The sequence below is a fragment of the Vulpes lagopus genome, chromosome 7 (assembly GCF_018345385.1).
Source record: "Vulpes lagopus strain Blue_001 chromosome 7, ASM1834538v1, whole genome shotgun sequence".
In the NCBI taxonomy this organism is placed as follows: Eukaryota; Metazoa; Chordata; class Mammalia; order Carnivora; family Canidae; genus Vulpes; species Vulpes lagopus.
The window spans coordinates 4,016,819-4,286,885 of NC_054830.1; the positions used below are offsets into that span (position 1 = coordinate 4,016,819).

Below are 270,067 nucleotides of genomic sequence, written 5' to 3' on the forward strand. Positions count from 1 at the left end.
CCCCATGGTGCACCCCACCCTGCCGCACGGCCTCCTACCTGGGCGGGGGTGCCCCAGGCTCCATCCAGCCTCAGGGCCTTCACCCTTTGTTCCCTCCGCCTGGAACACCCTTCCTCCAAGCACCCTGAGGCTGCTTTCTCCTGGGCCTTCCCTGACCGGCCCCAGCTAGAGAACCCCACTGCTCCAGCACCCTGTCTTTTGTGTCAGTTTGGTTTTTCTCTCGAGCACAGTTCTGTGTGAAACATTCTCATCTGTGTACGTTTGCTCATTTTTAAAAAAGATTTTGAGAGAGAGAGAGAGAGAGAGAGAGAGAGCGCGAGTGCACGAGCAGAGGGGAGGGGCAGAGGCAGAGGGGGAAGCAGACCCCCCCCGCTGAGCAGGGGGCCCGATGCAGGGCTCGATCACAGGACCCCGGGATGATGATCTGAGCCGAAGGCAGATGCTTCACCGACTCAGCCCATGTTTGCTCATTTTTTAAAACTGCTGTTTTACTACTTTTCCCTTCAGACCAGACACTGGGCTCCGGCAAAGAGGGATGTCGTTGGTCGTGTTGGCCGATGTGACCCCAGGCCCCAGGCAGTGCGTGGCACACAGAGGTTCTCAGGAGATCCTTGTAAGTGGATTCTAAGTCTTGACTTGAGATTTGGGTGATGGACGGTTTCTCTCCCCTTGCCCCCGACACAGCCATCATCTAACGGGGGTGTCGTGAATGGCGCCGCACCCAGGGTTGGCACCCAGGAGGCAGGGCTGGGCCACATATTTATGGAGCCCTGCTGTGTTCCTAGGCTGGCTGTTGAGCCAGCCAGGGTACGTCCCAGCCCTCAAGGAGACACACGGTCCATGAGACCACGTATGTGACGATGACGTGGGATCTAGAAGCTGGTAAGCGCTATGGGCAAAACTAGAAGTGGGTAAAGGGTGTGTGGGGAGCTGCTGGCTGGGTGGGGTGTCAGTTCTGTGAGGTGTCAGAGAGACCTCAATGGGAAGGTAACATTTGAGCTAAGAACTGAAGGAGGTGAGGGGGTAGCTGTGGGGACGTCTGGGGAAGGTATTCCAGGCAGAGAACACAGGCAGTACAAAGGTCCTGGGGCAGCACTGGGTGGGTGTGTTGAAGGAACAGCAAGCAGAATGAGCGAGGGGTAGAGAGGAAGGAGGGGAAGGCAGGGAGGAGACAGGCGGGTTGTGCAGGGCCTTGGGGGCCTCGGGGAGGACTTAGACTTGTACTCCGAGGGTGGTGGGAGCCCCGGATGCTCACGGGCGCCCTCTGGTGGCTGCTTGCAGGATGTCTGGGTGGCTCTGGTCGGGATCCTGGGATGGAGTCCCGCATGGTCCCACCGAGGAGCCTGCTTCCCCCTTGGCTTGTGTCTCTGCCTCTCTCTGTGTGTCCCTCATGAATAAATAGATAAAATTATTTTTTTTAAAAAAAGGAAGACAGGTTGCAGGGTGGGAGTGTGGGTTCGCGGGAGGAGACTGCTGTGGCCCCGGGGTGATGAGGGCTGGGCCCTGCTTGGGGCCACGGAGTGAGGAGTGGGCAGATCTGGGACAGATTCCAAAGTCAGGCGGACTCACAGGGGGTTAGAGGGCGAAAGGACGCGCCCCTCTCCGCAGACCGGTGTGTCTCACCGCGGCCCACGGGCAACGGAACTTGTCATTATTTTCTTAAGCCGCCGCGTGCCCAGCGTGGAGCCCGATGTGAGCACGCAGCGAGCCGAGATCCCACAAGACCTGAGCAGAGATCAAGAGCGGGACACCTGGGCGACTCAGCCAGCCAGGCGCCCCTCCGATGTAGAGGACTCTGGGCGGGGGTGGGGGTGGTTTTGAGACCACCTGGCCTTGTCCCAGGGGATTATATTCCAATCGCAACCTCCTGGGGAGTCTTTCAGAGACAGGTCGGTGCCCCACGAGAGCTGGTAATAACCACAGAACCGACGCCCCGTGCCTGCTGCGAGCCAGGCCCCACGAAGTCTCCTGGCCGGGCCTCAGTTTCCTCATCTGTAAACCACCACCAGCCAGAGCAGCGCCCTCCTAGGGCCGTTGCAAGGATGAGAGGAGCCAACGGTGCCACCCGAGCCCTCCTGGCGGCGGGGCGAGGCTGCCCCGGCTCTTCCTCTGCCGCCTTTAGCTCACTCACATTTCCTGGACTCATGGAGCCCGGGACCCCTGGCGGAGCCTGCAGGGCCATCAGCCCCTGCCGACGTGTCCCCTGGCCAGGCAGTGTCCAGGGATGGGGTCCTTGGGGAGTGTGTGCCCCGCGAGGCACAGCAGGCCCGTTCTCACTCGCTGGCCCTGCCCCGTCCCCCAGGTCAGCCCTTTGATCAGATCCATCTTCTTCCCCCTTGAGCACATTGTAGCAAGACCTCACCCTGGGATGTTCAGACTCTCCCTTGCCCCCCTCACTTCTCCTCCTCCAGGAAGCCCTCCTGCTCTCCCCAGCCCCCCTAACTTGGTGGGGGGGCTGAGTTCCTCCCTTTGTTCCAGACCAGACCGCTTGGGGCTGGAAATGGCTTCATCAAGCTAGGGTGGGGTGGGGGAACTCCAAGAAGGGGCTGCTGGGGCAGGACGTGGGTCCCAGGCAAAGTTGGGGGGGATACTGGATGCTATAAACAGGGGCCGGCCCCCTGGGGTCTGCATGTGGGGCAGGATGATGTCAGTCCCTTACAGCCTCATAAATGTTTACAGGCAAGGGGGGGCTGGGTTTGGGGGCTCCCTGGAGCCCAGTAGGCAGCCACTCCTTCCTGCCCCATTCTGGGGGGCCCTGGCACGCTTGCTCCAACACTGGCACCTGGCCCAGAGAGGGCTGAGGTGTAGAGCACAGCCCTGGTCAGAGACGGCTGAAGGGGAAACTGAGGCTGGGGGTAGGAAGGGACTGGGTATGAATTTTTGCTTTTCCTCTGGGGCTTGGCTTTCACATAAAGGCGGCAGGGGGTGTGTGGGGGGTGTGTTGGTGGCAGCAGCACAGTCAGTTAAGCACCTGACTCTTGGTTTTGGTGGTCTCAGGGTCCTGAGATCGAGCCCGGAGTCAGGATCCAAGGTCAGCTGGAGTCTGCTTGAGATTTTCTCCCTCCCTCTGTCTCTCCCACTCATGCTCTTTCTAAAATAACATTTAAAAAAAAAAAAAAAAAGAGAGCCAGGGGGCAGAGGCAGGGTGGATCTGGCTGAGAAGTGACCAACTGCTAGGCCTTGACCAGGTCGCCCTCTCAGCCCTCGGTGACCTACCTGAAGCAGCAGGTCCATGGAAACTACTCTCACTGCTGCCCCAGGTCTGCCGGCTGTGGCGGGCAGGATGACTGAGTGGGAAGAGGGAGTGGACAGTGGCCTGGAGGGGCAGGGGACCTGGGGACCTGCGGGTCAAGCATGGGTGGGCTCTGCCCCCTGCCGGCGGCAGCAGGGACGCACCAGCCTGGTGCAGGAGCCTAAGGACCCGTTCCCCGCAGAAAGCATGGAAGGGGTGCTTCCCTCTTCCCGGCACATTGCTGAGGGAGGGACCCTGTTGTCCCCACTTGCCACTGAGGATAGTCAGTAGAGAACTAAGGGCTGGAACTGTCGCAGGTCTGGGACACTAGAGCGCTCTCGGGGCTCGGCAGGTCCACTTCCCCTCCCGGCCCACAGGGCCTCCAGCCTTCCTCAGGTCTGGACGTGACCCTGAGCTGGTGCAGCGGGACACTGAGTGGCTATGGGGTAGTGAGGTGGTGAGGCCAGCCCGCTGAAGCCAGCAGGGCCCAGGCTCACACACGCTGCCTGACACGCAGCTGAGCAAAGACCTAGGGTGGATGGAGTTGAAAGCAAGGCTCCAAGTCTGGCATCCAACCACGCCGGCACCAGGGTGGGCTGCCGAGGAGAAAGGGGCAGGGAGGGGGCCAGACATGGGTGAGAAGGGGGCATCAGGGGGCGGCTCCTGCTGCCTTCCGGCCATCTCAAGTGCCCAGACCCTGCCAGGACCCGATCCCTGCCTGTGCACGACCCCGCTCCCCAGGGTAAAGCCGCAAGAGCCCTAATTTATGGCCCACCTCGACATGCTGGAGCAAGCCTTCCTTTCCAGCTGCCAGGAAGCACTGAGCCAGAGCCAGTTCTGCGGAAAAGCCGGGGGCCAGGGCTGCGCCAGCATTCCGAGGCTCCCTAAATCACTGGCCCTGACAGGTGGCGGCCGGTGAGGATCAGGATTCTTCTCTCGTCCCCACCACAGGCCCCTGCTTCGCAGGCTCCTGGTGGCCTGTCAGCCACCTGCCGCACGGGGACAAGGTTCCTGGGCCAGCCCGTCTGGAGTGCTCTGCTTCAATGCCTAGGAATTTGGAGCCGACCGTGCGTGGGCCCTGGGTGTGTTTTCTGCGTGCTGTTGGCTTTGGGGTGGCGCCCAGAGAGGGGATGGCTTGTGACCTGTGGGAAGGGCTGTGGGTGGCAGTGGCCAGCTCCCCCCCAAGATGCCCCAGTTGGGGCCGCTGGCCCTGCCAGAAAAAACCCAGATGCCCTCTCTCCCGCTCCCTTGCTGGGCTGTTGCTGGTGTGTCCCTGTCACAGCCCTCCTGGGATGGGGCTTCATCCCAGAGAACAGGGGAGGAGGGGGAGACTCACACAAACAAGTATCCACATAATTTATTTTTAGTCACATGTGAGCCTTCCCGAGGAGCCGGGAGGCGGCGGGACTCACACCTTGGGCGGTGCAAACACCTTCCAGCCCTCCAGCTGGCCCATCTTGAGCAGCGCGGCCATCATGCCCATGTACGCGCAGGCGGCAGCTCCGATCCCGTAGCTGTGAGCTGCCAGAGTGGGGAGGGAGGTGTCAGGCATATGTGGGGGGCCCCCCACAGCCGCCCCAGGAGCCCAGGAGCATGTCCTTCCCTCCAGGGTTAGGGGGACGCGGCTGCGGGCTCCACGAGGATGGAGTCAGGTGACCCTCTGGCTGAAGATGTGTGCCGAAACCCGGGAGCCGAGGCAAGAGGGACGTGGGAACCTGCACTGTCAGTCTGGGTGAGGGTGGGGGGCAGCCGTGCTGCTGAGGGGCTGGCGCTTTGCTGAGTTCCTGCCTATATCTGCTCTGGGGACCCTGAATGCAAGAGCACAGAGCTCCCCTGTGTGGCCGAGAGCTGTCGTTGGGCAGGGGGGTCGGCTTGCCATGTGCAAGGCTCACGCCCTCGGCAGGCTGCGGGGTGAGTCCAACCCCAGGATGCGCAGGCCTCCCTCCACGGTGCCCTCCCTCTGCCTGACTGGAACCTTCCACTAAGTGCTGGCAGGCTGGTGGGCCGGAGCAGCTGCCAGCCCTGAGGCTGTGGGAGGTGGAAAGAGCGGCGTCTGCTCCCTGTTCCAGGCGGCTCCACTGTGCTGGGCTGGCGCGGGGCCCCCACCCGGCCTCCCACTAGGGAGGCATCCTCTGCTGGTTCCCAGGTGACCTCGGACCACCTAAGCCCCCTCTCTGAGCCAGTGTCCTGCAACTCTAGGTGGGGATGGTGAGGGCAGCTCCCCTGCAGGGCTGTGGGTTCAGACAATTAGGGCTCTGGGTGCTCAGAGAGGGATGGCTGTGCAAGGACCGTGCACCTTCTCCATTCACAGTTAGTGGCTGAGATAGACAGTGACCTTGGGTTCTCTGACAAAGTGCAGTAGAGGAGGGTGGTTTGGAATGAGGGCAGTGGGGGGTCTCAGATCATACACAGGGGGGTTTGGACAGTGAGAGAGGGAGCTGTGCTGACATCTGAGTAAACATTCCAGGAAGAAGACACAGCACATGCAAAGGCACTGGGGCAGGACTGGGCCTGGCTTGGAGGACTAGCAAGGCAGTTTGTGTGGCTCATACACAGTGAGCAAGGGTGAGAGAGGGAGGAGGCGTGGTGGGTTGTGCAGGGCCTTGGGGGCCATGCTGAATGCCGTAGGGAGCCTCAGGAGGGTTTATGGGCTTGGTGAGGTAGACGTGCAGTAGGTGCTTAAGCAAAGCAGCTCTTATTATTACTGAACTGGGTGGTGGCAGAGGTTGAAAAGCACTGGAAGGTTTCACAGGGGCTGCCCTCTCCTTTGCTGCGGTGAGCATGCCACACACCTGGCCCCTGCCCAGTCCCCGGTCCGGGACAGAACAGGGGGGTCGTGGCTGGTGGAGGTCAGGGGTGGGGGGCTCACTCACTGCGTGCTCCCAGGGTCAGGCCTCCGGCACAGCCTCCCATGAAGTAGTTCAGAGGGTCATCGGGCTTCTCTCGGACCTGGGCGCTGATGCAGGAGGTGAGGCCAAATATAGCACCGATGGCAGCTGTTGGGGTGCGGGTGGGGGGTGAGTGCTGATCAGGGCCCAGGGGCCAGTGCCAGGAGGACCCCTAAGGAGAAACCAAGGCAAGCTCACCTGCAGTGAAGGTGTATCGCCCTGTCCTCGCCACTCCCTCCAGGAAAGAGTCTGGGGGCTGGAGCGTGACACTGTAGGCAGAGAAGACCAGGCCTGCGGGACGAGAGTGGGTGGGGTGTGTTGGACTAGAGCCTGGGCGCTGAGACCAGGAGCGGCCCTGGCTGGGGGCAGCCCCCTCCACTATGAGGGAAATCCTCTCTCCGTCCGTCCCCACAGCACCTACCAGGAAGCTCCTAGCACCACCCCTGCACCCAGGAAGGGACTATTCTGGGGTTCACGCAGGGCCTCACAGCTGCTGAGCGGCCAGGGTGGGATTCCAGCTCCGCCTACTGCTCTAACACCTGGGCTCTCACACCACCTCTGGGCCCAGGCCTCCCACCCCCCTCCACAGGGCACAGGGCCAGCAGGCAGTGGACACGAGAACAGGCCTGGGGCCTAAGAGGCTGGGCTGCTCCCTGGCCTCAAGTGCCAGCAGAGACAGCACAGCTGCGCCCCACGGAGCTTGGCACCCAGGCCCCACTCCCCGCTCCCATCCAAAGCTGCATTCTCCCATGGGGCCCAGGGCTCCTTGGCCTAATCCTCCTTGGTGGAGACCTGGCTCCCAGGGCTGCCAAGGCCTGCTGCTCGTCACCCTTGGGCCCAGGCCCCTCCCTCACACCTGGCTGCGTCGGCAGCCGCTCCCGCCCACCTGGCCTCACCACTCCGGTCAGCTTTTCCATCTCCGCTGCTGCCCTGGCCGCCCTGCCCGATACTGGCTTTTATGCACGAGGGGCCTGGGAGGGGCCGGGCCTGGAGCTGAGCGCCAGGTGGGTGGTGAGGCCTGAGGCTCTATCGTGGGGCATCCTGAGCAAACACTGCTCCGGGCTGGCATGTGGGTCTGGGGGGAGGCCAATGCGAGGCCCTGGGCAGCTGCCCCCACCAGACCCTCCTCAGTGTGGGGGCAAGACCAGGGCCCACCTGGCTGGCGCCGAGTCACCAGAGACAGCCCAACACGGAGCTCCCCATCCTCCAGCTGACCCTGCTCAGGGCAGGCGCCACACCCCTCCTCCTGCTGAGACGCCCAGCACGGCCCAGGTGCCACAGGGACCTCCCAGGGCCAGCCCATCCCAATCAGACTGCCAGTTCACTTTTCACGCTGCGCACAGAGGGTGCCCCCGCCACCCCAAACCCCGCAGAAGTCCCAGAAGTGGAGTGGATGACCCAGGAGTCCACCATTATTCCCGGGTCAAAGCCTGCCCCACCTCACTGTCTCCTAGCCATCATCCGATATGGTGACCTGCCGCGGCCCACCCTCCCCTGATTCCATCCGCAGGGACTCCCCATCCACCCTGTCCCCTGAGTCCCCTCCACACACAGTCCTTGCCCCAGCCACCCTCATGAGTAGATCAGCAGGCCTGGATTTGCACACCAGCACAGGAGAAGCCCTACCGACTCCGGCCTTTCCACGGCCCCCATCACCCCACAAAAGGCCGCCTTCCCAGCCTCCTCCTGCTCCTGGCTCTCTCTCGGCCTCCAGCAGTCACCTCCAGGACCTCCAGGCACGGTGCACTCCACCCTCTCTTCCCACCACCACAGTGACTGCGTGCTGTCACTCATTCTCACAGTCACTGTGTGCCCCCATTCATTCATTCAGCTGCTGCGTACATCATTCACTGACAGTCATTCATGAACTGTGCCCTAATTCACTCACTCACTCATCCATCCATCTATCAAGAGTTACTGGGTGCCTGCATTCATTCATCCATCCATTCCCTCGACCCATTCAGGGTTACTGTGCCCACAGGGTGCCGCGCTCTGCTAGAGGTGGTACAGGCCCCCTGTACTCCAGGGGCTCACCATCTCAGGAGAGCCAGCCTGGACACCAGAGGGTTCTCTCTGTGAGGCTGCGGGGACATGGGGAATGAGGGAGGGGAAGGTGAGGGAGGATCCAGGAGCCAGGTCCTACAGGCTGAGTGGAGCTGGCCAGCTGGAGAACGCGGGCGGACGAAGTGAGCAACACTCACGCAGAGGGACGCCTCGAAGGCTCACGGGAGCCGGTGGCCACCCCAAGTCCGAGGCTCTCAGCGACGGCCTGATGTGGCACCTGTCAGAGGTTCCCACCCACACTCCCCGGGCTCCTCACCCACTCAGTGGCACCCTGCTCCTGGAACGTGCCCAGCCTCCCCTAAGAGCCTCCTGAGACTTCAGTGCCCCGATGGCCTGTGCCTTTGTGGTCACACATGGGCACCCCCCACTCACAGACACCAGCATTAATGTCTTTCTCAGACTCAAAATCCCCTACACCGGGGATCCCTGGGTGGCTCAGCAGTTTGGCGCCTGCCTTTGGCCCAGGGCGCGATCCTGGAGTCCCGGGATTGAGTCCCGCATCGGGCTCCCGGTGCATGGAGCCCGATTCTCCCTCTGCCTGTGTCTCTGCCTCTCTCTCAATCTCTGTGTCTATCATGAATAAGTAAATAAATCTTAAAAAAAAAAAAAAAATCCCCTACACCCTCCGCTTCTCCAAGTCGGCCTGAAGGCCCCACATGCCCCTCGGGCGACCCCCTCCCACTTTAATTTCCCTTCAGACACAACCATGACCAACCTCCCCAAAGTCCTGCCAGGCATCCCCCAATGCCAGCATCTCCCTGGAAGAATGTGCCGGAGTAACATCCCCCTACAGCCCCACCCCCACCCCCCACGGAAACCCTGCTTTGCGCCTCTACTGTCCCAACCACTTGCCACTCGAGCAGACTCCACATGACCCATCCGCAGGGACTTCCCATCCACCCTGTCCCCTGAGTCCCCTCCACGTGGACGCTGCACGCACAGTCCTCGCCCCGGCCACCCTCATGAGTAGATCCGCAGGCCTGGATTTGCACGCCGGCTCCTAAAGATCCTGGGGTACTTAACACACTTCTCTGACCTTCAGCCTCCACCTCTGAGAAATGGGCACAATAATCGTTGCTCTCACTACACACGCAGAAAACGGTAGGGATTGATTAGGTTAGGTCCCCCCTTAACCCAAATGCCCCCCCGGGGGGGGGGGGAGACTCAATTTCTGCCAGGCCCCGTTTCAGGAGCTGGAGAGATGGAGGTGGCCAAAACCATCCTTCCTACTCCTCAGAGACAGGAAGGGGCGGGAGCTCCGTGTCCTGCAGGAGGGTGCGAGGGCTGTGAGCCCCCTTATGCCCTCCCAAGGCTACCCTTGCAGTAGCTCCCGACGCGCCTCACCCGTGACCCCCTCAGCACCCCTACAACCCCTTCGGTGGTCCCAATAAAAGCTCCAGGTATCCCTAACCATCCCGCTCTCCCGGGCCCTAAAAAGATCCCGTCTCACTCTAGAACGTTCTCAAACTTCTCTACCCACCGAGACTCGCCAATAATTACCCGTAATCCCCCCAAATGGCCTCAACTCCCCCTGTTAAGTCTCAAGAAACCCCAGCTCCTCTGACCCCGCTGGTGACCCTCCCCCACTCGACGACTTCCGCGGAGCCCGGTGATAGCTCCGACAAGGACTGCTGATGACCCCGGTGGCCTCGCTGCGCTCCAGCTCTGCCGGGCCCCTTCACGCACCAGCTGCTCGGGGACGCCCCGGCACCCCCCGACGACCACGTGTCGCCCCGTGGGCCCCCAGCGCCCGCGCGGCCCCGTCGGACGGCTCCCAGTGACCCTGTCGCCTTCCCGCGCCCTCCGGATTAGTCCAACAGCCCCCGGACGGCCCGGCGCCCGCCTCAGGCCACCTCCCCGCACCCTGTGCCCTCGGGGCGCGGCCGGCGCTCACCAGCGGCGCCGCTGATGGCGGTGCTGGCGTAGGTCTTGCGGTGGCAGTCGGTGCCATCGGGGATGTCCAGGTACTGCTGAAGCAGCGTGCGCGCCATGGCCGAGCACCCGCGGCCCCGCAGCGCACCGCCCGCCGGCCCCCCGCGCCCAAGGGCAGCCGCCGCTCGTTCTCGCGAGACTTCCTGGGCGGCGCGCGCAGCCTCGCGCGCGGAGGGGCCGACAACAAGCGTGCAACTTTATTGAGCGCCGCGGACACAGACACGGTACTGGCGTAAAGGAAGCGCACGTGCACCCGCCAAGCCGATTTCAGGACGGAGAAACTGAGGTCAGCCAGCACCAGTGAAGGCAGACAGGTCTCGCTGGGTTTCGCTCGGAAGGTTCTAGGTTAGGAAAGGTTTGACTCCCGGAGCGGGCGGAGGGGGCGGTCCTAGCCCAGGGGCGGGACTATCTCTTAGAGCAGATTGGGGCGCGGGGCGGGGCTCCCGTTGTAGGAGGCGGGGCACAGCGGCAACGTGACCACGCCCAGCGCCGGAATCTGCGTAGGGGCGTGACTACGCCCTTCCAGTCCCGCGGGGTGGGAACCGCGTGCGACTGTTTGGGGGCGTGGCCAGGCCCGGGGGCGTGGCCAGGCCCGGGCCGGGAAGGGTGCGGGTCCCAGGGTTAGTACTTAAGCCCGGCGTCGCCGAGCCCGGGGCTGGAGGAGGTAGGCGCTGGGTCTGGGGGCGTGGCCAGAGCCGGAGACACGCCCCGAAGGGGACTTGGCCAATCCGGGGCCGCCGTTCGGGTGGACCGGAGAGAGGCACGGCCTGGGGCGTGGCCAGGCCGCCGGGCCCGCAGGACGCCGACCAATCCTGGTGTCGGCTTCCTGGTGGGGCGGGGCCTGTCTCGAGGGAGCGACCAGTCCCGGTGCGGGAGCCTGACCTGGGCGCCCCGCCGCAGACCCCGGCCCGCCTGGGGGCGTGGCTCGCCAGGACCGTGGCCATTCTCAGAGTTAGGCCGGGCTCGGGGGCGGCGTTTCCAGGTGCCGGAACCAGCGAGGGTGCTTGGGTTTGAGGAGGGCGCGGCCCATCGGGCTGCGGCCAATCGCGCCGGGTCCTGAGCGGGCCTCCGGGGGCGGGGCCCCCACGGAGGCGCGGCCTCGGGGCGGGGCCGGGGCCGGTTCCGGGCCGCCCGGGACAGCGCCGGGGCCATGTCGGCGCCGCAGCCGCTGCAGATCCGCGAGGCGAACGCGCACCTGGCGGCTGTGCACCGGCGCGCCGCGGAGCTGGAGGCGCGGCTGGACGCGGCGGAGCGCACAGTGCGCGCCCAGGCCGAGCGCCTGGCCCGCCACGACCAACAGCTGCGCGCTGCCCTGGACGAGCTGGGCCGCGCCAAGGACTGGTGAGGCCCGGGGCGGCCCGGTGGACTTCTCGGAGGTGGGCGGAGGCGGAGCCCGGACTGGAAGGGGAGGAAAGGCGCGGGAACCGCGTGCGTTCACGTGTGGGCTGAGCTACGGGTGGTGTTGGATTCAAAAACAAACACCAGAAACCTCGGATGAGTCACCGGCATGCAAAGTTAAGAGGTGCCATACAAGTGTGGATTTCTGACTTAAAACAGCCCGTTTTTCCATAAGGCAAAATCGGCTCTTTCCGAGTGGTGCAGGGGTCACTGACCTCCTAGGTGTTGGGAGCCATGGCAGATTCTGGGGCAGAGGAGGACATCACACCGGCAGTTTTGAAGAGCCTCTCTAGTTTTGAGGAGGCGCTGAGGATGGAAAGGGATGAGGCACACGCCCAGGGTGGAAGGAGGTCTGGCCCCCGGGTAGGAAAGGAGCTGGTTGGGCCCATTCATTCATCTTCACCGAGTCCCTGCTAGGTGTCAGGTACTGTGCTGTGCGCTGGAGCACCTAAGTGAGACCTACGGAGCACAGCCCTTTGGCAGACACATCACTAGGCAGTTACAACATGGGGCGCTTGGGGTTGTGATGGAAAGGCACATAGGGCTCTCAGGGGGCCTACATGAAGGCTTCCTGGAGGAGGAGCCATCTAACCTGAGCAACAGACAGGAAAGGCAAAAGGAATTGCAGGGAGGCGATTAGGGAGTTTTAGTCTGCTCTGGCTGCCCTTACACAATACCACAGGCTAGGGGGCTTAAACAAGTGAAATTTTCTCACAGTTCTGGAGGCTGGACAGTCCAACCGACAGATTCAGTTCCTGGTGACAGATTCTCTTCCTGGTTTGCAGATTGTCATCTTGCTGTGTGCTCACATGGCCAGAGAGCAAGCTCCCTGGTGTTTCTTCTTAGAAGGGCACTACTTCTCTGAGGGCCCCACCCTCATGAGCTCCTCCCAAAGGCTCCATCTCCAAATAGATCCCACTGGGGGGTAGGGATTCAGCATAAGAATTTTGAGGAGACACATTCAGTCTTTAACAAGGGGGACTTGAAGCAGAGGTGAGGAGCATGGTCTTTATCCCGATGGTGATGGGGAGCTCCGGGAGGTCCTGGGGCAGGGAGGAGGATTGTCCGTAACTGCCCTGTCTTGCCTTCTGCCAGTGAGATTGCCGCTCTCCAGGAGCAGCTGCTGACCTCCGAGGCCACTGTCCACAGCCTGCAGGCTGCTGTGCGCCAGAGGGATGAGCTCATTGGGCAGTTGCAGCCCCGGGCGGAGCTGCTGCAGGACATCTGCCGTCGCCGGCCACCCCTGGCTGGGCTGCTGGCTGCCCTGGCGGAGGCTGAACGCCTGGGGCCCCTGCCGACCAGAGACCCCGGCCACCCCCTCCCTGGTGGGCCCAGTCCTCGCCTTGCCAACAGTACTGGGGAAGAGCAAGACAGGGACCACCTCCAGCCAGCAGTGTTTGGGACCACTGTGTAAGCCCTGGAGCAGATCACAGAGTTCCACTGCTGTGGGTCCACTGGGTCCTCGGGGGTCACCAGTGTCCCTGAGGGGACCCCGTGGCAGAGCCATAATCCTCTCCAAGCATCAAAACCTGCTAAAAAGTCATGGGTTTCAAACAGGCAGCGCAAGGGCCAAAAGCAGATGTTTAGCCCAGTTTTTTTTTTTTTTTAATATTTTATTTTTAAGTAATCTCTACACCCAATGTAGGGCTTGAACTTACAACCCTGAGATCAAGAGTCGTATGTTCTACCAACTGAGCTGGCCAGGCACCCTTGTTTTTCTTTTTTTTAAACAAAACTTTAAATCAATCAACTTGTTGAAAAATTGGCTACGTTTCGCAAAAATCTGGATTTCCAGCTTCAGTCTTGGCCACGCCTGCTTGGGTCTGAGCTCAGGATACCCTCTTTAGCCAAAGTGTGAGGTCCAGTTGGCTTCCTCCAACCTCTTAGGGCTGGATGTCTGGCCCCCGAAGCATCTGAGATCTCTGTCACTTGTGGAGGCAGACGGCATCAAGTTCTTTGTCCCCTTTCCCGTCCGCCCTGATTTTCGTTCCTTTGGAAGCGTCCCTCATCCCAGGCTAAAGCTTTTTCTTATTCTTCATCCCAGACCGGAATCGGGAACCTCAAGCCTTGTGTCGTTTTGCCTTGGTTATATGAAGACAATTTTTAAATGCTAGGATCTTTCCCGCCTGTCCTTCCCTCAACTTTCAACGCGAAGGGCGTGTGTCTGTGTGAGCCACGCGGACGTGCTGGCGTCCCTTGGCCTCGTACCTTTACATGGGTCGTTCCCCCTCCCCATGCTCTTCCCCCAGGTGCCACGTGATCTCTGCTCAGCCGTCACCTCCCAGGGGCCTTCCAGGCCTACCTTCGGTGAACTCATCCCCTCCCATCCCCTCCCGTTCGGTTTTCTTCAAGGAATGTCCTGTCATCAGAATGTAAGCTCCTTGAGGGCAGGGCTTTTGTTCTTTCTCACCAGCGCCAGGTGCGCCCTGGGGCCTCCGAAGGAACAGGATGGGTTTGTAGGCCCTGGAGGGAGCCAGGGGCCCCCAGCACATCCGATGAAGCTCCAGCCAGTTCAGCTTTTGTAGCAAGCAGCTCGCTCCTTTTTTATATTCTCCAGAGAATCTATTTTTAAACTTTTTTTTTTTTCTGCCATTCTTGGCCAGAGACATTCAGGGTGCTGTGTTTTTATTTTTGTTTAGTTTTTTTTTTTTTTTTTTTTTAATCAAACCAGGGAACCCTGTGCCTTTCTCTGGCTAGTGGAAGTGCCCAGCCTGGTACCATGCTAGCCGTTTTCTCGCCTTACTCAGGGAGCTGTCACACCAGGAACCGCCAAGGGGCAGGGCCTATTTTGGCCTGGAAAGTTCGGCGTCCGTCCCCAGCCCTTCGGATGGTGCTGCCTGCTTGCCTGGCATCTAACAGTGGCCCCTCAGTGCAGTCACAATGGCCCCATTTTCTCTGGATGAGTAAGGGGGGCTGCTTGTCTGAGGGGAAGGCAGGCTGAGGCCTGTCCGAGCTTAAGAATAAATTGAATGGTTTCTTGGCCTTGGTCCTTCCTTCTTTCTTCCTGTGTGGGGGGTGGAGAGGTGGCCGGGTGGGGTCCTGCTGGGCAGGGAGAAACAAGTTGCAGTCACTGGAGCGTGTGTCTAATCTTTGCAGCCCCGGCTTGGCCCACTTTACAGCTATGGAAAGTGAGGTTCAGTGTAAAGTCAACTGGCCTCTGGGCTGCGAGGGCCTGGGCCACTTCCAATTTCTGGAGGGGTCACTGTTGACATTCTGATTCTCTGCAAGATGAGGAGATGCCAAAACAAGAGTTACAATAACTGTGGTTATATTTTACATTTTTCTATGGGGGAAAAAAATGTGATTTTTGTAACCCTCGTGAAAAACACAATGGGGTGTTTTCTCTGCCCACTTGAAGAAGTTATGGACTGCGGCGAGCCACCAGAATGTCACCGCAGTTTCTCATAAAGCCGACAGTGTTGCATCAGCTGTGGCCTGAACCTGGGCCTGCGTGCAATCCGCGGGTTGGTTTCTGACAGCAACAGCACTTCCAACACCACCATTGTGCTGTGTCTAAGTCCAGGCTTTGAAAAGCCTCTGATGACCTCTGGGTCCCCGCAGCGGATGGGTCCCCCAATGGGGGCCACATTTTATGTCCTGGGAAAACCAACATCATTTTCAGTCCTGTCAGTGTAACGCTCTCAGGTGGCAGAGGTGTCCAAAGCGTAGATGGGAGGGAGGCCTTCTGTGATGGTGGCCTCGGTTCTTGGTTTACATTGGGGGGTCAGGGCCAATTCTTTGTTTAGAATTACAGTCCCCTGGCTCTCTCAGCTTGTTATGAGCAAGACCAAGTGATGTTTGAAAACTGAAAAAACCAACCACTGAAAGCCCCACATCGGTCCCTGAATAACTTCCAAGGACTGCTTTGTCTGACTTCATGTTGAAACAATCCGTAAGACTGCTGTGTCCTGGCTCAGCCACACTGGTCTGCAATCCAGGACCCAGGCCCTTGTGAACTTGGATCCCTAAGCAGCTCTGGCTGTTGCCCTGTGAAAAGGGGCAGGGGACCTGCTCCAGGTCACACAGGAATTGGGTCTGGAACCTTCTCAGCCACGGCCCACCTCTCCTGCTTGTGGCCAGGCAGGGGGACCCCCCCTGCTCCCCCCATCTAGGTCTGGCTCTATCCCAGACCTGGTTACTGCAAGGCTGGGAGTGAGCAGGACAGAGGGTGGGCAGTGGTGCCAGCAAGACCACCTTGTCCCTCTCGGCCCTGCCCCACCCCCCAAGGGCTAGGAGGCACTGGCACGGTGAGGGTTACAGCCGGGGCCCCTCCCAGTCTCCTGAGCTACTGTCCCTTAGCAACCGAGCCTGCCGCGCTGCCAACACTGGGCAAAGCGGGCGGGAGCCAGAGGAGTGGCTGCCTGGACTCCAGGGTAGTCGAAAGCCAGGTGAACAGGTAGTTGGCCAGGGCAGGCTTGTGGCACCGGACCACAGCCTGGTCAGTCGAGTGGGAATCCTTCCTCAAACTCTCCCCCTGCCAGCCTGACCCAGCATGGATGCCGCGGACGCCACTGTGGAGAAGCTCCGGGCACAGTGCCTGTCCCGAGGGGCCTTGGGCATCCAGGGCCTGGCCAGGTGAGCCATCCCCTTGAACATTCCCGATCCCCAGCCCCAGGGACCACCTTCTCACTGTACCCCACGCCTCTCAAGGTTTTTCCGCCGCCTGGACCGGGACAGGAGCCGATCCCTGGACTCCAGGGAACTCCAGCGGGGCCTGGCTGAGCTGGGACTGGTGCTGGACACGGCCGAAGCGGAGGGCGTGTGCAGGCGCTGGGACCGTGATGGCAGCGGGACGCTGGACCTGGAGGAGTTCCTGAGGGCACTGCGGGTGAGACCCTTCGCCCTGCTGTCTGGTGTGCCGAGCTCTCGGTGGCCTTGTCTGTGTTGGTGCTGACGCTTGATGCCTGGGAGCCCTAGTGCTCTGGACTAGACCCCCCACCCCCCCCCGCCAAGTCACTAAGTCACTACCTGCTTCCTTTCCAGCCCCCTATGTCCCAGGCCCGGGAGGCGGTCATAGCAGCTGCATTTGCCAAGCTGGACCGCAGCGGGGATGGTGTGGTGACCGTGGATGACCTCCGGGGGGTGTACAGTGGCCGCGCCCACCCCAAGGTACAAAGTGGGGAGTGGACCGAGGAGGAGGTGCTCCGCCGCTTCCTGGACAACTTCGACTCCTCCGAGAAGGACGGGCAGGTGGGTGCCCACAGACACCCCTACCCACTCCGCCCAGGTCTCTGGCCCCTACTTAGAGCCTGTCTGCCCCGCAGGTCACACTGGCTGAATTCCAGGACTACTACAGCGGTGTGAGCGCCTCCATGGACACAGATGAGGAGTTTGTGGCCATGATGACCAGCGCCTGGCAGCTGTGAGCCATCATGCACGTTTGGTCAGCCAGCCCCACTGTAGCGTAGGACCCCCACCCTGGCCCTCTCTCACCTAGGCAGCCCCCAAGGCGGAGGCCACAGAACCAGCTAGGCCAGGTCTCAGAGGACCTGGCTTGGCCACTAGATGCAAGTAGGACAAAGGTTCCGAGAATGGGTCACTGGCTCAGGACCCCAGGGAGCAAGGCCCTCCCAGTCCATGCTGTGCAGACCTCAGGCCTCACAAAGCTCTGCAGTTGCCCCTCCTCACTAGGCTTCCTCTTGGTTCTGCTCAGTGAATCCTTGGCCCTGCTAGCACCCCCACCTACCCCTCCCACCACTTGAGATTGCACCCCCACCCTAAAGCCAGGGGCCGGGAAGCAAACAGCTCTTCTGTGAAGCAAAGCTCAGCATGGAGGCGGCTAGTCTTGGAAGGCAGCCAAGCTCGGTCACCTGCCTGGTGGACGTGGAGTGTGGGGCAGGGGCCAGGGGCCCGCAGACAGGCCAGGCTGCTCTGGGAGGTGGAGGCTGTTCCTGGCCAGGCTGTCCAGCTTCCTGAGGCCCCTGGGGCATGCAGGAGGCCAGGGTTTTAGTTAAAAGTTTTAATGTAGTTCCCAAATACATTTCATATGACAATCTTACATAAATGTTCCAAAACACATGGGCATTATCTGGTTTTACTTGTCACTAGGTGGCTAAGGCTTAAAGCAGAGAAGTGTGACCGGATCTGCTGGGAGGGCCTTTGGTGTCTTCCCATGGCTCAGGCTCGGGGTGCACACAACCGACCCAAGGTGTGGGCGACACAGCTGTGGAGTCGAAGCCTTCCCCTCACCCCCTGAGGGCGGCGCTGGGCACTTTCCTTGGAAATCCCTCAGAGCCCTGTGCACAGGGCCCTTCTTCGAAGGCCGTCCCAGGTGGCTCTAGACCATGTTCCAAGGTAGGGGTGGGCATGGCACCCGCTCCTGTGTGTGCTGCGAGTGTGGGAGACGGTTGGTTGCCTGGAACCAGTCGCCCTGCCCCCTCCTCAGAAGGCCCTGGTAAGGTCCCCCTCTGCCTACCACAGAGGCCCCTGATCCTGGATGGTCTGGGAGGCAGTGACGTCCAGGGCTGGGCAAGGAATGGCCAGCAGCAGGAAGGTGTACACTTGGGTACCAGATGACGGGTGACCGACGTGACGGGGAAAGGCAGGAGGGTGGCTGGGGACCCTCCCAGGCCCGGTGACCCTTTTTTAGATAACCTCTCTTCAATACCCCATGACTGGGCCTGGAGCAACCTTGGGTGGGGGGAACAAGTACAGGCCTGACACTCTCCTCCACACAGAGCCCAGGAGCCCAAGGAGGAAGGGGGATGTGGCTCAATGCACAGGAGAGTCTTAACCTAAGAACCCAAACACAAAGCCTTGGGGGAAAAAAGATCTAAAAATATAAGCCCCAAATCAGAGTGTGGGAACCTGGAGTAGTTAAGAGAGCGTCCAGCAGGCCCAGTGTTTATACTTGTGTGGACAGAGCCGGTGGCCTGGGCGGCGGCAGAGAGGCCAGAGACATGAGGAGGGAGGGGTGAAGAAACAAGGTGTCCCAGTCCCAGTGAGAAGCCGTGACAAGTCTTAATGTGCCATTTCAATTCAAAGGAGGGGAGGGAAGAAATGTTCTTTTTCGTTTTGCTCATCAATATGATGAGGTCTCGTGTCCCAAACCACATTCAGGCAGTTCCCGAGTCTGCTTCTGAACGGGACATGCGGATCCGAACTGTGGCCAACCCAGCGGGGAGTGTGGTTCCCGAGCCCTGCGCCTCCACACTGCCGGTGGGGCGGGGCGGGCGGGCGGGCAGACAGACGGACAAAGCAGCAGGCTCGCGGGCAGCCGGCTCCCGGCGCTATGTGCTTCCGGCCGTCTGCCCATCCCCTTCCTCGCTGGCACCTGTTGGGAAGCAGTGGCCTCACCGTCAGGTCTCCACCCTGGATGGAGCCCCATCCCCCTGGGTCAGGCTCCCCGTACCCTCCAGGGCTGGGACCACTGGCTCACCACCTCCGGTGGCCCCCGACGGAGCCAGGACATCCTCGTCACTGTCGTCCTCATTGGACGGGGCTGCCCCAGGTTCAGGGGCAGGCATCTTGGCTTCCTGCTCCTGCTCCACGCGGCTGCGCAGGGCCAGGATGCGATGGTGCAGAGCTGCATACAGCTGGCCCGTGTCCTTGGAACTTGCCTGGGAGAGGCAGAGGGAAGCAGTGGGTTATAAGATCTCTTGTTGGGGTGTGTGCTGCCCCCCTGTGATGGCATGCCACAATCCCTAGGCTGTGTCTGGGGAGGAGCCTATCCCTCTCAGAAAACTCAGGGACAGCAGACCGAAGCTTCTGATGCCCCAGGGCCCGTCCTTCCCGGGGCTCAGCTGGGATGACAGCAGTGATGCAGGGCCACTCCTGTCTCCCTTCCACCGATCCGTTCTGACTTGCTTCTTTTGGAAACTGGCTAGCTTAGAGGCCTCCCTGTTCGCTCCCCGGCCCATACCCCCAGTGTAGAGCGCTGACTGCTGTACCACAGAGCACCCTCTTAGGGGGCCAGTAGTTCGTGTAGCTCCATGTGGCCCAATTGGTATACTCAGGAACCTGCCTTCTGTGGGAGCTCAGGAGGGCACCGCCCTTGTCCAGGGGTCTGTTTGGGCATCTCCTTGGTAGTAGCCTGTCCCATCCCCAGGGCTACTCACTGAGATCAAGAAAACCTTCACGCCCTGGTCCTCAGTGTCCATGGCTGTGATGCGTATGCTCTTCTCACTGGCCTTGTCGATCTGCATCTGTGCCCAGAGCTTGGTGTTGAGGATCAGTCGCAAGCTGCCCTGGGTCCGCATCACTGCAACCAATAAGGCCACTCAGCCCTGGCCCGTGACACCCACCCAACAGCCAGCTATGAGAACAGACACATTCCAGAATGAAAACACCCCAGGGTAAAATCCCACAATTCTCTCAAGGTCTGTAGAAGCTGCCCACCAGTCTGCTGAGCACGGCCCCCCACACACTGGAGGCCAGCACTGTAACAGCCAGCTCCCCCTGCCCTGCCCCCACCCCACCACACCCATCACAGGGAGGGTTCTGCTGGTCCACCCAGCAGTGCAATGAGGGCAGCTCCCTTGGGGGATGATTAGGTGGGAGGCAGGGCCAGAGAGGGACATTTGGGAGCTGCACACATGCATATTCTTTATGTGACAAACTGCAAAGAAGCTGATGCCCCATGACGGGCCCCACTCACAGGCCAAGCCCCAGCCCTATTCTGCAGTTTTCTTAGGATAAAGGTTGAGGCCAATGGCTACTTAGAGCTTCCACCAGGAAGGAGACAAAGACAGATCGAGAGCAACATACAGTGGAGACAAAGAGGGTACAGACCTTTCTTCCTTTTCTGGAAGTGAACATCACATCTACCCGTAGCAGGCCTGAGGCCACCATCAGCCTTCCTGTTTTATCAGAACCCATCCTCCTTGGATGTGCCCTGACCCTGGGACATGGGGACACCTTGTCTACCCACCAGCCCACTTCTCCCCACCCCAACCCGGTGCCCCATATGGCCTCAGACAGAGCAGCTCAGGCCAGCTCTGGGAGGCTATGGGGTAGGGTCCTGGGCTCCAACCGACCAGATCTCCCTGTGTCCACTCCCTAAGCCCTCTGTGCCTGATGGGCCCACCTCCGAGGCACGTGGAGCAGTTGGGATGGGCTGGAGGAAGGTCTTTGACAGGGATCACAGGCTGGATGGGACTGTTTGAATTCTTATTTTCCCTTGCCATCATAAAACCACCAGCACTTTCATTATTAGAAAACAAGTTCAGGAGTTGCTAAGTAGTTTCATCTACTTTCATCACACTCACAAAGAGGAGAGTCACGGACAAGCTGGCAGCAAAAGCCTTGGGATGGGGCCTGGCCCTGCAAACTGTGGGTGCCGGGACTCTCCAAGTGGGGACCTGTGTGGGGATCCTGCCCTCCTGGGCCTTGGGAGCTCTGTGCCATCCTGGAACCCTCCACAGAGACCACACTGCAGCTCACCTAGTCGGGACTGGAGCGTCCCATCATCAGTCGATGCCATGTCGTTGAGCCTGAGCAGCCCCCGGCCTCTCTCCACCCATGACTGCGAGGCCTTGTCAAAGACAAACAGCTTACACTGGATCTGGAACACAAGGCATCCCTCTGGGTGAGCTGGGGCCCTGGCTGGGTGGATGCTGGTGTGGACAAACTCCTGGGACCCTCCCCCCTCTACCCTGAGTGAACTACAAGGTAGGGGGTAGCCAACTATGGCCTGGGGGGTACATTTGGCCCTTGGCCAGTTTTGTGTCCTGCTCTCCGGCTAAGATGAATTTTACACTGTCAGAGGGGCAGAAAGAATCAGCAAGGAAATGAAGATAAAAGCCATAAGGAGATACCACGCTGCACTTGCTAGAAGGCATCAAAAGCCAGGTAATAGCAGTCACCGGGTAGGTGGTAGAGCAATCAGAAGCTCACACATGGCTGGCAGGAATGAAACACTGCACAGCTGCTACAGAAATGTGCTCCCCACATTACACGTGGAGTTACCAATGGGCCAGACACTCTGCTCCTAGAGATCTACTCAAGAGAAATGACAGGTATCTGCATACCAGAGCTCGCACATGTTCACCGTACCAAGATTCATAATAGCTAACAGGTGGAAACCTAAAAGTCTCTCTACACACGTCACTTGGCACTGCCCCGGGGACGGACCCTGAGCCCACGACACTCAGGGAGGGAACCAGACACAGAGGGCCACACGGTGTGTGAGTCCACGTGTGTGACACGTCCAGGACAGGCTCATCCATGGACGGGAAGGGGGCTCGTGGGGGCCGCTGGGGAGGGCATGAGGGGTGACTGCTGACGGGCAAAGTTTCTGTTTTGTGGACAAAACTGTTCTATTTTGACAGTGGTGGCAGTTGCATAAATCCGTGAATACGCTAAAAACCACTGACTTGTACACTTTAAAGGCGCATGCGCACAACAATGAAAAGCAGCAACAATGAACATCTTAGCTTTTCATTTCAGTGCCCTGAAAGTGTTCATGTTGCCCTGGGATGCAGAGGAAAGGCGGGACAAGTTTGAGCTGCATCTGTGATCCTGGTTCCCTAATAAAACAACTCGGGGTGAGAGTGTGCCAAAACAATCACAGCCATTCATCCTGGGTCTTTGTTACGACAGTCTCTGTAATGCCCCGAACTATCGAGAATGCCTCAAAACAGATCCCTCTGCTCAAAAACAAAGCAGGACCAGAAGTTCCTTAGCGCTCACACTAAGCTCTCAGAAGCTCTGCCAATGAGGTCCCAGGGAGTGGGGCACTGCCCAGGGAGGTCCACTGTGTGGGGCCGACAGGGGGGTCCAACCCCTCAGATGCATGGAGAAGCTGGGGGCTATGGAGGATGGCCTCTCATACCACCACCTAAGGGCCAGATGCCCTCCCTCCAGGCCTGTCTCACCTGTAACACGTTGCTCTCTGCCTCCTCCCCGGTGATGACTTCCACTTTTTCCAACAAACACTTCCGTGCTGTTGCCTTGGTGTAGGCAGCTGCCGACTCGGCCAGGGACTCTGAAATGTTATTAGCTAAACGACATTGACTATTTATTTGTTGGGGTGTGCGTGTGTGTGTACCTCACGGGAGACAGAAAAGGGCTGGCTCTGCCTCAAGGATGCCGGCTCCTGGGACCTGGAGCGGACCCCAGAAATACAGCAATCTGGCCCTGGATCTGTGGGGAGACCATCTGGGAGCTAGATGCCAGCATGGCTCCAGATTTCCCACTGCCATTCATTTAGTAGAGGACAGGGGAACAGTGAGATTCTTCACACAGAACACTGAAGAGAAACTCCCCTTCCCAACCTCAGGGCAAGAGGGGGACACACTCCTCAATAATCCTATCCCCAGAGTCATCCTGAAACACCAAGGCCTTGCTCCTTTAGGATGAACACGTCCCCTCTCTGCTTGCTGAAAACCAGCACCCATGGCTTTTCAACAATGCCCCAGTGTCTGGTTCATGCGTGGCTACTAATGCTGCAGAGAGCTGGGGCCCTCCTGGGCAGGGGTGTGGATGGATAATGACCCTGTCGCTTGGTACCCTTCCCACAAGTCAGTGGGACTGCAGCATACCTTTCTCAGGGGTGGCCTCCTGGGACGAGGACTCAGACCCGGACTCAGCAGCTGCATTTTCCCTGGTGGCATCTGAACTGACTTCATTTAATTTGGGCGGGCTCTGCAGGGAGATGGAAGCACATGGGGAGGAGAGCATGCTTGGGTGCTCGTGGGCCAGCCGCTGTGGAATAGGAAGCCCCTCTGCTGGGATGGCAGCTCTCAGCAAGGACTCCCAGAGGGCTTTTTCTTCACAGCTTTGGGGACCCACCCAGACTGGGCAGAGGAGCCTAGACAACCCCTCCCCAGGGGGTGGGTTCTAGCCTGCAGCCTTGTTTCCACACAACGTTCCTGAGCATCATTTGGTGGTAAAACCAGAAAAGTACCCTTCTGATACAGGCAGCTCGGCCCTCCCAGATCCACCCTTCTACCCTCTAGGTGAACTGCCCTCCAAGTCCCTAAGTAGGGACTCCCCTGACATCTCAGGGAGGTGTATGCCACCAGCTGTTTATCTCTGTGTGAGGCAGCTCTTGGACCATTTTGTTGTAAAAGGAAAATAATAGTATTGATGCTTAAGGAAAGCAGCAGGAGGCTCCTTAGTGTAACACAAAGATGGAAATGTTAAGTGGGAGAAAACAGCTCCTTAGCCACACTCACAATGGACACAGTGGCCTCACATGCATTGGATAAGGAAAGAAAAGGAACAAAAATAAGGAAGCAGGTAAATAATTTTAGAACCCCATCCCAGGCTGGCCAGGCTTTCTTGGATGGGGAGACAGCATAAGGGTACCCAAGTGCCCTGGCCATGGTGTGTCCAGCAGACACCTGGGACACTGCAGGGGCCCCTCCAAGGCCCCTTCCCCAAAGCCCCCTCCATGCTACAGCCTCACAGTCAGGGATAGGGGTGGGGTGGGGGGTGTGAAGCTGAACTCCCTCGGCTCAGAGGTGGCTCAGAAGCACATGGCTAAGGACTCTGGTCTGATGACTGTCATTGCAGCTGGCCTCAGCCAGGAGGGAGCATGGCCCCAGACTTAAGGGGAAGCCTATCCCAGGATGAAGCTAAGCTAGCTGGCAGAGAAGAAAGGCAGGAAGCCCGAACACCAGCTCCTGGAGAGCTTCCTGATGCAACGACCCCGCCCCCAAGTCTGAGTTGGGTCTTCTTTCTCTTGTAACTAGAAGCATCTTCACTTTATAGGAGACAAGGTGGCAGCCATATTCACATGTCCCTCGCCCTGGGGCCCCAGGACAAACAGTCCCCACAGGGGCCACTCACCAGCACGCGCTCGCTCATGTTCTGGCCAAACACGAATTTGTTGCTGGCAGTGTCGGCACTATTGGTCGAGTTGTCTAAACTGAAGAGAAGGCATGCTGTGGGTGTGGGCACCCAATGGAGGGGGGCAGACAGGTGTACACACTTGCATGTGTTGCACATGCATGTGCAAGGCCAGAGTGGGTTAAGGGCCAAACCCTTGGTGCAGAAAGCACAGTGTTGGCGCCCCTCAGCCTCCCCTCCAGGGGATGGGCCAGCACACTGGGGTTAGGTGCTCACAAGCCTCTGAGTCAGGCTGTGCTGACCAGGGAACACAGACCCTCAGCTCCCACTTCCAAGGGTCCACTGCATGTGGACACACCTGACAGTCACCTCATTATCCCCAACCTCCTTGAGGCGGGTGTCCCCTTCGGGGTGCATGAAGATACCACTTCAGAGAGGCTGATCGCAGAGGTCAGACCAGGCACCACCTACTTCCCTGAAGGAACCCACTAGTCCCCCTGGGCTGCACAAAGGAAAGGACACCTCCTGCCCCTGGGCTGCTGGCAGAGGACACTGGATGACCTCGGAGCTGCTGTCACCATCAAATTTCATCTAGTTTAAGATGTCACGGGTGTAAGCACATCCCAATCTGGGAAATGCTGCAGTACAAAAAATGTCTTTAAAACAATATCCAATGCACTTTGCTAATCAGGGTCTAGGAAGCCAAGTGTGAGGTCACCACCATTCATGCCAGGTCTCTCTGAAGTCCACGCCCATGTTCTCTATCTACTCTGCTGGCTTGTCTCCTTTTTATCTGAAATATCCATGGGGCACCCAGGCCACTAGTGAGCACCACCACCAGCAGTGTTAACCACCAGCGAACCCAATCCAGGGTAAGGGGTCCCCATAGGCCGGAACCTGGCATGTAACAGGAGGCAGCCAAGCAGCCACTGGTCCACTGGGTTCTGCTCTGAGCATGAAATCCAGGTGACAGAGGTCACTCCAAGGGCCAAGGAGAACTTGGGTCCTGCCTTGTCTGTTGAAACACACCATCCTGGCCCCTTCACAGATGTGCCCAGAATGGGAATAAGGGAGGGAGCCAGGGGATTGGGTGGGGGAGGAGATCCAGGATTCTGGTGAAATCTGCTTCCCCCACCCCCACCTCCATCCTGCCCTCCAGAAGGACCAGGTTCCTGGTCCAGGTGCTGCCTCCTCACCCTGGGCCCCAGGCTAGGGGATGACCTGGGCCACTCTGAGGCTGGCCACCCGGCCCAAGACACACACCTGGAGCTGATATACTGAAGGAAATAGTTGGTCGCAGTTGGCGTTTCTGAACTGGGGTGTCCGGCATTCTCCATGTCAGCTACTTCGGTGTTCTCATTTGTTAACTGGGAAACAGAGAGGCGACACTTACTGCCCAGACAACGCCTGTTCGGGACCTCTACAGCTCAGCCTGTCTGCATACCCCAGGGCGTATGGCACAGCTCGTGTGTGTGTGTGTGTGTGTGTGTGTGTGTGTGTGTGTGTGTATGTGCACGCGCGTACACGGCGGGGGGGGGGGGCGGCATGCACTGTAATCAACTTCGCCATTTCTGCTTTTAATGGTTAAGATAGAAAAAGAGTTTGTAAGGCATCAGGGAACTTTTTCTACTTTGTTTAAAAAAAGAAATCCTTCAATTGACATCTTGTTCCCCTTTTCACCAATGCTTGTAATGAGAGGTCACAGCTTCTAAATCTGGCATTTTAAGGGGTTTATTATAAATATAATAAAAACATCATTTTTTGAGGGCTTTTATTTTTTTATGCTTGCTAACTGCTGTGCCAGCTCTGTTGAATCTATCATGGAATGTGATACTCCCAGGAACCCTGAGAGGTATTATCAACCTCGACCTACTGAGTGAGAAAGCAGGGGATCAGGGTGCCAAGAAATCACCCCCATTGAGAAGCTGGCATGTAACTGTGATACTACAGATCACGTGAGCCCTGGGCCTCCGTAAGACAGGGCCTCGGCCCCAATTTCAAGGCAGCCATTCCCCTGGACTCTAGGAACAGACTTGACCTGGCGGTTTAGGCCAGGCCCCTGCCCCCCAGCACAGGTGGATCTCAAGGCCCTTCCTTCTCCGGCTTCCTCCTCCCTGGAGCAAGCAGCCTCCAAGGGACTCATTACTTTGGCTAAAGTCATGCAACAGCAATGCCTACTTTTCATCCCTAGGGATTTGTGTTTCTGTTGGACAGCGAACACCAAAGGAGAAGGCAGATGGCACAACCTGATGTTTTCTACGTGCTGGAGAGATTTTTATTCCTTTATTTCAGGATTTCTCCTTCTCAGCATCACTGATATTGGGGCTGGATCTTTCTCTGTGGGGAAGCCGCCCTGGACACTGTGGGGTATTGGGCAGCATCCCCTGCTCCCACCCACTGGATGGCAGTGGTACCTACATCCTAGCCGTGACAACCACAAATGTCCCCAGACACAGCCACTTATGTTGTGTCTCAGGCTTCTAAAGGAACTCCTGCCAGATGAGCTGCTGGAAACGGCACAGAGGGACACTCTATCCTGGTGGCTGGAAAGGTACTGTTGCTTAATTCTGGCCTCTCAGAGCGAAAGCACACAGGGTCCCGAGCCCAGAGCCCCTGCCAGATGCTCTCTACCCCTGACTCAAAGTCCCCAGACTAGACCAATAGGCCTTGGGGTCAGCCAGGAGGGGACAGATGCTATTGCCTAGTATGGGACAGAATAGTTATTTTTCTATCTGCCCTACCTTAAAAAAATAAAGTAATGATTCTCAATTAGGGGTGACTTGGTCCCAAAGGGAATGCTCAGCCTCATGAGGGGACACTTTGGGTTGCCACATCAGGGGGTGGGGGCATACTCCTGGCACCCAGAGGGGGAGGGCGAGGGATGCCACCTGGTACCCTAGGACACCCAGCCCTCCAACAACTGACAATGAACCTGTCTAAACGTTGCTTTGTGCCAAGACAGAGCAGCTCCCAAGTTAGGCAATGACAAGCTCTCCAGTGATGTCGAAAGCATCGGATGGTGCTGTCCCCTTTGCTATGAAAATGTTGGTTTCCAAGGAGAGGCACGCTCGGTTTCATCCCGTCCCCGGCGACTGGGAGAACAATGGAGGCCGCCAGGGAGCATGCCGGGAGCTGAGCAGTGCAGCAGGGAGGCCATGTCAGCAGTCAGGGACGAGCCCGCGGCTGCGCCACCTCCACCTCCCGCCCCCTGAAGGGAGAAGCGGAGGTCCTATGGTTGAACTGGAGGAGGCAGAATAGACCGACCCCAGAGTGCGAGCACCCATTCAGGCCTCTGATCCACACACCTTGACTCGGTCCCTCAGGTTCTGCCCGAACACAAACGCCTGCTGTGCAACTTGCTCTCTTTTCTCACAGTTCTCCTCCTCACAAGTATCGCTAGACTCATTTTTCTGGGGCTCTTTCTCCTAGTTTGAAACAAAAACAAGACAACAACTGAAAAGAAGTGACAGGTTAGCCCCAAGAAGCAAGGCGGGCCATCTCTCGCAGTTCCGTCTGCTCAAGGGGTCTCCTCTGGCTCAGGTCCCCGGGGGGCTGCTGCCGCCCGGGTGTGGCCTGTCCTTGACTCCCCGGGGTCGCCGGAGGCGGGCGGGCCAGGCAGCTTCCCAGACTCCCTCCAGCTCACAGCCCTGCTGCACTAGCCGCCCTAGCTATCCAAGTCTCCAAGCAGCAGCAGGTTGCAAAGATGGCTCCTAATTTTAATTCTGCTAATTGTGGTCTGAAGGAGCGGGGGTTGCTCAGGGATGTTTTAAAAATGAATTGTAGATGATCGCTTTCACCATTTGCGCTCCAGCAACTATGGGGGGTGTGGGGGAGGTGGAGGGGCCAGAACTCAGGCAGCAGCTCAGCTGCCAAAACAGCCCAGTTGAAAGAAACACACACATGCAATCTGGCTTTGTGAATGGAAGCCTTGGTGCGGTGCTGCAACTTGCATTTCAGATTCACCTCTGCCACCCGCAAATGCAGGCTCTTTGGTACATGCTCCTCATTTTTCAGTTGCCGGGCAATACCACTAGAAAACACATGCTCTTGGCCTATAGAAACCCAGAACCCCAGACTTTGCTGTGTCTGCCTATCAATCAATCAATCAATCAATCAATCAATCAATCAATGTCTGAGCTGATTTCTTCAGCTAGAATGGGCCTACCTATGCGAACCCCCGTGTTGTTCAGGTGTGGAAACAGGGAGGGGAGACAGCTTTCCATGTAAAAGGGCACACTATCTCATCAATGAAAGCCATTCCTGTGGCTCCAGGGACCCCCGCCCCCCCAGAGGCCAGATGGCCACTTGTACGGGGAGGTGCTGGGTCTGGCCTCTGGAACCCAGACAGAACTCTGGAACCGCAGACAGACCATCCTTGGCATTCTAGCAATTATGGACATCAGCTGCAGTTGCACACGCACACCACTGAGCAAATACAGAAAGCCTTAACACGGGCCCACCCAGGCACTGCTCTGAGCAGGTAACTTGTCTACACACTCAGTAAAGCTCCGAGAAGTTTCAGGTGCTCCCTGCCCAGCACAGACATACCTCAAGTGCTCGCACCTCGTCAGAGGGACTTCTCCGTGCAGGGTTGTCAGGTGATGTTGCTGTCACGGCCCCCGTGCAGTCTGCTGGGATACTGACTCCGTTGGTGCCGCTGCTTGGGACTGCAGGGACAAGAAGATGGGGTGTGTGTGTGAAACCTCGAGCGCTCCCTTCCACCATTTAGACCAACAGTGTAATTTCTCCTCTTTAAAGAAAAGGATCTAGTGTCCCTACTGAAAATCACATTCTTACATTGAAAAACCCAACCTCAGAACTAAAACCTCACAGAGGTGAGAATATCTTATTGCTTACTCCACAAAGAACCGTATGAATTTTAGTGTACTCAGAAATGATACTGTGAAGATAAAAGAGAAAAGTAATATATATTGAAGGAACGATTATGAGTTTTATAAAACGTTTTACTCATAACATCTTTATTCTATGCACTTTTCCCTATAAATAGCTGAGATCACATGATGTGCGCAGCTTTAAATTTGGCTGATTGGTTAGCCTCGCTTATAAAAAGCTTTCCTGTTGAAACTCTTCAGAAATATTAACTATTTCCCCCATGTGGGATGTTGGATTGCTTCTGATGAATTTTTGAATTACAGGGAGAGGCCAAGAGAAAGACAAGAAAAGCTCATTAAGAAACTAAAAGGTCAAAAAAAAAAAAAAAAAAAAAAAAAAAAAAAAAAAAAGAAACTAAAAGGTCAACTGAACACCATGACCTGTGTGGAGATCATGGAAATATGGCTTAAGATTTAGGTCTTATGGGGATCCCTGGGTGGCGCAGCGGTTTGGCGCCTGCCTTTGGCCCAGGGCGCGATCCTGGAGACCCAGGATCGAATCCCGCATCAGGCTCCCGGTGCATGGAGCCTGCTTCTCCCTCTGCCTGTGTCTCTGCCTCTCTCTCGCTCTCTGTGTGACTACCATGGATAAATAAAAATTAAAAAAAAAAAAAAAAAAAAAAAGATTTAGGTCTTATGGTGGAAAATCAGATGAATTTGTGCACATAACCAAAATGACCCTTCAAATCTCTCAGACACACAGTGCCAAGTTTTGCCTGCAAATATGCTGGGCTGAACCAGAGACACTCGAGAGGAGCCAGCTTTTGTGAAGCCAGTGTGCACAGAAAGCAGGTCTTACCTAGTGGTCACCTTGGCCTGGTGCCACAGGGAGACGGTGGGACCGTCTTCTCTGGGCTCACCAGAGATTTATTTATTTATTTTACCTTTTTTTTAAAAAAAGATTTTATTTATTTATTCATAGAGAGATACAGAGAGAGGGGCAGAGACATAGGTAGAGGAAGAGCAGGCTCCTCGCAGGGAGCCTGATGTGGGTGGGACTCGATCCCAGGACCAGGATCACGCTCTGAGCCAAAGGCAGACGATTAACCGCTGAGCCACCCAGGCGTCCCTCACCACGAATTTACAGGATTGTTCCCACAGCTATTTCTGAGTGCATTCAGCAGATAGGGCCAAAGTCACCTGTGTCGAGAAACAGCCGTCCCAGGCCAACTTCAGGATCACTCTACACCCTGCTGAGTGAGCCTGGATGCCAGGGCAGATTCTTACCGGTCTGTGAGAGTGCCTTTGGCTGTGGGGCTTGTAACACTGCCGGGCGAAGCACACTCCGCTGTTGTTCCTTGGGCTTCTGGCTTGGCAGACCTGAGAAGAGAGATCTGCTTGCCTGGGCCTTCAGACTTCATGGGTAGAAACACACAGCCCTGTACTGGCTCTCAGGGGCTTTACAGAAATTGAGTGAGTACAGTAATGCCATGGGGGGAGGCGGGGAACCAAGGGACAGCTATCCTCAAGTGCTGGGCTCAAGGATCAAGCACAGATGGTGAAGGGAGAGCCATAGGCAGCCCCCCAGAGTTTAAGACTCTGCTCGGGCTCAAATAAAAATACCCTTTGCACCTGCTTTTCAAAGTGCCATGCTGAGAAAATCTGTCTGCCAAACACATATTGGGCAAGAAGCATGAGAGAATGCTTCCAACTCTGCACCACTGCCAGGCTCTGCTCCCCAGCGGCATGCCACTGGATCGTGGCCACTCTGCTAATCAGGCTTACTCTGTGGCTTCCTGGGGCTGGGATACTCTGGAGACACAGCCTGGATCAACTGAGCCTGTGCTGGGCATAGAGCCCCACACTGAGCCGAGTCTGCTCCCTCACCATCCCCACCCCCCTCAGGGTGGTGGAGGGCTTACAGGTAGGACAATCTTCTTGGTCTGATGGGCTCCTTAAAGTGACTTTTTAGTGCTCATATGCCAGGTAACTGCAATGACCTAGACAGCAGGCTGAGCCTGGAGCATGCAGGCTGGGTTGCCTTAGGCAGCTGTGCAAACAGATGCTACACAGAGAGGAAGGGTGTGAGAAAGCCCTTCCACTTTCCTTCTTATAGGTGGGCACCTACCTGCACTAGGTGCCTGGCCGTGGATCAATGTTGGTGGCTTCAACCGGAATCCACTGCTCTTTTCCTCTACAAGCAGAAGACAAAAGATAAAAAGCAGGCCTGCCTAGGGGGTGTAGAGATGGGGCCAACAGCAAAGCTGAGAGGGTCAAGGGACGGGGAAGACTGTGGTCTGGACCTCAGTGGCCACAAGCCTGGAGAACCAGGGACATGTTTCCAAGTTAAAACACAAATGCAGAAGCCTGGTTCAACCACCAAGGTCATAAGGCAGCTTGGACGAGGAAGAAGCAGGGGGTTGTGGGAAGTGCTGGCTTCAGGCCAGGTGCTGACAATTAAAGACCAGGTGGTGTCGAAGGTGTGAGACAAAAGTGACAGTGAGTATAAAGCTGGTCCATCCCTGGGCTACCTCACCCAGTAACTTGCCAAGAGCTGTGACGGCCTCAAAGGCCCTGCAGAATGTCAGGGAGCCACCTAATAAAGGTCCCCAGGACCCGTCTCCCTTTCTTAGAGGACTTGTCAGAGGATGTATCTGTAGTTAGGAGAAGCCTCTCTGTACTACAAGCAGATGTCTGGGAAATGAGACACGTTTTCTGTGGTGAAAGATCAAAGGTGGCAGACAGCAGCAGGCTTGCTCTCTTTCCAGATGTGCCTGGAGAGATTCACTTCATTCCTTCCCGAGAGCACTGGAAGGCCCAGGACAAGGAAGGGGAAGGAAGCAGGGTGATGGGTCAAAACCTGCTTTTTGCTGGGCCACTGGTCCACACAAATCCCTTCATCTGTGTGTGCTGGTGACTTGGTCTATCTCATAAGGGGTGGGGAGTGGGGACTGTCTAATCTGCCTTGACAGGAAGGATCAGCATAATAAGCCCTGTGATTCCAACATGTCAGGTCTGTTCCTGGGGCAGCACAAGGACCGCAGCATTCTGGGCCACCAGAGGCAACCTCGCTTTTGTGCGAAGGTCCAACTCATTTGAAAAAACCTTTGTCAGGGTGCAGGGAACAAGATCAATACACAAAAATCAATTGTGTGTATCTATACGCTAGCAACGAATAATCCAAAAATGAAGGAAACAGTTCCATTTATAATAGCACCAAAGAGAATAAAACTTGGAAATAAATTTAACAGACAAAAACTACAAAACATCGTTGGAGGAAAAACAAATGGGAAGAGATCTTAGAAAATCACATAATATGGGATTCTATTTATATGAAACATCCACAACAGGTGAATCCATGGAGACAGAAAGTAGATTCTTGGTTGCCAGGGTCTGGGGAGGGGGTGGAAGGTGACTGCTCATGGGGACGGGGCTTCTCTTTGGGGTGATGGAATGATCTAAAATTAATTATGGTGACGGCTGCACAATTCTGTGGATACCTAAAAACCAACCAATAGTACACTGCAACAACACAAATGCCTTCAGGCCAAACTCTGAGGCATAAAACAAAGTCAATGCAGAGTTCTCAACAAAGCAGGAAAGCCTTCTTCCTGTTGTCTGCATGCTGGTGAGCCAAACTGCTCTCCTTGGGCAAAAATGGGATTACAAAAACTCTCGCTGCTAGTTAGTATGAAGGAATTGAGTCCACTAGGCAGGCTCCCAAGAGCCTGTGTTAGTGAGCTGGGGTCTCTCCCGTAAGAGAGAGGTCATAAAAACCACACTCAGGAGAATCAGACACCACAGATGCAGGGGAAGACATGCTGCCAGATGTTCCTCTTTAGGAGAGAAATACTGAATCACATTTCCAAAGCTCAGGACTATTCAGAAGATGAGTGGCAATTTACAAACATTAAAAAAAAATTGAGATGAAACTCACAATTGAACTAATTTTTAAAAAGCTTTACAGCTGGCTTTATAATGCTTACATTGTGGCTACTGATCACTTTCCACCTCTCTGCTCTGTGCAGAGCAATGCTAGCAGCAGTGCTTGACCCTTGTAGCCAGCTTCGGCTGACCAGTGGGGGCGGAGGCCTGGACATCACTGTCACTGAGCATCTGCTGGAATTGGGCCTGGCACCTGGTCCACCCCACAGATGCACAAGAAGTCACACTGAATGCTGCAGTGAATGGACGACAGACAAGACAGATAGGGCATGCCACATCTGTCACAGCAACTAGGGACGAAGGAGCCAAGGCAGCAGGGTGGTATGCTCACAGGACAGCCAAGCCAAGGCCTGCCCGCAGGCCCCATCTTCACCAAAATAGACATGCTCTCTTTTCATGGCCTCAAAAAACTCACTTTTCCTGCAACATGGTCAGCGTACAATGAAAGGGTGTTGCTGAAGGCCAGAGCCCTAGCACACATGACAGGATCACCGGGGTGCATGAGTGACTATACCAGTGTCTTCTTGAGGGCGTATGTGTGCCCTGTTGCGAGCTCACTGAGGTTAAGAGGTTGCTCCCTCTGAAGCAAATCTCTCTCTCCTCCTAATCCTGTCTAGAGGAAGCAGGCTCCTTTGATGGTACTTTCTGCCTTGCCCTTCCTCTGCGGGAAGCCATGCTCAACTTCAACTTGGTGTATGCCGGAAGACGAAAAGACTTAAGAGGAGACAGCTTGGCAGGGGCTGGGCAGGGGCAAAGGTTGTGTTGGGGACATGCACCGTGGACAAAGAGAGCCAGGTTTCTGTCAAAAAGAAAGGTAGAAATATGAAGCAGGGAGGCTCAGATGAACCCGGTTGGTGCTGGATATGAAGTATACGTGTGAACCCAGGGTCACCTGCACATGCAGATAGATATGGACAAAGAAGTATGTGTACACATGTGTATGCACATGGGTTTGAGTGTGTGTGTCCCCATTTCTGGGCATTGAGGGGGCCCAAGTGCAGGGATAGTCCAATGGCGGTGAGCCTGCTGAGCACACAGATCTTGTTTCTAGAGACTGGTCTCCACTAAGGACCCTTGTGAGAGACGATGATTAGCCTGGAGCCTCTTGTTAGGACAAAACAAAGTGCTTAAAAGAATAATGCGTCATAGCAAAATGATGTAGGAACCCGCTTGATGGGACTCCTGCCAGCCAAATCTGGGATGATTAAAAGAAATTCTGTACTAATAAAGAAATTCTATACTAATAATGACAGAATGTATCCTGTTGACTACAACAGGAATCCACGCATCCATCTTGCTGTACAATGTAACAAAGGACTAAGTGGGGAGAAAGGAAAGCTCCCTTACAGAACACCGATGAAGCATACTACTAACGATGAACGCAGAAAACCCCCCCACTTGGGCGATCCATCTGGGCGATCAATCGTCAGTGATGACTAATCCAAGCAAGAGAACATCGGTGGAGGTGGACACTGGAGGGCAACAGTGACAGGAGAGGGCTTTTGTAGTGTCTCAGAGTATCTCCTCAGAAAAAAAGGGGATGATCTCACAGTGGACAAACTGACACAGCCCACACTAACCTAGTGGGCAAATCAGCCCCACGGGTACCAGGACAGGTAAGCACCATGTGCCACCTGGGACAGTGTGTTGTGTGAAGAACACAGCTTCGCTTCTGTGGTATTCTAGCCCCAAGGGCACTACCTGGGTGGAACTACCAGGAATCATTGGATAAACACAGACAGAAAAACTTCTCCAAAATAACTGGCCTGTAATCTTCAAAGCCATAAATGTCAAGGAAAGAATGAAGAAGTATTACAGATAGAGAGATATGTGGTATATGGTCGGGGATCTGATCCCTCTGCTATGAAGGACATCACTGGGACGACTGGGGAAAATTGAATGGGCAAAGGGATATGGAAGTGCTTTATAAAATTCTTCCATAAATTAACCAGGGGAGCCCCCTGCCAAATTAAAGCTAAAAAATAAAAGGCAGGCAAGGACAGAAGAGGATAGACTCCACTCTGACTCAGGGACCAGGATGTGAGGCTGCATCTGTATCCCTCAGCCTGGCCTGGGAACCCCCTTTCCTCAGGGCACCCCTGTTCTCAATGCTGCAGGACAAAGGTTCTGTGGGGAGATAGAGGGGAGCCGTCACTCACACATCTTAGAGGTGATGGTGAGATCTGTAATGGAAATTGACAGCCTGAGGTGATCTAGACATAGGAAGCTGACTGATCCCCTGGGCTAACAGGGCTCTACCTTTCACAATGCTACTTGCTAAGCGAGCACTCCGAGCACTCTGGGGGTTCCCAAGGCTGCTTCCAAACCAAACTCCTCCTCAGAACCTGGTGAAGGGGTCAGCTCAAAACAGCTTGCTTTCAGAGTCAAAATGAATTCTATTGTTTGAAATGGTGCTATTGAATCAACCCCCTAAGTTATAAAAACATCGCCCTCTTGCCAGAGTATGACTTATCTTGCAATGCTTTTGAAGTAGGCAATGAATTTATATAAGGCAGGTTGGGTTACAGAATTCGGGTAGTTGAACTTGCTCATTAAATCTTTTATGAGGAATTTCAGCCACGTGGGAGAAACTTTCAGGAAATCTTGGAGTTGGATCTCTAGTGAAAGACCAAAAAAGGAAGGCTCCATAGTCTTCAGAGGGGTGAGAGCTACTTTCCTTCAAGGTTTAAAGCTGTGATTAAATATGCTTACATATTTATCTGAACAGGTCTAAGTAACATTGATTAATGTGAGAGTCTAATGCACAGAAATGGGGTCTGGGAAATTCCATCAACCTCATAGCAGTTACCTCTGGGTGGGAGAGGGGGAAGTGGATTCTTTTACTCTATGTATTTCCCATTTGCCTTTAAAAAAAAATGATATGAATGTATTGCTTGTGTACAATTTTGAAAAACGAGTAATATACCTCTTTATAACTGCTTTTTGTTTTTGGGGAAAACAAAACAAAACAAAACCAACACCTTAAAGACTTGTGACCAGGCCCTTCTTGCAGAAACAATAAATTAAGGGCTTATGAAGCCTGCCTCACACTGGATTCCAAATCTATGAGCTGTAGATTTGGGAAAACATTTAGGAACTGAAAAAGAATCCGGTTTTCAAATTGCCCATTCCTGTTCAAGATCTTATTTTACAAGAGCAACTGCTTTTCATCCCAGGAAAACCCCCAGTGACTGGCAGTAAAAGGCAGAGGGACACAAGGGCTCACCTGGTTCTGAGTCAGAATTGCCTGCAGATGGCTCGCAGAAGGTTGATGGCATAAAAACATTGTTTTTTGATACTGTCGACAGGGAGGTGCGGGCAGGGAAGGGAACAAGAGGAAAAACAGCGTGAGTAGGCGGGGCACACATGTACTGGAGCACCTCTCCCACCTGAAGGCTCCATCTCCAAGCCCCACTGTAGGAGGCTCAGCATTATGAACCAGGCCTTTAGATGCTGTGGTCGCCTGTCTTATCCTCAAGCCCCTGGCTTTTCCTTGGCCCCCTAGGCCACAACAGAAATCACCTCTCCTCTTCTCTGTTGCACCTCCTGCCACAGACTGTGGCTCCGCAGTACACAGTGAATGGGAAGGAATACAATCCATCACAGGAAGCAGAAGCTCCCTTGTTTCATAGGAATGTCCATGCAACAAGTGAGAGGAGATCTCCTGAAGCCTAACTGCTAACTATCCAGATGGTTCCTCAAGGCCTGCTTGGCGAAGGACATCCCTTCAGGGGGGCCTCGAGCAGTCATGAGCAAGGATGTGGCAACGTCCACAGTGAGTGTTAAGGGAAACAGGAGTGAAATCCAGTGTGTTGCAGGGAGGATCTAGAAAGGACACTAACTTTCTACCTCGTGCCCTCCCATCACATTTGCATTACTTTTATAAGCAAAAACAACCTTCCCGGGTGTCTTTTCCCCGTAAAGTGCTATCCTTAAGGTTTGCAGGTATAAAATGCTTTACATGAACCCACCAATAAGGAACTAGAGATCGTCTCTGAATATACGTGCATCTCTAAGTCTGCACTAGAGAGCCAAGACTGAGAAGATGGACGATGCTGGGGGGCGGGGGTAAGTCAAGATGGGGACGAGAAGGGGCACACAAGTCGATCTGCAGAGCTGTCCCCAGGCTCACAGAACCTCCCACCAAATAGCCCCAGCATCTCTCTTGACCCTGGGAAACTGCATCTTTGCTCCATCAGCCTTTGTAACAAGTCCCCAGGTTGGTCTGCCAGTCCCCACCTAGAGCTCCACAGCCTTGGGCCCAGCCTTCTGTACAGGGTCCCAGCCTGGCCCACCCTTCAATGTTCCACCAAGGCCTCCTCTGGGAGCTCACGGCATTCCATCACCAAAGTGTGTTCCAGGGCCACTTGGTTTGTTATGTGTGTCTGTGCTTCTCAACCAGACTGCCAAGCTCTTGGCACATGGCTGAAGGGTTAGGAGGACACTGTAATTCCCACTTCTACACCCTCAGGCTAGAGACACAGCCACAAATCTGGGAGGAGGACATGTAATTAATGGCCAGAGCCCCCAACAGGACCGACAGTCCTCTATTTCAGGGGGACCATTTCTTGGTGCGTCATCTTTGAGTCCACTAGGTGGCGACCCTCTGTTAAGTGTCACTGGTTCCAGAAGGGAGCATCTCCAGCTTTACTCCTGACAGAGAAGGTGTCTCATGTGGGTGCTAACTGGGTGTGGACAGGAGACAGACACCAAGGGGGAGGCGGGCTCATCAGCACAGATGCTCTCACTGACCGGCAACGGTGTGCAACGGTTACCTGACTGTGAAGGTGGGAACTGGGTTAAAGAGGATGTTCTTTCTCGCTTGACAGGAGGGCAGTAATTTCCATCTTCTCGGTCGGAATCTACAGAAAATGAGGAGGAGGAGGAGAGAATCAGGCTGCTTCTACTTTTACTACCAAGGAAGACGAAACGTTTTAGAGATTTCCTCACCTTCTCCGCCTTCAGGGCTGGAGCCTCCAGTTGGCCTCTGAAATGAGAGCACATGGCAGGGCGGTAAGCGAGGGCCAGGCTGCCCAGCACCCAGCAGCTTGAGCTCCGTCATGAAGGGATCCTGAAACGCCACGCTGAGGGCCAACTCCCTGAGCTCAGGCACCCAAGTTGTGGACAGACTTTTAACCTAATGCTCAAAAATCCCCCCAGGAACCTTCTGAGCCTGCTTTATGAGGCCACAGGCTGAGGAGTCCTCCTAAGGGCTGAGAATGCATTTACCGCAAAGATCGGTTTCTCTGTCTCTCCACCGGTCACAGCTAACGGCGTGCTACCCCCCAACTCAAGCACCATAAGATGTTATCTGGCTGAAATTCATTCTGCCAAGAGCCAGCAAGCAACCTACTCCATGCTGGAGGGCAGCAGGGCTGCTTAAAATGGTTGCCTAACAGCGGATCGTAGCAATTTCTGTTCCTTGCCCCGGCATGTTCCATGGCACGGAACGCTGTTTCAAGGTGGACCAGGATTTCCAGAGCAACATAGAATTTCAATGCCTTGGACCTAAGTCTGCTGCGAAGGTTCAGAACACAATCGTCAAACATAACTCAGCAGACAACACAACCTACTGAAAAGCACAAGCGAAGACAGAAGGTGGCTGAAGAATTTCCACAACTTTTAGTTTTAGAATGTGAACTAGCCATCAAGAAGCCTTAAAACGAGCCCCGCTCCCATCCCCAGATAATATCCAATCCCTCACAGACCTACAACTCTTCAGAACTAAGCAGCCAGAAGCACACGTCCAGGGGTGAACATCACTCCTCCCGGGGCACTCTTGTGAGAGCAAGCGGAGGAGCCAATTTTCTTATTTTCAGAAAAGTCCCTAAAGTCCAAGTTTAGCCAAATGAGGACCACCTGCATTGAGGAGCTGTTAGGAATTAGATGAGGCATGCCTGGGAAAGTGCTCTACTAGCTGCAGGGTGGAGTGGAACCACAGCAACTGCCCTAAATAACACAGATAATGAGCTGTGAGCCCCGGGCAGCACTTTCTCCATAAAGGGCCACAGAGGGACCTTCAGCTTCTTGGGCCATATGCATACTCCACTATCTGAGCTTGCAGATAGAGGCCTGGAGTTTGCGGACCTCATCCTAAGAGACTGGGAGAGAAAAGGATCCCAACCTGGACTCTCTCCTGTGTGGATCAACAACTTGGGTTTGGGTCAGAAATGCAAGCCTGGGCTGCTTGCTCGGGTCTGTTCTAAGCGCTCGCTGCAAGCCTCTGTGAAAGGGCGAAGACTGCTGTCCTTATGTCTGCACCAGGTGATCCAAGGAGGCCATCCATCAAAGTGCTTGGGAAACAAACCCCTCATAACACACCAGGGATTCAACAGTCCTTGGGGCAACTGTGAACATACCACTGGGCCCCAGATGAAATGGAGGAGTCAAGGGGGGATTCCAATGGGCACAATCCAGTGGCCAGACCATGAGGGCAGAGTGTGAAGGTGCTCAACCCCTCTGGAAGGCCTACAGAGCTTCCTCTCTCCCAGTTCTGACATCTCCTGAAGGCACATCTTGGGCAAATCATTTCACTCGCTCAGGCTTCTGTCTCCTCGCTTGGGAAATGGGGGTGCCAACATCCCCCCCGCAGGGAGATGGAAGGCATCAGTGGGATAAGCAGGTAGGCAGCATTCCCTGTGACTGGACACCTGGCCATGGCTGACACCCGGGGTGCTCTCAGCAAGCTTGCTTCTGCTGGATGTTATGCCTCTGGGAAGGGCATGACAAGAGTCGGGATGTGGAGTCATGTCCTAGGGCAGCCAGATGTGGAAGGCACGGTGGTGGATCTGGATGCGTTAAGCGGTTCCCCAGCCCAGGACTAAGTGTTGGGGGGTTGCTGAGACACATACTCTGGCAGGGCTTTCCTCTTACTGGGTCCAGGTCTGCAGGGGCATCTGATGACACAGAGCCATGACACTGGCACAGCAGGTATTTTCTCTGGGACTATCCCCTTCCTTGGGTAACATCACTAAGGTGCGAACTTCAGGTACCTCCTTCCTATTCCTTCACAGTGGCAGGGCCCACTCCGAGCTCTGGTTCCATGGCTCTTGGCTTCTCTCCTGTCAATCAATAAACATCCCAGCTGTACCAACTCCACATGTGGCAGCCTCTTGGATCCTGGGGGACCTGCTGCTTTGAGAGCAACTTCTGGGATCTGGAAATGGCCTTGCAGACACTCATCAGCTGACTTTTCACTCTGCTCGCTCTTCCCTGGCTTCTCACATGAGAACCCCTGTGCCCCTGCCCTGGTCCTGTGGCCTCACTGCCCCCTGCACTCCTCTGTACCTCACTGATTGTGTGATCTGTGTTAGGGTCCTCACTACCTCAAGTCCCAGGAGGGCAATGGCCCTCAGCACACAGTGGGAGCTCAGCTGGCATTTGTCCAGTGAAGGGACACAAATCACAGGCGCTCTGTGGGCCTCAGAGACGCCCTAAGGCAGGTGTCCCTGTGTTATAGATAGAACAGTGGCACCCCCTGCCCTGTCAATGGCCCCAAAAGCTTGTCAGACCCCAGCTTCCTGTTTCCTCAGCTGCTGAAAAGGGTATTCCTCCACCGTCCCCATCCTAAGAGGCCTCCGCACCCAGCTTTCCTTTGCCCCACTGGCTAGCTGGGCTCACCTCCACGTGTGTGGATTTCCAGAAATGTACAGATTTCTAATTTCATTCCACTAAGGTTGGAAAAGACCCGGCATGATTTCAGTCATTTGAAATTTATCAAAATTTGTTTTGTGGCCTAGCACACAGTCTGTCTGCCCTGGAGGAGGTCCTGGGCACTCTGTAGCTCAGTGCTGCTAGGCCAGCGGGGTTTAGAGCACTATCCAGGCCCTCTCTGTTCTCTTCCCAACGCTCTGGTGATGACTGGAGTGGGGTGCTGGGCTCGTCAAGACCAATAGACCAGTCTATTCTCCCTTCAGTTCTGTTTTTGCTTTGTGTATTTTGGGGCTCTTAATGACATGTAACTTTCTTAATTAACTATGCCAACACCACCCCAAACCTCTCAGGAATCAGTCTCTTTTAGAATTTGATGAGTGCGCCAGGGGCCGCTCCACAGAAGTGTGTCCAGACCAGGAGCTGAGGTCTTTGGGTACCCCTGCCCCGTCCACCCTGAACCCCCTCTCCTTGCTGTTGTGCTGCAGCTTTGCTGTCTCCCTCCCGTTTTTTGAACATGCCAACACAATTCCTGCCCCAACGTTCCTTCCGTGTGTGCTATCTCCAAGATAAGATCTGGGATGCGCTTCCTACAGGTCCACTCAGTGTGGCCTTGCCAAGGCCTTTCCCAGCCTCCTCCAAGGGTGGAAGCGAGCTCACTCACTGCCCTACCAACCAGCAAGCGGAAGCTGCTCCTTTCCACCCCAGTGCCCAGTCTCCCTTGGGCCTCTACCAGCTGGAAATGATCTAATGTGTCTGTCTGGCTGTTCTGCTCACAGCTCAGACATACAACCCCCACAATGCTGTGCACAAAAGTCGATCAGCATGTATTCACTGCACAAATGGAGCGTGAGTTAGTCACAGCCCCTTTGGTGACCCAGAGAAGAAAAGTACCTGGCCAGACAAGATTCAGAGGCAGGAGACCCTCAAACTCATACCCCAAATCTCTTCTAAGAGGCATGTGGCTGGCCTTTTGGTCCTGGAAAGGCTGAGAGGACAAGGCCAGGGAAGGACCTTCCAGAAGCTGCTGGAACCTCCTGTAGGGTCTGAGCTAGCCAACACAAAAGCTAAGCTGATGCCAGCAGCATTCCTCGATAGGAGCCAGCATAAGGAAGCAAGGAGACAGAATGTATGAGAAGTCACTTCTGCTTGCTTTGGATATGCCAACTCTTCCAGAAATCCTCAATAGTTCCCTGTGTGAGAAGTCTGATGTCTGCATCCCCAGCCCGCCAACTGTGCTGGAGGTCTGAGCTTGCTGTCTGGCTGTCTCATGCTGTCTTCTCACAAAACAGGGGTGAAGCAACTCCCTTTTAAGACACCCCCGGTCCAAAACAAGGCCAACGCCGGCTCCACACTTTGCACAAATGCAGCAGCCTGGCAGTCAGGGGCCACCCGTCACCCCAACTGAGGGAGACACCACACAGGGGCCAGCTGAGAACAATGCCTGGGACATACACAATGCCTGCGGGGCTGTGCCCCGCAGCTACAACTCCTTGGACCCAGAAGCCTGCATCCAAAACCACTGCCATGGGGACTCATGTGAGGAGGACTCTCAGAACAGGCTTCCAGGGTTCATCTTTGTGGGGGAGCTAGGGCAGAAGCGCAGATGTTAAAGTCCCATTTCCTCCTTTGTCTCTTCCCACACTGGAATCTACTTCTGTGAGGCTGAGGGCTTCAGGATGATACCTAGGGGAAGCTGGAGTCAGTGCCCATTTGAGACACCATGATGAACCTATCTCAAATCAACATTTACGTAAGGGAGGCAAAAAGAAAGAAGCCCAAAGAGAATCCTTCATTTCATTTCCCTGGTGTCAGAAAGCATGAATGGGGGAAATGGCTTTAGAGAAGATGCAAAGCCCCCACAATGGTGGCTGCTGTGGACAGATGGGAAGAACTGCAGGAGTGGCAGCGCTCTCTTCTCAGAGCCACAGAAACATCAGGGGCACCTGCTCATTCTATGAGGTGTGCATGTCCCTGCTCCCAAGTACAAAATAGGTAGTAATGTCTAATAGTAGTAACAGGACCCTGGAACTGTAGATGTGGGAAAGTTCAGTTCTTTGTAAAGGATGAAACAGTGAAAATTTACCATCATTACATTTATGAAGGAGTTCCTCGCCCCCCCCCCCCCAGTCCCCCACAGCCAGCCCTGAAAAAACATGGCTGTCATGAGGCTGCCTGGTGTGGCCTCAAGGAGGACAAAGGTGCTGGGGCAGTCCAAGGGGAAGGAATGGAGCTGACCCACAGACCCACGAGGAGAGTAAGCAGGAATTAACAGCACTCACAGCCTTCCTGACTTCCCAGAAAACAAGACCAAGCCAGACACCGTTTGGCCCACTTGGGCCTCAGTAATTCTGATACGGACTGACCAGTTGGAAAGCCCGGCTGCCCAAAGCTGTAGGAAAATGGATTGCAGGGATGAAAAAAATCAATCAAAGGAGGGGCCCGCTAATACATCCTTGTCTTCAAATGGACTACTGGCCAATTCTATGCTGTTTACATTGCTCCTAAGGTGACCAGTTCAGAAGGTCTTACCAAACAGGCAGACACTGAAGAAAGACCAAGAGCTGTGGTCTCCAAAGGTCTGAATGTTGGGTGGGAGCAGAATGAGGGTCAAATCCCGTGCAGAAGCCAGAAGATGAGGGAAGCTGTCCAGCTATGGGTCTGGTTCCAGAACCTGTCTAAGCTTCCTGGTGGGACTAATAAACACATTTCAGGCTCCACAGGGCCTTGGCTCCAAGCTTCAGTCCGGGGGACTTAAGCCAGGCTCAGAGTAAGCACTAAGAGCTGCCTGCTTTCTCCGGGTCAGAGAACTTCATCTGGATGTGGTTTGGTCTTCTCCAAGCTGTCTTCTGAAAGCCAGTAAGTCTGATATATAGAGGCTTGTTCCCGGTACTGAGTCTTTGATGGCCAGAGTTGGGGAGACTGAAAGACGAGCAAGCCCTTTGTAAGCAATAATTTAGCAAGCCACTATTTATCATAAAGAACTTGCAGCTTTACATTCCCTCGAGGGATCATGCAATAAAGAACAGACTAAATGTGATGGGCGAGACTGGCTGGGTAAGGGTGGGTGGTTTCCTGAACTCCAGTGTGGTACCGGGCAAGATCTAAATCTGTTTGGATGCAAAAGCAACTAGTCTTAGCTAACCAAAGAATCACCTCACTCCAAGAGGATGCTGGGATCAGGCCCATCTGCCTTGATTTATGCCCTAATTGACCTAAAAAATGTTTACTTTGCCTTGAACACACCCAACTACTCAAAGAAAGCCAGCTAATGGGAGCCAGTGGCAATAAGCTAGAGTCTTCTGTGCTGAGGGCCCAATGGAGCGAGCCCCCGTTGGTTCAGAGCTGTCACCAAATGTTGCGACACTGGCATTGCCGAGATTCTGATGGTACTGGGGATTCCTACAGTTACGAACGCTAAAACCAAATAGCACATGTGCGTGTCACGTGCATGGCCTTCACCTCTATGCTGGGACATTCATCAACTGCTCCCCCCACTCCTAACGTCCTCCCACAGTGACCTACAACCCATCTTAAGGTTCTCTACCATTAACACCTGACCTTGCAGGGCTGGGCTGGGGATGGTTTGAATTTGTTGGGATTAGAGCCTTTGACTCAAAGTTCACAAGAATTGAGAAGTCGAGTCCCATTGGCCAGGACTCAGAAATCCACATCTGGCCCGGCCATAGGCAGAAGGTGAGACCCCCTTAGGTGCCTCTGGAGAAGCAGCTGCTGTGCCTCAACCTCTGTGACCTACCCATTTGCTGCTCTCAATCGAAAACCCTTAGCCCCTTCAGTTAGAGGTGCTCTATAAGCTTGCTGTTCAAACCAGGCAGCAGCAAAAGGTCCTGGAGCCTCTTGGGCAGATCCACATGAAGGTCATCTGTTCTTGGAACTGAGGACATGATTTCCTGTGTTTCCAAAGGCCGAAGGCACAATAACTCAGAATGCTCAACTCAGGAGAAGGTTCCAGGAATTGTTTGGCCCTGAACCGAAAAAGTGATCACCTCCTCATTCTTGCTCTGTCAGTTCTAGTACTCTCACAAGAGTTGCACCCCTAGAACACTGTGGTGGAGTGCCTCCTGGCTGGAATCTTTACTGGGCCCAAACCCATTTGTATGCCATGAGGGACTGCACCGTTACTCCCACCTGGCACACTGTAAAGACTGTTCCTTCTTTTCCCACCACATAAACTCTTCCAAAATGTCAAAACTGGCCTCCAACCTCACCTTTGCTGGACTTCACTTCTTCCTGTGTGCCCCAGGGTTTGGTGGCTGTAACTGAATTTTAATGATTTGCTTAAAACACAGGGGACTAGTGATGTGACAGAGGGATAGCTAAAGGTCTGGGAGTGTGATGCCCTGGATGGCTGCCCAGTGCTTGGTGTGTAGAGCAGTGTGCCTTGTTTCCTGCCACGAGAATGGGAGGGGGGCTTAGGTACCCACATGAAGTTTTCAATCCTGAATGTAGGATGATGTTTACCTTTCCCATTTTATCAACCTCCAAACACTCAAGACATTTCTTGTTCTCGAGAGTTCACAATCTTCTCCACCTATAATCTTCAAAAGCCTTCTCAATACAAAGATAAAGGGCTCAAGGGGTTCCCTCTGGATTCAAAGGAAGAGTCTTTTCTTCTTCCTGCTTTGATTGAAGACAAGCAGTTCACAGCCTAACCACAGTCCAAATACAATTGGTCTTGCAAAGCAGTCTGCCTTAGACACCTCTTCTTCCTCTAGATCAAGGAAGTCGGGGCTTCTGTTGTTTCTAAGACTCTGAACCTGAATGCCCAAATTCATGGAGAGGAGAAAGAAAAATGGAAGGACGGAGGGGGAGGGTCTACCCCATTACTCAATCCCTCTTTTGACCCCTCATGACTCTTTCAGGAAACAGGATTAGCTTCTCGCTACGGGCGCATATACATTCCCCCATTCAGAAAGTCAATGTAAAAGGGGACTCTTTTTCCTGACTTTTTGGCAGCAAGAATTAAAGGGAGCTGCAGAGATCGTGACCACCTTTTTCAGTTATCATCAGCTGCTTGTGATTAAGGGTCTGGATCTGAGTAACCCAAAGGGAAAGGGGCTGGTCTGGGTTGGGACCCCCAGGCTGTGGAGTGCTGGGTGGAGGTGGACTTACCCCTGCCAGTTCTCGCGGGAAAGGAAGAAGCTGGGCTTCAGGAGTGCTGGCTGAAGCGCTAGCAGGGGCAGGAGGCTCTAGGGCATGCTCACCAGCTGACTCGGGGTGACCCGTGCCATGGTGGGGGGCCTCAGCCTCCCCCCGAGGCTCCTCTCCCGAATCCGACAAGTCTTTTTGCTCTGCAGAGGACTGGGAGCAAAAAAGACAATTTTCCTTCAATGTAAATAAAGGCTGTAACATGGGGCAGGGGGTGGGCAGGGATCGAAGGGCTGGAGACGTTCAGACTTCGGCAGCTCCTGCCTGGGAGGATGAGCCAAGAAAGCCGGCATACACTGTCGTGTTTTGCTCAACAAAACTGGCCCTCCATAATGAGAGAATGGAAAATGAACGTGGAATCGGCTACAGTTTAACTTTGTAGGAGGCCTGGACCCCCATTTTCAAAACAGGAAGCATGGAGTTACCATGCTTATGGGCTGTGAGTAACACTCTTGGTGACCAAAATGGGGACGGTGGCTCAATCAGAGGGAAACGAGGGTGGGGGGGGGTTATGTCTAACTGTCCCTAAGGGTTAATGACCCATCTCTGCAAGGATACTGATGAAGGAGTTGGCCTTCAGCACCATTTCTGTCCACTAAGGTGGGGAAGGCAAGCCTGGAATAGCACACAGCTACAAAACGGGGTATATGGGGTTCACAGGCTTGTGCGTTCTGCTCTAGAGCTTCCAGCACCTTTTAATTCATTCCGCTTAAACCTGAGATCAAGGGGTGCCTGGGTGGCTCAGTCAGTTATGAGTCTGCCTTCGGCTCAGGTCATGGTCTTAGGGTCCTGGGATCGAGACCCATGTCTGGCTCCCTGCTCAGCAGCAGTCTGCTTCTCCCTCTGTTTCTGCCCCCACTCATGCATGTGCTCTCTTTCTATCAAACAAATACAATCTAAAAACAAAACAAAACAAAACAAAAAACAGAAAAAACAAACAAACCCCAAAACCTGAGATCAAGGCAATGCTTTTTTGCCTCAATGAGTACAGATGTGTGGTGACCAAACCAGCTGGCTGAGACATGGAGAGCTGGTTTCATATCAGATGGGTGGGAGTTCGGCTGGAGGAGGGAGCTCCTTGGCCTAGGATTCTCCCACGTTCATTCACCCCAAGCACTGTGGCAAGGGTGTATTTAGAAAATATCCAGCCCAAGAGAAAGCTGGTTCTGGAAGTCTCTGTCCTGGAAAGTATAACATCCCTGGCATCCTTCGAGGTGGTTCCTGGGACTCTGGAGGGGCTCCCACGGACCCAGAGCTCTGTGGCCAAGACTCTTTCCTTGAGGAATGGGGTTATAAAACCGGTATCCTGGAAGAGATGGGCTCTGGTCCCCAAATCTCCCACTTGGCATCATCCACAACGTGGAGTTGTTTCTCTCACTTTGTGAACTAAGTGGCTGCCCTGTGTCTTTCCACAGACCTGGCTACATTTCTTCTGAGTGTGAAGTGACTAAAACCTCTTTATTTATTCATGAGAGACACACAGAGAGAGTCAGAGACAAAGGCAGAGGGAGAAACAGGCTCTGTGCAAGGAGCCTGATGTGGTACTCGATCCCAGATCCCAGGGATCATGCCCTGAGCTGAAGGCAGATGCTCAATCGCTGAGGCACCCAGGCTGCCCAAAAACGTCTTTAAATAGGGCCTGGGAGCTAGTTCTTAAAGGTGAACCTGATAGATGAAAGGGACTCTATAAAGAGGATTCAAGAGAACTTTCAAACATTCTGAGGAAGGCAAATGCAACAAAATGTTAACTCATCCATATATCTAAAAAGCCACCAAAATCGATTCTTCCTATCCAGGGGAGATACACACACACAAAGGCCTTCCTTCTCATGCTGTTCCTCAAACCTGCTCAGGATATGAAAGATGGTCCACGTGCCAACACCCTATAAGAGAAAATTAAACCCAGACCTTTGTGGAAAACAGCCTATCTCTAACTGGAACCACTTGGGATTTTGTTTTTCAACGCCTGCTTTTAGGGCACAAGTGTTCAAATGCCCTGGAGGTACTGAACTTGAAATGAAGCCTAAATTGGTGGACCAAAAAGAAACATGTATGCCATCCCAGCATTTTCTACTTGGGGCTGGAGTGTTTTTGCTGGACAAGAAAAGTGAGCTCTAGAGAACCAAGATAAGAGCTGTAGTTCTTCAACATGTTTGTTAAAATCAGACATCAAGATTTTGATAGCTTTTGACACATCATCCTAAAATACACATGGCTGACAAAAGCCAAAAACACACTCATACACACAGGGTAGGCTTGTTACATCAACAGTAGATCTAAACATACTGTGACAGTGCTTTCAGGGACACCTTACTTCCTGCTTAGCACGTCTGCAACTGCTTTCTTTCTTCTAAACGGATGCCACCCTGCAAGTACAACCTCAAAGGCTCACCTGTTCAGATGAACTTTTGGAAGATAAAGTATCTGAAACAAATAGTCGTCACAGTCAATGAAACAACCTCTTTCTAAGAAGATTCAAAATTATTCACATCAAAAAGAAAAAAACTTTCCATGTAAGGCAGTTAAGAAAAAAAGTTTCATTTTTGCCATTAAAACCAGAAATACATAAATGTAAGCAGTTCATGAAGAGCGCCCTCTTGAGGAAGCATGAAAACACGGAAGGAAGGACAGACAATTCCATGCCGTTAGCGGGGCTCTGGGTCTGGATTTTAGGCCTTAGGACTGGAGTTAAAACTGTCAATTGCTTTCTCAAGCTGGGAACAATAGGGACATCTGACAATCTGTCCTAAGACCAAGCGACTGGCCACTGCCACCAATCTGTAGTCTGCTGTAAATACAACTTGGGCCTTCGATAGGACAGAAAGCACCATGTGGCTTTGCTATTGACAAAAACAAAAAAATGCCTGGCCTAACAGCTTCATTTTTTTCTTTTGGTTTCAAATATTTTCCCTCAATCATGATTCTATAATAACAGCTGGGTCTGTGGAGAGCTCTCCTTGGAGGGGGTGGGGAACACGAGCTCTGTGAAGCACAGCCCACTGGGTGGTTCAGAGATTGTTCACTGAAAGGCAAGCCAGTGGTGCCAATGGCTGACGATGGGACTTCTTGATCTTTGTGGATCAGGAAATGTCTCAAAAAATAGCTATAAGGGACATCTGGGTGACAATTTGGTTAACATAATTACAGACAATATATACTGAAGGCTTGAATTTCTGAATTAACAATCATTCTCTTAGGACTGACAGTAGCAGTGGGGCCACAGAAGAATGTCTCTTATTCCCAGGAGCTGCCTGCAGAAGGATTTAGGGGAGAGCATCAGATGAACTTGACTTATAGATGCTTCTGGCATTTACGACCAAGATGTTGCTGATGAAGCCAGGTGAGTGACGGACACCCAAGTGTCATGGCACCATTCTTTCAACTTTTCTGAGGACCTGAATATTTTTGAAATACAAATTTGAAGAGAAAAGGAGAAAACACCTACAGCAGCCCATATAGCCTGTTCCCTACTCTGCTTTAGCAGCGTGAAGGGCAGATGGGCTGGAATGTCGGCAAGACAGGAACTGAAAGAGGCTCAAACTCTCATTTCTGTCCGAGGCACCAGGGCTGCTCCCTGCAGCTCTGCGTGCCCATCTCCCTTGAAATGGGAAGCTGAGGAGAAACAAAGCTGGCTGTCTCAGCTATGCTGCTGGCTCTCTGCCTTACTTCCGAGCTGTCCTAAGCAGCAGAGAAAGAAGGAAGATTCCACTCTCCACCTGATAGCTCAGAAAGCTGCTCTCCCGGACAGTTACAGAGGCTCTTCCTTTGTAAACATGCAGCAGTTTCACGCATCTTGCCGGTGATGCTGTCCCAGAGGCACGACAGGAGCGGAGAGCTGAACTCTGAAGAGCTGGGGATCAGTTATTTTTAGAAGCCCATTTAGAGTTGGCTCTGAGTCAATATTTTGATAAGAACTACATTTGCACATTTTAAGATGATGATGAGCAGTTTCCTAGCTACTCTTCTGATTCAGCTTCACCCCAACCTTCCGGAGGGCATACATGTAAGTTAGCCTTTGAATGACAAGGCAATAGACAAGAACCACCTCAATTGTGAAAACAGTACTGAAGTGGAAATTAGGACTTCAAATACTACATTTTAGTGTTTCCTTCTGCTGGTTGTCCGAAAGTCTTAGATTTAAATAATTATTAATTCCTATTACTTGTTTTAAGTCTGGGGTTGGCAAACTTTTTCTGTAAAGGGTCAGCCACTAAATATTTTTGACTTTGTGGGCCATATGTCTTCATCCAAATTACTTCACTCCACTGTCACAGTGGGAAAGCAGCCTTGGCTACTGGGAACAGGGTGGGCATGACTGTGTGCCAATAAAACTCTACTTATAAAAACAGGTGTTGGTGGCAGGCCTTAGTTTTGCAGACCTATTTAAAAGTAGTTTGAACGATTATGGTAAAATTCAAAATTCTAGAAAATCCTGATTTTACAGAAAACCGGAAAGAAGCAACTTTCACAAATTAAAACAGAAATTGAACACAAGCGTTTCTAAAAGCTAGCAGAAAAGCATCAGCCCTTCCACAGTGAGTGAAGCTCCAAAAGACAAATGATAAAAATACATGTAATTAAGTTATATGTATTGGTCAGGGCCCAAGGCAGAGGAGATCACAGAGGGTGATGTGTCTTGAAAATACCACCTAGAAAGCTGAAACAAAACAGGAAGAATGTTTCCTCAGGTGTTGTGATTCTTTAGCAAAAGAATAAAGAATAACAATGGGAGTTTTTATGAGAGCAAGCCTAGCCGATCAGCCCCAGCTCACAAAGAAGGTACCCTGCAAGGGGGTACATGTGTGTGGGGGTGGATAGGGCAGCTATTTATCCCTCCTGCCCCCTGTACACACATGCTCTCTTCTTGGCCCTTAAACACAGTCCAGGACAACCTGGGCCACACAGAAGTCTGGCCTCTCTTCTCAGACTGAGAGGTGGGGTCTAGGAGCAGTAGCTGGCCTCCAGGAATCCCAAATCTCTAGACCAGTAGCCCCCAACATCAGAGCTGGCCACCGAGTGGGGGATTGGGGATCCACCAGAGCACCTCACCTGTGGATCACAAGTCTCCAGAGAGAGAGAGAGAGAGAGAGAGAGAGAGATTCTCTCAAATCAATAAGATGCAAACGGATTTCAAAACACATGAGAGTACAGCGCGGCACCTTGGTCACTCACTCCAAAATCTCAGAGTCCTTGTAAAAGCTTGGGAAGCATCAACTGCAGAATATCAACTAACTTTGGACACAACCCTGACCTTCCACACTGATTTGTCAGGGCAGACGTAAAATCAATGACTTCTGGGTAAACAGGAGCATGTGACATTGGAATGCTACTGCTACACCAATCAGGACTTTAACAAGCTGCTGGCTCACTGCTACAAATTAGGCAAGGTATTTCCAACATCAGGGCAACCAAGACATTTAAGATTCAAGATGAGGAAGCAACGAATAACAAAGATGGATGGTAAATACGTAATGCAAGCCAACTAATCATTAATTACTCTAAATGCATTTATGCCAAGTTGGTTGGGGCCCAAAATAGCTCCCTAAAATCTTTAAAGGTCGTCTTCCCCCTTAAGCACCATTACTCTCCTTCCTTCCCTCCCCTGCTCCTTCTACTTTTTCTCTCTCCTACTCTTCCTAATGTACAGTAGTATTTCTAAAACAAAGCATTAGGAATTAGAAAACAGCTTTCTACCACTGTTAAAAGCACGATTTCTGAGCCCTTTCCACATACGCCCGTCTTAGCCTCTCACCATGGTAACTTCAAGCCACAGGACCTTTTCCCTTCAAGCTCCCATGTGGAGGCTTAAAAGATAGAAGCACCCTTGGCCATGTGACCTGGGAGAGCCCTCTGGGAGAAAACAAATCAGAGTAATCATGTGAAGAGAACATACCGGCCCCTTACCTTTTGTCCTTTATCCTTCTGAAACACAAAGACGGGCGGAGCAATGGCAGGTTTTTCTGCAAAAAGAAAAATTGGTTTTTTTCCCCCCAACACTATAGTCATACAGTAAACAAAGCTACATATGTTAGTAATAAGTTAAAAACAAAAAACAAATATAAAACTAGTAACTCCAAAGAACATCAAATCACTCAGAAACAGTTTTTTGAAGTGGCTGCGTGGGCATGTTGTTTGTGAAAACCTGACACTTAATGTTAGGGTATGTGCACTTTTCTGTGTGCATGTTATATACCAAGAAAAAGGTTTCAGGACTCACTGAGAACAGCCATGGCAGTGACGGAGGGAGAGTGGTGGGGGTGCAGCAAGCTGTGCAAGGCGCTGCCACTGTTCCCTGTCGGAACGAGGCAGAGATGTTGGATCTTTATGTGGCACCTTCCCAATTTCAAATACTAAAGACTAGTTTAGGTTTTTTTTTTTTAATCTCTCTCTCTCTCTCTCTCTTTTTATATATTTATAGGCCAGCGAGGGCCCAGTGATAACCAGACTGCAACCTCTGCCCACACAGCTCCTGCTCTTTGGAGAGCTTGCTCTGGTTGAGTCACATGACATTCCACCTGGATCTCTAAGCGACTACCCATTTAAAAAGAGGAGTTGAGGGAACTCTGAGTCCACCTTACACAGTTGCTATCGAAGGAAGAAATCCTCTGAAATGTTCTGTCATGATGAGACAAGGGTGGTGCCACCCTCTATTCTCAGGCAGCACCATTTGTCTCCTCTGCAGGGAAAGCGAAATCTACAGCCCTCTGCCACTTGCCCCTGCATGGATGGCAGCTCAGAAAGTCCCTGCTGCCAGCTGGGGAATTTTGAATGAGGACTATCTCCACCCATGGGGAAGGCCCAGATGCTGCCTGCCTCGAGGTTGGGTGTGGTGGCTCTGGGTACACGCATGGATCCTATGGGGTGCGCCCAGGGGCCCCGTCAGCATTCAAAGCCCTGAGAGCAGGCAGTGGATGGGAAGTAAGGAGGATCATGAATGAGTTTGGGGAGCTCTATAGTGGGGAGCACTATACCACTCTGCTGTCATTGAGCCCTCAGTCCTGGGGAGCCAAGATAACCAGGAATCTGTACTTACATACAGCTTTACCCAGCAGGACTGCTATGTGGGAAGGGACAGGATCTTTGGTTCATGAGCGCACTCGTGTGGAGAGCTGGTCAGAGCGGCTAGTCTAGAGTCAGGGAAATGTCCCTGAGAAGAGGTGGCTCCTGAAGTCCAAAAAGAAGAGCCCGGAAGGAGTGGCAGGTGTGAAAACACATCTTACAAAAGTGACAGGGAGCCTAGGGGCAGATGATCACCATGCTAAGGACTCGGGGAAGTGCTGTAAAAGGAGTTGGGTTCAGGTTCAAAGACTGAACAGTCTGAGGAAGGGGGTGATATGGACAGACCAGTTAGGAGGGAGGAGAGGTCTGGGGAGGAAGAGAGACAAGACTTGAGAGATGATCAAAAGGACACAGTTCCACTTGCATCTACCAGATTCTCACTCCTTGGAGAAGCAGAACAGACACTGGTCTTGACTTTGGGGCAGCAGCCTAGTCATGGTGGCCCTTCCCTCTGCCATGCACACTGAAGCCACGCAGTACCTGAGTCCCTGAGTCTGATTCACTGACAGTCTTTACCTTGCACAACCCATGGCAAACACTGGGGTGAACAAATGTATGAGGCCAAAATCTACAAGGCAGGAGGGTGGGAGGCGGAAGAGTCACAGACGAGGCCTCCACGATTCCCTAAGCAGCCCCCTCCCTGTACAGGGGCTGGTGCTGCTGGACAAAATCAGATGAAGGAGTGAATGAAAGTGCCTGTGCCAGGAAATAAATGACAGCAAAGGAATGGAGGAGGGACTCTGTGGACAGAAGCAGCTAATTCACACCACTTCTGTGGAGAACCCCAGACAGCTTCTGGTACTGACTGCCCTTTACCCCACAAGCCCAGCATCCAGAGTTGCAGATCCATGTCTGAACCTCTCTTCTGCATTTGATTCCTAGCCAGCTGCAAGGAGTGAAGGCACACACGAAGGAGCTGGGAGTTTGGGCCAGCTCAGCATCCCTCCAGCCCCCATTTCTTTAGGGAACCACACCCCTCCCTTGCCTCTGGCTCTAGGTCTGAGGAGGAGAGTACTTCATATCCCTGCCCCAAGGGACACCATGACATGTGAACAAGGCCAGGTCACTGACAGTGAATGAGACTTGGGCTTAAGACTTTTGTTGGAGCTACTGGGGAAAGGGATGCTCTGTCTCTGCTGGGGCTGCAGAGCTAGTGGGAGGTAATCCTGGGGTTGTGAGAGGTCTCACATCACCAAAAGGGACCTTGGACCAGAGTCAATCCAATGGGAAGCAGAGCTGGAGATGAAGGAGCAAACTGAATCCTGGAGACACTGCTGGAAGCTCTGGGTTCAGTCCAGCTCAAAGCTAACCCCACCCCCAATGACTTTTCGGTTAAACCAACAAATGCTGACTTTTGTTCAAGCCTGTCTTAGCTGTTTCTGTCCTTTCTCTAACAACCTCCAGCATGAGAGGCGAGGCCTAGCCACCTCTGACTTAATTAAACATACACTATACTCTGTAGAAGAAACTTTGCCTGGCCTTACGGTGAAGCAAAGACACTTTCTCACAGGAGGGAACACAACGAGATATACTAGGTATTTATGAGTTTATGCTCTGTCTCCCCTACTAAGTGATCAACGAGATCGGAGAGCACCTTGTTCCCCTGGCTTTCCCCAGGGTCTGTTCCCCAAGTACAGTACTTGGCATGAGGGAGGAGTAAGGGCAAGGGGGTATTGGAGAAATGGATGGAAGGCCACTGAGGAAGGACCAGAACAGAGGGAGGACTGTTTGGATGATAACGGAGGAGCTTTCTAGTGTCGGCTGATCTGTAGGCACACAGGAGGGGCTGCAGCGATTCGGGCAATCATGGGTCACCCAGGCTGCCTCTGGGTCCCTGGGACAGGATCTGACAAAGCCACAGGGCAGGGTTAAGGCATGAGCTAGGAGAGGTCCCGTCTAATGGAAAAACTACTTACTGCACTGCAACTGGGCTCGGTGCTCAGCTGGGGGTGGGGGTGGGGGGAGGGACGCAATGGAAGCGACATGGGGTCCAGCTCTGTGGGCAGCTTCCTGAAGAACTGGAACCCTGGATGAGACCCAAGCAGATACTCCCTCACTAACTCCTGGCTCCAGTCCCTGGACCCCTGCTACCGGCCACCTCCTTTCTCCATCTCTACTCTCCTTTCCTTCAGTCCAGCCTCTGCAGAACAGCCAGAACCACAGGTGTGAGACGCACACTTAAAGCTCAGCTTTGCCCTCCCAGACTAGGGTCAGAGCTCCTTCTCTCAGGTCACCGCCACCTTACCACTACAGTGGCACTGAAGGGCCCGCTGCCCCCTGCACACCACTGTGCTTCTGTCATTACTTCTGGCCTTCTGCCCAGGACACATCCTCACCTCCTATTCCACGGCCAACACTCATTGAGGTACAGGCACTGTGTCCTTCAGGAAGCTGCCAGGTTGAACTACATGCATGCTCTTGGCTCTTACCCCATCTCTTGGTCACACCAAGGCTACTGGTCAGGGAGGCCGAGAGACCATGGAGACAGCATCCAAAACAGCTCTGCGCCTCAGCCCGGCAGCCAGTGTGCACCAGGGAGAACCATCCAATAAGCATTTGAACTATAAACCCCTTCTGCAGGTCTTCACATGTGTAACACTAGCTCCTGTGTTGAATATTTACTCACATAAATATTCATTAAGCCCTTATTCTGTGCAAGGCTCTACAGGAAAAATGGGGACCAGGAAACCGGGGGCAGAAAACCTCATGGTCAAACATGTGATAAAAGTGACGGGTGTGTCTGTGAACCTGGCCTGGAGTTTGTGGGGGGTTATTTGTTCAGCTCCTCGCTGACAGCATCTACCCTTGGATCGTGAGCCCCAGCATAGCAGGGCCTCTGTAGTGTTGACCATGGTACCTTCCGAGCTGCACACGTAATAGACGCTCAACAGGTGAGGTCAGGGCCCACCGGGACCCTCATGACTGACGGTTTGGGGGTCATGAACCCAGCCACCACACTAACTGAAACGTAGCAACGAGCATCAGTCAGCTCTCCACCAAAGGCACAAAGCATCAGAGTCACACAGATTTAATTTCCGCTTGGCTCCAGGACGGCTGAAGCCCGTAAGCTGTGAATTAGTACTGATATTTCAAAAGGACAACTCGAGTGCACCCGTTCCGAGGAGGAGTGCCCCACACTCATTACAGCAGCCTCAGCCTGTGTTCTTAGCTGGCTCCCATCAAACTGCTCCTGGTTATGTCACTGGACAAGCAGCCTTTGCTCAGCCAGCTGAAACCCAAGTGTGGGGAATGAACAGGGCTCAGAGCAATAAAGCTTCTGTGATTTGCCTCAATTCCCATCCCAGCCTGTCTGTCACAAGCGAAGAGAAAACTGCCACCAGAGATTTCTAGAGAGGCCCAGGCTCCTGTGAAGACCTAAAATATTAAAATGTTAATCGAATGCCAACTCCTTGATCCAAAATCTATCCACCAGGTATTTTGTTTTGTTCCTGTAAAATGCTCTCTGAGTGAAAGAGTTTGTGAAAAAGCAGCCCTCCTGGGGCACTGGCTCAAGACATCAGTAGAGTAAGGGTTAAGAAAATCCACAATAAAAAACCCTGTTTAACCAAATGTTCCCCAAAGTAATTTGACTAGGAAACCCCTCCTTCCTTATCCCTTCCCTAACATGAGGCCCAAGAACTGTATCCTGTGGATGACTATGGCCAACACTGGTATGTGAGGTGGGGTGTGATTCAGAGCCCCCAAGTGACCTCAAACTACAACCCTGTCGCTGGGAGGCATGTGGGAGGTGCTTCGGCCTCTTCCCAGCTCTCCAAGGCACTACATGCCAAGTCCAAGGTAGTTGCTGCTATAAACCCTTCCTTAACCTCTACTACACGCCCCTGCTCAGCTCACGCACTCCAGATGACACCCAGCCCGAGCCCACATGAGATTCCAGATGCTGATCAGGTCCGAGGTGGGGAAACGTACCCCAACCTCCAACCCCTAGGCAAAAAGCAAAAGTGGGGAACACTGGCCAGAAGCTGAAAAGTGAGCCTCCATGACATCTGGCTCACAGAGGGCCTGCTCTCCCTCCTGTCCTCTGCCACCTTCTACCCATGGCTGTCCTGGATGGTCTTTGCAGTCCTGGTGTTAACACGGATAGGCGAGCCCAGCCACAGAAAGGCTGCAGATTTCTACTCTTATTTCCAACCTCTGCCAGGTATCTGGGATTTCTCTACACACACAACCTGATCCATCCTCATGCAGACCCTGCTCCTGGAGGCATTGCTGACACAGCCCTGACTGAGGGCACTCTATTCCACCCTGCGGAGCCTGGGAACCACTCCCCCAACTGCGTACCTTGCTATGTTTATAGATTCAATCATGATATTCATTCAGCAACTGTAACTTTCAGAAACTCCACACTCCCCAGGGCCCACTGCATGCCAGGCCTCATATGGGCCTCTCGGGTGTGGTGGTGATATGGAGAGACATGTTCCCTGCTTGCCAAGAGCAGACATTAGACTTTAATTGAATGCTGCAACACGGGAGAGGCACAAAAGGGACTCAGAGTGCAGAATAGGGGCATCCAACTTGGTGAGGCTGTGGAAAAGGAGTAGATCCAGGAAGGCTTCTTGAAGGAAGTACCATCTAAGTAGGAGGACAGCAGCACTTAGCTAGGTGACCAGGAATGAGGAAGAATAAGGCAGCAGAAATGGGATGCACTGGAAGAACTAAAGGTCAAGAGGGTACCTGCTGTGTGCTTGCTACTTCACTAATGTCTGAACGTACCAGCTGACTCCAGATCCTCAGGACTGACAGAAAACAGACTACCCCAGCCCAGGGCCATAGGAGCAGAGTGCACTCCCTCCCTTTGCTGGATCTGAGGTTTGCACATTTACACCTGCAAGGTCTAGTGTAGAAGCTCCTGGAAGGTACGCATCAATCACTCAGGTAGTTTCTTTCTTGAGGAAATGAGTTAAAGATGGCTCCAAAGAAGGCAGAGGTTCCTGATATGTAGGTTCCCTCCTAACCCAAGGGACCACAGACCATTCTCCCTACAGAGAATAGAAGTCTCTGGGCAGAAGCTGGGGGCTCCAAAGAGGCAGGCCCTTCTCCTAAAGCAGAACTGAGCTGGGGCCCCAGGACACAGAGAAAGGCCTTCGATGCCTTGTGTACAGCTGTGGGAAGTCCTGAAAAGGCCTCACCCGAAAGTAACGCCCATAATTTGGTGTATGATATCTGTGTTAGGGAGAGGGCCCATAAAATACCTTCTCATATAGTGGTAAAGAGGCTCAAAAGGAGGAGAGTTTTTAAACAGTCCCATACTTGAGAGGATTAAAACACTAGGCTTCCCAGACCACCCCGGTAAGTAGGCCAGGAACCAGGACTCGCGGTTTTACTTTGTGTCTTTTCTGCCCAGAGACTGCTGGCAAAACCCTAAAGAGAAAAGGACATATGTGTCTATCTCCAAGACAGCGAGAAAGGAGGAAGGAGCACCACAAGAATCCTTTAAATGGAAGCCGGCAAAGGAAGGAAGAACCTTTGGGAGCAGGATGGGTGATGGCAGCTGCCCAGATGTGAGGACAAGAGGTCAAGTCCCTGCTACTTGCTACAAGCAAGGGAAGGAGAGCCAGCAGCTGGCCTAGACCCCAGAGGTGGCCCCAGGATAGAAGAGAATGCTTCTCAGCCTCCAGGATAAGAGGTCTTGGGATCCTGGTTTTAGAGCTCTCCTAGCCTGTGCTGTGTGATTGACAGAAATCCCAAATGGGGTTTCCCAAAACCGCAGGATGGTTTCATACATGAGCTAGCAGTCGACAAGTGCATATTAATGGGCTGGGCAGGCACTCTGTGCATTACACATCTCATCTCTCTGACTCTTAGCAACCACTTTTGGAGAGAGGTCATAGCAACATCCTTATTTTACAGGAAACTCAGAGGGTGAGTGACTTGTCCAAGGTAGAGCTGGGTCTCCAACTGCATCTGAGCTATGCTGTCGTCCACATACAGGCCAGAGGGAGAACTTATGACTTCAGTTTGCTTCCTCCCCTACTTTCTACCCGGGTGAGCCTTGGAGCTAAGATATAGACACTTTTTTCTTCTGAGAAGTAGCATCAGGAAGAAAGCAGCCGCCAGTCATCATTCCAGAAAAAGCACAAAGGAAACTAGAGGGTGACCGATGAGTTTGGGGTGCGGGGTGGGGGAGGAGGCTGAGGCTTTCAAGTCAAGTGACAAGGGTGTAATGAGGCCAACAGCAGATCCTTAGGATCATCAAGGACAGAATGAAGACACATTCCAAGATGTGGATGCTCTATGGTGAAACAAGATGTGCTGTCTTCATCTTTCAAAGGTTTAACCACACAATGCACTGCAGAACATATTCAGAATTTAGGCTGAACACACACACATTCTCTTCATGCTGTGGAAGGAGTAAAGTACACAAATACTATGGGCAGGCCTGCTGTGCAACAAGCTGACACCCCCAGGGGCTGCCTCCAACCTTTGTCTCTGAGGACTGTCCATTAAACTAAACAGAATAAGTAGGCCCAGGAAAACACACAGAGAAGTGAATCTGGAATATCTTGACCCATTCTGTTTATTCCCCTCCTAAATGATGACTCAAACACCTGCCAGGAAACAGCCCCCATGTGGAAAGCCACTTGGAATTCCTGACCAAAATGTCAGCAAGGTACTTGTGTAAAATGAGCTTTAATCCTGGGCTGATGTGTCTTAATCTTCTTATCTGTGCAAAAAATATGGAAAGGATCTTGGCAACAAAAATAACAGTCTGTTAAGACGTGACAACTGCTTTAATCCTACAACACTTACTATCTCAACCCTTCAAGTCATTTCTTTTCTCAAGAATTATTATAAACAGTTCTGAGCAGTAACATAAAGGTGAATTTGTCATTGACGTGTCAACTGTATTCTCAAACTAATTCTCTGGTAAAGAATGGAAGTGATCTCAAACATGCTGTTGCTAGGTGATGTCTCTCTTGATCTCAGTGTCCCGAATACTCAGTGGCCACCCAGCCCAGCTAGTAGAGGGTGATGGGCCCCTTAATTCCTTTTTCCCCAGGCAACTCTCAATTGGCCTCAGGGAGATTATAGGGGGCACAGTTTTGGAGATGACGGTATCTTTTATTTTATGCACTTCTTTCTGGAATGCTCTTCATCCTGTCATTACCTTCACCTACTAAAATCCAAGCCACTTTTCAATGCTCTAATCTAACTGCTGTGTCCCTATACCTCAAACAACAGGAGCAACAAGCAACTCATATTTGCGCAACAGTCTTTACTAGACCCAGCAGTAGGTGCTTTACATACCCAGTCTCCTCTGATGTCTTCACATCCCTGTGATGTGCACATTATTTATCATCTCTGATCTACGAACTTGAAATGTTCACATGAAATAAGATAGATAATGCTTTGCTTAAAGTCACAAAGCTAGTAAGTGGCAGAGCTGGGACCAGGACCCTAAGTCTGACTTCCAAGCTGGATGCCTCAGGTCCCCTGAGGTCCCACCAAAGGCCAAGTCCCATTCTGCCTTCTTCACTTCTACACAAACTGGCCCTGTGGTCAAACCTTCCTATTCCTTCCCCCACCCCACTCATCGACATAAGTGGCTGTGACAGAACCTGTGCTTTTGTGCCTTGAATCCAAGAGAAACCCCACAAACTTATTAAATAAATCCTAAAAGTCAGCAACTTCACCAGAAAGTAAGAAATTCAGGGTGACAGCTTTGCAGCACTTTTCTGTTCACCCACGAGGTGATGTGACACGACAGAGCCGAGGTGAACTCAAAGGGGCTGAAAACCGGGGGAAAGTTCCAGGAAAGACAACGGAAATCCGCCCCCAGGAAGGAAATCCAAGGACCACAGAACTTCCGCTGAGGCAGCAGACCAAAACTGATGAAACGCAGGCTCTGGTTTTTGTGGGCTTTCAAATTGGTCTCAAGCACTTGTGGCTGGGCTCCTGGGAAACTCAGTGGACCTTCCCCATTCCCCCAAAGTCCAACAGGGATGGTGATACACCCCGGCAGTTCCAAGGAGGATTAATGAAATGATGCAAAGTGTTTGGGAAGTGGCTAGCACACAACAGGAATTCCACCTTGGCATTATTTTCATTATTATAATTATACCTCGAAGACTGCAAAGAACACCAATGCCACCTTAAAGCATCAGTCTTGGATTCAAGGACTATCTCCAATCCCTAGGTCCCCAATAATGATAAAGGCCTTAAAATCTGGCCTTGTCTAAAGCTGCCCAGATGCCGGGACAACTTACATGCTCAGCTGCTCACAATCCCTCAAGTCATGACCTGATGGAAGGCCAATGAGTTAAGCCTTGCTCCTATGATTTACTAAGCACCTACCTACCATGTGCTAGGCACAAGCAGGGTGGTGGGAAAGAGTACAAGGAGGGAGCTGTAGGGTGAGTGGTTGGGTATGGCCACCCTAAGGAGTCATTTGAACCTCAAACATAAAGGAGTGAGGCAGGTGAAGGCAGAGTATACTGTGCAGGGTATGAAAGAAACCTAGAGGCTAACATGGGGGAAAGGGCCGTGGTGAGGAGTCTGGATTTATCCTGTTTAAAGGGAGGTCAGAGGAGGAGTCCAAGCAGAGGAGTGATATGACCTGGTTTATATTTTTAAAGGGTCGCGCTGGCAGTGGTCCTTATGCAATTCTTCCCGTTTTTGTGTGTGAGGCAAGTTTGGTAATAGAATGCTAGGGAAGCCTTCCTGGGGGTGGGGGCTGGGGAGGTCTGGTCTCATGGAGGCAGCACACACGGGGCGGGGGGGGCAGTAAGAGCCTTTAGGAGCCATCCAGGTGACAAGTGGCAGTGATGACGGTAACCTGGGCCGGTCCCATTGCCTTGGAGCCAGGGCAAAGTGGGTATTCTGGAAGATTCTGGGGACTGAGCTGCTGGAGCTCAGCTGCGCACAGACTGAGAGGATCTTAATGGACTGTGAAAGACGGTCGTGCTCTCTCAGAGGCAGGTGTGGTCAGCTACAAGTCCTGCTCCTCTGGCAATAAAAGCTCCCGACAAGGGGTCCTCCATTGGTGCTGATAATGACGGATCCAGGCCCTGGGCTCTCAGGACCCCAGAGGCCCATCAGTATGACAAGACATCCTTTCCCTTCGGAGTGCAGGGTAGCTGGTTTCCTCACTCCCATGACCTGAGAAAGGCAAACTCTCAAGAACCAGGTGCCCCACTCCCACTGCTATTACAAATGTGACACAGGCATTCATTCTGGGTCAAGAAATTCCCAAGATTCCATGTGGCAAACCTGGAGGAGTTTAACTCAAGCAAAAGCATTTTAAACTTATTGCATAAAGCAAGGCCTGCCTTCTAAACATGTGCTCGGGCAACTACTATCATCTCTGCAAACACCTATTTCTTTAGTAGGAGAGTGAAAGCCAAGCATAGTACCCTATGGTTTTGCAGAGGAGAACAGGTGCCTGTGAAGTCAATGAAATTGATCCACCACAAAGGATGAGCATTGGCTCCCAGACTCTATGGCTGGAAGCAGGCACACTGTATCAGTTGACCCTCCCTGCTTATGTGGCCTTTGGCTTCAGCCCTGCGACACGGAATGGCCTGGACCCAGAGCTTCTCTGAAGGTCCTTACATTGAACCCGAGATAGTGTTGAAGGTCATGGAAAACACCGTTCCATCTTCACAGGGATATGAAGTCCACAATGCCTCATCTGCCAAAAGGTCACAATGGACATAGGAGGCTGGGAGGGTAGGCCCTAAATTTCATTTGGCAAATAATCTATTCCTGGATAGTTTTACTTAATCTCATAACCCAGTGCGTCTCACCCAGGGGTGATTTTGGCCCTTGGGGACATTAGGCAAAGTCTGGAGATAGTTTTGGTTATCACAATGTGGCGAACTGCTAATGGCACCTCATGGATGGAGACCAGGGATGCTGATCAACATCCTAGAGTGCACAGGAGGGTCCCCAAACCAATCTCAAAGTTAACTATGCTGCAATTGAGAAATTGTGCTTTATTTGGAAAAAGACTGAGTTAGATCCCTAACTCCCATTATACATCAAAATAAGTTCCCAGTGGGTCAGACAGTACAAACTGGGGTGATCCCCTACCTTCTGTGAGTCACTTCTCTCCCTCCCCACACTTTGTATATTTAAATGTGTGCAGCATCCTAGGTTCACAGTGGTCAGACGACTAGGGAATGTAGTCTCTTGGGGGTCAATGGACTCCCCTAACCCAGAGGTTCTTAAATTCAGGCAATTCTGCCTGAGGGGACATTTGACAATGTCTGTAGACATTTTTCCTTGTCATGACTAGGGGTAGAGGGTTCCACTGGCATCATGTGGGTAGAAGCCATGTCTTAACATGTGAGAAATTAAAACCAAGAAAATAACCAAAACGTTACCTTATTTAGGATAAAAAGAGTAAAGGCTTAATTAAACAATATACTTTTATGAAAAGTAACTTTTTAAAACAAAAAAATCAGTGAGAAAAATGGCATTATTTCATATTTTGACAAATCTGTTTAATATCTGGCTTAAGAAAAGACAGCTAAAGTCACTTATCTGCTTCTGCAGTCCATCTGTTGCTGTATCACACTATTATAACCTTTGGATAAAACTCCACTGTCCATTCACAAGAGAATGAGAGTGAAAAGGGCAAACAATGTCTTTGTATTATTATGAAAATAGTTTGGAATTTGCAGTCCCCTTGAAAAGGTCTTAGGGACTCCCCGGGGCCCTGGACCATCTTGGAGAATTGCTACCATATGCTCCTCTCTGAGTACTAGCATTCTGAGGATAGTGAATCCTGAATTCATTACAGACCGTCAAAAGCTTTATGCTGAGTTTCTATGCTAACAAGCAGAGACAGCTGCATATAAGAAGTGGTACCACAGGGCTGAAACCCAAATGCCAACCAAGGTCAGGCAGGCACTGGAAAAGAAGGAAGCAGGCCAGGTCCCAAACTACTTGGTACAGACTGTGGTGTCCCAGAGGGCACACAGTCTATCTTTTTATTTTATTTTGAGCACCCCAAGTTTTTTTATTTGCAGACACATCTTACATATTTGTGATCACTGTGTCTACAATTTTCATTTGATGTTCTCTCCTGTGAGTTTCATATGTTTGCTATGCCTTCAACATTTTAACTGTGGCCACACAGTCTATCTTTTTTTTTTTTCTTTTTTAAGATTTGTTTATTTATTCATTCAGAGAGAGAGAGAGACAGAGAGACAGGCAGAGACACAGGCAGAGGGAAGAGCAGGCTCCGTGCAGGGAGCCCAACTCGGGACTCAATCCCGGGTCTCCAGGATCATGCCCTGAGCTGCAGGCAGCACTAAACCGCTACGCCACCGGGGCTGCCCCACACAGTCTATCTTAAGAGTGGCAGCTGCTCCTCAGTCCTGGCAACTCATTCCTGCACAAGATCACTGGGAAGGCTGGTCCTGATTTTCAAGAAAAATCAGAGACCGGGATTACTTTTTCCCTGAAATCTCAGAATTCTTAAGTGTTGGTTCCTAATTAAAAACAGACAAAAGGGATGCTTGGGTGACTTAGTGGCTGAGCATCTGCCTGCGATCAGGTCATGATCCCGGGGTCCTGGGATCGAGTTCCACATCGGGCTTTCTGTGCAGAGCCTGCTTCTCCCTCTGCCTGTGTCTCTCATGAATAAATAAAATCTTAAGCAAACAAACAGAAATCCCTAAACGGGCCAAATTAAACACGTCCGCTTGCCCCTGAAGAAAGTTTACCACTTCTACCTGTGGCTTTTGACTCTGGCTTCATGTTTAAAACATCTGTAGAGCTTTGGCCTAGACATCAGTTTTTATTTTCCTCAACCGGCTCCTTAAACAAGTGAGGGCTAAGACTCACGGTAAGTACTAGGTAGGCAACAGCACCGAGTGCCCAGATTGCCAAGGAAGAAGCAAACTGTGGACAGGCAGGGGTTTTTTCTCGGAGCCCTATGCTATACGGTTTTCTACCAAGTAGAGCAAAGTCACACCGACTACAAACAAGACTCCATAGGACCCAGGAAGGGTAGTGTGGGTAGGTGGCAAAAACAAATCCCTTTTAAACAAAACAAAGAACTCCTGCTGCTTGCTGCCACCTTTATCAGCACCACTAGATCCTGAATAGATAATGCCGCAAACCCACCTGCCTCAGGATTGCTTCACAGTACCATGGAGAGCTACCAAGGCTGGGCCAAGTTAACACCAGCCATCTCTGTGGCCTGACTTTCTCCAGGTTTTCATAACAGGAGAAAGGCCCTTCTCAGATTCCCCAAATGGTCCTCATCTCCCACTCTGCCTTGGCCTACTCTCTGGCTCAAATTCACTAACTAGGTCAGAATTGAACTGGTACCTAAAACGCCCCCTTTGCCACTCTCACACACTGTCACTCTTCCAAATGCCATGTGAGCTTGTCTGCTCTAACCTCACCTAGTTGCTGCTGCCTCCACTTAACTCTAACTCCCCCACAGTATAAACACACCAGATCCTCACTAGCCCTGACACCCAATGAATGTGCGACGCTTACAGGACTGCTGGGGTAATCCCATTTTCCAGTTAACTGAGAGGCAGGCTGAAGACTTGGTTCAAAAGTTTTGCAGAACTACAACCTTTTCGATCTATGCAGTGGAACCAAAACTTATTTTCTTCAAAACGTATAAAAATGTAGCCTTGGAGGTAGCATGACACCACTCAGCTACCACCAGGCCCATCTGCTACAAATATAAGAGGCACTAGAGTCACACATACACATTCTGATCTCAGAACAAATTCCAGAGTTAATGTTTATCATAACTTCATGAAAAATTTTAAAACAGTTGTCTCTCACTTATCCTAAAAATAAGTTTAGGGTAGGGGAAGGGATGGTGAGAATTTAGTGAATTGAAGATTTCAACTGTTTTAGTTTCTAGATCAAAATAAAAATTCACTTGTATCTCATTCTCTCAGGTGTTAAGTAAGGAGAAAAGTGAGGTGAAAAGCCAAACCATCCTTGAAAATCTCTAGAGTAGCATTTGGTTAGGCTAAACCAGAGGCTTTCAAATGTGGGCAACTTTGTACCCCTCTACCCCAGGACACTGGGCAATGTCTGCAGACGTTCTTGGTCGTCACATCTGTGGGAGGGAGGAGGGTGCTATTGGCATCTAGTGGGAAGAGATCAGAGAAACTGACCAACATCCTACAAGGCCTGGGGCGGCACACATGCCAAAGAATTACCTGGCCACAAATGTCTATAGTGTCAAGGCTGAGAAGCCTGGGCTAGGTGATCATGTGGAAGGCAAGAGAGAACCCAGGAGGGCTGACAGCCCAGCTCTGGCTGGCCTCCCACCATGGCTCATCCCAGGGCCATCTCAACAGTGGGCTGGCTTCACCCATACTATTCACACTCATTTCTTGCTCTCTCTCTGCTGAGCACTTATGCAAAACCAGTCCACCTTATGAGTCCACTATAGTAAAAAACAGCTACTCTATACTGGCTGTTTATTACTATGTGTGCAGATGAGTATTAAATAATCCAGATGCATTAATTCATCCAATGCTCACAGCAGCCATGAAATACACATGATTTTCATTTTACTGGTGAGGAAACTGAGGCTCAAAGGAGTTAAGTCACTCAGAGTATGTGGAAGAGTCAAAACACAAACCCAGTTCTCTGTAAGGCAAAGCCTGTGCCCTGCCATTACTTTACACCAGTCGGTCTTACCCTGGGGCGTGGTTCTCCACTCCCTGCCCTGGGACATACTGCAATGTCTGAGGACATTTTTGGTTGTCATGACCCCTGGGGTAGGGGTGCAGGGGAGAGTGTGTGCTATTAGCATACAGTGGTAGAGTTAGGGACAGTGCTACGCCACTAAACATCCTACAATGTATAGGACAGCCCTCACTCATACAGAATCATCTGGCTCAAAAATGTAGGTAGGGCCAAAGTCGAGAATGCTGATTTATACCATGTCCACAGGCCAGAAAGGATTCATATGCATATGGCATCTTTAAACACTGGGATCTGGAATCCAAGATATCTTACAGCTCAAACAGACTTTACTCACCCCCTACCCATTCTTTATTTTTACCGGACACAAAACTACAAAACTCTGCATTCAAATCCTGACATCCATCTACAATGCAGAGTAACTTCAGGGATAGGATGATTAATGAGTTTGAGATATATGAATAGCAAAATGCCAAGGAGAAGAAGAGAATATCCCTGGACACAAGTGTGAAACACACACACACACACACACACACACAGTCTCTTTCCTAGGAGAGAAGCATTCCAACTGGACTTTGAAAGTCACAGACTATAGAAGTACCAAGAAAGGGCTGTGGGAGTTGCTGTCACCATCCCTGAAGAGATCACCATGGCAACGAAGGCCAACAAGATGCTGTATTAGATACACAATTGGAAACATTTATTTGTGTACAAGCACAGCACACCTAACCTGCACTACTCAAGCCAATGGTTCTCAACCCTGGCTGCACATCTGAATCACCCATGCTGCTTTCTTACCATACAAATGCCCAGGGCCCACCTGACATCTTACAGAATTGGAAGATGGGGATTGAGTCTTTGTGGTTTTAAGAAAGCTGTCCCAGTGATTCTGATGCTCAGCTCAGGTGTATAGTCATTGCCTCAGACACAGAGAGAGGTGGCAATGGTCCAGAGAAGAGAGACAGAAGGGTTGAGTATGAAGATGGACCAGCTTGGAATACCACTGTGGAAAAACAGAAGCTAAGAGGGCATTTGACTGGAGCTTAAACAGCAAGAGGAAAAGCACACATATGGGGCAGTCCCTAAAGTTTCAAAATGCATAAGCAAGAAAGCCCTAGTTTACATAGTGAATAATAAATTAAACATCCCAGCAGGCTGTACAAGCCAAAAGCCATTAAGAGTTATGTCCTGAGGACAACTGAGCCAGAACTAGTGTCAGAGGCAAAGTATTGAGTGTGGCATTTACTAGGAAAAAACTTTAAGTACAAAGCATTCCATTCTTCTATTTTATACTAACCATTTAATTATGCAATCTATAGCTCATGTGTAGTCCATTTGCTAGAAATGTTATCCCTGGAAAACAGGAATCCATAATTTTCCCGTTGTGTTCAAAAGTATGCCTCACAATCAGGGTCCTCACTGATGAATTCAGTCATTCATTCAACAGACATTTCTTGGATACCTACTGTGCCAGGCACTGTTCTAGATGTAGGGAATTCATCAGTGATCATGACAGAAAGAAATCCTTGCCCTTGTGGAGCTTATATTCTAAAGAGGTAGTCAAATAAACTTCACGTGTCAGATGATGATATGTGCTTAGTAAAATAAAGTGGGATAAAGGGGACAGGGGATTAGGGAATGTGGATCCAATTTAAAATAGGTGGGCAGAGAGGTTCTCCATAATAAAGTAAAATATTTGAGTAAAAACTTGAAGGAGGTACAGGAGTGAACCATGGGGATATCTGGGAGGAAGACTGTTTCAGGAGCAGGGGAACCTGCAGGTCCAAAGGCATAAAAGAGGGAGTATATAGTCCATTCAAGGGACACTGAGGAAACCAGAGTGACCCAAGCAGAGCAAGTGAGGGAGAGAGTGGTGGAATGGGAGAAAAGGGAGGTATAAGGGGGCCAACTCTAGCTTCTGGGCTGAGTTGTTAGATGGGTACAAATGAAAGGGAGGCCCAAGAGGGGGAAACCGACACTGGTAGTGAGAAGTGGTCACTTTCTGGAAATATTTTACGATAAAACTGAGAGGATTTGCTGGGGCATGAGAGAAAGAGAAAGAAAGAGTGAGTCAAGCAGGACTTCAAGGTTTTTGGCCTGGGCAATTCAAAGAATGGACTTGCCACTACTACAAATGGGAGGAGGATTGTGGAGTGGACAGGTGTTGGGGACAAAGACAGGGATTTTGTTTGATGTGCCCATGAGACATTTAAATGTAGATGACCATGATGTTGGATATGTTGAGTCTTCAGTCTGTGAAAATTAATAATGGGAAAAACCTCACTAAAGCAGGCTCGGGGGGCTAGAAATGGAGGTCAGAAGGCGCTGCCTTACTATGGAATAGAAAATCAGGGGAGAACTGTCAGCTACAGCCCCCACAGAAGAAATATCAACAGTACAAAAATATCAATTACCGGCCCTGACAAAAGAGGTATATTCTGAAAGAATCTTCTGTAAGAAATCGACTACCTCTGCATTAGCCAATGAGAAACTGTCATCACCCTGAAATGTTGCTTTTCTCCAACAGACTGCCAATTCAAAACCAGTTCTCACAATTTCCCCCATCTCCCTGTGATAATGTTCCTCTCCTCTGCCGTGAGACTTGCCTACGGTTTTTGCGGTACCTGCTTGTCTGAAATTGTGATTGTTACTCCTGAATAAGCCCATCTGACCGTTATTATTTTAAAGATTAACAAGCTCAAGAAACCGAACGGGCCAAATGGGTAAAGACATAAAGTATGTCCTACTGATTCCCATTTACCCACTCCCTCTCCTGCCTTTTAACTGGTTCTTACAAACTGGAATGCCTCAACCCTCAGCTGGAGGAGGGCTGGCTCCTCCGTCTTGTAAAAAAGATACAGGACGAAATGGCAGGGGGTGGGGGGGTGGGGGGCGTGTGTATGGGGGGAGGCGTGTGTATGGGGGGGCTGGGCTCGGAAGCCAGACCACCTGCTTCACATCTCTGCTGCTTACCAGCTGCGTCACTCACCTGCCTCGGACAAGTAACTCAACTGCTCTAACTCGGTTCCCTCACCGAGAGAACACCCTAAGAGTACCTACTTCATGGATCTTTTGTGAGGAGTATTACAAGACCACAGAATTCAAGGCTTTGAATGGTACATGGTACTACCCCTCCCCCCACCCCCCGCGCCCCGCAACGCTCGGCCAGGTGGGCAGTTACTATTTCATTCATGCATTCTTACAGCTCAGTATGCAAACCTTAGGACACCCTCCCGGCAGCAGGGCGCGTGGGATGGGGGAAGAGGGCCAGGCAGGTGGACAGCTTGCTAGAACTACAGAGGTGCACCTAGAAACGGAGGGAGCTAAAAATAGGCCTCGGAAGTCCTGAGGCTACCGCGATATCAACACCACCATCGATGTAAGCAGACAGCAGCTTGGGGAGTGCTTTCTCAAGAGGATGTGGAACTGTAACCTTGTCGAAAACGCTCGGGTGGGACGTCAGGAGGGAATTCACACACAGTCTCTGTCTTTCTCCTTCTCTGGAAGTGCAGCGATAAAGGGCCAAAAAAAGCAGCCGGGGCTTTCAGCGGTCCACACCCCGCGGCCGGGCCGAAATGCGGGGGGACAAGGAAAAGGCGCGACTCTCAGGTCGCCACTGAGGATCCGGGGGGAACTGGCGGGAGCTGGGGGGCCGAGTTCGGGGAGGGTGGGGAACAGACCAGGTGTCCTCCACCCTCGACGTGGAGCATGCCCGCGTAGGATGAGAACCCCACAGGGTTCGGGGGTGGGCTTGCTCGGCGCCAGGCCGGAGAAGGGGGCGAGCCGGGCCCCCGGGAACGAGGCGGCGAGGGAGGGAGCGTGGCGCGGTGGGCGACGACCAGGCCCGGAGGTCTATTTACATCCGAGGCCAAGGCGCCGAGGCCGCGCCTCCCGCCCCCTTCAGGGTCGGACCCGGCCTGGGGAGCAGGAGGGCCTCAGGGCCGTGGCTCCAGCGGCCTCCCAGGCCCCCTGGCCGGACGGTGGCAGGGCCGAGGCGGCCGGGAGAGATGGGCCGGGCCGGGGAGCCCGGCCTGAGGGGACGCAATGGGGGGCGGCCGCGGGGCCCGCTGGGCCGCTATCTGGGAGCACACGGTCCCCGCCACTCCGCGGTGCTCACCCCTCGGGCTTGTGGCCCCCGGGCCTCCCACCGCCCGTCCCCTGGCCGCCAGCTGGCCCCCGACGGCGCCTCCCCTACCTTCGTTCGCCAGGTCCGCCATTTTACTTCCTTAAGCCCTCCCACAAGGCCCCGCGCCGGCCCGGGCTCGCCTGCTTTCTGCCAGAAACTCCCGCGCGTGCGCACTTCGCAAGCTGACTCCGAGCGAGGCCGGCAGCTCGCGCCTGCGCGCTGAGACCCGCGCGGAGTCGCGCTCCGGCAGGCGGTCCCGGCCCGGCCGCGCTCCGAGCACGCGCCTGCGCACTAACTGCCCCCGCCTCCTTTTCCCGCCGACCAAGGGGGCGTGGGCAGGGCAGGGCGCATGCGTAGTGAGCCTCGCGCGCGTCGCCGGCGACGCGGGAACGAACGTTCGGTGAGGCGGCGCGGAGAGGGCTGAGTTTCGACGCCTCGGCTTTCTGCTCGTTTTCCCGGAGTTCCCTGCGGTGGGAGCGTGAGCCGCCCAGGGAGCCGCGACCGAGGCCTTCCCCGAGGTGAACCTCTGGATCTGTGGGGGGCGGGAGGAGGTGCTGACACGTGCTCAGGCCTGACGGGAGGCCGGCGGGGCGCCCGGTCGGCTGAGGCCTCAGTTTCCCCTTCTGAGGGCCCAGTACTTCGGGCCAGCGTTTTCCTTGGGACACGTGGGGCCGTGGGGGAGGTGAGGGTCGGAGGTCAGAGATCGGGCAGGAAGGGCCGGTGGGGGAGGGGCCGCTGTGGCCTGGGGGCGCCTGGCGCGGGGCGGGGCGTCGAGCGTCCGGACGCGCGTGAGGGGCGGGCGGGGCCGGCGGGAGGGTGTCGGGCCGCCCGCGCCTCCCAGGCTCACCTGCCCGGAGTCCGGCCGAGCGCATTCCTGGCTCTGCTCTGTGGCCCGGACGCAGGCCGCGCGGGGCCGGGCCGGGCCGGGCTCGCCTCTCTCCGCGGGGCGCCGCGCCGCCGCCGCCGCCGCCGCCGCCGCCGCCGCCGCCTGTGGGGCTCCGCGCCCCGGGTCGTGCAGCGCGCCCGGCAGGGGAGTCTTTACACGGTGTGAAGTAGATCAGGGGCTCATCTTTCCTCCGCGCGTCCAGAGGGCCTTCTCGTGACTTTGGAGTAAATTCTAAACCTCTCGTGAAGGCTCACGGAGCTCCCGTGGCTTTGCTCTCATGCTCCCCGCCTGCCCGGTGCCGTTGAGCCTCAGGGGTCTCTCGGGCCTCGGAGCGTGCCCAACTCCTTCGGGCCCTCGGGTCTGTGCACCTGCTGGGCCCTGTGCCGGGGCCTTGGGTCCCGCGTCTACACCCCATGACTCCCGGCTTCACTCCTCTTCCATTGTGATCTAGACGAGCAGGCCCTACGGCCTGGCCTGTTGGCCGCATCTGGCTTGTGAGCTAAGAATGGTTTACACCTTCAGTTGGTGGGGGGGGGGGGGGGCGGGGGAGAAAGATCAAAAGAAGATCTCACGACATGTGAAAATTGTAGGAAACCTCAATGTCAGTGTCCGCAATGTAATGGAAAACAGTCGCACTTACTAATGTACATATTGTCTGTGGCTGCTTTCAAGCTGCAGCAGCAGTGCCCACTCCTTTTTAACAGAGACTGGCCGGCAAAACGTAAAATATTCGCCATTTGGGTCTTTACAGAAAAAGCTTGCCAACCCCTCATCTACATGGTTGCCCTGTACACATCTGTGCGACCTCTGGGGAGTGGCAGATGTTTAACAACTGCTTCTCTGGGGGAGAATGTGTGTGTGTGTGTGTGTGTGTGTGTGTGTGTGTATGTATTTATATGTGTGTGGTGTAGTTCATTGTAAATTTTATTTATGTTTTCCTACCACTTTCATAAGACTAGAGCACAACTAATAAAACAATGAAACGAACCCTGGTTTGTAGTGGTGATTTGCTTGGTGTGACTACTTTAACCATGGCTGATTTTGGGCTACTAATGTGAACATCACTAATTGCAGAGCTAGAAGAGATGTTCAGAACACACTATATGTGTTTCTAGAGCTTGCTATTTTTTTTTTTCACTGCGGTCCCCAAATCACCAACATCAACATCACCTGGAAGCTTTTAGAAATACAGAATCCCAGGTCCTAAACCAGACCTTCACCAGAATCCACATTTTAACAAGATTCCCAAAGGCTTCCTATGCATGACAGACCTTCAGAAGCACTGTTCAGAAACTTTCATTAATTTTAGGGGGTGAGAGGTGGTTAATACTATTAAGAATTACACTAACTTTGTTTAACAGAGACCTTGATTCTCCTACGCTGGATTTTGCCACCAAAATATAAGCACAGGCCACAGATCTTGAGTTAGAAATTCTTTAGGAATAGCTAAAATGTCACTGCTGGAAAGGATTGACAGCATTGAGTTCATCTGGTCACCAGCAGTGTGTAGGCTTCGTTTATCTTATTTTTAGTTTGTTGCATTATATTCATTGTTTGATTTTATATATGTTTTCTCTTGTCATTTTATATATCTTTTCTCTTGTATAGATAGATCTTCTTGCCCTTTACCATATGTCTAAACTCTATGACTTTTTTTTTAAGATTTTATTTATTTATTCATAGAGATGCAGAGAGAGAGAGAAGCAGAGACACAGGCAGAGGGAGAAGCAGGCTCCACACAGAGAGCCCAACGTGGGACTCGTGGGACTCAATCCAGGGTCTCCAGATCACGCCCTGGGCTGCAGGCGGCGCTAAACCGCTGCGCCCCGGGGGCTGCCCTAAACTCTATGACTCTTAATGAACTTAATACTTTTCTTTACACGCCTTTTTATTGGTTTATATTTACATTGAATAGAGTATATCACCATCCAAATAGAAAAACACTAAGCCATGAATAGGAGATAATTGTAAAAATAAACATGAAAACAAAACAAGGGTTTTAAATTCTGGGTAGATAGTGTTGTTAGTCAAGCTACCGAGCCCCAAGCCTGCCTCTTTGATGTTAAAGAGAGATTAGCAGAGTATTAGAGGGTTACTAAAGGCATATTATCACTCAGCATAAACTCTTCTTGACATGATAAGTACTGAAAGAGAACTGAAAACGGAGAACTGTAAATCATGTGATTTGGTGTCATCTAATGCTATGTCTGCATGTCTCCTAAAGTAATTTCATACACCACATTCATCCCACACTTTGGGCAACTCCCAGAAACACGTCATCACTTGCTAAATATAATCCAGTTGCGGTTTTTCAAGGGACATAGATGCTAAACCTGTCAGCCCGATGAGCTAACTAAATTTCCACCGGTTTCACAGTTGTCTCCAAAGTGCCAATGGCTGCCAACATTTGCACCTTAGGCCTGTTTTTGCTTTATCTGGTCTCCTCTAACTAACTTCATCAATATTTACTTATTTATTAAATAACTATTCATCACTTACTGGTGGTAGTTGGAAAATATGGTCTCAAATTCTTTGACCCTCTTTCCATCAAAAAAGGTGATCCCTGTTCCTTTCCCTTTATTGGGGGTGGACTCATTAGTGGGGGGTAAATACAGTACAGTGAAAATGACACTATGTGGTCTAGGTCATAACAGGCACGAAGGATGCAACTTTCATCTGCTTTGCTGGAACAGCAAACCTGAAAACCTTCAGTCTTCATGCAAACAATCCCATCTGTCTTGGCGCCATGCTGTAAGGAAGCCAAGACACAAACCACATTGTGGCAAAACCCTGAGAGAACTGCCCAGCTAGCCCTTCCTGTTCCTCAACAGACAAACTATGAAAGATAAATGATGGTTGCTATTACAAGCCCTTGAGTCTAGGAGAAAAGTGTTACACAGCAATATATATTCATAGTTCTGTGCATCAGGCACCATTCTGCATGTTGGGATGAACAAGACAGACCCTGGCTTCATGGAACTTTGCATTCTTTTGTAAGGAGATTTACAATAGACAGGTAAACAAAGTAATATGAAATAGTGACTAGTGCTACAAAGAAAAGAAAATAGCATATTGTCACAGAGGAAAAGGGGATATTGGGGGTGCCCGAGTGGCTCAGTCAGTTAAGCATCTGACTCTAGATCTCAGCTCAGGTCTTGATCTCAGGGTCATGAGCTCAAACCCCAGCATGGAGCCTACTTAGAAAAAGGGAAGGAAGGAGGGAAGGAAAGAGAAAAAGAAAATAAAGAAAGAAGAAAGAAAAAGAAAAAGAAAGAAAGAAAGAAAGCAAGAAAGAAGGAAGAAAGAAAGAAAGAAAGAGACAGATTGGTCAGGGAAGCTCCCTCTGAGGAGGTGACATTTAGTAGAAGATCTGCGAGTATAAAAGTCCTGAGGCAGGAACCAGTTTGGTGAGCTGGAGGAGCAGTGAGTTTAATGTGGCTAGGGCAGAGTGAGGAAATGAGGTCAGGGAGGGGACAGTAAGGCCCTCATAAGCCACAGCAAAGAGTTTGGAGTTTTTCCTAATACAAAGGTTGGGAGTGGGAAATGGAGAGATCCAAGTGATTTACCCTAAACTGCTGATTGGCTGGCTTCTCCACTGCCTGCCTCCTCCTCGGCCCACCAGGAGACAAGTCTGAGGATCCCCTTGAGCCCTGGCTGTACTCTGAGAACTGTGAACTTCCCTTCACAGTCAAGTTATAAATGGCTACATTTCTGGCGGTGGCATGTGCCCAGCCCCATGCTGAGACTGAAGACCCAGAGATTAATCAACTACACAGTTCCCCACCCTCAGTGAGCTCAGAGTCAGGTGAGGGCAAGGGAACTCATCCTGGGTTGCCTCCTCCACTCAGAACCCTTCCTGTCCTTCCTCAGTCCACGGGTGGACTTCCTGACAGCAGGATGTCCTGTGTGGTCGATGCTGATGCTGATGGGGGGCTCCGGACCCAAGCTGGGTGCATCAGCTTCCCTCATTCCTCATGACTCCAGTGCAGCTCTTCCTGTCCATGGATCCTGTCCCTGTGCTTTAAATAAAACCACCTTTTTGCACCAGAGATGTCTCAAGAATTCTTCCTTGGCCATCAGCTTTGAACCCTAACATCTTTCCTATACCTTCTTCATTAGGCTTCCTCAGGTATTAACATTTTGCATAACCACAGTACAATGATCAAAACTAAGAAATTCACATTGATTCACAATACTATTCATTAATACACCAATCTTACCTAAAGTTCAACTGTTGATCACAAACGATTTCTTCCCTTGTCCCAGGATCCAGTGCAGGATCCCACGTTGCACTTGGATGTCATTTCTCCTTAGTCTCCTCAGTCTGGATCATTTCCTCAGTCTTATTTTTTCTTGACCATGACACTGGTAATGAGTACTCCCAGTTATTTGGAAGAATGCCAAATTAATTAATTTTGGCTTTGATTCATGTTTCCTCATGATTAAACTTAGGTTACCAGTTTTTGGCAGGAATAACATAGGAATGATGTGCCCATCTCAGTGCACCGTATCAGGAAGCACAAGATGTCACTTGGTACCACTCGTGATGATAATTTAGATCACTTGGTTTAAATAGCGTCTGCCAGATTACTACTTTTCCTATTGTGATTACTGAATGTCTCTGAATCTATGTAAATAGAGAATATTTGAGGAAGAGAAGGATAAGCAGAAAAGGGAAAGAAGGTAGTAGCTCCTTCAGTCTGTTGCCTGTGGTCTTTCCTATCTTGCATTGTTGCAATTTAGTAAACAAAACTGCCTCTAGTCTCAGCCAAAATCCCAGTTCCTTGTGTCCTGAGGGGAAAAGGATGTCGTTGTGTCACAGTGACCGCTGGGGGGAAGCAGAGGATTGGGAAGTGATCAGTTCTTTCCTAAGTCCCTGAACCTGACGGGGACTCAAAGGCTCTGTCAGTTGAGGGTTTCAGCTGGGGGTCTGGCATCTTCTGGGAACCAGGTCAGGTAGGCAGAGACAGAGCATGTCTTGGTTGCACCATCCTGGCTGCTCTGTGGATGATGCTCCTAGTCCGCCTCTGAAACAGTGCCTCTCCATCCTGGGAGACCTGGTGCTCCTGAGATTAAGGGAAAAAGGAGAAACTGCATAGGCTCCTGTGGGTCTTGGCAGCCAGGAGAGTTTAGCAGAATGGGTGGGGCAACTCTAGAAGAATCCTCACATTTCTGTTGCTTTCAGGATTAAATCAGCTCACAACTCAGACTTCCAGGTAAAAGTGTCAGATGGGTCCAGCACAGTGGGGTACTTACTACCTCGCGCCCTCTCCTGCTTTCCCTGACTATCCAGTTTATGACTCTATCCAGTTCATGCCTCTGAAACCATTTATTATCAACTATTGAGTGAATGCCTCTAGGTGCCCAGCGGTTGCTGGTCTGAGATAACCATTTGCCATTTTGAGATATCCAAGTAGAGGTGTCGGGTGAGCAGTCATATATCTGGAGCTGATGGAGGGGAGCTGTCAATCTATTTGAGGTCGTGGGCCTCTAATTCCTGGAATGAAACCCTGGCTCCTGGCTAGGATCTAGGAAGCCTTCCATGTTACCTTCCCACTCTCCCACCCCCACCCCCGCACTCACTTTGCAGCCAGCCATACCGGCCTCCTCACTGCTACCCATATATGCCAAGCCCATTCCCTTCAGTGCCCACATAGAGGTGGTATTTAAATCCATGGGAGAGGGGATCCCTGGGTGGTGCAGCGGTTTAGCGCCTGCCTTTGGCCCAGGGTGCGATCCTGGAGTCCTGGGATCGAGTCCCACGTTGGGCTCCCGGTGCATGGAGCCTGCTTCTCCCTCTGCCTATGTCTCTGCCCTCTCTCTCTCTGTGTGACTATCATAAATAAATAAAAATTTAAAAATAAATAAATAAATAAATCCATGGGAGAAAGGTTGTTCCTCAAAAGAATCAGGGTGTTACTCCAAAAGAAGTGGAATGGACACTTGATGGCAAAACCCCACAAATGTCTGGCACAGAGGATTCTAGAAGAGACCCAACACCTCAAAATAGGTTGAGAATTACTGGTTAGTACTTGTATCTTTTGATACATATGTATATTCAATACATTTCATACATCCAATATATTGTACATTTTACACTGTATTATATGGCAGTCTAATACCATCTGGGTATGTATGCACACATATTAAACTGAAATAAAAACTTTACAAAGTTAAGTTTATATTTATCCTGTCAACACTTCTCATGTTTTCTACTTCTATCTTGGTCCATTAAAAACAACTAAACTGATTGTAACCCACCAACTTGATTTCGTAACCCACTCAATCTGCTGTTAGGCATGGGGCTCTAGTGAACCTCTTCTACCTTGCTCCCCTTTCGCTCCATCCCTACTACCACACTGCAGTTGTACCCCCACCTCTCACTTGAACCATCTTATCAAGTACCTAATTGGCCTCCTTGCTTCTAGTTTATGTATAACCCACTGTACCAGAATAAATCTTCCTAAAGCCCAGCTCTGATCATTTAAATAAATAAATAAATAAATAAGTAAATATATAAATAAATTCTGGTGGTGGCCCTCCTGAGTGGATTTTTTTTTAAAAATATTTTTTATTTTGTAATTTTATTTTTTAAAGAACCCCACTGAGCAGGGAGCCTGATGTGGGGTTCAATCCCAGGACTCTGAGATCATAACACCAGCTGAAGGCAGATGATTAATTGACTGAGCCACCTGGCACTCCCCGAGTGGATTTCTTTCCTTTCCTTTGGCCATTCCTCAATATTCCTCCATGTGTTTTCTCTCCTCCTTTCCCCTACCTTCCCGTGATTACTATGAACAGTACCTTCTCCCAGAAACCTTTGCTCACTCACTAAATGTTTGCTGAACCTACATATGCACTGTTAGAGTTGGGGAATTATGGTATTGAGCAAGGCAGACAAGAGCTACTCGCCCACAGTGCTTTTGGGAAATGTGGAGTATAAAGGATCTTAATTTAGTGGGAGAGCTTCCAGGAAAGCTTCCTGGAGGAGGTGTCAATTAAGATAAGCACTAAAGAGGCAGGTGTGTGTGTGTGTGTATGTGAAAGCATGGAGGTTAGGTGAGAAGTGCAGTGAAGGTGAAAGCCCCAAATGAGACCATGGATTGAGTTCCAGGAGCAAGAAATAAGAGCATTGAGTGGGTAAGGGTTTGTTTGAGGGGTTGGGAAAGATTAGTGATAAATGATGTGGTTCCAAGATTCAAAAGATGGAGGGAACCAGTCATCATGATAGTGCTCTCAACCGGTGGTTCTCACCATTCTGCCCCAGGAGGGCCACTGAGCCATATCTGGAGACATGTGTCGTTGTCACGACTCGGGGAGGAAAGGTACACTTGGTAGGGTGGGTGAGGCCAGGGATGCTGCTCCACATTCCACAGTGCCCAGGATGCCCCACCAGTGAGATTGATCTGGTCCCAAGTGTGCACACTGAGACACAATTGTTGAATGCTTACTCCAGTATTTTGTAAGTATTAACTTATTTAAAGCTCACAATGCTGTGAGGTAGGTATTTTTATTACCTTTTTTTTGCAGATGGAGAAACTGATCTAAGTACAGTTGATCCTTGAACACCATAGCTTTGAGCTGTGTGGGTCCACTTATATGCAGATTTATATCAGTGAATACAGGACGGTGCTGTATATGTATTTTCTCTTCCTTATGATTTCCCTAGTAACATTTTCTTTCCTCTGGCTTGCTTTGAGAATGCAGCATATAACATACAAAATGTGTCAGTTGACTGTTTATTGGTCAACAGTAGGCTATTAAATTCTTTGGAGGTCAAAAGTTATGGGTGCGTTTTTGACTGCAAGGAGGGTTGGCGCCTTTAACCTTATGTTTTTCAAGGGTCAGTTGTAATTTACCCGAGGGCATAACCAGGGACCGTGGACTTCACTCAAATTTGCATTAGCCTGGACCTATTTCCCCCACCATGCTGCCTTTCCTGGCCAGGAGGAGTTGGGCAGCGGCAAGGAGGAAAGAGAGTGACCATGTTATGGCATTTTGGGGAGATGGGAGAGGTGGGGGCCATGCAGGTGGTCCTGGGTTTCTGGTCTGAACAGTTGGATAGATGGTGGGCAAGGCCATAATGGAAACATGAGGAAGAGGCCTGAAAGGTCAGATGCTGAGCTCCTGTTTTGTTGTGGGGAGGGCAAGGCACCCACACCCCTCTGAGCAGTGGTGGGAGGGGGCGCTGTGGAGCAAGTCACATGTGGAGGGGCATTTCCATTTAGGGATGGACAAGGTCACAGAAGGTGTGGAAGGATGAAGTTCTGGAGCAGGACCCAGGAGCAGCTGGGCAGCAGCCAGAACCGTGGAAGGAAAAGAGTGGAGCAGGTGACACCCTCACTGGGGAGAATTTCTCCCCTAGCACACTCATAGCCGGAGTGTGTGTGTATTTTTTGCGGGGATGTACCTCACAACTTGCTTCAGAGTTCTTGCTACCAGAAAGTTCCCAGAGGCAGGAACATCATGGGTTCCCCTGCACCGTCCCACCCCTCCCCAGTGCAGCTTATCAAACTCTGACTATGGGTCATCAAGATTGTAATACAGCTCCATGATCACCAGGGATCCAGGTTCCTTCTGTCTTATTGCTTTGCCATCCTTATGTGATGCCCACATCGGGGTCTAAAATGGCTGTTGATTCTCCAGCCATCATATCTACATTCCATCCAGCAGCTTTAGTTTTACCATGTGTACAATGTGGGTAACACTGTCAAAAAGAAGAGATTGGACAGAAGCCTCTAGCATGAAGCTGTTGTGACTAGTTAAAACCTCCCAGAGGCTCTTGGTAGGACTAGGCTCCCCTTATTGTTTGGCCCTTGTGCCCTGGGTCTCTACCCAGTGGGCCTTCTGAGGGACTTGATAGACTGTGGGCCTTCAGCAGTCACCCCTGCTCATCTCCTGTCAGGCTCCTGGGGCATTGATCATGGAGTCCTCTCACCTGTTCTCCTTCGGTCACCAGCCACTGAGGCCCAGAAGCAGGGCCTGGCTCTCCTCTTCCAGGGGCCCTGCCACCCCAGCACTGGGCCTGGCTCTCAGACAGGGAGGGCTGGGGGGTGGCTGCTGCTCGGTGCAAGGGCTGGCACTGCTTCAAGGGTCTTAGGCTAGATAGGGCCCATAATCATGAACCATGAGAGGGTGGGGCGAGTCAGGGTTCCACGCGGTTCTCAGAGCCTGGCAGGGAGTCGCTACAGACACAGGGCCCAGCTGATGGGGAGTCTGCGTGGTTGTGTCCTGGGAGTTTCCGAAGACTGGCCACAAAATTTGCACTGGGGCCCAGTGCAAAATCAAAGTGTGGGCCCTTTGTTCAAGAATTACTAAGAATTTAGGGCAGCCCGGGTGGCTCAGCGGTTTAGCGCCGCCTGCAGCCCGGGGCGTGATCCTGGAGACTGGGATCGAGTCCCACATCGGGCTCCCTGCATGGAGCTTGCTTCTCCCTCTGCCTCTCTCTCTCTCTCTCTCTCTCTCTCTCTCTCTCATAAATAAAAAATAAAATCTTTAAAAAAAAAAAAAAGAATTACTAAGAATTTCAAGATGGTGATGGTAGAGCCTTAAGCCATGTGCACAGGACCTGGAGGTCCCAGCCCAGGGAAGTAGTAGATGATTGTAGTAATACCTGGGGGCCTCAGGACATCTACCTGGGACAGATGGGCCTGGGCTCGGGCCCAGGCTGAGCATCCCTGGGGCACTCGGGGCACTGGCCTGACCCGGGGAAGCAACTTTTAGGAGCAGCTGACCAGGAACTGTGTCCACGTTTCTGGAACATCTTCCCATCCGTGGGCCCTTCCTGGTGCCTGAGCCCATTGGTCTTCTCTGCAGGAATTCTTCAAAGTCCTATTATCCCTGCAAGAGGAGTGGTCCAAACAATGTGGATTTCCAGCCCCCATGGTAATCCCACCATGCAGCCTCTCTGTGGATGGGGCCCAGGAATTGGCCATTTTAGAACAAGCTCGTGCAGTGATTCTTAAGGGGAGTCCCAAGTTTGGCCCCCACCACTCTACCATATAAGACCTGGGAACAACCAGAGGGTTTCATCAGTGGCTGGAGCATATCTGAATAAGTCTAATCTGCCAACAAATAGTCTTGATCATCTAGGGTGGAGAACTATTTTCTTGCTACCTCTGGCCCAGAGCTGGCGTTGCTAAATGAAGCACAGGGAATCTGCTCCTTCTGGAACACTCCCCAGAGAGCCAAGAAGAAAATGCTAGAGGCCACTGCTGCTCCTCTGAGCCTCACATGGCATGAACCTGGCCAGGCTGGCAGTCCAGGGCAGGGAACCGGCCTGCAGGGAGGCCTGCATCCTCCAGGGCCACTGTGTGTGTGGCGAGGAGGAGCTGAAGTGTGGTTGGAGGCCCCAGAGTGGGTATGCTCAGTGTGTTCACAGCAGTGAAAAACAAGAACGGGCTTGGAAGGTGCACGTCTTTACCGTCATTTGTATTGTTCCTTGTGGAATCCTGCAAAGGCAGGAGCATAAGGCGGAAGCCCAGTTTGTACTGCTTACCACACATGGAAGAAAAGGCAGGCCATTACACTCCGTGAACCGTGAGCTTAAATGTCTCCCAGGAGAGGAGATATATATTTTAAAGACATTCTTTGTGTCTGATTTCATCTGAGTCTTGAACTGTAAAACCAGACAAACATTGTGATTATTATACAGACTTTTGGTTTCTAAAATAAGCGCCTATCTTTCTTGTGTCTCCCCTCCACACCTCCCTGCACACCTGGCGTGGCCTAGGAGTGCACGGCGCTCCCGCTTGTCGGGAAGTAAGGTTTTTAAAGGCCACGTGAGTTTACATTAGTACCTTCTGCGTGAATGAGAAAAAAAATATTGGGGGCCAAATATACTGCAATATACATGTTCATAAGAAACGTTCTAATAACAATTAGAGCACAAAACTATTGGTATAAACATATTTCCAAAAGGAAAAACTATTGCATTTCAAAAAGATGGTGCTTCCTAGACCAGAGGTTTGTCTTTCTTCTTTATAGCTGGTTTAGGGGCAGAACTCTTGCATGGAGCTAACCAAGTGCAAATGTGTTATGACGGAGACAGATCCGGAGTGTACAAAGTTCAAGGGCTGTGCAAGTCCTCGGGATTCATTTATCCCAGAGAAGAGTTTTGATTTTGAGTAGTTCAAGATGGGACATGCCCAGGGTCAAAGTGCTCCAGGATCGCTAATTCAAAGGCAGACATCCAGAAGATTCTATGAAGCAGGAGCCAAGCAGACTTGGCTCAATGGCTGCCCTTGGAAGGCGGCACTGAAACACCGACCACCCAGCCCCCTCGGAACAAACTCATTCCAGACCCAGTAGTTTGGCTTGTTGTTGGCTATGAACTTGGATAGAACCCAAGTCCTTCCAGTTGCTGCTAAAACTTCTGGTTTTGATTCTTAGAGACACCACTGTGTCTTGGCTTGGGCAAGCCATTTCTGTGACTTGTTCTTTGAGTCACATGGGGCCTTGGGCTGTGCATGGCCTAGGGACTCAACGATTGATGGCTGCTTCTGGGGACCTTTGGTGTCTGCAGATGGGGCTCCTGTGGGCCAGCATCTGTGCCTCAGCATAGCCGGCAGTGTAGGAGGCCCTGGGCACAGCGCTGAGATGGTCTCTTCCCCCCACAAAGCACCATGGCGGGGGGCTCTGCGGACACTGGTCAGCTCAGTATAGCTCAACAGCTACAGGACACCCCTTTCCTCCTGTGATCTGAGTTTTAAAAAATCATGGTGGAAGCTGGAGGCAGCTGAACAGAAGAGAAGCCCAACGTGGAGGTGCCAGCTCGTCCAGCATGGCCCCTTTCAGCTCTCAGGCAGGATGTGTAGAGTTGGACCAAAGGTCACGGTCTGGCAGAGGAAAGGACAAGAACACTCAGAAGGAAAAGGTGACCCAGGAGGTGCCAGGTGAGCAGCTCAGGCACTCAGGAGTCCGATGTGACCTTCTGTTGTGGTTAACATCGGTTTTCTTCTTGAAGAATGGTGTGTCCTTTGAGGGTGCACTGGTGCCCCATGAGTCAGATCAAAGGTCACATCATCTAAGAGGCACTATTGCAGTGGAGCTCGAGGGTCCTGGTCTGGAGCCTGGGCAAGGCACCACAGAGCTAGATGCCCTGCAAGGAGTGGTTCGTGTCACTGCGCTCTCGCTTCACCAGGGGCTCCCCCAGGCTGCGGGCGTCGGGGTCAGCCTCACTGCCACGATCCTCACTGATGTCATCTGCAGGGTTAGCATTGGGGATGAGGGGTGGGAGTGGGGTGCAGGAGGGAGGGAAAAGCATGTTCTCAGGGAGGTGCACAGGCTTGGACACACCAGGGCCCCCCTGGCCACCCTGAAGTGCTCAGGGAGGCCTTCTCACTGGAGACCTCCCTTGCCCAGTGTCCATTTGCTGGGTCACACTCCTGGCAGGGTTCCCTTCAGCAGTTGGTACCCTAATCCTGTAGGGGAGGGCCTGGGTTGGGGTAAGGGGAAGTGGATGCAGGCAGACAGGGCTGTGGTTCTACTCCTGGCCTGATGTGGAGGTGCCCGGGGAGCAGGATTGGATGTCGTCCCAAAGCACCCAAGGAGGTGCAGGGTTGCTCCTCTAAGCCCCAGCAGGGGCCAGGCCTGCATCAGTAGGACATCAGTAGGACACCTCCTGCTGCTCAGGTCTCACCAGCCTATCTGGATGCTGACTCCTAAAGCCCCTCAACCCACCCCAGGAGCTGCCTCAATTTCCACTAGGTCAAGGGTGGGAGGAATAGCCCCTGGGAGAGCCTCCCGGAAAAGCTACAGACATACCCACCTTTATCGAGCAGTGTCAGCGATAGGGAGGCGAGATCATTGAACTGAAAGACAGAAGCCTAGAGTCAGGGGCCTCCGCAGAGGGGCCTGGTCCTGATGAATTTTAGCACTGTCCTCTCTCTCCAGTTAAAACAGGCTTCACTTGTAAATGAGAGCAGTTCCCACATGAGAAGTGGTGCTGATGCTGGTGTGTCCCCTCTGGCTCCTTCTGGGTCTTGCCTGGGAGCTGCAGGAGGGCTGAGTGGGTGCTAACTGCTCAGGCCACCAAGAGGACAGGGACTGTGGCCTCTGAATAGTGATGGGTTTATTATGTACTAAAACCTCTGTAAGCATCACCTCATTTCTTCCTCAAAACAATCCCCTGCGACCCAGCAATTCCACTTCTAGGAATGTACCCAAAACAAACGAAAACAGGCATTCAAACAAGAATGTGCCCCCAAATGTTCACAGCAGTTAAAAGGTATAAACAACCCATGTATTCATCAACATATGAATGGATAAAGCAAAATGTTGACTATCCGTGCAAGGGAATATCTGGCCATAGAAGGAGTGAGGCAATGATACGCACTAGGACATGGCTGTGCTGTGAAAAACTACGTTGAATGAAAGATGCCACACACGAAAGGCCATGCCATGTGTGACTGCACGCGTCTGAGAGGCCCATGGCAGGCAGATCCTGGCAGAAAGGAGGGTAGTGGGTGCCAGCATCTAGGGAGAGGGATGGTGGTGACTGCTGGCAGGGACGGAGTTTGCCTTTGGGGTGATGGAATGTTCTGGAATTAGAAGTGGTGGTTGCACAACTCTTAATGTACTAAATGCCCCTGAACTGTTCACTCTAAAATGGCCAGAAAGGTAATTTTATATGTACTTTACAGCAGTAGGACCTCCCCCCATGGGCAGGGAGTCCCAGGTCCCATTTTGGGGGGCAGAGAGGCAGGTCCGAAGCCAGGTGGGTTGGCTCCAGCATGTGAGCTCTTTCCCACCCACTGGCCTCCTGCACGTGTTTCCTCTTCCGGCCGTTGGCTGTGTCCCCCACAGGGCGCGGGCCGGCCCGGGGTCCCACAGGCAGGAGGGTCCCTCACCTCTCCCATCACAGCAATGGGCGTCTCTCCAGTTGCCTCTGCGACACGGTGCTCCACCAGGTAGAACATGTACTCGTCGTAAAGCAGGCGGATCAGGTGGAAGGAGCCGAAGCTGGCGGCGCTGCGCAGCGTGAGGTCGCGGATCACCATGGAGCTGGGGGATGGCAGACAGAGGCTGGGGACCTTCCGCGGAGCATGCAGTGCAGGCAGGCAGTCGAGCCAGGCTTCTCAGGGGCCCCACAGGCCCAGGAGCGGCCTGCCAGCGCCCAGACCACCTGTGTCCAGCGTGACTGGAGTGGGGGCGGGTGGACGTGAGTTGGGAGGGAGCAGTCAGCTCTAAGCGAGGCCATGGAAACAGGACCCTGTGTCTCTGTCTGACACAAGCCTTATCAAAGGGCCTGGTCGGTGGTGGAGCCCTTACTGCCCGCCCATAGCAGGTGGCTTATCCTGGCCTTCCCTCCTCCTGGGGTCCCCTCCCCTCCAGCCTTCACTCCTCAGTCAGTGGTTTAGGCGCCTGAAACAACACAGAATTTCAGGGAGCTTTCACCTCTTTCATCTGCAGCAGGGGCTGGCCCGCTCTGGTCCCACATCCAGCCCAGAGCCAGCCCACTCCCCTTTCTTGTACAGCCTGCCAACCATAAATGCTTTTTACATTTTTAAATGATTGGAAACAAAATCAAAAGAAGAATTATGTTTCATGACCCATGTAAAGCACCTGAAATTCAGTTTAGTGTCCATAAATAAAGTTTTATTGGCACATGGCCATGCCTGTTCATTTACATGTTGTGTGCCAATAGAAGTTTATTTATTTCTTGGTAGTACTTACTATCTGATTCTTCACAGAAAAAGCGACCCCTGATTGAAATGAATTAGATCACTTGGCACCTGACCCAAAACCCTGGCTCCAAACACCTCAATGTCCCATCTCAGAGCTTCCCCACTCTGTTAGGTCTCATGGCTGTGGTGGCAAAGACATAGAAGGGAACAAGGCAGGGAGGAGACATGTGTGAGCCCCTGACCAAGCAGGGGGCCTGCACAGCACTGGTCTGACCCCGTGGCCCAAGCAAACCAGAACCAAGCCAGAGTCCGTGTGCGGGAATCTGAGTGAACCTTAGAACAACCAGCCACAAAGGGCCAGGCTCCTCTCTAAATACGGTGGCGGCGGCAGCGCTCCAGCTAAAGCCTATCACCTCGTTTCCTTGCTTTGATCCCCCAAATTCTCTGTAACACCTCTCCCCTCACTCACAGACCACCTGTGGGTTGGGGCTGCCTGAGGTGAAGCAGTGTTTGCTCCAATGAACTTTGAAAAGTGTTAACGTGCCCTGTTATTCTTAACGAGCTGCAACTGTTTGTGCTCATGTATGAGTGATGGGGTGTGCAAGTGAGTCAGTAAAAGCAGTTGATGACGTTCTACTTAATGCCTTGCACGTCTTCCTGGGCCAGCGTGTAGATGCACTTTGGCAGTGGGAAAAGAGAGGTGGCTTCAGCAGGCTGTGGATTGGAGACGGCTTAGTGAAAGCAGCCAAGGAGCGAACCCCTGGGGCTGACCACCGTGTCCAAGTCAGCATGGAAAGCAAAGATCGCTTGAACGTGAGCCGACCCAAAGGCTGAGTCAGTGGACAGGGTGGAACGGCTTGGGATTTGGGATGTTTTCTCCTCAGAAGCTTCTTGGCTCTGTATGGCCAAGCCCCCTAAAGGTAAACAAGTGCACTTGGATTTTGGGTCCCTGGTGGTCTCTCCGCATGCTCCCCTCCCCACCCCTGGGAGCTGTGGCTGGTGGTTATGTTGTGCCATCTCCCTCCTCCTGAGTGCCTCATGTTGGCCACAGGAGAGCACAGGTCTGGAAAGAAAAGTCACAGGCCAGCTGCTGCTGACATCAGCACGCCATGCCTGCCTCGGGAGCCTGCTGAGCAGACAGCCGCACGGTGCCCACTGTCCCTGCCTTCCCCGAGTTCTCCTGGAAATCAAGCTGCACTTACCTATAAAAGGACCATTTCAAAAGGAACTGCCGGGCAGCCTTGGGGAAGCTGGGGCTGCCGGCGTGCTGCTTCAGGACCTGGGTGACCACGTTGTCGAGCCAGCTGGCCCACTGGTCCAGGGAGCTCTGCTGCTGTAGGGTCAGCTTGAAGTCCTGCTCCAGCCGCTGCACCACGCTCTCCTCACACTGGCACACCCACGAGGCCTGCTCCTGCAGGGCGTGGGTGGCAGGTCAGGGAAGCTCCCCCACCAGCCCAACCCCATACCCATGCCATGGGTAGGGAACACGAAGAACAGCACTAACCCTGGGCCTTTTCTAGCTACATTTGAGCACAAGGGCAGGGACGGATGGAACGACATCCAGAGAGGGAGCCTGCCCTGGTTCTAAGCATGTAAATCCACGCTTCTCAGATTATATACCATGTTTGTGGTGTTTTACTTTTAAGTGGTCATTTCTCTAAATGTGTGTGTTTATTTAATGGATAAACTCAGAGCCTGAACTCGGTGTATCATTGCGGCAGGACACACATGCGCACAGCCTGCACTTTTCTGAGCCCAGAGGAGAGCTGTGAAAATGTCAACAGGAAGGTAGATTTTAAAAGAGGATGAGCCAAGGTGTGGGTCCCAGCACTTGGATGCCGGGGTGACCAGGGGGAGGGTCATGGAGTGGAGGTCGGGGTCCCTGAGTGGGCTGCAGGGGGCTTCCACCCTGAACCTGTTTTCATGTATGCTGGCTTTTGCTGTGGGTTGAATTTTGTGATTTTGAGCATTTTCTGAGAGGCTGGGAGGCTGGGCCAGCAGGGTGAGGGTCACATATGTGTCGTTGCTGATCTTCAGCCTGGTCCCTGTGCCTCATCCCAGGATGCGGGGGATTACATTGGAGAAAGTCACCTGCACGTTGGCAAAGTCCACGCGGTTGAGGTCACTGAGCATCTGGTTGATCTGGGAAGTGTTCTGGAGCACCGCCCGGGCTGCCTGAGCGAGGTGATTGAGGGACGTGTATCTGCGCAGGGTCTGGGCAAAGGCACTGACCACGCCTACCTGTGGCCGGGGGAGGTGCAGATGGTGAGGCATGGGGCCAGAGCTTGTTCTGGGCTCTGGGACACAGAGGGACGCACCCTTCTGACAGCTTCAAGGACCCAAAGAGTGAGAATAAATGAAGGATGCCAACCTCACCAAACCATCTTGGCATCTAGAGCAGACTCCGTAGCATTGGTGAGTTAGCCATTCAGGACAGGGGGCTTTTGCCACTGTTTCTAGAATTCCTTTGGCTCTCTGGAGTGGCCAGGTCAGGGGAATACAGATTCCTGGGTGCCACTGGATCAGGCTTTGTGGGGGTGGGGCCTGGGCATCTGTAATTTTACTCACTACCTTGGTGATTCCTATGCACGCTGAGGTTTGAGAGTCACTGGTCTAACAGTTCCAGACCATGGTCAGGGAGGCCAGATGCTCGGAACGTGGCCTCACCTGTACGCAGGTCTCTAAGAGATGCTTGTGAGAACAGCACTCTCTTCTGGGCATGGAGGCCCAATCTCCACATTTTAAATTCTGATTTGTGGCTAAGGCCATTGCAATAAGGGTGACAGCAAGGAGATGAAACCCTCCCTCCTATGAGGCGCATAGGAACGTTCTATCTGTTGCAAATCAACCCAAACGCATCACAGCAAATGACATCTTCTATTGTGCCCCTCCCTAGTAGCACCTGTCCTACATCACCCTCATCCCCCCAAAGGGCCTCAAGGTCCTCAGGAGCCCACTTTCCCTGGGCAGGGGGACAGGGAAACACATGTGCTCCCTGAGCCCTGCCCAGCTGCTCCCGTCAAGCAGAGCTGCTACCTTGGTCTGGATGACCTGCTGTGGGAAGTCTCTCATGGCGTTCGTCAACCAGCCTTCCAAGCTCTTGGCGAAATTACGGATGGCCTGTGTCAGGGTACCTGGGAGATACAAGCCATGATCTTCCAGTGAGAAGGGCGTACTCGCTCATCAGGATCAGCATTAATGTAAGAGATGCACGTGCAATGAACCCGTTAGAACACGCAGCACAGAGAAAAAGAGCCAGTGAGCAGCATACGGGGACTGGGGACCGGGGACCTGGGAGAACTTAGGGCATTTAGTGAGCAAGGTGCTGGGTAAGAATCAGGGCCACCCAGTGCCTTCATCTCTGTGCCTCTATCTCCTGCCTTAGTGGTCCTTCTCACCCAGGGGTAACTTTGCCCCCAGGGGATACTAGGGGAATGTGTGCAGACACCTGTGGTCGTCGCAACTGGGGGAGCTCCTGGCATCAATGGGTGGGGGCCGGGCCCCACCCCCCACACAGTGCCCAGAACGGCCCCCCGTTACAGAGAACAGTCCACAGTGCTGAGGGAGGAGAAGCCCTGAGACACACACATGCACGTACGTAGAGTCTACCAACTTCCAAATTTATTGTGAGGTGGCTTGCAATAAGAAACAAATAAGGCTGTTTAAAGAAAAAAAAAACTTCAAAAATGTAAAAGGAAATGTACCCCAACTCCAACCTTAAGAGAGAGACTCCAACTACATGCTACAATGACCAGTTTTCGGGCCGGCAAGCCCGAAGGAGAAATGTAATAGTTTTGCTGTTTCCAATTTTCCAGCACAAAAGCAGCAGACCAGTTCATTAAGAAAGACCGAAGTTTCCATCGTGCCAACAAGCACAAATATTAATAGCCCACTGCCAGGTTACCTGTGGTGCCCCTGCTGTCATTTTTAAGACTGAGGCCTCAGGACCCAGCTTCCTCACTCAGGGGCTTCCACCCTTCAGGACCCTAGGGGCCCCAAGGGAGAGGCTGGAAGGGCCTGGCAGGGCGTACTACCTGCCTGGTGGGCGTAATGAGCCTGTCATCACCTCTGGAGGCCCTGCAGGTGGTCCCCGGGGGCGGAGGGGCACACGGGGTTGAGACCCTCTCTGGGGCTTTCAGCAAACCAGCAGATGGGGTAGGGCTGTCCTGTGACCCCGGCCCTGCCCTCTGGGGACATGCTGGGTGAAGTGGGGTGGCGATCCCGGGCCCCAGAGGAACCTGGGAGGCTGGAGTGTCACCCGGAGCCCGGCAGCACAGAGCATGCTGAAGCCCGAGGTGGCCCAGGTGGGCGGCCACCCAAAGGTGGCAGGCCTCCCCAGAGCCATGAGCGGGCCTTCCCCTCGGCCTTGTTCTGGGGCGGGGGGCAAGGAAAGCACAGGGGTGACGAGGGAGCACAGCAGCCAGTGAGCCACTTACTGGGCACCGGCCGCAGCACGTCGGGGATGAGGATCTCCACCAGGGCCTGGTACAGGATGTGGTCGCAGTTCCTCATCCACTTGAGAATGGGCTCGCATTTACACAGAGACACCAGCTTGTCCTTCGGCAGGACGGCACCCTCGGGCTCCCCGTCACTGTGGGGAACAGGAGACCCAGGTGAGCTGCAGCCTGCAGGGTGGCAGGGGGCCCCAGGATGGACCCCCCAACCCGTTCTCCAGCAGGCCCATACTCCCTACAGTCTCCTGCTGAAGCAAGAGAATGGGCAACATGAAGGACAGGCCATGGTCAGAGTGTGAACCCCCCCCCCCCAACACACACAAGGGGGCTCTGAGTGCCAATTCTTGGAAGGGTGACGGCACTCGCCTGTGGGTCACAGTGGGGGTGTCTGCAGGTTAACCCCGGGGTACTGGGAAATGAGCGGGTTGGGCTCTGTGGCCCCTGGGGGCAGGGGGCCGGGGTGAGGGCAGTAACCTGGCAGGTAGGGAGGCCGGGCCATCACCCGAGGAAGCTTTCGAGTTCCAGAAGGAAAGCCACAGCTTCTCAATGTAGTGAAACTGGAGGTTCACCACAACATCTAGAGTTGCCTGTGAATAAACACAGCCCGTTGAGCTGATGGTGTGCATGTTAGAAAGTGTGCCATCACGCACAGTCGACTGGGACATGCCGAGTGGGCCGGTGTGATGTGACAGGGGCTGCGGTGGGGTGCCCTGAACCCGAGAGAGACCACAAGAGGGGACAGACATGCCATGGTTCAGAGAGTGGAGACTATCTGCTTCATAGCTAGAGGAAGCCGCCTCCCCTGGGTCACCTGGGGACACACCTGGGATGTCTGAGGGCTTGGCGGTTCTGGTGATGTGAGGCTTCACGGGGCACGGGCTCTGCTGTCCACCCAGGCCGGGCCCCCCTCCCCTCCCCACACCCAGGCTCAGGGTCTCCCGGGGCGGGGCGGTCACCTCGCAGTGCCTCCGGTAGACCAGCTGCAGCGCCTTGACGTCGTGCAGCGTGATGCTCTCCTGCAGCAAGACGCTGCCCAGGTCAGGCGCCGGGAACTCCGGGAAGACGTGAGAGACATCTGGGAGGAAAATGGGGGTTAGCGGAGCTGCAGAAGGTCCCCAGGCAGGTGGCCCCTGTGCTGGGGGATTAGGGGGTTAGGGTTAGGGTTGCCAGTGGCTGCTGCCAGGCCCGGCGTGCCGATGACTGCTCCACAGCCCTGGGTCTCACAATTTTTATGTTTTGGTTTTCTCAGGGGCAAAATGGGGACAACCCTGTCCTGTCTCAGCTGACACAGCAAGCTCAGGGCCCAGCATTCAGTGAGTACTCCCATCACCCCAGCGTGGGGGTTGCTCAGGGCTGTGAATTTGGGGAGGGGGCTGGCCATGGCTAACCCAGTGACTTCCCTGAAGGCTTCTCTCTGGGCTCCAAAAATACCCTAAAAATAGATGAAGGCCCCTCACGTCTGCAGTGTGTGTGCCTGTGGACACCGACCACAGTATGCCCCCGGGCACGTCCCAGGTGGCAGGCTGCGAGTTAGACGCTCTCCCGGGGGCCGTGGTGCCAGCAGGGGAGGGGCTCTCCCAGGGAAGGGCCAGCGGCCCTGCGTCAGGCCACCAGGAGGGGAGAGGCAGTTTTGAGTCCTGAGCATCCCAAATGCTCCAGGGAAGCAAGGAAGAGAACCGAGGAAGGCAGCCAAGTCCTGCGCCGACAGGTTTTACGACACATCTAGTCTTCCTTCCGATGGGCATTTCATTTCCTTTGCTTATTTTTCTGATGGTCGTTTCACACATTCATTTTGGGGTCACCTGCTGACTATTCTAAAATCTTGGAGATACCATAAAGGTTTATCTAGAACATTTCTATGTAATTAAAGAAGGATTATTATACAAGAGAACTGTCTAAAGGACCCCTGTAGATGCTGCTGGTGCTGAAACCCCTGAGCACCTGGAAGAGCTGAGTGGACACCTGAGCTTTTCTGGGGTGGGGAGCACTCACCTATGTACTGCTGGTGGTGCTGGCTCTGGGCAGCCATGGCCTGCTCCGGTGTGCTGTGCAGGCTGCCATGCGAGCCACTGTCCCCAAGGCTGTCGGTCTTCTGGGCTGGCCGGTACCTGGGCAGGGCATATGGTGTCACCACGAGGCCCCAGCTGTACTGCCCAAAGGGGCTCAAGGTGCACAGAGCTGAGTAGGAGTCCGTTTGGGGTGTGTGTGCATGTATGTGTGTATATGATTTTTAAAAATTTGTGGTGAATGCACATAAAATTAACCATCTTAACCGTCACTAAGTGCATAGCTCGGCGGCACGAAGCACACTCACGCTATCATGCATCCACCCCCACCATCTGTCTCCAGAACCTTCCATCTCCCCATACGGAGACCCTGTCCCCAGGAAGCACTGACCCCCTGCCCCACCCCTGGCTCCCATCTCCTCTGTCTCTGTGGACGGGCCTCCTCTGGGGACCTCCTGAGAGTGGGGTCCTGCAGGAGGTGTCCGACTGGGTCTGGGTCCCCTCCCTGAGCCCGGTGTCCTCGGGGTCCGTCCACGTGGGGGCAGGTGTCAGGATGTCCTTCCTTTCTAAGGCTGAATAACATTCTGTTGTCTGGATGGACACTTTGCTGTTGGCTTATCTCTTCATCTGCTGATGGATATTCAGGGTTGCTTGGGGGGGGTGTGTGTTTGTGTATCTTTTATTTTTCCCAATACTTCTCCCTTAGAATATAAGTGAACTTCTCATAGAATCACAAATATCTTACTATTATATGGCCTCAAAGGAAATTCTGGGACTTTCATTTTGCCTTGAGCCAGAAGGCAGTGGACAGCCTGTCCTGGCAGCAAATGGGGAACACTCACAGAGAAGGGCTCCCCAGGGCTTGGTGTTCCTTGAAACCAGCGGCCCACGGCGAGGTGGTGATGTGTGTGGTGGGAAGAACAGGGGGACCCAACTCCAGCAGGGAGAGCCTTTCCTTGTGGAAAGTGGGGCCAGGAGGACGGAGGAAAGTCTCTCAGACACGTGTAGACCGCCTGACTTGGGTGGCGGGTCCAAGTATAAATGGCATGAGCCTGTCGCCAGGCTCAGCTGCTCCTAAGATAATACGCTGCCTGGTGTAATGATTCATGGGGGTTTGCAGGGGCCCAGACCAAACAACAAGAAGCGAGAGAGTCCATGTCTGTGGATGAACAGGTACAGGATGGACTGCCGGCTCCACTCTTATCTGTTGGCTGCTGGAGAATGTTCTAGAGACTCTCTTCTGTGCTCTCCAGCTCCCATGGTTGGACATGTGGTTTGGAGCCACTGAGATGGCCTCAGGGCCACTAAAGTGGGTTTTTAGCCACACACAGTTGGGCCACATGAAGCCATCTGGACTCTGGGGAGGAGACAGGGACAGAGGGAAGCAGGCAAGGAAGTGACTGTAGGACTGCCGGGGGGGTGATATTGGAGTGGGGACCTGAATGGGGGTCTGCAAATCCCAGCTGTGGAGGGCCAGTTCTGTTCCTGGTTGTGTGAATAAAGTTTTATTGGCACACAGCCACGCCCATTTGTGTACATGTCATCTGTGCAGGCTTTCAGGTTGCCATGGCGGGGCCGAGTAGTCTTGACAGGGTGTCTGGCCTGCAAAGCCTAAGACATTTGCTCTCTGGCCCTTTACGGAAGTTTCCTGACCCCTGCCATAAAAGATGAATTAGTGTGTGATAGAGAACATTCCAGAAAGTGACCAGGCCTTTTCAGACATTGGATCAAAATGTCAAGAAGCAGCAGCAACTTGGGTATATAAGCTTCTTCCTCCAGGCTTCTTGGGTTATTTCCAGTGTTACTTTTTTTTTTTTTTTTCCCTCTTACAGTTGAAAATTAAAGATTTAGGATCCTGGCTCTGCGATATTCTGGAAAAGGGAAAACTATGGAGACAGTAGAAGGATCAGTAGCTGCCAGAGGCTGAGGGGGAAGGGAAGGATGAATAGGCGGGGTGCAGAGGATTTTCAGGGCAGTGAAACTACCCTGTGTGATCCTGCAACGCTGGATACGTGTCCTAACACATTTGTACAAACCCATTTGAATGGAGCACCAGAGTGACCCCTAACGTCAAGTATGGACTTAAGGTGATAATGACGTGTCGATGTAGGTTCATCAGTTGTAACAAACGCACAGCTCTGGTGTCATGTTGTTGGGGTGACTGTGCATCCGAGCACAGGGGGCATATGGGGAACTCTGCACTTTCTGCCCAATTTTGCTGTGGACCTAAAACTGTCCTAAAAAATAGTGTCTACTTTTTTTAAAGATCTGAAGGCTCTGTTAGCTGGACGAGGTTGCATCCCCAGCCTCTCGTGCCTTGGCTCACCCAGGATGTTGGAGACAGAGGTTAATATGAATCTATTTTTTTCCATCACAGTTTGGAGAATCCCCTCCTACCTAGGTATCTAATGTTTGAGAAACACTTCTCTGTATGTTCTCCCAAGTGAAACTTAGACCCAACCCCTGCTTTGGCAGAAAAGTTGGTCCTCAGGCCGGCTTTGGGCCAGGTCACCCACCTTGGCTTCTGATGCATGGGCTGTTGCCGCATGGCCATGTACTGGGTGTCCTCCTGCAGCCGGTTCAAAGGCGAGTCTGGTTTCAGACGGATCCCATAGTAGTGATATTTGGAGTTGCCCCTAAAAACCAAGCATCTTAGGGTCAGCTAGCTCTCTTTGCAGATGTCCTGAATGACAAGTGCTCTTCCATTTGGGTGTTCGGGTTCAGTGTTCCCTGGACCAGTGTGAAATGTTCCATGGTCAGAGAAGGTTTAGGAAATTCTATACTTGGCCTCCCCATCTCAGAGATTACCCCCCCTTGCATTTTAGTATTATAAAGGCTCTGAGAAGTCCTACAGTGGGAAAAGCAGTGCAGCTTTGTTTGACGTGGCATGGCCTCACCATCATCATCATAATCACCATCTTCACCATCATTATCACTATCATTCTCACCATCACCACCATGACCATCATCATCACTGTCATTATCATCATCACTGTCACCATCACTGTCATCATCACCACCATTACCACCATCACCACCTTCACAATCATCCTCATCATCACTACCATCACCATCATCATCACTGGTATCATCACCACCATCAGTATAATATGATTTGGAAAACGGCACAAGGTTGGAAAACACTACTATAGCTTATTATGGGAAAAATAAGTGATCAAAGGGCTTTAGACAATTTGGTTAAGAAAACAGGTCAGAAGGGCTACTCAGGAGAGAAGCACTGAAGGACAGACGTGTGTCTGGCAACAGGGACAAATGGGAGAAGCATGAGTCCTTTCTGAATGAGGTAGGGGCTTGGCTGGTGCCAGGAGGAGGGGAAAGCAGGGCGATAAAGCCCTAATCCTGAGGCCAGAATCCGGGATACTCTGACGATGGAGGCCATGCATGAGCCTTCTGGAGAGGCCCCAAAGGCAGTGGCTGTGTCCCCAGAAACCAGGGGCTCCTTCTCCTTCTCTTCCCTCCTCTATCCATTGATGCTCTGTAAGGATGTTCTCTGTAAAGGATCCGAGGGTGTCTCTTGGGCCGACACCAGTTTCTGAGGATGTATGAGTAACCCCAACCCCCACATGTGACTTCACAGATAACAGCCATGCAGGAAATGGCCTTCTGTGTGCTCTGGGCCACCCACTTTGAATAGAGTATGGCTGCTGTTTTCTAGTGGGAGGAGTGTTTGATTCATGCCTGGGATAAGATTGTGGTACGTGACAGACAGTCACGTGGCTCCTGCAGGCGGAGGGCAGGCCGTGGTGACAGGAAAGAGATGGCCCACAGCCAACACCTTGGGCAGGGCAGGCCATGCTGCCACCAATTCAGAACTAGAGGCGCACGGGCAGAAGGAGAAAGCCCACATTCTCCAAAAGCTCAATTATCTGTATAGAGGACACGGGAGGACGAGTGGGCGTGAGACTACTGGGCATCCCCGGGTACCCACCTGGTGCCCAGCCGCCGCGTCCGCAGGCCCATGAACACGGAGCGGATCAGCTTCCCGAAGGAGGCGGCATTCACGGGGTCCAGCTTGTGCTCCTGGCAGTGCCGAAGGTAATGGTTGTAGAGAGAGCTTCTGGGGAGACTCACGCCTTCTGCGGTTTCGTAGTTATCCAACAGCCACTGGAGCTGGAGGAAGACAGACACACTTGCGTTCGTCAGGATTCCCCAAAATGCCAACACGCTAACGTGGACTCATTAATAATGAGACTCACACATTTTCTCTCCATTCACACGATGAGGCAATTCATAGCCACTGTCACTGATTTGGATAGGAGAGATTCCGGGCACGTTAATTAATAGCTTTCTCTCCGCTCTTGTATTTATGCCTTCAATTTTCCGCCTGGCTTTCAGATTCCTTGACTTGATTTACAAAGACCTGCAAGTGACTGAGACCTCCCGGGTGTGTCTTCATAATCATGTGGACACCACATGTCTCCCGAACTTACAGGGACGTCAAGACAAAGAGGAGGATTGAGGATAACTCGGCGGACCCATCAGCACCGCCCCTGGCATTAAACAGGGCGACGTTGGCCTTCAGAGCCTGTCTACCTCGTGACATCCTGTGACTGAGCGACAGATCATTAATCTACGGATTAAGATGGCCGGGGCTTGGCCACCTGTCTCCTCACTGGTCACTGAATACAAAAGCCCTCGTTGAATTCTTGTCCTATTGCTTGTGCCCCTATCTTTGCCCCCAGCCAGGAATTGCGCACCCGGGGGCGGTCAGATCCGACTAGAGCAGGCCAGGAGGGAAGGGAGGAGTGGAAGGTGGGATTCCCAGACACTTCTTCCTCCTGCCCCTTTCCTCAGCAGCTCTCAGCCCAGATCCCACACTCTGCGATTTGTTGTGTATTTGCTCTCAGGAAAGCTTTTTCTTTTTCTTTCTGAAACAACAAAAACAAAACAAAACAAAAAAGCAGGATGACAGCGACAGACGGACATATCCTCGTGTCCTTAACTGAGAGAGAGGCTGTAAGCGGAAACTGAACGCAGTACCGAGGAGGCTCATGTGCCAGGTTTTGTGCCCAGGCCGGGAGGCAGGAGGAAAGAACCTACAGCCCAGTCGCTGCCCCCGGAGCTCACACCGGGTCCGAAGGGCAGGAGCCGTCCCCACAGCAAGTCCAGCCGCCGCCGCGGGCAGCGGCGCAGAGGAGGCCCGCCCGCCTGGACCCCTTTGGGCAGAGCGCGTCTGTTCCCTGATCGAGGAGGGGGTCTGAGGTGAGCCTAAAGCCCTTCACCGTGCTGGGGACTTGGAGAAGGGCAAGAGCCCTGTGCGCGGGACCCAGGCCGGGGGCACGATCCTCCATGGGAAGGTCGACGGGGGCGGGGGTCGAAGCCACGGACCCGCCCAAAGCTGTGGGGGCTCCGTGCCCTCTGCCGACCCGGGTGTGGGGGGCCCAGCATGCCGCACACCCTCTGCACCCTTCTAGACCCGCAGGGAGCACCCGCCCTGGGAGAGCTCACCCCCAGCCGGCCCCTGGCTGCTGCACGGCTCGCCACAGGCCATTGCGGTCCTGCCCGGACGCAGCGGGTGCACCTGGGGGTCTGCTGGAGTCTCCCCTTTAAGAGACAGTTTTTAAAGTTTCTAACACGCACAGAGGTTTGAGAGAGACCCTGCTTCCTGTAATCATCAGTTCAGGGCCAAGTTTATTTCACCGGAGTCCCACCTGCCGCCTCCTGCCCGTCTTGGGCTGTTTTCAGGTGAATGCCCCACGTGCCTTCGTTTCATCCCTGGGCCCGAGGGAGACGCAGGTGGCGGGGCCAGCTGGGGACAAGGGGTGGCTGGCTCAGAGGTGGAGGCAGGTGCGGCTGCCTTGGGGGGGGACAGGTCAGAGGTCCAGGTGAAGGGACACGTGGGGGCCTGACAGAGCGGAGGGTCTTCTAACAGAGGGACACACACGGGGCCGCAGGAGGGGTAATGGGCTCTGCTTTGGGAAGGACGCTGGCCAACCCCTGGGCCACTGTTCAGGGGAGGCCGGGAGCAACGTGTTAACGTGGCACCAAGGCTGAGCACGGGCTCCTGGGGGCGGGGAGGGATGTGCCCAGGGAGGCCGTTCGCACAAGCAGGGGCCCAGGAGGAGGAGGAGGAGTGGTGGGTGTGAACGAGGGCCAGCCCACCACCGTCCTACGATGGCCTCCCGCCGCAGCTGCTCCCGGGGTGCCCGAGGGGCCCTGTGCCCCCCTTCCCCAGGCTGTGGGCCTGCGTGGCTGAGATAGCTGGGCCCCCATCCGCCCAGCGCCCCAGGGTCGGGTAACCCCAGGCCCTGCAGCTGAGAGGTGGTGAGGACAGGGAGACGCAAGGTTGCACCCAGGAGGGAGGCCACAGTCCCTGGCAGAGGCCCGGGGAGATAGCCCGGCGCCCAGGAAAGACACCTCACCTCTCTCAGTTGTCCCTTTGGGAAAAGGACTTCCCATCATGTCACTCAGTGTTTAATTTCCACTGTCCTTACATGTGCTTTTTCTGCCGCACTTTCCCTCCGAAGTTCCGCTCTGGCCCAGGGCTCGGGCCTTGGCGGCCGCCTCCCCACTCCCCCCAGCCCCCCACCTCTCTCCCCTGGATGCTGCAAGCTGAAGCCTTAGCTGCGGACGTCAGGGATTAATTGGGTCAGTGTGGCACTGCCCTCCGACCTTCGGGGTGCGCCCTCCTCCCCTCCCTGAGTACCCTTGCCCGCCTGGGCTCTGGGAGGCTGAGGGCAGTGGGACTGGAGCATCTGGAAGGGGCAGGGGGTGCGCATGGCCCCATTGGTGCCAGGAAGCTGCTCCGCAGTGACAAGGCACGGGGGGGGTGGTGTTAACCGGGCTCCTCGGCTGCCACCCTCTCTCCAGGTGAGGAAGGGCTGGTGTTTGAGGGGGTCCTTTGAGCTCCGGGGTTTTCTTTATAGAGAACTTTTCCCCTGCAGAGCTGGCAGGTGCATTTCATCTATTTATTGCTCATCTCTCCCACTGGAATGAGAACCTCAGTCAGGAAGAGATGGCACCGGGTGTGCCCGTGTTTGCACCCCCAGGAGGTGCAACGGACCGAAGGGGTCCCGCAGCACAGAGGGGCCCCCAGCACGCGGGAAGCCGGGGTCAGGGTGCAGAAGCTGCAGACTTTCTCTCTCTGCCCCCCTGGGAGCACACAGTGCCGCTTCTTAGGGAATCTTCTGGGGGTGGGACAGGAACTTGGGATTTTTAGGTGAGAAGGGTGAGGTCTGCTTCGGTGGGTGGTGAGCTGGAGGGGACCCTCGACAGGATGGCTCACATGTATGAGGAAGCGTTCGGGGAGAACGATCGCTTCGGCTCATCACCACCCCCCAGCCCCGTGTTGTTCAAATTAAAAATGGATCTCCTCACTTGGGTAATTCTGTGGGCATTGACATCAATGCTGTGTGGTTAGCTCGGCAAGTTCTCCCCAAGCAGAAGGAACTCCAGAGAGAGCTGACACCTCTAGCAGCCCCCAGAACATCCAGTTAGGCTTTCTCTCCCTTTTGTGACAGCGGGGAAGCTGATTCACGTGACCAATGAGTCAGGTCATGACGGAGCTGAGGGAGGGAGCCGTGGGGAAGCATTCTAGGCAGAGAGAACAGCCTGTGCAAAGGCCCTGGGGCAGCACCAGGCCTGGAGTGTTGAAGGAACAGTGAGGGGGCCTGTGTGGCTGGAGCAGAGGGAGGAGGGCAGGGGAGGTGGGGGACAGGGCAGGTGGGGCAGGGCCCCAGAGGCTGTTTTGATGAATCTGGCTTCTACTTGGGAGTGTGATGGGGGGACCTTGAAGCTTCTAAACAGAGAGGTGCCATGATCTGACTTTGGTTTCAGTCACTTTCAGTGGTTTCAGGACCACTCTGGCGGCTGCCATGAGAAGGGCCTGGACGATATCTGGGCGAGGGCAGCAGCCAAGGGCTCACCGGGTGGTGGCTGTGACACTGCACGGGCGAGATGGAGTGGGGGGCGGCTATGGCTGTGGTGGTGGAGGAGGGCGAATGGTCTGATTCGGGTTCATTCTGAGGGTGAGGTCAAGAGCATCCGGAGGTGGGGTTTGGGAGGAGGGCGGGAAGCGAGGGTGAGCAGCAGAGGATGGTGGGAGGCGCAGGGGTTGGCTTTGGACACGGGGCGTGATGAGCTGCAGCTCCAGGCCGGCAGGTGGCTGGATACTCGAGGGTGGAGCTGTGGGAGAGGCCAGGTGGTGCTGCCCACTGGGAAACAGCCTTTCCCGCTGGGAGTCGGGGCGGGGGGTCCCTCAAGGCGGTGAGAGGACCTCGGGGAAGAGACCAGCAGTCCGACCAAGACAGCTGCGAGAGACATTTGCCACGATCCTTTGGAGCAGTTTCTGGACAAGGGGCCCATCCGGTGAAGCTGCCGATTCTAGCCAAGCCCCAACCCTGGTGTGCAAGGTCTGCTTTGTCATCTGCCACCAACGGAAGACCAAGTGATCTTTGGCAATTTGTGGCCCTCAATTAAAGAGAAAAAAAAAAAGCCATATAATCTAAATACTATTAACCTACAAGCAGGTCCTCCTCCCAGGGTTTAGAAATAACAAACGTTTACTGGAGCAGACCACGGCTGCCCCCATGTGACGGTGACTGTGAACCAGTGGGGGGGGCGCTTTGTTGGGGGGGTGTTGTTCTGCACAGGGATCTGGGGGACGGCCCCTCCCCTGCTCAAGGTGGGGATGTTGACCGAAGTCCCCCCAGGCCACACGCCCTGGTGACTGCATCCAACTGGAGGCTGCGGTGGGGCAAGGGGTTTTCACCCCCAGGGCAAGCGCTTCACCTTCCCTGCAAACAGCTACCCCTCCCTTTCATCCACCATATCTGTCCGTCCCCATCTAACAGACCACTCAAGGCCCACTTCCTCCTCTGGGGGTTTCGACCTCAGGCTGGAAAGTTCCTTCCCGCCTGCACACCCCCCTGGGTGTCGGCCCCTCCAGGGCAGCTGGTGAAGTTCCAGGTGACCCCAACGTTGGCTGGGTCCGGAAGGCAGTGTCTCGCCTCCCAGACTCGGGGCTCCTCGCCAGGCCCGCTCACCCCACACTAGCTCACGCACTTAGGTGTGACCTGGGTGCATTTTCTCACACCTGCTTGGCTACTGCCCTCACATTCCCAGCTCCCTGGGCTGAGCTCCTCTCCTTGTTCCTTCTGCTCCCTGTGCTCAGCACAGCTCTGCAGCCCATGCTGTTCGAGAAGGATCGGCTGGGAGGCCACCAGGAGAACAGGTCCATGGGGCAGGGTCCCCAGTCTGGCACAGGTGCCCTAGGGCTAGGCTGGCAAAGGAGCGGGGACGCAGCCCGTGTCGCCCCACACTAGAGCACTGTCAGCTGCGGGTGGCCATGGTGAAAACCATCGTGAGTGCGGCCGGCCGGCCACCACAGGGCAGGTGCATCTGCGGGACACTGGGCCCCATCCAGGTGCCAGGACTCTCTCCCTCTCCCTCCTGGCTGGCCAGGACGAGCTCCAGCTGGCTGTCACCCCAGTGCACGTGGGTCGGCTTTTCAGAAAGATCTTATTTCTACTCTCTAAGTCACCAAGCAGACTCTGCTTCCCACAGCTCCTGATGCCAGAACGAGACCCCACAACACCCGGCCAGGGAGAAACGGACGCGGGGAGGGTTTCCTGCTCAGAAACCAAACCAGCAGGGCAGCAGTCAGAGAAGCCTCCTTCCAGAGGAGAAGGGTTAGAAGCCAGAAGCACCCCAGCAGCCAGAGGCAAGCGGCTCATGCGCTGCACCCCCCCCCCCAGACATTTTAAATTTCCTGCGGACCTCTGCCTGCCTGGGTTTGTGCCCCACATCTGGCCTCCCTCGGGCTGCCCTGGTGCCAGGGCCCATGGGCTGTCGAGGCCCCGCGTGTTCGCCTCAGGGCCTGCTGAACGGGGAATGCCTTGTGCAGACTTGCCCACACGGTGCCCTGAGTTTAAGACTGAGGGGTCTTCTCAGCAACACACACTGCAGATTGTCCCCCCCCTCAGATCTGGCCACAGGGCTGACTTTGTCCAGCAGGAACTGGCGACAGGGAGGCCATGAGCCACGAAGCCCGAAGGGAGAGCCCTTAGCAGAGGCCTGACGCTCTTTGATTTATTTCTGTATTTATTTCTCCTGGACAATGGGTGTGAGACTGCTCTTCCTGCCAGTGACCCGGGCCCTCCGAGGCCGAGGAGCGCAGGGCCCTCATCACAGGTATGGGGAGCAGCCCAGCACACCTGTGCCAACCCAGAAACCTAGAAGTTTCTAGATCTTCCCTAGCTGGGTTTCTGCCCCAGCATCACTGCCCTTTGAGCCAACACCTCACTGTGCATGTTGGCCAGTACCAGAGTCTTGTTAGGAAATAAAGACTCTTAGCTGGTCACCACTGCCAGTCCCGTCCCGCCCCACGAAGCCACCCAGAGACAGGGACGTTTGCTGCCTCGTGGTACAGGAGTTACTGTCATGGTTTCCCCAGGAGGAGAGCAAAGGAGAAAGATCCTATACGGTCAAAATCAGTAGAAATTTGTTGCTTTGCACTTTTGTCATATTATTATTATTTTTTTCCTAAGGAGCTGATCATAGATCATAGGAAATGCGGCTAAGAGTCATTAAGTTAAGGCGCCCCCAGCCCTGACTTTTCTGTTGTGTTGCTGCCTATCTTAGCATCACTTCATTTATAATGCCTGGTGCCTGCCAGGCCCTGCAGGGAGCGCGCGATGCGTAGCTCACACTTCCATCCACGACCACCCGAAGGGTACGTGCTGTTACCAGCCACCTGTACAAATGCAGGACCCTTTCCCTCACGCTGCTGAAAGGGATTTTTGCTGGATATAAAATTCTAGGTTGGTTCCCCCCCCCCAAACCTTTCAGCACTTGAGAGGGGTCGTTTTATGGTCTTTGCATGTTTTTAAAATGCCTACAAAGGTTACGAGCGTGGCAGGGCAGGCCGCCCGGTCGACACACACTTACATGGCTGTTGAGTAAACCGCTTTTGTGTGAAGTGATCCCTTCGCTTTTTTGGAGGTTTTCAATCGCCATTTCAAGCTAAAGAAAATGTGTGCAGAAACAAAACAAAATGGAAAAAAAAAAAAAAGGAAATCAGATGGTTAGCATCAGCCAAGATTTGTTTTTATTAATATCCAAATAATGATTCAAGCGCCTACAAAATAAAAACAAGTCTTGACGCGGGTGGGGGTGGTGTGGTTAGGTGGCGAGTGAAAGCTGGGGTCCGGAGCGTTACTCCTGCCATGCGGGTGAGCGCGGGAGCCTGGGGAGCGTGAGCAGCACAACAAAGCATTCTGCAAACACAGGCAGCTGCATTTGAGCACATCTGCATGTGCTGTGCACAGCGTGGATACTGAGCCGAGGTGGGAGTTCAGGTAGAAGCAAAGCCAGTAGAATAATCACCCGCCACTCCCCTGGACCCATCATTGGTTGCTGGGGAGAGAATCAGCTGTCCACCCGGGGACAGCTGGTGGCACTGACTTGCCGGCCAGCCTGTCCTGTCACAGAGCCTAGGGTCTTCTCCCTCCTGGGTGCTCCAGGAAGATATCAACAAGGCCAAAGACCCTGGCCCTGCCATCGGGAGGCACAGAGCCCTGGGGCCACTGGACATGTCACAGGGCTAAGCTCCTGAATGTTTCCGAAGCATGAGCTGAGCAAAGAGGGTGACATAGGAATGAGAATGAGTCATGGGATCAGTCATGGGGAGCTAACAGGGAGGCCTTCCTGGGGGAAGGGGCTCATGAGCTGGGTGCCGAGGACCTCATGGAGGCAAGGAGCTGAGGGGGTCCAGCAGGCTGATGCTTAGGAGGAAACACCCAGCTAGGTGCAGCTCCCACCACATCCGTACATGCTGAATTTGACGCCTGCTTGTGCATGTGACATGGAAGTGGGAAATCTGCGTTATGACACTACGACAGGCAGAGAGCTGCAATGGGAGGAAATAATCCCAGGGCCCACCCTGACTTTCCTCAAACACGTAGGGAAGGCGGGCTTCAGCGATGCCTGTGCAAAAAAGCAGGTGGAACACGTATTTTGGAAAAGTGCAGCTGGACGGGGCTCCTGGGGCTGAGTGCAGGAATGAGATGGTTCCTGCTCCACCCATCACCTCTTCCAACCACTGTGTGTCTGTCTACTGTCACCACTTTTGCTCAACACTGTACTGGAAGTTCGAGCCAGGGCAATCAGGCAACAGCGAGAAATACAAGACATCCATATTGGAAAGGAAGAAAAACTATCTCTATTTGCAGATGACATGATCTCAAACACAGAAAATCCTGAAGAAGCCACAAAAAAACCCCCCAAAAAACAACAAACTATTAATGCTCATAAATAAACCCAGCAGAGTGGCAGGATAACAAGATCAACATACAAAAACCAGTTATATTTCTCAACAGTGAACAATAGAAAAGTGAAATAAAACAATCTCATTTCTAATAGCATCAAAGAAAATAAAATACCTAAGAATAAATTTAACCAACGAGGTAAAATACTTGTATACTGAAAACTATAACACTGCTGACTAAAATTAAAGAAGACCTGCATAAACAGAGGACATCCTATGTTCATGGATCAGAAGATGCAATATTTAGATGGCAACACTCCAAATTGATTGGTGCAATCTTTATCCAAATTCTCTATTAAACTTCCAACTGCTTTTTCAAAAATGGACTAGTTGATCCCAAAATTCATACGGCATTGAAGGGAGCCTGAAAGCCAAAACAATCTTGAAAAAGAAGAACAAATTTGGAAGGCTCGCATTTCTGGATTACAAAACGTACTACAGAGTTTACAGTAACCATACAGTGGAGTACTGGGATGAGGACAGACCTATAGATGTATATAGGTCACCAGAATGGAATTAAACATCCAGGAACAATCCCATATGTCTATGGTCAACTGATTTTTGACAAGGCTGTCAAGACCACTGAATGGAGAAAGAGTAAATTTTCTAACCAACAGTGCTGGGATAAATGGGTTTCCACATGCAGATGAATGGAGTTGGACCCCTACCTCACAATCTATACAAAAATCAACTCAAAATGAATTTAAAAAGCTAAATATAAGAGCGACAACTTTAAAACTCTTAGAAGAAAACATACAGTAGTCATGTACAATAAATATGTTTATCTTCATGACATGACCTTGGATTTGGCAATGGATTTTTAGGTATGATACCAAAAGCACAAATAAAAGATAAAAAAAAAAAATCTTCACAGAGATAAATGGGACTTCACCCAAACTAAAACCTTTTGTATGTCGAAGGACGCTATCAAGAGAGTGAAAAGACAATCCATATGGGAGAACATATTTGCAAATTGTATACCTGAGAACGGTCTTGTATCTAGAATATATAAAGCACTCTCACAAGTCAACAACAAAATGACCAATTGAAAAAAAATGGGCAAAGGACTGAACAGACATGTCTGTAAGAAGCACATTAAAATAAAAGATGCTCAGCATCATTAGTCATTAGGGAAATACAAACGAAAAGCACAGGGAGATACCACTTCATATGCGTTAGTATGGCTATTAAAAAAGAAAGGAAGAAAAAAGAAAAAAACCCGGTGTCAGTGAGGATATGGAGAAACTGCAATCCTCACACACGACTGGTGGAATGTAAAGTGGTGCAGCTGCTGTGGAAAACAGTCTGGTAGTTTCCCCAAAGGTTACACACACGCTCAGCTAAACTGTTATGTCCGAGCAGCCCCACTCCTGGGGGTATTCAGAAAAAATTGTACACAAATGTTCATAGCAGGGGGTGCCTGGGTGGCTCAGTGCTTGAGCATCTGCCTTTGGCTCAGGTCATTATCCTGGGGTCCTGGTATCCAGCCCTGCATCGGGCTCCCCGTGGGTTCCGCCTGCTTCTCCCTCTGCCTGTGTCTCTGCCTCTCTCTGTGTGTCTCATGAACAAATAAATACAATATTTAAAAAAAATAAAAAATAAAAACAAATGTTCATAGCAGCATGATTCACCATGGCAAAAACCTGGAAAAATCCACATGTCAGCCACAGATGACGGGATCAACACAACGTAGTATACCTCTACAAGAGAATATTCTTCATCCACAACAAGGAAGGAAGTAGTGATACATGTTACAGTGTGGATGAGCCTCAAAAGCATGATGCTCAGGGAAACAAGCCAGGCACAAAAGACCACATAGTGCATGATGCCATTTATATGAAATGTCCAGAACAGGAAAATCCACAGACAGAGAGCACAGTAGTTGCCAGAGGCTGAAGGAGGAGGAGGGAGTGGGTAGGGGGTGACTGCTAACCAGTCAGAGTCCCCAGTTTACAGGGTTTCCTTCAAGGGTGATGAGAATGTTCTGGAACTAGATAAGTGAATGGTTGTACAACATTGAGAATGTACTGTCAATGAATCATATGCTTTTAAGTGGCTAAAATGATTAATTTTATGTCATGTGAATTTGGCCTTGATTAAAAATATACAACTAAAAAAAAATATACAACTAATTAAAAAACCCGTTATTTCCCCTTGTAATTTGAATGGATCTTCTTCCCACATGTGTGCGTTTGTAACCTCACGCACCAGTCACTTGGAAAATGCTGGTTCCCTGACTTTGCAGATGTTCCAAATGTTGACATGCTGCTAATTATACACAAATTGAAAAATCACACTCGTTAATATCACTACCCAGGTCAAAATTCTAAATTTGGGGGGTTGAAAATGTATTGGCAACCAAATCAGCCAGCTGTTTTCCTGGAGACGTACACCTCACACCGTTCACTTTTGAGAAAATGTCTGCCAAATCCCCAAGTCTCAATAATCCTCATTTGTCTGTTATTCCTTCAAGCAAACAGTGTTTCATGACAAAAGTGCCTGGTTTGGCTCACAACCATTTGCCCGGTGGCTTTCCTTAGGACAATCATCCTACTTTGGCAGAAGTGTCTTTTTTTCCCACAGAATACTGGAAATATGTGAGCTCCAGCACTGAGATTTAATACAATTAATAACGTTTACTGCTCCATCAAGGACGGTAGGTGCACCTTAACGGGAAATCGCAGTACCCCAGACGCTGCTTCTCTTTTCCTTTTCACTGTGAGTACAGGGTGCTGAAGACCACTGTGACCTCTGGGAGAGTTTGACGCCTCTGCCTTGCCCTGCACCTGCATTTGTGCCCCGGGGGGCTCATCAATAGTGAATTTGCACAATCAGCGCAAATGTCATCACAGGGAAAGTGGCGGCTGATGACTTAATATGACGATGAAAACAGTTTTGACCCTGTAGGGCCCTGGGAGGGTCTTGGGGACACGCAGAGGAGTGCTGGACATACTTAGGACGGCCTGCTATAAAAACTGCAGGGTTACCAGTATTGTGGAAAAGAACACAAATTAGAGCTTGCTGCATAAAGATCATCCAGAGGAACCCATTGCGATTAAATAGGGTCTGATCAAACCCACGGATGCAGGAAATTAATTTGATGCACAGGGGAACCTCCCAAGGTGTTCACTGTGTTTTAAAATTAAATCTTGGTGTAAACCTCAGTAGGCGGTGAAGGCCCCAGTCAGCGCGGAGGGCGCAGTGCGCACGTCTGGCCGGCAGAGGGCGCTGCGGCGCCACCTCCCAGCCCCGCACCGCCTGGGAGCACCGACCGGGGACATTGACGGGCGCATCAACCAGGAGCACCGCCCGGGAGCACCGCCCGGGAGCACCGCCCGGGAGCACCGCCCGCTTGCACTTGACTTCAAGTCCGAGTCTTCCTTACACACCTGCCGGGGCGACTCTCCCTGCGCGAGTACAAACGCCTTGTTCGATCCTCTCAGTGGCTGGAGAAGTTCGTGTTTAAATATGCTTAAAATAAAAACTAAATTTTATATCTGACTGGAGTTTAACTTTCTGCTATTAAAAAGCGTTAATCAAGGTGCTACATGCACAGGCCCGAATATCACACGGTAAGGAGGAGCCAAGGATGCCGCAGGAGTGCCCCTCCCCGCCCCACCTGAGGCCGCCCGCAGCTTTCCCTAAAATCATTTCTGGTTCCTGAACTTCCAGCAGTTTCCTTCCATCTCGGTACCGTGCACATGCTTATGCATGTTTCATGACTTATCAGGAGCTTCGTTTTTATTTTTGATTCAATGCAATGCAGCAATATTCCTTTTTACTGGCCACTTAATACCATGTTCATGCTACATGAAGTATCAACAGAATATAGGGGGAGGGAAGGACACATACGGTGCTTTAAAGGGAAGGAGGGCAGAAAATGCCAAGGACTCGATCAAAGATACAGTGTCTCCAGAACCTGTTTGTTTTTTTTTTTAAAGATTTATTTTTTATTTATTTATGATAGAGACACAGAGAGAGAGAGAGGCAGAGACACAGGCAGAGGGAGAAGCAGGCTCCATGCAGGGAGCCCGACGCGGGACTCGATCCCGGGACTCCAGGATTGCGCCCTGGGCCGAAGGCAGGCACCAAACCGCTAAGCCACCCAGGGATCCCCAGAACCTGTTTTAATAGCTCCCAGGTATCTTAAAATAAGCCAACTGTTTAGGAACTTCCTCTCCTTTCAGGTATAATCCTAGCAAGCTTCCACCTGATGTAAGGGTTGTATGGGGGGCTCCTGAGGGAGGGTGGGGTTCACTTTGAGTGTATGCCCAAGTGGCTATTCCATTTATAACACCATGATCTCATTAAAAGGGCCCATCAGATAGGGGTCACCCCTGCCGGGGGCCAGCAACGACCAGTGTTGGAGCAACTGTGGCATCTCCGGACGGGTGGGCCACAATCCAACATGTGGGACCGCGCCTGTGGGAGCTGGAAGCAGGAAGGGAGGGGATGTTCCCTGGAAAGGCCGGGGAGGAGTGAGGACAAGGACAGAGGAGCACTCCAGTTACCCTGTCTCCGCAGACCTAGCTTAGTTCGAGGAAACAGAAGTATAAATGCTTTATGAGCAACTCCTTTGGATCTTTAAAGAACATGGAGAGTGGTTTAAAAGACAGATTGGCAGCCCCGCACTGCGGCGCCTGCAGCCCAGGGTGTGATCCTGGAGACCCGGGATCAAGTCCCACGTGGGGCTCCCTGCATGGAGCCTGCTTCTCCCTCTGCCTGGGTCTCTGCCTCTCTCTCTCTCTGTGTCTCTCATGAATAAATAAATAAAATCTTTTAAAAAATTAAAAAAAAAAAGACAGATAGACCAAAAAGTAAAATAAAAGGCAGACAGAGACACTGCTGGAACTTTGAGGGCCGGGATATAAGTCCCAGAATTCAGCCTGCAGAAAGGAAACAGCCCGCGGGGAAGGGCCAGGTGGGAAGATGGGAGAGAATCTTGGGGCTCCCCGCCCCGGGGAAGGGGGGGCTGGCTTGGGGAAAATAGGGCATTTTAAATGTTTGCGCCCATTTTTATTTTGCTAATTAAACATTTAAAAACACACAAGTACTGTTATACAGGTTTGCTGTACAAAAGTCTGATTACGGCAGTGACAGTGTCCACTCAGGGCCAGGACTGCAGTGGGGCCGACGAGGCACCCGGGCCACCAAACTCAAGGAAGTGCTCATTCTCAAGATCGTGTCAGGGCAAGGATGGCACCTGGAGGTGAGCGCCTCCTGAAATTCGGTGCCCTGGGCACCTGGCCCGGCACACCTCACCCAAGTCCTGCCTCAACTTCTCCCTGGCGCCACCCAATTCCCACACGGGAGGATAAGCCTTTACTAATAGCCTGGCCTGGGTCCTTTCAGGAGCATCCTATCAGATTCACATTTGCTTTAATGATTTTCTCCTCAGTTGGGGTTGTGCTACGTATTCAGTTCCACTACATGCGTTTATCACTTAATCTTTCGTGATTTATCTTTCTGAGCCAGTTCTTATAGATCAAGGGTTGGCAAACTTTTTCCGTAAAGGGCCAGATAGTAAATATTTTGGGTGTTGTGGGCCAGAAAGTCTGTCCACAGCTACTCAGCCCTGTCCTTGCGGTTGGAAAGCAGCCACAGACAACAAGTGGAAGGGATGGGTGTGGCCGTGTGCCAATAAAACTTTATTTACAAGACCAGGCAGCTGGCTGGATTTGGCTGTGGGGCTGTAGTTTGCTGCTCCCCGCTGCCCCATAATTCTACCAAGAATTACACAATATGGATGTGTAAGACCTTACTGTGAAACCGAATTTTAAAAATGCTAAGGGCATAGAGGTGATGGCTGCACGGTACTGTGCGTGTACTAAGCGCCAACGGTCATCATTTTTAGCAGCTGACATGTTTAGTTCTCGTAATTCCTAGAACTTTAAACAACAGAGTTCTACTTAATTAAAAAAATTATAAACTTTTCATTTGGATATAATTCCAGACTTACAAAGACGTTGGGAAAATAGCACCAAGAATTGAATCCCCTTCGGCTAGCCTTCCCACGTGTTAGCATCTCGCATGACCTCAGCAGGAGGGTCAAGACCCAGAAATCAACCCCCGTTCACGGCGATGAACCAATGAAAGGCCTCATTAGAGTGTGACGACCACTGCACTGGCGTCCTTTTTCTGGACCAGGATCCAGTCCAGAGCCATACACTGTGGTCATTTCGCACACACAGCCGTGAAGAAAATACCAGAAAAATGAGAAATGGGCAGAGTGGCAGAGGACTTTATTAGATCAACGGCCCATTTGTCCACCGTCGCCCTTGACATTCTAAGCGGGTTTATATCACTCCAAACAGGAACGATGACTTCGCTGGTAAATTAACTGAGACTTTTCCGAACAAGTGCACAAGAGCGCTTTCGTTCCAGGATGACATTCTCTTTCTTTAACTTTGTCACCGGAGGCAGAAGAGAGTTGTGAAAACCTCAGATCTCTTTCAAAGCTGTGCTCCTGAGTGAGCACAGGTACCGCTCCTGCCTTTACAAAGGAACGTGCAAAACCAGCCTCAGAAGTGATGATATTGGAGCCCCTGGGGGGGGGGGGGGGGCTCTGTGGTTGAGCGTCTGCCTTCGGCTCAGGTCGTGGTCCTGGGGTCCTGGGGTCCCGGGGTCGAGCCCCACCACATTGGGCTCCCTGCCCAGCGCAAAGCCTGCTTCTCCCTCTGCCCCCTGCTTGTGCTCTCTCTCACTGTCTCTCGCTCTCTCTCTCAAATAAATAAAATCCTTTTAAAAAAAAGAAGTGATGGTATCAGTGAATGTTTGTCAAAACCCATAAAAGGCACGGCGCCAAGCCTGAACCCTAATGTCAACCAGGACCTTTAGTTAATAGTAACCACGTGTCAAGACTGGCTCATTGACAGTAACAAATGTACTGACTTCTGTGAAAGGCTAATGAGGGAAACCATGTGAGTGTGTGTGTGTGTGTGTGGGGGGCTATGGAGATTCTCCTACATCCTGCTCAGTTTTTCTGTGACCCTAAAGTGGCGCTTAAAAAGGAGCCTATTAGATTAAAGAAAAAAGTGATGATAGTTTAGTCAGGGAAAAAAAGCAGATATGCTCTTGGCAAAACTCCCTTATCAAACAACGTGCTTTTGCTCACAAAGTTTTTGCTCTGATGTGCAGAGGATGAGGAAGCTTCCAGCAAATGCTTGGTACATGTGTGAGGTCATAGGACAGTTTAGATATCTTGCATCTTCACTGGAAACACAGGCTACAGAGAAGACACGTTTTGTGGCTGGTGATCCATTGTAAACTGTGACCTGTGTGGGTGACACGCCAGCCCCGTGGGCCACCTGGAAGGGTCGCCGTGGCGCTGGAGGGGCACGTGTGGGAAGCCGAGACATGGAGGGAGCCATGGATGGTCCATTCACAGTCTCCCCGGCCTTGACTCAGCGCTGACGAGCTGGACAGCAAATACAAGATTCGGCTTTCCTGAAGCCGCGTGGGCCGGGGATCAGGGGCATGATGCCTCCCTGCGTGCTGAAGCAGGAGCTGAGTTCCTGATGACACCAATAAAGAAATTCCTGTGATTTCAAGTGGCGTATCTCCAGGATGTATGTCGTAGAACTTGAATCCATCAGTCCAGGGCCCTAACTATCGTAACCTTTAATACTGGGAACCAGATCTCAGGATTTTCGAAGACTCACAGCGTCCCAAGGGGCTGGGCTGCTGACACGCTGGCTTCTCAAACCTGACACACGAGGGTTTTCTTCATCTGGGGGAGGACGAAATCAATGGTGCAGTCCTAGACATGTCTGAAAGCTGCTTCAGGTGCCGCAAAGCTGACACAAGCTCTGTTGGTAGCGGAACGCAGCCAGAGAGCGCTCAGAACCCACCTGCCACTGTTCTCCCAGGTGACATCGCTTCTCACCCTTCTGGCTTCGGCGCAGCACGTGCTGATGGACCTGGTGTGTGGCAATCCTGAGTGGAGTCGCTAGGGCAGACACCATCCTGACCTCTGCATGATCTGAATACCCAGAGCTGCCACTACCTGTGAGCCAGGACTCCGATTTCCTGGAAACGAAGAGTTCACAAAGACGCCACTCAGATGGGAATGTGACCCCTGGGTCAGCTTATCCTTCATTAGGCCAGACCTAGAGGCCCCGAGGAGCCACCGCAATGGTATGTCCCCCCATGGGCAGGAATGCTCTATTTTTATTATGGTAAGAATTGGTTAGACCATTTGTCTTCATCAGTTCCTGTTGTGTGGCCCGTGGTGACCACTTGTTTGTACGCATGGCCTCCCTGCAGCTGGAGAGTCTTGAGGGAGGAGGGGCCCTCCGAGGGCAGCTGTCGGGGTGGCAGGGTCTCTGCCTTGTGCAGCCCGAGAGCCCCCACTCTCCGCTTGACACAACTCAAAGGGCAAATCCTGGGCTGAAACAGCAAGACCAAGCCTCTGAGTTTAGAACCTGTGCTCTGTGTGGTTAATAAAAGTGCAACAGAAAATGGTTTTATTAAAAACTCTCCATTTGGGCTATTAAGTTTTAAGATTTATGTAATACTGATGAAATAAAGTCTCAAGAAAATCTGCCATCAAAAGTCTGAAATCTCTCATTGAGGCTGTACGGGTGATTCCCTGCGGTCTTCATGCTCTGTTTTCAGAATTAACTTAAGATCCGAAAACTCTGACAGAAAAAGCTGGCCGGCATCAAGTGTTGGATGCAGGAGCCCTCTTTTAATTCTATTCCAATCCCAAGGCCATTCTGATTCTCGGCTCCTGGAAAGGCCCTCAGATCTCTGTTGCTTATGCATGAGATGTTCTCCTGCCAAAACAAGCTGATGAACAACAGAGCAGGAAGGGTCAGGAATCAGACTGCCTTCTGAGATGATCACTCCCGGGGCTTGCACGGAGAGGGGTGTCAAACACAGCCTGTTCATGGATTCCCAATGGATTGAAAAACATGATTCTTCTAGCCGAGTGGCCTGGGGTCCGGACTGCACATTTGCTTGCAGTAGGATAGTGTGGACCATAGAGAACATTGTGGTTTCTCACTAAATCTGTGGCCTGTGATCCTAGTATATTCTGCTATTATGCGCTGATGCAATTTGCTACCGTTGAACCTGTCATGTCGGTGACAGTTCATGTGGCCTGTGAGGAATGTCTTCTCATCAGTGCCAGCTCGAAACTCACATCATTTCAGCCAGTCTTCCAAGGGAGAACGTGTGTGGATGCCTATGGCTGCCCAGGCCCTGGTGGGCTGCAGGGACTGAGTGAGGCGAGGTGCCTCTGGAAAGCAAGTAACTTCTCTTCACTCTGCCCACAGAACCAGGTCCTAGGGAGCACTCTGGACATAGTGGACAGTGAGACCAGAGGGGAGTGCTCTCTGAGGTCAGGTAGCCCCAAAGCACATCAGCACGAAAAGAACAGGGATGGGGCAAGAGCATCACCTTCTTCTTTTTTTCTTTTTTAAGATTTAATTAATTTATTTGAAAGAGAAAGACAGAGATAGAGATAGCAGGAGAGAACACAAGTGGGGAGGAGAAGGAGAAGCAGGCTCCCCACTGAGCAGGGAGCCTGACTCGCAGGACCCTGAGATCATGACCTGAGCTGAAGGCAGAAATTTAACCGACTGAGCCACCCAGGCGCCCCCAGAGCATCACCTTCTGTTTCAAGAGGTTATTAACTCAACACCAAAAGACGAAGTTATTTTCTAATTGATACTCAACGAATGTAATCCATCACATAACAATCTCCAGAAGAAAAAACTCACAATCGTATCAGTGAAGAAAAACATTTGACAAAAATTAATATTCATTTATGATAAATACTTGCAGAAAATGAGGGACAGAAGGGAATTTCCTCAACCTGAAAAAGGGCATCTATGAAAATCTACAGCCAATATCACACTTGGTGGTGAAAGACTGAAGATTTTCTCCTAAGATTAAGAACAAAGCAAAGATGTCCACCCTTGCCACTCCTGTTCAACACCATACTGGAAGCCCTAGCTAGTGCAAAAAGACAAAAAAAAAAAAAAAAAAAAAGGAATAAAAGTCATCTAGATTGGAAAAAGAGAAATAATATTGTTTCTATTTGCAGAGAACAAAAAACTCTTGCAGCTCTTACAAGTGAGTTCAGCCAGGCCACAGGATGCAAGGCCAACAGCCAAAAATCAACAGCTGGAAACTGAAATTAAAAAGCAATATTGGGCAGCCCCGGTGGCACAGAGGTTCAGCGCCACCTGCAGCCCACGGTGTGATCCTGGAGACCCGGGATCAAGTCCCATGTCGGGCTCCCTGCACAGAGCCTGCTTCTCCCTCTGCCTGTGTCTCTGCCTCTCTCTCACGCTCTGTATCTCTCATGAGTAAATAAAATAAAATCTTAAAAAAAAAAGCAATACCATTTATAGTAGCTCCAGAAACATAAAATATTAAGGCATAAATCTAACAAAATATGTATAGAATTTGCATGCTAAAAACTACAAAGTGCTGATGACAGAAATCAAAGATCTAAATAAATGGAAAAAAAACATACTATGTTCATGGATGGGAAGACCCGATAGAGTAAAGGTGTCATGTCAGTTCTCCCCCAAATTGATCTACAGGTCTAATGCTGCTTAGTCAAAATCTCATAGACAGAATGACCTAAGACTTATAAAGAAAAATCTACAATTATATAAATAGCCCACACAATGGTGAAATGAGAGGAAACACTCAACACAGCTTTGAGTGAAAAGACACTCTAAAGACTGGGAGAACATACTTGCAAACCACGCATCTGACAGGGGACGTGTATCCAGGATATGTAGAGAACTCTCAAAACTCAACAGTAAGAAAACAAACAACCCAGTTAAAAAATAAGCAAATGTCTTGAACTGATAGGTCACCAAAGAGCATATAACAAGAGGCAAGCAAGCACATGAAAAGCTGCTTACCACCCTTGGCAACTGAGAAAATGCAAATCACAATCACAGTGAGATACCACTACACGTCTATCAGAACGACGGAAATGAAGAATGGTCGACAACACCAAGTGCTGGTGACGAGGTGGAGCATAAGGACTCATACATCATTTGGGGGGAGGGTAACACAAAATGGTACAACCACTTGGGAAAACTGTTGGTGGTTTCCAATAACATTAAACATACACTTACCGTGGGAACCAGCAATCCCATTTGTAGGTATTTATCCAAAAGAAAGGAAAACATGTGTCCACACAAAAAGCCGTACGCGAATACTTACAGAGGCTTTTTATTCATAATCAGCAAAAACTGGAAACTGCCCAAATGGCCCTCAAATGGTGAATGGATGAATGAGCCATGGTGTAACAGAGTCCTACCCAGTGGCAGAGAAGAAGCGAGTCCTGATTTGTGTGACAACTTGAAAGGGTCTCAAAGGCACAGAGTGAGTGAAAGGGGTGGCCTCAGGAGGTTACCTACTGTATGTTCTGTTTATACGACACTCCTGAAAAGGCAAAACTAGAGTGACAGATGACCAATCAGCATTTGCCAGGGGCTGTGGGCCGTGGGAGGAGGGAGATTTTAGGGTGAGGAGCCACTCTGCACCCTGACCGTGGCAACAGTGACACGAGGTTGTTGCGTCAAAACTCAGGGCTGCACGCCAAAGTCGGTCAATTTTACTCTGTGTTAATTTTCCAAATGAAGTAAAGGTAAGCATGGAAAATAGAATTTAAGAGCAGACGCATTTATAAAGTGGGCCACGAACTGTCTGGGGCAGGAGCGTGGGGGCGGTAAGTGGGTGCAGTTCCCAAGGCAGAGGCAGTGGTCACATGGATGGACAGGCCTGGGCGTCTGTGACAGCGACACCGATGGTGGCCATGCTGGACTCAGGACTCAGACACGACTTCCACGGCAGCCCGGGAGGGGCCTTCTGCCCTCTTTGTTTAACAGAGTACCTGGTCCCCAGGGGTGGACACTTGCCTCAGATCACACGCCCCTCCGGGTGGCAGGGCTCCGGCTCCAGTACCCCAGGCTGCCTTCCACTCACCATCCCTGCCGCTGAGGAGGGTCTATTCAGGGTCTACCCTGCTGCCCCCGAGAGCCTCGTACATACCGTAGCTGGCGATGACCGGGAAGTGTGGGCCAGGGAGTGTCTGGTGCTGTCCATCCCCCCGTGGATGAGATAGGCTCCCGCGCTGGAGACAATGGGGCTCCCCCCGACATCCATGGTGATGCCCACCATGCTGTGGGAGGGGACCGCCGGCGGGGAGGAGCCTGCCACGGTCACCTGGGCGCCGCCCGGGGCCTCGAAGTAAGAAGCTGCGCTGCTGGGGGCGTACATCTGAGGCTCGGGGTTGTAGGCATAGGCCGTCCGTCTGTCGGGAAGAGAGAAGGGCCTCCTCTGAGTCTCCCGGGAATCCAGCAAGACTTCACAATCAAAGCTGGAGCCCCTTGAGACCGAACGCACGGGGTGATTCAGACATGAAGTGTCAGGGCAGTGCAAAGGTCAAAGTGAGCACTTCTGGAAATATTAAGGATCACAGGATGACTCATCGAAACTACTGCTGAAGAATTCTAAGTGTGTAAACGGGTTGCATGAGGGAGCTCCTTTGTGGAGATGGAACAATTCTGTGTCTTACTGTGGTTACACGCAATCTGCACACAGGGTAAAGTGGCCTGGACCACACACACGCACACGCACGCACACGGATGCGTGCAGGCTGGTACCTGTGAATGAGGCTGACAGTGCATCCCAGTGTCAACCCCCTGTGCTACAGTCACAGAAGAGGTCACCCCTGGGGGAGGCGAGGTAAAGGGCACACACGACTTGGCACCAAGTCTGCAACTTCCCGAGGGCCCGTGATTCTCTCAAAACAAAGTTTTTGCAAAATGAAATTGTGTAATAAAAAGAACTTCTGAGCGATACCAAGAATTTTCCGATGTTCCTTCACCGTTTGGATTAAATGACTAACCCTGTGCTCTGAGACTCAGATTTTTAGGTTCTGTTGCCTTGTGGAGAGCTGGTCCCAGTCAAAGGCAGTGCCTGGAGCTTAGGGGTGTGTCTCGAGGGCTGGTCCCTCTGGGTGGCAGCGAGGCCTCTCTAACCGGCCTCCAGGAGGCCTGCACCCCTGTCTCGCCTCCCTGGGTGACAGCCTACCTAACTGTAGCACAGGATCAAGTCTGAGAAGTTGACAGTGGGGCGACCTACAGACCTTGCTCCGATTTCCCGGGCTGTTAGGGCCCTGTCGTGCGTCTGCGTGTGCAGTTTCTGCGCTGCAGAAACTCGCACAGCTCCAGCGGGCACAACAGCCCCCCTCACACCCGATCCCTGAACTTCTGGAAGGAGGTCGTGGAAATCAAACGAACCAAAGGGCTCGTGTCTTGAGCGCAATGAGCTTCATGGGAAATGTATCATTTTGTGCCCCAAGCACCACAGAGTTCGAAGGCAGAACGCTCTAGAAGTCCTTGACAAACGGAAAATCAAGTTTTATCAACATCATAAAGAGCCAGAGGTGAACACAGGCAAGGATGAGAAGGCAGAGAGAGAAATGGTTTCTGGATTGTGAAGACTGAATCTTCAGACTTAACAGCCGGATTGGGGTTTTGTTTCGTTGTGTGTTGTTGAAAGGCTGCCTTTTCCAGGAGCGAGATCTGTAACGGCCTGGAGAGTTCTGAAATCCTCCACAGGGCTCTGAAGTCCTGGGACTGTTGTGACAGTTCCAACATCACCCAGAGGAGGAGCTTCTGCACACAGAGCCCCAAGTGAGGAAGGTGGTGGAGGGGGGAGTCCTGGGGGAAGGTTCTGGACAAGGCCCACGCGTGCCCACCAGGAGGGCCCTTCCGAGGGGAGGGGAAACCCACGTACAAGGCTCCATTCGTGTAGACGGCGTCTCCGCCTTCCACGTACTGCACCTGCGGGGGGTACACGTGTTGCACGGACTGGACCTGAAACAACATCAGATACCTGGTGTCACGCACGGCGATCCCCTGGTGGCGTGCGCTGGGCGCGTCTCCTCTTGCCTTTGGTGAACACTTACTCCTACGTTTCAGATTTCCCACCACAGTCGTCACTTCTACCAAGAAACTACCAGAAATGGTCACCAACAGGCCCCGCGGGAATTGAACTGCTACCAATTTGATGCATTTTCTGTGTATGGCAGTTGTTTCTGCTGGGGAGCACGGGGTGGGGTGGGGGTGCCGAGGCGGGGCCCCCCTTCTGGGATAGGGGGAGGAACCCAGCCGGAAGCTCAGAGCAAAGCTGCAGAGTGGAGCTGGGATGGTCAGTCCCTCCTGCCTGCCAGGGGTGGGTCCCACTGGACAGTAGAAGAAGCAAGAGCTGTGGACGGAACGTGACCTTGGTGGGGGGGTCAGACACCCCTCAACCCCACAGGGCAGAGGGCTCGAGCTCGTGATACCCTACGTGGCCTCCCTGACATCCCCTCTGGGTGCCTCTGGCAGCCCTCCCAGGTGGGGGGGGTCCTGGGAGCCACACTGGGGAGACCTTCAGTCTGAGCAGAATGGAGGGGGCGGGGTGCCTGGAGTGGGAGATGGGAGATGGGCACCCGGACGCCCCCAGCCCTGCCCGCCACGCCCCTGCCCTCACCTGTGTCAACGTGTTCAGCACCTCAGCAGCCAGGGACGCTGGCCCTGGTGGTGCCTAACCCAACCTCCTTTGGGGATGAGAAAATCAGGGGCTGGTTTCGTTGTGACCTCTCTCTAAAGCCTCTTCAGAGAGCGGCAGGATGGGGCTGATTCCCACCTCCCAGGACAACCCAACACGGTGCACACACACACAAACCCCTAGAATAACAAGCGTGCCTCGAGAAGGTTCCAGGGATTAACGTGCTGGGGGTGGGCTGTGCCTGGGGGGACTGGGTGAAACCCAGAAGTCACTCTGCAAGTCCAGGTTGCCCAGAGAGGAAGGCTGGGGCAGGCCCAGCTCCACAGAGAGGAAGCTTCTGGAATCATGACACTGGGCGTGTCTCCCTCAAGATGCTGAGACAGAGCCACTGGTTCCCTGCTGGACCTGCCAGGAGCCTTTGCTTCCCGCCCCTGACCCTGAAGGCGGCCCCAGTTGCCACCAGGCAAGAGCCTCTAAACACACCAGCAACCTAAGCGGGGCCCCTTGGGGAGACGTGTGCCTTCTGGTCTCAGCTGCACCGTAATTATGCTCACGGTCCTTTTAGGCAAAAGGCTGCACTCACTTCGACTCCGTAGGTTACAGAGCACAAGTCAGCAAACTCCAGCCCTTGGGCCAAACCTGGCCGGCCTCTTTTTTGTAAATAAAGTTCTACTAAAAAAAAAAATAATAAAAAAAAATAAAGTTCTACTGGCACACAGCCACGCCGCTTCGCGTACATCTACAGCGGCTTCTGTGAGACCGTGGCAGGAGTTCAGCAGTTGTGTCAGGATCGGCCGGCCCACTTAGCCGAAAAATGTGCTATTTGGCCTTTTCCAGAAAGGTTTGCCCTCCGGTGCTCTAGATGACAGGGACTCTGAGCTGCCGGTGAGCCCGGGCTTTGAAGCTCTGGTCCCGGACCACCTGATTTCACAAGGAGCACTTCCTGGGTCAGTGCACTGGTCTGAGGGCAGGACACTGGCCTCCCTAGGAGGGTCCACGTTCCTGCAGTCCAGCAGTCACGTGGCTTCTCTGCGCGTCCACCTCAGCACCCCAGGGCTCTATGGAAGTGCTGGCTTGCACCCCAAATGCTGAATTTCTGAACGAATGAAAGGCCATCAGCTTTCTTGGCTTATTGCAAACTCTGTGCAGTAAAAGAGTTTTTTTTCTTTTTTAACATAGCTCCTAAAGAACCTTCTGGTAAAGGACCGAAGATATCAAAGACCATGGAATAGCAGCAACAGAAAAGGATGCAACGTTCAGAGAGGGCTCCGGATCGCTAAGTGCTAGCGTGCCCCGTTGGCACCTGTGCTGTGGTTACCTGCTGTGGCACCTGCTGGACCCTGGGGAGGGAGATTGGCTGCATCTGAGCCCCTTTGGGAGCCGAGCCCGCTGCCTGGACCAACACCCTCTAAAAGGGAAGGAGAGAAGGACATTTAGACTTGTCAGAGTTTAGTCCTTAAAACAAACACAGATTACAACCAGAACACCGCCACCTACTCCACTGTCACCTCACAGGAACATAAGCAGGACTGAGAGGAGAGAGGACGGGGCACGCATGTGCCCGGGTGTGCGCGCGCACACACACACACACACACACACACACACACCCACTCATTGGCACACAGGAGCGCACGTGCCTCCACCTGCCCCCAGCAGCTCTCCCGCCTTGGGGCCTGTTCTGCAAGGCGACGTGGGCTGTCCCTGGCGCCGGGCTGAGAGGACCCTCCGGACAGCTGTCCACACCACCTTCCCGTGGTGGGAAGTTGGGCTGGATGTGGCAGGGCTGGGAGGTGAAGCGAGAAGAGCGTATCTGGGGACCCGAGGCAGCAGGAACTCCTCTCTCTGGCAAAGGAGAGAGGCTCTCGCTGGTGAGGGAGGCAGGGCAGCCGGTGGGCATGAGCATTTGAAGCTTTCCAGAAAGGGGGTGCCCCAAATACGCAGCAGGAAGTCTCTGCCTGGGGAGCAGAGGATGCACCTGGGGGCGGGGCGGGCACGTGGGGGGCTGGGGGCCTGGGTGCATCTCTAGCAGGGACGGGAGCCCTGGAACTGGGGAGGGCCATGGTGGCCGCGGTGGGACCCTGACACCAGCCAGGTCCTGGGGCCACAGGAGTCTGGGGCCTGGCGGGAAGGACCCGAGGCGGCCCGGGGCGGACGGCTGATGTGTCAGGTTGCGGTGGGCAGGGCAGCAAGTCAGTTGGGCTACAACTGAATCTGATCACACCCCCTGGGCCCCCTCGGATGGGCTTCCGAGGCCCACGCCGGGGCTGCCGTATTGGCAGGAAATAAAAGCTAAACGTGTCCGACTATCCATCCTGAGATGAACAGACCACCCTGCGGCCTGTCTTCTTGTTCTTGGGGAATTATGCGGCTTTTTCATCAATTCCGTCATGCTTCTGACCCCTGGGATTGTACTGGGGGTGGTCACGTGGCCACAGGGGGCCTCTGCACACATCTCCGAGCTTCCAGGCTGTTCCGCCGCCCTCGGCTTTGTGTGGTCTCCAGTCACTGACTTTATGTTTACGTCTGCGGTGTGTTTCCATCCGTGGCAAAAAGCCAGAAGTCAAGGGCCTTCGTGTGCAAAGTCCCTCCTTGCAAATTTTAAAGACTACATCCACTCTAACGCTAGCATTCTAACCCATTTTGTGCCTTATCCATAGTCTTCCTGGGTAACGGGTATTTCCCAGGTGTGAGAAAACTTCCCTTAAAAGACAGAAATAGGCTCAGCTGGTTTCTTTTGGTGTTTGTATCCTTGAGTCCTTGGTGGGACGTTTTCAACAGCAAAAAAAGCCGGATAATGGGGACATGCTGGGGCAGCGGGCACAGAGCAAACGGCGTGGCTGTTTCAACAGCAGCCGCCTTGGGACCCAGATGTTAATTTGGGAAAATACAGATTCCTCTCTCTGCTGACTCGGGTGTTTTTCAAAACCTAGGAGGATGCGTGCCCCCGCCCCGGCCACACTGGTTTTCCCAGAACAGCTCGAGCCCCGAGCAGCAGGGGCTGGTCTGTTACCTGCGGGGAGGCTGGCACAGGCCGGGCCACGGGAGCCTGGGCTGCCGCCGACGGACACAGAGCCACAGAAGCCGGCGAGTCGGATCCACCCTCTGAGTTCTGCATGCTCAGTTCTAAAGAAAGGCGGAGAGAGGTTGAGTGGAGCGGAGTTGCCATCCGGAAGCCCCAGGAGGCAACGTCAGACGTGGACAAGCTCGGCAAGGGGTTACTGTCTAGGCCTCAAAATCCAAATGCAAGGAAGGATGCTGGCTGTACCCGGGAAGGAAGACAGGGATCCGGGGGGCCCACATGCTCACAGAGTGACGGGGGGGGGGGGCAGGAAGTGTTTTCCCCAATATGAAACCCGAAGTCGGCTCTGCGGGCCTTCCTCAGTGGCAGGCTGGAGCAGCTCACTGCTTCTCCCCTTGCTGGTCTGATCCGGCCTGAGCTGCTTTCCAGCCCTCATACCGTTGTTTACTCATTTATCCAGCTAATCGCAAGCTCTTGAGGGATGTTTGCCATCTGGGGACCCAATGTCTCCCCCTCAGCACTGGGGATGCCGGGGCCGGGTCGTCCGTTGGGCAGACCTCGGGATCCCTGACCTCCACTCATTAGATGCCAGCAGCAGCATCTCTCTCCCCACCCCACCCCGTCAGCACAACCCAAAACATCTGTAGATATTGTCCAAGGGAAGAAAAAGGTGACACAAAGTGGGGGTAAAGAAGCATTTTATCTTGGGCTTGGATAGAAGTCCTGCCTTCTGTTCCTGGAGATCCTTTTTTTTTTTTTTAAGATTTTATTTATTTATAAGAGAGAAAGAGTGAGCATGAGTGGGAGGAGGGGCAGTGGGAGAAGCAAACTCCCCACTGAGCAAAGGGCCTGACATGGAACTTAATCCCAGGACCCCGGGATCATGACCTGAGGCCAAAGGCAGATGCTTAACTGAGCCACCCAGGTGTCCCAAGTGTTCCTGGAGATCCTTACCCACAAGAAAGCATAAAAGCTTATTTCTTTACAGCCGGATGCATACGTCTCACAAATAGGTAGTTTAAAAATTCTATACCAAAAGACTCATTTCATTTTTTCCCTAAGATCTTATTTATTTGACAGCGTGCACGCACAGGTGGGGGGAGCAGCAGAGGGAGAGGGAGAAGCAGGCTCCCCACGGAGCAGAGAGCATGATGCCGGGATCGATCCCAGGACCCTGAGATCATGGCCTGAGCCGAAGGCAGACGCTTCACCGACTGAGCCACCCAGGCGTCCCCCAAAAGACTCATTTCATACCAGAACAATGTGACAGATGATACAAAAAAAGACCATTCCATGAAAATGCTCAAGGCCCAACAGTCTTCACTTCTTAAGAACTGGCTGCTTTCGGTCCTTGAGAAGCTGTTAAATATGCAAACTGGAGAGAGGGAGTGGCTTAGTGGGCAGGTGCACCCCCGTCCTGCGCAGCACGCCCTCCCCAGCTGTCAAGTGGGGTCTCCCCACTTCTGCCTTATGGAGAGGCCTGAGCAGCACAGTGTGCACTGCGGTGCCGGGACCGGCGGCCAGAATTTTCCATCTGCTTTCCTCGCACCACAAGAGCTCCCACCTCTAAGAACAAGTCAAGAAAGCAGAAAGCCGTGTGTGGGTGTTTAAATATGTGAGTGTTGGCTTAACCCCATCTTCATTGATGAGGAACATTCTAGGACTTGGCCCGTTTCCCCTCCCAGAGCCTTTGGTACCTGGAGAGCCACTGGATGGATCCATGGCCATGGGGCCTGTGCCTGTGGCGGTTTCCTGTTTCCCTGACTCAGTCCTCGCCACTAGATGTCCCCAGAGTCACGTGGTGATGGGCAGTCCCCTACTTTCTTCCCGGCTTTCAGAGGAGGAGATGGAGAATTTCTCAAGTGTACTTCCTGGGTCTCCCAACTCTCTGCTTTCTGGACAGAATTGACCTTTGGAATGATTTTGTAGGGAGTTGCTTAATTGAGGTCTTATTTACAGTTTTCCCCAACGTTTGAGCCAGTCACCGGCACCCCACACACCACTTTGTTCCACTCTGAAGCCAGGAAGTGGGTAGTGGGAGGAGATCACTGGACTTGGTGGAGAGAACCCACTAGAGACAGATCGGGAAAGCTGACTCAGAGCCCGGCTCCTTGTTCACAGGCAGAAATAACTGTGCTCCAGAGTCTAAGTCATTAAAACCAGGGGAGCCCGTGAGTGTGAGGCTAAGGGTAAGCCCACGCTCGGCTCACTGTGGCCAGAGCGCAATTTCCAGAATTCAAGTTATTCAAGATCGTGCCAAATTTTCACACTAATGTTTCCTAGTTTAACACTGTATACCATGTGCTGTTTGTCACACTGTTTAGCATACAGTGTCTAGGCCAAGAGTCACCAAACTTTTCCTGCAAAGGATCAGAGACTTTTGGGCACATCTGGTCCTGTTACAACTTCTAGACTTTGCTGTCCTGGCATAAAAGTAGCCATTGCTCACACACACGCACACACATACATACACACACACACACACACACACACGAGTGATCCTGTGTTCTAGTAAGACTTCATTTACAAAAAAAAAAGGTGACAGGCCAGGTTTGGCCTGCAGACCATTGTTGCCAGTCCTTGGTTCATATAATTTAGGTTTGATGAAGTGACATGGTTGTGGAAGATGGGTAGAAAAAGGACACAGTCTGGATTCAAAACCCTGAGGTCCACAGGCCTGGATCCAGAGGGGAGTTCCTGTGGCCACATCTCACCAACATGTCAGAACCAGAGGGACCACAAGGGACAACCCAAATTGTTAGAAGGATAAAGCTGTCAGCGTTTAAAGACAAATGGAAATATCATCTAGTCTTAAATAGCAACAGTGCTCCTGAAGTTTATAAAGTCACCAACAGGGGTACCTGCGTGGCTCAGTCGGTTAAGCATCTGCCTTCGCTCAGGTCATGATCCCAGGGTCCTGGGATTGAGCCCTGCATTGGGCTCCCTGCTCAGCGGGGAGTCTGCTTCTCCCTCGCCCTCTGCCGTTCCCCCTGCTTATGCTCTATCTCTGTCAAATAAATAAGATAAATCTTAAAAAAAAAATAAAGTCACCAAATCTCAGAAGCCAAGTATAGCCCTTAAAACTTAAACAGGAGTTTGGGCAGCAGGGACAAATCCCTCTGGGAAGTGGTAGTGGGTTGAACAGGGACTCCCAAAACTCACGACCACTCAGAATCTCTGAATGTGACCTTATCTGGAAATAGTGTCTTTGCAGGTATAATCAAGGTAAGGATCAAGGTGAGGTCATACTGGAGTGGGGTGAGCACTAAATCCAAGGACAGTGTTCTTGTAACAGACAGAAGAGGACACGTAGGGAGGAAGACCACATGGTGATGGAGGCGGAGAAGGAGGGATGCAGTGACACTCCAGGGAAGCCAAGGATGGCTGAGGCCACCAGAAATCAGAGGAGGTGAGAAGGATCCTTCCCTGGAGGGAGCACAGCCCGCTGACACCTTCTGGTCTCCAAACTGTGAGAGGCCAAATTTCAGTTGTTTCAAGCCACCTGGCCTGTGGTACTTTGAATGGTGGCCCCAGAAAACTCACGTAGGGCTCCATGTTATGAGGAGCATGGCTGGGACAAAAGCATCCCATGAGATGGCTTCCGGGTAGTGCTTCAGTGTCCTGCATGACCCGGGCAGTTGACAAATATTTACCAAATGAATAAATACCTTAGTGTCTCCTTAGTATTACGGCCCATGCCGAATTATACAAAACTATATATAGTGTCTAAGATAGTGAGAGTCTGTGTAAAGTTTCAGAACATTTACAATCTACCTGGTTATTTTAAGGGTGTATAGACTATTCTGGGAAATGTAATGACCTTTTGAGACTAACTGTTCTACTCCCCCTGAACACATCCCTTAATGGTAGCATCAGACAGACAGATACCATGTGGGCCAGCCTGGCTGCTCCAATATGCTGACACACAATATGCCTGTCTGCAGAGGGAGGAAATCCTTCCCTACCCATCTAAGATAACCAAGGTCATACATTGCATATAAGCTGATCCAGTTTCCTGAATTTTGTTTTCTGAATTTTTAAAATTTGGTCCCATTGGTCAAGAGTTCTTAACACATCAAAGTTAAGATTTTTAAAAAAATTGTTTATTCAAAGGCATGTAATGGCACTGGCTTCCAGTAACGGTGGAGCAGATTGGTTGGATTAAGCCTCCTGCAGATAACAAATAAAAAATCTGGGCAAAATATTAAAACACAAAACACACACACACACACACACACACACACACTCCTATTTAAAGACACTGCGGGGGGGAGGTGACCAAAGCAGACAGACACTTGTCCACCCTTGAAAGACTGCTGCCACAGTCAGACCGGTGATTTGAATTTTTGCCAGGGGCATGTTCCAGTCCACGAATGCTTAGGTGGCAGAAAGCAGCAGTCTGGTTGTCTTGAAGTGTGAGAGGAGTTCAGAATATTAGGGGGAAATCCTGGAAGACAGAGAGCCACAGAGGGAGCAAGCCCCCAGATCCACCTAGAGTCCATCCAAATCTTTGGCCATCTGACTAAACAACACTTGTGTGGGGAAGACAACAAGGGATTTGGAGAAACACTCAAAGATGAGCAGCTCAAAGATGAGCAAACTAAGAGATTTCAGCTGCTGCTGAAAAAGATATATTTGCATGAGGGGCAGGGTTTGAGTCCATCCAGCCAAGATAAATGCTAGTAGGGAGAACATAGCAGAATCCAGAAATTCTACAACATAGCACTCATGATTTCCAGGACCAATAAAGACCATGAGCTATGGGAAGAAATGGCTATTACCCATATCCAAGAAAAAAAAAGTGGAGTCAATTATAACCAAGCCAAGATAATCCAGGGGGTACAGATAAAGCAGCTACTTTTTAGTATGTCAAGAACTTAAAGGAACATATAGGAATCTCAATAGAGGAGGACAAACCATAAAAAAAAATACGTGGAAATTCTGGAGCTGAAAAGTACAATAAAATGGAAATTTCACTAACTATACTTAACAGCTGATCAGAGATAGCAGAAGAGTGAGTTAGTGAACTCGAAAAGAGATCAATGGAACCCAATCTGAAGAAATGAGAGGGGGAAAAACTGTAGAAAAATGAACAGAACATGCAGTCTAACATATATGTAACTGACGTCTCAGAAGGAGAAAATGGGAGAGGAAAAAGTTATTTAAGAATGGCCAAACATCTCTTAAATATGGTGAAAGACATCAACTTATAGATCCAGGAATTTCAGCAAAGCCCAAGAATGATAAATACAAAGAAAATAACTTAGATGTGTCATGGCTAAACTGCCAAACTACAGAAAAAGAAACAGAAAATCTTGAAAGCATCCAGAGAGAAACAACATATTATATTCAAAGGAACAAGAGTATGGATGATACCCATCTTCCCATCAGTGACAAAGATGACCAGAAGATAATGGGATAACATACTTAAAGTGCTGGGGGAAAGCTGTCAATCTAGAATTCTGTATCCAGCAAAACTATTCTTTAAAAAAAGGTGACATAGGGGATCCCTGAGTAGGTCAGCGGTTTAGCACTTGCCTTCGGCCCAGGGCGTGACCCTGGAGTCTCAGTATTGAGTCCCACATTGGGATCCCTGCATGGAGCCTGTTTCTCTCTCTGCCTATGTCTCTGCCTCTCTCTCTTGCTCTGTGTGTCTCTCATGAATAAATAAATAAAATCTTTTTAAAAATTATAAATATGTGAGTCATTACAAAGGACTCTATTGTTACATTTTTTTCTCTTAATTTCTTTAAAATACATCTATTTAACAAAAAATTATAACTCTATTGTGTGTTTTTATAACATATGTAGAGATAATCTATACAATAATAGCACAAAGGAATGAAGAGGGGTAAATGGAATTAGATATGCAAAGTTCTTATATTTTACAATATGTAGTAATCTAGTTTGTGAAGATACATTATGTAATCCCTAAAATAATCTCTAAAAAGAAACCCAAAACATACAGCTTAAAAATTAATGAAAACGCAAATGAAATGCTAAACATATTTTTCCTCAAAAAAAAAAGGCAGCTGGGATCCCTGGGTGGCGCAGCGGTTTGGCGCCTGCCTTTGGCCCAGGGCGCGATCCTGGAGATCCGGGATCGAATCCCACGTCAGGCTCCCGGTGCATGGAGCTTGCTTCTCCCTCTGCCTGTGTCTCTGCCTCTCTCTCTCACTGTGTTCCTATCATAAATAAATAAAAATTTTAAAAAAAGGCAGGTAATAAAGAACGTAAGGAACAAAAAACAGATGAAACAAATAGCAAAATGGCTTTCCTAAATTCAGATATGTTAATAATTACATTAAACACTGTAATGAAAAGACAGAAATAGCCTTGATTTAAAAAAAAATCTCATATGTTGCCTTTTGAAAAGAAACTCTATTTTTAAATTTTTATTTATTTATTTATTTATTTATTTATTTTTGAGAGAGAGAGAAGAGAGAAGGAGCACATGCAAGGATGCGGGGGGGAGGTGCGCAGAGGGAGAGGGAAATGGAAATCCCAAGCAGACTCTGCACTGAGCACAGTCCCACGTGGGGCTCGATCACACAACCCTGAGATCATGACTTGACCTGAAACCAAGAGTTGGATGCTCAACCGACTTAGGCACCAAGGTGCCCTGAAACAGTCATAAGATACAAAGGCACACATAGTGGAAAGTAATAGAATGGAAAATGATACACTGTGCAAATTTTAATCTTAAGCTGGAGTGGCTTTAATGATAAGACAAAATTCCTTCACAACAAGACATATTGCTAGAGATAATGAGGCAGGAACATTTCACCCAGATAAAATTCATCGGGATGATAGAATCATTATAGAAGTATATGCACCTAGTAGTATAGCTTCAAAATACACAGAGAAAAAATTAGCAGAACTAAAGGAAAAAATAAAGAGTCACAGTTGGAGATTTAAATACTCTTCTCTCAGTAATTTTGATAGAAACTAAACAAAAATACCAGTGAGGATTTATCTGGGTGACACTATCAACCACAGTGATCTGACATTTATAGAGCACAAAAACCCACACTTGCGCATTCTTTTCAAACATACAAGTAATATTCACTAAGATGGGTCATATTTTGGGCCATAAAATGAGCTCAATATGCTTCAAAAGAATGAATTATATAGAGTACATATGTATTTTAACAAAAGAACAAATCAGAGGTCAGTAAGATGTCTAGAAAAATGCTAAATATTTAGAAAATTTAAAATACCCATTAAAATTTAGAAAATTTAACATAACCTATAGGTCAAAGAATAAATCATAAGAGAAATTAGGAAATATTTTGAACTGAATAACAACGAAAACACCACACATCAAAATTTAGGGATGTATTTAAAGCAGCGCTGTGAGGGAAATGTTTAGCTTTATAAGCAGATTAGAAAGATTTTAAAGCTTAGGAAGCTATAAAAAGATTAGCAAACTAAACTTAAGCAGAAAAAAGGAAATAATAAAGAAAAACATAATGAAGTAAAAACTCCACAAACCATGGAGAAAATGAATAGAACCAAAATTTCCCCCAAACTGAAACTTCTTTCCTCCTCCTCCTCCTCCTCCTCCTCCTCCTCCTCCTCCTCCTCCTTCTTTTTTTTAAGATTTTATTTATTTATTTGAGAGAGAGCATGAGTCAAGGGAGGAGCAGAGGGAGAAGTAGATTCTCCCCACGGAGCAGGAAGCCCAACTTGGGGCTTGGATCTCAGGGCTCCAGGATCACAACCTGAGCCAAAGACAGATGCTTTACCAACTGAGCCACTCAGGTGCCCCTGAAATTTCTTCGAAAAAGATATGAGCTATAAAGCCATGAAAAGACATGGAGGAAACATAAATTCACACTATTTTTAAAAAAGATTTTATTTCTTTATTTGAGAGAAAGCAAGAGCGAGAGAGATCACAGAGGGAGAGGAAGGGTAGAAGCAGACTCCTCAACAAGCAGGGAGCCCCACATGGGGCTTGATCCCAGGACCCCAGGATCATGACCTGAGCTGAAGGCAGATGCTTCACCAACTGAGTCCCCCAGGTACCCCTATAAATTCATACTATTAAGTAAAAGTAAATCCATATGTGCTGGATGATTCCAACAATTCTGGAAAAGGAAGAATTATGGAGATGGTAGAAAGATCAGTGGTTGCCAGAGGTTTAAGGGGAAAGAGGGATGAATCGGTGGGCAGAGAGGATTTTTAAGGCAGAGAAACTACTTGATGTGATCCTGTAATGGTGGATACCTGTCATTATACATCTGTCCAAACCCACAGAATGTACATCATCAGGAGTGACCTCTGATGTCAACTATGGACTTTGGGTGATAATAATATGTTTATGTCAGTGCAGGTTTCATCTACAAATACACCACTCTGGTGGGGAACGTTGATAAAGGGGGAGACTAGGCATGAGTGAGGGCAGAGAGTACATGGAAAACCTCTGCAACTTCTCTTCAATTTTGCTGTGAACCTAAAACTGCTCTAAAAAAGACAAAGTCTTAGAAAAAAAGACTGACAACTTCCCATAAAAGACTGATAAGAAAAAAAAGACTGATAAGAGAAACGAAGACAAACCCCAAATTGCCAATATAAAAGAATGAAATGAGATATACCACTAAAAATCTTATAGAAACCACAATCATAAAGAAGTATCATGGGCAGCCCCAGTGGCGCAGCGGTTTAGCGCCACCTGCAGCCTAGGGCGTGATCCTGGAGACCCTGGATCAAGTCCCACATCAGGCTCTCTGCATGGAGCCTACTTCTCCCTCTGCCTATGTCTCTGCCTCTCTCTCTCTGTGTCTCTATGAATAAATAAATAAATAATCTTAAAAAAAAAGAAGTATCATGAACAACCTTAGCCAATAAACTCACCAACTTATATCAAATGATTTTTTTTTGTTTTGTTTTTTGGAAAAACACAACATACCAAAACTGACACAAGAGGAAATAGAAAATGTGAATGTCATATCTAACAAACTGCATGTTATTGAAAGCCTCTTTACAAAGAAAACTTCAGACACAGAAACTCTCACTGGTAAAACTGAAATGAAACTGAAATAAAACACTGAAAAAGGAATTAATACACAAATTCCATTGGAAAATACACTCATTTTAGAAGGTCATCAAAACCCTAAGCAAAACTTGATGAAGACATTGGTATTAGGATCAATATTTCTCATGATCACATATGCAAAAATGATACAGATTAACAAATCAAATCCAGCAATATAAAACTAATTAATAAAACTAGTAATTAATAATGAATAACTAATAAAACTAATAATAACTAATTTTCAACTTTTTTTTTCCTAACGAAGTTTCAACTCCATTCCTCCTGAAATGATTTTTGACAAAGGTGTCAAAACAATTCAACAGAGAAAGTTTTTTTTTTTTTTAAGATTTTATTTATTTATTCATGAGAGACACACAGAGACACAGGCAGAAGGAGAAGCAGGCTCCATGCAGGGAGCCCGATGTGGAATTTGATCCCAGGACCTCAGGATCACGCCCTGGGCCAAAGGCAGGCGCCAAACTGCTGAGCTACCCAGGGATTCCCAGGGAAGTTGTTTAAGCAAATGATATACCCATATGGGAAGAAACAAACGATTTTTTTTTTTTTTTTTTACTTTAAGAAGTTAAAACAAGAGACACTTGAAGTTAATTTTGCACCTGTCTGACAAAGAGCATGTGCCACCTCACTGGCCCTCTCCGCTGCCCTTTCTGTATCAGAACCCCCATCCTGAAGCCCTGACCTGAGGTCCCCCCCATGAGCAGCAACTGCAGCTGATCCAGTTCAACTCTCCCCAGACAGCACCTGTAAAACAGGATCTCCAAGTGATAGGTTTTTTCCGCAAGGGATCCGAAACAAGAGACGAGCTGGAAGATGAAGACTATTCTTTCTCCTGATGCAGAAAAATTAAACCAACACAAAATCCAACCCAGAGGCCAACATGTCCTCCCAGTCCGACGCCGTGTTCAGGTAACTCTCCTCTCTAATCCATGAAAGAGAGAGAGAGAGAGAGAGAGAGAGAGAGAACAGGGCTGGTCTTTAAGAGATGCAATTTCTCCAGATGGTACAAAGTATTTTTAAAGGGCCCAGAAGCAGAACTGAGCTATGGGAGCCTGACTATGGGAAGGGCTTCGTTCCTAAATGGGATCTTTGGTGTTTATCAAGGCCCGAGTTCCAGCTGAAACTCTTCCTGCAGCAGGAACACTTATGTTTTCTCTCCTGTGTGAACTCTCTGATGCCGATTAAAATTTGATCTTTGAATAAAACTCTTCTCACGGGGACACCTGGGTAGCTCAGCAATTGAGCATCTGCTTTCAGCTCAGGGTGTGATCCTGGGATCGAGTCCCACATCAGGCTCCCCGTGAGGAGCCTGCTTCTCCTTCTTCCTGTGTCTCTGCCTCTCTCTCTGTCTCTCATGAATAAATAAAATCTTAAAACACACACACACACACACAAAACCCTCTTCTCAAGGTGGGACATTTATAGGGTTTCTTTCCCGTGTGGATCTTCTCATGGTGACGCAAGCCTGAGAAGTCGCTAAAGCCTTTCCCACAGTAATCACATTTACAAGGTTTCTCTCCCGAGCGGATCCTCTGATGCTTCACAAAGTCTGAACTCTGCAGAAAGGCTTTTTTGCAGGTGGGGCACTGAAAGTACGTCTCTCCGTCTCTCCAGTGTGAGTTGTTTGGTGAAAAACAAGCTGGGAATTCCTGTAAAACGCTTTCCCACACTCCCTGTAAGTGGGGAGTTTCTGGACCATGGGGGCCCTCGGCAGCCGTTTCGGAGAGGTCTCTCTCTTCTCCTCTGGCCACAATAGGGACAGTTCTTCTGGATGGGGATTGGCCAAATGCTGGTTCCCAGAATTCCTTCCTTGGGGGGAGAGCTGGCCCGCTGGCCACTTACCCTGAAGGTTTTCTGGAGCCTCAGGGAGACTGTCCCCTTCTCCAAAGTATCTTGGTTCATCCTCACTGAGGCGGCCACCCAAGGAAGCCTGCGAAGGTGCCTCTCCTGACACTTGACAGGAGACATCAGAAGCTTCCTGTCCCCTACAAATTTCCAAATTCACTTTCTCCTTGTCATTCTCTTGCCTGTCTCCTATGCCGGTGGGTCTTGGGATCTTCTAACATAAAGGTGTAGTCCTGCCAACTCTTTCCCATACTCTGCTGAATTAGTTAGATCAGACTTGGAATTGGAAATGCCTCCTGAGACTGTTTTCCTGTAGGTCTCCAGCATGAGATCCCAGTTCTGCTCCTTCTGAGTGGAATCCAGGTGCCTCCGCTGCCCCTGCTTGGAGAAAGGAGGCTCGGAAGTCCTGGTGTCTGGTGAGCCTTTCCTCCTGTAGGGCGGGAGGCGGGGCAGCAGCCATCACTAATTTTTGTTCCATGTCACCCTCCTCTTTCACTGTAGGGCCCGGTGGCTCCAGAGGCCTCAGGACGCATCCTGAAGTCCCAGCTCTGGAGGCATCACTTCCGGATGGTGCTTCACTCCCCCTACTTGGTGACTTGGAGATTCCATCTTCTCTGATAAGATTTCCTGTCCTGGAGCCTAGATGCTGCTGATCCACTGTCACAGCCTCTGGGGGTCTCCCTTCAAGCTCGCCACGAGGGTCACTGCCTCCTCTCCGCTGCCTGGATGCTGTTTCCACACCCACATCTGGATCTGCCGGGGCAGGATAGACAGGAACTGCCCCAACATGAGGATCTCATGGATCTGCTCCTTCATGGGAACCTCTGGCTGCAGCCACTGGAATCAGAGCTTCCAGAGTTGTCTCCAGCACCTGGTAACGAAACTGCCTGAAAAGCTGGTGTGCAGTCTCGGGGCTAGAGAGTTCCCCTCGAGGGGCCGCATCTGGTCTGAGAATGGGGAGTCCTCGACCTTCGACAGTGGCGTCCCAGCTCGACAAGCATTCTCCGGCTTGGCAAGTCCTTTTAGGTGAAGTGTTTCCGGGATGGACTTGTCTCTGGGGAGGACTAAGTCTTCACTGAGGCTCTCACAGGTGCATTAGAGAGGGAATGAGAGCCAGTGAGTCTTTAACAAGCATATGAGTAATTTTTTTCTCCAACACTGCATATCGGCTCCATGTTAGGCCCTGCTCATGCCATTTCTAATCCCCACAATCCCCCGTCGGGTGCACATCCGTCAGCCCTGCGGCTGCTCTCGGGGGCCCAGGCACGACTCCCGGTGGCCACAGCCAGACCGCCCAGCCTGCACACAAATGAACTTTTATTCCTATCCTATATCACACACCAAAATGACTTTATTATTTTTTTTTATTTTTTTTACCAAAATGACTTTAAATTTGATTATAGACTCATGCATAGAAACTAAAACTATAAAACTTCTAAGAGAAAACATAGGGCAAACATAGGCAAGTTTCTTAGAATACAGAAAGTAATAAGTATGACAAGAAGAACTTGATTAATTTGTGAAAGCTAAGAACTTCTGTTCATTAAAAGACTTCAAGAACACAAATCAGGGGATGCCTGGGTGACTCAGTAGTTGAGCATCTGCCTTTGGCTCAGCACGTGATCCCGGAGTCCCGGGATCGAGTCCCCCATCAGGCCCCCCGCAGGGAGCCTACTTCTCCTTCTGCCTGTGTCCCTGCCCCTTTCTGTGTGTCTCTCATGAATAAATAAATAAAATCTTTAAAAATATATATAAATTAAAATTAAAGAAAAATAATATCAGTGTAGGCAGCAGGCAACTTTCCAGGGAGGCGGATGGACACATTCACCATGAGAACAGGGTGTGCATCACACAGAACACCCATTTGTCAATATTAGACAGTCAAGATTTTTGCATTTATAGTATGTAAATTTTAACCTGAAAAACCCTGTAAACATATAATAACGGAGTGGAGGACGGGGGTTGTGGGTATAAATGGCACCAGAACGGCAGAGTGATGATAAGTATACAGTATGGTGATAGCTGCACCCGGTTCATTATACTGTGTGTTGATTTTGTAGATGTGCGAATTTTCCACATTAAAAAATTAAATGAGGGGATCCCTGGGTGGCGCAGCGGTTTAGTGCCTGCCTTTGGCCCAGGGCGTGATCCTGGAGACCCGGGATCGAATCCCACGTCGGGCTCCTGGTACACGGAGCCTGCTTCTCCCTCTGCCTATGTCTCTGCCTCTCTCTTTCTCTCTGTGTGACTATCATAAAAAAAAAAAAATTAAATGAAAAACCACCGGGCAATCAGTTTTCAGCCCAAAAGAAGAAGTGCACGCATATTTCATCACTGCCTTTCTCCACATGCTCTGGTTTGCCATGTTAGCAGCCCTTGGAGATGAGAGCAGTAGGTCAGGTAGTCCTTCCAGAAGGTGTGAGGCTGGATCCGAGGGACCCCCGCACCCGCAGCACAGGGGCAGCAGCAGAGAGGCCAGAGGGCTGGCCCCACCGACAGGGCACCATGCAGTCACATTCAGCGTGAAGTTTGGGAATCCCTAAATTCTGCTTTTCCTCTTCTCTGCGCAGCTGGTCAGGCTCCTCAGGGATGACAGTCACTGGAGACCCGGGGACACACCCTCGCAGGTACGAGTGCGGGTCTGCGCTTCTGCTCTCAACTTGAACTTGCGACAGGAACTGGAAATCTTTCAGTGGCTGTCATCCCTGCCTGCTCTATCAGCTTCATTTGTCCTCTCTCCTGTTTTTCTGCCCAAGGCCTGGGCCTGAGCATTCATTCTCGGATACCAGCCACTGCCCAGCTTGTGAGGTTGGCCCCACGCTCCCTGCGGCTCAGAAACGCACCCAGTGTGTTGTCTGTAAGCCGAGCTGGTTTCATTGGCCATCTGGTCCCAGAGGAAGACACGCTTGAGGAACGAAGTGGCCTCTCCAGACCTCGGAAAAGGCACATCCGACCTGGGGACGCTGCCGGGGACACTCAGCAGGGGGAGCCTGTGTGAGCGTCAGTGAGGGGCAACGGGGACCAGCGGGGACCAGGGCACAGCAGCCTGGATTGCGCGGGCCTGGCCCGATGAATGGATCTGCCCCCGGGCACAAAGGGAAGAGGCTTCTGTTTACAGGAAAATACTCCGGTTGCCTAGCAACCAGTAATGACAGGAAAGGAAACGCAGAAAAAGCTGAGGGCACTTCTGGGCCCTGCTCCTGGCCCGCGCTGACTCACCGCGACCTGAAGCAATCTCCTTTCTATTCCTGTTCCGCCCTGGGCCTGGCGGAGGGGTCACCTGCCTTACGTAGGCCCCGCGGGATTTAGAAAACATCTTGTCGTCCAGCCGAGCAATGAGCAAGAGCAGCAGTTTTCCGTTTCCCTCCTTCTGATTGGTCAGTTAACTTCCCCTTCGGGGAGACCCTGAGCCTTTGCCTTTTCCTTTTGGGGGAGACACCTCAAGCTCACGTGGTGGCAGCTGGATGGCACCAGGCTCCCTTGGCCCCCGAGAAAGCAATTCCTGTCCGTGTGTCATCGTCCCCCCCCACACACACCCCGTGAACAAGAAGCGACAAGTCCAGAAGGCTCTCAAAGGGTACGGGTTGTTTCAGACCCCGGCTTCTGCCCCGACGCTTGTGTTGACACTCGGAGTGGCATGATGGTGACAAGGGAGATCGTGTCCACTCGCTTCTCTTGGATCCCATCCGTTTGAGTGCAAGGTCTAAGGAGCCAGCGATGTGAGCTTTAGGTTCTGTCCGCATGACACCCGTGGGCCTGGGGCCTGGGGCCTGGGGCAAGGGCTGGGCCCCCACGACAGCCCAGCTCAGCTCCAGGCACCCAGACGACCCGACCCTCGACCCTGACCCTCGCAGGTTTGGAGAACTTAAAGTCCGTCTCCTCCTTGCTGACAAGTGCATTCATTAACGCTCCGCGATGGTACAAACCACATCCTCTCTTGCTCCCGGATCACTGCCAAGGCACCCACCAGCGGCCACAAGCGGGGCTCCCAGCCCCGGGCCCTGCTAACATCGGGCCAGGCTGTTCTCTGGGTGGGGGGGTGCATCCTGGGCGCTGTGGGGTGCTGATCAGCATCCCTGGCCCCCACCCACTGCACACCAGGAACCTCCCTCTGCCCGGAGTCTCCAGACCTGGCGAATGTGCCCTGGGGGACAGGATCGCCCCGATGGAGAGCCACCCTCTAAGCCAAGGGCAGTGTCTGAGAAAGGAGCTGGCCTTGAGAAAAAGGGATGTTCCAGGTAAGGAACAGGAAGAAAAGGTGATCCCTTCCCACTGTTTCTAGGAGCTGAGCCTCAACTTCCAGCAAGGGTGGCCCATGACTCCCCCTTTGCCTAAACCGTCTGGGTGCCCTGTTATGCCCTCAGTTTTCTTTTTCTTTTTTTTTCTTTTGCAGCAACGAACTTTGAAGGATCAGAGCTGGCTCTGAGCTACTCTGGAATAAAGTATCGACAGAATTCAAATTCCTTTTTCTGTTGGTAAGAACTGGGCTTCTGTTCCTGTTTTCTGCTCAGGGGCCAAACATTCGCTCGCTGTCCAGCAGAGGAGCAGGCCCAAGCCCTGCAAGTTGGCCATCTGCAGGGCTCCAGGGGGGCCACAGGGGGTGGGGACCCTGAAGCCTGTCCTCCTCGTGCGGCACAGGCTACTCGGATCTCCAAGGACAGCGGTCTTTGCCCTGTGGCAATGGGGCAGCACCCACTTACTTTCCTCTTAAAGAGACAGGATTTGACTATTAATATAAAAATTGTCCGAACTAAGGTTATGGTTACCTCCGCTCACATGTGGTCTGGTGGTCTGATTTTAGTTGCCACTTAATTCGGGGGGGGGGGGGGGGACGTGAATTTAAAAACTCACGCATCCCTGGGTGGCTCAGTGATCGAGCGCCTGCCTTTGGCCCAGGGCATGATCGCGGACCAGGATCCCGCATCAGGATCCCCGCAGGGAGCCTGCTTCTCCCTCTGCCTGTGTCTCTGCCTCTCTTTCTGTGTCTCTCATGAATAAATAAAATCTTAAAAAACAACTCACCCAGCCTTCACTGACATTTTCACCCAGCAAATATGCTTTTGGCAGGCAACCCGATTCCACCACTTCTCAGTAATCACTTAAATGCCACCAGACTTGGTCTCTAACAAATCCCAAAGGGAACCTCTCTCCCCCAAACCTGCTGCTTCTTCAGTGTTTCCTAACCACTGGACTAGTTCGAGTCATGGGGCATCTCCCTAGGCCTCAAGGCCATGTCTAACCGGTGACCCAGCCCTGATGGCTCCACCGGGGACCACCTCCCAGGGACCTAATGGAACCCCTGCCTACTCCTCTTGTCCTGGAAGTTCTGGGTCTGCCTCCAGAGCAGCGCTGCATGTTCTACATCAAGGACTACCGGGCATCTGGGACCTTCTGGTGTCAAGGGCCTGTGGTCCCTTGGGAAGGTTGAGTATCGTCACCAGATGGTTCCAGGCGTGCCCTTCACGCTCATGAGGCAGCTCAGCCTGGTCTGGATGACCCAGACCTTCTGACATGAAGACTGTCTGCTCAGAGCTAGCCTGAGGGCCCTGCTCTGTGGACCGCACCCCAGGAACAGTCACCTGGCTCTCTCCCTACTTCCCAGCCTGCTGTTGCGTCTTGGCTCCATCACGGAAAAGACCCAGCAGGCTTCATCACATACGTAAGGCTAAGGCTACAAGTTTGGAACAAATACGAAGGCGGTTCTGCACACCGTATGGGCACAGACTGTGACCTCAGACTACCGAGTTCAGATCTTAGTGCTGTCACTCGCTGTGGTGGCCTCAGTTTCCTTATCTGACGAAGGGGTGGGGAAGATGAAGCTCAATGATGGGGTGGGGGTGCCTGCCCCGAGCCTGGACCCCAGCGGGTGCCTGATAAATAAAATGTAACCTAGTGGGAAGGAGTGAGGGGAGCGAGGGCCCCCCTGGACATCTGCAGTGGCACAAGCCAGCAATGCAGGGCAGCGTTAATTGTACCCCAGACTCTGGGCAAAATAGTAAATGCGTGTGATCTTACGTAACGCTTCAGGAATCATCCTCGTTTTGCTTTTCTTTTGAAAATTTTGTTTATTTAAGTCATCTCTGAGTCATCTCTCCCCGCAATGTGGGGCTCGAACTCACAACTCAAGAGGCGAACGCCCTGCCGACTGAGCTGGCCACCCTCATTTTAGAAACAACGACAGACAGTTTGAGGCTCAGAGAGGTCAAGCGGGAACCTGAGGCCACACAGCCTGAAGCGGCAGAGCTGGATTTGAACTGGGTCTTCTTCCTTTAAGGCAAGGAGGCCCCAACGTGTAAGACTCCCGAGTGTCCCCACCATGTGTAGCACAGACGGCCCCGTCGTCTCCTTCCCAGGGAAGTGGCCCCTCCACCCCAAGCAGAGAGGACTCCATACTATCGGGAGCAAGTCTCTGCATAATTGAGCTTCTGTGACTGGAGCTGTGAACTAACTGAAACGGTCCAAGTGCAAGAATCAGACGGGTCCGGGCTGCACACGTACGTGGGGCCCTTCCTATCAGGTTCAAGTGGAGAAGTGGCTCCATGGCCCTTGGTAACCAGAAGGGACTTGATAACGGCCCTGACGACCACCTCCCTCCATCTTTCCCCATGAGCGCCTAGAAAGCAGAGTGGATCTCAGTAGGGAGCACCCTGGGGTGCTCCCCTGCCCAGCTGGGCACACTCTCTCTTCCAACCTCACGAGCTCCTCGGCCCCACTCCCCATCCGCTCGGGCATGCTCGGTCCTCCAGCCCTCCCCATCCTGCCTCCACTTTGCATACACTTCTGCTGGCCCTCCATGGAGAAAGCCAGGCTTCCTCTCACTTCGGTCACAGTGCTTAGGCGGGATGGTCACCCGACCCCTCAGGCATCCCCAGTTCAATCCAAATGGCTTGCAGTGTGTGGGGCTCTGAGCCCAGGCCTGCGGGACCATGGGCTGTGTGGGCCACCACGCTGTGCTGCCTCTACCAAATACACATCTCTGCAGAATCGAGGGCAGCCAGCGTGGCTACAGGGGTCCCAAGTGGCAGTGGTGAGGTGGGTGGTGGCCATTCTGGCATGGAGGGCCACCGGAGGCTGGGGCTGGTGTCCCCGCGGGCACCACAGTGATGGTGAGGACAGGGCTGACGGCGCCTGCCAGGCTGGGACAGATGTGACCCTGGAGAGCAGGGCTGAAGCTAGTGTGGAGAGTGGTGAGGACCTCAGAGTCTCCCCTACCCCCATGACAGCTACAGCAGAAGGGTTCTGGGGGTGGGGAGCCGCCGCAAGCAGCTTCAGAGTGGCCCCAAGTCACACTGTGCCCAGCGATTAAAACCTGCCATCAAGTCACCCATCATCTAGTGCAGGCTCCCCGGCCTCAGCACTGTGGTCACTGGAGCTGCATCATTTTTGGCTGTGGGGGGGCTTTCCATGGCCCTGTGGTGGGGGGAGGCGCTCAGCAGCATCTTGGCTTCCCCCTACTTGATACCAGGAGCACTCCCAGTTGTGAAAAACAAATGTCCCCAAGGGGACAAGGTCAATGGGTGAGAGGCACTGCTTTGCCTTTTCTGGAACTGCTCATGAACTATAATGCACACAGAGTTTGAGAAGCCCTGCTCCGAGCCACCATTCTCCCCCTCCCCGGCTCCAGACGTTTGGGGCCAGAATGTTCTCAGGGGGGCTGTCCAGGGCACTGCGGGGGGTGGAGAGGCATCCCTGCCCCCCACCCACTCCATGACTGCAGCACCCACTGTCAGTCAAGACAACCCAAAATGACACCACCAGTGTTCCCTGAGGGTCAGAGTCACCCCCTTTGGGAACCACTCATCTAACACCACGGTCTTGCTAAGCCTGGTATTTCTAGACTAACCAAGCCATCCGTTCTCCGCTCGCTGCCCTCAGTTCTGCTTCCTGCCTCCCAGTTGTGCACGATTGGCTCCTGGACCAGCCGGTCTCAAGAAAACCAAGCCTGCAGAGCGCCCCCTACAGCCTGAGGGAGAAGGAGCAAGGCGGGGACCAGGGGACCAGGGGACCAAGGTGGCCAGAAGCTCCCTCCTCCAGGGCATCGGCTGGAGCCTGCTGGCCCCACCCCGCCCTGGACGGTGCTGCCTGGTGACAAGGACACTTCCGGCTCCCAGAAATGGCCAATAAGCACCAGCGACGGGCAGCACCTCCGTGACTGGCTCAGGCCAAGCGGCTGGCTTTTCTCCTGCTGTCAACATCACACCCGGGGCCTTTCCAACTGACCCCCCTACTCCTCTCCGGTCACCCCTAACTTCACAGAGTTGCAAAAGCAGAGAAACGACCGAGCTGAAAAGCAGGAACCTCACCTAACACGGCAGCACTGGAGGGGCCCTTACAGATCCAGCCAGCCCGGCGGGGCGAAGGGACCCAAAGATGTTAAGCGCTTTGGGTCTCTAATCTCTAAGATGTTAAGGGACCCAAGCTGCAAGGCCTGATGTGGGGGAGGTATCTCCAAGGGGAAATTTTTGAAGTGATCCACTTAAAAGAACATTTTTAAATGAGGTTACAGTTCCTGCAAAATGACTTGCCTAAACTGGGACTGGGTATAAACTATTTTTCTGGAATGCGGAGTAGCGTTTTCTTTGGAAGGGCCGATCTTTCTCAGTGCAAACTGAACTCCAGCTATCCTGCTGCTACAGGTTACAGGAGGAATCCTGTATTCCCATTAATCTTCTGGGGAATCTTTGTATAAGTCAGAACTTACTCATTTTGATTCCACTAACACTTGACGTAACTGGAGCTTAATTATTGCATCTGATAGGGCGGGTGACTAACGAGCTGGCCATATATATATATATAAATCTATGACTTGCTTTTGTTTGTTCTAGAACACCAGTGACATCCCATCATAAGTTTTGGCGTTAGCTGGAGAGCTGGCACCAAAGCGCAGCGGACATTTGCTCGGGGCACTCGGCTACAGAGTGAACTGCCCTTAAAAAAAATAAAAATAAAAATAAAAATAAAAAAACCACCAATCGGTACAACTAAAGCGAATCTCACCACGGAGCTGTCTGACTGACCACGGGCGCTGTGCTCTGATACAGGCGGCACTTCTGCGGTTGCTGCTGCCTTAGTCACACAGATTGCATTCGAGACGAACAAGGCAGGATCAAGTCCCCCACCAAAAACCTGCACTGACTAACATTTCCCAATTTATAGCCCTTGCTGGTGGGCGGGGCGGGAAGGGCGGTGCAGAGAACTGGGAAAGAAATGTGTCACCAGCTTTGAATGAAGTTCAGGGGCAGTGTTTACCCAAGCAACGAGCCCTGGTAAACAGTCGCTATCTCTGGCTCGCTGAGGAGGAGGTGGGGAGTGACCCTGTTTTGAGCAAAATCCACCCGGGGGCTGCGAGGTGCCCATCCACGGGGTGAAGGGCTCCGCTGCTGCCAGTGGGAACACACCTGCTGCCCCAGGAAGCCTGCTCTGCTCGTCCCCCGGAGGGTCACCTGAGTACCCGACTTCTTAACAGGAGTAGCAGAGAATGGCAAAGAACCAGAAGGCTCTGGGTGCAGTTTCCATCACCAGCCAGGCTTCTGTGTGAATAGTGTCATGTGTGGCCCGCTGGGTTCAAGTCCTGGCTTTTCTGAAACGCTCCAGCGGCCGCAATGGAAACATCAGGCTGGAAAGCGCTGGAGAAGCAGGGTGGCCAGGTAATGATTTTGCAAACACGAGGAGTTAGATCAAAACAGAAATTCCACTTGAGGCTGAAATAAGTCTCCAGTTGAGCAGTCGACGACATAGTCAGATGGCTAAAAGTTTTTTTGTTGTTGTTTTTTGAGGGTTTTCTTGTTTTTCTCCTTCCATCAGTCCCTCTTGCTTTCTACGGGATGAGACGTCAGAACGACAGCGTGTTTTCCTCCAAGTGGACCCCAGGTGGACCCGGGTCTACCTGCCTTGGCGAATCAGACTCGAACATAATTTCATCAGAGAAAAATATATGCAGATGTTCAATTAAAACCTGGAGTCCGCAGTCCTGGCGCTCTTTGCCGGCCCTCATTGTTTGCTGAGTAACAACGGTTGCCAGGGACAACGCAGTCCACTCCCGTCTCTAAGAGCCTGTTGCTGGGCAACAGCAAGAATACTTCCCAAACCAAACAATGTCATCCCCGGAGCAATCCCCTCTATCTCACATTAACCAGATCTAAAAAAAAACCCTCCCAAATATGTAATCTATTATTTTCAGAAGCCCTAAGAGAAAGGCAAATAATCTCTTCTCTATAGTAACCGAGGGGGAAACAGTTTACCATATTTGTTCTGAAATAACAAAACCCGAGAAGGACCAACTCTCCCCGCAGTCAGCATCATGGCAGGGACTTCGACAGTCCTTCCTCGGGCTGGGAGGAGAAAGTGCCTTTTTCTCCAAGAGGAAAGAATTTATTTATCATCGGGCAAACAATGTGGGATATTCATAGCTGCACACGGGTTTTCTGGGCAGTGATTATACAAACTGAAACAAACTGGGGCTTGAGCTATTTGAAAAAGATGTAAAAAGAGAGGAGTGGATACCTAGTTTAAAAGACTTTTGAAAATGTCATGTACAGATAAATAGGTTGCAAACCAAGTCGTTGACTCAGCATTAGAAATGCCTCCTGGGACTCTGCGGAAGGAACCTACAGCATCTGGCGTCCCTGTGCCTGTGCTCTTCCTGCCTCACGCAGCAGGAGGAGGAAGAAGAGGAAGCCAGGCCTGGGAAGCACAGGGACACACAGCCCCAGAAAGAGGTGACAGAGACGTCCCTAGCGTTGGCCAATCTTGACCCATAGAGGGGAAAAAACAAAAAAAACAAAAACCAAGCTAACCTCAGAGCCAACCCAGCCTTGGCTCTGTCCAGAGCAGTTTGGGCTTTGGAACTTGGAGGGGAAGAGGACAGCACCCCATCTTACAGGCGGAGGGCTGTGTTCTCAGGGGATGGTCTTCTTGGGGGTGGGAGTGGTGGGGAGCGTGGCCAAGGATCCGAAAACACGTTGGCAGAATGGGAAGCACGTGGCTGCATCATAGGTTGTAAAGGCACCGGGTGCTAATAGATTTGGGCCCGGTTACGTGTACCCTCTTAACTCTCAGCCGAGGTTTGGCCTCTGACAAAACCTGGTCTTGGAGATAGACGCGGCCGACACCAAGAAACCTTGTTCTCCTAAGATAGCACCCAGGAGTTGTTCTTAGAATAGACAGGTTGGAATGGATGCGTCTCCTTGAGAATAAGGGGAGGCAGGTGCCACGCTGTTAAAATCTGAACCTGGGCTCCGGGGAGATGCAGGATTTGAAACCAGACTCTTGGGCATTAACAGGTGGTGGAGAGGAAACAATAGCTCTAGCCGGCAGGTGAGATCACCAGCAGCCAAAAGCATGGGAGTCCCTGCTTCCACCGTCTGGGGGACACTGCTGATTCCGCCTAGACGCCCCAGCTGAAGGGAGGCTCCGACGCCCGCCGTGAGGGACAAATACTCGGAGGCAGCACTAGTAGGGTTTGCTAATGAGTTGGATGTGGAGCTTGAGAGAAAGGAGTGGGGAGCACTCTGAAGTTGAGTTTGAAAGATGGAGGTGTGAGGGATCCCTGGGTGGCGCAGCAGTTTAGTGCCTGCCTTTGGCCCAGGGCACGATCCTGGAGATCCGGGATCGAATCCCTCGTCGGGCTCCCGGTGCATGGAGCCTGCTTCTCCCTCTGCCTGTGTCTCTGCCTCTCTCTCTCTCACTGTGTGCCTATCATAAATAAATAAAATTAAAAAAAAAAAAAAGATGGAGGTGTGAGAGGCTCTCAGACACCAAGTTGGGATGCTGAGAAGGTCAGCAGATCCATACGTGAGGACCCGAGGGGCAGGAGGTAGGCTGGAGCCACCAGTGTACAGATGACCTGGGCTAGAGTATTCGTATACAGATGTACAGAGGTGTAGTGTCTAGGATGCAGATTGGAGCCAGCAGTGCGTAGGTGACATGGGCTGGAGCCATCAGCATGTCGATGGCCTATTTAAGGTGGTGAGCCTGGCTGAGCTCATCAAAGGAGAGCAGAGAAGAGGCCTCGAGCTGGGCTCTTTGGTTCCTCACCATTTAAAGATCCTAAAGAGGAGGAAATCCAGCAAATGAGACTGAAAAGAAGTATGAGCAAGTGGTGTCCTGAGTGTTGACTGGATTGGGGGCTGAGACTTGGCCACTGGCTGGATCGCTGTGACAGGACAGAGCGGTTGCCGGGGAACCCTGTAGGCAAAGTCCACAGAGACTGACATGGCTTCAAGAGTGACCAAGAGTTGCGGAATTGGGGACCCCAGGCACACACAGCTCTTGAGACATCTCTGCTGGCAAGAAAGGGAGAGGAAGGGGATGGCCACTGGAAGGGGGAGTTCCGTTGAGAGAGGATTTCTGAAATGGAAGAAGTAACAGCAGCTGTGCACTGGGATGGGCAGGACCCAGTGGGAGGGAATGGACGCCCAAGGGGGCGGCGGTAATTGCTGGTGGAGTCGTGTCATGTGGATGGGATGGGATGAAGAAATCTTCCAGAAGAGAGGAGGGGTTGGCCAGAACTTGCACATGGACATTAGTCCACCAGCCCAGGACAGAAGGCAGAGCTTCCACCCAGATTCAGGGAGGTGGAGTGCCCCCAAGTCACCAAGGGGTTATCCCAAACCCACAAATCTCTGGGAGCTCCCAAGCCCCAATCCCATCCCTCAGCCATGGGATCCCCATGTGATGATCCCAGGGCCCTCCTAAGTCTACTGAAGCCCCCAAGAGGTAAAGCGCTGGCCCCTGCCAGGCTGCTGCGAGGCCTAGAAGGCTGGAAGCCATGGAGTGAGAACTGGACATCGTGCAGGATGACTCAGGTCTACAGATCTCACATTAGAGTCTCCAGCAGAGCCCAGGCTGGGAAGGGTGAGCTGGAGCCCACAGACGGCCTCCCTGGGCCCCAGGCTTCAGGGCTCCATCTGACCATGCAAGGAAGGCTCTGAAAGTTTGCATTTCCCCCAAATTCCTATGTGGGAACACCTGGTGCCCAAGGTGTTAGGAGGTGGGATCTTGGGGAGGGGGTAGGTCACAGGGGTGGAGTCCTGGTGAATGGGAGGAGGGCCCTTGTCACAGAGGTCCCAGGGCGCTCCTTCCATCCTGTGAGGACACAGGGAGAAGTCTGCGACCCAGAGGAGGGCCCTCACTGGTCATGCCGGCACCTCATCTCCAAACTGGGAACAGTACATTTCTGTGGTTTAGAAGCCTGCGGGCCTGTGGTATCGTTAGGGTGGACTGAGCCAGCCCCAACTCGCCCCCCACCCTGTGGTCCCCCACACAGCCTTACAGGACCCACCCTTCCATGTCTGCGCCCCACACACAATCGGCTCTTTTCATTGCCTTCTTGAGGATGATGATACGCCTCTTTCCAAATCCACCAGGGTCTGATCTTTCCATGTCCTGCTATTGCTAGAGATCAGCTCTAATTTGCCACATTTTTCTGCCGTGTCAACGTACAAATGTGAGAACTTAAATAAAAAGTCCTAGAGTCACACTGAAAAACAAAAGTGTATTTCTTGCTAAGCCAGGCTTGAACTATGCAAGATGACCAAGAAATTTAATGTAAGATAAACAAGTGCGGCCGGGAATCCTGCTGTAAGCAGAGGCCTGCAGCCTCGAGCGAGCACCCTGGGCCCTGCCGGTGAGTCGTGTGCCCTCACCTGCTGGAGGGACCACTCGCCGCCTCCAGTGGCCCCTAGGTCTCTGCAGGACAGTGGCACGTCGAGGGCCCCAGGACTGAGAATCTAGTCCAGACCCCGTCAGCGGAACCCGGGGATCTCTGAGGAAGTGAAAACGAAGCAACAAAAGGCAGGATTGGAAGTGTTTATCCGACCTGTCACCTCCCTCCTCATCTCAGTCTCTGATGTCCCGTCCGAAGGAGAACAAAAGGGACATTCTATTTCTGTCTCCCCGAAAGTGTCAACCCCGATGCAAAACGGTTTAAAAAAATATTAAACTCATTATTCTAATTAAAAAAAATAAATAAAACAAAACAAACAAAAAAAAAATAAATATGAAAAAGAGAAACCTGGGAGGTATTTTAGGTTTTTAGACTAACCCGAATTAATTCTAAGAAGATACATCAAAACCGATTCCATTTTAGAAAAGCATTCTAATGAAACGGTGGGGAGGGACGATTTTTTTTTTTTTTATTTAAAAAGGTGCCATAAAACCTTGAAGATATTTCAACTGGCTTTCCTGTTGCATAAAGATTTGCGATGGGCCCTCGTCTTCCTCAGCAGCAGCTCTCGGCTGGCGTGTGGCTGGCAGGACTTGGGGGCATGAGACCAGGGAGGCCAGGGAGCTGCACTGTCCTGCACAAATGCCCGGCTTTGTGGGTTTCTGGTTTTGGACCTCCATTGCTGGCTCCATATTAAGTCAGCTCATCTAGCAGAGCAAAAGATAATTTTGGAAAAAAAAAAAAACCTGGCATAAAATGTCCTAGCTCTGCTAGGAAGGTGGCAAGAGCCACAGAGAGGAGTCCTCTGAAACGTAACTCAAGTAACGGTGAGCGGCCTCCCCTCTCAACCCCCCCCCCCATCGTGTTCCGAATGTGGACCCGGACGGACGAGGGGCCACCCCTCAAGTCCTCCGAGGTCTGATGCTCCTTCTAGTTCTCCTTGCTTCTTTCTAGAAGTCTCAGGGCTGATGTCGCCTGGCTGCTGCATGATCTTGACCGGCGCTGCATCTGAGAAGCATTTATGACTACTTCAGTGGGATTTTTCAAAAGATAACTATTTGAGAGATGTCCATCCAGATGAAATTCAAGACTACTGGGATACAGGGAAAAAAGTCAGGCTGATGGGATGCCTGGTGGCTCAGTGGTTGAGCGTCTGCCTTTGGCTCAGGATGTGATCCTGGAGTCCCGGGATCGAGTCCTGCATCGGGCTCCCAGCAGGGAGCCTGCTTTTCCCTCAGCCTGTGTCTCTGCCTCTCCCTGCCTGTCTGTCTCTGTGTGTTTCTCATAAATAAATAAAAATCTTAAAAAAAAAAAAAAGAAAGAAAGAAAGAAATTAAACGTGGATGGCTGACGTCCGTGGTGTGGCTGACCGGCCCTCCCTGGGGAGCTGAGGCCTCTACCAGCTCTCACTACTCCGCACCTGCGGGGATGCAGGACGCCAGCGGAAAGCTGCCAGATTCCCCCGTCTCTAACACAGAAAAGGTGTGCATTGTGTCCTCACTTGTGTGTGACTGTGGCCAACCACACGAGGACTTCCTGAGACAGGCCTGCCCAGGCCCTGGGGGGCTCTGGGCGGCCCCCCAGTCAAGGTCAACACTCCCCTAGACAGAAGGTGGAGTTGGAGCAGCCCCACCCAAAGCGGCCAAGGTCGGCACCCGGGGGTGGGCAGGGTGCACCCAGGGCTGGGTCGCTTGTGGAGACAGAGAAGCATCGAGGGCCCAGCGCCCTTCGAGCAGGAGCAGCTCCCTCCTCCACTCCTACGGGGCAGCACCTCCCTCCCCTGCAGTGCACAACGAGGGCCTGCACGTCCCCCCAACACACAGCACAAGCAATGCCTTGACACCGTCTAAATACGACGCAGTCCCGCACCCTACGACGCACGCAGTCCCGCACCCTACGACGCACGCACTCCCGCACCCTCCGCTTTCTAGCGGGCCACCTGCAGCCAGGAGCTGAGGGCTTGCAGAGCTTCCGTCTGTCGGATGGACTCCGTCTGCCTCTGTGGGTCACTGTGCTAAAGCAAATGAGGCCGACAGAGTGGGGGGGGGGGTGTCTGAGCGCCTGCTCCCCACACAGTAAGTGCTCAATAAAGGTCCCTTAACGCCGTTGTTGCAACTCATTCCATTTTAAGGTAGCCAAGAGCATCTGCTGAGCTCTGCCCATTGAAATATCTGAAACTCCAGGAGCAGTGATACGCTTTGCTATTTGTGATTTCAAAAACAAATAAGCGTGGGAGGCGCCTCTGGGAAGGCCTCGTGCTCTGTGCTATATTCATTCCAGGGCATATTTGTGGGGTTCGTCATTTTGGCCGATGCTTCACACTCCTTTCTCTCCCAGCATCGAGCCAGTGTCGCAGCTCTCCTTCCAACTTACTATTGCTGCCCGGCGGTTGATGCAAAATTACATTTTATCATCGCCCCTCTTCCCTTCTCAGGAATCCCTCCCGTCCTTCCATGAGACCTCAGAGCGTGTACAGGACGTTTTCTATGGCCAAGCATCTCTCTGATTGCTTGCAAAATGGGGACTGATGCAGACACGTTTAGAGCTGTCCTTCCTGGGGTAGAGAGAGAGCTGGTGGGGTTTCCTTAATTCCCCAGAAGGGGATCCTATTTGCTTTCTCTTTGCTACGAGTTTCTGGGGTTTGCAGCATTAAACTGGTTGCTTTGCCAATCCCTTCTCGGGCACGGATTAGGAGGGGTGATGTCTCCTGTAGTACTGAGCATGCCCGAGGGGGGTGGATGCAAAGCCCCACAGCACTGGTGGCAGGCGAAGAGGGGGTGGCTCCTGCCCAAGAACAGGGTCAGTCTCTGAGCATCCCTCAAAGCCTAGGACATGTCTGAACCTGCATGGTCAGGGGATGGAAAGCTCGCTAGGAGAGGTGGCTGGTTTATTCCTCCCTCAGAATTTACCCCATAGAAACACACATGTCCAAAGAGGCAAATGGCCAACCACTATACACCAACGTTCGTAGCAGCAGGATTCATGGGAGCCCCGAAGCAGAAACAACTCAAATGTCCATCAGCTGATTAAACAAAGTGTGGCCTATCCATACAATAGAATGTTATTCGGCCTTAAGAAAGGGGGAAGCTCTGACTCACGCCATTGTGTGAATGGACCTTGAAAACGTGACACTCAGGCGAGAGGGCCAGACACAAAAGGCCACGTCTCATATGATTCCCTTTATGTGAAATGTTCAGAACAGGCGAACCCACAGTGGGTCAGTGGGTGCCAGGGCCTGGAGGAGGGGGCCAGGCGTGACTGCTAATGGGGATGGGGCTTCTTTTTAGGGTGATGGAAATGTTCAGGTGTTAGACAGTGGTGATGGTTACATAACCCTGAGGATATAGTGAAGCCCACTGACTTATACACTTTAAATGGGCCAACTTTATGGTAAGTGAAATATATCTCAGTTAAGCTGTAAAAATAAGGTATATATGGGTAACATTACTTGTTAGTGGTGGCATTACTTGAAGTCACAAAAAATTGCAAACCACTGAAATATTCAATACTGAAATCATTAAATAAATGATGGCGCCTCCTTGCTATGATGCCATTGAAAAGCATGAAGTACATTCTGTAAGAAAGATCTCCAAGATATATAAGGCCTGGCACACAGCAGGCTCCAAGAACAGATTAATGTAAAATAGATGCAGCTATATATGTTATAAAATAGGTAAGTTCATTAAAAAGGTCTAGAAGGACACAAATCATTTTATTAACAGTGTTCCGGTCATGGGAGGTGAGGGAGACAGGAAGATGAAAGAGAAACTTTGGGGGCCTGTGGGTGGCTCAGCGGGTTAAGCGTCCAACTCCTGACTTTGGCTCGGGTTATAATCTCAGGGTCATGGGATTGAGCCCCGCACCCAGCCCCCAAAGGGCTCCCTGTTCAGTGGGAAGTCTGCTCGTCCCTCTTCCTCTGCTCCTCCCTCTGCGTGCTCTCTCTCACTCACTCGTTCGCTCTCAAATAAATAAATAAAATCTTTTAAAAGAGAGAAACTTTCTTAATTGCCATTTCTTAATTGACTTCTGTAGATGATGGCCCTTTCTAGGAACACAACTCTTGTACTCCTTATATATCATTTTAAAAATTGTGATAGAGGTTGAGCATCTGCCTTCAGCTCAGGGCATGATCCTGGGTCTGGAGATCAAGTCCCACATCAGCATCCCTGTGAGAAGCTTGCTTATCCCTCTATCTATGTCTCTGCCTCTATGTCTCTCATGAATAAATAAATAAAATCTTTTAAAAAATAAAAAAATAAAAATAAAAATTGTGATAGAGGGGCACCTGGGTGGCTCAGTGGTTAAGCGTCCACCTTCGGCTCGGGGCGTGATCCTGGGGTCCCAGGATCGAGTCCCGCATTGAGCTCCTTGTGTGGAGCCTGCTTCTCCCTCTGCCTGTGTTTCTGCCTCTCTCTCTGTCTCTCATGAATAAATAAATAAAAATTTTTAAAAAAATAAAAAAATAAAAATTGTGATAGCATTTGTAAGCACTGGAAAGCACATCGGTTCTTATAAATTTGCACACAGTACCTAGTGAACGCCGTGTGTACAGGGTATACTACTATTGTTCAACTCACTTCATCTACACCAGGCTGTCACTCTTACGACCAGAGGCTTTAGTACTAATTCAACATTGATCACCAAGAGGAAATTTACTGGACAAACCAACAGTGGTGCATCTGTACAATGGAACACAACTCAACGATACAAAGAACAAGCTATCGGCACATGCAACAGCCTGATGAATCTCAAAGGTATTATGCTGAGTGGCGGGCCTGGGAGCAGAGCCTGGTGAGCAGGGGTCGAGGGTGGAATGAGGCTCTGGCTGCAGAGGCACAGCTCAAGAGAATGCACAGGGGTGTTGTAACTGCTCTCTACCCTCTTCGGGGAAGGGGGGTGTTAAACAAGAATCTATGAGTGTGTGAAAACTCACCGACCAGCAGACCCCAAGAGGTAAACATGACCGTACGTAAACTTAAACTCTAAATAAAAAGGAACAAAGTAAATGTACCAAGTACCAGGCACTATACCAGGTTCTGAGGATTCAAAAGTGAACAAGCCAGATCTTGGGGTGTTGACACCCCCACCCAGGAAACCAAACACCAGATATACAGGGTTGTTTCAGAGAGGTCTAGGTCAGGACAAAAGGAGACAGCAGAGGGATAGAGCTGGAGGAGAGGGGTGATGGAAAGGGGCTCCCAAGCTTTCGCCAGGCCAGTTAAGGGTGCTATGAAGGATGGCACTGAGCTGAGACCTGGCCAGACATGGGGAGATGGAAGAGAGCACTTCCGGCACAGGGACTAGTAGGTGCAAAGGCCCTGTGGCAGGGGAGGGCAAGAGGCAGAGACCCTGAGGGCTTGGCCAAAAGTCTGGGTTTTATTTCAGTTCCTGAGAGAAGCCCCAGGCTGGGCCACAATACATTCTGGTTTATGTTCTTGAGAGGACTCTACTTTGACGAGTCAAAGCAGGAAAACCAGGGAGGAAGCTCCCACGGCATTTACTATTTTAAGATTTTAATAATAATTAATGCTTAAGTTATTAATCGAGCTTACTAAGACCTATATATGGAAGCTGGACAGGAAATAAATCATTTTATAAAGAGGCCAAGTAACATTAAGCCCCATAAACAAAGGGTTAACTAATTAAGTATTTAGTCACCACGAAAGTCAATGATGGCCTTTACAATTTTAATGCAGGTAATTATACATTTAGTCAATCATCACAGCCCACAAGCATCAGCTTGCTTATTAATTCAGTGTTAACTGTCCCTATTGACTTATAGACGCCATTATCCAAAAATTAAATAATTTATAAGTGTACACTCATTTTTTTAAAAAGGCACATAAAAAATAGAGGACATGGACAAGGCATTTGAATCTGTAGTTTGGTTACAGTTACGCACTGGTAAGGATTAATATAATTCACCGATTTCAATCCGGGTTGGCCAATTTTCCTCCAAAGGGCCAAAGAATGTTTTTGGCTTCTCAGGCCATAAGGCCTTTATCGAAACCACTCAACTCTCGCTGTTTCTAGAAACCCCCCAGTGACCTTACATAAGGAATGAGCCTGGTCACATTCAGAGCCTTACTGGAGCCTGGGGTAAAGGCAATCAATCAGCAATACGGATCCTGTCTTTAAAATGTTGATTTTTTTTGCTCATCATGGATTTTTGTGTGTGTGGCATTTGTTTTGATTTTTTAAATACTCCATTAAAATATTACTTCTCTTGATGACCAAGTGTTTTGGGTGCCTTAAATTTTGTGACCAAGGCGAGTGCCTCACTTGCCTCATCCTGGTCCTGGCCCTGGCCCTGATCCAATAAAACTTTTCTTAGGGACGTTGAAATTTGATCTTCATCTCATTTTCATGTGTCATGAAATAGTCTTCTTTTGATTTCTTTTTTTTTTTTTTTTTTTTGACCATTGGAAAATGCAGAAGATATTCTCAGCTGGCAGGACTTAGAAAAAAACCAGGCAGTGTGTCACCCATGGCCTCCGCTACATAGTTTGCTGACCTCTGTTCTAGAAGGCCGTTTATGAAGCATGTCTGGTTCATCCTCATAGTCTCAGAACAATACCTGCTATCAATCTGGCACTCAGATGACTCTGAACAAATGAGCCCTAAATTCTCCTTTATGAGCTTCCTGCTTACTTAGGTTACTTATGAGGCTCTTCTCACCCACAGGTGCTCCAAACACATCTGCACACAGACCCAGAACACCAGACATCTCTGTATTTGGTGCAGACACACCTGAGTGTCTTATAGAACTAGCCCTCGATCTGTCTCGTGCTTTCCTTTCTAGTAAGGACCACTGAGGGGTGCCTGGGTGGTTCAGGTCATGATCCCGGGGTCCTGGCCACATTGCATTGGGCTCTCTACTCTGCAGGGAGCCTGCTTCTTCCCCTCCCTCTGCCCGCCACTCCCCCTGCTTGTTTGCTCTCTCTCTCTCTCTCTCTCTCTCTCTCTCTGTCAAATAAATAAATAAAATCTATGGGCAGCCCGGGTGGCTCAGTGGTTTAGCACCACCTTCAGCCCAGAGCGTGATCCTGGAGACCCCGGATCAAGTCATACGTCAAGCTCCCTGCATGGAGCCTACTTCTCCCTCTGCCTGTGTCTCTGCCTCTCTCTCTCTTTCATTCTGTGTCTCTAATAAATAAAATAAAATAAAATAAAATAAAATAAAATAATAAAATAAAATAAAATAAAATAAAATAAAATAAAATAAAATAAATAAAATAAAATAAAATAAAATAAAAAATAAAATAAAATAAAATAAAATAAAATAAAATAAATAAATAAATAAAATCAATCTTAAAAAAAAAAAACAGACCGCTGACTCAGAAGTCCAATTTTCCCAACTGACAGTGCACAAAGTAAAAGAGTTAACTATGTACGCATCATCCAACTAGTATGTGACCACAAGACAAATTTTAAGGCCTTTACTAAAGCTACGATCCTATGATTCAGCAGGAGAGATGGGACTTCCGAAATAGAAACTATGAAAACATATGCCTCCTTTAATATAATACTGGAAAACACAACTGGAATGTCTATTATTTTGGTAAATTTATAGCAAAATTTATCATTTGAAGCTTTTTTTTTAAAAAAAAGACTTTGTTTATTCATGAGAGACATACAGAGAGAGACGCAGAGACACAGGCAGAGGGAGAAGCAGGCTCCCTGTGTGGAACCTGATGCGGGACTCGATCCTGGAACCCCGGGATCTGAGCCAAAGGCAGACACTCAACCACTGAGTCACCCAGGTTCCCCTCATTTGAACCTTTTTAAGTACACAGGTACACTCACATTGCTGTGCAACCAACCCCACCACCTGTCTTGCAAAAGCTCTGAGATTCTGTTCCCATTATCAGTAACTCCCTGTGGCGCTGGCTCCCACCATCTGCTTTCTGTTTCTGTCCCTGGGGTCCCTGGAGAACCTGGCTTCTCCAGGGACCCCACAGAGGCAGAATCGTAGCGTTTGGTCCTTTGGTGATGCTTAATGCAGTGAGCATAACGTCCTCAAGGTCCATCCGTGTTGTGCCAGGTGTCAGATTTCCTTCCTTTTTTTTTTTTTAAAAGATTATTTATTTATTCATGATAGAGAGGGAGAGAGAGATCAGAGACACAGGCAGAGGGAGAAGCAGGCTCCATGCACCGGCAGCCCGACGTGGGATCCGATCCCAGGTCTCCAGGATCGCGCCCTAGGCCAAAGGCAGGCGCTAAACCGCCGCGCCACCCAGGGATCCCAGATTTCCTTCCTTTTTAAAGCTGAATAGTAGCCACCGAACCACACCGTGTTGATCCATTCGCCTGTGGATGGACGCTTGGGAGGTTTCCACCCCTTGGTTACTGTGAAGCATGCTGCTGTGAACATGGGTGTGCAAGTACCTGTTCGAGTCTCTGCAATTCTTTCCAGAAGTGGAATTGCTGGGCTACATGGTAATTCCAGGCTTTGTTTTTTTGAGGACCCATCTTCCCATTTTCCACAGAGGCTGCAGAGTTTACGCTCCCACCAGCAGTTCACAAGAGTTTCAATTTCTCCAAATCTTTGCCAACACTTGTAGTTTTCTGTTTGGAGTTTTTTAGATGGTAGCTGTCCTAGGGATGCAAAGTGGTCTCACTGTGGTTTCGATTTGTGTTTCCTGGAGGATGAGTGATGCTGAGCATCTTTTCATGTGATTATTGGCCATTTCTCTTCCTCCTCTGGAGAAATGTCTGCTCAAGTCCTTTGCCCACTTTTTAATTGGGTTGTTTGTTCCTTTGTTGTTAAATTGTAGGAGTTCTTTATATATTCTGAGTATACACCCCTCATCAGATACACGATTTGCAAATATTTTTTCCCATTTGGTGGCTTGCCTTTTCACCCCGTTAATAGTGCCCTCTGACGCACAAAAGCTTTTAAGTTTCATGAATGCCTATTTATCTATTTTTGCCTTTTGTGACCTTGCCTTTGGTGTCAGTCATATTCAAGGGATCACTGCTGAATCCAATGTCATGCAGGTTTTCCCATATGTCGACTTCTACGAGTGTTGTGACTTTAGCCCTGATATTTAGGTCTTTGATTCATTTTGAGCTGATCTTGCGTGAGTTAAGGCTCCAACTTCCTTCCTTTGCAATTGGGTAGCCAGATTCCCAATACCATTTGTTGAAAAGACTGTCCCCCTTCCTTATTGACTGGTCCTGGCACCCTTGTTGGAATAAGATGTTATAAAGAAGCAAAGTAACCACACATGGAGAGCTAATCTGGCCAGAGGGCGCTCAAAACATGAATTTGTGAAAGATGCTGACCTATGTGAGGTGAGTTCTAGTTTCTCCCTACAATGGTGATGGGTATGACTGTGCATGCCTCTCATTTCTGTCTTCCACGGTGACTTTCTCATTTTGTTTTCAAATGGAAGTTTTGTATAGCTGACCACACAAGTCTATGGAAATACACGCAGCACACGAGGAACCCTTGCCTTTTCTGTTTACTACCAAAGTGCTAGGTTTCCACCCAATTTCTGCCCTTCTAAAAAATCCAGAGAATGTCTGGAAGCGTTTTAAAACTCTGCAATATCCCCATTCAAATAGCTCCAGCAGGATCCTCTAACTCGGCCTTTGGATTCACAAGGGTCATACTTCTGAGAATCTGTGAACGTGAACTTGAACATGAAATTTAAGTGCAGACACATGTGTTTACACCTGTTCTTCTGGGGAGAAATTCCCAATCTTCAGCAGATTCCAAAAGACGTCCAGACTGAGGAAAAGTAAAAACCACTGGGCTACTGTGCTATGTGGATCTGTCTTTTTTTTTTTTTTCAAGATTTTATTTATTTATCCTTGAGGGACACACAGAGAGAGGCAGAGACACAGGAAGAAGGAGAAGCAGGCTCCCTGAGGAGAGCCTGATGTGGGAGTGGAACTCACTCCCAGGACCCTGGGATCACAACCTCAGCTAAAGGCAGATGCTCAACCTCTGAGCAGCCCAGGAGGTGTCCCATCTTTTTTTTTTTTTTAACTTTAATTTATAAACTCCAGTTTAGATGAGCCTCATCAGATGAGCCTCATTGATGAGGCTCATTTAGATTGAGCCTAATCCAGGCAAGTCAGTGGTCTTTTTTTTTTTTAAGATTTTATTTATTTATTCATGAAAGACAGAGAGAGACAGAAAGAGGCAGAGACACAGGCAGAGGGAGAAGCAGGCTCCATGCAGGGAGTCCGACGTGGGACTCGATCCCAGGTCTCCAGGATCACGCCCTGGGCTGAAGGCAGCACTAAACCGCTGAACCACCCCGGCTGCCCAGGTCAGTGGTCTTTAGAAGAAAGCAACACAATTCTCTTTCTGGAGGAGGGGCGTGAAAGTGGCTATGGGTCCCAAACACATATGGGAGAAACGGGCCAGGTGACTGTCACAGGAGTAGAGGGAGTCGCATGGCCCGTTTCCAGGGGGAAGCCACAGTCTGAAGGCAGCTAGTCTTCCTTCCCACCACCCTACATTTAGGAATTCAAACAGTCTAGGAATGGATTGTGCTGATAAGTAGCTTTAGCTTCAGTGACCACCCTGGACAATAATTAACCCACAGGCCACTGAGCCCAGGAATGCCACAGATTTAGAGCCTGAGACAGAAATATCTGCCAGTGGGGAATAGGGAGGAGAAGAGGGAATTCATAGTTTTTTACAGTATCCATCTCAGCTGAACCAAGGAAACGTACCTAATTTGCCGTCTTTGCTAGCCAACATCGACCAGCCCCGTGGCAAGGAGATTAAGGCAAGACCCTACTTACTCTTAGCCCAGAGAAGCCCGACACCAGTCCTGGTTCTAGCAGTGATTCTAGAATGTCTTAATTCTTAAAAAACTCGGCTACAATAGATTTTGAGGTTATGCAGAATTCATCTTAAGTGGGATCTCAGGGGATCCCTGGATGGCTCAGCGGTTTAGCCCTGCAGTGGGCCCAGGATGTGGGCCCAGGATATGATCCTGGAGTCCTGGGATCAAGTCCCACATCAGGCTCCCTCCATGGAGCCTGCTTCTCCCTCTGCCTATGTCTCTCTTTCTCTCTCTCTCTCTCTCTCTCTCTGTCTCTCTCCTCTGTCTCTCAAGAATCAATAAAATCTTTAAAAAAAAAAGTTTAAAAAAAATTAAGTGGGATCTCAGCGTGATCTGAAATGTGGAAACAGCTTTTTTGATCGCTAAATGCTGATTTTCCTCCTTACTGATTAGCCATCACACATTTTTACTTCTTATGAGTCACTGTTACAGTGCGTTCCAATACGAAGACGACTGGTTAGAGACGTCGGTTTCTCCCCCCGCAGGAGCCCACCTCCTTGCACCTGCAGCAGTAACTCATCTCAGAAATCACTCCTGGGTGCTGTGATTTGCACACCAAATCCCAGAGCTGGTGTGACCTGCCGAAAGAGAGCGCTGGAGTGTTGAAGAGCTAGAGACCAGGAAGAGGAGAAATTGGTGCTTCCTGACCACAGAGCACCTTCCCACCCTGCAGTGTTGGTCCAAACCTGACCCAGGCTTCTCCGAGGCCTGAAAGACAAAGAGGAATACCATGGAGAGAAAGGCCAGGGTGCTGAGGAATTTAAAAAAAAAAAAAAAAAAAGGCAAAGAGGACCCAGCCTGCAAGATGGATGTGACCAGATGAAGATTCTTCTTGGGGATTCCTGGGTGGTTCAGCGGTTCAGCGCCTGCCTTTGGCCCAGGGCATGATCCTGGAGTGCCGGGATTGAGTCCCGCGTCAGGCTCCCGGCATGGAGCCTGCTTCTCCCTCCTCCTGTGTCTCTGCCTCTCTCTCTCTCTATGTCTATCATGAATAAATAAATAAAATCTTTAAAAAAAATAACTCAGCCTGAAACACAGCACAGAACCAGCAATTGGGAGAGAAAAAAAAAAAAAGAAGATTCTTCTTAATTACAGCAAACAGGAGAAGTTAATAAAGTAAATATCATTCCTCTTGCCATTAGAGGAAGCAAAAAGATAATAACGTTAAACACTATTGAAGAGTCCAAGGTGTTCATGAGCCTCCAAATCAGCATTGTATTATATAACGTGTGATGTTACGCTAGTACTAGTTCTAGTCAAATATAACCAGGACCATTTGTTAGACCAGCTCTAGGCAAACTTTTTCTGTAAAGGGCCCCATAGCGAATATTTTAGGCTTTGCAGGTTAAATGGTCTCTGTGGAGACTCAACCCTCTGTTGTAGGGTGATGGCCGCCACTAACAATATGTACACTAATGAGCATGGCCATCTGCTCAGAAAACTTCATTTTTGGATACTGAAACGTAAATTTCATATAATGTCATATGTTCCAAAATATATTATTTTTCTGTTTATTTCTTTCCACCATTTAAACACAAAAAATCAGGGATGCCTGAGTGGCTCAGTTGGTTAAGCGTTTGCCTTCGGCTCAGGTCATAATCCTAGGGTCCTTGGATCAAACCCTGCATCGAGCTGGGCTCCCTGCTCAGCGGAGAGTCTGCTTCTCCTTCTCCCTCTGCAGCTCCCCCTGCTTGTGCTCTCTTGCTTCCTCTCTGTCAAATAAACAAAATCTTTTAAAAATAAAATAAACATAAAAAGCCATTGTTAGTTCTTGGCCATCCAAAATCAGGTAGTCGGTTGGATTTAGCCTATGAGCTGGTTTTCTGAACCTGTGCTAGACTCAAATGTTTAGACTCATATCTTTAAAAGAGAGCCTAAAATAATTCTGGATAAACAGGTATCAAGCAGCACATTTAATTTACAAATAACATCCTAGAAATCTCAGTGCCCAAGTGGTCAAGGACACTCTGAGGGTAGAGCCCAACATCCCTGTTATGTCACCCTTCTAAAGCATGAGGATGAAGGACCATGGGAAGTCTCTGGCAGGGCCATGCCCACAGGTCAGAGCTGGAGCCGTGTCGCAGGAGAGAGGGGGCACAGCCCTTATGTCCTGTTGATTCTGACCCTGCCTCCCTTCCACTGCCTGCTGTAGTTCTGACACGTGTCTTGCACCTTCATGATTCAAGGTCTTTGGGTATTTCACAGAGGAAGAAAAATTTGAGAGATGACATGTTTGAATAGACATTTCTCTGAAGAAGGGATACAAATAGCCCCCAAGCACATGAAAAGATGCTCAACATCAGTAGTCATTTGGAAAATGAAAGTAGAAACCATGACAGTACCACTACACACCTACCAGGTTGGCTATAATAAAAACAAGGGAAAGTAACATGAACTGGAGCCCTCCTACGTGCCTGGTGGGAATGGAACATGGTGCAGCGCTGTGGGAAACATCCAGCAGTTCCTCAAGAAGTTGAGTGCAGAGTGACCACATGCCCCAGGAACTTCACTCTTGAGTATCCACCCAAGGGAAACAAAAACCTACGTTCACACAAAAGCTTGTCCACACATGCTCACAATAGCATTACTTGTAACGGCCAGGAAGCAGAAGCAACCCAAATGTCCATCAACAGATGAGTGTGGCCAATCCCTACACTGGAATATGATTCACCTACGAACAGGAGTGACAAGGCGCCAATATATGCTGCCCCACGGACGGACCCTGGGCTCACGACACTCAGAGAGGGAACCAGACACAGGAGGCCACACAGTATGTGAGTTCATGTGTGTGAAATGTCCAGAACAGGAAACATTCATGGACAGGAAACGGGATCAAGGATGCCAGGGGGCAGGGTGACTGCTTAATAAAATGGGGGGGGGGGGTCATGGAAATGTTCTAGAATTAGATGGTGGTGTGATAATGGGTGTATGTATTTCAAATATCCTAAAAACCCCCGAATTGTCCTTTAAAAAGGTCAAGTTTTAAAAAAGACTTATTTATTTATTTGAGAGAGAAAGAGTGTGTGTGCACACAAGTTGGGGGATGGGCAGAGGGCGAGAGAGAATCTCAAGCAGACTCCTTGCTGAGCACAGAGCCTGAATGAGGGGCTGGATCTCACCCCTCTGAGATCATGACCTAAACTAAAATCAAGAGTCAGTTGCTTGACTGACTGAGCCACCCAGGTGCTCCCCTACAAAAAAGGTTGATTTATGTTATGTGAATTTTACCTCAATTTGTAAAGAAAGTTGACATAGCAAATGTGTTGGCAAATGCCAGACAAGAAGAGAAACAGATGATATATAAACTAAAACTGCCCCTCCGTTCTTTATTTTAGAGGAAGTGAAACATGATACAGCTCAAAACAAGAAAGTTAGGCCTGAGATCTTATTTGTTCAAAATCCCTTTTTTTTTTTTTTTAGGATTTTATTTTTAAGTCATTTCTACACCCAACGTGGGGCTCAAACTCACAACCCCGAGATCAAGACTGAGCCAGCCAGATGCCCCAGGACAAAATCCTTCTTAAAATTTTCAGAAACAAACTTTGTTGACAAGCAAATACATCTCGCACACAATCCCTAAGAGACTTTCTGTCTGGAAACCTCCAGTGACAGTCAACAAAAGGCGTAAGGAAGTCTGTTTTAGAAATGCCGAAACATTTGTTTAGACGGGTGGCATATACAGAAAGAGGGGAGGGGCACGAGGGAGAAATGAGCAGCTGGAGGCAGGCACTTCGCCACCAGGACTCGGAATTAGAATAGGGCCCAGTTTGGGCGTCAAGAGGATTACAGACTTTCCGGCCAAGCCCTATGTGAACATTAGCGCTAGAGACAGGGCGGGTAGTTTCTAGAAGATCTGACCCTCATGAAGCACTAAGAAAGAGAAATCAGATTAGGTTATTGTCTCAGAAATCTTAAAGGATGTTAAAAATATGGGGCGCCTGGGTGGCTCAGTCGGTTAAGTGTCCAACTCTTGGTCTCAGCTCAGGTCTTGATCTCAGGGTTGTGAGGTTCAAGCCCTGTGTTGGGCTCTACACTGGGCAGGGAGATGATGGATAGATAGATGATAGATAGATTGATAAATAGATAGATAGATAGATAAATTGATTATATTAAAAAGAAAACTATGACCCATTGAATTTAAAGTGGGAGGAAAGCTCAGATGAAGGATGGATAACCTCATCTGCGATTGGGGCATTGGGCTTCTGGTTTCAAACTGCCTGGTGTTAAAGAGAAACAGTCTGTGCCACCACAGACAGGTCAAGGGGAGAGGGCGGGCTCTGGAGCAGAGAGCTTCCCATCCGAGCTGGAAGAGCAGGCCGGCAGCAGGGCTCGGTCCCTGGCAAGGGCATGTGGAGGGCAGGACTTGACACGGGGGTTACAGATGGAAGGTGACGTAGGGCGGCCCGCTGGACTGCTGGGACAGGTCGGTTGGGACAGGTCAGCTGGGACAGGTCAGCTGGGATAGGTCTGCAGGGACAGGTCGGCTGGGACAGCTCTGCAGGGACAGGTATGCTGGGACAGGTCGGTTGGGACAGGTCAGCTGGGAGAGGTCTGCAGGGAGAGGTCTGCAGGGACAGGTCGGCTGGGACAGGTCTGCAGGGTGAGGTCAGCTGGGACAGATCTGCAGGGAGAAGTCTGCAGGGACAGGTCTGCTGGGACAGGTCGGTTGGGACAGGTCTGTAGGAACAGATTTGCTGGGAGCGCAGCAGGACAAAGGCTTTGCTGGAGCGTTGAGGCGGCAAGGAGTGGGAGCCGGGTGTCAGCGGGGAACCCAGAGGGCCGGGGACATGCCGTTGCTGTGGGAGAGTCAGCTCAGAGCCAGGGCAACAAGCGTGAACGTGTGTGGGCACAAACCGGCCGGGTGGCTGGGCCTCCCCCGGCGGCATAGACGGGGGCTGAGTCAGCCACCTGTGGGCTGGGACCCGGGCAGAGCAGAACAGATCGGGAACAGGTTTCGGAAGTAGGGGCCGGTGCAGAGAGAGCTGCCAGGGGAGTCTGAGAACCTCCAAAATAGCAGACAGCACACGATGGGTACGCTCGGGGTGGGGGGCACGCATTCTCACCAGGTTGCCAAAAGTTCTGTGACCCGGATGGGAGGGGAATCGAGGGTAAAGGACAGGCACCTTGTGGAGGTGCCCATGGCCTGGGTGGGAGGAGGTGGCAGGGTGGATGTGCTGGGGACGGTGTGGTGCAGGCAAGGACACAGGGCAAAGTAACCGTCCCTGCGGGGCTGGAGCGTGACCGTGAGTGAGAGGGATCTAACGCAAAGGGAAGGAAGTCCCTTCCACCCAGCAATTCCCCTTCCGGGAATTTGCAAACATCCTACACATGTGCACAGATGCAGCGCACGAGGATGTTTACTGCGGCACTGTTGGTCAAGTGAAAAAGGATAAACCAAATAAATGTCCCTCGATAAGGTGCTAATTAAGTACCTCGGGGCTCGGCGGTTCAGTGGGAGCTCACGCAGTTCCCAGAAGGAACGAAGGCGACACACGGGGATGAGCAAAGGTACAGACCAAGTGTTAGATGACAGAGAAGGGGCAGCAAAATGGGCATAATATGATCCTTTTTTGTAAGAAGAAAAAAATATTAGCCATTAAAGGAGCGAGGCACTGACGGGTCTGAACCCACGACGCTCAGGGAGGGAACCAGACACAGAAGACCACTTGCGTGTGATTCCACGTGTGTGACACACCCGGGATAGGCTTGTCCATGGACGGGAAGGGGGCGCATGGGGCCTGGGGGCTGAGGAGGGATGGGGAGGACCGCTGATGGGGATAGGGCTTCTTTCTGGTGTGATGAATGTTCTGGAACTAGACAGTGCTGATGGTTGTATAACCTCGTGACTATACTAAAAACCACCAAACCATACATTATAAAGGGGGGAGTTTGATACCTCAGTTTAAAAATAAAGCATTGGGGGATCCCTGGGTGGAGCAGCGGTTTAGCGCCTGCCTTTGGCCCAGGGCACGATCCTGGAGACCCGGGATCGAATCCCACGTCAGGCTCCCGGTGCATGGAGCCTGCTTCTCCCTCTGCCTATGTCTCTGCCTCTCTCTCTCTCTGTGACTATCATAAATAAATTTAAAAAATTAAAAAATAATAAAAAAAATAAAAGCATCGGCGTGTACATTTTATAGGCAAAGCATCTGAAAGAATCCACCCCAAACTGTATTAGTGGAGGGAGGGGCAGAGGAAGTGGAGAAGGAAGCCTGGGGCTCTTTTTGTCCTTTATATTTTCGGGTACTATTTGGAGGCTCTACAATGAAAAGATTTCCCTGATGTGAAAGAGGAAGGAAACAGATTTATTGGGAACTGCCCAGAAGGATCCCCAAAGTCCTGAAACGGTCACTAAGGAATTCTGGGGTCAAACTGCTTAGTGGCCTGTGGGACCCCCTGTGCAAAGCCCAACCGCAACCAACCACTTTACAAAATGGAAATACGCTCGAGTCAGGTGGGCCAGTGCTGCTCACACCTTGGGAGTGACCTAAGCATCACAGTGAAGTATCTGAACGCTGGGTCTTAACTCAGACAGTGGTCGCCTTTTAAAAAGAATAGTGAAAAAGAAAAAAAATAAAAAATAAAAAAAATTTTAAAAAAAAATAAAAAGAATAGTGACGACCCCAGTGTTGTGCCTGTCTTCATTCTGACACCTCGGACCACCCGTGGCTACTGGGCACCTGACATGTAGCTTGTCCAAACTGAGATGTGCTGCGAGTGCAAAACAGTTACTGATTTCAGAGACTTAGTGTGCAAGCACGTGAAACATCTCAAATCAAAATGTGTACACATAGATTCCATGTTAAAATAACAGTATTTTGGATATGTTGGATCACATAAGATCTACTATCAAATCAACTTCAGCTGTTCCTACTTTTAACCGTGGCTACTAGAGAATTTTAAATTACCTGTGCAGGGGCACCCGGGTGGCTCAGTGGTTGAGCGTCCGCCTTTGGCGTGTGATCTCGGGGTCCTGGGATTGAGTCCCCCATCAGGTTCCCTGCAGGGAGCCTGTTTCTCCCTCTGCCTGTGTTTCTGCCTCTCTCTCTCTCTCTCTCTCTCTCTGTGTCTCTTGTGAATAAACAAAAGCTTTAAAAATAATAATAAAATAAATTACAGGTGCACCTTGAATTACGCTTCTGTTGGACAACTGTGATCTAGAACACTCCTAGAATAAATCACCAAACTGTGAATTTCCAAATATCTTACAAGGCCCTATTTACCTAGAAAGTGTGTGCAAGGACTGTTGGAGCCTGGTTAAGATTTCCACCTGCTAAGAACTCGACTCAACTCAACTAGTACTTCCTCTATTTGGTGTCCCACAAAGACAGTGAGACATGGTCTCACTTCCGGAGAGAAAGGGAGCCGCACAAATAACTCCTTTGTGGCAAAGGGGACAGGTACAGACCCCGGGTGGGACAGCTACAGACCCCGGGTGGGACAGCTACAGACCCCGGGTGGGACTGGCACCATGAACATGGGGTAGGAATCTGGAAAGGTCCACCCTGGACCCTGCAGCAGGTGGGGTGGGGCAGGGAGGGGGACTAGTTGCCGGGCAGGAGCTGGGCAGGAGCTGGGCAGGAGCTGGGCAGGAGCTGGGCGCAGCAGGGTGTGTGCCACGGCAGGGGTGGGAAAAGGACAAAGAGACTGAGCTGGTGGCGCAGAGGCCACAGGCTGGGGGCTCTTGGGGAGAATAGGCTGGGCCACCCCCAGAAAGGCTGTGAACATCGGGTGGAGCTTCTGGACTCCATCCCACAGGGCAGAGGTCAGCAAACTGCGGCCCACGCCCCAGCCGAGTCCCGCCCGGTCTAGTGCCTGGTTTTTGCGTGGCCCGGACGCGTGAGAATGGGCTTTACATTCATAAATGGTCATAAAGTAAATCAGAGTCAAACTATCTTGTGACACGTGAAAATTACACGAAATTCGCACGTCAGCGTCTGGAACTAAAGTGTTACTGGCCCGTGGCCACACCCATTCACTTACATGTTGTCCACAACAGAGTGGGTAGCTGCGGTAGAGACCCGGTTGGCCCACAGACCCTAAAATATTTACGATCTGGTCCTTTACAGAGAATGTTTGTCGAAACCACCCCCCACACCCCCCCCTTTCTTGGAATCCTAAAAGATTCTGCGGGCTTCCTCTGCTCCTATAAAGTCACGGCCCTTTTGCTGATATGCAGAAAAACATGGAATGGATATATTTCTCCAATTAAAGACCATTCGCCCTACAAATATTTCTTAAGCCCTCGGTAGAGGTCTCTTACCTGCTAGTGACTGGCAGTAAACAACACAACAAATTCTCCTCGAGCACCGCAGTCCTGGCAAGCATGGGTCAGCCCACCGTGCCTGATTTGACGGCAGAAGTCTTAAAGGACATCTGCTCTTATGGCTGCTGTGCACCACTACCCTATTTTATGATTGAATCATGTTTTATTTAATAAAAACATCGCGAGTGCATGTCATTTAATTAAATGCACTGATACTCCATGGTGTCCCACAAGGACGTCATGCGTCACCCTCCCAACAGCAGCAGCAGCAGCTTAAGGCCACTGTTGAGGGCAGTGGAAGCATCAAAGGTTCGGAAGGAGAAAGCACAAGAGCGGGCCTGCGCCACATCCCTCCCAAGGGCAGCAGTTGGAAGCTGCTGTCCACAGTCCTCCACCAGAGCGTCTGAACCAGCAGGGCACGAGCAGGAACGGGAAGGAAGGGACCCAGAGGAGACATGCGGGCAGTGCTTGGTTAGTGGGGTGCCGGAGACGGGGAGGAGGCAGGGGGACCCCAGCCTCCAAGGCTGACCACTGAGATGATGGGACCAGGATAATCGTTTCTCCTTCGCCTGCAGCCTTGCTGTCCTCGCTGGCCCTGGGCCAACCCTCTCTAAAATTACGAAGAGTCTCGACTGAGCTCACACTGCAGCTGAAAAGCAAGTGGAGCTGGGGTAAGCAGGAGGGAGGACTTCTCTGCTGCCCACCCAAGGGACCGGGAAGCACAGGGAGGCATTTTTACCTTTGTCCGGGCCTGCTGATCCTACCCTGCTGGGGCCGTGCCAGGATTAGGAGTATGGGTCAAATGCCAAGCACATGGTAGGTGCTCAGGGTGTGAGGCCGTGGCAACCTTTGATTTTTAAAACATAACCTTGGGGTCTAATGGTTAGGACTTTGAAGGCCTGGCTGCTCCCTCCCCAGAGCTGCTTTTTTGTTGTTGTTGTTTAAGATTCTACTTATTTATTCACGAGAGACACACAGAGAGAGAGAGAAAGAGAGAGAGAGGTAGAGACACAGGCAGAGGGAGAAGCAGGCTCCACGCAGGGAGCCCGACATAGGACTCGATCCCGTGTCCCCAGGATCAGGCCCCGGGCTGAAGGCAGCGCTAAACCATAAGCCACCTGGGCTGCCCCCAAGAGCTGCTCTTTATTCCCTGCTCCATGGCTCCCACCACTCTCTGCCTTTCTCGAAAAACCCTCCTTCCTTGATCTGAAGCACAAGAGGGAGTTTGGCCACTCAACAAGCCTTTGTCAGAACTCCCGGGCTGCAGAAAAGTCGCTCTGCTTGAAACTCTCAGGATCTGGGCACCTGGGTGGCTCAGTGGCTGAGTGTCTGCCTTTGGCTCAGGTTGTGATCCCGGGGTCCTGGGATTGAGTCCCGCATCAGGCTCCTCACAAGGAGCCTGCTTCTCCCTCTGTCTCTGCCTTTCTCTGTGTCTCTCGTGACTAAATACATAAAACCTTAAAAGAAAAGAAAAGAAACTCTCAGGATCCAAGTAAGCAGGTTTCACAGGAAAATATGTTTCTGCATCCAAATGTCTCTAATTCCCTCGGACGAAGAATCCCTGCAGCACTGGAAGGTCTCGTAGGGCTCTGAGGAGGCGAACAGCACGCTAACTCATGGCATGTGTCACTTCAGCTAAGAGCTTTGTAACATGACAAGTGAAGGGACAGCAGTTATCTGAGTCTCCACTGGCAAACAATACGGGGACTTTGCTCACCATAAAGTGCATCTCAGCCTGTTAACCGGTTTCTGTTCTGACTGGCAGTAACAGCTACTTCGACTCCCAGTAAGAATCGTGACGATCGGCCTAGAACTTGGAGCTCCGTGGCAGAAACTTCAGAAGTGGGGGCTCCCCGCAGCCTGGGCAGCGCGGCGAGCACTTGGCTAAGGTTCACACGTTCACACTTTCGAAGAGAAAAGGGAGAGGGGGCCCAGAGGAGGGGGAGTGCCTTCCGTGGGATGAGCTGCCCTCCACCCTCACCTCTGCGGCCAGCAGGGGCCACGGCAAGGCCTCCTGATGGGAACCGCTCCTGACCCTGGGAACAGCGCTGGGGAAATGGATCTTTCAGGAAGTGAGCCAGGGTTAGAAATATTTACCTACTCTAGGCCTCTATTGATCCTCAGCAACTACTTCCTCCAGCACAGCAGGGCGGGCTTTCAAAACTACACAAATTGCCAGTGCCGCACAAAGGCTAAGGGTCTAAGTACTGACAAGATGCCCTATAACTTTGCAAAAAAGAAGGATTCGTTCATTCAACGGACTGTGAGTGCCACGTTTGGTGGATGAAACAATTCTGATAGGCACAATCACCATATTTGTTTCAAAGCAACTTTTTAACAAAGTGAAATCTTTGAAAAGCTCCAAACCAAAACAAGTATGAATCAAGACACTGCAATTGGCTCAGGTGCAGGAGGAGGCATTTAATATTCTCCACTGTGTACGCGGCTCCCGGCAAGGGGACCCAGCCATGCTTGGGTTCTAAGGCTCCATTGCCCCCAAGGCCCCTGCGCTTTCTGGAAAAAAATGTGCCTTGCCATTTTAACTGAGCGAAAAGGGGAGTCAGTGAATGGCAGGGGCCCTCGATCAAGATTTCTTTTGGCATTTGGTAAAGGAAAGCTGTGTGTCGAAAGAACTGGAAGGTTAATCTCTCCTGACACAAAAACGTGGCATTTTTAAGGCTCTGAGATCTCAGGCAAGGGTTTCATGATGTTTGTTTTTTGTTGAACCCAAAGGCTGCCGTCACCTGATGTAGGCCTCGCTCTCAGGACAACACCCTGGGCTCCAGCGTCTGATTCACTCACGCCCCAGACGTGAAGCCCTGTGGGAAGTGTGGCAGGCACAACGCCCTGTCCTCTAGGAGCCCACAACCGAGAAGAGGAAGCCAGACGCAGAAATCACTACTACATGTCCAAGTAGACTTGGGCTGTGGCAATTCAGGCTTTGTGCCACCTCTGGCCGATGAACCCCATGGTCCCTTAACTAGAGGTAGTTCTGTCCCTGCAGGGGACATTCAGACATGCCTGAAGACACAGTTGTCACAACTTGAGGGGAAGGGGTGGGCGCTACCGGCAGATGGAGGCCCGTGGACACTCAGCATCGTGCCAGGCGCAAAGCCAAGAGCTATGAGATGGGAGAACCCGCCCAGGCCGACGTTTCCCCACCTGGCTCGCTACATCAGGTCTCAGGTCCCTGGTAAGAGAGTCCAGAGAAGGATCTGGAGAGAAAAGTAAGATTGTCATCAGTAGAAATGACAGTTGAAAGAGGGCAGACGAGAGCATAAGGCCCGTGTGAGGCGTGGTGAGTCCACTTCGAGGACTTGAAAGAGGAGGCAATGAAAAGGAGCTGAGGCTGGAAACGGCCTTGAACGCTGAGCCGAGCACCTCGTAGTTACAGCAAAGGCCAGGGGCGAGTCCGTGGGTTCAGCCAAAGGGGGCAGAATGTGCCCTTTCGACCTCTCCCACGCCCCGAAGGGCCAAGGCAAGCGGATGGGAGGAGAGACCGGGCCGGGAGACTCGGAGGCCAAGGAGCCCAGCTCTGCACACCTGCGCAGGGACACGAGGTGACGGCGGGCAGGCTCCTGGCTCCTGGCGCTGGAGCAATGCTGCTTCCAGAGCGGGGGGCAGAGGGTGGGCCCGCCCGCAGCCAGGGGAGGGACGAGGGACTCCGGCCCCCCCGCAGCTAGAATGAGGGCAGATTCTAGGCTCGTGCAGGTGGGAGGAAGGTGGGAGCCCCAAGCCCGAGGGGAGGCGGGGCACCCTGTCGCTGCCCTGCTGCCGCTTCTAACTCCCTAACCGCCCCCATCATGCAACTTAAGTTAAATCACTGCCAATCAAGGAACCTTTTCTTTTGCTCCCTAAGAGTCTGGAAGGGCACTGTCCGGCTGACAGACGCACACCCAGGTGTGAAGTAAGACCGGCAAGGAATCGAGTCCCATAGGGCTTCCAGAAATACCTTCTATGTACTCCCGTGTGGCATTTTTAGAGTTGCCAGTACAACCAGGCCATGATTCACCCTCCGAGAAGCTCCTGAAAGATCTCCCCTTCCTGCTTCAACCGCAGCTCAGCTGCCAATGGCCACTGACGACTTCTAATTTCTGTAGCATCTTCTCCCGTCTTAACTTCGCCCGTGAGGGTACATTAGCTCACTTCAGTACCCAACCGAGTACAAACTCCTCAGATGCTTGCTATTTGGGGCCCTCACATATCTGCAGAACAGACAAAGACCCCCGGAGAGCAACTCACATACGGAAGTCCCCACGAAGGTGAATCCTCCTAGAAAATGAGACATTCTTTTAAAAATCGGAAGCACACTCTGTGGGCTGTTTTCCGTGAGTCTGGGATTCCAAATCGATTTTTTCTCGAAGCAGGCTACATCTGCCTGTCTGTGTTCTGAGGCCGGGAGGAGTGGGGAAGCACCATGGGCCGCTTTCCTGGGGTTCTCTCTGGGTGGTAATGTTGGGGCTGCTGCTTCCAAGGCCTTACCCCACGGGTCGCCTTTTGGACAGAAATGTATCCGGGAGGCGGGGCACTGTTTCTAAAAGATAAACAGCTCGCGTTGCAAAAATGTCAGCGTAATTAGGTGCGAGTGCAACCTTAGGGACGGAGTCCCGTATCACTAGTAGGATTTCAACAGTGAGGGAGCAGGCGCTCGTGAGCAGGGCCTTCTGTCCGTCGGTGGGGACCGGCTCTTTGCCTGTCTTTCCACGGGCGGTCCCCAGCTAATCCTCCTGGTCTCTGGTGGGCCTCGCTCTCCCTGGGGCTCGGTCCTTGCCTTGCTTCTCCTTTGTCTTCAGAGTCCTTTCCCATCCTCCCCTTCCGTCATCTCCGAATCCCTTCAAAATCTCCTCTGTCCGGGCATTAGTCACAGTGGCCAGACGGTGGCAACAACCCAAGTGTCCACTGACGGATGAGTGGGTGGACACAGTGTGGCCCATCCACGCACCGGAATATCACTCAGCCATAAAAAGGAAGGCCTTTCTGGCACAGGCTCCAATGCAGGTGGATCTGGAGGGCGCTGTGCGCCGTGCACCCAACCAGGCACAAAAGGACACATGTTCTACGATTCCACTTTCACGAAACATATCGAACGGGTAAACTCATAGGGATGGAAAGTAGTTTAAAGATTACCAGGGAGGGGCCTGGGAGGGCGGATGGGGAATGGGGAGTTTCTGCTGTTGGGACCAGAGCTCCCATGTGGGGTGACGAGGAAGTTTCGGAACCAGTGGGGATGGCTGCCCCCCATCGAGAATGCACTTAATACCACCGAATCGCACACTGAACGTGGGTAAACCGGCAAATTGTACATCACGTATATTTTGCCACAATTTTAAAAACCACTTTCCTCTGTTGACTCTTCACTGGTTCCTGCTTCTATTCTCACTCTGCACCCTCTCCTTGGATGGTCTCATCCATTTGCAGGGCTGAGATGACCATCTGAGTGCTGGCAGCTCCTGGATGCTAACCCCCCAGCCGGGACCGGCCCTGGGAGCTCCGGACCCTGCAATCCAGCAACCTCCTGGACGGCTGTCCCCACACGGATGTCCCACAGACACCTCAAGCTGGCCCAGCCCACCACTGAACTCATTACTTCCCCTGCCCGACACCAGCTTCTCCCGTGGTCCCTGACTCACCGCAGTGACACATTTTACAGGATCCCCAGACACCTGGGAATCGCCCTCCCCACCGCCCCACCCCCAGGCCCAGCGAGTCCACAGGCCCCTGAGCCCCTGAGAACCTGGCCGCTCTGTCTCCCCAGCATCCCCTGGCCGGTGCTGTCAGGCAGGCCCCTGTCCCCCTTCACTCGGACTACAGGCAACAACCTCCTCTCCCTCTCCTACCTACCTCCAGACTCTAAGGCTTCTGACGCACCCTCCAAAATCACGCCTGTTCACAGAGCCACTTGCCCACAGTCTCAGCCCAGCACCAGAGCCAAGCCCCACTTGTCCGGCCAGGGCTCAGCACACTTCTCCTGTAAAGGCCCAGACAGTAAATACTTTCGGTTTTGCTGGTCATGTTCTGCTTCTGTCACAAACACTCGACTCTGCCGTGGCCTCGCAGAAGCAGCCGGAGATGGGATGTAAATGAACGAGTGTGGCCGAGTTCCACAAGAACTTCACTCACAAGAACAGGCCGCAGGCTGGAATCGACCTGGGGGCCATTGCTTGCTGACACCTGCTCTTCTCTCTCACCTAATCTCCCTAGTACCCCCGGCCCGGCTGGCGGGAGCTGTTGGCAGGTTCCTGAAAACACAACCGCACCACGACTGTCCCACCCAAGCCCACAACCCCACGCAGACGGCTAGCACCACCACTTCTAGGTTGTCTCCCTCCATGCTTCCTTTTAGTCCTTGAAGCCTCAGAGGCTAGCGCTTGACTCAGAAGAATGAATGAATGAATGACCAGATGTCAGCGGCCCAGAAAGCAGCTCTTCCAGTAAACTGGTGGACACCACCCATCTGACAGCTCCAGGCACAGGGGAAATCTACCAGCCATCTAACTTGAACTTAGAAGAGCATCCAGACTCTTCCCCCACGGCCTCTGGGGTCCTGTCTTCCTCCTTCTGCTCACCACGCATTAACCACACGGCTGCCTTCCTCTGCTGTGACCAGGCCCGGCTGTGTCCTTCAGCCACAGGACCTTTGCACCTGACGCCCACCCCATGCCTGGAAGGCTCTCCCCTCAGAACTCCACAGGGCTGCTCCTCCTCCTCATTTCAGTCTCAACCTCCTGAAGAGCACCCCCGGTCCAGGGGTCTAGTTCATACACACATGCACATGCTCAAAATAACTGGAGACCTTAGTCTTACAGGTTTACTGCCTGTAGCTCGTCTGGCCTTCATTACACAGTAAGTGACAAAGGATCACCATACCAGGCCTTCCATGAAGAATGACATACTTTTAATGGCTGTATGATTTTTTTTCCCATTTTTTTTTTTAACATGGACCCCGGCAGCAGATCTGATTGACAGTGTCTGATACCCACTTGCCGTAGGTACAACCTACAGGTTTGAGAAGTCTGCTAGATTTCTCAGAAAGTCCTAGAATTCAAGAAAATTAAAAAGTAGAATGAGGTGCTTCCAGGGCATACAGCAGGGTTCTCAGACTCACGAAACCTGTGTATCATGAGGCAGGAATGCGTTTCAGGGAAAGAAAAGGGAAGCACGGCCAGGAGCCAGGCCCGGCTGTCTGCTCCTGAGGCCCTAACTCGAGTCCTGGCATGAAGAGCGGGCTGGTTCTCACCTCTGAGTGGCTGCTTTCCAGACTCCGGCCAGGATGGCACCCGAGAGCCAGCGATAACAGACGGGAATCCAGTTTCTAAATGTTCTCATGTGAAAGTTCTGCCGGCAGAGCTGGCCACCTAACAGACGGGGAGGGGGTGATGCGGGGGGACCGGGTGCGGACCGGCCTCTGCCACAACCAGCTCGGGCCGGGGGCAGGGGCTTCCAGTCACTTCTTCTGTTGTTTGTGTTTTTGCTGAGCGCTTATGCTTGCAGAATGATAGATTCCTACCAGTGAATTTCCACCCTAATGGAAGGGCATTTCCCAGCCCAAGACAGACAGGGCCGGCTCATGTGCCTCGATCCCCAATGCCTCCTTAGCACTCGCAGGGGGTCAGAAAACCCAAATGAGAACGGGTCCCAGGCTGCTCCCCGATCGTAACAGTGCGGACAGAACAGTAACAGCCAGTCTCGTTGGGCACCCACTGTGGGCCAGGCCCTGTGCTACGCAATTATCAATAATATCTCGAACGTGGCAGGCAAACCAGGATCATCACCCAGCTCACAGATGCTGCACCTTACCTGCGGCCCCCCGGCTCTGAAGCAGCGGGGACACGGCACGCGAGCCCTCCTCTGCAAGGCCCGGGGCCTGGGGCTGCAACATCCACTTCCACAACCCGCTTCTTTCCCTTTACTCCTCCTTCTGCCCCACTTCGACCGACCCAAGCTGTTCCAAGACACGCGGGCGGCCACCTTCGGTAGGTAAGGAGCAGCTCTCAACTTCTGCGTAGGCTCCTCCCATAGGTGCGCGGGGCAAACTATTTATTCATTTGCCAAATAACTGATTGAGAGCCTATTCGAGTGCCAGAATGGCGCTCCGCTGGGAGGAAAGAGAAGTTAATAAAACACGCAGAGCTTCCTCCTCTTAAGGAGGTGACCTTCTGATGAGGCACCGGCTGGTGATAATAAAATAAATGCTACAGAAAGAGAAAGGAGGGAAGCAGGCTAAGTGTGTGGTCTGGGAAGGCGACATTTGAGAAAAGGCCTGAAGGCAGGGTGAGAGCAGCCCCCCACACACACTCCCATTACTTGGGTGAAGGCTTGAGGAACTCCCAGGAGGCCTGCAGGGTCAAGGCAGAGGGAGAACAAGATCACTGTCAGCAACGGGGCCAGTACTGGGTTGGAGAGGCCCAGGTGGGAGGAGACTTTGGCCTTTGCTCCAAGCGGAGATGGGAGCCCTAGGAGGGTTCTGAGCTGGGGGATTCACAACAGAAGGTAACACACCCCCAGCCCCCCACCCCTGCTGGGTTAACAAACAGGCTGGAATCATCCGGGGCCTGGAGCAGGGTGGCCTGGAGCAGGGCCGTCGTGGAGGTGGCAAGGCACTGTCAGATGCCAGGTGGACTTGGAGCATCTGCTGATGGCTCGCAAGAAAGAGGCCGACTCCAAAGCTCTGGCCTGATCAACCAGGAGAAGTCGGCGGCTACTCACTAACAGGGTATGGGGGCTGGAGGAGCAGATCGTGGGGCCCGTGGGGAGCTCGGTTCGGCCACCTTGTGCTTTGGGGGCCCGTCAGAATCCACCTGGATGTGCCCAGCGAGTAGCTCCACAGGCTGCTCTGCTAGGGAGACCTTACTCGTCCTCTTAGGCAGGCACACTTCCCAGGCCGAATGATCAGGACTCTCTCCCTGGCTCTTCTCCCCACCCTCCTTCACCTACTCCTTGTCCTATACACCCTTGATTCCGGGTCTTCCTCTCAAGGGTCCCCTCTTTTTTTCCCCTCCTGTAAGAATTCCTTTGCTGCTCTTGCCGTCTCCCAGAAGCACTAGGAGGCTTTCGGCTTCCTCTCTAATTTCCATTCATTCACTCATTCAACAAGTTAAGTACATCCCCGGTACCAGGCACAGGTCTAGGGCACATGGCCTGTGATAGAGCTGCTCATCCTTTAAGTAACAGAAAGGGAGTCAAAATGCCTTTATAAATACAGAAATCCCCAATCCCTTCTAACAATGCCCATATCCAAAAAGCCCTGAGAACTGGAAGTGTTTTGGTCAATCTGACACAGACTCTGACCTGAACTGGCTTGATCGAGGCTGTTTCTGGTCCTTATCTACCCACTTGGTGGGGGTACTCCTCCAGCCCGGGGCAGAAAGCTGGATGTGTTTGCTGGGTACATCTGTGGCCAGGGGTTTCAGACACTGCGACAGGACCTGCACGTTCCTGTCCCCCACGTTTGGCGAGGGTCCCAACCAGCAAGATGATTTCTCTGGGAACTTTCCCGGCCCTTTCAACAGTTCACATTTTACTAATAAGTAGGCGTGGGGAGGGGAGGATGGTGCATTATTTAAGCGATCGAATGGCAGTTAATTAAAAAGTCGAATATATTATGGTTAAGATATGGTTCCTTCTGGCCCTGGAGCAAAAGAACCACAAGTGACCTTAAAAATTCCACCAGCACATTCCAAATTTTGACTCAATTATAATATTAATTAAAGTCCCATTAATTAAATATTGACTAATACGAATGAATTTTAATTCGAATCTGAAACTACAAATTAGCTCCAGGGAATGAGATCCAGATAAACAATTTCCCAGCACCTGCATTTCTGGTGAATGGCTCCATCCCTGGCAGTGCTTCGGGGACAACATGGGTAAAAAGATGAATATTACCAGGTGATGCGAATCCTTCACCCCAGATGCAAATATATCAACAGAATTTCAAAGGACTCGCTCTGTCGCTTGCTGCAATTAAGAACTCTGGAGCTCTTAGCCCCTCTGGAAGCGCCTGGGCAGTTTATCTGGCAGGAAAGAGGAATGTACCTAAAGGCTAAAGAATTCAGTTTTGCTTTTGCTGCAGAAGCGAACTGTTTTCTGGACTCACTCGCTGCCTACACCGGCCGAACATCACAGGATCACAGACGCGGTTAGCTGGTCCACCGTGTTCTAGGAAGCCTTTTCTTAAAACCACCGGGTGCTCTCTGATACTGTCCCAAACCCCCAGGCTGGCGAAGTTAGCGGCGATCTGGGACCAAGGAAATCGGATTCTTTGAGGGGGGGGGCGGGGGAGGCGGGAAGGAGGGGGAGGCGCTTACCCTCCGCTCACTCCTCAGGCCCGGCCAGGTGAGAAGCCATCTCTAGCTCTACCGTTTATTTTGCAGCCGGTTCACATTTTTACCCTGGAGTGGGAGAGAGCCCAGGGAGCCCGCCCTGGGAGGACCAGAGGGTGAGGGTCTCTAACAGAGCAAAGAATGTTTCAGAGCATGAAGCCAAAAGGTAAAAAACAAACAAACAAACAAACAAAAAAACATGTTGACAATATGCGCAGGGGAAAAAAAAAAAAAGTTCTGTCGTTGCTGTTGGGGTCATGATCCTTTAGTTGGGGGAATCTGACTGGGAGGGAGAAAACCCGCGAAGTCTGCGCTGCCGGTTAATTGCGCGGAGCAAGAAACAGTTGTGCGTGTGCATGTGCGCGCGTGTGCGTGTGCGTGTGCGCTGGGGGCTGCACAGTGGAAACACCCGGAGGGGGCAGGAGGTCCACGGGGCACGCAGACCTGGCCTCCCTCCCTCATTCCTGCAGGGCAACCGGGAGGTTAAAATTAGGACCGTGAACCGCCCCCGCCTCCGCTGGACCTGCGGGGGCGCCTCGGCCCCAGGGGCCCTCGAAATAGCCACTAGGGTCGGGAAACCGAACTTTCCTGGTGCAGCAGTGACAGGAGCCAACGGAGCCTGAGCGGCGGGGAGGGAGCCCGGGAAGGAACAGAGTATTTGGGGTGTGCCCGAGTGTCCGCGTGTGCGCGCCCGAGCGCGCTTCGTGGGGGGAGGGGGCGTGCAGGGGAGGGGTTTGAATTCACAAAACACACACGCACTCGCACGATCGCAGGACAAAACGTCACTGAGCGGTCTGGGCCACAAGTTAGGCTCTTTAAACTGAATAATTAGAAAAAGAAAGAAAGAAAGAAAGGAAAACAGCTTTTGGAGAAACTCTTCTCGCTTGGAGGTCAGTCCAAAGAGCGGAGCGGCGCGTGGGTGCAGGGTCCCCCAGACTCAGGAACGTGGGGTTCAGAGGGAGAGCGGAGGGGTGTCGGTCCGGAGAGCCTTGGCCACGAGGGTTTTCGGTAAAGAGCTTGAGAAGCGGGTCCCCGCGAAGCCCGATTCTCGGGTGAGTTTGTGGCGAAAAAAGCGAGGGTGGTGGTGGGGGGGGGGGTGTTTTCCCAAGACGAGCGAGTGCACTTTTGGGTAAACAGTGAGAAAAAGGGTCCAGGGGAGGCCCCCAAAGCCACTATTCGGGGTGGGGAGTCAAAGCGAGAAGACGGTCCCCAGGACGCCCCAAATCCGGGAAATTGGGGCAAAGGTGAAAACGAGTCCTCCAGGCCCTCCCGATTCAGGAGTCCGAGGTCGGAGTGAGCCGGGGACCCCCAGCTTCAGGGGTTTGGGCTGTAAAAGAGGAGGGGGTCCCCAGGAGCGCCCCCCCCAGTTCAGGGAGTTCAAGGTAAGGCTTTGAGATGGTTTCAAGAAGTTGAGAGAAAGTGAGAGACGGGTCCCTGGGCGCCCCCAAGTTACGGGGTTGGGGGAGGGGAGTAAGACGAGGTTCCCGGGAGCCCCCGTTCAGGGAGTTTGAAGATAAAAGTTTGAGGGGTCCCGGGCCACGCCCAGGCCGGGGATACTGAGGGTAGGAGTGAGAGAGGGCTCGGGGGGGGGGGCTCCCCAACTCTGGAAGTTTTCTGAAAAGTGCGGCGATGAGTTCCGCACCTGCCCCCCGAGTTTGGGGGAAAGTTGGGGGAGCTGGTCCCCAAAGTCGGCCGCGCCTGCGGGGTCGGGGTGAAGGCGCGAGTCCCGCGGGCGCGCCGTCCCGGGCGTTTGGGGTGAACGGCGGGGGCTGCGCCGTCCGCCTCCCGACACCCCCCCCGTCCCGATCCCCGCCGCCCCCCACACTCCGCGGCCCGGCCGGGCCCGGGGCGGTCGCATCGGTCACCTGGAGTTCGGGCCGGGAGTTCGGGCAGCGGCTCCCGCGGCGGCAGCAGCGGCTGCTGCGTGTTGGTCCCCGTTGGTAAGTAACAGTCTCCACGGCTACAGTCTCTATGGCGGCGGCGGTGGCGGCGGCGGCCGCTCCTCCTCCCGCTCCCGCCGCCCGCCGGCCTCGCGCGCCCGCCCGCCGGCCCGCCCGCCGCGACGGGGCGGGGCGTTGTTACCGGCAACGGTTACCAGGCTCCACGCCCCGCCCCTCAGCGGCCCGCCCACGCCCGCCTCCTACAGGCGCGGGGAGGGCCGGGCGTGAGCCCCCGCGGCACCCCATTGGCTGCCCGCAGTGCCCATCAGAGGGGGCGTTCCCGGCGAGGGCGAGGCTTAACCAATCGCCGCGAAGGGGGGCGTGGCTTGGCGGGAGGCGCGCGCTGCTCGGAGGGTCGGCGAGCGGAAAGCGCGCGCGGCCCCCGGTGGGTGGCGCTGCTCCGGGAAGGCCGCGGCTCGGTGACTCCCCGGGGGGGGGGGGGGGGGGGGGGGGCCTTCGCGTAGCTCCACGACCGATTCCATTCCCGGGACGTCCAGACAGAGTCCGAGTCTGGGGTCAGCAAACCCCGACCCTGCCCGCCGCCTGGTTTTCATGCACCACCAGCTGAGAGCTTTCAAATATATATATTTTTAAATGGTTTAAAACAATCAAAAGAAGGCTCTTCGGTGGCATGCGGAAAAACTATGAAGCTCTTGTATTACCGAATCTAGTGGTTTCGATATCTTTTAAGGGTTGGCGGGCTGCACCCCTAATTATGTCCGCCTGTGTTTGTCAATAAAGTTTTATTGGAACACAGCCAGGAGGATCATCGTTTTAAGAGATCGCGGAAGGCTGGTTTCTCACTACACGGGCAGGCCTGAGCAGCGAAGGGTTAATTCGTGGCGCAAAGATGGAATGGCATCAGCAGAGCCTGAAGATTTACTACCCAGCCTTTCACAGAAAAATGTTTGCCAACCTTCTTCCCTCCCCAGATGGTAGGTTCAACTATGCATAGGACAAACAACCCACACTCTCCTGGAGCTTTTTCTCTAATGTGGGGACACTGACAATAAACAGAATAAATAAACATATATAGTTATTCAGGAGAAGGGGCTGGCCTTCTTCAAACAAGAGAAGATTTGTTCTGGAAAGAAAGGGGCAGGTCAAATTAAAGGAAGATTAGACCTCAGCCCTATTCGTTCATTCATTCAGTCAGTCATCCATTCATTCATTCACTCAACAAGTAATCATACTTGTTAGCACTGATTAAATTGTTCTTAGGTGCCAGACACTGATGTAAGCACTTTTTCGTATGCTAACTCAGTTGAATTTCACACTCGGATCCTAAGAAATGTGCTATGCGTTATCCCCATGTTACAGATCCGGAAACTGAGGTCTGGAAAGAATGAGTGAGTTTGCCCAGTGCCAAACAGCTTGTAGGGGCTTCAAACCCCCCAGTCTGGTGCCAAAGCCCATGCATTTGACTACCAGACAGGTGATTTTCAAACATTTTTGACCACAACATCGCAGCAAGAAATACATTTGACCCAAAGGCCCAGTCCACACAAACATATACTGAGACAAAATGTTCATAACATGATGCTTTAGGCAATGCTTGATCTTTTCTATTCATTTTAATGAAAATGCTGATGGTCACCTGCTGAAGTGATTTTGCCACTTTCTAATGGGTTGCTTCTTGCAGATTTTTATGTGACGAGTCTTAAGCTTAGGGCTGCAGGAGTCAGCTCCTTTCCTTCAATTATTAATTTAGCCAAAAATGTTTATTGAGTGCCTACTATTTGTCAGACACTGATCCAGGTGCTAGGGATACAATTCCCGTGCTCCTAGGAAGAGTGATGTGATAGTAACTTAGGGATGACTGGCTGGGCTTATTTCACATAGAGTAGCCAGGGATGGACTCTCAAGGGTGACCAAGCATCCTACATGGTTTGAGGTTATGGGGTTTCCCAGGATGTGAGACTTTCAGTTCTAAATATGGGAAGTTTCGGGACCACGCAGGATGAGCTGGTCACCCTAGGCCTCTCTGAGACGGTGACATTTGGGCCAAGGTTGGAATCACGAGGAAAAGGGGAAGACAATATCAAGAATTCAAAAATCCCTGGGGTGGAAACTCACTTTAAAGAAACAGTGGGGGGACACCTGGGTGGCTCAGCAGTTGAGCATCTGCCTTTGGCTTAGGGCGTGATCCCAGGATCCCGGGATCGAATCCAACATCCCTGCATGGAGCCTGCTTCTCCCTCTGCCTGTGTCTTTGCCTCTCTCTCTCTCTCTCTCTCTCTCTCTGTGTGTGTGTGTGTGTGTGTGTGTGTGTGCGCCTGTCATGAATAAATAGATAAAATCTTTTAAAAAATAAAGAAACAGTGGGATCACTGGATATGGCTGGAGCAGAAAGAATAGGGAAAGCATAAGTGGGTAAGGGGCAGTGACTCAGTGAATGGAGGGGATCATTTCATTTAAGGTCTGCCAGGCCATGGGAAGGGGTTCTCATCAGATTGGGAAGCCATTGGAGGCTTTGAAGCAGGAGGGAGATGTAATCAGATCTGTGATTTGTGGTTTTAAAAAAGCTCACTGCTTGGGGAACAGATTGTGGGAGACAAGAAAGAGCAAGAGAATTCAGGACTGTTACAATTCTCTGGGACTGGCAAGTAGAGTGGCTTGGATTAGGGACCTGGTAGTGGGGGTGGGGATGAGTGGGTGGCTTGGAGGTGCATTTTGGAGAACATACTTGATGTGGGAAGCCAAGTGATAAAATTTTAGGATGTGATGGGAGGTTGTCTTGTGGCCACATTGTACAGCCCATTCCGCTATAACTCTTGTTTTGAAAACGTATATTTAGGGATCCCTGGGTGGCGCAGCGGTTTGGCGCCTGCCTTTGGCCCAGGGCGCGATCCTGGAAACCCAGGATCGAATCCCATGTCGGGCTCCCGGTGCATGGAGCCTGCTTCTCCCTCTGCCTGTGTCTCTGCCTCTCTCTCTGTCTCTGTGACTATCATAAATAAATAAAAAAAAAGAAAACGTATATTTGTCCTAACTTGATGCCATATTTACAGTAAAATTTATGCATTTCTTAACCATTTAACACATGTAAAACTCTGCTGTCTGGAAGGAGAGATAGTAAGAAAATAAAAAATACTTGGAATTAGAAATTAGAAAATTAGAGAGGCACCTGGGTGGCTCAGTCAGGTAGCATCTGACTCTAGATTTTGGCTCAGGTCATGACCTCAGGGTCCTGGAATTGAGCCTTGAATTGGGCTCTGCACTCAGCTAAGAGTCTGCTTGTCTCTCTTCCTCTGCTCCTACTCACCACCACCCCAAATAAATAAATAAATAAATAAATAAATAAATAAATAAAACCTTTTAAAAAGAGAGAGAGAAATTAGAGGGGTGCCTGGGTGGCTCAGTCAGTTAAGCATCTGCCTTCGGTTCAGGTCATGATGCCAGGGTCCTGGATTCAAGCCTTTAGTCGGGCTCCCCTCTGCCTGCTGTTCCTCCCCCTGCTTGTGTGCTCTCTCGCTCTCTCTCTGTCAAATAACTAAATGAAATCTTTAAAAAAATTTTAAAAAGAAATTAGAAAATTAGAGCAATTAGAAAAAACTTGAAGATGAATGAAAATGAAACACAGCATACCAGAATTTGGGGGATTCAGCTAAAGCAGAGGAATATTTATAGCTGTAATCACCTATGTTTAAAAAAAAAAAAAGACAGAAAGGACCTCAAATCAGTAATTGAATCTTCCACCTTAAGATCTGGAAAATAGGGGATCCCTGGGTGGCGCAGCGGTTTGGCGCCTGCCTTTGGCCCAGGGCGCGATCCTGGAGACCCGGGATCGAGTCCCACATCGGGCTCCCGGTGCATGGAGCCTGCTTCTCCCTCTGCCTGTGTCTCTGCCTCTCTCTCTCTCTCTCTCTCTCTCTATCATAAATAAATAAAAAAATTAAAAAAAATATTAAAAAAAAAAAGATCTGGAAAATAGGGGATCCCTGCGTGGCTCAGCGGTTGAGCCTTCGGCTCAGGGCGTGATCCCGGGGTCCTGGGATCGAGTCCCGCATCGGGCTCCCTGCATGGAGCCTGCTTCTCCTTCTGCCTGTGTCTCTGCCTCTCTCTCTGTATCTCTCATGAATAAAAAAAAAAAAAAAAAAAAAAGATCTGGAAAATAAAGGTAAATCAAACCCAGGGCTGGCAGAAGGAAGGAAATAGATTAGAGTGGGAATAAATGAAATAGAGATTAGAAAATCAATAGAATTAAGAAGATCACAGGTTAGTTCCTTGAAAAGATCAGCAAAGCTGACAAATCTTTAACTAGACCGACCAGGATAAAAAGAGAAAAGACTCAAATTATTTTTTTTTTTTTAAAGACTCAAATCACGAATCAAGGAGGAGACATCACAACCAACTTTACATAAATAGAAAAAATGGTAAGGCGATGCTGTGAACAATTGTTATGCTGACAAATTAGATGTATCAAATGAAACGGGTAAATTCCTAGAAAGTGACTCAAGAGGAAATAGAAAATCTGAGTGAACCTATGAAAGGAGAAACACTGCATTAGTAATCCCAAAACTTCCCACAAAGAAAAGCCTGGACCAAGATGGCATTGCTGGTGAATTCTATCAAATGTTTAAAGAAGAAGTAACACCAATCCTTCACAGACTATTCTTAAAGACAGAAGAGTAGGGAATACTCCGTGAGGCCATTCTAACATTCTATGAGACCAGTATTATCCTATCCTGATACCAAAGCCAGACAAAGATATCCCAAAAGGAGAAAACTATAGGCCATTATCCCTTATGAACATAAATGCAAAAATTCTCAGCAAAATACTAGCAAACCAAATCCAGCAATATATAAAATCATTTACCCATCGTGACCAAGTGGAATTTATCCAGGAATGCAAAGTTGGTTGGTTTGATATTTTTTTTAAAGTGGTTTTTTTTTTTTTTTAGATTTTATTTATTTATTCATGAGAGACACAGAGAAAGAGGCAGAGACACAGGCAGAAGGAGAATCAGGCTCCATACAGGGAGCCCGATGCAGGACTCCATCCCGGGACTCTGGGATCATGACCTGAGCTGAAGGCTGATGCTCAACCACTGAGCTACCGGGGCATTCCATTAAAAAAAAAAAAAAAGTTTTATCATTTTAATAGAGGACAAAAACTGTATGATCATCTTAAAAGAAAAAAAGAAAACACTTGACAAAATCCAGCACTCTTTCATGATTTAAACAACACCACTCAACAAACTAGAAATAGAGGACTTCCCCAGCCTGATAAAGGGCATCTGAGCATTGCACCACAGATAAAGACACTCAGTGGTAAAAAACTGGATGCTTTCCCTCTAAGATCAAGGACAAGGCAGAGATGTCTGCTCTTGCCACTTCTCTTTAGCATTGTACTAGATGTTCTAGACAGGGTAATTACGCATAAAAAATAAATAAAAGGCACCCAAATTGGAAAGGAAGCAGGAAAACTATGTTTGCAGATGACATGATCTTGTATGTAGAAAATCCTAAGGAACGCATTAAAAAGCTATCACAACAAATAAATGAGTTCAGCAAGGTTGCAGAGTACAAGATCAATATAAAAAACTCAATTGTTTTTCTGTACATTAGCAATGAATAATCTGAAAATGAAATTTAAGAAAGAAAACCATTTACAATAACACCAAAAAAGGGATGCCTGGGTGGCTCAGTGGTTGAGCGTCTGTCTTTGGCTCAGGTCGTGATCCTGGGGTCCAGGGATCGAGTCCCACATCGGGCTCCCTGCTTGGAGACTGCCTCTCCCTCTGCCTGTGTCTCTGCCTCTCTCTCTGTGTCTCTCATGAATGGATGAATAAAAACTTAAATAAACAAACAATAACACCAAAAAGAATAAAAGATGGAGGAATGAATTTAGTAGAAGCCAAGATTTGTACAATGAAAACTAAAAAACATCATTGAAAGAAATTAAAGAAGACCCACGTAAATAAAAAAAAAAAAGATAACCACGTTCCTGGATGAGATTTAACATTATTAAGATGATAATACTCCCCAAATTCATCTATAGACTCTATCTCTATCAAAATTCAGCTGGCTTTTTTTCCATAGAAATTGATCATTTCACAGAAATTGACTGTAAACTTCACAAAGAAACTCAAGGAACCCGGAATAGCCCAAATAATACTGAAAAAGAAGAGCAAAATTGGAAAAACCATACTTCTAGATTTTAAAACATACTAAAAAACTGTACTGTGGCATTGGCATAAGGCTAGACATACAGATAAATGGAATAATGTTGAGAATCCAGAAATAAACCCGCCCATTTTACAGTCAGTTGATTTTTGACAAGGGTGGCAAGACTACTCAATGGGGTAAAAGTAGTCTCCTAAGCAGTACTAGGACAACCAGATAGCCCCACTCAAAAGGATAAAGTTTGACCCCTACCTCACACCATATATAAAAATTAACTTTAAAAATAGGTCATAGATTTAAATGTGAGAACTAAAACTACAAACCTCTTGGGAAAAAAAAATATAAGAGTAAATCTTCATGACCTTGGTTTGGCAATGGTCACTTTAATATGATACTAAAAGCACAAGTAAAAAAAAAAAAAAGAAGAAAAGAAATAGATAAATTAAACTTCATCAAAACTGAAAACTTAAAAAAAAAAAAAAAAAAAAAAACTGAAAACTTTTGGGGCAGCCCGGGTGGTTCAGTGGTTCAGCTCAGGGCCTGATCCTGGGGTCCTGGGATCGAGTCCCATGTCAGACTCCCTGCATGGAGCCTGCTTCTCCCTCTGCCTCTCTCTCTCTCTCTCCCTCTCTCTGTGTGTGTCTCTCATGAATAAATAAATAAAATCTTTAAAAAGAACTAAAAACTTTTGTGCTTCAAAGAAAATAAATAAATAAAGTGAAAACATAAATAAAGTGATACAACAACCTACAGAATGGGAGAAAATATTTGCAAATCGTATATCTGATAAGGGATGTAAACCTAGAATATATAAAGAGCTCTCACAGTTCAACAATAAAAAGACAAAGAACCCAATTTTAAAATGGACAAATAGGGACACGACACCTGGGTAGCTCAGCAGTTGAGTATCTATCTACCTTTGGCTCAGGGTGTGATCCCGGGGTCCTGGGATCGAGTCCTGCATCAGGCTCCCTGCATGGAGCCTGCTTCTCCCTCTGCCTGTATCTCTGCCTCTCTCTCTCTCTCTCATTGTGTGTGTGTCTCATGAATAAATAAATAAAATATTTAAAAAGAACTAAAAACTTTTGTGCTTCAAAGAAAATAAATAAAGTGAAAACATAAATAAAGTGATACAACAACCTACAGAGTGGGAGAAAATATTTGCATCGTATATCTGATAAGGGATGTAAACCTAGAATATATAAAGAGCTCTCACAGTTCAACAATAAAAAGACGAAGAACCCAATTTTAAAATGAGCAAATAGGGACACCTGGGTAGTTTAGAAGTTGAGTATCTATCTAGCTTTGGCTCAGGGTGTGATCCCGGGGTCCTGGGATCGAGTCCAGCATGCGGCTCCCCGCAGGGAGCCTGCTTCTCCCTCTGTCTATATCTCTGCCTCTCTCTGTGTCTCTCATGAATGAATAAATAAAATCTTTTTAAAATAATAAAAATAAAATAAAAATGGGCAAATATTTCTCCAAAGAAGACCTACAAATGATCGATAAGCACGTGAAAAAGTGCTCAAAACCATTAGTCCTCAGGGAAATACAAATCCAAACCACAGTGAGCTACTGCCTCACATCCAATAAGATGGCTATGATAGAAAAGCCAGATACGAACAAGCACCGGCAAGGACGTGGAGAAATCACAGACTCACACGATGCTAGTAGAAATGGGAAATGGCGCAGCCACTTTGGAAAACAGTATGTTGATGCCTCAAAAAGTTAAACATAGAATTGCCATATGAGCCAGCGATTTCACTCCCAAGTATATACACCCAACAGAAACAAAAACATATGCCCACACGAAAACTTGTACACAGATTTTCATAGTGCCATTACCCAAAATAGGCAAAAGCAGAAAGAATCCAAATAACCCCACCAATGGATGGATGAATAAATGAACGATGGCAAATCCGTACAATGGAACAGTATCCTGCTGTAAAAAGCCCCGACACATGCTACCATGTAGATAAACCTTGAAAACATACGGTCACTGGGAGAAGCCAGACACTATAGGGCCATACGGTGTGTGCTTCTTTGTACAAAATCTCCTGAATGAGCAAATCTACAGAGACAGAAACCAGGGTTAGAGGGTGTCAGGGGCTGGGGGAGAAGGATGGGGAGTACCTGCTGATGGGGGCAGGGTTTCTTTTTGGAGGGACGACACTGTTCTAAAATTGATTGTGGTGATGGTTGTGCATATTCTCAAACCACCAAATTATGTGCTTTAAAAAGACCAAATCTATGGTATATAAGATACTTTATAAAAAAAAAGATTTATTTATTTATTTATTTATTTATTTATTTATTTATTTATTCATGATAGACAGAGAGAGAGAGAGGCAGAGACACAGGAGGAGGGAGAAGCAGGCTCCATGCCAGGAGCTGGACACAGGACTCGATCCCAGGACAGGCGCTAAACCGCTGAGCCACCCAGGGATCCCCAATTCTGTGGTATATAAATTGTATCTCGATAAAGTTATTTTTACAGTTCTGCTACCATATTCATTAGTTCTTGCTGAGTGTGTAAATCGAGGTTCGGGGGGGGGCTGGGTGGCTCAGTTGGTTGGGTGTCTGCCTTCCGCTCAGCTCATGACCCCGGAGCCCTGGGATGGGGCCCCACACCCGGCTCCTTACTCAGCGTGGAGCCTGCTACTCCCTCTCCCTCTGCTGCTCCTTCTGCTTGTGTTTGCTCTTGTGCTCTCCCTCTGTCAAATAAATAAAATCTTTTAAAAGGTGGGGTGGGGACACCCAAGTGGCTCAGTGGTTGAGGGTCTGCCTGGGGCTCAGGGCGTGATCCCGGGGTCCTGGGATCGAGTCCCACATCAGGCTCCACACAGGGAGCCTGCTTCTCCCTCTGCCTGTGTCTCTGCCTCTCTCTGTGTCTCTCATGAATAAATACATTAAAAAATTGTAAAAATTAAAATAAAATGTTTAACTCAATGAGGACGTTTTGGGGCAGTGGTGTCCTTATCCAATTTTACCGCAGGCCTGTGGTTTTTATTGTGCAGTTCTGCCCAGGGTGGGTGATTTTTAGGAATGCCTATGGCACCTTATGGCGAACTGGCTGTACGTGGCTGTTGCTTCAGTCTGATGTGCGTAAGCGGGGGGTGTAGGCTTGCCAAGCGACAGTTGTCCTCCATAGAGACGGGACAAAATGGGAACCCTGCTCAGTCACATTTCCAGAAAATCCAATTAATTCCCCGTGGCCATCTAGTGAAAGGGGACCAGCCTCAGAAGTTCAGTGGCGACCTGCAACGTCACAGCTCCCCCATGCAAAGGCCTGCCCTTGGCTGATGTCTAACAACTGCCACGCATTTCTCATTTCTCGTCTTGCTTCCCCCCTGGAAGGAGGAGAAGACTGAAGTCCCCGGAGACAGCATACTGAGCTGCGCCCAGCCTGTCTCAGCCTCACACGCACCTCTTCCCAAGCAGACCCATCCCAATTTAGCAGCAAGTGGCCTCCCGCGGCTGCCAAAACAGACATCTCAGGCCCTTCGTTTCTGGGAGGCCTCCCTGTGGTGGCTGCAGCACACAGTCCCCGCCCTATGGGGTCCCAGGGTCCAGGCATGCCCTTGGGGTGCCTTCACCGGGCCCTCCTCGTACCCAGCACTCAGCACCCCAGAAGCCCCCTGCCCAGACACCCTTTTAACAAGTTCCCTCCTGCCCTCACCCTTCCGTACCCCCAGCGTAGGTGCACAGACTTTGGGGTTGGGACCCTCTTTATCTGCTGTTTCCTCTGAAAACTTGCCCTGGGGCTGGCATCTCACTGGGGAGCTCATAATCTTTGAGTCTTGTCACGGGTGGACATTCTAGTTTTTCCGAGGACTGTCTCTCCCCCCACATCCAGGCTAAGTAGGTTCCATCAGGGCAGGGACCTTTTGGGCCTGCTCTCCAGGATCCTCGTCACCTAGAGCAGAGGTTCTTAACCAAGAGCACTTCTGCCTTGAAGGAGACATCTGGTGATCTCTGGGGACATTTGTGATTGTCACAGCCAAGAGGTGGTCCTGGCATGGAGTGGGAGGAGACCGAGGATGTTGCTCAACACCCTACAGTGCACAGAATGGCCCCCATGGCGGAGAATGATGTGGCCTCAAATATCAACGGTGCCTCAACTGAGAAACCCTGTATGGAGTGTTTGGGGGTGAAAGTTGAGTCTGATCCCTGCTCATGTTATGCACCAGTATAAATCCTCAGTCGTATAAACCAGGGTGACCCCCCTAGTGCCTGAGTCACCCCTTCTCTCCTCCAACTCAATGTGTGTATTTCAATGTGTGTAGCATCCCAGGACCTCAGTGGGTCAGATGATTATGGAACAGAGTCCCCTTGGGGTCAGTGGAATCTACTCACCCGAGGGGGGGACGGGTCTCATCTGAGATAATTTTGTCCCCCAGGGTGATGTCTTGAGACATTTTTGTTGTCATGACTAGGGGAGGGAGAGCTACTGGCATTTGATGGTACAAGGTGGGGGTGCTGCTCCACACCCTACAACACACAGGACAGTCCCACCCCAGAGCATGACACAGTGTCAACGTTGAGTGCCAAGGCTAAGAAACCCTGGTCTAGGGGATCTCTGGGTGGCTCAGTGGTTGACCATCTGCCTTCGGCTGAGGTCATGATCCCAGGGTCCTGGGATCGAGTCCTGCATCGGGCTCCCCGCAGGGAGCCCGCCTCTCCCTCTCCCTGTGTCTCTGCCTCTCTCTGTGTGTCTCTCATGAATAAATAAATAAATTTAAAAAAGAAAAGAAAAAAAAACCCCTGGTCTAGAATCAAGCTTGAGCACGGCTGTTCCTCATTACATCACTGTCGAATAAATGGACATTAGAACACCAAGCCTGCAGGTGCAAACTTGCCCAAATCTATATATTTTTAAAAGTATTTAAAATTTGAGATAAAATATCCATAAAATTTACCAGTTTGACCATTTTTTGTGTGTGTACAGTCAGTGGCATTAAGCATACTTATACTGTTGTGCAAACATTCCCACCAGCCGTCTCCAGAACCTTCCATCTCCCCACACAGAGACCCTGTCCCCAGGAAGCACTGACCCCCACCCCCCGCCCCACCCCTGGCTCCACCACCTCCTCTGTCTCTGTGCACAGGCCTCCTATGGGGACCTCCTGGGAGTGGGGTCTTGCAGGAGGAGTCCTTCTGGGTCTGGGTCCCCTCCCTGAGCCCGGTGTCCTCGGGGCCCATCCCTGTGGGGGCAGGTGTCAGGGCCCCTTCCTTTCTAGAGCCGGGTCATATCCCAGGGTGTGGATGGACCGCACTGTGGTTATCCACGCATCTATCCATGGACACTTGGCTTGCTCCACGTCTTCGCTATTGGGAATGATGCTGCTACAAAAGCGGGTGTGCAAACGTCTCCTAGAGACCCTGCTTCCGAAATCCGAAATCCCTTAAGGTTAGATGGGCAGAAACTTCGAGGAAGCTCTAACCACGAGGGGAATGAAGAGGAAACGCAATTCTGTGCTTAAAAGAAGGGTTTTAAGCCTCTGACTATCATCCAGGGCAGACAGAGGAGAGCTGCTCCGGGATGGTCCGCAGCTTTCCGGCGCAATCCCACCATCTCCAGCTCAAGCAATGGTGGCAGGTCACGGGGGCGCAGGGGACAGGTGTGAATTTCCTGCAGGAAAATTCAGCTCAGGACTTACCTTCCATCATCACTCTTCACTTCCCAGGATCCCTAGGCAGGTCCAGGTCCAAGTAATCCCTCATCAGAGAAGAGCCAGGTCCCTGGTGACACTGGGTTGGGGTGGGGGTGGGGGCAGCCAGGGAGGGGAGAGATGAACCTCTGCTCCTCAGGGGCTGGGGGAGAGGCTGACCTAGTGCCCTCTGCTCACAGTCCATGCCTGAGAAAGAGCTCTGCTGCTTAAAGAAGCTACTCGAAGCACACACTGCTTTCGAGGACCTCGTGGTGAAACATTTAGGGGGAAAATGGCAGAGCTACAGCCTGCAGCACAGGAAACCAAAGGATCAGAAACGTTGGTAGTGGTGGAGGGAATGGGGTGTATGGACGGCAGCATCTTGCTTGCTTTGTCCCCCAAACTAAGGCTCCAGGGCCGGGGCCATCGAGGAGGAATCGCTCACAGGGTGTGGCCAACGCATCCAGGCTTCCCTGGGCCCTTCCCGCTGTTTAAACCGAAAACCCACAGTTCCTCAAACACTGAACCTGAGCGATCATATATATGGCCCAGAAATCCTACCAGGTAAATATCCAAAGGGATTGGAAACACTCGTCCACGCAAAAGCTTGTCCGTGCCTGTGGCAGCCTTACTCACAATAACCAAAACGTGGAAAGGACCCAAACGTCCAACAACAGATGAATGGATAAGATGGGTGCCTGGGGGGCTCAGCGGTGGAGCATCTGCCTTCAGCTCAGGGTGTGACCCCGGGGTCCTGGGATCGAGTCCCACGTCGGGCTCCCTGCGTGGAGCCTGCTTCTCCCTCTGCCTGTGTCTCTGCCTCTCTCTCTCTCTCTCTCTCTCTCTCTCTGTATCTCTCATGAATAAATAAATAAAATCTTAAAAAAAAAGTCTTCTAAAAAAAATCAAGATGAACAGATAAATGAAACGTGGTATAGTGAGTTACAGAACGGACTACGATGCAGCCATAAAAAGTGAAGGAATGACACACACACACCCCAGCACAGATGCACCTGGCACACACGATGCTCGGTGAGAGAAACCAGACACAAGAGGCCACATGGTGAGGGATTCCATGTCTGAGAAACATCCAGAACAGCAGGAAGTGGATTAGCAGCTGTCGGGGGCTGGGGCAGTGGGAATTGAGGGCGTCTGTTTAACCAGAACAGAAGCCGGGGTTTCCTTCTGGGGTAGTGCACATATTCTGGAATTAAATAATGAGGATGGTCGCACAACACTTTAATTAAAACCACCAAATTGGGATCCCTGGGTGGCGCAGCAGTTTGGCGCCTGCCTTTGGCCCGGGGCGCGATCCTGGAGACCCGGGATCGAATCCCACATCAGGCTCCCGGTGCATGGAGCCTGCTTCTCCCTCCGCCTGTGTCTCTGTGCCTCTCTCTCTCTCTCTCTCTCTGTGACTATCATAAATAAAAATTTAAAAAAAAAACCACCAAATTATACACTTTGATATGAAGTTTCTGTTATGTGAATTATATCTGAATAATCATCTTTAAAATGGTTTGTGGGGTTTTTTTGTTTTGTTTTTTTGAGGTTTTTTTTTTTTTTAACTCCTGAAAGTTCTATGTCCCAGGGAACACTCCAGCTGCTGCAACTCCTGGATTTGGTCGCAGATGGATATTGATAGTGGGTCTCAGCGACCTTTGCTGACCGACAGTCTTCCTGACTGCAGCCAGATGCTCCTCGAAGAGCTGGGATGCGGACCAAGCAACCTGGCTCTGAAACCCATGCACTTAAAAAAAAAAAAAAAGAAAAAGAAAAAAAAAGACACCCATGCACTTGACCTCTACCTGGGAGTGCATCTCCCCGCGGCTCCCCTGCAGCATGCTTGCCTACGGAGACCATATTCCTGGAAGGCAGCAAATATAATGCTGGGAAGATACACACCAGGACAGAGGCTGACCTTTTTCCTGTAGATCCTTTCACGGTCCAGGCTGTCTGCACTTACCAAGCATAAGCATTACTTCTCTCACCAGATTATTATTATTTTTTTTGGAGGGGAGGGGGAAATCAAAACACCCAAAGGCATATAAAATGAAAAAGATATTTTCTGCTAAACTCTAACATAAAAATCGAGCAACCAGGAAAAAAAAAGTTTAACCACATGTTTACAAGAAAAGAATCAGCCCATAAAACCACAGGAAGGACCACTAAAAATGAGTGTGACTACAAGAATGGTATGAAACACATCCCTCTGGGAGCTTTCCAGATCTCCTTGAAAGGATTTCCCCTCGGTGGTTGTTAAAACTTTTTTTTTTTCTCCCTCCCAGACGGGCTTCTTTCTAATTGACTGTTTTTATTTAACTAATGACTGTTAATTAACCAGTGCTATTAGAACTTTAAAGGCCATTTATGCATTGGGGGAGGCGGGTTTAAGAGCCACTTTTTTTTTTTTTTTTTTTTTTGGCGCAGACCTGAGCCTGAGCATCTGATCCTTTCAAGGGTGGCATGAAAGGACAATTTCCATAATGATGCAGCTTCTGAATAGTGGATTTTGTGTGGAAAGCACCTGTGCGCCACCAAGATCTTTATTTTTCTCATGGCTTTCTGGCCGCTGGCTGCCACATTTCTCCGCGAAACTGAATCATTTCCATAGCAAACTGCTGTGACCTCGAACAGCCTTCGAGAGGGCAAGCTGAATACACGCCAAACACAGTTTTTTTCTTAAGTCCCCTTTTGCCCCCGCAGCCGACTGTCTCAGCCACTTCTAGGCAACGAGGGAGCAGGGGATTAGAACGGCCGGGCCGAGGTTCCACATGGCCCTGATCGGAGGGAAAGGGAGACAAGACAGGAAAAAGACACAGCAGCGCTTTTAAAAGGGGGGGCAGTTAGGGACCCCTGGGTGGCTCAGTGGTTGAGTGTCTGTCTTGGGCCCAGGGCGTGATCCCAGGGTCCCGGGATCGAGTCCTGCATCGGGGTCCCTGCAGGGAGCCTGCTTCTCCCTCTGCCTGTGTCTCTGCCTCTCTCTCTCTGTGTCTCATGAATAAATAAATAAAATCTTTAAAATAAGGGGGGAGCAGTTAAAACAATCCAGTGACACAAGCTGCCGAGAATTCTTACGACCCGCTTTGGGAACGTGAAACAAGAACATCTGCCCCTTGGCTTGCTTGTGACCTCACCAGTCGTGATGCTAACAGTGCGGTGACGCGTCTAGCTTCCGTGCACCGAAAAGAGGAAGAAATGATGGAAGATCTGCCTAATAGTTTGGATCATTAAGAAATGATGGAAGGATCTGCCTAATACTTTGGCCTGGGCAGTCCAACAGGGCTGCCAGTGACCCTTCACAGCCTATTCACTTGTGCAGAGAGGACACTGGTCACCCACGTCACTGGGGGTGCCACTGCGTGAACCTGCCACGCTCATCAGTAACCAGAAGAAACCACGTGGAAAGAATATGGAATATAATCAACTACGCCAGTGGGTTCATGGACGGAGTTACATATTCAGACTGGACATTTCCCCTGCATTTTCTTGTGGACGTCCTCGTGTGTGTGTGAGTGTGTGTGTTCCCAGACCCCTATTGTTTCTCAATATTTACTTTGCACTTGAAGGGAAGTCTGCCCTTCGTGGGTGCAGCTGAGACACGCTTCTTTCCCCCGGGGCCACCATGAGTTTCACACACCCATCTTAGGGGCTTTGCACACATGCATTGGGCTTTGTTTATTTATTTTTTTAAGATTTTATTTATTTATTCAGGAGAGACACACAGAGAGAGAGAGAGGCAGAGACACAGGCAGAGGGAGAAGCAGGCTCCGTGCAGGGAGCCCGAAGTGGGACTCGATCCCAGGACCCCAGGATCACACCCTGGGCTGAAGGCAGGCGCTAAACCGCTGAGCCGCCGGGGCTGCCCAAACACAGTTGGGCAAAGCTCCTTCAGTTGTTAAAGATAATGGTGGATTCTGGTTTTATTGCACATTTTCAGCTAATGAAGTAATGAGTAGCGGGGCGGGGTGGGGGAAGAAGCTGCTGTGCTTGATTCATATCAAGATATACTTATTCTGTCTTGTGAGCAGAGGCCAAAAAGGTCTTAATAAATGTAAAGATAGAGACAAAAACGTGCAACTCTTGAAGAACCCCAAATTGTAAAAGGGCTCCCTTTGTTACCCCGTAGGCCAGTGCTTCTCAATCTTTTTAGCTGCGAGGTGCATGCAGAGAATAATACTTGTGTATTTGTACAAAATTTCCTCACACAGTCTTTTTCAGGTTGTAATAAAAAAACTTGGGTTTTCTTGCATGAATAATTTTTTAAATTAACGTCTATGTTTGTAGTCACTAGATACCATTTCTGACGGATAGATTTTTGCTAGTAGTCTTTTCAAGTTCTTTGTTGATAGAATGAAATGCTTTTTGAAGATTTCGCATTTCTCTTTTTTCCTAAGATTTTTTTTAAAGGTTTTGTTCTTTGTTTATTTGAGAAAGAGAGACAGAGAGAGAGCACAAGTAGAGGGAGTGGAAGAGGGAGCAGCAGACGCTTCGCAAAGCAGGAGCCTGATGCAGGACTCGATCCCAGGACCCCGGGATCATGACCCGAGCTGAAGGCAGATGCTTAACCAACTGAGCCACCCAGGTGCCCCTCTTTTTTTTCCTATAACTTATGTACTTCAAAGTGAAAGTCTTTAACTTTTTGCATATGTATAACTTTTTACATGTGTGTGGACCTTTGTCCCAGAACATTTCCAACCGTCTAAAGGGCTCTCTCATGTCCTTTTCCAGTTAACACCTCTGTCCCATGATTCTGACCTCTGTCACCACATTGCTTTTGCTTATTCTTGACTTCATATTGATGGAATTGTGTAAAATTATGTCTGTGAGATTCATCCCTGTTGCTGAGTGCATCGCTCATTCGTTTTTTTTTTAAAAAACATTGTTGAGTCGTATTCCAATGTAGGAACACACCAGGATTTAGCTACCCATTCTCCTGTCGACAGACATTTGGTTGGTTTCCAATTTCCTCCAATTCTTGATAGGCACAATTGGCAAGGAACTTTGTGTGCACAGTTGATAAGAAATGAAAAACAACTTTCACGAATCGTGCAAACAGGTGAAATTATAGTTAACAGGGGATAGGAAATTATACACCACTTTTTACAGGCCATTCACAAATTATAAAAGGTGAAAAACTATATTTGAAGAAGAATGTGATACCTATGAATGTGCTGGGAGCTGTCTCCACCGGGAGCCCCCTTTTGGCTCCCTGTGTGTGTGTGTGTGTGTGTGTCCTATAAGGACACTAGTCATTGAATTTAGGACCCCCCCAAATCCTGCATGACCTCATCCCACATATGAATAACCAGACTGGAAGACTGGAACTGAGAGGAGAGTGGGCTCAGAGTCCAGGATTCCCAGGAGGGGAAAGAAAGAACGGATGGATTATCCTATATCAGGGGTTGGCAAACTTTTTCTGTCTGGTGCAGATAACATTCTGGGCTTGGCAGGTCATACAGTCCCTGCCACATGCCATTCTGCTGTTACAACAAGAGTCAGAGACAAGAAATACATGAATGGGCTTGCGTGGCTGTGTGCCAATAAAACTTTATTTATATGAACAGGCAGGAGGCCAGAGCTGGCATAAGGGTTGTAGTTTGCCCATCTTTGTCCTAGATGTTTAAGCCCAAGGCGAAACGAAAAGATGAAACAGGACAAAAAGCTACTGGTAGGCCGAAGGCGAACATAGTGGGAAAAAATTACCAAAGCACATGGGAAATCTTCAGAGAGCAAGGCCACAACAGGAAGCCAGAAAAGATTAGTCCGAAAGCGAAGTTAATACCGGAGGAAAGAGTCGGTGTTGACGATGGTTGGCTACTACAGGAAGGGATTTGAGCAGGCGAAGGTGGGACAGGGGACTGTTACCTTGTCATAAATCTTGCTGATCTTTTAGATCCTCAAACGACAATGGTGAAACAGTATGTATTACCTTAATTTCAAAAATTAAAACTTAAAAAAACACAGCAGCCTACCGTCAGGGCAATCCGGCTGTGCTGCCTGTAGGTAGAGACCCGGACGCAGGGCTTTAAGCTCCCAGGAGGGGAGGACAGATGGAAGCTCCCACCAGGGGGAGCTCCGAGAAAACCGACCGATTTTCTCTGGGAAAATAAAACTGGTCTAGGCGGAGAATGCCAACCCACCATCCCCTGGGCCAAATCCGGCCCTCTACCTGTGGGGGATTCAGGGGGGCTTTGTTATTTTATTTTATCACTATTTTTTATTGAGATATAACTGACATACAACACTAGTTTCAGGCGCACCATATAATTCTACTTGGATACTTTGCAAAATGACCACAATAAATCTTGTTATCAGCACCATGTATACTTATAATTTTTTTTTCTTGTGACGAGAACTTTTAAGATCGACTCTCTTTAGTAACTTTCAAATATACAATATAGTATTGTTAGCTACAGCCACTGTGCCACACGCTGCATCCCTAGGACTTGTTTATTTTATAACCGGAAGTTAGTACCCCTTGACCACCTTCACTTATTTTGCCCACGCCCACCACCCCGCCTCTGGCAACTGCCAATCTCTCTGTGAGTTCGGATTCTTTTTCTTTTGTCTTGTTTTTAGACTCCACATGTAAGTGAGATCATACGATATTTGTCTCTGATTTATTTCACTTAAGCATAATGGTGGGACCTCAAAGTTGTCCCAGATGGCAGGATTTCCTTCCTGTTTATGGCTGAATAGTATTCCTGTGTGTGTGTATCTCACATTCTCTTTATCCACCCATCTGTTGGCCAACACTTAGGCTGTTTCCATATCTTGGCTATTATTTAAAAATAATGCTATGATGAACATGGAGGTGCAGGTATCAATTTGAGAGCCCATTTCCACTTCTTTTGGGCATATACCTGGAAGTAAAGTCACTAGATCATATGGTATAATGGTTTAATTTGGGAAGCCTCCGTACTGTTTTCCATAGTGGCTGCACCAATTTACATTCCCACCAACAGTTCCCTTTTCTCCACGTGGTTGCCAATGATTATTATCTCTCTTTTTTTAAAAGATTTTATTTATTTATTCATAAGAGACACAGAGAGGGAGGCAGAGACACAGGCAGAGGGAGAAGCAGGCTCCCTGTGGGGACCCTGATGGGCAACTCAATCCCAGGACGCCTGATCACTACCTGAGCTAAAGGCAGATGCTCAACCACTGAGCCACCCAGGCGCCCCCTATCTCTTGTGTTTTTGACAACAGCATTCTAAGTGGTGTGAGGTGATATGTCACTGTGGTTTTAATTTGCATTTCTTTGATGACAAGTGATGCTGAGCATCTCTCGAGTACCTGGGGGCCATGTGCATGCCTTCTTTGGGAAAATGTCTATTCAGTTCCTCTCCCCATTTTTAATCGGATTGTTTCTCTTGAAATTAAAAACAAACACACAAACATGGGTATTACTTTCATAATATTTTTAAAATTAATTTAAATATAAAAAAGTAATGGTTTACTCCCATAGAACACTGAATTGACACAATACAGGAAAAGGGAGGAAAGGATCTGTGCTTTAAATTTTTGACCCATACAGCCACGTTGTTGTCCAACAGAGCTGTACTGACGCATTGCTACCAACAATATGTGAGCATCACGAATGAGTTCAAGGTTTTCATCTTGAGAAATTTGGGGGCTAATTACTTAACTAGATAACCTAGGCCCATCATAAACTGTTAACTTCTAGCCAGCCCAGCAATATCACTCGAAGGTTATGGCAGTTAGCATTTGACTGTATCTAAAAGAAAATCTAACCAAAGCGGGTTGTGAAATAGGGGCTTGGGGCACCCAGCTGGCTCAGTCGGTAGAGCATGCCACTCTTGATCTTGGGGTTATGAGTTCAAGCCCCATGTCAAGCATAGGGATTACTGAAAAAGAAAATAAAATCTTTAAAAAGAGTGGAGGGGACTTGGGGGCACCTGAGTGGCTCAGTTAGTTACGTCTAACTCTTGAGTTCAGCTCAGGTCATGATCTCAGGGTCTTGGGATCAAGCCTGGGTCAGGCTCTGTGCTTAGTGGGAAGTCTGCTTAAGGATTCTTTCTATCCCTTTCACCCCGCTCCCCCCACCCCAACACTTGTGCATATGCTCACTCTCTATAAAATAAATAAATACATATTTAAAAAAAAACAACCTAGGGGCTTATTTTTCATCACTGCACAGGAAATCTACGTGTAAATGGAGTAGCTTTGATTCAGCTACTCACTGTCGCCATCAAGGGCCCAGGATATTAATGTCCTAAGCTGCTGGCTGCATGTACCTTTTACTGTCGCTTCATGATTGCAAAATAGCTGCCATTGCTCTGTTCCTCCCCATACCAGGCAGGAAGACAGGGGAAGGGGAAACCTCAGAGATCTCTCCTTTCCTGCTTGTCCTTTAAAGCAGATGTTTCCAGAAGCTGACTTGCCCTTATGTTGTATTGGTCGGAATGGTCACACGGCCACTTGCCACTGTAGAGAAGTCCGGGAAAGAGAGGATTTTGCTTTTCCAGCCTCTCTGGCTCAGAGGAAAACGGAGAAGGGGCTGGGAATGGCTGTGCAGTCTACTGCGCAATCACCGTATTACGAGATGTTAAGAGTCTGCTTCAGTGGCCAGAACAACCAGTCACAGACGTGAACTCGGTAAATAAGATGCAGGGTGGGGATCCCTGGGTGGCGCAGCGGTTTAGTACCTGCCTTTGGCCCAGGGCGCGATCCTGGAGACCCGGGATCGAATCCCACGTTGGGTTCCCGGTGCATGGAGCCTGCTTCTCCCTCTGCCTGTGTCTCTGCCCCCGCCCTCTCTGTGTGTGACTATCATAAATTAAAAAATAAAAAAAATATGCAGGGTGGGGGTGAATGGACAAAATATAAGGGGAAAGCCAAAAACCCATAATAACACAGAGAAATAGCTGCCAAGATGAAAAGCATTTTAATGCAATATGTTAAAAAAAAAATCAGCCCAGATGCCAAAACCCACGACGCACAAAACGTCAAGATTTTAAATCAAGACAGTACCCGACAGGGCCAGGGCCAGAGGACAGTGAGCAGTGCACTCGCAGGGCTGGATCCTCAGGAAATATCCGGAGGACGGGGACACAAGGAGGAAGGCCCAGGCACCCGTAGGAGGAATTTCAACGTCGGTCAGGACAGAGTGAAGCTCAGAGAGATGACGTCCGTCTAGAACTGGCGTCCTCAGGCACCCGCCTCTGACCAGCTGTGTGCCTCTGGGCAGACTACCTACCCTCTCTGTTTCTCCAGCTGTAAAGTCTGGGACAGTTCTTCGGCAGTGCAGCTGCCAGGTCTCGGGTCTGGGGACCACAACCCGAAGCCTCTCTGAGAGTCAGGATGCTCTGTGAAGCGCTGGGACGCAGCAGGGGTGGGGAAGTAAGCGTGACGTCTGCTTCTCTGCCTCTTGCTTCCTGCGTGACCGTAGCCCAGTGGCTTGGCCTCTCTCACCCACTAACGGAGGGCCTTCGGAGTATTAAATCATGCCACAGGGTCAGAATAATGATCTACTTATTTAAAAATTGTTGAGGAAGACTTCACATTGGATTAACCATCAACCAGTTTAACTCAGTGGCATTTAGTACGTTCACCATGTCGTGCACCCACCACCTCTGTCTAGTTCCAAGACCTTTCCATCGCCCCAAGGGGAGACTTTGTATCTACTAGGAACCATTGCCCATCGCTCCTCCCCCCAGCTCCTTGCACCTCTACTCTCCTTTCTGTCCCCGTGGATTCGCCTACCCATGAACGCCATCTCCCATCCACTAAAGGCATGACCCCAAAGCGGCCTCCATCACTTCTTTCCCTGTCCCATGGGTCAGGATTTAGCCAGATGACCACATGTAGCAGCGAGGGGCCTGGGAGACACAGTCTTCAGGAGAAGAGTCTAGAGAAGGAGCTAAATGGATATCAGTGGACCCTGGCTCTCCCAGCCACAGCCACCTCAGAGTCTGTGGTGTGAACATGGGTCAGCCATGGGCCCGGACCACCCAGAAATCTCCAGAGACAACAGAACACTCCTTCTTTTCTCTCCTGGCGCAGAATGTTTGGTTAATAAATCTTCGTGTATTGAGCACCTACTGTGTGCCCCACCGGGGATGCAGCAGTGAGCACAACAGACATAGAGAAGGGGGGGCCGACCGATGATACATAACGCAGGGCAGAGTGATAGAAAGTGGTGAGACCCCTGCTGTCTCCGCTCAGGGAAGCTCTCCTGACCTCCCTGTGTTGGGTCCTTCATCAAATCCACTTGACACACTGTGGGTCTCTCTGCACAATTGTAAGTTTGCATTCATTTGTGTGAGTCTAGGTTTTCCTGCTGTGTTCCTGAGCAGACCTAACCTGGTTTTGCTCCTCTTTATGTCCCTAGCATCAAGCGCAATGGCCAGCGTTTAACTGTGGTGGCCTCACGCAAATTTGACAAACTCCATGGCAGGCGTGCAATGCACGCACATATGCGTGCAGGGACAGATGAATGAGTGAAAAGAGAACAGCAAACCTCCTGCCACAGAAGCAGTTTCCCCCAGGGGTGGGGGTGGGGTGGGGAGGCAGGGACAGCCAGTGATGTCACAAGAGGTGGCTGGGATGGAAGGTTCTGGAAGGTTGAATGGAGTAGAAGGGCTGTCGGGGAGGAATACTGCCCACCTTTCTGCCTCTTGTCACCGCTACCATTCTGGCTGGACCCAGACAGTGATGGGGCCTGGGAAAGTGTAGCACATGTCCAGACTTCCAGGAGAGGCAACTTGTTTATCATCTTTGTGGAAGAAGAAAGCCCTCTGAGTGGCCAGATGTCTCGGCAGCGAATGCTATAATGTGATGGCCAGGACTCATGGCAAGCAGCAGGTGACAATAGTACGGGAGAGGGGTATGTGGGGGTCCTTTGGGATTCAGTGTCTGGCTGTCACTCAGCAGCATATTTCACTAGGACTTAGCCTTACCACAGGCACACATTTTGGTCTTGAGCTAAACCCTCAGTATCTTTTTCGGTTGCATTTTCTCACTGATTGCTGCCGGTGTACAAAAAAGCTATTGCTCTTTTGCCTAATCACCTTATAGAAATTTTTATTTCTAATAACTCTTTGGTTTATTGGATGGTCTAAGTAGTCAATCACATTAGCTGCAAACTGACAATGTTGTCTGTTTCCAATCTGCATTCTCTTAATTTATTTTTCTTGTGATACTGCATTGGCTAAGAACTTTCGGATCAATGCTGAATAGAAGCTGTGACAGCTGACATCTTTGTCTTATTCCCGATTTCTTAGAAATTCTTCCAGTACTTTTGTTGCTTTATTAAGTATAATATTTATTGCATATTTCTGCTGGATATTGTTTATCAAGTTAAGGAAATGTCTTCCATTTCTTATTTACTAAGGCTTTTCATAAACAAATGAATATTTCATCGAATTCTACCTTGAAGACACCGTATGTTTTTCACCCTTTGTAAATGCAGTAACTCATGTCGATAAAACGTTTAATGGTTTTTACAGTTACAATAAACCCTATGTGGCCCTTTAAAATGGTGAAACAGGGGCGCCTGGGTGATTTAGTTGGTTGGGTGTCTGACTCTTGATTCTGGCTCAGGTCATTATCTCAGGGTCGTGGGATCGAGCTCTGTGTCATGCTCCGTGCTCAGTGGGAGTCTGCTTAAGATTCTCTCTCCCCCAGTAGGTGCTCCCTCTGCCACCCCCTCCATGCTCTCTCTAAAACAAATAAGTAAATATTTAGAATAACCTTTAAAAAATTTGAAACCTCTTGCATAGAAAATGATACCAAATATATCTGAAAATTTAATGAATAACAATACATGTCTATATACCTACTTGATCTTTGGAATAAAACGTTACTAGGAACTTGGAAGTCCGCTGTATGTCCTACTTCTTTTCTTATGTTCCCCCCTCCCCTGAAAGCAGTAACCCCTATCCTGAGTTGTCTGCAGAAACTTTCCTTCAGTTTTTAATTTTAATCAGCACCCAAACAAGTACTAATCAATGTTGCCTGTTTGTGAACTGTATATAAATCGAATCATACTGCATCCTGCTTCTTTGTCAGCATCACGGCTGGGAAATGCACCTGAGTTTTTGTGTATTTTCCTGGATTAATGGATATGTCCATTCTTCTGCTGATGGACATTAGGGGTTTTCCAGTGTGGGGTTCTTATCATCACTACTACTGTGAACCTTCTTTTCCGTTTCTCCTGGAGTAGATGTGCAAGAGTTTCTTTGGGGTATATATACCTGGGAGTGAAAATACCACGTGAGGGATACATATATGTTCACTATTAATGGTTAATACCAGAGTTTTGCCAATTGAGTGTGCCACCTTTAGCTCCCACCAGCAGAGGAGAAGGGCTCCCATTCTCTTTCCTCTCCAGCACTTGGATGCATTTTTGTATCTACGGGGAATGAAATGGTATCTTATTCTGGCTTTAATGTCCATTTCCCTGATTACCCAGAATCTGAGCATCTTGTCCTGTGTTTACAGCCCATTCAGTTTCCTGTTCTGTGAACTGCTTGCTCATGTTTTCACCCATCTCCTGTTGGATTATTTACCTATGCCTTTTTATTTTATTTTATTATTTTTTTAAAGAAATTTATTTATTCATGAGAGACACACACAGAGAGAGAGGCAGAGACACAGGCAGAGGGAGAAGCAGGCCCCATGCAGGGAGCCTGACATGGGACTCGATCCCGGGTCTCCAGATCACACCCCGGGCTTCAGGCAGCGCTAAACCGCTGCGCCACTGGGGCTGCCCTACCTATGCCTTTTTAATTCAGAGGTGCTCTTCTCATATTCTGGATATGAATTTTTCCTTGGGATATGAGCAGAGAAAATATCTTATCCCAGCCTGTCTTGACTTACTGTTTTCTGACGTCTCAATACACAGACATTCTTCATCTGGTCAAGATTCTTCAAACACGTGGCTGGATTTGACGTTAGCTTTGGTGAAGCTCCCACTTACAGCTGCTCATGAATGAATGAATGAATGAATGCTCCTAAGACTGAGAAGAAAAAATTATGCTGTGACCATAGGCAAACTAACCTTGTTGTGTTCTAGTTTCATTTGTAAAATGGGGGCTAATAGTAAATAATAGTACCTACCTAGGATTACTGTGAAGATTAAATGAGTTAATGCAGGTAAAACTTTCAGAACAGTGTTTGATGCATAGGAAAGAACCACCTGTTATTGGTTTGCTGTTGCTGTCCTGTATTAAATAGTCTTGGTCTTAACAGGACTGTTGGTTTTACCAGGATCCCCCAGCCCAAGATCACAGGGAGATGTCTCTGGGTAGGGCTTCCATATTACTTTTCTAAATGCTGTTTTTTTTTTTTAAGATTTTTTATTTATTTATTAGGGGGAGAGAGAGAGAAACAGGCAGAGGGAGAAGCAGGCTCCATGCAGGGAGGCTGACGTGGGACTCCATCCCGGGTCTCCAGGATCATGCCCTGGGCGGAAGGAGGAGCTAAACCGCTGAGCCACCAGGGCTGCCCCCGTATTACTTTTCTCTATAGAAAACACTCAAATTGTACTTGCCATCTGCACCTTGTAACTGCCTTGTCTTGTCCAGAGTATCTCAGTGTTGGCACTATTGACATTTGAGATCAGATAATTCTTAGTTGTGAGGAGCTCTCCTGGGCATTGCAGGACACTGCAGCATCTCTGGCCTCTACCCACTAGATGCCAATAGCAGCCCCCAACTTGTGACAACCAAAATGTCTCCAGACACTTCCCAGTGTCCCTGGGGGCCAGAATGGCCCCTAGTTAAGAACCACAGGTCTACTGGATCAATATATTTAGATATATACCTACTCACCTAATCATTTGCATGGGTCAGGCACTGTGCTCTGTGTTAGGGATATAATGATCAACAAGAGAGTCTCTCTCTCTCTCTCTCACACACACACACGCACACAAGAGAGTCTCTCTCTCTCTCTCTCTCTCACACACACACACACACACACCTTATTATAAAGCTAGCTCATGCAATAAAGGGGTAGAGTGCATGGAATAAGGGGGTGGATCTAGCTCAGCCTGGGATAATGGGATAGTCCCCTGAAGAACAGACCCCATAAGCAGAGGCTGAGTTTGGGGAGGGATTGATAGATGAAGATTAAGGAGAACAGTGTTTTGAGCATAAAGGACAGCATGTGCAAAGGCCCTGAGGTGAGAGGGAGCTTGGAGCATGTGGGGATGCAGAGAAGGTCCAAGTAGCTGGAGCTAAGGAGGTGAGGAGTATGGCAGGAGGTAGGGCTGTCTTTGTATTTATTTCCATACGCCCCTCGCTCCCAGAGGTCAGCTGTAGACTTCTGCACAGGGAATAGCCAAGCTAGTTCCCATCTCATGGCCTCTGCACCCACAGTCTGCTCTGACTGGAACACCACACCCCAGTAGAACTCCACATCCGCCAGATCTCACTCAACTCAGGTGACACCTCCTCAGAGAGGCCTCCCTGATCACCCCAGCATTCTCTATTACAACATCCTGTTCTGTTGTTTCCCTTGTGATCATCATCGATGTGAATAATTTTTTTTAATAAAGGAGCACATTTATTTTGTATAAGTAAAATAAACATACCATAAATTTACATATCATGTCCGATAGTTATCATATCATGAAAATGATCTGTTTTTATTTTGGTGGACTTAAAGTGTTAAAGACTTAAATCAATTAATTTTAGAAAAGTTTCCTAAAGTTATCAAATCAAATATGACTAAAGAGTAGGTTGCATGCTTGGAATTTTCACTGGCTCCTATTTCTAGGAAGTTTCTTCTTTAAAAAAAAAAAAAATGTGGGTCAAGTGGGTCAGTGGTTTAGTGCCACCTTCAGCCCAGGGCCTGATCCTAGAGACCCAGGATCGAGTCCTGCGTTGGGCTCCCTGCATGGAGCCTGCTTCTCCCTCTGCCTGCGTCTCTGCCTCTCTCTCTCTGTCTCTCATGAATAAATAAATAAAATCTTTTTTAAAAATGTTATTTATTTTTTCAACCTGAATTTTTTTTAATTGGAGGGATACCGACATACCACAAAATGCACCACTTTAAAGTTTTTTAAAAAGATTTTATTTATTTATTTATTTATTTATTTATTTATTTGAGAGAGAGCACAAACAGGGGGAGGGGCAGAGGGAGAAGCAGACTCTCTGCTGAGCAGGGAGCCTGACTCGGGCTCCATCCCAGGACCCTGGGATCATGACCTGAGCTGAAGGCAGATGCTTAAGTGACTGAGCCCTTAAAAGTCACCACTGTAAAGTGCACAGCTCAGTAACATTCAGTACAGTTTACCACTATCTCTACCGGTTCCAAAACATTTTCATTTTCATCATCCCCAAAGGAAATTGTATGCCCATAAGCAATCACACCCCATACTCCGATCCCCAGTTCCAGGCACCCACTCATCTGTTTCTTGTCTCTACCGATTTGCTGTTTTGAATGTTTGCCTATAAATAGAATCAGATGCTGTGTCCTTTGACATCTGGCTTCTCACTCAGCGTGGTGTTTTTGAGGCTCATCCTGTCCTATCTGAATTGATCTCTGTTCATTTCCTGGCTGTTTTTTCCAACCAGAATGTCAACTCAAGGAGAGATTTTTGTCTGTCTTGTTGCCCAGTGTCTAGAACTCCCCCGGCACACAGTAGGTGCTCAGGAAACACAAGGACAAGACAACAGCAGAGTCCCAGGATCGACCCCTGCCCTTCTCCCTCACTGAGTATATAAGAAGGATTCTTGATGATGGTTAAGGTTGAAAGAAACCAGGGCAGGTCCCCCGATGGCCACAGGCACCTGAGGACTTTATGATCTGAGACCTTCTCAAGGCTTCAGCAGTGGGGTCAGATTGCTAGCATTTCACTTCATGACCACCAAGGAGGCAACAACCCCTTAGAGACCAGAGACACAACACATTCCTGTGTCACAAACACATATACAAACTCATTCACCTACACAAATGGCCACCTCTTTGTACGCTGTCCTGAATTTTGCTTTCCTGATTTAATACCCTGTCTTGAAGAACATTCCAATTCAGTAACCATGAACCGACCCCTCTGGGGTGTGTTTCATTGGGGTGAGAATCACATAACATAAAATTAACTTTTTTTTTTTTTGTTTTTTTACAATGAATGGCTCAGTGGCATTTAGTTCATTCAGTTTTGTGCAACCATCATTTCTGTTTAGGTCCAAAAATTGTTCATTGCCCCGAAAGGAAACTCTGTACACATCAGGCCATCACTCCTCATCCCGTCCTCGAGGTCCTTTACAGTAGCCCCAAAATGTTCATCACAGTGCCCTGCACAAGGTAGATCTTGATTACATTTTTATGTTTTTTCCTAAGTTTTATCCATAAGGGGGATACATAATTTTGTTGTATAGTACACCTTTTCTTTTTTAGTTTGCCAAAGTAAGCCTTTATATATATATATATATGCATATATATATTTATCTCCCAGGGATCCCCTATATATATCTTTTTAAATATAAAACATTAACTGGCTGGAGGAAATTTTTCTCTTTAAACTGATAGAATAAAAATATAGCCCTTGAAAGAATGCTTTCATCTCGTAACACATACTTGGAAAAGCGATTAGGCTTTTATTTATTTATATTTTTTTAAGATTTTATTTATTCGAGAGAGAGAGAGAGCACACAAGCAGGGAGAGCAGCAGATGGAGGGGGAGAAGCAGACTCCCCACTGAGCAGGGAGCCCAATGTGGGGCTCCATCCCAGGACCCTGGAATCACGACACAAGCTGGAGGGAGATGCCCAACCAGCTGAGCCATCCAGACACCCTGATTAGGCTTTTAAACAACTAACACATAATTGGCAAACTGTGGACAAGAACTAAGTTTCAACAGGAAATAGGAAGTGATTGCTAACAATTTATTTGCTCCTTACATTTTATCTTTAGTGATACTGGAAAACCCAATGAGTTAGCTACAGAACATTTTTCAATTGTCCATTTTAAGATATACAGCACAGGGACGCTTGGGTGGCTCAGTGGTTAAGCTCCTGCCTTCAGCCCAGAGCGTGATCCTGGAGTCCCGGGATCGAATTCCACCTCGGGCTCCCTGCGTGGAGCCTACTTCTCCCTCTGCCAATGTCTCTGCTTCTCTTCTCTGTGTCTCTCATGAATAAATTTAAAAAAATAAGATGTGCAGCACATTTTATTCACACATTGGAGAATTCACATTTTTTGGTGTAGTTCTAGAGTTTTGGCAAATGCTCGGAGTTGTATAACTAGCAGCACAGTCACTGTTTCCACCCTCCCCCAAATTCCCTCATGTTCCCCCTTCACAGTCAACCCCACTTTGCACCCCAACTCCTGGCAACCACCAGTCTGTCCTCTGTCATTACGGTTTTGCCTTTTTCAGAAAGTCACATACACGGAATCATAAAGCATGTGGCCTTTTGAGTCTGGATTCTTTCTCTCAAGCCTTTGAGACATGCTCAAGTTGTTGCATCCACAGTTCCATCCTCTATGGTGTGGTGTTGCACTGTAGGGATGTACCATGGAGAAGGGAGGGGAGGGCAGGAAGGGGCCTGGTCATGCAGGGCTTTGTGGGCACGGGGAGGACTTGGGCTTATACCCTGAGGGAGGTGAGAGCTCTGGAGGGCTGCAGGCAGAGGAGGGGTAGGGTTAGACCAACATTTTATTTTATTCTTATCTTTTACAGTTTTTATGATGAAATATTTCAAACACACAAATAGAGCTGGAAGTGTCATGACCCACCCCCCAATGACAATAACAATTGTACTTATTATTTTCCTTCAAAAATTGTCAACATGGAGTTGGTCTTGGTTCTCTCCATGTGGCCATGCTCCTGATGGACTATTTTATACTCCAAACAGCATAATTTCATGTGTGAATCCTTTCACAACAAGGATTCTTTGACTTAGTCCCAAAGCCATGATCAGACTTTAAAAAGAGATCATCCTTTCTTCATGGCATTTGACATCCAGTCAGTGTTCACGTCACCACTGATCACAGATGTCTTGCTTGGGTCTGGATCTGGCTGGAATCCACACGTTGAAGGTGGTTGATGGGATCCACCCTTGGGCGGGGTCCCTGGGATCCAGGTGAGCGGTAGTTTGGGGACCTATTTTGAAGACAGAGCTGATGGGATTTGTTGATGGGCCAGATGTGGGGAAAAGAGAGGGAGAGGAAGGAGAGAGGGAGAAGGGAAGGAAAGGCAGGGTTGGGGAAAGGGAGAGGAGAGCAGAAGACAGAAAGAAGCAAGGAAGGAAGAAAGGAAACAGCCAAGGGAGAGAAGAAAGAGGAGGGAGGACAAAGGGAGGGAGGGAGGGAAGGAGGGAGGGAGGGAAGTTGGTTAGGTGGTGGGTAGATAGATGGATGAGGATGGGTGGGTGGAAGGACAGATGGAGGGAAGGATGGAAAGATGGATGGGTGGGTGGGTGGAAGGGTGATAGTATAAAGGAAGTGAGAGAGAGAGAGAGGGATAGAAGAAGAGAGGGAAGGAGGGAGCGGTGGAGGGGAAAGGGTGGATCAAGGGTGACACCAAGGTTCTGAGCCAGATCCAGTTGCTCCAGGAAGACCTCGGACTTCCTGGCTGCTGCTTCTGCAGCACACTTCATGAATGTCTTTACAGGCGTGTTCATAGCTTCATTCAGATTGGCTGTGCTTGGCTATTCGCTTCATCCCACTGATTGATCTCCTCCGTGTGTATGAATGTCACAGGGACTCATTTGGGTTCATATCACAATGTGCCTTTCTAGCTACTCGTTTTCATTGAACTACAAAGCCGGAGTCGGCTAGCACAGAACCGTGCACAGCCTGTAGAGCTACACCAGCCAGTCTGTGAATTGTCAGGTTCTTGTCTGCTGCATCCCTGATTCTTGGAGAACAATTACCTGCACATCTAGAATTTAGGACTGCTTGATTCTTGTATCAAGTATAATGCTTGTCATGAGCAAGATAATACAATCTCCCTTCACGGAAACCGCAGACACGTTGTTTTCAAACAATGTCAGCCAGCAATCCTGGCCTCCGAGGGGGCTGCTGACAATGTCTTGATGTCTGTGGACATCTTTGGTTGGAACAAAATTACACACTGGGGTTGTGATTTTAATTACATGCTTAGGGGAATTTCACTAATGAAACATGTGGCCAAATGTTCAAATGTTTCAGCAATTTTGGTCCGTTAAATTCCTCACTTCATTAAATGACATTTAATAGTATCTTCTAAATATCTATGCAACTGTAGTAGTTCACTGTGACTGCCATTAAAAAATACTGCAGAATGGGTGGCTTATCAGAAATTTATTTTCTCTCAGTTCTGGAGGCTGGAAGTCCAAAGTCAAGGTGTCAGCAGGGCTGGTTTCTGGTGACAGCCCTCTTCATTGCTTGCAAACAGCTGCCTCCTTGCTGTGTCCCCACAAGGAGGAGCGAGAACAGGAGTTGGCTTCCTTTCCTCTTAGAAAGATGCTAATCCTACTGGATCCGGGCCCCACTATTATCACTTCCTCTAACCTGAATCACCTCCATAAAGGTTCCGTCTCCAAATATAAGCAGACTGGGGGTTAGGGCTTCAGTATATGAATTTGGGGAACATAACTTCATCTAGAAAAATATCAATTTTTTGTTAAGTAAATGTTCAAAAGAATGTTGCTTAATAGATTTAAAGATTAACCCACTGAAAAGCAGACCAGGTTAAAGAGTGGTGGTTGACCCCATCATACACAGAAGGTGTCAAACAACAGAGCCCAGTTAATGAGCATGCAAGGATCCCAGCAGCCAGACTGCACTGTCCTCCAAGGATGGCTCAGCGACCTTGTGGTCTGGCCACTGCCTTCCAGGGGCTGCCTCAGCCTTACAGTGGATGAGAGTGTCTGTCCCTCACATCCTCGCTAATATATTTTTCATTTTTTTTAGCTTAGTCAATCTGACAGGTGAAATACATCATAATATTTTCTATGCATTCTCTCATGACTGAGAAAGTCATTTTAAATGTGTTTTTCAGGGAACTTTCTATTTATGCCCCTTGGGGTACTGGACTTTTTTATTGGTTCATTGGAATTCTTTACATATAAAAGAAATCAAGCCTTTATTAGGCATGTGATCCATATTTTTTTCTCAGTTTGTTGATCGTTTGATTGTCTATAGCATTCTTTTGCCATGTGGAAAATCAAAAACTTCCTATGAAGCAAGATTTTCTGTTTTTCCTTTAGATCCTTTGGGTTTTCATGTCGTACTATCTTTAGGGCAACCAACAAGAACAGAAATCTCCTGTGGGTTTCTTTTTCCCTTGGGAGAATTCAAAATGTTGTCTCACCCACAGGACCACATATAGACTTGGTCTCTATGCTCCAACCATTTAAGAGACTCTTCTGGAAACTCACAGATTGAAGGCCCTCTGGACTTAAAATTGCTCTGTGATCTCTGGCACACAGACCACTCTTGTCCCCTCCTAGGTCCAGGACAGGCACGACTAATGGATCCCAGGATTCTAGGCAGACATGGCCAGTGGATGGAAGTTGGCTTAGACTTGCAGCCCCTTTGCCAGCCCCGCTAAGTCCCCTGCTTTGTGCCTTGCAGTACAATGAAGAATGGTCTCTCCAGATCTCAAAAGGCTAAAAGCCCAATGACTCGTGAAGAGAATGTTACGGATTCTCAAATAAACATGAATAAAAACAAAGGTATGTTGTGCTAGAGTGTGCATGGGGAAGAGGATGATGCATTGACTCAGCCAAGCCTTTTCATAAAGGAGCACACCACCACCCCCACCCCCGCCCAGAAAGTCAGGACATAGGTGCTCCTTGCCTGGGCGCCTGGCTTTGGCTGAGGTGCCTGAAACAGTGGGTGAGGGGCTTGCTCTTTTGACACCTCATTTGTATTGTTTGTGCCACAGGACATTGACCATAACATCTCCCTAGTAGGACAGCCTGGTAAAGCACCCAGGAGCCATCACATATAGTACAGATATATGTGTGTGTGTGTGTGTGTGTGTGTATACAATGTAATAATACATATAGTGCAGGTGTAATAATATAAAGTACAGATATAATAATACATATTGTGGATATAATTGTGTGTATATATATAAATATACACGCTGCAAATGCCATTGTGTATGTATAGTGCAGATGTAGTAATATATACAGTCCAGATGCAATATAGGCGAGTTGTAATAACATATATAGTGCAGATGTGATAATATAGTGCATGTGTATTCATATATATGTTAATGCAGATGTAATTATATGCAGTGCAGCCACAATTGAAAATGTATATAGTGCAGATGTAATAACATTTATATCATACAGATATTAATAAATATAATATAATACAGATATACTGTACTATGTAGCAGTATAGTATTTTAATATTTGTAGTATCTATATATAATAAACACATAAATAGCGCAGGTATGTGGTAATGATGTTCATCTGTATGTTGTAATCACTCTGCCACTGGAATGAAGTGCAGGGAGCACCATGAGATAGAGAGTCTTCATTATCTTTCACAGCTGCCATCTTCCAAGTGCATAAAATGTTGGTGAGGATGACAGCTTGTACGATCATTCTCAAATGATAGTAATCTTCAAAATCTCATTTTGGTCACTGAGTCAGATTCCTGGGGCTGTTACAACCAACTAGTGGAAACAACAGAACCTCCGTCGGGGTTCTGGAGGCTGGAAGCCCGAGATCAGGGCGTTGGCTGGGTTGGGTCTTTCTGGAGGCTGTGGTGGGCAATCTGCTCCATGCTCTCCAGGCTCCTGGTGGCTTTTGGCAATCCTTGGCGATCCTTGGTCTACAAACTCATCACGGAAATCTCTGCCTCTATCATTATATGGCCTTCTTCTCTGGGTGGGCGTCCTCTCCTCTCCTCTAAAGACACCAGTCATTGGACTTTGAACCAGCACTACATCAGAATTTCATCTTGGGATCTTCAACTGACTCCATCTGCCAAGTGGAATATTTGTGTCCTTCCAAAACTCATGTGTTGAAAGTTAACCCCAGTGTGATTGTATCAGGAGGTGGGGGCCTGCAGGAGGGGGTCAGGTCATGAGGGTGAAGCCCCAGAGACCTCCCTCACCCCTTCTACCAGGTGAGGACACAGTGAGAAGCCGCTATGAACCAGAAAGTAGGTTCTTACCAGACACTGAATCTGCCAGTGCCTTGATCTTTGACTTCCCGGCCTCCACAGCTACGAGAAATAAATGTCTGTTATTTATAAGTGTGCTGTATTATGTCAAATGAACTAAGATGCACCCTAACACGCAGCACCTCAGGATGTGACTTATTTGGAAACAGGAGTCATTGCAGATGTAGTTAGTGATGATGATGTCATTTGCGTGGGTCCTAACCCAATATGACTGGTGTCCATATGAAAAGGGTCAAGTCAGACAGAGACAGGCACACAGGGAGATGCTTCTAAGCCAAGGACCTCCAAAGACTGTCACCAAATAGCTAGGAACTAGGACAGAGGCATGGAACGGATTCTCCATCATGGCCTCCAAGGGAGTCAACTCTGCCCACACCTTGATCTCATACTTATCATCTCCAGAACCGAGAGAACAGATTTCTGTGGTTTCAGCCTCTCGTGCTGGGGCACTTTGTCTCGGCAGCCCTAGCTGACTAATACATAGTTCATGCTCTTTTCTCAGCACCCACTGGTGACCTTCCTTAGTGTCTGCCTCTGAACATGGATCCCCAGGTTCTCTCTACTGGCTTCCAGACAAAAGCCTTTAGGAGCTCCTCCATGGGGTCCATGTCAGTCAAGGGGAACAACAGCACCCCATAGCACGTGGACACGCAGTGTTCTCCCAACCCTGCTGTCTACTCAGCCACAGCCAGCTACCACCTCTCTACTAGATAAATTTCAGTCAGACAAAGTCAAGAGTCACAAACCCAGTTCTCCAAGAGAGTTTCCAGAATCTTCTCTCACTTGACCCATGGTTGGGGGGGGGGGTGATGAACACACTGCATGCCAACTCTCTCCAGAGGAAACCCTCTTCTCTTCTTTCTAGTGATCAACCACTTCACACCCCTAAAGGAGATGAAGGGTGAAGGGAAACAAGCTGGTTTTGAGTTCCACATTAAGGGGTGGTATCAGGGTGGTCCGGGTGATGCCGATGTAACATCCAACCCCAAACCTCAAGAGCTTAACACAACACACGCTTGTTTCTTGTTTGCATTATGTGTCTGGCACTAGGTTTCCCCACACACACACATATGCTTCCTACCATATTTGTGGCAGGAGAATGAGGTACAGTGAGTCACACACTGACTCTTAAACCTTCTGCCTGGAAGGAGCCCCCAGGTGGCTCAGTGGCTGAGCATCTGCCTTTGGTTCAGGTCATGATCCGAGGGTCCTGGGATCGGGTCCCACATGGGGCTCCCTGCAGGGAGCCTGCTTCTCCCTCTGCTAGGTGTCTGCCTTTCATCTGCCTGGGAGAGACACACACACCAGCCACTTCTCACATTCCACTGACCAAAGCATATGTAGTCTACTGCATGTAAATTTTACCTTAAAAAAAAAACCTATAAATAATTTGGAACTCTAGTTAATGATTCACCTGCTAAAGCATGTGAATTTAAGGATGAAATGGATAGACAGCTGCAGCTTACTTCGAAATAGATGGAGCAATGCATGGATATAGAGAGATGGCTGGACAGTGTGATAAGGCAAATGCAGCAAATGCTAGCAGTTGTGGAATCCACATTGTGAGTAAGAGGGTGTTGGCTATACAGCCTTCCAACTTGCTTGTGTGTGTGAAAATTTTCATAGGAAGTTGTTGAAGGGAGTAAGGAAAAATAAGAAAGAGAAAGCATGAATGGGCTGGTGTTGGCCATGTGACTTCACTCAAGGAGTGGGATTAATTCAACACTCAGCCCTTCAGGCCCAAAAAAGGACACTCCTCCTCCAAAGTTATTAAACTAATAAAAATATTTGCCACCCAACCCTGATGACTGTTTACAGTTACACCTAGGCTGTGGACCATTCATCGAGATGGAGAAGTCCTTCTGAGGCTATCAAAACATGGGCCAGGCCATGAGACCCCATTAACCATCCCTGAATTTTTTCGGGAGTCGGTCAGCCGATTTGGGATGTATCCAGCCCTTGCAACAAAGAACAGTGAGCATTGGGAAGTTCTGAATTTTAACCAGTACTACGAAGCTTGTCGGAAGGCAGCGAGGGCCTTGATCAAGGTAAATGAATTATTCATTCATTCATCATTTAGTCAATCACGCATTCTACATATGGATACATATGGTATAAAATGCACAAGGCACCATAAGATATGAAGGTTAACTGATGAGAATTTTCCCTATAATATTTGACCTCTCTCTTATGGAGGCAGCCACCATTGCCAGTTTTTTTGTAAATCCTTTGGGGGAACAAATTATGTGTATAATAGCATAAAATGTCTCTACATGCAAGTTTTCACACACATGGTAGTGTACTATACCCATGATTCTACATCTTGCTTTTTTTAAAGATATTATCTATTTATTTGAAAGAGAGAGAGAGAGAGAGAGAGAGAGAGAACACAAGCAGGGGGAGGGGCAGAGGGAACAGCAGACTCCCTGCTGAATGTGGAGCTCAATGCAGGGCTTGATCCTAGAACCCAGAGATCACGACCTAAGCCAAAGTCAGATGCTTAACCACCTGAGACACCCAGGCACCCTGCATCTTGCTTTTAAAAATCTCTATGTATCAATTAGCTACTGCTGCATAACAAATTACCCCAAATTTAGTTTTAGGGTTTCTCACGAGGTTGGAGTCAAATTGTTATCTGAAGGCTTGACTGGGGCTGGAGGGTCTACTTGTAAGCTTACTTACAAGGCTGGCTATTGACAGGAGGCCTTGGTTTCTTGCTCCCTGTTCTTCTCCATTGGGTTGAGTGTCCTCAGACTATGGCAGCCAGCTTTCCCCAGGATGAGTGATCCCAAAAAAGAGTGTGAACAAGATGGGAACTCTATCTTCCCATAGCTTCCATAACCTAATCTCAGCAGTGACATACTGAGACACTGATTCACTAAAAAAAATATTTTTAAAAATCCATATGCTTTTCAGCAACTGCAAATTTGTATGTAACAATATTGGCACAATCAGCCCCCTATTGATGGGCATTGACTGTGTTCTCAGGCTTTGCTACCATATATGGAGCCACAGAGAACCTTCTTTGTACAATGAATTCTTACAGAGACAGTGCCACTATATGCCCACTCAGGGTGAGAGACTCTGCTTACCTATCATTCTTGCCAACAAGGCTTTTTTTAAACAACAAAAAAAGATTTATTTATTCATGAGAGACCAGAGAGAAACAGAGAAGCAGAGACACAGGCAGAGGGAGAAGCAGGCTCCATGAAGGGAGCCTAATGTGGGACTCGATCCCGGGTCCCCAGGATCATGCCCTGGGATGAAGGCAGACGCTAAACCGCTGAGCCATCCAGGGATCCTGCCAACATGGTTTTATAAAATAATGTTCATATTGGCTACTTTGATAGGCACGTTAGGCCAAATTCTACAATGACCCTCAAGATTCCCAACCCCTGGCATATTCACACTGTATAGACAAACTCTTCCCTTTGAGTATGGGCAGGACTGGTGGGTTACTGCGATGGAATTTTCCTCCCGTGGTGGCAAAGGTGAAGAGATTTTGCAGGTGGAGTTAAGTTCCCTGATCAGCTGACTTTGAGTTCATCCAAACAGCAAATGCTCTGGTGGGCCTGACCTGATCAGGAAAACCATTAAAAGAAAGAGTCTTCTGTTGGCTTTGAGGAAGCAAATTGCCATGTTGTGAACAGGGCCATGTGACAGGGGACAACAGACCGCCTCTAGACCTAGCTGACAGCCAGGAAGCAAACAGGACCTCAGCCATTTAACCACAGAGAAATGAATACTGTGAACGGACTGCAAGTGTGGGAGAAGAGTCTCGAGCTTCAGAGACGACAGTCCCTGCTGATACCTTAATTGCAGCTTCAGGAGATCCTAAGCAGAGGACCCAGTTAAGCTGTCCCCAGACTCCTGACCTATGGAAACTGAGATAATAAACGCGTGTTGTTTTAAGCTGCTAAGTTTGTGGTGATGTGTTATGCAGCAATAGATTATGAATATGATAGGGAACTTCTATTGTAAAAGGGAATGCCCAGTGGTTTTGATTTATAGGAAATGCTATCACATTTTGACCCAGATCTGAGTTCCTCTCTCCTCTCCCCTCTGACACCCATGTGTCTTCACCAGGAGATGATAACTGTCTCTTAGGACTTTCTGCGTGGCTGCTCCACCACAGTGCTGTGATTAATTCACCTCTCCTGAAAGCTGATCCTCTCTGGCTATGTCCTTAGATCTGGGGATTCAAAGATCCCTACTCCCCTAATCCTCAGGGATCCAAACAGTAATTACTTGGTTTGTCTACATATTGATAGAGACCGTCGACCTGCAAGGAAGACTGCCTGTTTTTTACTAAGCAGAAACACTAGGTATCACGTTCTGGAGCATTGGCAGGCACAAGCCTTCCAAATGCTTACATTTTCCCCAAGAACAGTGGGTCACTGCCAGCCTTGGAGCACTTTCATTATTACAAATAAAAATAAACTCACGCCTATTAAGATGACCACTATCTTCAAAAAATAATAACAAGTGTCAGTGAGGACACGGAGAAACCAGAACCCTTGTGCATCGCTGGTGGAAATGCAGAATGGTGCAGCCATTATAGAGGACACTGTGGCAGTTCCTCAAAAGATTGAACGTGGAATCACCATATGACCCAACAATTCCCAGAAGAATTCAAAGCAAGGACTCAAATAGATATTTGTACACGATGTTCACAGCAGCATTGTTAACAGTAGCCAAAATGTGGAGGCGACCAAGTGTCCATTGGTGGATGAAAAGATAAGACACAGTGTGGTCCATCCACACAAAAAATCATTATTATTCAGTCTAACAATGGAAGGACATCCTGACACCTGCCACAGCATGGATGGGCTCTGAGGACACTGGGCTCAGGGAGGGGACTCAGACCCAGAAGGACACCTCCTGCATGACCCCACTCCCAGGAGGTCCCCAGAGAGGTCCCATCCACAGGGACAGAGAGGAGGTGGTGGGAGCCAGGGGGGGGACAGGGGGCGGGGGGTCAGTGCTTCATGGGGACAGAAGTTTGGGGAGATGGAAAGATCTGGAGACAGATGGTGGTGATGATTGCACAACAGTGTGAGTGTGCTTCATGCCACTGAGCTGTGCATCAAAAGTTGCTAAATATATTTAACCACAATAAAAACAAAATACAGGGGCGCCTGGGGTGACTCAGTCAGTTAAGTGTCTGCCTTCAGCTCAGGTCATGATCCCAGGGGTCTTGGGATCGAGCCCCGCCTCCAGCTCCCTGCTCAGTGGGGAGTCTGCTTCTCCCTCTCCCCCCCTCACTCATGCTCTCCCTCCCTTGCTCACTGTCTCTCAAATAAATTAATAAAAATAAAAATAAATAAAATACATACAAACAAGAATACATAAATGGTGCATTACGCAGAGGGAAGCAAACCAGCCTCCCAACAGTGACAAAAATATCACACTCCGGATTTTAGGTTCAACCCTGGCTTTTCCCAACGTGACCTCATGGGTTTTGGAGTCTGCTTTCACACATCCTAGTGAGCAGATCCCACCCAGAAACAAAACGTCTTTGTGTTTCTCTTTTCTGTTTGTTTGCTTTTGCCTTCCCAGCTGGGCCTGCAGCGTTTCCACGGAGTTGGCATCCTGGGGTTTAACTCCGTTGAGTGGTTAATTGCTTCTCTTGGTGCCATCCTAGCAGGGTAAGACTGTGGGCCTGGATGACTCCGAATGTGGGCGAGCTGCTACTCTGGCCTAGGAGCCCTGGGCGGGCTCTGAGACGGGACCAGGAGTTTCAGGTGCAACCCCAGGTTGGGCGGCAAGACAGACACGCCAATCTGACAAAGGACTGGCATCTTAGGTCTCAAGGCGCTTCTATAACTGATAAAAAGACAAAAGGAGAGGCGGCTGGCTGGCTGGTGGGAGAGCATGTGATTCTTGATCTCGGAGTCATGAGTTTGAGCCCCACGTTGGGTGCAGAGATTACTTTAAAAAAATCTTTAAAGGGGAAAAAAAAGACAAAATGATTTTTTTTTTGACAAAATGATTTTAAATAAGCAAAAGACTTGAGCAGAAAGCTCACAAAGGGAAGTAGCCAAAAAGCACTTGAAGAGGTGCTGGACATCATCAGCCATCAGGGAAATGCAAATTTAAAAAACAGGATGGTTAAAGGCAGGAACAAAAGGCAGTAGGATGAAGGGAGCAGGTGGGGCAAATCCCACCTTTAGCATCTATTGTCTTGGGAACTCAAACAAGTGACTTCACTGCCCCAAGGCTCCTCATCTTTTAATGGGGTGCTGCCAGGGCTTGGTGATCCGCCATCACAACGACATCATAGGACTTGCTGGTTTCCTCACCCTTATTTTTGTTGTTTTCATCATAGTTAAGTTGTGGACGGGGGGAAGCTGGGACCAAGGCTGCAAACTCAGAACTTGTCTAAAGAGCTTTCCCCTCCCCGCACCTCCCAGGACGTTCCCACCTTAAGGTGTGGGTGTGTGCACACATGCACACGCTCATGTGTTTTCTTTTCCCAGGGGTCTCTGTGTTGGTATTTATGCTACCAACTCTGCGGACGCTTGTCAATACGTCATTACTAATGCCAAGGTGAACGTCCTGCTGGTTGAGAATGACCTACAGCTACAGAAAATCCTTTCGGTAAAGCCCAAACCCAAACACTGCCAACCAGTCAGTCACCCACGGGGATGGGTGGATGCTAATGATTGGTGGGGTGGCAAGGCTGGCCCTGTCCTCCGGTTCAGTAAGTGACCTCCACGGCTACTGTGGTATAACCAGGGGGAGCAGGGTAGAGTGGGGGAGATCTAATTTCCAATTTGTATTAACTTCATTTCCAACCAAGCTTCTGTTTTTATTTTTAATGCCCTTTATTTTTATTTTTTATTTTTTTAAGTAGGCTCCACACCCAGCAGGTAAGCTTCTATTTTAATTTTTTAAAGATTTTATTTATTTATTTATTTATTTATTTATTTATTTATTTATTTATCTTGAGAGAGATGGCAAGCACAGGGGGAGCAGCAGAGGCAGAGGGAGAAGCAGGCTCTCCGTTGAACAGGGAGCCCCATGTGGGGCTCGATCCCGGTATTCCGGGATCATGACTGAGCCAAAAGCAGATGCTTAACTGACTGAGCCACCTGGGTGCCCCTAAGCTTCTATTTTTAAAATGTGTTTATGTATTATTTTATATACAGCCCACTGTTTATTTTCCTTCAGAAATGTAATGATTTTGAGGTTTATAACCTCCTTGTAATTGTCTTTTTTTTTTTTTGTAACTGTCATCGTTTCTGAAATGCTTCTCTCTCTCTCATTTCTTTCCAAAGTTCCACCACTTTGTTTCACCTCTTTCTGGCGTGGCTCTCTCTTCCCTCGGTGTTTGTATGTTTGCTTTGTGTTCTTCCTTTCCAGCTGTGTCTGCTTTGTCATGTTTCAAACCTTAGTTGGAATGTTGGGTGGCAATTTTCCTTTGCTTTGTGGTGACTTTTCTTTACATACAAAATTTGGCTCCCCCTTACTCTTCTTTTTTTCATAGTATCTTTGTATGGATGTTGTAGAAAGTTTTTTTCAGGGGCAGCTCCGGTGGCTCAGTGGTTTAGCACCGCCTTCGGCCCAGGGCCTGATCCTAGAGACCCGGGATCGAGTCCCACGTTGGGCTCCCTGCATGGAGCCTGCTCCTCCCTCTGCCTGTGTCTCTGCCTCTCTCTTTCTGTGTCTCTCATGGATAAATAAATAAAATCTTTAAAAAAAGAAAGTTTTTTTCAACTACCAGTGTTTGAATGAGCTGCAGTTTCCTGACCCAGCTTTTGGTAGGAGGATCCCATGGGGACGGGAGTCCTCAGGAGGGTGAACCTAGATAGCCAGATTTACACTCAGCCCAAGGGCCCTGTGGCTGTTGTATCAATATCATGCTTCTGAGTTACACACTTCTCTGCTTTTTAATGTCTCTGGAGTTGAGATGTGTCTTGCTGCCAATGGTATCTCCCAATCATCTTTGGTCATGTTTTCCCATGTTTTATTAACATCTCTGAAATTAGGGTAGATTTTCCAGACTCATGAAATCCAGCCAGACTCAGTGAAATAAAACTCTCTGCCACCAAGCCTCCTTGGATGCCTAATTCCTGACCTGGTTCAGGGAGAAAAACAGTCTTCTCCCTCCAGCCTTGAGTTTTCTGAAATTGCTTTCTTAAGTGATGCCTCTATGGTCCCTGATACTCATGTCATTCCCTGTTTGTTCTGTTCATAGCAGAACAAACTGTGGGACGGGTGGTAGGTGAAGAGTGGGTCCTTTGTGCCAAATACTGGCTTACAATTCGGGTTTTCCCCCATTAGAAAATACTGCGTACCCTTCGTATGCAAGATTCAAAGCCAGGCTTCTGACATGCTCCTCCCAAACTGGATGTTCAGTTTCACTTGACAATCTTTAATTCTAGGCAATACCCATGGCTTACAGCCCTCCAACTCTCCAGATCTTCCCTGCCTCCTTAGAATAAACTCAAGACCCCTCACCACTGCCTCCAAGGTGTGGCCAATCTGGCCCTCACCATCCTTTCCTGTCTCCGCTCCTAATTGTCTCTCTTCATCCTCATGCTAGCTATCTGAGACTTTATATATTCCTCAAACATCCCTAGCCATTACCTCCTCCAGGCTTTCTGGATGTCTGTTCCCTCTCTCTCTGGAAACCTCCTGTCCAACTGTTACCAGAGCTTCCGTCTTCTTTTCTCTCAATCCATGCTGGAGACTTGGTTATAATTATAACCACCATGCTGGATGTTGGAAGTGACTTTGTCACTGGATTGGCTAGCCATGTTGTAGACATTCCTTCCTTAGCATCAATAGGATACAAGAATCCCGCAGGTGTGGTCAACTGAGTCTTGGAGCCCTTGGTTTAGGTAGAAAGTCCTGAACTTGTCCAGGTTTCAGTTGTCTTCACGGAGGATTTTTGTTGCCTAACTCCAGCTAGGAGGCTAGCTGGATCCTGGACACAGTGCACAGCAGCGGGCTTACCAACCAACAACCACAACCCTGCATGTGTAGCACGACTCAGGAGGCTGTCGTCTTCACCAGTCCCTAAGGGTTGGAGGCTGATACTGACCACAAAGAACCCCGTGGTTCTAAAATCAGGTTGTGTCTTAGCAATTGGGACAAGAGCTGTGTTGTACGGGGTGGGCAGGGGAAGAAAAGAGGCTGGCGTCACTGTGGGAGATTGCTTAGAAGGGGCTTCCACCCTTAGTCTCTCCAGCACCATAAGGCCCACGTGGAACTTTCTTTCAGATTCCGCAGAGCAGGATGGAGACCCTAAAAGCGATCATCCAGTACAAGCTGCCAGTGAAGGAGAGCAATAATAACCTGTACTCCGTAAGTGTGGAAGGGAGCCACTGAGTCAAGGGGAAGGCAGGCCCCCCAAGGCAGGCAGACAAGGTTTATAGGGCCTTCTTTTCTCTTCCTGGCGTGAAGGGCCCACTTTATGGGACGATGTGTGTTCTGGTTATTTATTGCTATGAGACAAATCACCCCCAAAATTGGTGGCTTAAAGACAACAACAATCATTTTATCATTAGGGTTTTTTTTCCCAGAACATTAAGGCAACTGAAAAAAAAATACTACATCATTGAAAATTAGAAGTGTGAAAACCCACAGCATTAGACATGAAGATTTACTTTATATCCAAACCAGAATTTGTTATAAGTCTACTTTTGCCTTTAACGGGTGCCAAGTCATCAATAATAGTTTCACTAAAACCATGAAGCCTTGTTTAATATGTACAAATATGAACACGGGGTTGAGCATTTCCGCCATGGCTTGGACCAGCAGCCTGCTGGAGCCTGTCTTTATTTAAATTTTTGATACTTCATTCATCGTGGACTTGTGTGTGTGTGTTGTCAGTAATTTAAAATATATTGCATTAAAATATTATTTATCTTGATTGCCAAAGGTTCTTTTCCTTTTGTTCTGTTGTTTGCATCTCCTTAAATTTTGCACTAGAGGCTTAGTGTCTAGACCTCACTCTGGTCCTGACCTTGCAGCTGGGGCTCCTCCCTCTCTCTCTTCATAGCCTCTCCAGCATGGTGATCTCAGGATCTCTGGACTTCCTCCTGGCTCAGATCTCTCCAGAAAATGTTCTGAGAAAGAGAGACAGAGAGAGAGACAGAGAAAGACACAGAGAGAGAACAGCAGGTGGAAGGTGTCTTGCCTTTAATGACCTACTCTTGGAAGCCACACACCATCACTTCCGACATACTGTGCCCATCAAAGGCCAATGGGAAGCTCTGCTGGGAATGGGGGTCCAGGGTGGGGACCTAGACCACCTCTTACTGAGGGAGGGGCAAGGCCACTGAACAGTCACACCATAAATGCTGTCATAGTCCTTTTTTTGAAAACGCACTCTTCCTCAAGGTGGTCTAGTCAGGAAATGTTTCGGTACAAGCAGGGGTGTCAGGGCAGGAGTCTTGGGAAGGGCCAGGGCAAGCTCTTTTAAAGTCCACGAGATGAGACCCTCAAACCCATGACTCAAAGCAGAAGTCCCACAATATCATGGAGTGTATTTGGTTTGCCCTCCATGCAGGTGGGACAAGAGGGGCCAATGATCCAGTCTGGCCAACCAAAACCCTAGCCAGCTTTTGTACCTTCCAGAAAATACTTAATCATTAAGACCAAGATGGTGAGTAACTAAGGAAGAAAACGGATTAGAATCACAGACTTTTTAGAGGTTCAAAGTGACCATCAGAGCCACAATACCCGGAGTCCGGATACCTTTTAAAACCGCCCTTGTTATCAACGCTACTTACAGTGGGATTTCTCAACCTTGTTGCTATGGACATTTGGGGGTGGATAATTGTTGTGGGGCCATCCTGTGCGCTGTAGGATGCCAAGCAGCACCCTTGGCCTCCACTAACTAGATGCCAGCGACACCCTTCTAGCTGAAACCACCAGAAATGCCCTCAGCTGTGACTGTCACGGAGTTGGCATCCTCCTGGCTCCAGCGCTGCAGGATGCTGCGTGCCCTCCACCTTCAATTTGCTGTATTGCCCTCATCCAGAGCCTCGTTGGGGGCCCAGTGAATTTTTGCAGGTCCTGTGTGATACTCAGCTCATATAACCCAACAGTTCCTTTTGAAGCATCCTATTTAAGGTAGTGGGGAGCACAGGCCCTGGAGTCTGACCATATTGGTTTAGAACTCTGGTTCCTGTTTACTTGCTGTGTGACCTTAGGCAGCTCCTGAGGCTACATCTTGACTCATTCATGTCCAGATGACTCATTCCTGTCCCAGCACTTCCAGCAAAAGCCCTGACCTTCACTGTGATTGGACCAGCTGTGGTCACATGTCCAGACCCAATAGCCTGCCAGGAAGTGGAGGAGGAGAAGCAAACATTTCAGGGCTTTTGTAAGAGGTCCCAGGACTGGTAATCCTAAGCCTTCCCTCTTGCTGGGAATCATGCTTTAGAGAAGCTGATGGTATAAGATGTGACTGGATGCAGGGCGAGGGGTGGGGGGGCACTCCTGGTGTGCTGAGGGTCACCCTCACATCCCCAAGTCCCCATCCTCTCTGCCTGTCTTTTCTTTCCACAGTGGAATGATTTCATGGAACTTGGCAATAGCATCCCCGATTCCCAGCTGGACCAGATCATAGACAGCCAGAGGGCCAATCAGTGCGCTGTGATCATCTATACTTCTGGGACCTTAGGCAATCCCAAGGGAGTGATGCTTAGCCATGACAACGTAAGTGCTGTCTCTGCTGACGGTGATGAACCTCGCAGCACCGAGTCCCTGCATCTGGGCCAGTGCCCCTCCTTCCGGGTCTTGCTATTCTTGCCCCACAGGGATGGGGTGGCATTCGGGGGTCTGGCACACGGTGGCTCCGTCACCAGTGAAGCACGGAGAGTCATGGGAACAGTTCCAAGAGGGCACCATAGTGCAAGGACGGAGATCAAGGACTTGAGAGTACACCTGAGTTCAAATCCTGGCTCTTGATCTTGGGCCAGACAGCTAACGTCTCCAAGCCTCAGTTTGTGCATCTGTAAAATGGGTGTGGTACCACAGTCCCCGCCTCTTGGGCTGTTTTGAAAACTAGATGAGTTAGTATTTGTAGAGAACAGACAGAGGACAGTGTTTGATGATAAAATATGTAGATGAAAAGAGCAGAATGTACATTCTGTGTTTTGGAAGTAAAGCAGAAGTTGATGTTTTGGTTACTCAAGAAAGGCTGCGTGTGTGGGACAAATATATGTTTGGACAGAGTCCACAAGTGATAGTAATTCAGACCACTGTTCTAGAAGAGTAACAGGAGGGGCACCTGGGTGGCTCAGTGGTTGAGCATCTGCCTTGGGCTCAGGACGTGATCCCAGGGTCCTGGGATCGAGTCCCACGTCGGGCTCTCTGCATGGAGCCTGCTTCTCTCTCTGCCTGTGTCTCTGCCTCTCTCTCGCTCTCTCTGAATGAATAAATAAATACATCTTTTAAAAAAATAAAAATAAATGTTCAGTCTTGATGCTGGTGATGGTTTCACTGGTGGAGACAAATGTCAGGGAGCATCGAACTCCACACTTCACATGTGTGCAGTTTGCTGTATGTCAGTTATACTTCAATAAAGCTGTAATAAGAAAAAAAAAAAGAGCAGGAAAGATAGTCACAGTTCATTTGTGCCACAAGCTTACTACATGCCAGGCACCTGTTGCGAGACCTTTACCCTTAGCAGAGCCACACGGCGACCCTCTCAATTCTATCAGGCTCCTTTTACAGGTGGGTTAACCGAAGTCCAGAGAGGTTCTATTACTTGGCCCAGCTCACCCAGAGAGCAACGTGGTGGAGCCTGAACCCAGGCAGGCAGGGTGGCCCCACAGCACATTTTTTTTTTTTTATATTTGAGAGAGTGGGGGCAGGGGCAGAGGGAGCCAGAGAATCTCCCGACGCAGGGCTTGATCTCACGACCCTGAGATGGAGACCTGAGCCAGAACCAAGAGTCGGATGCTTAACCGACTGAGCCACCTGGGCGCACCTCCACAGCAACGTTTTTAAAGACGCTGTAGCTCTCCGTGGCTGATGCGTAAAACTGGCAATGTGATGCAGACATTTTAAAGCCACTTGCAGAATGGTATAAACAGAGCAAAATGTGCTTTTCGTTGAAAACTAAAAAGTGACAGCAAGCAGTGTGCACACGCGCACAATTTAAATCAGAAAAGTGTCTGGCAGGACGTGCACCCAGCCGGCAATGGTGGGTCCATCAGGAAGATTGCTCGCTGTTAAATGAAGTTTCCTCCCAGCCTACATTAATAGTTACCAGACACACTAGCCTTCGCACTGGCTGTTCCCTCTGCATGTTCTCTCTGCCAGAGAGAACGCGTGGCTTGTTGTTTCGCCTCCTTCAGGTCCCTGTCCCTGCGTTACCTCCTCCACGAAGCCCTCCCAGGCTTCCATGTTTAAAACAGCAAACGAAAATAAACCACTCCATTCGCTCCTAATCTCTCTTGGGCTGTTTTTCTCACGCTGACCTATTATTACCTATTATATAGTCACTTATTTATCAGCTCCTCAAGGACAGGGGTTGTCTCTCCCGTTCACTGCCATGTCTCCAGGGCCTGGTGCCCAGGAGGATTCAATCCACATCTATGGGGTGAGCGAATAAATGAATGGAAGGCATCTAATTAGACCCTCATCCTACCCTGGCCGGCGTTTCTCCTCCTAGCGACTTCAGGTGTGAGGAGATATTCTCCTGCTATCAGGGAGACAAGTGCACACCTTGGAGTGAGGCTGCCTGGGTCTGAATCCTGGTTCTTCCACTGGCCAGCTGGGTGACCTGGGACAAGCTGCTCATCTTCTCTGGGCCTCTGTGTCCCCATCTGTAGGATGGAGACAGGAATTGCTTCTAGAACCTCACAGAGTGAATGATTCCATGCCCTGTGTTGGTAACTGATGCTGCATAACAAGCTGGCCCGGAGCTCACAGACTTAAAAAGCCCAGCGCCGTATGACTTCTGGACCTGGAACTGAGAGGCAGGGCTCAGCAGGGAGGCTCTGTTGCCCCACTGGTGTCAGCTGGTGTCCGGTTGGGCTGGAGGGGTTGCACTCACCTGTCTCACGTGGCCTGGGGTTCCCCAAGGGGGCTGTGGTGGCTGCCGCCCCTTCTGGAGCAAGCACCCCCGAGGCAAAGGTGGAGGCTCCATGTCCAAAGCTACCCAGTGTCACTCCTGCTCCATTCTCTTGGTCAAAAGAGCTCTGTGAAGGGAAAGGAAAACAGACTCCAGCTCTGGACAGGCGGTGCGGCAGGGGATCTGCGGCTGCCCTTCATCTACCGCAGAAGCACAGAACGCCTGGCCCGCAGGGAGCCCCAGTGTCGGCTACTAGTACTTCCTAAGTCATCATCCTCTTTATTCAGGAAGTCAAAGCTGGCCCAACAGTCACAATGCACATCAACAGCTCAAAGTTCCTCTCATTGGGATACCTGCTCCGGCGGCTCAGCGGTTAAGCATCTGGTCGTGATCCCGGGGTCCTGGGATCGAGTCCCACATCGGGCTCCCTGCATGGAGCCTGCTTCTCCCTCGGCCTGTGTCTCTGCCCCTCTCTGTCTCTCGTGAATAAATAAATAAATAAATAAATATTCAAAAACAAAAACAGGTTTCTCCCGTTGGCAGGGTACTTTGCACCACACTGAGAGAGGCACATGTTAACCCCTCACTGAAGCCCTTACCAGGAGGTCAGGAGTCATTGACCCCTTTCACAGATAGGGATACTGAGGCTCAGAGAGGAGAAATGACCTGCTCCACGTCCCCGAGCCGGGGCTTGAAACCAGGAGTGTGGATACCACGGTCTGCACCACGGTCTGCACACGCTAAGTCCCTTCCCTCAATACGTGGCTGCTAGTACAGGCTTGGAGCACAGGCTGTAAGCGACCGGGCTGGGGAGAGAGAAGGAAAATCCCTCCATCCTGAGGCCCAGGGGGAGACATGGGACTGATCTTGAGGGCCCGCTCTGGGCCAGCGCTCTGCAGACTCCACCATTCAATGAAAATACGTGAAGTCCACACTGTGTGCCAGGGACACTGCACTGAACCCATCAGGGCCCTCAGGAAGACAGACAGGGGCTGAGCAAGTAAAGCCATGCAGGGCTATGGCGACGGGACCTAGAGACTCAGGAAACTTCAGTCTGGGAGGCGTGACACAGCCTCTCCGAGGCGGCATGGCATCTAAGTGGAGATGGAACATTTGAGAGAGACTCAGTTGTGGGGGAAGCTGGAGGAAGGGCATTCCGAGGAGAGGAACAGCCAGTGCAAAGGCCCCGCGGCAGGACCATGCCTTGTGGGTTAGAGGAACAGTGTGGAGGCCTGAGCGGCTGGGTTAGTGAGGTAACGGTTCCCAGAGAGTCACAACACCAGTGAGAAATGCAGACTGCTGGGGATCCCTGGGGGGCTCAGCGGTTTGGCGCCTGCCTTTGGCCCGGGGCGTGATCCTGGAGTCTCGGGATCGAGTCCCGCGTTGGGCTCCTGGCATGGAGTCTGCTTCTCCCTCTGCCTGTGTCTCTGCCTCTCTCTCTGTCTCTCATGAATAAATAAATAAAATCTAAAAAAAAATGCAGACTGCAAAATTATGCATCTGCTAGGGGATGGGGATGAAGCAAAAAAGCACTATTTGTGCCAATGGTTGGGTGTTTATGTGATGGGGCTCTGCGTGGCCTTTTTGTTTCTTGGACATGAGAAGCCCCTGTGCCCATTTTACAGATGAGCAAAGAGCCCAGGGTCACCGAGCTAGCCAACGAGTGGAGACGGGATTGGACACCAGGAAGCTTACTGATTCCCTTAGATTCCTGACTCTCCACGCACACATTCTGATTCTAGGGTCTGTTGCTGGACCCAAGGGAGGGTCTGCTCAACTCCCAAAGCTGCCCTAGCAGCTCCCTAGCTCGCCCCAGCCTCGGGCACGTTCGCTGGCCCCATCTGTAAGACATAAAGGACCGTAGTTACCCACCCAGCCTGTTGCGACTTCGCGTGTGTAGAACGTGACGGGGCAGGGTCCGCACACAGGAGGGCGTGTTGCTAAGTGTTTACAGAACCGCATTCAGAACCGCCCCCCAGTGAGGACGGGGCCCCCTGGACCATACGCCCGGCTTGTGTTCCAGATCACCTGGACGGCTGGGGCAGTGGCCAAGAACTGCGGCCTGTCTAATGCCGCAGAAAAGCAGGAGGTGGTGGTCAGCTACCTTCCTCTCAGCCACGTTGCAGCTCAGATGATGGATGTCTGGATACCCATGAAGATCGGGGCTTTCATCTACTTTGCTCAGCCAGATGCTCTCACGGTAAGGCTGAGGGCAGCCCTGGGGGTCAGTGGATGGTTTTGTCAAGCCCCTGATTCAGGGGTTCCTGCTCTATCCTCATCTTATGCTCCATTTAGGCGCAATGGAAACAGCTGACCTCATTCTTTTGTTTTTACCTTTACCCAAGCCAGGGCTGCCACGTATGGTTGTACGGATTGTACACTGAACAACCCAAAACTACGATGTGACTAGTATTGAAAGCAGAATGGGTGTGTGTGTGTAGTTTTCTGTTTTGTTTTTTTAAGTCAGCATTCCCAGCACCAAAAAGCTCCAAAACCCAAACCTGTCTCAAGGCTCTTAACCACATCTACAAAGTCCCTTTTGCTATAAAAGAGAACATAGGGCAGCCTGGGTGGCTCAGCGGTTTGGCGCTGCCTTCAGCCCGGGGTGTGATTCTGGGGACCCGGGATCAAGTCCCACGTCAGGTTCCCTGCATGGAACCTGCTTCTCCCTCTGCCTATGTCTCTGCCTCTCTCTCTCTGTCTTTCTCTGTCTCTCTCATGAATAAATAAAATCTTTTTTTTTTTAAGATTTTATTTATTCATTCACTAGAGATACACACAGAGAGAGGCAGAGACACAGGCAGAGGGAGAAGCAGGCTCCTTTCAGGAAGCCCGACATGGGACTCGATCCCGGGTCTCCAGGACCGCGCCTTGGGCCAAAGGCAGGCGCCAAACCGCTGCGCCACCCAGGGATCCCAATAAATAAAATCTTTTAAAAAAAAATAAAAGAAAACATATTCACAGGTTCTAGGGGGCTCTGGGGTGACATCTTTGGGGGACATCGAGCAGGTGGTCTTAGGGCCTTTGTAATTCCTTCTAGAAGATTCGTCCTCCAGTTCTTTGCACGGTAGACTCGTCATTTTTTTTTCCACTTTGGTATCTCCTTGGCCCCTCTGCCCGCCCCCCCTGACCCCCACCCCAGGGCTCGGTGGCTGAGATGCTGCAGCCACCCGATACTTTCTTCTCTGGCTAATTGCGTCAGGTGCACTCACACCCCTTTGGGACCTGAGAAGCACCCCAACATCCTTATCAACTCCGAATACCCTCAACAGTTTCCAAACAACAGACCCAACACCCCGCGGGTGATAAGGGGATCTGAATGTTCTAAGAAACTGCCATGGGGTTTCCAAAGTGGCTGCCCTGTTTTGTGCCCACCACCCTGCTTCCCAGGAGCGCACGAGAGGCCCGGCTTGTCCCCACCCTCACTGCCATGGGACTGCCGCTCACAGGCACTGCTGCTGTGTCCTAGTGGGTGGGAAGCAGGACCCCCTAATGACACAGTGGCGGGCGCCTCCTCGTGCGCATGGTGGCCGGCTGTACACCTTAGGGAACCGTCTGTGTGAATCTTTTGCTCATTTTTAAAATTTGGCTATTTTCCTATGGTTGGGCTTGACCAAATATCGGTTTGCAAAAACCCTGCCCCAGTGGCGTGTCTTTTCATCTTTACGTCTAATGAAGTCACTTCTCTTTTCTTTCATGAGTGTGGTGCCACCTGCAAGAGACCCTTGTCTGCCCCGGGCCGCAGAGCCTCTGCTTTAAGCTCTCCTGCTGGGGTCGGTGCTCCGGTCTGAGCTCACTCTCGTGTGTGGTGAGGAGACAGTAAACGGAGCTCTTGCTTTTACTTTTCAGGACGGGACTAGCCTTCCTTGCACTGAGTCCTACTGGCGCTTTCCCGGACTGTGAATTGCTCCAAAATGTAAAGCCTAAAGCCTCCTGTTTGGATTTTCTGTTCCGTCCCATTGAACTGGACGTCCACCCTTACACCAAAACCGCATTGACCAGACTTTTCTGGCTTTCTGGCAAGGCTGACCACCTTGACCTGGTTTGCCTGGGACATTCCCAACTTTATGACCTAAAATCCCACATTCCGGGAACCCTTTTGGTTCTGAGCAAACCAGGACAGCCGATCATCCTACCTTATGATAAATTCCAAAGTTGGGTAGAAGTTCTTCCCATTTTGTTCTTCTTTTCCAAAGTCGCTTTGGTCACTCTAGGTCTTCTGCATTTCCGTATAAATGTTGAGACGGGGCCTGTCAATCTGTGTAGAAAAGCCTGCCTGGATTCCGAGAGGGACTGTACTGAGCCCACAGATAGATTTGGAAACAAATCTTAAATCCTTTTTAACAGTTACGCAACACTCCGCCGCATCCTGGGGTCAGGTTTTGTTGCCAATCTGTGCTCTCCACCAAATCCCTAGAGAGAGAGAAATGCGATGGGCCACCAGCCAGCCAGTGGGTTGGCTCCCCTGGGTAGGGCGCTCGCCCCGGTCCAATCAGCCGAGAGAAGCTTCTCCTAGGCCGAGCTGGATGGCTGGTGGGGGAAGATGGACATCTGGGTTCCAGGCAAGGTGGAGGTGTGGCTAACCCAGCTGGGTCCCTTGCAGGGCACCCTCATCAACACTCTGCTGGAAGTAAAGCCTACGGCCTTCCTGGGGGTGCCCCGAATTTGGGAGAAGATGCAGGAGAAGATAAAAGAAAGTGGTGCCAAATGCTCAAGCTTGAGGAAGAAGGTGTTTTCATGGGGAAGAATTATTGGCTTAAAGGTCAATACAAAAAGGATGTTTGGGTAGGTGGAGGGTCCAGCGGTGGCCGGGCAGGGAGAGGGCCATGGGTGAGGGGGCTCAGCCTTCTCCAGGCGGTGGTGCCCATCAAGTCCCATTCGGCTCCAGGGCTGCTGAACTGCCCTTCTCGTTCTTATTCACAGCGTCCACGACACTACCATGAGCTACCGCGTGGCAAAGACCCTCGTGTTCAGCAAAGTCAGGAACGCCCTTGGCCTTGATCAATGCCAAATTTCTATCAGCGGGGCTGCACCCCTCAACCCAGAGACCTCTGAGTTCTTCCTAAGCCTGGACATACCTATAGGCGAGATGTACGGGATGAGCGAAAGCACAGGACCCCACACCACATCCTGCCGCAATAACTACAAGATTCACAGGTACCCGCCTTCTGGGAAGACCCCCAGTCCTCCAGCAGCACTGGGTATGGGGGTTATAGGTGGGAGGGTGGGCGAGCCACTGGGCTAAGGTGAACCCTGACCTGAATCTCCAGAGTGACTCCTGTTCTCCAGCCTCCAAGCCCTGAATCTTCACAACCAGGGAAGCGCCCCCATTTGTCAAATAGCCCACAGACAAGAAGGGCCCTTATTTTTTTTTTAATTTATTTATTTATTCGTGATAGACAGAGAGAGGCAGAGACATAGGCAGAGGAAGAAGCAGGCTCCATGCCCGGGAGCCCGATGTGGGATTCGATCCCGGGTCTCCAGGATCGCGCCCTGGGCCAAAGGCAGGCGCTAAACCGCTGCGCCACCCAGGGATCCCAAGAAGGGCCCTTAGAATGTTCCATGGTCACTTGTGGGTTTTGTCTCCAGATAGCCCCCTCCCCAGGCTCCCCCACTCCGGGTTCACCTCTTGAGACCCCGGACCCTTCATCTCCACCATGCTCCATCCCAAACACATCCATGGGCCCTTTCTGGCTTTCTCTCAAGCTCAGCTGGCCCCGGGCTGCAGGAGTGAACCCAATGACACTGACGCAGGAAGAACACCAAGACAAGTTCTGCTCTTTGGGTCCCACAGCCACAGAATCTCCCACCATCTCTCCCTGACCCCCTCTCTGCTGTCACATTGCAGGTCCAGCTTTCCTCTAGGGCTTGCTCAGGTTCCATCTGCCTTTGAACTTGGCAAAAAACTGTCCAATCTTCCCAATACGGCAGAACCATCTCCTGCCTTTGACTTTACCTTGGGAGTGGTGGGGGGGGAGCTTTGCACCTCAAACCTCAACATCCCCCCCTTTCCATTCCATCATCCCATCCAAGGTCTATTTTTTCCATAACCCAAATGCCCACTGCAGTTTTTCCAAAACCAAAGAGTGGGCCTTCCCTAAAGAGCAGTGACCCTGCCCCAACCCTGGGTGAAAGGTACTAGTTTCAGCCTCTACCCTTCAATAGTGTTTTTCAATGAGGACTACGTGCCCATGTCCAAAAACTCAGGAGGCGACACAGTGAAAAGCTCCCTCCCTCCCACCTCAAATCTCCTGGGGGTCTGCTGAGGCCACCATAACAAGGTTCCACAAAACTTAAACCACAAGAGCTTTTTCTGACAATTCTGGAGAACACAGGTCCGAGATCAAGGTGTGGGCAGGCTGGTTCATGTCTGTCCTGGGCCCTTCCCTGCCGTCTGGCGGTTGCTGGCCATCCCTGGAGCTCCCGGCCTTGTAGATGTGTCCCCCGGATCTCCACCTTCAACTTCTCGTGGTTCACCCTGTGTGCGTGTCTGAATTAAAAACCTCCCCTTCTTATAAGGACACCAGGCAGGCTGGATTTGGGGCCACCCTACTCCAGTATGATCTTAACTTAATTTAACTCATCATATCTGCAATGACCCGGTTTCCAGATCTGGTCATATTCTGAGGTGCTGGGGGTTAGCCCTGCAACACATGACGGGAGGGAGGGGTGTGCTTCAATCCCTGACACCCTCCCGGAGGCAAAACGACCACACCACTGCTTTCGAGCTAACCTGGCACAAGCAGTGCCTGGACACACATACTTTTGTACCCCAAAGAAGCATTTTCCATGTTAAGCTGAACACAGAATCCATCCTCTCTGAACTATGACTTGCCATCTGGAGCTTGGGAACCAAATGAAGTCAGATAACCTGGTGTCCTTCGTTATCTGGGCTCGTGACACAGAACTGCAGAGTATTCTGGGTGCCTGCACCAGCCTTTACTTAACTGGTCTTTTTACTGGTGGGTACTTCTGGCTTTTTCCCCATCATGTGTTGCCACAAACAATGCTGAAGCAAGTGCTTTGCATACACATCATCTATGGTGCTAAACCAGTTGGTAAAAAAAAAAGAAAGAAAGAAAGAAAGAAAAGGTAAAGGTACCTCGGGGGCACTTGGGTGACTCAGTTGGTTAAGCATCTGCCTTTGGCTCAGGTCGTGATCCCAGGGTCCTGGGATCCAGTCCCACATCCGGCTCCCTGCTCAGCGAGGAGTCTGTTTCTCTCTCCCTCTGCCCCTTCCTCCTCTCCTGCCCTCTCTCTCTCACACAAATAAATAAAATCTTTTTAAAAATAAGGTACCTCAATGCAACTTTCACGTACATTCCTTTTGTTACGAGTGAAGTTGAAAAAAAAAATGTTTGCATACATTTCAAATCCATCTGTATTTCCTTTTCTTTGAAATATCTGTACGCTTCCTCATGCCCACCGGGGCCTGGAGAGGGTGAGAGCAGCAGATCCCAGCAGGGAGCCCAGGCTGCACACCCAGGCTGACCTGGGGGGGTGACCTTGTCTCCCTGAGCCCTGGGCTCCCCCACCCCCACCAACTCCCTTCCCCAGCAGCTGTGGCAAAATCATGTCTGGGTGTAAGAACATGCTGTACCAGCAGAGCAAGGATGGCACAGGGGAGATCTGCATCTGGGGTCGGCACGTCTTCATGGGCTATCTGGAGATGGAAGATGCGACCATGGAGGCCATTGATGAGGAAGGCTGGCTACACACCGGGGACTTGGGCCGTGTAGACAGTCATGGTTTCCTCTACATCACCGGCCGCATCAAAGGTACTGGGGCTGGCTCTTCTGGGGCTTCCTGCGGGCAGGCCCACCCTGAACTTGAAACCCCTTTCCTGCCCCGTGACTCAGGGAGAATAATAATCTGCAGGATTCAGTGAGATGCTATAGAACAGGGATAAGCCAGCTCTTCCTGCTGAGGGCCTGACAGTAAATATTTTTTGGATCTGCGGGACACAGAGTTCATGTCACAGCTGCTCAGCTCAGCCACGGGGGCACAAACGCAGCCACGGACAACCAGCAGACACACGGACGTGGCCACATGCCAATACTAATGTCATCTGACTCTCATGTGTCACAAATCTTATTATTCTTTGCATTTCCTTCCAACCATGTAAAAATATCAAAACCGTTTTTAGCCCGTGGCCGCACAAACACATGGACGGTTGGATCTGACTCACAGGCTGTAGTCTGTCAACCTCTGATGCACACAGAGCATTTGGCAGTGAGCCTGACGTAGGCAGTAACTATGCGGTAAGCGGGCTAGGTTAGCACCATTCCCATGAAAAGCAACAGAATAAGTTTGAGCGAAAAGGATAAACTATTGGCTCAAAATGAAGAAGTCTGAAAGGTCCCACTTCAGGCTTGGCTGGATCCAGGTGCCAGAATAACATCAAAGGAATTGCTTTATCTTTCTCTTCCTGAGCCATCCTTGGTGTTGGGGCCACTCTTGGAGAGGCTTTTCCCACTGGGTGACGAGACAACTGCCAACAGTCGAGGCTCGTCTGAAGCACCAATGGGCAGCAAAAGTTTTAGGTCTGGCCTCTCACTGGATCCCATTTAAAAATGAACCGCTGCAGAGAGTAGAGTATGCTGACAGGTCGGACCTGGTCACATGCTCATCCCCGTAGCCCTGGCCCAAACCACAAGCGGTTCGAGATGGGTAAGAGTTCCCTGAAGAAACAGTGGGTTGGATACCTGAGTCGGTGGCAGACACCACCCGCGGGTGTCCATCGCAAACATATGATTACCACCGCCTTGACCGCAGTACGGATGGCTGAAAGATCCTGGGGTGAGAACAGAGAGTTTGGGTGGGTGGGACGGGAGGCAGCCAGCACCCTCAGATGAGACAGCAGGTGGAACATATCTGGGGCAGGAGGAGGAGCTCTTGGAGAATTTGAGAGGCTGGGGAAACAGCTGACACAATTCACTGGAAGGTTCTTCGGGGGTTGCCAAGTGGCAGACAAATCAGGAGACAAGAGACGGGGCATGGCCAGAGGCGCTGCACTGTCTTCCAAGCAAGACTTCTGGAGGACTTGGGACAGTGCTGTCCAAGTGAAGTGCACAGGACTTGGACATTGGATGGCAATTCCAAAGAGACAAGGGAGGAGAGGCAGAGTGACACTGGGTCTGTGGCTTGGAGAAAGGCATGATGGGAGTCCCGGCCATGGGCAGGGGTGGTCCTCTGTTTCTGGGGTTTTCTAAGTGAGCGGTCATCTGTGCCAGCTTTTGTCCCCGCTCATCCTCGAGGAGGTGAGGCTTTCGTCCCGTCCCTGCTGAAGCCTCACTGAGCCACGCTTTGTTCCAGAAATCCTCATCACGGCTGGCGGTGAGAACGTGGCCCCTGTTCCCATTGAGAACATGGTTAAAGAGAAGATCCCCATAATCAGTAATGCCGTCTTAGTGGGAGATAAGGCAAAGTTTCTGAGCATCCTGCTGACGCTGAAGGTAACATTGGGTCTGCCGTCCTGCGGGGGTCTCCATCCCAGGGTCCAGAGGGCGCACCCCCCGTGGCCTGGGACCCTCTTCCTGGTCCTCAGGTGTGGCCAGGGAGTGAGTGTGGTCACTGGGTGTGGTGACGAGGGTGTCCTGGGGGCAGTGTGAGGTCGATAGGAGGAATGGAGAGCCACTGGACAAGCTAAGCTTGGAGGCCATTCAGTTCTGCCGGAAACTGGGGAGCCATGTGTCCACCGTCTCTGAGATTTTGGAGCTGCAGGACCCCCTGGTCTACAAGGCCATCCAGCAAGGCATAGATGCTGTGAATCAGGAAGCCATTTCCAATGCGCAGAGGATCCAGAAGTGGGTCATCCTGGAGAAGGACTTTTCTGTCCACAATGGAGAGCTGGGTGAGCAGCCCGGAGAGCAGGTGGCCTGGTCCCCTGCTCGTGTCCAGGGCCACATGGGCTCCGGGGAGATGTGCCCTTTTCTGGGGGTCTGAGGGTCCACTTCCAGCTCACAGCTCTCCCCCAAACACACACGTCCCTTCTCCTCCTCCCCACCCCACACCACGCATGTGCCCACGCACGCGCACGCACACACACGCACGTGTCCCTCCTCCCCAGGGCAGCACACCCTCTGCTCTAGGAATAAAAGCCAAACTCCTCATTCTGACTCTGCATGATCTTTCTCCTGCTGACCTCTCCTTTTCAGCTTCCCTGCTGTTCCCACAACTCTTCAAGCACAGTTCCACCTCAGGGCCTTTGCACCTACAGCTCCCTTGACCTGGAATGCCCTCCCCCCTCACTTCTTTGGCTCCTCCTTATTGTCTAGGTCTCACCCTACAGGTCACTTCCTCGAGTGGCCTTTTTCTGACCATCCTGGCTAACGGGACTCACCACCGCCCTTAATAGGCGGCCCTGTCGCTCACCATCACACCCCCTATACTACTGCCGTCTTGCCCCCGTAACACAACATAGTCTTAAATTACCTGCCCTACGTGTTAACTGATCTTTGTCCGTCTGCCCCATGAAGGGAGGGCTCACTCCCGGGTGGTTGGGGGTCCTGCTTTCCATCTATGTCCCTTCTGGGGCTTGTTCTCAGCACTCAGCTGTAGTCTGATGGCATGGATTGCAGAGTTAGAGTGAACGGCAAACACACAACCTCCAACAACTTGGGTTCAAGTCCTGCCCCCTCCAAGTGACTTGGCCCTCTGATCCTTAGTTCTTTCAACCACAAGTTGAAAATGCAGTCCTGGGGTGGGGGGGTTGCTCAGGACCCAGCTGGGGAAGCCTGAACGCTGTGGTGACCCACAGCCCATGAGCAGCCTGGGGCGTGGATCAGGGCCTGAATTCAAGTCTTGCCCCTGCCATGCACATGCTGGGTCACCTCAGAGCAACTGGCCCTCTCTGAGCCCATTTCCTCACCTGTAAAATCAGGGTGGCGTGCCTTCTCCGCTGGGGGTATTGTCTACACGAGGCACGGAGTTCAGGATGCTGTCTGCCTGGCAGCTCACACAGTCCTCCCCACAGCCCAGGGCGAGGGCAGGGCAGTCATCCCCACGCCGATGGTGACGGCGGTGCGCCCACGAAGTCGATGGCAGAGCCAGCCCCAGCCAGCCCCGGTCACGGGACCCTATTGGCCACACACGGGATATACGAACTTTTATTTTATCCCCACATCTGAACTGGTCTCTTTCTCGATAGGTCCGACGACCAAGATTAGGAGACATTTTGTAACCCAGAAATACAGAAAGCAAATTGAAAGCTTTTACCACTGACTTCTCTGGTGGAGCTGCTCTTGGCGGTCCCAACGGTGAGACTGGCTTTGCTGGGCTGTGCCTTGAACAAGTCCAACAGACGTGGTCTCTCCTCTGTGGCAGGCGGGTCTGTGAGCAGAGCTGGAGAGGCCACGCACGAATGTACCTTTGCTTGCCAGGGATTCTAGGTCATGCTTTCTCTACCAGAGAAATGCCCAAGTGTTATTTGGTAGCTTATCTGGAGCAGGCCTTTGGTCAGAAACCTTGGTGGGAGTAAGTGCCACCTGCCAGGAACCCAGGGAACGAGGCGTGGTGGCCCATCACATAAGGGATAGGGATTTGAACAACTCTTACCCACCCACCCCCGTTCCTCTCCTTTCCCCGAGTCTCATCCATCGGAGGCCCCCAAACACCAGGGGTCACTCACTGATAGAATCCAGCTAGACGCAAGAGTAGGAGGACAGTAGAACAAATTCTCAGTTGTCCCAAAGGCCACTTGTAATCCTTTCATGGTCAAATCATGGTCTTCTGATGCCCCCAGCCAACTCGCCCACATTAGCTTCCTAGGGCTGCAGCTACCAAAGTACCACGGACTTGGTGGCTTGCACCACAGGAATTTATTTTCTGGAAGTCCAAGAGCAAGGTACTGGCTGGTTGGGTTCTACTGAGGCCTCTCTCCCTGGCTCATAGATGTGGTGCTTGGGTCGGCATTTCTTTTTGTTACAAGGACATGTCGTACTGGATCAGGGCCCACCCTAATGGCTTCTTTTCAACTCAATCACCTCTTTGGAGACTCTATCCCCAAATGAAGTCACATTCTGAGGTCTTGGGGGTTAGGGCTTCCACATATGAATCTTAAGCAGACTCCCTGCTGAGCACAGAGCCCACTGTGGCGCTTGATCTCATGACCTTGAGAGGGGAGCATGATTCAGTCCATCATGCCACCATGTCCACTTTCTATGTTGTTGACTGGCTTAACTCCTCCACACCTTCATTGGCCAAAGTCTCCTGAGTAAGCCCAGCAGTAACACACATCGCGTTCACCATTCTGCATCTTTCAAGAGACTTACAATTGCCCTTTGCGGTTGGGTAAAAGACCATCTGACATTGATGTGGGGGTGGGAGACGGACCCTCTATACCTGGGCTGACCAAAATGGCAGCAGCAGTAAGTACAAAACATATACTGGGTTTTAAAGACTGGGTATAAAACAGAATATCAAATATCTTGTTCATATTTTGAGATATTGATTAAATGTGGAAATGACACTATCTTAGACATACTGGCTTTAAAAATGTATTACTTAAATTAGTTTCACCTATTTTTTTGTATGTGGCTATCAGAAAATTTTTTTTAAAGATTTTGTTTTAGAGAGAGAGCATGCACGAGCAGGGGGAGGGGCAGAGGGAGACGGAGAGAGAGAATCTTAAGCAGACTCCCCGCTGAGCACAGAGCCCACCGTGGGGCTTGATCTCATGACCCTGAGAGCATGACCTCAACTGAAATTAAGAATTGGATGCTTAACCAACTGAGCCTCAGCTACCAGAAAATTTTTACATAGGTGGCCCACGTGGTATTTCTCGTGGATAGTGGTGCTCTAAAGTTCATCAGAGAGGGGTTCAATTGTTTTTCTAATTTCTAATTGGATCCATTCATTCAGGAATATTTTCATCTTACAGTAACTGTGGGATCTCAGAGAGTGAAACACATATTTCAAGGCTCTCCAGGTGATAACCTGTCTTTCTCCGCTCTCCAGCCTCCAAAAGAATGACCTCACTGTGACACATGATTTGCCTGTATAGGGACTTTCACTGTTTTTAAGAAGCTAGATTCCCTACGGATCAATCTCTTGATTATTCACCTGTTAAAGAGGTTCCCCCACTGGGACCTGGCAAGCCTTTTGAAACAACAGGATCATCACAGATCTCTGAATTCCTATGAACCTTCAAGGCATGATCCCAAAAAAGCTTACAGGTAGGTCTATAAAGAACTGCTTGTTTTAGAAGAAAGATCTCATCTCGTGGGTTCCAATTAGATTTTTTTTTTCCTCCCCAGAGGACTGGCTGAGACATGAGAAAGAAAAGCCTTCACCAATTTGAAGAAGTGAGTCCTCAAACCAACACATCTTCCTAGAAGCAATGGAAACCCTTCCAACAAGTTCTGATAATAAAGTACTTCAGCATCCCATGTCCTGATTTCAGCCCCAGATTCAAACATTTTGTCCTTTGTTGAGAAGTTCAGACTCTGAAATCAGTTCTGGGTTCAAATTCTGACTAGCTATGGGAGTTAAACCTTCTGCATCTGGAGTGGATGGGAATCTGTAAAAACAGACCCCCATCTCAAGGTGAAGGTATGCACTGAGAAGCCATTGATACAGGTAAACTGTTATCATCAAAGCACCCATCAGTCTTGGTTAACAGCTATTATTTTTTTAAGATTTTATTTATTTATTTGAGAGAGACAGATAGCAAAAGACAGAGCATGAGTAGGGGGGAAAGGGAGAAGCAGGCTCCCCACTGAGCAGAGAGCCCGATCTGGGACTCAATCCCAGGACCCTGGGACCATTACCTGAGCCAAAAGCACACGCTCAACCGACTAAGCCACCCAGGTGCCCAACAGCTATAGTTCTCGATGAAACTCATCTTTGCAGATGAGTTTCACTATTGTCATAAGGCCCAAAATAACAGCAACTTAAAGAAGACAGAAGTTCATTCCTCTTTCATCCAAAAGTCCCATGTATAGGAGCACCAGGGTGGCTCTGTGGTTGAGTGTCTGCCTTTATCTCAGGTCATGATCCTGGGGTCCTGGGATCGAGTCCTGTGTCAGAATCCCCACAGGGAGCCGGCTTCTCCCTCTGCCTGTGTCTCTACCTCTCTCTGTGTATCTCTCATGAATAAAGTCATGTGGAATTTAAAAAACAAAAAAGTCCACAAATAGGCAGACCAGGGCCGAGACAGCAAATCCAGTGTCGGTCCCTGAAAAATCAGTAGAAAGGATGCCTCCCAGGCCAGAGAAGGACAGCCTATTAGAACAGGAGGAAGAAAATTTCTAGTCTTTTAAGGTTCTAGATACCCAGATGCAGCCCAGGGCCCCTTTTCTTTTTAAAATGTAAAATTATAAATAGATCAGAAATGTATGAAGATATTCTTTTTTTTTAAATTTTTTAATTTATTTATGATAGTCACAGAGAGAGAGAGAGAGAGGCAGAGACACAGGCAGAGGGAGAAGCAGGCTCCATGCACCGGGAGCCCCACGTGGGATTTGATCCCGGGTCTCCAGGATCACGCCCTGGGCCAAAGGCAGGCGCCAAACCGCTGCGCCACCCAGGGATCCCTGAAGATATTCTTATAAAACAAAAAAAACAAAAAAACCCACAAACGCAATGCCTATAGGCTAATGTTATTTTTGATGGCTTTCCTTATCTACCTGGTAACTTTTTAGTTTTATTTTTTCATATGTAGGTACAGTCTATCCTTTTTTTTCAGATTCTGTATTTTAAGTTTGCCTGCTCACTAAAATTTATTTGTTAATCCCCAAATCAATGCTGCCAGCACTTTTGTGGCCATCTGTGGATATGGTCAGACCAGTGAAATATCTGAATTGCCCAACGTTCACTCCCAGCTGAGGTCAAACACAGTGCTGTCCTGCCTTCTTGCTTCAGCTCATGCTGCAAATGCATGTCCTTCTGAGGACCTATTTAGTGGCATGTTTTTGCATTTTTGTTGGGTGATGTCACTGTTGAAAGCAGCCCCTACTTCTCATGCCAAAATGCTGTCTAGTGTTCCTGAGTACAAGAAATCTGTGATGAGCCCAGGGGGAAAAGTTAGGTGTTAAATAAACATTCGTGCATGAATTATAGTGCTGTTGGCCATAAATTCCATGCTAATGAAGCAACAATGTATATTAAATAAGGTGTCCCTGAACAGTAAACACACATAAAGTTAGGTAGTGATTACTTGATAAAAATGTTGTGACCAGAGGCTGCCAGGAACCTGCCTCCATATTTCTCCTAAAAGCAATGGTGCAGTATTTGCTAATTCCATGTTTATGGCACCTTTATAAACATAACTGCCACAAATAACAAAAATTGACTATATGTAAATATATATGCCACTACACCAAAAATGTATGTATGTGTGTGAGGTAGGGAGTTCATTTTTACACTTAAAAATATATAAAAGAGACATTTTTTTTCTTCCAGGAAGAGGCAAGTTAGCACAGTGGTTGAGAATGTGGGGAGGAGAGGTGGGCAGCTACACGGAGGAGCAAGGGACAGGCTGAGAGGCCAAGGGTGTGGACTGGAGGGGAAAGCAGAGGCAGCAGGCTGAGGAGAGGAACAGTGCGGTCGAGAGGCTGGATACAGCGAGAAAATAAGTAAGTAGATATTTTTTAAGTAGAGCTAAGTTTCTCACTGGCAGAGAAGAAATTTAGGAAAAGGTTAGAAAGAACCACAAGATAATACATTTGAGTTAGAGGTACTGTACAAATTCACAGTTTTATGATATATACACACAGTTACAGAACTATAGATGTGTTATATAAAAATATATCTACATATGTCTGTGTACCTACACACTTAGTCATGTGTATATACATGCACACGTGTACATATGCACATGTTTTCTATCTCTGTCTGCTCTGAGGGCCCAGCAGCCGTGGGCATGCTAAATGGCCAGATCTTGGTTTCTAAATCCCATCTACTACTAAAAGGAACCAGGGATGTTTGGGGAAATGTCTGATTCCAGGGCTAAGACAGGGAGTGTATAAGATGAGCCCAGAATATAGGAAGGAAGGAAGGAAAGACAGAAAGATAGAGAGATAGGACCTGTCAAAGGGCCAGAGGAACCAGCCAGAAGGGCTTTCCACTGGCTACATGGGGGCAATTTGCCTCCCAAAACAATAATGACAGTAACAGATTACAACCCACTGAATAACTGGTTATTGCTATTGTAATACAAAGTCATGAATAATGTAGAAGAAATGATGGGATTAGAAAGTCTATACCTGGGGATCCCTGGGTGGCTCAGTGGTTTGGCACCTGCCTGCGGCCCAGGGTGTATCCTGGAGTCCCGGGATGGAGTCCCACATCGGGCTCCCTGCATGAAGCCTGCTTCTTTCTCTGCCTGTGTCTCTGCCTCTCTCTCTGTGTGTGTGTCTCATTAATAAATAAATAAAAATGTAAAAAAAGAAAGTCTACACCTGGCAATCATTACGCAGGTGGACAAACAGGAGTCGTCAGTAGACTCCATGGTCAGTGACTGGAGCTTTGATGATGGGGAAGACATTGATGTAATCTCATAGTACCTCTCCCCCACAAAAACCTGATCAGTTATAAAAGCAGGAAAACATAACTTGGCAAAAGATGATTTTCCAGATCACAAGGGTATATTAAGTTCTATTGATCATTTTACACCATTGGAAGGGAAATATGGTAGCAAACTCAGTTTCTTACACATTCAGTTGTTTAAAATATATCTTTAATATTCATATTTTTAGCCATTTAGACCCCGCCTGCTTTGTCTATCACTTGAAACTGCACCCAACATGTACCACATATAAGATAAACACCAGAGCTATGAAAGACCCCAGGTTGCTGTGCTCTTTGGAGCTCTCTGGCCCATAGACTCCCTGCCCAGCTACTGACAATGTCACCTAGACAGATAAGCTCCCTTCCCCCTGGGGTGTGGGGGTGGGTCCTTGCCTTCTTCCCCTTCTGGGCTGTTGGCTCTGTGCTGTTGTCTCATTCTGTGAGAGGCTTTCCCTGCATGTGAACCAAAGGGCTCCCCAAGTAAAGCTGCTATCACCTTGTGGTCACTCTCAGGCCCCCAGCTCCCCAACTCACTCCAGTGTTCTTGGAAGGAATATGACAGAAACTGTGTTAGGCTCCTCTTAGCACAGTTATCAGGAAGCGATGTAAACCTGGACCACCTGATAAGATGTCTGGTCAGATGTCTTTCAGGTTCCCCCACCTTAAATATAAGTTAAAGAAAAAATTTGGGTTTGGCACTAGCAGGTCCCAAACTGCTGTGAAGGAGTAAACAACACAGAGCCAATTATACCAGGCCCTGGTTGGCTAACACTTATATGACAAAAGCATGGACCCAGTCATGGGAAATGGGAAACATGGGAGCTCAGTCATGAGGAAAGAGCAGGTGAACCCAAACTGGGGCTCATTCTACAGAATGTAAGGCCTGTGCTCTTCAAGACCATCCAGGAATGAAAGAGCAAGTGAAGGCTCGCTCCAGATTGATGGAGTCTGAGGAGACCTGACAACTAAGTGCACATGATCCCGAGTTGTATCCTGGACCAGAAAGGAAGACCTTACTGGATCGGTTAAGAAACTATGAAAGGGGTGTGAGGACTGGATGATCATGCAGTAATGGTGACATCCTGATCTGGGCTTATATGCTCGTTGTGTAGGTCAGTGTTGTTTGGGGGGTACACACTGAAATATTTGTATGAAATGTCTGCAGGTTACCCTCAGAAAAAGACTAGTGAGGGGCACCTGGGTGGCACAGTCAGTTAAGCATCGACTCTTGGCTTTGGCCCTGGTTGTGATCTCAGGGTCGTCTGAGTCTGCTTGAGATTCTCTCTCCCTCTCCCTCTGCTCTTCTGCCCCCACCCCTTCTCACTCTCTCTCAAATAAATAAATCTTTACAGAAAGAAAAAGACTGATGATAATCTGGTGGGGGCAGGGGCAGTAGATGATGGAGGAAATGAATCTGCATAAAGAAGATAAAGAGTTCTTTGTACTATTATGGAAACTTGCCTGTGACCCTCAGATTTATTATTTCAAAATAAATTATTTAAAAGGCATATTAAAAGACATATACTTGGGGTGCCTGGGTGGCTCAGTTGGTTAAGCATCTGATTTGGCTCAAGTCATGACCTCTGGACCCTGGGATCGAGTCCCACCTCAGGCTCCCTGCCACTCCCCCTGCTTGCTCTCTCTCTCAAATAAATGAATAAAATCTTTAAAAAAACATGCTATAGACACCTTTATCTGTGAAGCCGAATACAACCACCCCATTTGCTCTAACGACTGCACGGTGTTCCAGAATAGGGATTTTGCATGGCACTCACCCACTCCCCTATCACTGGACATTTAGGTTGCTTCCACCTGTTCATTAACCATGCAGTGAATACCCCCATATCTGCTGCCCTGTGCACAGAGCATATCCCTTCAGATTCCTTCTTTATTACACCAAGGATTCTTCTGGCAACTCGGCTATAGTTACAAAAGCCAGACTGAGTTCAGCTCTCCAGTTAATCAACCATGCTGACAACCAGAATGACTCCCGATGGCTTGGGCTAGGCTAATAAATCTACAATCTCTGCTCAGCACACCTACCTTGATAAATTCATTTCCCCTTCTCTGGTGCAGCAGCCTCAGAATCCAATCCCACAGACAGTACCCAGATTTCCCGCCCAATCTAAATGAGCCAAATCTTGTAAATCGTTTGCAATTCTTCATCTCCAAGGTTTGGCTTTGTAAGTGGCCTCCTGAAGGACTCTTTAGACTTGACTGACTGCATTTTCAGTGTAGAGGCAAGGGGGGAGCTAGTGTGAACTCTGGCTTCTACTGCAAGGTTACTGCCTCTAGATGGCAGGAAGGGCTCCCTTTATTTTTATTTTATTTTTTCCTGGCAAGGGAGTCTGAATGGGATTTGAAAGTTCAGGACACTTGTACCCTGAAAATTACAGAGCACTTATGAAAGAAACTGAAGAGGACACAAAGAAATGAGAAAACATTCCATGCTCACAGGTTGGAAGAACACTGTTAAAATGTCTATACTACCCAAGGCAGTCTACACATTTAATGCAATTCCTGTCTAAATGCCACCAGCATTTTTTCACAGAGTTAAAACAAACAATCCTGAAATTTGTATGGAACCACGAAAGACCTGGAATAGCCAAAGCAACCTTGAAAATGAAAACCAAACCTGGTGGCATCACAATTCTGGACTTCAAGCTACATTACAAAGCTGTAGTCATCAAGACAGTATGGTACTGGCACAAAAATACATAGATCAATGGAACAGAACAGAAAACCCAGAGATAAACAAAGACAACAACTAGACAACAACTAGATGGTGAATTAATCTTCAACAAAGCAGGAAAGAATATCCAATGGAAAAAAGACAGTCTCAGGGATCCCTGGGTGGCTCAGCGGTGTGGCGCCTGCCTTTGGTCCAGGGCACGATCCTGGAGTCCCGGGATCCAGTCCCACGTTGGGCTCCCTGCATGGAGCCTGCTTCTCCCTCTGCCTGTGTCTCTGCCTCTCTCTCTCTCTCTCTCTCTCTCTGTCTCTCCCCATGTCTATCATGAATAAATAAAAATCTTTAAAAAAAGAAAAAAGACAGTCTCTTCAACACATTGTGCTAGGAAAACTGGACAGCCACATGCAGAAGAGTGAAATTGGACCATTTTCTTACACCAGACACAAAAATAAATTCAAAATGGATGAAATACCTAAATGTGAGACAGAAAACCATCAAAATCTTAGAGGAGAAGACAGGCAGCAACCTCTTTAACCTCAGCCAGAGCATCTTCTTGCTAGACGTGTCTCTAGAGGCAAAGGAAACAAAGGCAAAATTAAATTATTGGGACTTTGTGAAGATAAAAAGCTTCTGCACAGCAAAGGAAGCAATCAACAATACTAAAAGGCAACCAGAATAGGAAAAGATATTTGCAAATGACATACTGGAAAAAGGGCTAGTATCCAAAATCTATAAAGAACTTATCACACTCAATACCTCAAAACCAAATCATCCAGTTAAGAAATGGGCAGAAGACATGAACAGACATTTCCCCAAAGAAGACATATAAATGGCCAACAGACACATGAAAAGATGCTCCAATCACTCGGCATCAGAGAAATATAAATCAAAACCACAATGAGGTATCCCCTCACACCTGTCAGAATGGCTAAGACAAGTAACTCAGGAAACAAGAGATGTTGGTGAGGATTCAGAGGAAGGGGATCGCTCTTATACTGTTGGTAGGAATACAAACTGGTGCAGCCACTCTAGAGAACAGTGTGGAGGCTCCTTAAAAAGTTAAAAAGAAAAAAAAAAAGTTAAAAAGAGTTACCCTACAACCCAGCTACTACACTACTAGGTATTTATCCAAAGGATACAAACATAGTGATTCAAAGGGGCATGTGCACCCCAAAGTTCACAGCAGCAATGTCCACAATTGCCAAACTATGCAAAGAGCTCAAGTGTCCATTGACAGATAAATGGATGAAGATGTGGTGTGTCTATATAGAGAGAGACACACAACAGAATATTACTCAGCCATCAAGAAGACTAAAGTCTTGTCATTTGCAAGGACATGGATGGAGCTAGAGTGGATTATGCTAAGTGAAATAAGTCAGAGATAAGACAAATACCATATGATTTCACCCATATGTGGAATTTAAGAAACAGATGAACGTGTTGGAAGGGGAAGAAAAGAGAAGAGAGAGCGGCAAACTCTAAGAGACTCTTAATGATAGAGAACAAACTGAGAGTTGCTGGAGGGGAGTTGGGTGGAGATGGGCTAAATGGGTGATGGGCATTAAGGGGGGGCACATGACGCGATGTGCACTGAGTGTTATATGTAAGTGATAAATTATTAAATTTGACTCCTGAAACCAATATGACACCACATGTGAACTAACTAGAATTTAAATAAAAATTTGAAAAATAAATAAAAGTTCAAGGCACTCAAAGTCATACAGTCCTCTCCCCAAATTACACCATTCCAATATTTCCATTCTTGGGGTACTGTTAACTCAAACAATGCTCTATCTTTTTTTTTTTTAAATTATTTATTTATTCATTACAGACAGAGACAGAGAGGCAGAGACACAGGCAGAGGGAGAGGGAGAGAAGCAGGCTCCATGCAGGAAGCCTGATGCGCGACTCAATCCCGGGTTTCCAGGATCACACCCCGGGCCGAAGGCGGTGCCAAACCACTGCGCCACCGGGGCTGCCCACGCCCTAACTTCCATACAAAGGTCTGGCGAGGCTGTGAATTCACATCACATTATAATTCAGCAACCTACAGCTGGAAGAGGTAAGAAATCACAAAACAGGGGTGCCTGGCTGGCTCAGTGGTTGAGCATCCGCCTTTGGCTCAGGTTGTGTTCCCGGAGTCCCAGGATCGAGTTCCACATTGGGCTCCCCGCAGGGAGCCTGCTTTTCCCTCTGCCTATGTCTCTGCCCCTCTCTATAACTCTCTTATAAATAAGTAAATAAAATCTTTAAGAAAAAAAATCACAAAACATCCATAGAACCGGTTCTCTGAACATATTCAAGATAACAATTTGAACTCAGAGCCTGTCATTTTTCTCGAGCCCTCCCATGCTGTCATGAAGAGTCTGCCTGTTCCTAGTCCTTGTGTCTCCCATGATGACTTACTCTTCCGTCCTGCCGTCCACCAGATCCTTGCCTTTATTTATTTATTTATTTATTTATTTATTTATTTATTTATTATTTATTCATTTATGATAGAGAGAGAGGCAGAGACACAGGCAGAGGGAGAAGCAGGCTCCATGCTGGGAGCCCGACGTGGGACTCCATCCCAGGTCTCCAGGATCGCACCCTGGGCCAAAGGCAGGCGACAAAATGCTGAGCCACCCAGGGATCCCCAGATCCTTGCCTTTAATAAAAGAACAAAGATGCAGGATTTTCGTTGTAACAACTCACCATAAAGCTATTGACCAAGACAGGGTGGTAGAAGATCAATGAGACAGAGAGTCCAGAAATGAAATGGCATTATTTATGGTCAACTAATTTTTGATAAAGGTGCCATGGTGGTTCAGTGGGGGAAAGGACAGTCTTTTCAATAAATAATGCTGGAATAATATTCCAAAAACAAAACGAGAGAATACCAGCCCTCACCGCATGCTACACATAAAAACTGACTCAAAGTGCATCATACATCTAAACACAAAAGCCAAAACTACAGAACTTTTGGGGAAAAGAAGGAGAACATCTTTGTGCCCTTGGACTAGGAAAAGATGTCTTAGACATGATACCAAAGCACACACTGTTAAGAAATGACACACCTGGACTTCACCAGAATTAAAAACTCTTGCCCTTCAAAAGATACTGTCAAGGAAATGTCAACTTTGAAACTGAAAAGACTAAAAAGTATTTAAGAATCATGTATCTAAAAAAAATAATAAAAATAATAAAAAAAAGAATCATGTATCTGCTAAAGGACTTGCAACCAGAATATGTAAAGAACCCTTACAACTCAACAATAGACAAATGGCTAAATTTTAAAATGGGCAAAGGATTTGATTGAACATGTTTCTAAAGACAGACAAACGGCCACTAAGCATGTGAAAAGATGACTCGTGTCACTAATCCTCAGGGAAATGCAAACCAAAACTACAACGACATAGCAACTTTCACCCCCACCAGGATGGCTAAAAATTTAAAAATCTGGTAATACCAAGTGTCAGCGAGGATCTGGAGAAGCTGGAACCCGTATCCCTCACTGGAGGGAATGCGGGACAGCACAGCCACTTTGAAAAGCAGTTTAGAAGTGTCTTAAAATGTTACACACGGAATTACTATACCACCTGGCAATTCAGCTCCTAGGTATTCTCCAAAGAGAAATGACACAAGAACTTGTACACGAATGTTCACAGCAGCTCTACCCACAATCACCAAACGCTAGGAGAAAACCCAAATGTCCACCAACCAATGAATCAATGGACAAAACGCAGTACTCCCAAATAACGGAATGCTCCTCAACCATAAAGATGCATGAACTGCAGCACGTAGGTGAACTTATGCTAAGTGGAAGAAGCCAGACACAAAAGACTACACATTTAAAAAAGATTTTATATATCTGAGAAAGAGTAAGGATAATCAGGAGGGAGGAGCAGAGGGAGAGGAGAAGCGGGGATCCCAGGACTCCGGAATCACGACCCAAGCAGACTCTTAATGGACGGAGCCCCCCAGGCGCCCCTAATAAAGGCAGGACTATGGAGCCAGGGAGCAGATCAGTAGTTGCCCGAGGCTGGGATGAGGAGCGTGGTCCAGCCCACACAGGCACAAGGGAACTTTTCGGGGTGATTACGGTGATGGCTTCACAACTGTAGGGCTTTTGTGTCTGGCTTATGGCCCTGAGCACAACGTCCCCAAGGTTCGTCAACGTTGTAGCAGGTGGCGGCACGGCCTTCCTTTTTTAAGGCTGAATCATATTCCACTGCATGGATGCACCATGTTGGGTTTATCCTTCATCCATCAATGGACAGTGGGTTCTTTTTAACTATTACGAGTCACACTGCTGAGAATGTGAGTGTCCAAAATCTCTTCTAGTCCCTACTTTCAATTCCCTTGGATACCTCCCCAGAAATGGGATTGCTGGGTCATATGGTAATTCTACGTTTGATTTTTTGAGGAACCAAAGAGGCCTTTTTTTTTTTTTTTTTAAGATTTTACTTATTAGAAAGAGAGAACAGGACCAGGGGCAGAGGGAGAGGGCGAAGCAGACTGTCCGCTGAGCAGGGAGCCCAACGTGGGGCTCCATCCCAGGGTCCGGGGATCAGCACCCAAGCCGAAGGCAGATGCTTAACCACCTGAGCCACCAGGGCCCGCCCCCCACCCCGACACACACAGAGGCCTTTAAATGACCTTTTAGTTTTTCGACCTCGACAGCATCCAACATCTGTGAAATGCAGCTGTATGCACATCTGGGAGACTATTCTAGCTCGAGACTGTGCCTCACGGACGGATAAACTCCCGAACCCCCGGACCCTCGGGCACAGCGGCTCAAAGCCCTTCTCGACCTGCTGGGAGCCTCGGGGTCTGCCGACCTTAACTGGCTCTTTCAAACACTGGGCTTCCCTGGCCTCTGCGACGTGCCTAGGCCTCACGCCTTCCACAGCGCCTCCTGCACCTCACTGCTCCCTTTCTGGTCCGCCTGTGAACTTTGTCACCCGAAGCTAACAGTGCTGGACAGGGGCTACTAAGTCCCTCCAGGTGTCACACTCAAACCCAAGACTTTGCTGCCGGTTCCTCCCTGGGGAAGAACCACTGGCTGTGTGTGCAGATCCCACCCCCGCCACCATCCCCTAAGACGGGCCTCTGCGGAGCAGCAACAGGCCAGGTCACCATCATGGCTCCAGGCTATGGAATCCACAGTGAAGTCACAGAGGCCGGCCATAGGCAGGAACATTCTGGACATCCAGGCTATCCGTCCCCATGACTAGGTGGGACCCCCGGGCCCCCCCACAGCTGGACACTCCCAGCCCTTCACAGGAGGCAACTGTGTTTTCCCGAATGGCCGGCTGTTCCGTCCCAGGAGGCCAGACGCCCCGCAGGCAGTAAGGCGAGAGGCCGAGGACTCCGCACGCCATGACCTCACGCAAGACGCGGAGTCCAACAGACACAGGTCACGGACCAGAAATGAAAGCCCGAGGTGGGGGGCTCCGCGGGCCCTGGGGGTGGCCTCCCAGGCAGGGACGCCAAGGGCGGCTGGGCCAGCCCCGGGGTCCCTGAGGTGGGGTCGGGGTGCTGGGGGAGGCTGGCCGGCGGCTGGGAGACAGGAGGGGGCTTACGAGGTGGGCGCGGGGCTCAGAGGTGCTTGGTCCTTGGGGGGCCCACGGAGGGGCCTCGGGCCTGTTGCCCAGCTGCCAGCTCGCTGGTGGGGCTGCTGCTGACCTCTGCCCTCGGGGCCGGGCGTCCCTCTGTCCACTGTCCCTCCGCCCTCAGGGCCGGGTGTCTGTCCACCGTCCCTCCACCCTCAGGGCTGGGGCGTCTGTCTGTCCACTGTCCCTCCACCCTCCAGGCTGCGGCGTCTGTCTGTCCACTGTCCCTCCACCCTCAGGGCCGGTTGTCTGTCTGTCCACTATCCCTCCGCCCTCCGGGCTGTGGCATGTCTGTCTGTCCACTGTCCTTCCACCCTCGGGGATGGGGCATCTGTCTGTCCACCGTCCCTCCGCCCTCCGGCTGGGGCATCTGTCTGTCTGCTATCCCTCCGCCCTCGGGCTGGGGCGTCTGTCTGTCCACTGTCCCTCCACCCTCGGGGATGGGGCCTCTGTCTGTCCACCGTCCCTCCACCCCTCAGGGCCGGGCGTCTGTCTGTCCGTCCCTCCACCCTCGGGGCCGGCCATCTGTCTGTCCACCGTCCCTCCGCCCTCGGGCTGGGGCGTCTGTCTGTCCACCGTCCCTCCGCCCTCCGGGCTGCAGCGTCTGTCAGTCCACCTGCGGCCTCCTGTGTGTCTGTCTTCCTCTGTCCGCCATGCCTGTCTCCTCCTCACCCCACCCCGCACTGTCCCCCGCTTTCCGCACCCGCTCCCCCCATCGGAGCCTCAGCCCCGCCCCCGCCGTCACCCACCTGGGGTCTCACTGCCCCGAACGCCGCCTGCCCACAGGCTTCCGCTACTGGACGTCCAAGCGCGACGGCGAGGTGGCCCTGCGGCAGGAGGGCGCCTTCACCTGCCAGCCGCCCGTCACGGTGCACGACATGGTCATGAACACGGCCATCAAGTACGCCAACTGCATCGCGCTGGGCTCCAAGCACAGGAACGGCTGGCACCTGCTCACCTACGTCGAGTACTACGAGGAGTGCCGGCGCGCAGCCAAGGCCTTCCTCAAGGTACCACGTGCGCTCCGGCTGCGGGCTGCGGCCGCGCGCCATCCGCCCCTCTGCGCCTGCGCACTGCCACGCCTGCGCCACCGCGCCTGCGCACCACGCCGCGGCCCGCCCCTCTCAGCACACGCCCCTCCTCCTCCTGCGCCCCTCCCACCGACACGCCCCTCCCACCGACACGCCCCTCCTCCTCCTGCGCCTCTCCCACCGACACGCCCCTCCCACCGACACGCCCCTCCTGCGCCCCTCCCACAGACACGCCCCTCTTCCTGCGCCCCTCCCACAGACACGCCCCTCCTCCTGCGCCCCTCCCACAGACACGCCCCTCCCCCTTCTGCGCCCCTCCCACAGGCACGCCCCTCCCACCGACACGCCCCTCCTCCTGCGCCCCTCCCACAGACACGCCCCTCTTCCTGCGCCCCTCCCACAGACACGCCCCTCCTCCTGCGCCCCTCCCACTGACACGCCCCTCCTCCTCCTGCGCCCCTCCCACAGACACGCCCCTCTTCCTGCGCCCCTCCCACAGACACGCCCCCCCACCGACACGCCCCTCCTCCTGCGCCCCCCCCACCGACACGCCCCTCCCCCTTCTGCGCCCCTCCCACAGGCACGCCCCTCCCACAGGCACGCCCCTCCCACAGACACGCCCCTCCTCCTGCGCCCCTCCCACCAACACGCCCCTCCCCTTCTGCGCCCCTCCCACCGACATGCCCCTCTTCCTTCTGCGCCCCTCCTCCTTCTGCGCCCCTCCCACCGACACGCCCCTCCTCCTTCTGCGCCCCTCCCACCGGGGAGGCCTGAACTGTACCTGCATCCTTTCCTCTGGCTCCGCCCTCACCTGCGCATCCCTGCTCGCATCACTTAACCTCCCTCACCGTGGGCTGTCTCTAAATGCCCGTGATTTTTGTGCTAGAAAATTACTTAGGCTACACTTGTGAGCATAACATCACGTACAGACTTGGGGAAACACTGGTTGTCCGCATGACGCTCGTGGAACATTATGTGTTAGCTGTACTTCCATTTTTTTAAAAATTACTCATCCTCACCATGCTTCAGTTTCCCCATCTGTAAAATGGGAATTTTATACATACATGATATTCAAAATAAAAAATTTACATATGGACATTTCCATTTTATATTTTATTTTTATTAAATTTGGTACCAAACGTTTTCTATTATCATTTTATGTACAAATATATAAAATAAAATATAAAAACACCTAGCACGAGGGTTTGTTAGGAGAATTCAGGGAGTTTACACATATCAAACAGCCCCTGGCTCACCCTGAGCGTGACATCAGCTTTAGCTGTATTCTTATGGCTGTTGTTGGTAATGTGTCTCTTCCCCAATATCTCATCTTTTTTTTTTTTTTTAAGATTTGTTTATTGATTGGGTTAGGAGGGGCAGAGGGAGAGAGGATCTCAAGCAGACTCCCCACTGAGCACAGGGCCTGACCCTGGACTCAATCTCACGACCCTGATATTATGACCTTGTGGTTGAGCCAACTTCACAAGTTGGATGCTCAACCGACTGAGCCACCGGGGGCCCCTCAAAGTCTCATCGTTTGAGTGAGGTCACCCCGATCACCCTGGGTCCTCAAACTCACCCCCCCACCATGCTCTCTATCATAGCCCCTTCTACAATTTTCTGCCCAGCTCTCATAGCCACATGGTAACATGGTTGTATAACGTGTTTGTTTAGTTGGTCCGTTCATGAGGGCGAGGGGCCAGACGCCTCATTCAGTGCAAGCCCCCAAAATACACAGCAGCACCAGCCCCTTGGGTATGTCTTCAATGAATGACTGCCCATTTATCAGATTAGGAAATGGGGATAAGAGACCCTAGGGACTTGTCCAGTCAATGTAACGAACAAGTATGAAGGAAGTAGACAGGGAAAGGAGTAGATGAGCTGAGGCAGGGTTGAAATCTTACCACGGGGTGGCCAGTCAGAACCTCTCTGAGAGTGATAGTTCAACAAAGACTTAAATAACTGGGAGGCAGGAGGGGGCATCTAACTATTTGGGGGTATGTGTTGCAAGCAGTGGGAACAAATGCACAAAGGTCCTGGGGCAGGACAGTGGCTGGTGTGTTGGCTGAATGGCAAAGAGGCCCATGTGGCTGAAGCAGAGGGAGTGAGGGGGAGAGAGGGAGGTGGGGAGGGCAGGGAGTACTGAGAACAGGTCTTGCTGGGCCTATGGAGCTTTTGCGAGGAGTGAGATGGGAGCCATGGCCGGCTGTGAGCAGAGGGGTGTGCCCGGAGTTGGGTGCTCACAGGCACCTTCTGGCTGCTGCAGAGAGAACAGAATGGGCGCAAAAAGAGAGACCAGTTGAGGTTGAGATGAAGATGTTTTGGATATGTACGGCCTCAGGGGAAGGGATGAGAAGTGGTCACATTCTGAAGGCAGAGCCAACATCATTTCTTGATGGTCTGGGTGTCTGGGGGAAAGAAAGGTGCTGAGGATTATCCAGATTTCTGGCCCCTGCTGTTAACTGAGACTGTGGAAGGCAGGGTCGGCAGAGGGGAGTGGGCAAATTTAGTAATTCTGTTTGGACCATGTTGAGTTTGTGATATCTTTTTTTTTTTTTAAGATTTTATTTATTTATTCAAGAGGGAGAGAGAGGCAGAGACGCAGGCAGAGGGAGAAGCAGGCTCCCTGCAGGGAGCCCTATGTGGGACTCGATCCCAGAACCCCGGGATCATGCTCTGAGCCGAAGGCAGACGCTCAACCACTGAGCCATCCAGGCGTCCCTGTGATGCCTTCTTTAGACAAGGACACCAAGAGTGGCAGCTCTACACAGGAGTCTGCAGTGGACAGGAAGGGCCCACCTGGGGATCCCCTGGTTCTGCCGAAATGGATGAATGGTCCACCCTCTTGAATTTTTAAGTCAATCCAACGTCAGCACAAATAATCACGTGGGTATCCAGGGCTTGAACTATGCAGATGTTCACCCCAGCATTTTATCTAATAAAAGTGAAGAGGAAAAAGGATCTTACCTAAGTATCAACCAGTAAGGGGGGGGGGAATGTCAATGTCACTAGATCATGATATTTTTTTAAAAGATTTTATTTATTTATTTAATAGACAGAATGAGAGAGGGGCAGGGAAAGAAGCAGACTCCCCACTGAGCAGAATCCCCCTCAGTCTGGGGCTCAATCCCTGGACCCTGAGATCATGACCTGCACCGAAGGCAGACGCTTCACCAACTGAGCCACCCAGGCACCCCTAAATTATGACATTTCTATATTACACAGTATCATAGAGGTGTTATATTTGATACCATAGAGAAATATTTAAAGGCTGGGAAAATAGGATGTGTGGCTTTATGACCATGGCAGTTTATGAAAATATAGACCTACCGCTGCCCTGATTTTGTCAAAGTAAAAAAAAATATTGGGGGGTGGGTACATTTTGTTTGTATTTCCTCAAGGTTCTGCGATCCCCAATTATCGACATTTGGAGCTGGATCATTCTTTTGGAGGGGTCTGTGCTGTATGTACCTTAGAGGATGCTTCTCAGCATGCCTCGTGCCCCCCCACTCGATGTCAGCACCGCTCCCTTCCCCCAGAATGCCTCCAGATGTTGCCCAAAGTCATATGGGAAGGCGGGATCATCCCTGTTGAGAACCACAGCTCTGGGTGACTCTGTGGTAGCCTGTAAGGGGGACGGATGGGCTATTTCATCAGCCAACAGAAGCACAAATGGTCAACAGAGAAAAGGGGGCCCAAGGTTCTGAGGCTCCCAAGCAGGTGGGGGCAAGTGGCGGGAGAGCCTGCCCGTGCCTCACGAGGGCTTCCTTCCCCAGCTGGGCCTGGAGCGCTTCCACAGCGTGGGGATCATGGGGCTAAACTCACAGGAGTGGGTCATCGCCAGCATCGGTGCCATCATGGCAGGGTAAGAGGGACCTGGTGTCTCCCTGGGGTACAGGGGGTCGGGAAGCCACCCACCCAGCAAAGCCCCATCCTCTATCTTGAATCCATAGGGGCCTCACGGAAGAGCCCCCAGTTCAGGAGCAGACGAGGGCTCCTGCTCGGTCTGGGCTCCATGGGGTTTGTCAAGGGCTCAGCCCTGGGCGCCCACCAGCCTTCCTGACATTCTCTACCCGTCGAGCTCACACACATCCTGCGAAGCCCGGCTGCCCTGAGCCCTCCTCCAAAAAGCCTTCTCCACTCCCCAGGGTCTCCAGCATTGAGCCCTCCCCGACTTGCCCAGACCATAGGGGAGTCCTTAGAGGGCAGGCCCCACGCCCAAGCTGTCCCCGAGTCCCACCTTCAAGCAAGGCGTGCCGTGGTGCCAGGGCATGTCCCCCACACTCTGTGCCCTGCCTCAGAGACTGTCTCTCCTTTGGTAAAACCAGCCTCTGGGCAGCCTCGCAATCCACCAGTGGGTCCTCACCTCTTGGATTCTGCTTCCAGAGGCTTCTCTGTTGGCATCTTGTCCACCAACTCCCCGAAGGCCTGCCAGGTCATCGCCGAAAGCTCGGAGATAGACATCTTTGTGGTGGATAACGACAGACAGCTGCAGAAAGTCATCCAGGTTAGTGACTCTGGGGCCTGCGGGCGCCAGGGGGCTCGCCTGGGGGAGGGCACAGTTAGGCAAAGGCACAGCCCCTGCCTAGTAAAGAAAAGGGGTCCAATGAACAGTGCGCCACCATCCATCCCACTGGTACCCACAAGCTGGGAACCGTGGGCTCCATGGATGAATGGGTCTGGGTCCCCAACAAGGTGCCAGGCATGTGCTGTTCCTGCCAAATGGCCCTCGCACTGCTGGCCGTGGCAGGTGTTCGCGCCTGAGGGAGTCAGAGCCCGCCCAGTGCTAGCTCCGGGGCTGACCCCCAACACACCCCAAACTGGAGCTTAGATGTGCCCACTGCAAGGTGATCCTCTCTTCCCACTTAAAAAAAATATTGTGGTAAACTCCACATAATATACAATTTACCATCGTAGGGCTTTTTAGCGTATCGCTCAGTGGCATTGAGTGCACTCATAGTGTTGTGCAACCATGACCTCTGTCTGGTTCCAGAACATTCCATCACCTGAAAAGGAAGCCCTGTACCCATTAGTGGGGACTGTTCATTCCCCCAGCCTCGGCCCCTGGCAACCACCGACCCACGTTCTGTCAATGTGGATTTGCCTGTTCTGGGTGTTCGTCTTAATGGAACTGTACAACAGATCCTGAATTTCCTCGGGCCCAGGGCTGATCCAAGTGAGGTGGTTCTGGGTGTGTGGGCTCCATGGCTCAAAGGCCACCTCCACTAACGCTGGGTCCTAGGGCGAGGTGTTTGGCTTCCTGGTGCCTCGGTTTCCCCACCTGTAAAATGGGAATGGTCATAGGACCTGCCTAATGGCTTTGGTTCCAAGGATGAACTAAGTAAACTGAAACGGGCTAGGACAGAGCCTCTCAGCGTCGGTGTTCGACGCTAACACTATTGTCAATAGGATCATCAATGGGATTGTCATTCCGATTTGATCTTTGCTCCTGGGAGGGATGGGGAGAGATCCATGGGCATACGGGGCACCCAGAGGAGATGGACATCAGGGTTATGCCCACCCACGTTCGGCCGCCCCGAGGGAGGCTAAACGTCTTCTCCTCCCTCCCACATACCACCTGTAACTCTATGCCATAGGGAACCAGTAATGGTCCTACAGCTGACACTTCTGTGCCAGTCCCTGCCCGTCCTGCAGCCTGAGCTGAACCCTGTGAAATGGGGACCCTAAGAGGACCCATGACAAGTGGACAGAGGCATGTAGGCAAAGACGGGGCCACCACGAAACACCCACTGGGATGTTAAACAAGATCCAGTTGTTTTTCTATGATTTGGATGAACAAAGAGTGGTCCATCCGTCCCACCAAACAACAGCAGTGACGGGGCTGTAATCACGCGGCTGCATCTGAAATGTGCTGAATGGTGGACACCGGGGGGAAGGCCACCCTGTGTGATTTCATGTATGCGAAGCCCCAGCAAAGGCAAAGCTAGGGGACAGAAGTCTAAATCAGGGGTCGCCAGGTTGAAAGGAGGAAATGGACCACGAAGGAGCCTGAGGAAACCTATGGGGTGATGTAAATATCCCAGATCTTGATTTAGGTGACGGTCACACTGCCATGTCTGTCAAGACTCCTGAAACTATACAGCTAAGAAGGTGACTTTTACTGCATGTCAATTATTCCTCAATAAATCCCAGCCTCCGTGGGTGAGAACATAAGATGGTGCAGCCACCACGGAATGCAGCGTGGAGATGCCTCAAAGCTTTACAGCTACCAGCAATCTTCTGGACACTTACCAGAAAGAAGTGAAGGAAAGATCTCGAAGATATCTTGGCACACTCAAGGTCACAGCAGCAGTGTTCACAGTACTCAAAATGTGGAAATAACCCAGATGTCCGTGGATGGATGAGCGGATCAACACAATGTGGGGCATCCACACGCTGGGATATTGTTCAGCCCTAGAAAGGAAGGGGCCCCAACATCTGCCCCCGCGTGGATGGGTCCCGAGGACACCGGGCTCACGGAGGGGACCCAGGCCCAGAAGGACACCTCCTGCAGGACCCCACTCCCAGGAGGTCCCCAGAGGAGGCCCATCCACAGAGACAGAGGAGGTGGTGGGAGCCAGGGGTGGGGCAGGGGGCGGGAGGTCAGTGCTTCCTGGGGACGGGGTCTCCGTGTGGGGAGACGGAAGGTTCTGGAGATCTGTTTCACAGTAGTGCAAATATACTTAACACTACAAACTGTATGCTTAAAAATGGTTGAGATGGTAAGGTTTGTTACGTATTTTTTTACGTATATTTTTTCAGCAATCAAAATTTTTAATTTTTTAAAAAGATTTATTTATTTATTTGTTCATGATAGACAGAGAGAGAGAGAGAGAGAGGCAGAGACACAGGTAGAGGGAGAAGCAGGCTCCATGCAGGGAGCCTGATGTGGGACTTGATCCCAGGACTCCAGGATCGCGCCCTGGGCCAAAGGCGGGTGCTAAACCACTGAGCCACCCATTTTATTAAAAATAAAATTTTTAATGTTTATTAAATAAATAAGTATATAAACCCAAGACAAGGTCTGTACAGGGTTTATGTGGCCTGGGTCGTTGTCCACCTGGAAGGGGAGCCCCTGATGACTTGGGGTTGCAAACTCAGATGCCCAAGGGGACCAGCAGGTGATGAAAAGAATGACACCTCTACTGCTCGGCTCTCCCCGCCGGCTGCTCCTTCGTGTCCTCCTCCCTTGTCCGAACCGGAACCAGAGAGCCAGGCCCGGGCGGGCAGACCGCTGCTCTTCGTGTCCTGTACCTTTGCTTCCCCAGGTGATACCTACCTGCTGGCGCTTCCCCACGTCTTTATCCCCGGCTTTCCCAGGAATCACACCGGGATGCCTGTCCGGACCTAAACTCCCGATCTTTCCCCCCAAAATCTGCTTTTTCCTCCGTGTTTCCCATCTTGGGTGGCAGCAACTTCCTCCTCCCACCTGCTCGGACCCAAAGTCTGGCTCCATTCCTGAGTCCCCTCTCTCAGGAAATCCATCCTGCTGGCGCTGTGTGATCTGCACCACGAGGCCAAGGATGTCCACACCCTAATCCCCCGGAACCTGTGATCATGGCACCTCCTGTGGCCAAAGGGATTTCGCTGATGGGATTAAGATTAAGGCCCTTCAGCCGGGAGATGATCCTGGATTATCCGGGTGGCTCCCCTATAATCACGAGAGCCCTTCAAAGCACAGAATTTTCTCTGGCTGGAGACAGGAAAGATAGGCTGAAGGGAAAGCAGAGGGATTCAGAGCCGGAGAAGAACTCCAACCCCTTACCCCCACCCCCCACCCCCACCCCGGTTTAGGCTTTAAAAATGCAGGAAGGGACGAGAAACCAGGGAGTATGGTGGCCCCAGAAGCTGAGGAGGGCCCCAGAGCCAGCCAGCAAGGAGACAGGCAGACGCAGGCCTGTACCCACAGGGAACTGAATTCTTCCAACAACCTAAAGGCGCCAGTTCCCAGGTGAACGATCCTGCTGCCGCCGAGCCTCCAGGAGGAACCCAGCCTTCCCACACCTTGATTCTGGGCTTACCAGATTCTGAGCAGAGACCCCAAGACCCGCCCCCCCCAGGCCACCTCAATACATGGTACCTTAGGGTATCCCAGCCGGCCTGGGAAATCAGGGCAATCTGTGTGTCCAGGACCCCTCGACATCAAAAGGAAAATACAGGGGACACCTGGGTGGCTCAGTGATTGAGCATCTGCCTTTGGCTCAGGCTGTGATCCCAGGGTCCTGGGATCGAGTCCCGCGTCGGGCTCCCCACAGGGAGCTCCTTCTCCCTCTGCCTGTGTCTCTGCCTCTCTCTGTGTCTCTCATGAACAAACAAATAAAAGATCTTTAAATATATTATAAATATATTTTTATTTATATATAAATATATATAAGTATACATTTATATTTTTTAAATTTTTATTTATTTATGATAGGTACACAGTGAGAGAGAGAGGCAGAGACACAGGCAGAGGGAGAAGCAGGCTCCATGCACCGGGAGCCCGACATGGGATTCGATCCCGGGTCTCCAGGATTGCACCCTGGGCCAAAGGCAGGTGCTAAACCGCTGCGCCACCCAAGGATCCGTATATGTTTTATTTATATATAAATAGATAAGTATATATTTATATATATTTTATAAATATATAAATATATAAAATTATATATAAATATATAAATGAAATATATATTTATAAAATATAAATTTTTAAAAATAAATTCATAAAATATAATTTTTTAAGAATATATATTTATATATAACAAAATATATACTTATATATTATATATCTATTTATATATTTTTATATATATTTATATTTATATATATAAAATACTCTCCTTTTTTAAAGAAAAGAATTATTTAGGGGCACCTGGGGGGCTCAGCAGTTGAGCATCTGCCTTTGGCCCAGGTCATGATCCCGGAGTCCTGGGATCAAGTCCTGCATTGGGCTCCCTGCATGGAGCCAGCTTCTCCCTCTGCCTGTGTCTCTGCCTCTCTCTCTGTCTCTGAGTCTCATGAATAAATAAATTAAATCTTAAAAACAAAACAAAACACAGCAATGATGACAGAAACGCAGTTCAGAAATGGGCCAAGGAGTTAAGACATTTCTCCAGAGAAGAAACAGGAATGGCCAACAAGCCCAGGAGAAGATGCTCAATGTCCAAAGTCATCCAGGAAGTGGGGGGAGAAGCCCCAAGGAGAAGCCACTTCACACCCATGGAGACGGCTGCTATCAGAAATGCAGGTGACAAGTGCTGGAGGCGACAAGTGCTGCAGAGGATGTGAAGCCCCTGGAGCCCTCGTGCACGGGTGGCCGCTGTGGGATACAGTCTGGCAGCTCCTCGGAAAGTCAACCATAGGGTTGTCATATGACCCAGCGACTCCACCCGGAGGTCATTACCCAAGAGGATGGAAAACGCGTGCAAACTTGTACGCAAACTTTCACAGCAGCACAGTCATGGGAACCCCCCAGCCGTCCACCGGCCACCCAACAGTAAACTGTGGCCCATCCACACCCTGGGCTGTTCCTTGGTGACAAAAGGAGGGAAGCGCTGACCCATGCTCTGACGTGGATAGACCTCAAAACCGTGATGCTGGGGACCCCTGGGTGGCTCAGCGGTTTGGCGCCTGCCTTCAGCCCAGGGCATGACCCGGGGTCCCGGGATCGAGTCCCGCATCGGGCTCCCTGCAGGGAGCCTGCTTCTCCCTCTGCCTGTGTCTCTGCCTCTCTCTCTCTCTGTCTCTCTCTGTGTCTCTCATGAATAAATACATCTTTAAAAAAAAAAAAAAACCCATGATGCTCAGCAAAAGAAGCCGAACACAAAATGCCACGTAATGTACGATTCCAATCATACGAAATATCTGGAATAGGCAGATCTGTAGAGACAGGGAGGATTGATTCGTGGTCGCCAGGGGCTGGAGGACGGAGGCATGAAGTTACCAATGATGGGCACTGGGTATCCCTTTGGGGAGACGGAATGTACTGGAACTGGAGGTGACGGTCGCATAACATTGAACGTACTAAATACCGCTCGACTGTCCACTTTGAGATGGTTAAATTGGTAAATTCATGTGCGTTTTTCGTAAGAAGAAAATTGGGGGGTGCCCTTGCCGTCTGCGTGGGATGTGCTGGGGAAACGGGCTCAGGGCTCCCCCGCGCCCACGAGGCCCGCGGTCTGTGGCAGATCCAGGGCTACTTGAAACACCTCAAGGCCATCGTCCAGTACAAGGAGGAGATCCGGACCCGGCTGCAGAACCTGTACTCCGTACGTGCCACCGGGAGGGCAGGCTGGGAGGCTGTGGCAGGGGCTGAGGTCTCGGACTCGAGGGCCCCCCCACCCATCACTGTGAGCCCCCCACCCGCCGCCTCCCCGCAGTGGAGAGGGTTCCTGGACCTGGCGGATGGCATCTCGGAAGACACGCTGGACCGAGTCATCGACTCCCAGAAGCCCAACCAGTGTTGCACCCTGGTCTACAGCCTGTCCGTCACGGGCCCCCCGAAGGCCATGATGCTCAGCCACGACAATGTGAGTGTCCCATAGGGGGGCAGGCTGGGGCTCCGGGGGTCACGGGGACGGAGGAGGGCTCCTGGGGGTGGAGAAGGGAATGGCCCGCGGGTGACGGCCCAGGTGCCTCCCAGATCACCTGGACCACAGTGGCCACCGCCCAGAGACTGTCTTACAAGTGCCCCCCGGAGGAGCAGGAGGTCCTGGTGAGCTACCTCCCTCTCAGCTACATGTCGGCCCAGCTCTTCGACATGTGGATCTCCATCTTCGTCGCCGGAGCCCTCTACTTCGCCCAGCCCGACGCTCTGAGGGTGAGTCCCCTGCCGCGGTGGGTGCAGGCCAGGCGGGGGAGGCTGCGGGGGCAGGGGCCACCCTCCGTGGGGTGCTTGGCCCGGAACTGAAACCCCCGCCCTGCCCCTGTCCCGCCCCCCCACGAGCTGCACGACTTCGGTCCTTGCCTCTCTGGGCCTCAGTCTCGCCATCTGCGAAGTGAAGGGGTGGCAGCAGGCATGAGCTAGTGTCGTGGGGGATGGGAAGCCTGCATCCGCCACCTCCCACGAGGCAAAAATTGGAGAGGTAGGAAGCTTAACCAAGCCATTAAAAGAGCATGTGAAAAAATAAAAATTAAATTAAATTAAATTAAATTTATTTATTTATTTGTTCATGATAGACAGAGAGAGAGAGAGAGAGAGAGGCAGAGACACAGGTAGAGGGAGAAGCAGGCTCCATGCAGGGAGCCCGATGTGGGACTTGATCCCAGGACTCCAGGATCACGCCCTGGGCCAAAGGCGGGTGCTAAACCACTGAGCCACCCATTTTATTAAAAATAAAATTTTTAATGTTTATTAAATAAATAAGTATATAAACCCAAGACAAGGTCTGTACAGGGTTTATGTGGCCTGGGTCGTTGTCCACCTGGAAGGGGAGCCCCTGATGACTTGGGGTTGCAAACTCAGATGCCCAAGGGGACCAGCAGGTGATGAAAAGAATGACACCTCTACTGCTCGGCTCTCCCCGCCGGCTGCTCCTTCGTGTCCTCCTCCCTTGTCCGAACCGGAACCAGAGAGCCAGGCCCGGGCGGGCAGACCGCTGCTCTTCGTGTCCTGTACCTTTGCTTCCCCAGGTGATACCTACCTGCTGGCGCTTCCCCACGTCTTTATCCCCGGCTTTCCCAGGAATCACACCGGGATGCCTGTCCGGACCTAAACTCCCGATCTTTCCCCCCAAAATCTGCTTTTTCCTCCGTGTTTCCCATCTTGGGTGGCAGCAACTTCCTCCTCCCACCTGCTCGGACCCAAAGTCTGGCTCCATTCCTGAGTCCCCTCTCTCAGGAAATCCATCCTGCTGGCGCTGTGTGATCCTGCACCACGAGGCCAAGGATGTCCACACCCTAATCCCCCGGAACCTGTGATCATGGCACCTCCTGTGGCCAAAGGGATTTCGCTGATGGGATTAAGATTAAGGCCCTTCAGCCGGGAGATGATCCTGGATTATCCGGGTGGCTCCCCTATAATCACGAGAGCCCTTCAAAGCACAGAATTTTCTCTGGCTGGAGACCGGAAAGATAGGCTGAAGGGAAAGCAGAGGGATTCAGAGCCGGAGAAGAACTCCAACCCCTTACCCCCACCCCCCACCCCCACCCCGGTTTAGGCTTTGAAAATGCAGGAAGGGACGAGAAACCAGGGAGTATGGTGGCCCCAGAAGCTGAGGAGGGCCCCAGAGCCAGCCAGCAAGGAGACAGGCGGACGCAGGCCTGTACCCACAGGGAACTGAATTCTTCCAACAACCTAAAGGCGCCAGTTCCCAGGTGAACGATCCTGCTGCCGCCGAGCCTCCAGGAGGAACCCAGCCTTCCCACACCTTGATTCTGGGCTTACCAGATTCTGAGCAGAGACCCCAAGACCCGCCCCCCCCAGGCCACCTCAATACATGGTACCTTAGGGTATCCCAGCCGGCCTGGGAAATCAGGGCAATCTGTGTGTCCAGGACCCCTCGACATCAAAAGGAAAATACAGGGGACACCTGGGTGGCTCAGTGATTGAGCATCTGCCTTTGGCTCAGGCTGTGATCCCAGGGTCCTGGGATCGAGTCCCGCGTCGGGCTCCCCACAGGGAGCTCCTTCTCCCTCTGCCTGTGTCTCTGCCTCTCTCTGTGTCTCTCATGAACAAACAAATAAAAGATCTTTAAATATATTATAAATATATTTTTATTTATATATAAATATATATAAGTATACATTTATATTTTTTAAATTTTTATTTATTTATGATAGGTACACAGTGAGAGAGAGAGGCAGAGACACAGGCAGAGGGAGAAGCAGGCTCCATGCACCGGGAGCCCGACATGGGATTCGATCCCGGGTCTCCAGGATTGCACCCTGGGCCAAAGGCAGGTGCTAAACCGCTGCGCCACCCAAGGATCCGTATATGTTTTATTTATATATAAATAGATAAGTATATATTTATATATATTTTATAAATATATAAATATATAAAATTATATATAAATATATAAATGAAATATATATTTATAAAATATAAATTTTTAAAAATAAATTCATAAAATATAATTTTTAAGAATATATATTTATATATAACAAAATATATACTTATATATTATATATCTATTTATATATTTTTATATATATTTATATTTATATATATAAAATACTCTCCTTTTTTAAAGAAAAGAATTATTTAGGGGCACCTGGGGGGCTCAGCAGTTGAGCATCTGCCTTTGGCCCAGGTCATGATCCCGGAGTCCTGGGATCAAGTCCTGCATTGGGCTCCCTGCATGGAGCCAGCTTCTCCCTCTGCCTGTGTCTCTGCCTCTCTCTCTGTCTCTGAGTCTCATGAATAAATAAATTAAATCTTAAAAACAAAACAAAACACAGCAATGATGACAGAAACGCAGTTCAGAAATGGGCCAAGGAGTTAAGACATTTCTCCAGAGAAGAAACAGGAATGGCCAACAAGCCCAGGAGAAGATGCTCAATGTCCAAAGTCATCCAGGAAGTGGGGGGAGAAGCCCCAAGGAGAAGCCACTTCACACCCATGGAGACGGCTGCTATCAGAAATGCAGGTGACAAGTGCTGGAGGCGACAAGTGCTGCAGAGGATGTGAAGCCCCTGGAGCCCTCGTGCACGGGTGGCCGCTGTGGGATACAGTCTGGCAGCTCCTCGGAAAGTCAACCATAGGGTTGTCATATGACCCAGCGACTCCACCCCGGAGGTCATTACCCAAGAGGATGGAAAACGCGTGCAAACTTGTACGCAAACTTTCACAGCAGCACAGTCATGGGAACCCCCCAGCCGTCCACCGGCCACCCAACAGTAAACTGTGGCCCATCCACACCCTGGGCTGTTCCTTGGTGACAAAAGGAGGGAAGCGCTGACCCATGCTCTGACGTGGATAGACCTCAAAACCGTGATGCTGGGGACCCCTGGGTGGCTCAGCGGTTTGGCGCCTGCCTTCAGCCCAGGGCATGACCCGGGGTCCCGGGATCGAGTCCCGCATCGGGCTCCCTGCAGGGAGCCTGCTTCTCCCTCTGCCTGTGTCTCTGCCTCTCTCTCTCTCTGTCTCTCTCTGTGTCTCTCATGAATAAATACATCTTTAAAAAAAAAAAAAACCCATGATGCTCAGCAAAAGAAGCCGAACACAAAATGCCACGTAATGTACGATTCCAATCATACGAAATATCTGGAATAGGCAGATCTGTAGAGACAGGGAGGATTGATTCGTGGTCGCCAGGGGCTGGAGGACGGAGGCATGAAGTTACCAATGATGGGCACTGGGTATCCCTTTGGGGAGACGGAATGTACTGGAACTGGAGGTGACGGTCGCATAACATTGAACGTACTAAATACCGCTCGACTGTCCACTTTGAGATGGTTAAATTGGTAAATTCATGTGCGTTTTTCGTAAGAAGAAAATTGGGGGGTGCCCTTGCCGTCTGCGTGGGATGTGCTGGGGAAACGGGCTCAGGGCTCCCCCGCGCCCACGAGGCCCGCGGTCTGTGGCAGATCCAGGGCTACTTGAAACACCTCAAGGCCATCGTCCAGTACAAGGAGGAGATCCGGACCCGGCTGCAGAACCTGTACTCCGTACGTGCCACCGGGAGGGCAGGCTGGGAGGCTGTGGCAGGGGCTGAGGTCTCGGACTCGAGGGCCCCCCCACCCATCACTGTGAGCCCCCCACCCGCCGCCTCCCCGCAGTGGAGAGGGTTCCTGGACCTGGCGGATGGCATCTCGGAAGACACGCTGGACCGAGTCATCGACTCCCAGAAGCCCAACCAGTGTTGCACCCTGGTCTACAGCCTGTCCGTCACGGGCCCCCCGAAGGCCATGATGCTCAGCCACGACAATGTGAGTGTCCCATAGGGGGGCAGGCTGGGGCTCCGGGGGTCACGGGGACGGAGGAGGGCTCCTGGGGGTGGAGAAGGGAATGGCCCGCGGGTGACGGCCCAGGTGCCTCCCAGATCACCTGGACCACAGTGGCCACCGCCCAGAGACTGTCTTACAAGTGCCCCCCGGAGGAGCAGGAGGTCCTGGTGAGCTACCTCCCTCTCAGCTACATGTCGGCCCAGCTCTTCGACATGTGGATCTCCATCTTCGTCGCCGGAGCCCTCTACTTCGCCCAGCCCGACGCTCTGAGGGTGAGTCCCCTGCCGCGGTGGGTGCAGGCCAGGCGGGGGAGGCTGCGGGGGCAGGGGCCACCCTCCGTGGGGTGCTTGGCCCGGAACTGAAACCCCCGCCCTGCCCCTGTCCCGCCCCCCCACGAGCTGCACGACTTCGGTCCTTGCTCTCTCTGGGCCTCAGTCTCGCCATCTGCGAAGTGAAGGGGTGGCAGCAGGCATGAGCTAGTGTCGTGGGGGATGGGAAGCCTGCATCCGCCACCTCCCACGAGGCAAAAATTGGAGAGGTAGGAAGCTTAACCAAGCCATTAAAAGAGCATGTGAAAAAATAAAAATTAAATTAAATTAAATTAAATTAAATATAAATAAATAAATTAATTAATTAATTAAATAATAAATAAATAAATAAATAAATAGCATGTGAGTGGAAACAACACGGGTGCCCATCCACAGAGAAATGGAGAAATAAATGCGTTCCACCCATACAATAGAGTATGATCCAGCCTTAGGAAGGAAGGGACCCCGACACCTGCCCCCATGTGGATGGACCCCCAGGACACCGGGTTCAGGGAGGGGACCCAGACCCAGAAGGACACAGAGACAGAGAGGAGGTGGTGGGAGCCAGGGGTGGGGCAGGGGGTGGGGGTCCGTGCTTCCTGGGGACGGGGTGTCCATGTGGGGAGATGGAAGGTTCTGGAGACAGATGGTGGGGGTGGGTGCAGGGCAGGGTGAGTGTGCTTCATGCCGCTGAGCCGTGCCATTAAAATGATTATTTGGTGTTGTGTGCATTTTACTGCAATAAGACAAAACAAAAAAGCACACGAGGTCGCTGACCTACATCCTGAAACATCGATCACAGTTGTGTTGACTCCGAATGTAGGAAATCACACGTTCCCATCAAGACAGGGAGGAGGGAACAGCTCTGAGCAGAGGCGGCCGCAGACTTGTGCTGCGCAGGGGCCAGGCAGCGAGTGACCGAGGCCTCCCTGGGCCGAGGGGCAAAACTGAGGCTCATCACAGAGGTCCCCAGGGGTAGGACAACTGTCTGCAGCTTGCTCGTGGCGAACCTGGAAAACGTTACTGATGCAAAAGCTTCAGTTTCATATTTTCGCATGTCACGGGATATTCTCCTTAGAACTCTTTAAAGGTCTTGCATTTATTTATTTTTTTAGATTTTATTTATTTATTTATTTGAGAGTGGATGAATGACAGTAGGAGCAGGGAGGAGAGGCGGAAGCAGGCTCCCCGTTGAGCAGGGGGCCCAACCCGGGGCTGGATCCCAGGACCCCGGGATCATGACCCGAGCCGAAGGCAGACGCTTAACCACCTGAGCCACCCCTTTAAAGACACCCCTTTAAAGACCTTTTAATAATGTGAGAGCCAGGGACGCCCGGGGGGCTCAGTGGTTGAGCGCCTGATTGCGGCCCAGGGCGTGGTCCTGGGATCCCGGGATCGAGTCCGAGGTCGGGCTCCCTGCATGGAGCCTGCTTCTCTCTCGGCTTATGTCTCTGCCTCTGTCTCTCTCTTGAATAAATGGATAAAATCTTAAAAAAAAAAAAAAAAAAAGTGAGAGCCAGCTCCCCGGGCCTTGGGGCCATCGTTGGCCCTCGCTGCCCTGGCGGGTGGAACGGGCGGTTCCGTGGGCACCAGGGGGCTCGGCGCCGCTTCAGTCCCTACTCGGGCCTCCAGCCTGCCTTGCTGGCATGTCGGCTGCAGCTGCTGAGGAATCTTTCTTGGTGACTGATAAGATGTGGAAAGAGTGACAAAACCGGAGTTTGTCCCCCACATGCGTCCTGTTCTCTCCTGCCATCCCTCCCTGTCTCTGTCTCTTCGTATCTCTCTCTCTCCCTCCATCTCTCTCTCTTTTTTTTTCTCCCTCCATCTCTTAATCTCTGCGTGTCTCTGGGCTCCCTATCTCTGTACCCTCCGCTCCCGTCCTTTGTCCACCCACCCCTTGCCCCAGACTGAGAGTTCCGGGAGAGGGTGGACAGGACCCCAGAAGTCGCCAACAGTGTGACTGAATCTCTCGTGCGCTGAGCCACGTGGAGGAGGACACGGATCCTGTGTGTCCCCTCATGGGGGTTGGGAGCAGCGGGTCGTTGCCACCCCCTCTGAGCTCTGGCGGCGGCGGTGACCGGCTGCCGGCCCTGGGGGTGGGGGGCCGGGGGCCGGGGGGCAGGCAGGGCCCGGGGCCGCCGAGGCAGGGTCATCCGGTGCCCACATGCCGTGCACTGCAGGGCTCCCTGGTCGACACGCTGCAGGAGGTGAAGCCCACCACGTTCCACGGCGTCCCCTGGGTCTGGGACAGATTGCTTGACAGCCTCAAGACCAACCAGCTCGCCTCGAGCCCATTCCGGAGGAGGATAGACAAGTGGGCCATGTGGCTGGGCCTCAGGACAAACAAAAGGCGGATATTGGGGTGAGGCTGGGTCTCAGGGCTGCCCATGGGGGGGGTCCCTGCCCGAGGGGCAGGCCCAGAGTCCCCAGGCCCACCTCCGCGACCCCATGTCTGTTCCTCAAGGCAGCTCCATCCGCCGCTGTGCTTCAGCCTGGCCAAGAAGCTGACCTTCAACCAAGCCAGGAAGTCCCTGGGCCTGCATCACTGCCGGCAGTTCTTCAACTTGGGCCTGGGGCTCCCCAGAGCCACCATGGATTACTTCCTCAGCCTCAACATGCCCATCTTCGAGCTATACGGCTTGTCCGAGAGCACGGGCATCCACACGCTCTCCAGGCAGCAGGACTTCCGGCTAATGAGGTGGGTCTTGGTGGAGGGATGGGCAGACGGGGGACAGGGTTGTAGGACAGGGGGGATGGCCA

The 270,067-nt window shown here is 50.7% G+C and overlaps 6 protein-coding genes, 1 long non-coding RNA gene and 1 pseudogene across 26 annotated transcripts; 3 read left to right on the forward strand and 5 right to left on the reverse strand.

Annotated features, from left to right (window-relative positions):
* Nucleotides 1-4,574: 4,574 nt before the first annotated feature.
* Nucleotides 4,575-10,255, reverse strand: NDUFA11 (NADH:ubiquinone oxidoreductase subunit A11). Its single transcript, XM_041761211.1, has 4 exons — nucleotides 10,079-10,255; nucleotides 6,319-6,411; nucleotides 6,106-6,228; nucleotides 4,575-4,753 (listed from the first exon to the last, which is right to left on the reverse strand). The coding sequence occupies exons 1-4, from the start codon at nucleotides 10,173-10,175 to the stop codon at nucleotides 4,641-4,643; spliced, it is 426 nt and encodes a 141-aa protein (XP_041617145.1). The 5' UTR covers nucleotides 10,176-10,255; the 3' UTR covers nucleotides 4,575-4,640.
* A 147-nt stretch (nucleotides 10,256-10,402) lies between these two features.
* Nucleotides 10,403-14,494, forward strand: VMAC (vimentin type intermediate filament associated coiled-coil protein). Its single transcript, XM_041761210.1, has 2 exons — nucleotides 10,403-11,457; nucleotides 12,610-14,494. Exons 1-2 carry the CDS (start codon nucleotides 11,267-11,269, stop codon nucleotides 12,926-12,928), a joined length of 510 nt encoding a protein of 169 aa, XP_041617144.1. The 5' UTR covers nucleotides 10,403-11,266; the 3' UTR covers nucleotides 12,929-14,494.
* Nucleotides 14,495-15,837: 1,343 nt separating this feature from the next.
* On the forward strand, nucleotides 15,838-17,532 carry CAPS (calcyphosine). Its single transcript, XM_041761208.1, has 4 exons — nucleotides 15,838-16,089; nucleotides 16,165-16,342; nucleotides 16,498-16,704; nucleotides 16,779-17,532. Exons 1-4 carry the CDS (start codon nucleotides 16,007-16,009, stop codon nucleotides 16,878-16,880), a joined length of 570 nt encoding a protein of 189 aa, XP_041617142.1. The 5' UTR covers nucleotides 15,838-16,006; the 3' UTR covers nucleotides 16,881-17,532.
* Nucleotides 17,533-18,455: 923 nt separating this feature from the next.
* Nucleotides 18,456-70,859, reverse strand: RANBP3 (RAN binding protein 3). Of its 9 annotated transcripts, none has more exons than XM_041761200.1 (18): nucleotides 70,753-70,859; nucleotides 51,747-51,802; nucleotides 45,807-45,995; nucleotides 37,974-38,010; nucleotides 37,799-37,885; nucleotides 36,250-36,321; nucleotides 31,207-31,272; nucleotides 30,366-30,458; nucleotides 28,795-28,913; nucleotides 27,552-27,671; nucleotides 25,510-25,613; nucleotides 24,247-24,325; nucleotides 22,995-23,097; nucleotides 22,329-22,453; nucleotides 20,896-21,016; nucleotides 19,572-19,714; nucleotides 18,896-19,073; nucleotides 18,456-18,787 (listed from the first exon to the last, which is right to left on the reverse strand). In XM_041761200.1, exons 1-18 carry the CDS (start codon nucleotides 70,772-70,774, stop codon nucleotides 18,744-18,746), a joined length of 1,758 nt encoding a protein of 585 aa, XP_041617134.1. In that variant the 5' UTR covers nucleotides 70,775-70,859; the 3' UTR covers nucleotides 18,456-18,743. The 9 variants fall into 9 exon arrangements, with proteins under 9 accessions (XP_041617134.1, XP_041617133.1, XP_041617135.1 ...); XM_041761199.1 differs by having other exon boundaries at nucleotides 18,893-19,073; nucleotides 70,753-70,856; XM_041761201.1 differs by having other exon boundaries at nucleotides 18,893-19,073; nucleotides 22,329-22,438; nucleotides 70,753-70,855.
* Nucleotides 70,860-81,246: 10,387 nt separating this feature from the next.
* RFX2 (regulatory factor X2) lies at nucleotides 81,247-178,532 on the reverse strand. 8 transcript variants are annotated; one of them, XM_041761557.1, is made up of 18 exons: nucleotides 178,321-178,530; nucleotides 122,485-122,597; nucleotides 120,793-120,882; nucleotides 118,719-118,798; nucleotides 116,967-117,228; nucleotides 103,565-103,639; nucleotides 96,606-96,787; nucleotides 95,173-95,292; nucleotides 92,643-92,758; nucleotides 91,607-91,725; nucleotides 91,125-91,237; nucleotides 90,633-90,787; nucleotides 89,233-89,330; nucleotides 88,288-88,437; nucleotides 87,399-87,607; nucleotides 85,420-85,573; nucleotides 84,339-84,381; nucleotides 81,249-83,773 (listed from the first exon to the last, which is right to left on the reverse strand). In XM_041761557.1, exons 2-18 carry the CDS (start codon nucleotides 122,587-122,589, stop codon nucleotides 83,661-83,663), a joined length of 2,184 nt encoding a protein of 727 aa, XP_041617491.1. In that variant the 5' UTR covers nucleotides 122,590-122,597; nucleotides 178,321-178,530; the 3' UTR covers nucleotides 81,249-83,660. The 8 variants fall into 8 exon arrangements, with proteins under 8 accessions (XP_041617498.1, XP_041617499.1, XP_041617491.1 ...); XM_041761561.1 differs by lacking the exon at nucleotides 178,321-178,530 and adding an exon at nucleotides 176,441-176,465; XM_041761562.1 differs by lacking the exon at nucleotides 178,321-178,530 and adding an exon at nucleotides 176,230-176,309.
* Nucleotides 132,474-136,709, reverse strand: LOC121494666 (annotated as a pseudogene).
* ACSBG2 (acyl-CoA synthetase bubblegum family member 2) lies at nucleotides 177,231-240,309 on the forward strand. The gene is made up of 16 exons (XM_041761566.1): nucleotides 177,231-177,345; nucleotides 210,699-210,799; nucleotides 214,086-214,315; nucleotides 217,827-217,915; nucleotides 218,747-218,867; nucleotides 221,496-221,579; nucleotides 223,791-223,940; nucleotides 228,329-228,505; nucleotides 230,909-231,090; nucleotides 231,229-231,462; nucleotides 233,866-234,083; nucleotides 235,621-235,760; nucleotides 235,912-236,158; nucleotides 237,455-237,563; nucleotides 239,263-239,480; nucleotides 239,562-240,309. The coding sequence occupies exons 2-14, from the start codon at nucleotides 210,703-210,705 to the stop codon at nucleotides 237,526-237,528; spliced, it is 2,043 nt and encodes a 680-aa protein (XP_041617500.1). The 5' UTR covers nucleotides 177,231-177,345; nucleotides 210,699-210,702; the 3' UTR covers nucleotides 237,529-237,563; nucleotides 239,263-239,480; nucleotides 239,562-240,309.
* LOC121494749 lies at nucleotides 217,496-230,626 on the reverse strand. Of its 5 annotated transcripts, XR_005988858.1 has the most exons (5): nucleotides 230,442-230,626; nucleotides 226,288-226,432; nucleotides 225,957-226,057; nucleotides 220,860-224,811; nucleotides 217,496-218,210 (listed from the first exon to the last, which is right to left on the reverse strand). It is a non-coding gene; the product is annotated as an uncharacterized LOC121494749 (long non-coding RNA). The 5 variants fall into 5 exon arrangements; XR_005988857.1 differs by lacking the exon at nucleotides 217,496-218,210 and having other exon boundaries at nucleotides 220,220-224,811; nucleotides 225,880-226,057; XR_005988860.1 differs by lacking the exon at nucleotides 217,496-218,210 and having other exon boundaries at nucleotides 220,220-224,652; nucleotides 230,442-230,625.
* Nucleotides 240,310-270,067: the final 29,758 nt, after the last annotated feature.

Coding starts and splice junctions, on each gene's coding strand:
- NDUFA11 (XM_041761211.1), bottom strand. CDS start 10,175: ATGGCGCGCACGCTGCTTCAGCAGTACCTGGACATCCCCGATGGCACC. Junction 6,412..10,078: donor CGCCATCAGCGGCGCCGCTG/GTGAGCGCCGGC, acceptor CTCGTCCCGCAG/GCCTGGTCTTCTCTGCCTAC. Junction 6,229..6,318: donor GCGATACACCTTCACTGCAG/GTGAGCTTGCCT, acceptor GCACCCCAACAG/CTGCCATCGGTGCTATATTT.
- VMAC (XM_041761210.1), top strand. CDS start 11,267: ATGTCGGCGCCGCAGCCGCTGCAGATCCGCGAGGCGAACGCGCACCTG. Junction 11,458..12,609: donor CTGGGCCGCGCCAAGGACTG/GTGAGGCCCGGG, acceptor GCCTTCTGCCAG/TGAGATTGCCGCTCTCCAGG.
- CAPS (XM_041761208.1), top strand. CDS start 16,007: ATGGATGCCGCGGACGCCACTGTGGAGAAGCTCCGGGCACAGTGCCTG. Junction 16,343..16,497: donor AGTTCCTGAGGGCACTGCGG/GTGAGACCCTTC, acceptor CTTCCTTTCCAG/CCCCCTATGTCCCAGGCCCG. Junction 16,705..16,778: donor CCTCCGAGAAGGACGGGCAG/GTGGGTGCCCAC, acceptor TCTGCCCCGCAG/GTCACACTGGCTGAATTCCA.
- RANBP3 (XM_041761199.1), bottom strand. CDS start 70,774: ATGGCGGACCTGGCGAACGAAG. Junction 30,459..31,206: donor CGGCCAGGCACCTAGTGCAG/GTAGGTGCCCAC, acceptor CTCTCTTCTCAG/GTCTGCCAAGCCAGAAGCCC. Junction 19,715..20,895: donor GACGCTCCAGTCCCGACTAG/GTGAGCTGCAGT, acceptor TATTGGTTGCAG/TGATGCGGACCCAGGGCAGC.
- RFX2 (XM_041761557.1), bottom strand. CDS start 122,589: ATGCAGAACTCAGAGGGTGGATCCGACTCGCCGGCTTCTGTGGCTCTG. Junction 87,608..88,287: donor TGGACTTTGCCAACGTGCAG/GTGACTTTCTCC, acceptor CACGCCCTGCAG/GAGCAGGCCTCGTGGGTGTG. Junction 83,774..84,338: donor GCTGACACTGCTCGATAAAG/GTGGGTATGTCT, acceptor CTAACCCTGCAG/ATGACATCAGTGAGGATCGT.
- ACSBG2 (XM_041761566.1), top strand. CDS start 210,703: ATGAAGAATGGTCTCTCCAGATCTCAAAAGGCTAAAAGCCCAATGACT. Junction 217,916..218,746: donor CTTGGTGCCATCCTAGCAGG/GTAAGACTGTGG, acceptor TTCTTTTCCCAG/GGGTCTCTGTGTTGGTATTT. Junction 236,159..237,454: donor TGTCCACAATGGAGAGCTGG/GTGAGCAGCCCG, acceptor CTTTCTCGATAG/GTCCGACGACCAAGATTAGG.